This window comes from Cnephaeus nilssonii (assembly GCF_951640355.1).
Source record: "Cnephaeus nilssonii genome assembly, chromosome: 7".
NCBI classification, from domain to species: Eukaryota; Metazoa; Chordata; class Mammalia; order Chiroptera; family Vespertilionidae; genus Cnephaeus; species Cnephaeus nilssonii.
In genome coordinates, this window is record NC_137078.1 from 82,517,120 (window position 1) to 82,801,805 (window position 284,686).

Below are 284,686 nucleotides of genomic sequence, written 5' to 3' on the forward strand. Positions count from 1 at the left end.
AAATAGGCAAAGGACTTGAAGAGACATTTCTTCAAAGAAAATATACAAATGGCCAAAAAGCACATGAAAAGATGCTCAACATCATTAATCATTAGGGAAATGTAAGTAAAACACAGCGAGATAACACCGGACACCCATTAAAATAGACACTATCAAAAAGTAAATAAATAAAATTAGTGTTGCTGAGGATGTAGAGAAATTGGAATCCTGTACCATTGGTGGGAATGTAAAATGGCCTGGAAAATAGTATGAAGGGTCCTCAAAAAAATTAAAAATTAAATTACTGTACATATGATCCAACAATTCCTCTTCTGAGTATATCCCCAAAAGAATTGAAAGCAGGATCACAAAGAGATATTTGTAAAGAAACTATGTAGCTACAGTGATTATTGTTAGTTTTCACGAAGGAAGAACCATCGACAATAGAGGAATGGGCAAAAGAGCAGCCAGTACATGCAAATGTCGCTGTGTCCCTAGCAACATTATTCTCAATAGTCAGAGGTGGAAGCAGCCCAAATGTTAGCGGGTGGATGGATAAAGAACACGTGGTTGCCCTAACCGGTTTGGCTCAGTGGATAGAGCATTGGCCTGCGGACTCAAGGGTCCCAGGTTCGATTCTGGTCAAGGGCATGTACCTTGGTTGCGGGCACATACCCAGTGCGGAGTGTGCAGGAGGGAGCTGATCGATGTTTCTAACTCTCTACCCTTCTCCCTTTCTCTCTGTAAAAAATTAATAAAATATATATTTTTAAAAAGAACACATGGCATAGACATAAATGGAATATTAGTCAGCCTTAAAGAGGAAGAAAAACCTGACACAGGCTGCAACATGGATGAACTCTGAGAACATTAAGTGAAATGAACCATTCACAACAAGACAAAAATTGTATGATCCCACTTATATGGGGTACTTAGAGTAGTCAAACTCATAGAAACAAAAAGTAAAATGGTAAAAAGATCGAAAAACAAACAGCCATTTATATAATTTAATATAATTAGGTTTAATTCACCTATTACAGAAAAAATTTTCAGATTAGATCACAAAGTAATACTCAAATCAGTGCTGTGACAGGAGGTATTCCTAAAACACAGTTTCAAAACAGCTAAAAACTAAGGAGCAAGCCTATCTTCTGCATGATTCAAAACATTGCACATTCTGGAAAACTGGGCCATCAGCAGGGGAGGGGGAAAGAGGGGGAAGCTCTCACACCCACACTCTGGGGCCAGATATGGGCAATGCTGGAACTCCTACAGCCAACTGGACAGACCATTACCACATGGATGGCTTGGAGCTAAAGTAAAGAAACTTTGTAGCTACAGTTGTTATTGTTAGTTTTTACAAAGGAAGAATCATCAACAATAGAGGAATGGGCAAAGAAACAACCAGTACATGCAAACAAGAAACCAGGGATCACCATGTTGGCATCAAACAAGGCCAAATTCAGGCCCAAAGCTGTTGAACAAGACAGAGAAGGACACTATAAAACTATAATAGCTAGGAGGCAGCTGCTAACTAGTCAACCGGCTGTGGGTGATGCTAGCCAGGACGAAGACAGGAGCAACGGCCGTGCCATTTTACATTCCCACCAATGGAATGGATAGAAATGGGTAGATTCAAGATGTCTTCTAGAGATTTCTTTCACATGCCTTGGTGGTTGGACAGAGAGACAAAGGAGAGAAGAGATTCAAGGGTGACTCTAAATGCCTGAGCAACTGGACAGATGATGATACTCTTGACTGGGATGAAAAAGAAAGGGAGGAGGGCTGGGGAACCGGCTCGGGAAAAATCAATATGGACCTGCTGAGTCCCAGGGGAGACCCCATACACTTCGTTATGCAAATCTGGAGCTCAGAAGAGATTAGTGTCTGGATTAGTTCAATTGATTATATGAAGGGGGGAAGGGTTCGAGGACACATGTGGCTGAGATGGAGTGGCACAGGCACCGTATGGCCCTCTTGTAGATGGCTGAGTCACCCAGGGTGTTGACAAGCATTGGGGTGCAAAGGAAGAGAGCACCAAGGGAGGAAGTCTTCAGTGAACGCAGGAACATGTTCAGGAAGTGAGATTAGCATCAAAGGAGCTTTCAAATGGCCTCACGGTTAAGAGTGCAGGCCACCTCCCAGAGCTGGAATCTGGGCTTTGCCGCGTAACCAGCTGTGTGGCCTGAGAAGTTAGGAACCTGAGCTTCTGTGGCCCCCAGACAGGATGACCACACAGTGTCTCCTGGAGCCATGGTGAGGCTGAACTGACGGCATCTATGGTCCTTAGCAGAGTGCCTGGTCCTCAGGTGCTTAGTAAATGTGAGCCTTTATGGCCATTAGCTCTCAATTATTGGTCACATGAATAAGGGGGGGAGGAGTAATGATGTGGAGGCAGCAGCAAGGAGTGAGCAGGGAGCCCTGCCTTCCCACCAAGGGGAAGGGGCCAGGAGCTGGTGAGCACCTCTGGCTGCCAGAGGCAGGTCCTCCCGACAAAGGCAGGCTTCAAAAATCTTGGTTATCATGGAGTCTGAGCAGGAGGAGGATGAAACAGGAGAAGGATATAGAATATTGACCAGGCAGCCCAGCCCTCCATTTCTAACTTGGGAATCCTGAAAAGGCTGCCTTCTTTTTCCTTGCTGCACTTCCCCCCGCCCCACCTGCTCCACTTCCTGCTATCCCCTCTTCAGTTCTGCCTGCCCCACCCCCACCCCACTCACTAGACACCTAGGACAGCCGACCCCTATTTCTACCTCCTATCCCTCCTATCTCCCAGTCTTAGTTGCCTCCTCCCCACCTGTCCCTTTGCCTTCTCCTCCCTTTTCTGTTTCTCTGCCCTTCCATTCACTCACCATCCTTTCTGGCTGCCCCTCCCCCCCCCTTCTCTATCAATCCTTCCTTTACCCCTGACCTGGCTCCTTTCTCAAGCTTTCTGAGCCCTGTATCTGTCAGATCTCACACCTTGTCTTCAGACCTCAACCCCAAGGATGTCCAGAGCTCGCCTGGTGATTCCTACTGCCTACCTGGGGGCTGGGGGCCCCTGCCCGTCAGATTCCTGGCCCACCCCAGAACTCTGGCGGCATGAGCACTCAGGGGTCTATTGACATGGGGGTCCACAGAGAGCCAGCCCCAGGCCCCCAGGCATGTCCCTCAGGTCGGGTTTTTCTCCTGTATCACATTCTCAGTTGGACTGGTCCCGGCCAGCTCGATGGCTCTCTAGTCTAGATTGATAGGAATTCTTGTTCCTGCCTGGGTTGGCTGGTCAGCTTTGACACTCGAGACAATGAACATAATCTGTAAGTGACCTCTGGGCCCTGCTGTACATGTGGTCAAACCATGGCTAACAGAAAGCGCATGACGAGGAGGAGTCCATGGCCTCTGTCCTGTCTCCAGGGCAGGCGTGGGGATCTGGTCAGTGGTGAAGCAATGGCTACAAACAAGTTACATGGAAACGTGTAAACAAAGCCCCTGTCCTCCTTCAGGGAGACGGTGACTCATTGCCTCCCAGATGTCACCTTTGCCCCAAGATGTGCAGAACATGAGTGCATCCTAACCACTGCTGTAGTAGAACCTGCACTGGAGACTCTGGCTCCAATAGGAAGAAAGTTTCCAGTGGATTCTGATCAAAATCATGTCAAATTCTGATATCTCTCTCTCTCTCTCTCTCTCTCTCTCTCTCTCTCTCTCTCTCTCTCTCTCTCTCCATCTCCCCGCCCCTAATTCACAATCAAAATTCAAAGATAACAGAATCTCAGAGGCAAAGTGTTACCTAAACCCCATTCAACAAGGATAAAGAGTAAACATTAGAAAACTTCAGCCTTGAGCTACAAAGTCTTCTGAGTATTACCTGAAGGGAATGGGTGGAGCAAGGAGGGAAGAATGTCCCCCACCCCCACTTTCTCAAGTACAGAGTCTATGGGCTCTGTTCCTGAACTGGGAGGCAAATGAGCAGAGCCAGGAAGGATTCGGCCTTCTGGGAGCACCTTCCTCCCCTTTATCCATAGTCGGCCTTGTGTTATTTACATCCCAGGTACCTCAGATTTCCCAGCACATATGTATCAACACAGACGTATGGAGAAGTCAGCAGACCAAAGAGCCTCTGTCACAGGCAAAAATCAACGACTCCTGGGCCATGTACCTTGAGCCACATGTGAAGAATCACAGAGAACAGGGAAAGGCAGAGGGCGATTCAACACAAGGGGATTGAGGTCTGGAGCCCCTCCTCCCTGACAGCCTGGGCCTCACTGGTTTGCCCTCCTCTTTACCTCCCTGCTTTTGGTGTAACCAGGGAGATGCCAGAGAATCCCAAACATATCCCCACCTTTGTGTGTGTGTGTGTGTGTGTGTGCGCGTGTGTGTGTGTGTGTGTGTGTGTGTGTGCGCGCGCGCGCGGTTTAATCAATATAATTATCAGATCATTTTAGCCCAAAATAGGATTTTACAAGATTTAAGAGATGTACTTAATATCATAGGAAAATAAGGGATAAGGAAGTGAAAACAAAGCCACATAAACTGAGGCCAGGGATTGATGCACTAATTCCAGCCCAAGAGAGCTGATGTGTGTTTAGAATCGGACTTGAATCTCTGAGCCCTTGGTGGCCCAAACTGAATCCATTTCATTCCATAGAAGCTAGCGTCAGTCACAAATGTCCAGCTTCCCTGTGTTCTCTCCCCCCAGGACATGCCAGACGGATTTAGTGTGACCTTCAGCCGGCTGGCCTTACTTCCGCCATCGATTTCTGGGAACCTCAGGAGTGGAGTTGGGTCGGGGACTTCCTGTGTGGTCATGAACAAGCAGGTACTGTCTGTTAGAGGTGTTCTCCTGCCCTGACCCCCACCAGGTGGCATTTGCAGGGAAGGCTTCAAAGCTTCTCACCTCCATCTCCAGGGCACCCACCACCTTGCCCCTCCTCCTGCTGGTCTCCAGCTGCCTCTAACTATGCAGAAGGGACTCTGGTCTATGAATTCCCCAAAACACTGGAGCTAAGCCGTGTCTTACATGGAAGGAGGGAGAAGAGGCCTTTCCCCTCTGAGTCACATGTCACCTGGCACCGAGTAGGGCCCCCTGAGCCCCAGGGACTCTCAGGAGAGTTCTGTGACGGCTGTCAGCCCTTGCCCATGGCTCCTCTCCTCCTGGGACTCAGATGAACCCAACCAGCCTCAGAGACGGACTTGTTTCTTACTCTCCCTTCCCGGGGCCCTCACCCTCTAGGTGGGCAATTATGGGGTATTGTCCTCCAATGAAACTGTCGAAAACAAGCGTGACTTTAGGAGTATTATGCAGTGGCAGACATGATCAGAATCATCTCCACATGCCAAAGGAATCACTAACAGTGCCCTCCTAAGAAAGGCTGTGGCTGTGTGGACTCCTATTCTACTTGTACGGGTTTAGGCAGAATCTTCTGCTCTTGGCTTAACCAGGTGGCTCTTAGAAGGAAGCAGCTCAGCCCTGAGAAACGGGAGAATGGGCCACACACCGAGAAGAGGGGCCTCTGGCGCTTGCTGCCTCTTCCTGCTCGCAGCACAGGATGGGGTCCCTGGGGCGCAGGCTCCTTCTAGGGTTCCTGGCATGGACCAGGTGAAAGATGCACCAGGAGATTAGAGGCTGTTGATCCGCTGCAGCGCAGGTGGTGGAAGGAATGGCGAGGTGAGGAGAAATGCACCTTTACCCGCCCCCCCACCCGCCCCCGCATCCCCCTAATAATGGGCCCTTGGAGGGAATTCCGGACTTGCCTAAAACCAGAGCGAGGGGGAAATGGTGCTGTCTGTGTGTGCTAGTGCCAATACTGATGTTGGGGGGTGTAAAACCAGCTGGGAGCTGTCACAGGCTGAAGTGGGAGCTCCAAGGCCCAGCTTGAAACTCCCGTCTCCTGCACAGCCTTCCCTGACCTACCACTAAATGCAGCACTAACCCCCGTAATGGACTGTGGCAGGGGCTTAAAGTAAGATTGGCATCTGCTACTGCGTGTGGCGGGGCGGGTAATGTTAAGGGAGGTGGAAAGGGAGAGTGGGATCAAAACTGAGGTAAGGGGACTAATTCTGACTGTAGATACTGACTCCTCCCAGGCAGCCGCATAACCACAGCCCAATTGGAAAATGCCCTTAGAAGGTAGAAGTGTGTGTGAGGGACAGGGTCTGGGGTGTGAGTGTGTAAGGCTCACTGAGGCAGTAAGGGAAAGTTTGTGAGTCCATGTGTGTGCACATGCACATGCTGAACAGGTGGCCGGAGTTGGCAGCAGGTGGACATGGCAGCTGGAAGGGCCCAGGAGTCACCCAAATAGGGCTGGTCAGCAGGTGACTGGGCTCCTAAGAGGGGGGCTCAGGGCACGAGGCAGATCTGGGATCATCAGCGTGCACACAGCGGTAAAGACAAATGGAACGCAGTGAATGGAGCGGTGGAGAAGCGGGGGTAGGACAGAGTCTGGATGAGGAACAAAGCTTCTGCCCAGCCAAGAGCGAAGGGGCCAGGGAGCAACACCGGGATGAGTGAACATGAGGAAGCCCAGCTTTCTGTAAGGTTAGCCTGACGATTCCCAAAGGGAACAAGAAGCAGGACCGACTCCCTGAGAAAAGGGAGCTTCTTCAACCCCCTTTCCCTAGCCACAGCTGTCTCTCCAGAAGAACGTCACTTCGGCCACATGTGCTTCCCAATCGCAGCCCACCTCTCCCTCTCACCCGTGTCCTTGTAAAGACGGGAGTTCATATCTAGTGCTTTGGTAATCACTCATCCTTGCTCAAAGCACAGTGCCGTTATCAATGTCCCCAAACCTTCACCTTGAGAATTCATAGAGAAATGTTAACAGGATGTGTCGTCTACAAAGTGCTTTGAGATCCTGGCCCGAGTTACCTACCCCAACGTGAGCGGGGTTCTCTATGGTGGTAAGAACACCTCAGGCTCTGGGCAGACAGGTCTGGTTGAATCCCGCCTTGCCACTTTCAGCTGTGTGACCCAAGCAAGTTACTTCAGTCTTCCAAGCCTAGCTTTTCTTTTCTGGGAAATGGGGAGAATATTAGAACCTATTTCCTGGGGCTGTTGTGAGGATTAAATGAGATCATGTATATAAAGTGCTTAGCAGAGAGCCTGCCAAACAGCAAATGCTGGCTATTTTTGCTATTATTAGCACTGACTTAGTAATATGAGTAATATGTAACTGTTGTTCCTCCTTCTTGCTGAGCTCACGGTGGCCTGTTCTCTCACCAGAGTCTCAAAATTCTCCTCTGAGGATACGCCCCAACTAGAGACTGCCATGCAGGAGACTCTGACATGTGCTGATAGGGGATGTGTACACATGGAGAGTGTGAAGGCACAGCGAGGTCTGGAATCACTGCTCAGGACCACTGATTTGCCTCTAATCCCCTAAGCTTCCAATTTGGCTCAAACACTGACAAGCCCTTAAATGAGAGCAAATGTAAGGACAGCCTGAGGACTGAGTGGAGATGTTTTACAGTTGAAAAAAAATCACAAATCTGAATCCTTAGCATTTGTAATTCGCTTCCAAATTACCTGGATTATATCAAGATAACTTCCCTGGGTATACACAAAGCTAAAAAACTGGGAATGTTTCTTTCTGCCATACATCTTATAATCTTGGGAGATTTATCTCTTTTGTTGTTGGGGGAGTTGTCTTCTAGGACACTTTCCCTCCTGCATGGGTTCTCCGGTGGGCACTGAAGTGAGAGCTGTTGTTGAAGTCTTTGCCACACTCCAAGCACTTGTAGGGTTTTTCCCCAGTGTGGATTCTCTGGTGAATAATAAGACTGGAGCTCTGGTTAAAGCATTTCCCACACTCTCTGCACTTATAAGGCTTCTCTCCCGTGTGAATCCTCTGGTGAGTAATCAGATTAGAACGGTCACGGAAGAATTTTCCACACTCGAGGCATTTGTAGGGCTTCTCTCCTGTGTGCACTCTCTGGTGTGTGATGAGCTTGGAGCGTTCACTGAAGCACTTCCCACAGTCCATGCACTTATATGGCTTCTCCCCAGTGTGGGTTCTCTGGTGGTTAGCCAAGGTGGAGCTCTTACTGAAGCTTTTCCCACATTCAGCACATTCATATGGTTTCTCTCCTGTATGGATTCTTTGGTGACTAATGAGGGCAGAACTCTTGGAGAAGGTTCTTCCACACTCAGAACACCGATAAAATTTCTCCCCTGAGTTGGTGCTGTATGGTCCAGGAGAATCCAAGTTCCTACTGGCACTTTTAGGTTGTTCGGGAGTTGTCTCCTCTGTCAAGTTCCTCCAGTGAGCACTAAAGGATGGGCTTTGGCCAAAGTTTTCCCCAGGCTCACTACAATGGTCAGGATTTCCTCCCAAGTGGATTCTCTGATGTTTCAAAAGGTTTGAGCTCTGGTTGAAGCTTTTCCAACATGCCCCACATTTATAGGGCTTTACCCCTGTGTGAATTCTCTGGTGGGTGACAAGATTAGAGTGATCACTAAAGCTTTTCCCACATTCAAGGCATTTGTAGGGCTTCTCTCCAGTGTGAATTCTCTGGTGGGTATTGAGGTTGGACCGGTCACTAAAGCTTTTCCCACATTTGAGGCATTTGTAGGGCTTCTCACCTGTGTGTGTCCGCTGGTGAGCAATGAAGTGGGAGATCCGACTAAAGCTTTTCACATATGTGTCACACTTGTAGGGTTTCTCTGCAAGGTACAGACCTTGATGGTCAATAAGTTTTTCTAAGTCCTCTTCAGAAGAACATTCTTCCCACCGTTCCTGTGGTGGATTTCCTGCCTGCTCTTCGTCTTCGTTTTCATGTTCACTGTCTTCCCCCCAATCGTTAGGATGGCAAACAACTTCTGGAGGACATTTTGATAACACTCCAGGCAAATCCTCAAAAATATCCTGCTCTGAACTCTGGCCTTCATCCTCATGACTCATCTCAAAACCTGAAAAAATGGGCAGAAATGTGTTTTTTTCATTCATTAGTTGATGTCTATTTACATATCTGTATCCTGTGTCATGAATTTGGCTAACATGAAATTGATCAAGTTTTGGTGCATACACTCATTTGTGACCTGCAAAGCTGAGGAAAGGAGTTTGGGACCTGGTGACCCCACCCAGGGAGCCATGAGCCCTAACCAAACAGCCAGTCAGTCTCCCTGGCCAATTCCTTTATTCCTATTTGATAATGAACACCTTCTTCTAGTAAAATCAGCATGTCCTATGTCATATGAGATTGAATAAACTCTGTAATTGCTCAACCAAATCCCAGTAAAATCTAGACCTGACTGCTTATCTCATTTAGGGGATTACACTAAACTAGACATAATCTGAGCAAAGCACAAATCCTTCTACTCAATTCCATTCTGTTTTAGTCCAGACACAAGGTAAGGAGCCTGGCTCCCTCACTCTATCTGCATGCTTGCAGATTTTGTGGGCATCCAATTATTCCATGCTTACCAGTGTGTGGGGTTTTAGGACATGGGGTTGGAGGTTTGATGACATTTTCATCTGCCATCTCATCCCAGGCCTCCTGGTCGTCAGCCTCTGTACTGCTCCACCCAGACGTAGGAAGACCTGCTACCTCTCTGATGTTCCCCATGGCTCGGACTGCAGTCCGCGCCCTCACCAGGGCCTCCAGCTCCTCATAGAAGGGGCACGTCCCCGGAGGGTGGCTGCTCTTGGCTTTCCGGTAGCTTCGAAGGAGGTTTTTAAATCTGTAGCGACACTGCTCCAGTGTCCGCAGGAAGCCCTGTGCACAAAGCCGCTCTGCGACGGCCCGGTACACCTGACTGTTCTGGTGACAGGTGCGAAGCTTTTCAGAGAATGGGGACTCACTGAGAATGGTCAGGAAGGCCTTGGTCTCCTCGTAGCCCCAGTGCACACCTGCTGTCAGGAGTGAAGAGGTCAGAATTACGAGATTTAATGAGACTTGCCTAGGTCATCAGGGATCAGGGTCACCTGTCCCTCAGAAACTGTCCAGGTACCTGGACACCAACAAAGAATATACCCTTGCCTCTCAGGGCTGTGCCAGAGTTTCCCACCCCAACCCTTTCAAAGAGATTTATTAACACCTATGAGTCTTGGCTATAGGGAAGGACTTAGGTGGCCATATTATACCAGGTGACCCCATCCCCTGGCTTCAGCTGATTGGTTCAGGGAAAGGCCTGTAATTGGGATACAAGAGACTCTCCCTATATCCATTCAATACATGTCCTCTACTTACTTTCATGAATTTTCCTTTTAACAAATATGGAAACTGAGAATCCTTAAAGACATGAATGGAGATCAAATAATTTTGCATTAGAGGCCAACTGAGGATGCTCTTTCCTCTTCAGTGGAAGAAGGAAAAGGAAGTGGTCTGTTCTCAGTTCCTCTGCAGGTACATGATGCAGCCAAGGAGGAACACCACATAAAAGGAGGCTGGAGTCCTGGGCTCTAACCCTGACTCTGCCCCTGCCTCGCTTAGATCCTGAGATAAGACACTTCATCTCTTAGGCTTCAATGCTCCCACTTTTTTAAAAATATGTTTTTATTGACTTTAGAGAGAGAGGAAGGGAGAGGGATAGAGATAGAAACATTGATGAGAGAGAAACAACATTGATAGGCTGCCTCCTGCACGTCCCCTACTGGGGATTGAGACCGCAACCTGGGCATGTGTCCTGACTGGGAATTGCACCAGTGACCTCTTGGTTCATGGGTTGATGCTCAACCACTGAGCAACACCAGCTGGGCGTGCTCCCACTTTTACAGTGACTTGGCTATTTCCCAAACACTGATTACTCAACTATATACTGTCTTGATTTGGGCTCTATCTGTTAAATATTTCATTCAATATCTTTCTTTATCTAAATTTACTATCTGTGAAATCACGGTTGATGTGTTCATACACATTAAAATTAAAAGTTTACTCGTGCAACCTCTGATCATCCCCATACACACTTTAGGAAATACTGAATTAGCTCTTTAAAGTCCCTTAGGACTGTTTCTATAGCTAAAAAAACGTGTACAATGAGATTTGGTCATAGGAGAAGAGAGTAGGAGTCTGAGGATGACTGAGGGAACTTAGTGCCTTATCCAGTAACATCAATCCAGACTTCTGTGCCCTGAACTCAGGGAGCAGAGGTTTGGCTAGTAGGAGGGTTGGAATCTGGATCCAATTAAATGCCTTGTTCTTACCAATACGACTTTGGAATAGAGCCGGACCCCTTGAAATCCTGGGCCCCTGGACGGACTCGCCAGTGGCCAGGTCATCACCATTACAGTCTTCTGCCGTTTCCTCTGGCTCCCAGTTCCCATCCTCTTGTTCTTCCATCTCTGCATCACTGTCCCCCAGCCTGGGGAGTGCCACAGCCACTCCTGGGCTGTCTGAGGCTCTGATGGCCGTCCGAGCCCTCACCAGGGCCTCCAGCTCCTCATAGAAGGGACAGGTCCCCGGTGGGTGGCTGCTCTTGGCTTTCCGGTAGTTCCGTAGGAGGTTTTTGACCCTGTAGCGACACTGCTCCAGTGTCCGCAGGAAGCCTCGTGCCCTCAGCCGCTCTGCAATGGCCCGATACACCTGTCGGTTCTGGTGACAAGTCCGGAGCTTTTCAGAGAAAGGAGACTCACTCAAAATTGCCAGGAACGTCTTGGTCTCTTCATAGCCCCAATGCACGCCCGACACCTTCATGTCCTCCACGTCCCACTGGTACTGTTCTTCCCAGGCCTTAGAGTCCCTCCAGACCAGAGCTGGGGCTGGTTTTATCTGCTCATTATCCAGGCTGTAATCTGCAGTGTGCCTTTTTCCGGAATTTATGCGACTCGGACCCCAGAATTCTGGCCCTTGCTCTCGCTGGGAGATGATATTTGGTTTTGAAACTAGAACTCCTATATAAAAAGAAGAGAAATGACTTATGGAGCAGGGTGCTTGTCCAACGTATTTCCCTACGAGAGGCTAATGAGAACTTCCCAGGCTAAGCCCAACAAATGTCTGGGGCGTTAGAGAGGTAAGTAGAGGTAACAGATCACTTCACCAGAAATGGTCACTGACCTGTTTGCTTTGTTCATTTGCTCTCTTTGTTGTAATGAAACACATCATACAAAAAGTAACTGTCATTGGTCCTCAAATGGGCATGTGATTTAAACTGGCCCAATCAGAATGAACCCAATGGTCGGAGGACAGATCTCTCACTCTCTCCGTGTGTGTGTGTGTGTGTGTGTGTGTGTGTGTGTGTGTGTGTGTGTCCTCAATTGCCATTGGCCATTGGCATCTCTTGACTCGGACACACAATAGCTTCCTTATGAAGCTGAGACAGGATGGCAGAGCAGAGAAATGATGTTGCTGAGCCCTCTGTACGGCGGCTGGAGCACGCCCTCCTCTGGACTTCCAGTTACATGAGAAAATAAATGTCCTTACTTTTTTTAACACTTAGCTGAAGGACTGCTGTTCCAACCACTCCCAACCTAACAAACAGAAAGCCTTTAATTAAATAAGTATTTGAACGAAACTAGAAATAGAGTTTAAAACTAAAAGAGGCCTAAGGTTATCGAGTTCAGCATTTCCCAGTTTGTCCCTCTGAGCGCTCTTTTCACCAGACACCACGTGTGAAGGGGGTCACCCTGCCAAGCGAGCAGCCAACAAGCTTCGAGCGCCTTACCTTACTGACAGGGGTGAGGCAGACCTCTCACTGTCCCTCCTGCTCTTCCCCTCACGTGCCTAATCCCAAGCTCCAATGGGAAGCGGTTCATTACTGTGTGGCTTCCTGTGTAGATGTGGCTACAGAGAAAGGAGTCTGTGCCGATCCCATGGGCTCCCAGCCTTCTGAGCCCTGAGATTTACTTCTCATTGTGGCTTAGTGCATCAGCCTCGCGGTCTCGGTTCAGTCCGCCCCTGAGTGCTGGGTCCTGTTTGAAGCTGAAAAGCCTGGATTTCTGTGGCAGGAGGCAGGGCCCAGCCCCTGCACTGTGGTGCATTTACTGGGGAAACGAAGGAAGGAGCCCCGAGAGGGAAGGCTCCTGGAAGCCAACCTGCCAGCCTCCATCCCGGACGACTCCACTCCCCACGCTCCACCCCTGCCACCACAGTGCTGGCTACGAAAAGCTCGTCTTCTTCCTGTGTCTGAAGTCCCACTGGCTGCACAGAGGCACGAGACTTAGGGAGTCTTTGGGAACGCTCTTTGGGAACTGAGTGTATGGGGACCCAACATCTTCTTCCAAGGGCACTAGTTCCTTACCCAGGGACACGCCGTTCCCACGGTCGTCTCCTGGGGGCTCCTTGCGAAACTCCTTCTTGGCACGTCTGCCAGGGCCCTGGGCTTCCTGTGAGATGGACAAAAGAAGGACCTCAAATGTCACTGACCCTGGAAAACAGCCTAGAACCCCTACTGGGCCCCAGAAAAGATCATGGAAGCACAGCGATACTGTGTGTGAGTCTAGCATCGTAAGGAGCAGCATGACCAACGAGAAGCCCAGCGCCTGGGGGCAAGCGGCAAAAGCTCACAGCCTGGGCCTTGGGGCCTTTTGCTGAGGGGAGGCCATAGAGAAAGAACTGGAGCAAAGGGGCAAAGCCCAGGAGAAGTACTGACAGGAAAGGGAGAACAAAGAGCAGCTTACCTGGGACTCAGCTAACACCTCCCAATCTCCAACGCTCCCCATCTTTGGAAGAGTAAGGACTCGGGGAGTGAGGACAGCTGAGAAGAAGAAAAAGTCTCTAAAACCCAAGCTCTGGTCTCCACAGAACCACCGCTTGGGTCCAGCTTTCCAAAGGCCATGCTTGGGTCAAACTGAGACTATCCCCAGTCAGTGCAAATCTCCCCTTTCCTTCCCTCCCAGAGTGTCTGGCTCCTAAGCTGCCTTGAGTGAGGTGCCTTGTGGGAGATGCCAGCCCAGAACTCCTAGGGTCACCACCTCCCCCAGTCCCAGCCTGAAGCTGCTATGTGACTCAGCTCTGGAGGGGGCGAGCTATCACTGGGAACTTCAATGCTTACGTGCTTGCCTTACTTCTCAGTGAGTCCCTCAGACACTCTTCTACCCCTTGCCTTGAATTCAGTACCTCCCTCCCCCCGCCCCCCCAAGTACCCTTCCTCACCACCCCTCTCACCCCTCTTCCTTGATGTTCCTTGATTTTTGGTACTCACCACTCTCTTTCAAGGCCTGGGGCGCCATCTTGGAGTCGAGATGCTTGGGAAGGTCAGGGCACGGATTCCTCACCCACTGCCTCTGGGGCGGTCTCTCTGGCCAGTGCTGTGCCGATTGCTGCTGAAAGCTCTGAGATTCCCGCATTGCCTTCAAGGACCGGGTCTCTTCTCCACACAATTCCAGTTCCTACACACAGACGGTCAACATTCCCATTGTCAGTCCTGTAAGACCAGTTTTGGTAGGGCAGAAAATGTTCTTTAGAGGGCAATGGTGATCTAGGGATTAACAGGCCCTTTTTAAGACCCAAAGATGGTTCAAGTATGACAACAAAGTCCTCAGACTGCAAACTGTTGAGACTATGAGTTAAAGCCACAATATTTTCCTTTCAATGTAAATTTGGACAAGTTACTTACCTGGTCTCTGTTCACCCATTTGAAAAATGGTGATGGTAATAGTACCTACCTTATTGGGGTGCACAGTGGACTAGATGAGCAACATATACAGAAACCTTAGAACAGTGTCTACACACAGTGAGTGTTCAATAAATGCCAGTTACTATTTCTTTTGAGTCTCATGCCTCAGAGGTATTTTCATTCCTACGGTTTCTGATGAGGCATCTGTGAGGGCGTAGAATGATGACCCTGGGACCTAAGGATCTGGGTTTAGGTTATGGTTCACAGGGACGGAGCTTTCTGAACCACCTGACTTTTAGGGACTTAGTTGAATCTATAAATTATAGGGACAATAATGCTATTTCTTATACTTACATTACTGCTATAAGCATCCAAAGCAATCGCATATGTGAAAAGATCCTATCTATATTATAAAAGGCCTGTGGCCGTGACGCCGTAACGCTGTAACGACCACCTGGAGGTGCAATGATGGGTCTCACGGCGGGTCTGGGTCTGGGGTCCCGCTCCCGTGGTGGACGCTGGGGTCCCGCCCGCCAGTGCTGTGGGTCTGGGGTCTCGCGCGATTTTGCGCGCTGGGCCCCTAGTTAAGTATAAAACCATTCAAATCAAGAGTCCTGAGAACACGGCACTGGGAGGGTTTAGAGCAGTGGTTTAGAATGCTGGCTTTGGAGTCAGACTGTCTCAATTCACATCCTGCCTCTACCAGTGTGGCCAATTACCCATCTGTTCTCTGCCTCAGTATCCACACTGGTAAAACTAGGATAATAGTACCTATCTCGTTAAATTGTTCACACGATGAAAGGAGCTAATACATGGAAAGCACTTAGAACAATTCCTGGTACACAGTCATGCTCAATGGATGTCAGTTGCTCCATAACAATAATAACTGTTATTTTGGAAATTACTAAGCTAGTCACAGCCCGCTGCCTTGCCTGACCCACTTCAGAGAGGCTGGCTATTTGCCTCACCCGATGCCCTGCAGCCCGGGCCTCTCGGTGCCAATCCTCCACCAGGGCCACGGCCTCCTCGCCGCTCTCAGGGTGGCGCGCCTGCACCCAGGCCTGGACCTCCGCGGGTAAGATAGTCAGGAACTGCTCCAGCACCAGCAGCTCCAGAATCTGCTCTTTGAGGCGGACCTCTGGCCTCAGCCAGCGACAGCAGAGCGCCCAGAGCTGGCTGAAGACCTCGTGCGGTCCCGATGCGTCCCTGTACTGGAACTGCCTGAAGCGCTGGCGGGAGGCCTCGGGGCCAGGGACAGGGCCATGGTCCTTCTCCTGAGGTCTGGATTCTGATCTCCACGCGTCCTCCCCCAGTTTCACAATCAGGAGTTCTTCAAGCTCTGGCTGGGGAGACACCTGGGCCTGGGACTCCAGGGCTACAGCCATGCTCTGTCCTGGGCGCCTCACTTCAGCTGGGCTGTCCTCATCCAACGTCTTCCTGCATCTACGGTGTGTCCTTCAAGGGGCTCCTGGGAGAGGAAATGCTTCCCAAGGCTCTGAAGGCAGAAAGATAAAGGACAGTGAGCAAGGGGACCCAGGAGCCTCACCTTCCCCCCTTCCTCACACCCACCACTGCCACTGGCTGGGGTGGCAGTGCTAAGTGATGCCCCTGTGCCATAAGCAGGAGGTTGGACCACAATCTGGCACCAACACCAGCAGCCAGCACAACAAAGGAAGACAGCACAGTGTTAAACCCTCTGGGACACACCAAATGCCTTAGCCTGGCATCAAAGCCTCTGTGATCTGGTCCCAGCATAGCCTTCCCCCCTCTACACATGTCCAAAGTCAGACCTTCCCTCACGTTGGGATAAACATCACCCCCTCCGGAAGGCCTTTCTTCCCGGGCCTTCAAGCTTTAGTCTTCCTCTAAAGGTGCTCTCCTTGCAAAGTCCCTCTCTCACTCTGTACTCCTGGTCATCCTACTTGTTTGTATGACTCCCAAAACTGCAGCCAGGACCTGTCTCAAGACCCCCAAATCCAACCACCTATAAGACATTTCCACTTGACTGTCTCTTAGGCACCTCAAACTCAATGGGTCAAAAACTCAATTCAGCATTTTCTCCTGCAAGTCTGTCTCTCTTCTGGAGCTCTCCATCCCAAAAGGCACCAGCCCTATCTGGTTTGGCTCAGTGGCTAGAGCAGCAGCCCGCAGACTGAAGGGTCCCAGATTCAATTCTGGTCAAGGGCACATACCTCAGTTGTAGGCTCAACCCCCAATCCTGGTCGGGGCACATGCAGAAGGCAACTGACTGATGTGTCTCTCTCACATCAATATTTCTCTCTCTCTGTCTCTCCTCCTCCCTTCCCTAAAAAACAAGGGAAAATATCCTCTGCTGAGGATTAACAACAAAGAGACACCCACTTCCATCAACTTACCTATGCCAGGAACCTGATCATCACCCTTCTCCAAGATCCCCCACATCCAATTCATCACCAAACTGTGTCCACTTGGTCTTCTAACCATCTACAGCCCCAAGGCCACCACCTCAGTCCAGAGAAATCATCACATTTGTCACTTGATCAGCATTTTATCTCATGTCCCTGCCTTCACTCCTCTCACCCTTGACCCATTCTTTGCACAACCAGACTAGATCAAAATCTGACCATGTCACTTCCCTCCTAAACACCCTTCAGGGACCTCTCATTTCCCTGAGGATCAAATACAAACCTTGCCCAAACCTCATTTCTTCACCGTGCTCCCACCAGTCATGGTGCTTTCAGCTGCACAGCTTGCAGCTCCTACATCGTGCTGCCCTCTGAACCCTCCCTCATGCTGGGGTCTCCTTTGGGAACAGTCTCTTCCCTTTCTTCACCTACTTAGGGCTCAGCTTAAACTGTACTTTTCCAAGATTCAGTCCTGAGCCGCAAGCTTCCACGCCACCTTATGTTTTCTGTATCGTTACCCAGATCAGACTTTATCATTATCTACCCACTAGATCAGTGGTCGGCAAACTCATTAGTCAACAGAGCCAAATATCAACAGTACAACGATTGACATTTCTTTTGAGAGCCGAAAACCGACTTCTGCGCATGGGCCACGAAGTTTCAATTGCACTGTACGTGCGTGCCCGCACGTGGTATTTTGTGGAAGAGCCACACTCAAGGGGCCAAAGAGCCGCATGTGGCTCGCGAGCCGCAGTTTGCCGACCACTGCACTAGATCATAGGCTCCCAAAGGGACCTATCACAGTGCGCAGCACACACCGGAAGCACTCCACAAACAGTGAAATAACGGTCAACTGACAATGGGGATGTGTCATGAAACAAGGCTTACAGTTAAGCCCTTTCTGTGCAAACCAGCTAAGTAGGGACTGGCCTTCCTCATGCCAGAAGGATTCTCTCCTCTTTATTCCCATCACTGTGACACTTGCCACTTTCTAGGTTGTATCAGAGGTGGGTGCGTACATGTGTGTCCCCAGAGAGATTACAGCCACACTGGTGGCAAGGAATAGAGCTTATTTCTCTTTTGTGTCACACCCTTAACTCCCCCACACCCACAATAAGCGTGATGCACCAAACACAGGAGGCTCTCAGCAAACGCCTTTTGAGTGAACGTCTGAAGCTGCTTCTCTTACACAATGAAGACACTGATCACACTCACGCTGGGTTATCTGGGAAAATGAGCCCTTTGTGTCATTCCCAACAAATCTAGATGACATAAAAAATCCTCCTCAAAGGAGGCTATCAGTTGCTTCCACGTGGGAATGACATAGCTGAATTGAGAATGGAGGGAGGGTGGTATTTTGGTTTTAGGTCATCTGACTGGACTGTCTAGAAATAAGGCAAGGGTGATGAGAAACAAAGGTGTGTTCTAAAGACCTCCACATAGTTAGGGAGAGGCCAGGACCACAACTTCCTGCTCGTCCTTCAGCTGTCAGCTCCATGTCACCTTATCTGTTAAGACTTCCTTGACAGGCTATCATGCCCGGCCCCCATCCCTGCTCTCCAAGAATCGCCTCCCCAATCTTGTGTTCCCCAAGCATTTGGCACATACCTCTAATATATGTTATCCTACATTACTGTAGTTACTTGTTCTTCTATCTGACAGCTCCCATTCCATTGCATTACCAGGGCCAGTACTGCATCTTACTCATTCCTGTATCCACAGTGCCCAGCCCAGTGTCTGATAAATAGGAGGGCCATGGGAAGTTTTGTTGACTTTTATTAAAACAGTTAAGCTGGAACATTAAAAACCTAATGAGCTATGGAAGATCCATAATTTATATCATGCTAAAGAATTAACCTCTCATGACTTTTTTTTAAAAACCACAGCCTTAATCATGCACTAGTCCAAGCACATTTGTATCTCTTTCTCAAACGAGGACTGATTCACCAGTCAGCTACAGAATCCCACTAGGTACCCTGCACAGAGAACCAACAGGAACTACGGTAAACAATCTCTACCTTCATAAAAGTTAGTCCACTAAGAGACAATCCATGAGCAAAGTCTGTGCTCCTGCACAGAAAGAACACGGCAACGAAACAGGCAGTTAGTCGGCCCACCGGGCCCAAAGCCCAGAGTCTCAGATAACACGTGTTTTCTTCTGGGAAGACTGGAAAGTCCCAGAAGTTCTTTTTTAATACAAACCTGCAGATGTTCTGCTACTCTCCTACATACGCACAGCAGCCTGTCCAGAGGGAGGTCAACACAGTCAGCCAACAGCACAGACTTCAGAGATGACGGGAAAGACATGGACAAGGGCACTCCGCAGCCTGCGACTCCCAGGAACCCCTAGGTCCTCACTCAGTCAGCAACCTCAGAGTGCGCCCACGGTGCCAGGCCCGGGGCTGAGTGCGCGACATTCATCCTCTCACTGAATCTTCCAGGCAAGCCAGGGAAGTGCCACCAGTGCTGAGCTGCCTCCCACTGATCTGTAACTTACACATATTCAACCACATACAAACAAGGAAGAAGAAGGACAGACGTGATTTAAATAGTGCACCAGTTCCATCCACTCTGTGTCTATTCCAGGGAGAGCACGTGGTGATGACGCCCGTGACTCTGCTGGTCCCGGTTCGGTCTCAGTTCCCTGGGGCCTCTCTTTCCACTGAGGGAGAGCAGTGTCTTTCTTCAGCCGGGTCCCTAAACACAGGCCAACTCTTCCACCTCGTGTTCAGGAAAACCCAGCTGTGCAGGTCAGCTTACTGAAAGACAGCATGTTGGTTCCTACACGGCTCCTTGCCAGAGAACTGACTGTGGTTTGGGTTAAATATGATTATCACTCTCCATGCTGCCTGCAGAATATCATTATCCTGTGAGGTATGACTCCACTATAGCTTCAGTCTATATGAGGGAGGGAACTGAGTTTCTATAAAAAAGACTCACTGAAGGTTACACAACTAGCAAGTGGTAGAGTTGGACTCTAAGCCCAGGCCTTTTCCCCAGTCCTTTCTTTAACCACACCATGCAGCCTGCTCTAGGTCTGCCAGTCACCCCAAGTCCTGAGAAGATGGTATGGAGGAGAGTAGGAGGAACACTGAGGCAGGAGTGAGCAAATCGGGGTGCTAGTTTCACTCCTGCCATTTATCAGCCGTGTGACTTGGGACAGGTCCTGTGGCTTCTGCGGCCTCCCTAGATTGCAGCTTACAGCCTGACCCTACTCACAGTTACGCCAGGTTCCCCCATGAGTATGATGGGAGCAGAGCAAAAGGACAAGGAGACTAAAATCAGTGGCTACAAATTGAAGTGGCGAGAGGCTTGGCAGTGTCAATGAGTACGTGAGTGGAGTGGGGACTGTGGCCACTACAGAGACCAAAGGACCATGGCCCAGTGTCCACAGGCCTTCTAATTTTTCTAAGAGAAGTCAGAATTCCAGATTTTTAAATGTTGGCAACCTACTCAAAATGGTTTCAAACACCCTGAGGGTTAAACAGAGGGTGACCATAGGCTTCATTCAGCAGGGGCTGTCACTCTTCCACCTTTTAGCTGAGTGATCTCTAAGGTTCCTTCCAATCTCCTGGAAGACCTAGAAAGAGTACAGGGTCCCCTAAGTAATGAGGGGTTGGCTGCTGTCGAAATCAAGATCCCGCTGCAAACCCAGGGAAGCTGGGAGGCATCCTGGCTCCTGGGACAGCGAGTATGGATGTAGACATGAAGAACCCACCCCGAAAACAGTGGGATGGGAAAAGATCTGCCCCGGTCCCATGGCAAAGGCCAAGGCTGGTCTGTGACCTCCAAAGAGAAAAACACTGGGAGTTCCCGAAAGCTTTCTAGCTCATGCGGTGGATGGTCCAAGCTATTGCTTAAACAGCCTGACCTTACACATAAGGGCATAAACCAGAGAAAGCAGGCAGATAGGTTTCATTTAAAGCACCAACTTCATTCAACTGTGTCAAGGACTCTGAATCCCATGTGAATCTGTGCTGTGACCAGTTGGCTCTGGCTGCCAGGCACAGGAAGGGGAAGACGAAAACTCACACCCCTGGGAACCCACCGGAAGTAGCACCTTTCAGCCTGCTATGGCAAAGCTCACCCCGATGGCCTTTATTCACACATTCATCAAGTATTAATTAGGCGATGGGAAGCAGAGGTGACTCAGAAACCGTTCCTGTCCTGGAGATGCTTACAGTCTGTGGAAGAGAGAAAAAGAAATCACAGATAATAATGATGGTCAAATGTGGAAAATGCAGTAAAGCGTTCTGAGTGAGCTGGGGGGTTGGGGAAGGGGTACTTTAACTGCTTAAGGCAATTGAACAAAGTCACATCTGAGTTGGTTCCTGAAGAAAGAATAGTTCTCTTGGCAGAGAAAGGGGAGGGGAGGAGTGTGTTCAGAGAGAACAGCACGTATAAAGGTGGGAAACCAAACAGCCTCCCCACAAAATGGGGAAAAGCTTGGTAGCCCTGGAGTGTGGGGCACGAAAAGATTGGGCTGCAAAAGTAGTTTACGAAGGACCTTGACTATCAGGCTGCCGTGGCTGGACTTAATTCCATCAGTGGTGAGTGCCAATGGAGGCTTTTAAAGCAGAAGGCATAATCAGATGTGTGGGTTAAAACAGATCACACTAGCTACATTGTGTTTGTCCAGGCTGAGAGGTGAAAGATGGAGGCTTCAGCCAAAACCCGGCAAGGAAAGGGCAGGTTCAAGACACGTTAAGGAAACGGACTGATCTGAAGATCCCTGGTGTGGAAGAATGCAAGAGAACCCAGAAGGCACCTGGGCCAAGTGGAGGGTGGTGCCATGCACTTCCATGGGGCATAAGGAAAGAAGTGCAGGTGTGGGACAGAACACAATAGCTGGTCCCACCCACTGGGTTCCAGAAGTCACAACCATCAGAGAGAGTGTAAGGGCGTAGCGATTCAGATGTCTGCTCTAGGTGGGCAGGCAGAGGCTGGTACATTGTTTTTAAGGTTGGGCTTCAAGCTCAGGCCCTCTTATCTTCACTTCTTGCCAGGGCCCCCGACCCCTCTCTCCCTCCCTCTGTGGTCTCCTGGCCCTTCTAGACTCTCCCACCTCCAGAACCTCTCTCGGTGTCCTCACCTACAGCCCTAAGCCCGTCCTCACGCCCAGAGCCCTCTAGCTCCCTCCTCATCCCCAACCTCTCGATGACCCTTCCCCACCTCCGGACGCTTCATCCTCTGACCGCCCCTCACCCCACCACCACCCACACATAAAAGCTTCTTTCTCCTCTCACACCTTCCCCGGCCCCCTGTGACACAGCACCTCCTAAGTCTGCAGCCTCGAGCCTAAGTCTCAGATGCCCCCGCCCCGCCACCCGGACTCACCCACCGAGACACCCACTTCACAACGGGGCGGAAGTGCTCCAGGGTTCGCGCAGGGACTGCTGGGACGCGGAGTCCGACCGGCGCCACCCCGGGAATGGAGCGTCTGAGACTACAACTCCCAGAAGAAACCGCGCGGAAGCGGGTCGGCGGCCTCTTCCGTTTACTGCCCTTAAGATGACGTCAGCCAATAGATGTGTCACCTTCTCCCGGTCCCCGGCACCGGAACAAATCAGAATAGGTGCTAAGGGTGAGGGCGGGACCTGTTGCAATCCCGGCCCTTTCCACAGGCTCGGAAACGGCACCGCCCATTAGGCGGGGACTCAAATGAAGGGGCGGGGCCTGCTGACGGGGAGAAGCGAGAGCCAGAGGCCCGAGGGAGATCAAAGCAGAAACATTGAGAAATCAGGAGGGTGGCTGGAGATGGCCAGGCCCGTGGGCAGAAGAGAGTTGGACAATTGTAGGTTTAATTTACAGCTCACAGTTCAGATGCGTGACTTTGAGTCAATTGTGGACCTCGCTTTATTCAAGCCCATAAAACGAGGATAATAATAGCATCTGAGTCTACACGTTTCTGTGAGGTTTCAACGAATAACACGCTTTTAAAACGATGAACTCGGGGCCTGGATTCTAAACGTCCACAGCGACTGTTACCTATTGTTATGTAAATCAGTTAGTGTAGAGCTTGGCCGGTGTGGTGAAGATTAAATGGGATAATTCAGGTAGAGCATGGGCTCTGGAGTCGGCTACTTGTGTCTGAAGCTTCCTATTTTCAAATGCAGGATGTGGGCCTTGCCACTCACTACTTGTGAAACGTTGAGCAAATTATCTCACCTCTTTATGCTTCCGTTTCCTCTTCTGTAAAATGGGAATTAAAATAATGGCATCTACCTGATAGGGTTTGTGAGAAATAAGTGGAGAAAAATCTGTAAAGAACTTGGCACATGGCTAGCAGAAGGAGTTTACTAATTATTAGCTGTTACTATTTTTACTAATGATTATGAGAAGTTGGGGGAATTCACAGCACCTAGCATATGGCCAAGTGCTCAATACATGTTAAAATTTGGGGAATTCTGTATCTTAGCTTTAAAGACCTAGTTCAAAATCCTTCTCCTCTATGAAACGTGTTCCAACTGATTGATAGTACTCATGTGGTTTTACACAGCGAAAGGAGTAGCAACCTATCAGCACTCCTTGTTATTGAAGTCTCAACAGCCCTATGAGGTGGGTATTATTACCCCAAATTTACAAGGAGGAAATGGGGACTTGGACAGATGATGCGACCTACTCAAGATCATATAGCCAATAAATGCCAGGCATGGGATTTGAACTGGGGCATGTGACTCTAACGGTTCCTTCTCAGCCCCATGCTGCATCAGGAAAAGACGGAGGGGATGGAGTGAGTGGGGAGAGAGACAGTTCTTCAGTGTGAGGTGCTGGGAGGGCTGGAGCCATTTGAGAGAGTGTCAAGATCTGAAGTTGGAAAGGCAGCTTTGCAGGGTCAGGTAAGGACATTCATTTCAGGAACATCTATCCTGCAGAGGAGGAATGGAGGTGAGAATACACAGAGAGAAACACACCACTAGAACACTAGAGGGCACCCCTCACCCTAAATCCAGCCCAGAACTGTTCTATGGTTTCCTTTAGCCTTTGTCTGTAAAGCCTGGCATTGGACAGAAGAGGAAAATTAAAGCCAAGAGGTCAAGTTCCCTGGCCCAGTGTCACATAGAAATAAACAACAGAGCCTGAATCAGACCCCAGTTCTCTGCTTCGGCATCCGTCAAGATTGTTTTCTGGCCCTAGCCAGCTTGGCTCAGTGGATAAAGCGTCAGCCTGAGGACTGAGGGGTCCCAGGTTCGATTCTGGCCAAGGGCACATGCCTGGGTTGCAGGCTCGATCCCCAGTGGGGGGCGTGCAGGAGGCAGCCGATCAATGATTCTCTCTCATCATTGATGTTTCTATCTCTCTCTCCTTCTCCCTTCCTCTCTGAAATCAATAAAGAAATATATATATTTTTAAAAAAGAACAGTCGAGTGAATGAGGCAAAAGCCAGATATATATATATATATATATATATATATATATATATATATATATATAAAGATTGTTTTCTGTTCATAGCTGTCTGTTAAGATTCTCTTTGAGCTGGGCCAGCACTAGGCTCTGAGGATGCAGAGATGAATCACACGTGGTCCCTGCCCCCAGGATTTGATCTCCAAACTTCCCTGGTCAAGTGTTCTATTAGTAAATTAGTAACGTTTCCTACTAGTAAGACATTTTTTAGTACACACTCCCAACATGTGTGCTTGTGTGGTGTTTTTTTAAAATCCTCACCGGAGGATATTTTCCCATTGATTTTTAGAGAGAGTGGAAGAGAGAGGGAAAGACAAAGAGGAACATTGATGAGAGAGAAACACATCAACTGGTTGCCTCCTGCACAAACCCCAACCAGGGCCTGGGCCGGGGAGGAGCCTGCAACCAAAGTACGGGCCCTTGACCGGAATCGAACCCAGGACCCTTTGGTTCACAGATCGACACTCTATCCACTAAGCCAAACCGGCTAGGGCCCAACACATGTGTACTTACTTATAAATTATATGCATGTAGTACATATATAATTGCATGACAAGCTAACTTTTATTGAACATTTACAGTGCATTATTAGGTCCTGCTTCCCATGCTTTATACATACTAACTCACTTAATCCTTGGAAAGCCCTTTGAGGGAAGGTGTAATACTATCCCATACTGCAGAAGAGGGGACTGACATGCAGAGGTTAAGTAGCATAACAAAGCCATAAGACTGAAAAGTTTTAAAATTTTCTTCCTAAGCCCCCGTGGCTCATCTTGTGCACCCCCCGCCCCCCTTGGAGACCACTGCTCTGGGGACTCCCAGACCTGTAAGGGCTGGAACGGTGTGGTCAGTACTTTGAGGAAGGGGAGTGCAGGAAGTTATGGGAACCCAGAGGCTGGGAGGTCAGGAATGGCTTTTGGAGAAAGCGATGGCTGAGTTGAGTCTTACAGGATGCGCAGTAGTTCCCCAGAAGAACTAAAGTGGGAGGGAGGGATGGCACACGCAAAGGCCCAGAGGCAGGAGAGCAGGGTGTCCTGGGAGCTGAAGCACGGAGTGCCGAGGAGGTGGGTTCCCCTCCCAGTGTTGCTCTGAGGTTCAAACAAGGTGACAGATAGGACCATGCTCTCTGTCCTCATTGAGGGAATAGACAATCGGTCTGCTGCCTCCTGGGCAGCATCCCAGCTTTTTGGTCCTCGGCTGCCAATTCCCCTATAACCCAGATGGCGGGAGGGGCCGCTCTGCCCCTTCAAGATCTGCTTGAACTTGGCCTGGACCCCATTCCAGAGCTTAGGAGTACTCTGAGCCTTCCTTTCTTTCCCGTACTCTCCCCGAAATCCCCCTTTATTTCCTCCAGGCTACAGTTTTCATGACCCCGCCCCCTTCACCCTCTTTCTCATGTGAGTCTCCATCAAAAAACAAAAACTCCAATTAAGCCATTCATTTCATGTATTTAGTCAATTTACTGAGGATCCGGACATCTTGAGATCACATCACATACCTCATGGCTACCTGCATCCCCCAGGTTTCCTCATTCAGCCTCCAGAGCCTTCCCAAAGCCCTGTGTTCCCAAAGCCGTTGGTTCATCCTCCCTATACACAGCACCCACCTCCCCAAAGCTCAGTTCCGTCTCACTCACTGACACATACCCACGCTCCCCCGGCCAGGATGGCTTTCCTTCCTCTCCCCGCCCTCCGACATGCATGCACTCACTCTAGCCCAGCCTGGCTTGCTCCAGCCTGCTCCCCAACCAAGCCCAGAAGCCGTCCTTTCTTTCCTCTTCCTCAGGCCACAAGCAGTAGTCTCCTCTGCGGAGCAGCCACGCCAGCCTATGGTAGCGGGGGAGCTGGTGGCGGGAGACCCGCTCCAAGAAGACCAGCAGCAGCAATGGGGGCCGGGGGGCGGCCAGCAGGAGGGAGGTGGCCAGGCGGAGCTCCAGGCGGCAGCGTGGGGTATGCAGCGCCTGGCAACTCAGCACGCAGAGCGTGACCTGGCTGTTGGCCATGCTCTCCACCACATTGTCAGCCACGTCCTTGCCTGGCTCAAAATCGCGCTCGGGGAGGCAGAGGCGCAGCCCCCTGCGGCCCTCCAAGGCAGGCAGCAGCTCCTGCACCACCCAGGCCTGGTCTTGCCTACAGTGGGACACAAAGACGTCATAGAGGAACCTCTTGCCCTCACCCTTCCGACCCCTCAGGTCCTGAAGCCAAGCCCTGAATAAGGCCTGGAGATAGAGGAGCCAGGAGTTCCTGGCTTCCTGTAGGAGGGGCAAGGAGATCAGCAGAAGCAGCAGGGCAGAGCTGCCCAAAAAGAGGCCCAACTCCAAAGTCCTGGGGCAGTGACTCCGGAGAAAGGGGAAGAGGGGACGCTTGGGGTGGACCCCGGCTTCTGGCTGGCACAGCTGGGTGGAGGCTATATGCACATATGTTCTGGGGGACCGCTCAAGCCAGGGCTCCACCCAGGCGTTGGCACACTGGCAGGCCAAGGACGAGGTCAGCACATACACGTACCGCGGCATCTGGGGACTGTGCTGCCGGAGACTGCCGTCCAGCACAAGGCCTTCCTCCCAGTCTAGCACCAAGACCTGGAGACTCCCCAGGCCCTGGAAGGTGACCGCAGACAGCGTCTCCAGCCCGGTATCATACACGTGCAGTACCTGGAGCCCGGGCAGCTCCCCCACCAGCTCCTCCAGCTGCAGGCGGCGGGGCTGCGCGCGGGACTGCAGTCTCTGCAGCTTCAGCTCCCGTAGACTGGGCAGCCCCGTGATGCAGCAGGGCTTGGGGCCATGCCCGTCCCCCTGTACCCTAAGATACTGGAGCCTGGGGAGCTGCCAGAGGAAGAAGCTGGGGGTGTCTTGGGAACAGAGGCCGTCCAAGCTACTGCCAAACAGGGAGAGTTGGCGAAGGTCAGGGAAGATCTTGGTGACATTCTGGGTCCCCAGCTGCAGTCCCCAGCCATTTAGAGTCAAGGTCTGTAAGGCTGGAAAGACAGGAGAAGCCAGCTCCCAAAGCTCCCCGCCTGGCACTGCATGAAGCTCCAAGCTGGTCAGCCTCATGGGCAGGGACAGCGCTGCCCCAGAAGGGCCAGAGGGGAGCGGCAGTCTCAGGTCCTGCAGACTCTCTGGGCCCAGGAAGTCCCAGGCTGGGCTCGGCACAATGTGGGTCTTCAGCAGGTTGAGGGTGGTCAGTGCAGGCAGAGGAGCCAACCAGCCCTCGCCCAGGGCCTCCAGTGGATTGTTACTCAAGTCCAACATCTCCAGCCTCCTTAAGCCCTGGAATACCTGGCCCTCCAGCCAAACCAGCTGGTTCATCTGAAGTAGCAGCTCCCGCAGGTGGGACAAACAGGAGAAGGTGGCTGGGGCCAGGCTCTGCAGCTCGTTGCTGGACAGGTCCAGGGCCCGCAGTCCTGACACAGCTCCTGTCTCATTCGGGCACAGCGCAGCACTGCGTAGCTTGTTGCCACTCAGGTTCAGTCTCTGAAGCCCGGGCAGGGCAGCCAGCAAACCTGGTGGCAGGTCCATCAGGCCACTTCCCTGGAGACTCAAGCTCTTCAGGCTTTGGCAGGAAGCCAGGGCCTCCAGAGCTATGTGTTCTATCCGCGTCCATCCCAGTCCCAGATTCAGCTCTTGCAGCTCGAAGTGGGCAACTGTCCCGGAGGGCAGCTCTGCCGTGTCCGTGTATGTCACAGACAGGGCATCCAGCCTCTGCAGCCCCAGTCCCATCACTGCAGCTGCCTTCATCTTCGTGTGGTCCAGTTTCAGAGTCCCCAGCTTGAGGCCCTGGAGGGCCCCAGGACTGGCCATCTTCAGCCGATTGTTTGACGTCAAGTCCAGCATCTCCAGAGTCCAGGCGTCGCCAGAGGAGGAGCCAAGCACCAGGTCCGGGAAGATGTCGGCCAGCTGCCCCACATTCTCAAGGCAACTCAAAGTGAGGGACAGCCGCCGTAGGTTGGGAGGCAACCGGACACCCGAGCTCCCATTCAGGCAAAAGCCCGAGAAAGCCAAGTACTGGAGGGAGCTCAGGTTGCCCAAGGCATCAGGGGGTAGGAAGAGGTCTTTCAAGGGGAGCCTTATGAAAGACAGGCGCTGCAGCTGCCCCAGGCCCCGGAAGGCTCCTGGCTGGATCTGAGTGAGATGCAGGTTCAGCCCCAGGACCTTGAGGCCAGGGAAGCGGGAGAAGGCGTCCGTGGGCAGAACCGAAGGGGAACCACTGAGACAGAGCCCCTCCACACCCTGTGGCACAGCCTCCAAGGCCTTGGTCACGTTGCTCACCCTGGAGCATGCTGCAAGGAGGGGCAGGCTGGAGTCCAAGCGGCAGAGGAAGAAACGGGAGACCAGATGCAGCCTGGAGCCTTCGGTCACTAAGCAGTTGGAAATGGTCCAGCCCGAGATCAGAGGAAGGAACAGGAGCAGACCAGGCAGCAGCAAATGTCCGCCCATCTCCGCACCACGTCGGCTCTACAGACAAGCAGAATCAGAACCTTACTGTCTGTCCTTTCCCAGAGAGGAGCCCAGACCCCTTCCTCCCCATTCACACGCACATACCCAGTACTCACAGCACGGGCAGGCTACACCGCACCGGGGACCCAGGAGGGTCTGGAAGCAGGTCTGGGGGCCACAGTGCTTCCAGACTAGAACTGCTGGGAGGGTGGGCCAGACTAAGAGATGCTTAGAGCAGAGGCTCCAAAGGTCAGGGAAGGCAGAAGTGCTCTCGTGAGAGGAAGGGCCCGGTCTCACGTCTCTGTTGTGAGGAAGTGAGCATTTCTGGGCACAACATTTGGGGCCCAAAGCCCAGGATCCCACTCTGCCGTGGTCCTGAGCCATGCACTGGGCTTCCGCTTCCTCACCTGTAAGCTAAGCATACTGATTCCTGCTTCGTAGGGTTGCTGCAAATTACATATAAGTGTCAGAATGAGGGTTGTCTCCTCATCATCCCCTTTACTACTTCCTCTCCTTACTTTAGAAAGGAGGTCTTGAGTAAATCAGGATTTTTAAAAGGCAGATGTTTTACAAGCAAAATAGTACATCAACATGATGCCTTCTTGGACATCTTGTAATGCTCCACACAGAATGTTCCAAAAAAACCAAGATTTATCCAAGAGGAGTCTAGGGCCCCATCCTGCCCGTCCAGGCTGGGGCTAGGAAGAACGCTCTCCATGGCCTCGACCTTGACATGCACTACCAGGACGGAGCCAGGACCCCAGGGGAGAACAGAAAGAGAAGAAGCAAGGTGCTTTATGGCTATCTCAATGCATAAACTATTCAATATCCGATCATGATTTTAAACAATAATAAACTCAGAAGAAAAGCACCTTCGTTGAGGTTCTTTCTGTCTCCACCACCTTCTTCCCTCCCCAAACCCAGTGATCACCTTGCCTGTGAGTTCTGAACTGGTCATCAAATAATAATCTTTAATCAAACAAGATGATTTCATTGCATAATGGTATTCGGGTAACAACACTAGAATTCTCAATAAAAAGCAGGAACATTTGACCCACAGCTCCACCAACAACAAAGGCAGTGGCTTAGGTTGCCTAAGTGAACTTCCGTTGTTATCCCAGCTTTAAACACTTTTCATGTAACTTCCATTTCTTACACCTTCGTAGGTACTAGGCATCCTGAGAAGCACTTTAAACAATGTAAGCCCAGAAATGTTCTATTTCCCAGAATCCTTTTTAATAATAAAGTAACTAACATTTGAGAGCATGCTATGTGCCCGTCATATGCTCTCTTTTCACTCTAACAACCCAGTTTGTGTGTCCCCCTCCCCACACACACTCTCCCCAACTGGAGAACTGTGGCCCACGGAAGTTCGGCGGGTTCCGAGGTCGTTCGTTTCTTCCTGTGTAAAAGGTGAAAATGCCCCAGCTGTTACTTCCCCATTTGGGTTTCCAGGGGACCGTTGGGGTTTGACTGCGAGTTTCTTTCTTGTTATTGCCTGAGTGGCTGTGGTGTTTCAGGTGTAATTCGCAGGCAGCCTGAGTAAAGGATGCCCTTGTTTCGTGTCAGGGCAAACATCTCCAGGACAGAGAGAGGAGTCTAAACGAGGGCTACAGGATGTGGCCATATTTTCACGGAGGCACAGAACACATGGGGATCCAGCCAGGGCGGGGCCAGACTAAGGAAGAGCTCCCAGCTGCAGCCCTTCTGGGGAAGTGAAAGAGGTGGGCCCAACAGTGGCCCCGGCTTCTCCATTGTCTTCCCGGAGGTTCTTTCTGTGATGAGGAACAGAAGTCAACTCAGACCCCACCCCACCCCCAGGTCCGTCTGTTGGGAGGAATCTCTGGAACCCTCGGTCAGCTGGGCCTGGAGAAGGACCGAGGAGTGGAGCAGGCAGAGACCTGCCAGTCGCTCCTGTCTCCCACCTCTGCTTCAGCTTTCCCCGCCGAGCCGCCATCTCTGCTTCTACCTTCTCAGGGCCGACTATGGCCACCCCATCCCCAGGGAACACCAGGACAGCTTTGGGGGGGGGGTGCAGAAGATCCATCCCTCCCTGTTCTAGTCACGTGTACCCTCTTCCACCTACTCCCACCACCCACCACATCTGCTGGAGGTCCCTCCTTCCCTGCTGGCTTTGATGCTCTTTCTCAGCCCCCACCAGGAGCCACTGAGGGAGCTCAGAGGGCAGGAGAAGCCAGCATCTTCCTTCCTTGGGGACTTCTGAGAAATCCCTTTCCATATGGTTCCCGTCGATGTCGTGACCTTGCTGGGATGTTCTGCTTGGGGACGAATGGCTTTCTCCGCGGACCGGGGAGAGAAGCAAAATGTTCTCTTGCTCAGCGTAGCAGCGGTTAAATCCCCAAAAAGGGCTTGCAGGTTGGGCTGTCAGGAGCCATTTGGTCCTGGTTTCTCAGTGTTCCCTTTCCTTTTGGCCTGCAGATTTTATTTAGACTGTCTTTTTTTTTTTTTTTTAAACAATGTGTACAAGGCCTGTTAGATATTCTCTCTGTTCCCTCACTCATGCAGTTATTCTGAGCTGCACAGGGTACCAAGGCCAAGGAGGCAGAGTCTTTGCCCTTGGGAGGCTCGTGGTAGGTGGGGGAAACACACCCATGAAAAGAGGAGTGACCCGATGCCCCTGGTTTCTCCTGCTATCAGACCACACTCCCCTTTAATGCATATGCAGCAGTAATCTGAACCCTCACTCTCCAAGACTTCAGGAAATCCTCTTTCCAGGTTTCCTTTCCCAAGGATCTCTGAGAATTCTTACATGTTCTTCCTATTTGTGGTTGTCACTTGTCACCTCGGTCTGCCCTACTGGATCCCTGGTGTAGACCTAGGCAGGGCCTCCCCTCCCCAGACTCCTTCCCATTCAACTTCGTCTAACAAAGCCATGTTCCCAGGGAACCCCAGGCTCCCGGCTCTCCTCTGCATTCCCTCCCTAGGTGATCTCATTGGTCTCATGGCTTTTACATACCATCCGTCTGCCAATGACTTTACAAATCTATATCACCACCACTGACTTCTCCCCTAAGCTCCAGACTTATATCCAACTGCCTATTTGTTATCTTCGTGTGGAGGCCAACCGGCCATTGAAACTTAACTGAGCCTGAACCACATCCAGCACAGCCAGGGGTGAACCTGAGGAGGGGTGGTGAAGGATTAAAGAAGACAGACAAGAGAATACAGTTGGGGCTAGGTAGGATCACTGTGCCTGGATGAGGGAACAGTGGCACAGCCTGTAAGCCGAAGCTTTATTTATAGTCAGATCACACAAAGCAAAACAAAAGGGCAAGATGTTTACAATGTTCTTGCGAATTTCAAATCTGCTTTTTTCCTGTTGTTGCCATTCTCTGCTTTGTTTTGGCAGCACTTGCTGCACCTCCCACAGCCCACATCTCTTAGCTACCTAGGAACAAGGGAAGACTATAAGGTCAAGCTTAATGGTGCTAGGAGGGCTCTGCCCTCCAAACTGGGACTTGTATGTGGCTCTACCACAGGTCAGTCGGAGGCTTGGCCCAATAGCCGCTCCCTACATGAGACCAAACAAACTCCTAATTTTGTGCCCTGCTATTCCCACCCCAACCCGCTCCCCTCCAAGCTTCTCAATATCAGGGGACAGTGCAGTACATAGGATGACACTTATCCACTTAGTGCTCAATCTATAAACCTGAAAGGCACTCCTGATTCTGTTCTTTGCGTCTCTGTGTGTATGTGTGTTGGGAGGTTGTTTGTTTTGTAGATATGTGTGTGTCTGTCTTTTTATTAATCATGAGTTAACAGTACAAAACTAATGGCTTTACAGATGGATCACCACTTTAGGAACTTTCTGCCTGACACAAAAAATTCTCCTAGACCAGTGGTCGGCAAACTCATTAGTCAACATAGCCAAATATCAACAGTACGATGATTGAAATTTCTTTTGAGAGCCGAAAACCGACTTCTGCGCATGGGCCACGAAGTTTCAATCGCACTGTACGTGCGCGCCCACACGTAGTATTTTGTGGAAGAGCCACACTCAAGGGGCCAAAGAGCCACATGTGGCTCGCGAGCCGCAGTTTGCCAACCACTATCCTAGACTATTTAGAGGTTCTGCTCTCCCATCCTCTTTTCTTAGAAGATAATATGACTTTAAACCTAAAACAAAACAAAACACTTTGCAGTTTTTCCAAAATAAAATAAAAGAGAGACCATAACCTTGTTAAGAAGAAGAGGAAAAAGAAGGAAGAAAACAAAATAGAATTTAAGACTAAATCATTAAGTCAAAGTAAGCACTGAGTTGAAATAATACAAGCTCTATTACCAGAGCTACAAAGCACAAAAGCAATGGAAATTTTCATTTATTCACCCAACAAACAATAGCCTACTATGCGCAGGCATTATTCAAGCATGTCAAACGCATGGCCGGCGGGTTTGACGTGCTTGCAAGTTTTAAAGGCCTTTAAAGTGGTAGGGAATGAGCAGTAAACAAAACATAAAATCTCTGAGCTGTGGAAATTAATTTTAATGGGAGAGAAAAGACAATTGTAAGTAAATATGTAATATGTATTACGATAATTAGTTCTATGGAGAAAATAAAGTAATGAATGAGATCGAAAAGAACAAGGAGTGGGGATGGAGTTGCGATTTTAAGTAGGGTGGCCCAGGAAGACCTTTCTGAGGAGGTGACGTGTGAGCGGAAGCCTGAGAACATGAGAGAGAACCGTGCAGCTCTCTGGAGAAGAGCACTCAAGGCAGGAGAAAGAGCAAGTGCCAAGGCCCGGCGGAGAGCGTGTGCCTGGCCGGTTAGAAGAGAAGCCAGGAGGCTCCGGGGTGGCTATCCGGGAACGAGCCGTGTGACCCGGAACCTGGCTTCATCTCAACGTGGGTGCAGGGATTCCTTCTTTCCTGATTCGCCCATGCCTCTTCTGTGCCAGGAACCCTTTTCCCCAGGTTTACTGAGAAAACTGAGCCATAGGACAGGAACTGCTCGACTCCTCACCCCATCCCACACCCACAAATATGACCTCTTCACCATTCATCCTAACTGCCTTTCTCTCGCCTCAGAAGAGGTGTTTCCCTTTCTGTTCAAGGTTCATCTCAAGAGCATCTTTGCTCTTGGTCCCCACACCCATCTTCCCTGAGCGCTGTCTCTACCTAGTACTGGGTACTGATTCCTCTTTCCTCCATCCTCAAACTCTCCTCTACTAAAATAGTCCTCCCTAACCGAAACCGGTTTGGCTCAGTGGATAGAGCGTCGGCCTGCGGACTGAAAGGTCCCAGGTTTGATTCCGGTCAAGGGCATGTACCTTGGTTGCGGGCACATCCCCAGTGGGGGGTGTGCAGGAGGCAGCTGGTCAATGTTTCTCTCTCATTGACGTTTCTAACTCTCTATCCCTCTCCCTTCCTCTCTGTAAAAAAATCAATAAAATAAAAAAATATTTAAAATAAATAAATAAATAAAATAGTCCTCCTTGCCTGTAAATATCCTCAAAGTTCTACCAATTGAAACATAGCCAACTCTTTTGTTCTAGATTTGGCTGTTTCTTCCTCTTTCGTTCCCTTCTCCTCCAAGTAACTCAAAAGTGTTGTCTTACAGTCTGGCTCCATATCCTCACTTCTAATCCTCAACCCATAATTTGACTCCTGCCCTTCTGGGACCACAGGAACTCTTAAAATGCCAAATTCAACAGGCACCTTTTGTCCTCATCTTACTGGATTTCCCCACTGCATGGAACTACTTAGTCCCATGCATCCTGCATCTCTCCCCCAAGTCCTGCATCTCTTCCCCCAAGGTCAGAGTACCCGAAGCAGGGCCTTTGACTTGCCCTTCGTGAGCTCCGTTCCCTCTTTCTTCCTTTAACACCCTCCAGAGTTGTAACAGAAAACGTGGCTGCCCAGCTGGCCCCAGCCTCTTCTGCAACTGGGTTTGGCACTATGAGTTCTTGCCAATAGGAATGAGCAGAAATGATGTGGCAACTTCTTGGTCTTACCCTTGGTGCTGTGGACCTAAAAATGGGAGGCTCATTTGAAGACAGTAACATCAGCCCACCAATCCGGGCTCAGACAGCTCCTTGGAACAGAGCTGATCCTGCTAGGCATGGACTACTCACACGTGGGCTTTTCATGTGAGGAAGAAATAAACATATCTCATTTAAGCTTTTGTATTTTGTAACTTTTCGTTATGGCAGCCTAACCTGTACTCAAAGTACTATAGCATTGACTTAAGTGCAGGTAATCCATAGGCCTTTAAAACTTACCCTACTCTCAATCCTGACCCTCCTGTTACACTCTCTTAACCCCTGTACTTCTCCTTCAAAGCACGTATCATAACTTGTGATTAAACAAGTATTTGTGTAATGTAGTGGTCACTATTGATTGCCTTCCCAACAACTCTCCTCCTTTCTTTTTATTGCACAGGATCTGATTTTATTCAGCTATTCATGCATTTTATTCAGATTCATTCTGTAAAAATGATAAGCCTAGGCCGATCAGAGTCTCTCTATTATATTTTGAACTAAGGAGCAAGTAATTAGACATTTATCAAAAGGACCTAAGATGGAAAGTTCACAATGTAGAAAGAGCCAGTGAGACTACAATGGACCATGTTGGGAACAAACATGCTCAGGAAACCAAAACTAAGAATGAGAGAGACCAGGGGGAAGGCTGCAGGCAGAGAGCACCTGTGCATGGCAGCTAATGGAGACATGAGGCCATCTGGACCTAGAATTATCTCCTAGTTCTAGTCTCTGTTCTTGGCTTTCCATAGACAGCATCTCCAATTATCCCTAAAATGCATCCTCTTTCCCTGGGCTAGCAAGAGTTGTTTCCCATAATCAATCAGGCCTGGATAAAACAGTAACTTTGGGCAAACCTATCCCACAAATACTTTTTGAACACCTATGTCCTCGGCCTTGTTGTATACCCTGGGGTACTGGGGGAAAAACAAGATGGGCAGCCTGAAGCATCTCTCTGAGAAGCAGAAATCAAATATATCACTCCTCTACCTGTTTATTATTATTCAACTAGAGGCCTGGTGCACGAAATTCGTACATGGGGCACAGGGTGGAGGCGGGGCGGGGGGGTCCCTCAGCCCAGCCTGCACCCTCTCGCAATCCAGGACCACTAACCCTTCCCTGCCTGCCTGCTCACCCCTAACCACCTCTGCCTTGGCCCCCGCCACCATGGCTTCGTCCGGAAGGACGTCCGGAATGATGTCTGGAAGGTCGTTCGGCTGTCCGGTCTAAATAACATATTAGGCTTTTATTATTATAGATTGCTTCTAATTGATCTCAGAATAAAGCCCTAAATCTTTATAGTGGTTTCCAAGGCAGCCCTGCATGATCCCGCTTCTGTCTACTTTTGGAACCTCGATTCTCAGTTATGTTGCTGCTCACTTCACTTTCAACTGTATCAGATCACTTTCAGGCCTCAGTGAGCCTGTGCCCACTCTCCTCCATCTGCTTGAATGTGGTGAGCAAAGGTCAGAGACAAAGGCAGTGATCATAACACTACCACGCGGTGAGCCTTATATATACTCTCTCTATATTATTCTTAATCTGTCACAAGGTGTATTCTGTTTTCCCCATTTTATAGACGAGAAAACCAAGGCTTCAGAAGTTTATTTACTTGCTTCAGATCCCATAGTGAGGACATGGCGGAGCCAAGATTTGAATCCAAGCCTGTTTGACTCTAAAGAACAGGCTGTGTCTTTGCCATTCTTTAGAACTCATCTTTTGGCCGGCAGACTTGGGTTTGAATTCAGGGCTCCAACCCTTCCTCAGTGAGTGGCCTTGAGCGAATCACTCAATCTACTGAGCCTTGTTTTCCTAATCTGTAAAATTAGACCCTACCCCAGAAAGTCATTGTGAGGTTAAAGTGAAAGAATGTGTGTAAGTGCTCATCCCAGTGCCTGGCCCAGTGCATCCAGTAAAGGAAGATATTGTTGTTTCATTATCATCAGCATTACTTTCTTCAAATAGCAATCTCTCCTTTGCCCTGTCCAGGTCAGAGCTCTGCATCTTGTCACAGACACAACCTAAGAGCTGCTTCTCTGCAGGGTCTCCTGGGGCCAGGCCTGCATGAGTCTGTGGAAGGAAACTCGGGCCAGCAGGGGAATGGCCTGTAATTGATCCCAGTTAGGGCTGGGCAGGCCCCGGCTTCCTCGGCTGGGGCCTCAGGAAGCAGGCCGCTGGCTGATTTATGTCCCGGCTGCACCGAGGATGACCTGGTGCCCTCTCTACGTGTTCCAGCAGCAGACAAGGCCATAAAACGGAATTGGTGCTGCACGTTTGTCCCTATCAGGGCCAACATGTACACTGTTGCACCCAGCTTAGGTCAATCCCCGGCAGGATCCTTCCTGGGAAAGGTTGGTGTGTGTGACCACCCAGTGCGGTCAGGCCACTGGGGGTTCAGGGACAGTGGACGGAAGGGAAATCACAATAGCATGTGTGCTCTCGGGCTGCAGTGATCATCTGCTGTGAATGACCCCAACCCACATCCTGAACCTGTAGCTCCCCCCAGCCTCAGACCCCACTACCCAATGGGCTCCTGGATGCTTCCTCCTGCATACCCCATAGGCCCGCAGCTGAACTCATGCTGTTCTCTCTTCTCCGCCACTTCCTCCCTGGCCTGGTGCAGCATCTTTGTATACCTCCTTTGTATACCTCCTTCGTACTCCCTGTTTTGTAATTGGGACATTCCCACAGGTTTTATCATTATCTGTGGCTCGGTCTGTCTCCTCCAATAGACCATGAACTTAGAGACAAAACAGTGGGCCTGATTCATCTCCGCACCTCCGATGCCTAGAGCAGAGCTGGTGCCAAGGGCGTTCCATAAAACTTTGATGAATGAATGAGTGAATGAACGGATGAAGGAATGAATATATAAATGAACATAAATGGGTCTCTTTCAGGGAAATTTTTAAATAAAGAATGGGGCTTCTAAGAGGGACACTTCAAGTTCCACTGGGAATAGTAAAGTTAGATGTTAGCATCTTAGAGCCAGAATAGCCATATTAATTGCAGACTCTGATCTCTCAGAGTCTTAGATGACTTAGACCGAAAGAGGTTAGATAACTTTCTGAAGCTGAACAGTGATTTAGTGGCAGAGCCTCTGGACTAGCCTCCAAACCTCCTAACATTATAGTCTGGAGCCTTTTCCTCTCTCTCTGTACAGGCTGAGCTTAAGCAAGCTCCTCGCAGATTCCCGAGTTTGGCTTCTAAGAATAGACTATAGCAGGCAGAGGGTACTCTAGGCTATCTATAAAGTTTTATTAACAACAACATGATTCATAGAAAAACCGAGTCAGCGTCTCAGAAATTTCTAGTTCTAAGAGCAAGTGTAGAACATATGACTGTGTGCTCCTTATCCTCTCTAAGCTTCAGTTTCCTCATCAGCAAAATGAGAGCAATAATAGCACCTGCCCTGACAGGATGCCTGTGTTTCTCTTTAGGCTCTTGTGGTAGCTGGTATTATTATTCCAACCATTGGCTGAGCTCCTCATCTCTGCCCATTGCAATGAGACTGGCAGTGCCTCTCTGAGAAGGGAGGGGGGAGGGCACCTCACTGCCCCCTTGGTGTCAGCCTAGGTCATTGTTTTCCTTTGGCCAATGGAATCTTACCTTATAATAGAGAAACATGCAAATTGACCACACCTCCGCTATGCCCACGATTGGGCCGGCAGGAGGCTGGGGGCGGGACTCCGGGTGGCATATCCGCCATTGAGAAGTTCAAGATGGCGGTGCCAAGTGGCCAGGCCCATGCTGCCGCTCCCGGGGGTGCCTGGGGCGATCAGCACCCCGGGGGGGCGTGGCCGGGCCATGCCGCCGCTCCCGGGGGTGCCTGGGGCGATCGGCACCCCGGGGGTCGTGGCCGAGCCCATCGGCACCCCGGGGGGCGTGGCCGGGCCCATGCCGCCGCTCCGGGGGGTGCCTGGGGCGATCGGCACCCCGGGGGGGCGTGGCCGGGCCCATGCCGCCGCTCCCGGGGGGTGCCTGGGGCGATCGGCCACCTAGGGGGGCGTGTCCGGGCCCCTCCCGCCCCTCCCGGGGGTCCCAGGGTTGATCGTCCACCTGGGAGGGCACGGTACTGCCCCTCCCGGGGGTCCGGGGGTCGATGGGCCACCTGGGGGGGCATGGCCCGGCCCCTCCCGCCCCTCCCAGGGGTCCCAGGGGCCGAGGCTTTCCGGGCCTTGGGCACCAGCGGGGAGCCTGCACTGATCGCAGGAAACCACTGGGGGTCGGCTCCTGTGATTGGTAGCAGGGACGCTGGGTGCAGCGAGCCCAAGGCCAGGAAAGCCTGGGGTGGAGGCTTTCCCGGCCTTGGGCACCAGTGGGCAGCCTGCACGGATCGCAGGAAACCACTGGGGGTCGGCTCCTGCGATCCTTAGCAAGGATGTTGGGTGCCGCCGAGCCCAAGGCCACCGCCCGGGGCCAAGCCCCGGCCCTGAAAAAGGCAGAAGGCGGTGGCCACAGCCAAGGCCTGGGTCCCTGGTGCCGGCAGAAAACTGGTGCAGGCAGCCAGGTGAATGAAGGTCTATTGCACGAATCTTCGTGCAAACGGGCTACTAGTCATAATAATAAAAGGCTAATATGCAAATGGTCGTCATGCCGTGACACCGTAACAACCGATCAGCAGGGACCTGAGGCTGCATAGCGCTTGGCAGGGCTTGACAGGGGACCTGAGGCCGTGCCCCCCACCCAGCAGGGCTTGACGGGGGACCTGAGGCCGCACCTCCCGCCTGGCGGGGCTTGACGGAGTTGGGGCTGGCCGGGTCTGGGTCTCGCCCAATGGGGGTGGGGCTGGCTGGGTGCAATTTCAAGGCGCACGTGGGTGGGCAGGGACTTGACTCTAGGTCCTGTGGCACACCCCAGACTATGACAGGAGGGAGATTTTCATATACATTTTACTAATTTTCTTTCATCTCTGACACTTCTACTATAGAGAAAGGGCAAATAGCAATATTAAAATATTTCCTCTAATTAATTCCCTTTTAATGTTCACAAATTTCATGCACCAGGCCCCTAGTGTAAATATAAGTGACCTATGCCACATTCCAGCAGAAGTTTTAGGAGTCACTGCAAGGTTCAGCCATTTTTCCTCCATCTCTAGGATGACACAAGGGCTGCTCCTTCCATCTGAGATAGACAGTGAAGACAGAACAGAACTCAAATGACCTGCGGCTGTCATTTAACATGCGTGAGAAATAAACCTTTGTTGTTGGCGTGTTGGCAGCTGCTGAAATTATAGAGGTGATTTCTGCTGCATAGCCTAGCCTATGCTGACTAATAATCTTTTGCTTATACTATAGACAGACACATTTGGGACACCTTAAAGGGGAGGATGGGTTTTGTGGTTAAGGATAGCCACAAAATGCATCAAATCCCAGGTCGTCTTAGGGCTAAGCGTTAGTTAGTAGTCAGGGGAAACTTCCATAATAAAGAGGCTCCAAAATAAAAGTCTTAAAGAAGATACACTCTCATAAAACAGTGCAGAGACAAGTGGCGGATCCAGGGGGTTAGGCAGTTCAGCTCCATGAGGTTGCCCAAAGTCCAGGTTCCTTCCAACTTGTTGCTCCTGCTTTCCTCTGTGGTGTGGGGGTCCTCATCTGCACCATGTCCACATCCTAGCCTGCAGGAAGGAGGAGGGACAGCCAGTGTTCCTTTTCAGGATGTGCAGAGACCTTGCCCACACCACTCACAGTCCATTGGCCAGATCTTATTTAAATGGCCACAGCTAAAACAGGAGGCTGGGAAAGTAGGTTCTAGCCAGGTGGCCATGTGCCATGATGAAATGCAAAGGAGACTTCTGATTAGTAAAAGGGAAAAGGCATAGTTCTGCGGTGGCTCACACAGGCTCACAGTCTAGCAGGGAAGCCAGGATTGGGAAACATTGTTCTACTCGCTGCCTCCAGCTCTTCGAACCCTCAGGAGTCTGAGGCTCTGGGCTGCACCTTGAGTGTCCCGCTAACACGAGCATGTCAAACTCATGCCCACGGGCCACATGCCTCATTTATTTGGCCCGTGTTAGCCTTTGAGTTTGACATGCTTGCTAGAGTCTAACACAGTGACCACAATTTTATGATCCTGAAATGGAGCAAAATGGAAAAAGCATAGGAGTCATTGGACTTGGCATGCCATTAGCTGAGTGACAGTGAACAAATCACATATAGGAGGTATCTTCTCTTTACTGCCAGTCCAGGATCTCAGTTCTAGAGATGGCCCTGCCCCTCTTGTATCCACAGGGCCAGGAGAAGAGCCCAACACACCAGTAACTGCTCCCCACCCCTAGGCCACAGATGATTGGTCAGGGCAGGCACCTGACTCAAGCTGAGCCAATCACATCCTATCTCCACGATCCTGGACTATAAGTTGGGAGGACTATGTGTGTCTAGTATGGGTCCTGGGAAATGGAGTACCTAGTAATTATCAAATGAATGAATGAATGAATGAATGAATGAATGAATTTGCTTCTAAATCACTTATAGGGTTTGGTAAAAAGATAGATAACAACAATAAGTAACATTTATTGAGCACTTATTATTCTAAGATTTTTCATGTATTTAATCACTAATCAGATCAATGTACTGAATATTACTATTTCCTTTTATAGATAAGATACTGAAGCACAGAAAAGTGAAAGATGTTGCCCAAGTTCACTGGGTTAGTGGCAAAACTATTGCAAAACTATTGCAAATCTAAGCAGCCTGGCTTCAAGGCCCCCTCACTCGACCACTGCACCAGACAGCCTCTGTCATCAGCAGCCCACCCAGACTTAGAGAATTGGATTCTCTGGGGGTGGGACCCTGGAATCTGTATGTGAACAAGTTCCACAGGTGATTCTGATGCACAGCCGAAATTAGACCTAAAACTGAGTCTGGAAAGTAACAGTAAGCCTGGGGCCATGAGAATAGAATAAGGCTGCTTCCAGGATTTTAAAATTTATCTGATCATGTGAACAAAGGCCTACCAAATAACGCTGACTAATTGTATCCTCTTTGTGAGGAGGAAACTCAAACTCAGATCAATGACCAAGAACCCTCTGGGGACCTGCTAGCAGCGGGCCAGCTCAGGGGACCTGCCTCTGCGACATTTGCCTACGGGAGTCCTGCCACAGGCCCGCTGTTCTGGGGGGAGCCTGGACTGCCTGGGTACCTGCTTAGTTCCTGGACTTTGATCTCCCATCTGACCTCCTTCTCACCCCTGCTCTGATCTGGCAACTCCCGCTGGGTTGACCCCATCTCTGACCTCAGCCTGCCCCAGTTTCAGCCTCACTGCCCCCGGCTGATATCTCACATGATGACAGCCCCAGGCGGGACAATATTGGGATCAGCCAGTGATAATGGGAGCAAGACATCTCCTCTAATAATGTAGTGACAAATGGACGTGTCAAAAGACCTGTGACTTTCAGAGTAGAGTTCAGGTATCCGAAACCAGCTCTGCAACCATCACAGAATGTGGGATTCAGAAACAGTGAGAACTAAGTAGCCCTTGATACTAACTGGAGCAACGGCTCTTTCACTCATTGAACAAATGGTTATTGAGAGCCGATGCCATGACGGTTTCTGTGTTAGCACCGAGGGCAAAAAAGATGAACAGACGTTGTCTCTGCCCCCAAGGAGTTCCCTCATGCCCAGTGCTGCTGTGGCACCCTGGAAGAGGATGCTTCAAAGATTAGCCAGTGAATTGGACCACAGAGAAGAGAGGCTACAGGATTGCATTTTCAGAGAGGGAATGGTTCTAGCTTTGTCTGAGGTTGCAAAGTCCCTCAAATACTGGACTGGCCTATGCAAGGTTGGGGAGCTGGAAATGAGCCTCGGGACACAGACACCTTAAAACACACACACCTACATCTGTCTGTGCACCAGAGATTCAGGCCCAGGCCCTCCTGGTGGGCATCAAAAGGCCTCAGGGTTGGAATATCCATTCCCATTTTGTCTCTGCCTATATTCTCATTTGGTGTATCATTTTGGACAATTTACATTCCCTCTCTGGGCCTCAGTTTCCTCAGACCATTTTTTTTCCCTTTTGAATGCTCAGCTCCTCAAAGAGTGTTTGGTAAATGTTTGTTGAATGAGTGCATGAACCTCTGAAGTCCCTTCCAGGTCTGATATTGTAAGTCTGTGAGTCAGAGACATCTTGGGGAAAGAATGGGATTGGACAGAAAGAAAAAGTTTAGTCCCACTCCCACGGGACCCTGGGTCACACTCCATTATGCAAGTAGGATCTGCCCCTTATGGATCACCTCTCCTTTCCCTTCATCCCCTTGCTTCATTTTCCATCTCCTCTGCACTCCCTTCTACCCCAAACATGTTATTGTGGGTTGCACTGTGTCCCCCCCCCAGAAAAGATACGTTCAAGTCCTAACCTCCAGTACTTGTGGATGTGATCTTATTTGGAAATAGGGTCTTCGTAGATGTACTCAAGTTAAGAAGATTAGAGTGAGCCCCACTCTAACAGGATTACTGTCCCTATAAGAAGAGGGGAATTTGAACACATACACACAGGGAGAATGCCATGGGATGAGGGAGGCAGAGATTAGAGTGATGCTGCCACAAGCCAAGGAGTGCCAAAGATTGCTACCAACCACCAGAAGCCAGGAGAGAGGCACTGAATAAATTCCCCCTCTGAGCCCCCAAAAAGGAACCAACCTTCCTGACACCTTGATTTTGGATTTCAGGCCCCCTGAATTATGAAAGAATAAATCTGTGTTGTTTTAAGCCACCCAATTTGTGGTATTTTGTTATAGCAGCCCTAGGAAGCTAATACAATTGAACCTTGAACAACGTGGGGGTTAAGGGCACTGATCACCCTCACAGTTGAAAATCCGCAAATAACTTAAGTCAGCCCTCTGCATATGCGGATTCCCAACGGAGGATGGAAAATACAGTTGACCTTTGAACTTACACATGGAAAAAAGTGGATTGGCACTGTTCAAACTGCGTTGTTCAAGGGTCAACTGTATACCTATCCAAGGCCGTTATTAGGAAATCACCCCACTGATGCAGGTTAACAGAACCCTACAAAGCACCAGTGCCCCTGACATCTCTCCAAATGTTCCCCGAGGCCGAGTCATCGCTGCGCTCATTGTGGATCTCTGAAACGAAGAAGCCTGACTCTCCCATGGGGAAAGGAGGAAGGCCTTCCCCGTGGTCATTTAGCAGGAAGAGGATGCGAGGGGGTTGGGGAGGAGGGTGACCAGCTGCTTTAATTCCCAACTGGGGCAGCCCAAGAAAAAAAAAGGGGGGGGCTTTCATCACTATGATAGGATATCACAACCATTTACGTTCACTCATTCAGTAAGTGCATGGGCAGCATTTACTGTGCTGGGCGCTGCTGGGCGCTGGTGGAGAGCGTGGGTGTGTGGATGGGGGAGGAATGCTAAAGAAATAAAACACACATTCCCTGAGTTCTATGAGCCAAGCTGGAGTTGGAGCCCTGTGGCATGGTGGGTCAATTAGCATGGACTTGGGAATCAGACAGTCCTGGTTTAAATCCTGGCTCTGACACTGACTTCCACTGTGATCTTGGAAAAGTTACCTTATCCCTCTGGGCCTTCATCGTATTGTATTTAAATAAGATGATGTATATAGCACAGGGCCAGAGTAAGTGCTCAATAAATGTTAGTTATTTTCATTAATGTTCACCAGAAACAGCTTGTTGTAGAAGACCGAAGAAACCCAAGCGACGCTTAGAGAAATGGAGTTACACAGCTTTATTACACTGGCGGTCTCAGAGGAGTTGCCTCCAAAGTCTGAGCAAACCAATATGGTGGAAGCTCTTCTTTTATCCCCTTTGGTTTCTTTTGTCCCCCAGATATGGATGGGACTTCCGGACCTTTCGTGGGCTTTGCAAAAAGCCCCGTGTGTTGGGATGGGGGCCTTGAGACCATATCTAAGGGCCTGGCGCCAGTGCTGATAACCCCCTCCAGGGGTTGTGTATTGTTCATGGTCTATGGCCTCTGTAAAATGTGAGCATTTAGATAACAGGTCTTGCAAGACCAGATTGTGGAGAAAGGGGCAGTGACTTAATTATAGGCTATCAAGAATGTACATTAGGTTACTGGCACAGATTCAGATTGCTACCCCCCCCCCCCCCCCCACAAACATCAGGGTTACATTGGAATTAGCCTTTTAGCCTTCTCAAGCTCAGTAAAAGAGCAAGGTGATTTTGATCAAACAGGACCTCAGTCCAGTTCAGGCCCTCATCACCTCTTGCTGGACACTGATTAAATGCTTAGAACAACTCCAGGAGGAAATCAGTCTCATTGTATGAATAATGTAAGTGTCGTTCAGGGGTGTAAAATACCTTGGCCAGGCTCTCAGAACAAGGAATGTGACAGAGTCAGGATTCAAACTAGAGCTCCCAAGCATGCATTCTTCCTACTTCTGGGCTATGCTTATTTGCAAGTCAGAGTGGGCTGGGAGCAGCATATGATGAGGAGGGAGCCTAAAGTATTTCTCTTAAGGCTGTGGTTACGGCTATAGGAAGTACATTGTATTGAACTTACATATTTATTTTGTTTAATTAGCAAGTGCATATCTAGTGCTTACTATAGGGTGTTCTAAGCACTTTATGTTAGCAACTCATTTATCTTCACAGGGGCCTATAGGATGGACACTGTATTATTCCCATTTCACAGATGTGGAAATTGAGACGCAGCGAGGTTAAGCAACTTTCCCAAGGTCACACAGATAGTGGGAGCAGGATACACACTTGCTTATTTGGCTCCATAGACAATGCTCTTAGCCACTGTTCTATACAGCATTATCTTGGGGGAAGGGGAGGGCTGTTGACATGTATGCATAGGGGAAGGAAAGAGGCTTAATACCCCACATGCAAGCCACCCTTTGGTGCAATTGCTGCAATAAGACTATGCGGAATTCGACCCTATAGGGAGAATGGCAGGATAGGGGCTGTTTAGCCCTGGGAGTCTGAGTCAACAGCTTCTCATCCCTGGGCCACTTCCTGAAAACTCTTTGCGCCTCAGCTTTGGAAACGCTTTGAGCACAAAGAGCTCATTTCCTGTGGCCGGGAAGGACGGGAGGAGTTCCTGATGACAGCTCATCTCCCTCATTAAGACGCTCATAAAAGTGTTTCAAGGAGCCTGAATTATGGCTCCGCTGTTTGTCAAGATGCCCTTCTGCAAGGAGGCACTCTGGTAATTTGGTGCGAGGAGACATGCAGGGGAAACCAACTCCTTTGAGTCCAGGAATTATTTATGATCCCAAGAAGAGTGAATATTCATTTGGAGAGATAACAAGCCTTCACCAGCACAACAGGCTGTTTAATATGCCACGAGGGATGGGAGGCAGCTTCAGAATTCCAAAGCCAGCTAGGAAATCTTGAGAGATTCTGTACATGGAAGTTGTCTGTTCCTACGAAAGCTCCCCGCCAATAACAGCTAACCATTATGGAGGTTTTACCTCTGAGCCAGGGCTTGCGCTAAATTCTTGGTATATGTTCATTTCATTCTCACACCATTCCTATCCGATTTTACAAATGAGGAAACTGAGACACAGAGAAGTTAACTTGCCCAAAGTCACACATTAGTGAGTGGTCAAGTCAGGATTTTAACCCAAGTGGTTCTGCCTCCGTGTTTGTAATCTTGAACACCAAACAGAGCTTAGGTGGAAACTGGATTTTAAATCAAACCAGTACATTAAAAAGTACATATATTCAAAATTACCTTTGATAACCCCTTAAAATATCTATAAATTTTAGTACATTTGCTTTGAGGCATATGATCTTGTCCAATAATTAGAGAACCACTGAGCTAAACTAAAGAAAAGAGCAGAAGGAAAGCCCATATGTAGATGCTTATGCTTTTAAACTACTCTACCTTCAAGAGAACTATCAAATCCCTAAGAGATGAAATAAAGGGGCAGAGAATTATAAGATGTCCTCACCCACCTGCCTCTGTCACTTTAACACATATCATGTGTCATGTGATATTTTGCTGAATTAAGAGAAAACATATCTACATCTTAAGAGAGGAGGAGAGAAATTTCTGTTAAAGAAGGGGTTCTATATTCCTAGTCTAAATTAAATGAACCTGGTACAATGAGATGCCATGAGACTAGCTTTGGAGCCAGATAAACCTGGATTTGAACCCTAAATCTGCTACTTACTAGCTGTATAACTGGACAATTTGCTTAACTTCCCAAAGCCTTGGTTTCTTAATCTGTAAAATGGTCATATCAATACCACCATGTTGAGAAGATTAATTTTAAAAGTTTATAAAGTAGCAAGCTTGAATATATGTAAATTATAGTTATTAAGCACTAGCTCTTCATAGCTATTTGACCTGAAGCACGTCACATCATTTCTCTGAGCCTCATTTCTCCTCATCTGCAGTATGGGCATAACTTTTCTGCCTACTAATCTCAAAGGTCATTGTAAAGAAACACTACAGCACAGTACAAAGTTTGCATGAAGATTTTATCAGCTGCTTGGTACACATGGAATTGTGGGGAGGTGCTTGGAGACCCCTGCTGGAGAAAATAACTCAGGGGAGTCCTGAGCCAGAACTCAGAAATGGGCTCAGATTTCCACTTTGCCCTTTAGCGTGGCTGTGTGACTTTGGGTGAGTGACCTAACCTCTCTGAGCCTCCACTTTCCCTTCTATCAAGTGGGGTTAACAGTTCCGACATCATTGGGTTATCCAGAGAATCATACATATTGTGCAGAAAAGTGTTAGGCACGTGGTGAGCCCTCAATAAATGTCTGCTGAATCTGAATCTTTCTGAGCTCAGTCAAGTTCAGTCCCTCTTCTTACACGGATGGGAAAAGCCCGCGGTGTCTCCGCGTGGAGCTCAGTCAGGTAGGGGAGATGCTCCACGGGGCCTCAGTGCCTCCCCACTCCCCTGCACCCCCAACCGTTGCCATGGCCACCGGTTCAGGCTCGGAGCAGCACCTAGGCGTGTTCAGACCAAGCCCCGCCTTTCCATAGTGACCATTGGCTGGAGAAGCCACGTGACACGCACTGGTATGCTAATATATGGTAATTGCCCAGCGCCCCTCCTCCCTGGGCAGTGTCCGAGCAGCCAGCAGGGTGCGCGGCGCCGAGCCGAGGGGCGGGCTGAGGGGCGGCCCCCGGGAGAGAGCGGCCAGGTGGAGGAGGAGCGCGAACGCGGCCGCAGGTAACGGGCGGGCGGGCGCGTGCGCGCTGGGGCAGGCTCTCGGCGCACCGGCAGCGCGGCGGGGCACTCGGGCCGCCGCGCTGCCGGCTTAACCCTTTCGGCACCCAGCTGTCACGGCCGGGCCGGGCTGGATGACCCCGCCGGGCCGCGCGGGGCGGGACGTCGCCGTAGACACGGGCAAGCAGGGGGCGGGCGGCCGGACCCGGGAGCCGTGGCGTGCGGCCCGCGCGGGGGCCGTGCCGTCCTGGCCGGCGGGCCGACTGGCCGCGCTGCGCCCGGGCGGGGACCTGGTGGCGACGGGGGTTCGGGGTTGGCTCCGGGGCCGAGACCTGCGGGAGGCTGCGGGGAACCGGCTGCAGTACCGCTGCTCGCACAGTCCCTCCGGGGATACCGAGCCCCTGTCTCGCCGAGGCCCGCGCCTCAGCAGCCCGTGGCCTGCGCGGCCTGCGCCTCTCCGCTCGCCCCGCGGAGTGCGAGGAGCGCGGGGGTCGGGCCCGACCCGCAGCCGCGGCCTGACAGCCCAGCCGCTGGCACTTTTGACCCGGCGTCAAGCTGGGGCCCCGGTGGGACGAAGGCAGGATTGGTGCTGAGGGGGGAGGGGGTTGTGGTTGCTGGAAGGAGAGGACAATTAGGTCCTAGGAAAAGCAGGCCCTAGGTTTGCCAGGTTGGAGAAGGAAGGATGCCCCAGAAAGGCTCTGGCCTCTCGTGGTCTGTGCTGGGTGCTGACCTGACACTCATGGGGAAAAGTCACTGCTGGACACGTGGATCGGGTCTGTCATGTCCAGAGGAAGCATCTGTTTTGCGTGAGTTTATAACATTTTTTTTTAATAAAGGAAGGTTTACATTCACCTTCCTCCCTCACTTTCCTCTTAGGTCTGCTACGGAAGTGTGTTCTTTTAATTACCCCCCCCCCCCCCCCCGCCGCCCACCAGGGCTGCCACCGCCATCCCCAGTTCCTGGAGCTTGGTGGCAGCTTTAGGCGCACAGGGTCATTTAGCTTTCTCTACAGCAGAGACGGTGGGATAGGCCGGGTGCCACTAATGTTAAGCTTGTTCTGAGAGCTTCTCAGGAGTGTGGGGGTGAAATGTCTCTATCACAAGTGCGGATGAAAACCTGGCTAATGTGCCAGCGATATCAGTAGCGTTTTCTCTGAGTCGGAAGTCATTTCTTCTAAATCAAGGAGAAACGTGGTCACCCATGAAAGGTACCAGGTACCCATTTGATTTTTGCAAGTGAAGTGCAAATTGCACTTTCATGTCGCTCTGTTACCACACAGCAAGCACTACCTAAATGCCAGGCACTCTGTGTCTTGGGGATGCAAAGATGAGTAAGATCATCTGCCCTTGTCTTCAAAGAAATAGTGGGAGAGACAAGTAAAATTGCCAGCAAAAGTAATGACAGCATAATAGATGTGTGTGTAAAGAGCTGGGAGCAGAGAGGAAGGAGCACTTAGCTGTCAGAGAGGGTCCGGGAAGGCTTTCCAGAGAAGAGCACGATTAAGCAAGGTCTTGAAGGATGAATAGGAGTTTGCCTTTCAGAGATTTGAAAAGAGTGGTATCTCTAGGCAGTGGTATTATATTGCAGCCACGGCCCTTTTCCTTCCTTGATAAAGTAACTTTCCAACAGTGACCTAGAATTTCTAATTCCCATCACAATTTTCCGGTGGTGTTTTCCTTCTTATTGCTCTTCCCCTTCGCTCTTCCCCCTCATCGGTGTTTCTGAGCCTCGCTCCTGATCCAATTTGTCACTCCTAACTTCCCAAGTAAGGAGCCAGCGTATGGGCATGGGCAAGGAACAGTTTGCAGCAGCTCCAAGGAAGAGGGTTTGAAAACTGGACAGAATGCGTGGCAGTACAGTCATCATCTGGGAGGGCAGTCTGACTCATACAATAAGAGGAAAATAAAGGTCATGACCAGGGAGGCAGTGCTGAATGTGAAATCTGCATTTGGTCAAATTGTGAGACCTGGGGAAATGAGTGATTAGATCAGAAGCTAAAAGGATCTGAGGCCAGAGAAGGTCTGGACTGTGATGTGGGTCAGGGCAAGCAGCTGAGAACTGACACCAGGAACCAGGCAGAAATGATAGAGCCTGCTGTTACACGGTACCAGCCGTGTAGGGCAGGGCTGGGTCTGACAGCTTCAGGCAACCGTGCAGAAAAGAACAGCACCATCTCCTCTATGGAGTAGTTTCAGTACTTCCCTCTTCTGTTCTCTCTCCCTCCTTACTCTTACCCTCTTTTGATCTGTTTCCACTCAGGAGTCACTCTTATTGGGCTGTTTTACTGAGGTCTCTAGCCATCTGAGCCAAAAGAATCCTGTTCTGCTGCCTTAGTATCCACCTCTAGAACTGTAAATGGTTCATTTTACCCTATAAGCCATCCACTAGCCAGCCTGTTTGTACTTTCTGATCATTTGCAAACAACATGGATGGATCCAGAGGTAGTAAAGTGGACCTCATCCCCCAAACTCACCTGTTTGAATCAGATCAAGGCCTTTTTTAGCTTTGCTCAAACCAAAATTTATTTTTAGAATGGATTGTGGTGAATTTTTGGCAAATCCCTGTCTTGAACTTCAGATCAAGCCGTGTAAAGAAGGTGACATTGGGGCAATAACACCTAATGTGCACTGCTAAGATGGACAATTCTGCAATCAGGATTGCTATTTAAGCAGTCTTCTCAATCAACATATTTACCAAGTCCCTGCTGGTGTGAAATACTGTGCTGTATGTGTGCTTTGGAAGAGACAGGAAAATGAGAGAGCTAGCACTCATTCAGATGCCAGTTCTACCAGTTACCTGCTATGGGACTTGGGCAAGTTATTGGACTTCATTTTTTCATATGTACTAATGCTACCTACCTTTCATATAGTTGTGAAGATTGAATGAAATCACACAGGTAAAGCAGAAATTAAGTATGCTTTCAAAGTGCTAACTGTGGTATTATAGGAGTTGTAAAAAGAGAAAGGTCATTGTGGTCTCTGATTATCAAGGAAGACTTTTTCTACCAACATGGTGAATTTTGTTATATAAAGAGGATAAATGTGGAAGGGACTTCAAACAGGGAAAATAGCATTCATAAAACATAGGGCCAGAATGTGGAAGAAAGTTTTCAGAGGCCAATTGATCAGACTGACCAATCTGACAAGATCAGAAGGTTTAAGTAGAGTAGTTGTAGGATTGGAAGGGTTGGTTGAAGCCAGATTTTAATAGGCATTGGTGCCAAATTAAAGAGTTAGGACTTTATCCTGTATGATGCGAAGTCTAAGGATGATTGGTTAGGGAAATGTGAGGTCATGAAAGTAGTATTTTGAAAAGATTCTCAACAACAGTGTGGAGAATAAACTTTAGTAGGGATAGAAAGAGAACTGTACAGTCAGTTAGTAGTTATTAAAATAGTCTGGTATGAGGGATATGGAATTGAATTAGGGTGACGTCTGTGAAAATAAGGGATGGGTTCAACAAGTATTATAAAGGAAGCGTAACTAACTGGTTATGGAGGACAAGAAATAAGGAAGAATCAAATATAGCCTTGAACATAGGTGACAAGATTAATAAAAAATAGGACAGACAGGCAGGAAAGCTAATTTGGGGGAGAAGTGGAGGAGCTAGGTGCTAGATATATTGAGGTGATACAGGAAATTGTAAGTGAACACATCCCATCAGTATTTGGAAGTGGGGGCTAATGTTCAAAGGAGAGAAGTCAGGGGGTCTTATATTCAGAAGGTGATAATTGAAGCCATATGATTAGCTTAATTCAACAGTGGGAACGGCATAGAAACAGAAGTATAGGGGACCAAGGGCTGAAGTTTGGAGATTTCCCACATTTATTTAGCGAGGTAGGGAGGAGGAATGGGGTCAGCATGATAGAAAATAAGGAATCAGAGAAGCAAAAGAATAATTTATGCACCCAACAAATGCATTCTCTTCATGACCATTTGGGTACCTGATTAGACATGCTGTTAGCCATGAAGGTGTAGTATTTCTGCAGTCAAAAGAAGAAAGGGTTTCAAGTTGGAGGAATTGGTCAGCAGTATGAAACTGTACATAAAAAGTGGGAAATGTTAATTATATTTAGTAAACAGGGAGCCATTGTAACTTTTTGAAAAGAATAGTTTAAATTCAGCAGGGGATGGCAGTGGAGATATTAAACTCCAGATTAAAGAGGATTGTGGTAAGAGATGCTGATAAAAAATGAAGATAGCATGTAGATCACCCTTTGTATGTTTGGCAATAAAAGGAAGAAGAGAAATAGGAAAGTGGTTAGAGAAGGCACAAGATTTGATCTTCCCTGTCTGCTTCATTATTTTAGTTGTCCTAAAATATCATTCTCATTCTTTCATATCCTGAGTAGCAGTTCAGCAATTCAGTTCTTAAACTTACTGTTTTGATAATTACCTGTGCATCTCATTGAACAATAATAGTATAGCTTCCATTTATCGCTTACCGTGTGCTAAATACTTTCTATACATCTATTCATTATCCCATTTAATCCTCACAATACTGGATTACAATCACACAACCTCTTAGAAGCATGGAGAGACTAAGTAAATTGCCCAAAATCACATGATTAATGAGTGACAAAGATGGGATTTGGCTCCATGTTTGATTCTAAAGCTCTTCTAAAGGACCATGCTGTACTGTCCCTAGAACAGGACCAGCTTCAGGGCCATGTGACCTGTGCATATAAGGGCCCCATGCTTGATTTAATGCTCTATTGTTGCTGTCTTGATATTCTGAATAGTTTTTTAACAAGGGATCTGTATTTTCACTTTCCACTGGTCCCCACAAATATGGAACTGGTTCTGCCTAAAGGTATCAGTACTACCTTCTGAAGCTGGGAAAGCATTTTGTGCTATATCCTTTGTTTTGGTTGCATAGCTTTATGTCCTTGCTGTGTCATGGTACACAGTGACATTTTCCTGTAGTCCTCTCATGTTGGACACCTGGTATAAAGGGCAAAAGAGGGATAATTTGAAGATCAAGTAGAAAGCCAGTATGAAGAGAATAGAGAATAAAGAGGTAAGGAATTATTATTTTTTAAAATATCTTTATTGATTTCAGAGAGGAAGGGAGGAGAGAGAGATAGAAACATCAATGATGTGAGAGCATCATTGATTGGCTGCCTCCTGTATTTCCCACAGCAAGGATTGAGCCTGCAACCCTGGGCAGGTGCCCTGACCAGGAAGTGAACCGTGTCCCCTGGTTCATAAGACAGTGCTCAACCACTGGTGCCAGCTGGGCTGGGGCAAGGAATTATTTACCCAGAATGACTTCCAGAAACACGTGCATCATATCTTGAGAGTATTATTGATAGAGTTACAGTCCTGATCCGTTGTTATTCCCAATTTAAATAAGAAATGAGTTCATTTTTATTCCTTTTGTAGTCATATATTCCCATTTGCTTATGGGAAGCTACGGAGACCATTTTCAACCTACTGAAACAGAACTTGGGGTTGAACAGGTATAACACATCTTGTCTGCCCTGCTCTGATGATGCCTTTTTAGCAGGCTGATGCCATCCCTTCACCCCCATACCAGGGACCATCCCGCAGCTTTGAACCATGTGGCCATCTTTATCACATTTGCTTTGAATGCTCATGTTCCACTCTGGCCTTTGTTTCCTGCTTTATTCCTTAATCTATCCGTATGAATCATGAAAACCAGAAAAACTTAATTTTTTATGTTGTCTCATTTTTTGGCTTTATTATTACTATGTGTAACTGGCACACAAAAAAAAAGTTTTTCTGGTTTTCATGGTTATTGCTCTCTCAAAAACAACTTTTACTCATCCTCTTGCTCCTCTTACTCCTCGTCCCTCTGAGTAATCCTTTGACCAGGTACGACCAAGTCCTGACACCACTTGATACTACTCGGCCATTTGACCAAGTCCTAACATCAGCCAACCTGGATTCCTTTGTGGAGGACATCAGACAAGACTGGATTGTGTTGCTTCCTCCAATATCTGTCATTCCCATTCAGAATGCTTGTTTTCACTTTCTACTCCCAACATGGACCAAGGGAGCCAAAGAATGTGTGAGATTAAACATGTGAAGAGATCTAGAGCATAATCTGTGGCACATGTCACGAAACAAAGTTTAAATGGCCAGGTGTTCTCCATGGCCTTCTATTTGTGCTGGTAGTATAGTCTACATAGCCACTGTAGCAGTCATCTGTTGTGTAATAAATTACCCCCAAATGTGACAGCTTGAAACAACAGACTTCTTTATCTTTTAAGATTCAATTCAAGCATTACATCTCAGAAGCATTTCCCAACTTGCTTTTAATGAATTAATATATTTCCTCTCTGATCTTCCTTTGTACTTTAACATCTCATTATAGCACTTACCACATTGTTATAGTTGCTACAATGTATTTTTTATATCCATAGCTTCAATTCCTCAAACAACTCCTTGAACATAGTAGATAGGAGGCTCATCCTATATAATAAAAGCGTCGTATGCAAATTGTCCCCTCTACCGGAAGTTCGTCTGGGAGTTCGACCAGGGGGCGGGCCAGCCAGGGGAAGGGAGGGCGGCCCCTGCCGGCAGCCGCTAGGGGCCCTACCAGTACACAAATTTCATGCACTGGGCCTCTAGTTAATTTATACAGACCCAAGAAAGCAATGTAACCTGACCTTTCTCTGATAAATATGCTTAAGAATAGCTATACCTTTACATATTTTATACTCTGTACTTCAGAAAATTTATGTATACTGAAACGTATCTAGCCATGTGCCCTACTCCAGAGAGGACTTACTGAACTTGTTTCTGTCGGTAAGTCTCTGCTTCCCCATGCTCTGAAACCAATCCTGGCTCTTGTAGGAAATCATATAATGAGCCCCTAGCCCAAAGATACATGGTTCACTAACAAAGCCAGCATTGGTTCACTGTTTAAATATTTGACTATAATCTTTATGAAGGGAGGAGTTGGGTCTGTCTTATACACTGCCATATTATCCCAGCACCAAGCACCGTTAAATGCTTAATAGATATTTAGTGAATGAATTAATGACACTCCATTATTTTTTGTTCATTAATCCTCACCCAAGAATATTTTTTCCATTGATTTTTAGAGAGAGTGGAAGGGAGGAGTAGAGACAGAGAGAAACATCAGTGTGAGAGAGACACATTGATTGGTTGCCTCCTGCACACACTCCAGCTGGGGCCGAGGATCAAGCCTGTAACCAAGGTACGTGTTCTTGACCAGAATCAAACCTGCGACCCTTTAGGCTGTTGGCCAATGCTCTAACCACTGAGAAAACCAGTTAGGGCAGACACTCCATTCTGGATATTCGTGTCCCATATCTGTTATCCAGGTCCTGAGCTCTGATCACCCAGAATCTTAGGCCTGAGTTCATCATTTCATGCTGTCCAGACTTTTTGTCTTAGTCTTTGACTCTTCTCTTCTAGCTTTTTCATGGCTTATCTTTGGGAATTTCATCCCTTGCTTGCTCAGAACTAAGGTACCTCCTCCCTATTGATCTTCCTAATTAGTAAGGCCAGATGTCCTTAGGACAGTGGTCGGCAAACTCATTAGTCAACAGAGCCAAATATCAACAGTACAACGATTGAAATTTCTTTTGAGAGCCAAATTTTTTAAACTTAAACTTCTAACAGCACTTCTTCAAAATAGACTCTCCCAGGCTGTGGTATTTTGTGGAAGAGCCACACTCAAGGGGCCAAAGAGCCGCATATGGCTCGCGAGCCGCAGTTTACCGACCACTGCCTTAGGAGAATATTCTTTTACCTATAGCTAAGAATATCCAGTGTACATATTAAATGTGTCTTTAAAATATTTTAACTAAAGAGAATTAGATTCAAATTGCAAAAGAAAGGGGACAGGCCCTTTAAGAAGTGAATTTTGGCCAGAAACCAAGTTCTAAAATTTTATGAGTCTTAAACTGATTAACTTGTAAGCTTCAGCAATTCAATGCAAACTTATTTTTATACAAACCAGCAAATCAAAAGAAGGAAGAGAATAATTAAGTGAGTGTGTAAATATGGTTTCCAGGAAAACTTTCCTGACAGAAGAGAGAGCCTCACAGGAATTAGGCTCAAGAGAGCAATGTAACCTGCCCTTTCTCTGTTCTCTTTCTTTTTAAGAAAATATATTTTTTTATTGATTTCAGAGATATCATAAGAGAGCCTTCATATTTTAGTTATAAATGATGGATGATTTGAGATCTAAAATCTTGGGCCCTAGCCAGGTTGGCTCAGCCGATGGAGCATCGGTCTGCAGACCAAGGGGTCTCGGGTTTGATTCTGGTCAAGGGCACATGCCTTGGTTGCAGGCTCCTCCCAGCTGGGGCCCTGGTCGGGGCTCATGCAGGAGGGAACCAACCAATGTGTTTCTCACATCAGTGTTTCTCTCTGTCTTTCCCTCTCTCTTCCACTCTCCCTAAAAATCAGTGGGAAAATATCCACGGGTGAGGATTAACTAAAAAATAAAAATAAAAATAAAAAAAATCTTGCCTGTAAAATGCTTTGAATTGAAATGTATAACATTGCCCCACATCTGATACCCACCAGCCAGTGCCTCATTTTACTAGTATACTCCAATGTACTGGTATTTTGTATCGTGCATGGTGACTTTCACTGGAAGACAGTGAACACAGCAGGAAACATGGAGAAGAGGAAGTGGTCAGAGGCTTGAAAAGACTCTAGACATTGTCACAGAGTTCTTTGTTGAATTTCTCATAGGTGCAAAGCCCTATGTGGCATCGTGTTTAATAGCATTGACTTTTGGAGCCAGTCTGTCTGGGTTCAGGTCCTGGTCCCATGACTTACTAGTTACATAGCTTTTGGCCAAGTTCCCTAACTTCACTGTGCTTCAAAGTTCCCACTTATAAATGAAGATGATAATAGAACTCCCTCATGATGAAGACTAAATTAGTAAATACATTTCAAATGCTTAATAGTGCCCAGCACATTGTAAGCCTACACAAGTGCTTGCTGAAATTATTATTACTGGTATACATGATATACTAGTTGTCACCTTTATTAAGTTATGATATTTGCCCTCAAAATGAACTAAGCAGTATAAGAAATGACTATTCTCAATGTATTAATTCTCTGTGGCTAGCATAACAAATAACCACAAACTTCATAGCTAAAAACAACAGAAATTTATTCTCTCACAGTCCTGGAGGCCAGAAGTTCACTGTCAGTTTCACTGGGCTGGGGTCGGCAAGGCTGTATTCCCTCTAGATTCCATCCCTGGACTCTTCTGTGTCCTGGTGGCTGCCAACGTTCCTTTGCTGTGGCTGCATCACTCTGATCTCTGCTCAGCTTCCTTATCGTTTATTTTTCCCATAGTACACAAAAATAATCTTAATTCTTCTGAGATCTTAATGTTTAAAAAATGAATGTACTAGTTAATTTAAATAGGTAATACATAATTGTTCACTGCATGTTTAGAAATTATTTTGGAGTAGTAATCTTAATAAGCAGAAGTTTCCAGGTAAAGAAAGGCTTGGTTCTTCCTCTGGTTATAAACATTTTAAAAAGGAGGCATCCCGTTGTTGGTGCCTTGGTTTATCATGCTTACTATTCAGCCATAATTATGATGACCATAATATTACATTCATTCTCTTTATAGGAAGGTATTTTTATTGTTTGTTACTAAGTATTACTGGGCCTGTTTTATTATAGTGACTGCATTTTTGTCAAGAGGCATGGAAATATAGTAAGAGTGACTCATCCTTCCTATTGCCAGTTCCAGCCCTACAAATGGAAACAGCGCTGAGGGAACATCCGCTGATTTAATCTTCCATTAAGGTTCTATTTGCATAGCCCATGATCTCTCAAGGCTTAGTCTGCCCGTTGCCCCCACAGACCTTTTGTACAAATAAAATTGAATCAAGCAGATGAGTGAATCAGTGTGTCTGAATAGCGGTCCTGGAATCTCACTACCCTTCTCAAGTGCAAAGCTGCATTTCCCAGCCCTCTCTGTGCACACACAGCCTGTGGGGTCAAACCCAATTAGGTGCTCTCATCTACTCTTTTACAGAGCTGCCCTGTTCAGCTTCGAGAAGCAGCACGACCTGCCCCATTCAGCTGCCGCTCTCAGCCCATTCTTTATCTTCTCTCACGATCCCATGGAGTGAGGCTCTGGGTTTGTCCTGCACATGCTCCCCGAGCTAGTCATTCACAAAGACAGCCTGCTCTCTAAGGAAAAGCAGTGAACCAGTGAGGAAGGAGATGACGAATCGTGCCAGCCAGAAGGGAAGAGTAAGGCGTATTAAAAATGACATCAGTGCAGTAATCCCACAGGGACTTCAATTGAGCGGCTATGTTTTTCCTGGAAATTCCAGCTCATTCCAGGCATTTGTTTTTTTGTATAAAGGAGTGGGGGCAGGTTAGATTCTCTCCATGCAATAGAGACAAGTCAGGGGCAGAGGTAATTAAGCCTTATTGACCAGCACTGTACGGAACTACTAAATATACACCAGACAGACCTTCCTGGAAAAGACATGGAGTCAGTAATAATAACTTCCCCTTTGGGTATTCTCTCAGAATACTTTTATTTAGTTTGGTTGTGAGAGATAATGTAATGTCATACGGATAGTTTAAAATGGAGATTATCTAATAGAAAACAATCACATTTTAAGTGTGTAACATTCTGTTACCATTAAATTTCTGGCTTTTAGCCATAAGTTCAATTCAACAAATATATATTATGAGCCTCCTACTCAGACTGCTAATGGATGAATGTTACTGTATTCAGGCCAAAAACTGAGAAAGGCTGTGTATGGACCAAGTGTGGAGAGGAGAATGGAATTAGGAGAATATAGACTTCTCTGCTAATAGGTGATAGATGGATTGAACCTAAAATGGCTGGTCTGAGTTGGCCAATCAGACCGATCAGATATATCCACTATTTTATAATAATCTATTTTTTCTTGTTATACAAGTAATATATTATAGAAGATTTGGGGGTGAGGAAGTATTAAAACTAAGGGGGGGGACATTATCCGACCACCTCAAAGTAATGCTGCTAACATTTTGTTTTAGATTCTTCTAGTTTTTATGAGTACATATTTTTTTTAAAAAGATCTTGCCACATTCTTTTATAAACTGCTTTTATCACCATATTGTGAACATTTTTGTATCATTAACTACAGTATTCTATATGAAGATACAGTCACAAATCCCCTCTGACGGGAGTTAAGTTTTCAATTTTCCTTCTTATGATGACCATTTAGGTAGCTGAATCTTTGTGGGCACCCATGATTACTTTTAAGACAAATTCATAAATGTAATATTACTAGATCAAAAGTGTATAAAATGCTATGGCTCTTGATGCATACTTTTCTAATTTCCCCCCAATTCATACGTCTGCCAGCAGTGGGTGGATGAGGAGAGTTGGACCTCTAAGCTGGACGTTACTGAATAGTATCACACTCTGTATTGGTGCTTACCTGCTCCTATGTCCCGGCACTCTGATTACATCCTCACACTTGACGTGGAGTAGTTTTTCTTTGCTCTCAGGGTTCAGGCAGTGCATGTCACCATGAGGGACGGGATGGAACTCCTGAGAACTGGTTCTCCGCAGGTGCCAAACACGGCAAGACTGGCTTTTTTTTTTTTTTTTAATCCTCTCCTGAGGATAGCTCCTCCATTGATTTTAAGAGAGAGAGGAAGAGAGGCAAGAGCGGGGGAGAGAGAAATATTGATGCGAGAGAGACATTCATTGGTTGCCTCCCACATGCGTCCCCAATGAACCTACAACTGAGGTAGGAGATACATGCCCTTGACCAGGAATCAAACCCGCTACCCTTCCATCTGTAGGCCGACACACTAACCACTGAGCAGCTGGCCAGGGCAGGCATTTTAATCTCTTGATCTCTAATCTTCAAGAGCCTACTGTCTCTGAGGGAGAGAGCAAGAGAGCAAACACACATCTGTGTAAAGCAGACATCATGCACAAAACAAATCCACGTAATTCAAACTACTATTTTCTTTTTGGTCAATGTTTTAAAGGTTATCCCTTTGCTTATAAACAGAGTCTGGCAGAATATGGCCAAAATAGACTAGTTGATTATGTCTCTCTCCTGTTTCAAAGTCATCTGTAGGCTTCCCATCACACTTGATCTAGGAACTTTTATTTCTGGTATTAATGGGCTAATAAGAACCATTGAGGACAGCTAGAAAAGTGGAGAGAAATATTCTCTTTAATTTTCTTAAATGTGTTGAGGAGCTAACAAAACAGTAAGATAGTACTGGGCCAAAATCTAGGGTAAAGCAAGAACTCAGAGCGTAAGCTGAGCACTGAAAGCCCCTTTTTCTCTAAAGGTATTTGCTAGTCTAGAAGAAATGCCTGTGAAATTAAACTGAGTTTCTGGTGGCCTTACAGGGCAAAGGAGACAGGAATCAATCGAAGATAATCAGTCCTATAAAATAACAAGATACCCCGAATAATAACCAACAGACACAGCAGAAAACAGAGTCCCACAAAAACTTCAGATATTGCAGTTATTAGACAGACTATAAAACAGCTGTGCTGGCTACATTTAAGGAGGTTTTCTTTAATGAGCTTGAAAATATATGCAGGAACAGAAATCTATAAAAAGTGTAACATTTTAAAAAGAACCAAATAGGACTTATACAACTGAAAAATACAATAACCCAATTTAAGAACTCAGTGAACACTCTTATTAGCAGGTTATACATGGTTGAACTGAAAGATCGAGTTGAAGAAATTGTCCAGAACGAAGCCAAGGAGCTAAAATGATGGGACATCTGTAAGACAGGATAGCAGACCTGAAGGATAGAGAAGGCCTGACGTGCTTTTAATGAGAGTCCCAGCAGGTGAAGAGTAGTAGTTTGTGACGGAGGCATATTTGAAGAGATGATGGCTGAGAATTTTTCAAACATACAAAAACATCCACATACTCAACATGGTAAGTGAAAAGAAACCCACACATCATAGTGAAATGACAGATAAATATTTAATAAATAAACAGGTTACCTTCAAAGAAGCAGCACACAGGCTGGTGGCTAACTTCTCAATAACAACAATGGAAACTGAAAGATCAAGGCTTCCCCAATTTTTTTTCTGCTGATTATTTGTTTTACAAGGACCTCTTGCCAAGGGGTGAGTGGAACCCAAACCTAGTCCAGTTGCCAGACATATGACGGGCTCAGGGCTGCTTCTGTCTAGAGAAAGCAGTGCCTTTTTCTGACTCCCACAAAGATCTTTTCCGCTTGCAAAGACATGGGCCCGTGGAGCAGCATCTGCCCAGAGCAGGTGCCCTGTTTTAACTTGCTTGGAATAACCAGACAAGCTAGGAACACGTATGTAGAAAAGAGCAAGATGGCTTCAGTGTGTCTCTCCTAGTTTTGAAGTTTTCCATTCTTTCTGTTCTTCCCATCAGTGTGCCTGTCAGAGGAAAACTGAGCTTAGACGGATATCCCAGAAGGGAAATGAAAGCCATTTTGAGGCAAGCAAACACTGAGAATTTGTCATGATTATATAAAGTGTGAATAGATTTAATATTTCCATTAAAAGACAAAGATTGTCACAATGCATAATAATTCACTTGTCTGCGATTTACAGAAAACACACCTAAAATATAAGCCAATGGTTGTCAACTGGGGGTGATTTTGCCCCCAAAGGAACATTTGACTGTCTGGAGATTTTTAGATTGTCATAACTTGGGATGTGGAGTGTACTATTGACATCTGGTAGCCAGGGATGCTGCTAAACTACAATGCATCGGACTGCCCCCTACAACAGAGAAATATCTGGCCCAAAATGTCAATAGTGCCAAGGTTGAGAAACTCTGATATAAGTAAACAGAATATTTGAAATTTTAAAAAAATAGTAAAAAAAAATACCATGAAAATACACACTAAAAGAAAGCTGGTATAGCTATATGAATGATAGGCAGAACTATCTTAATTCAGAAAACATTTCTAGAGATAAAAGGTATTACTTCATGCTGGCCAGTTTTACTCAGTAGTTAGAGCATCATCCCAAGGACCAAAGGGTCTCAGGTTTGATTCCTGGTGAAGGGCATGTTACCTCAGTTGCAGGTTCGATTCCCAGTCCTGGTCAGGGCAGGTCGGGAGACATGCAGGAAGTAACCAGTTGATGTGTATTTCACCCATAGATGTTTCTCTCTCTCCCCCCTCCTCCCTCCCTTTCACTCTCGTTTTCTGGGATGCAATGACTATCTCCTTGTAGTTTGACCTCATTTTTAACCATAGCATCCTCAGCAGGCCTTTTCTGACCACCAATCTAAAGTAGCCACCAGTCATTCTCTATCACTTTCCCAATTTTCATTCCCTAATTAGCACATTTGACTATCTGACTTTTTATTGTCTTCACATGAGAATGGGAACTTTGTCTTGCTCAAGACTCTGTCCCAGGGTGCACACCATGGTGCTCAATAAATACTTGTTGATTGAAAGGTCATCTTTGGAGTGAGTCATGGGGAGGTGAGGTGATGGAAATAAGGAGAAAAATAGAAAATGAAGAAAAATAAAACTATTTAAAAATATATTTTGTGCAAAAATATATAAAAAGGGGGAAGAAAAGAAAATGTGTACAATGGGTTAAAAGGAGATGAGAGGAATATCTATATCTATATCTATATCTATATATCTATATCTATATATATGTCTATATATATCTATATATCTCTATCTCTATCTCTATATATCTATATCTATATCTGTATCTGTATCTATATCTATATCTATATCTATATCTATATCTATATCTATATCTATATCTATATCTATATATAAAAGGCTAATATGCAAAGTGTCCCCTCAGGAGTTCAACCAGGAGACCAGGAACTTGATCACTCGCTATGACGTGCACTGATCACCAGGGGGCAGCACGAAACAAAGGAAGGCCCCGGCCAGCAGCCGGAATGCCCCAATCAGCCCTGATCGCCGGTCAGGCCTAGGGACCCTACCGGTGCACGAAATTCTAGTAATTATATAATAGTGTATTGTGGTTCAGCAAAACTCTTTATTAGAGGTAAAGGAACTAACTTTATTGAGCTCCTTCTATGTAGGAAGCCCAAATTGCCAGATGATGTTGGTATTTTAAAAGGTTTCATTCCTACATAGAGCTATAACCATAATAGTTGTCCTTGTTTTTAACCCTTTCCTAAGAAGAAAAGAGAGTGAGTTCTTTCATTCTGTAAAAAAAGGGGGGGGGGCTGCTATTTGCTTGGAGTAATATTTGTCTAAGAATACTGGTAGTGCCATTCACTGGGAGAGAATATTACAAAACCCATTTTGGATGGAAAGCATGAGTTTCATTTTTAACAGATTAAGATTTAGAGGCTTTTGAAATATCCAAGTAGAAATCTTGACTAGATAATGGTATACATCAGCCTAGAGCTCAGAGGAGAGGTCTGATCAGGAGGCCTAAATATTTGGTGTACAGATGGTAATTGAAGTCATGGACATGGGTGTCAATGTCTAAGGGAGAATAGAATATAAAAAAAAACAGGTTCTGGGGATGAATCTTGAGAAACTCCAACATTTAATGGTTAGGTGGTGGGAGACAAGCCTTTGAAAGGATTGAGAAGGAATGGCCAGGAGAATATGGTTTCATGAAAGCCGAAGTAAAACACTTTCTCAAGGAGAGAGGATGGTCAGCAGTGTTGAATGCTGCTGATGAGATGTCAAGGAAAATAGGGAATTAAAATGTGTGTTAGATTTAGTGACATTACAGTCTTTGACCTCCGTGGAAGTCATTTTAGCAGTAGAGGAATAGATCTGCGCCAGTCTCCGCGTTGCATCTATAGTGCCTTTGTGTCAGCAGACATTGATACGTTTTTTCATTGGTTTTACTGTGAAATGTTTATGCAAACGAACGTATAATATGTATGAATATAATTTAAGGAATAATTATGAAGTGAACAATGTTTACTGATCACCTCCCTAGTTGCATCTACCTTCTTCATCCATCCAGAGGTATCTTCTGTTGTGAGAAGTACTCTCTTGCTTTTCTCTATAGTTTTACCGGATAGAAGTAATTCCGTAAACAATATACTGTTATTTTTACAATATACTTTTCAGTTTTGACTTTTTAAATTCTGTATGAATAGAATCATACTGTATTTGTTCTCCTGGGTCTTTCTGCTACTCAACATTCTATTTTTCAGAATTGTCTGTGGTGATACATGTGACTGTACATCATTCATTTTCACTGTTGTATAGTATTCTATTGAACTATAGTACCATTTGTTTTTACATTCTGCTTTTGATGGACACTTGGAAATTTCCAGTTTTTGGCACAATAGCAACACCACCATGATCATGTAAGTTGCCTCATGAACTTATGTAAGAGTTTTTCTAGGATGGGTGTATACACAGGAATAGAATTGCTGGGTCATAGAATAAGGATATGCTCAACTTTATTGTGAAGTGCCAAACTGTTTTCTGAAGCGGTTATATAAATTTACACTTCTACTGTCTCTTATGAGAGTTACCATTGCTCCCAATCCTCCCCAATGTTTGATATTGTCAGACTCTAAAACTGCCACCAGTCTAATGGCAAGAGGGTTCCTTGGCTGTGAACAGCACTTAGATTGTGTCCTAGGAAGGCCATGGGCCCTCACAGTCCACATCCATTTTCATTTACCTTCTGAAAGAAGATTAAGGAGAAAATTCAATTTTGCCTAATGCCTCCCCCATATGGCTAATTTATATGCTAATTAGCAAGATAACAATCGATGAAACTGGTAATCAATATGATATCCAAGGCACCAGTAATGAAATTCATTTTGAGATGCACTGCCAGTGGAAATGAAGCAATTACGCAGAATAAATGGGGCAGCTCAGGGAATAGGGGCTCCATATTGTACTTGACTGCATTATTTCCCCCTTTTACTCCTCCCCTCACTCTTTCCCCACCACCTTGAAATCAATTGTCCATTCAGATCCTTTGGGGTGCCACACACCAGCTTCTTTCTCTACATGTTTAGAGACTTGCATTATCCCTGTGGATTTGTGGTCTGCCAGGGGGGGAATGGAGTAAAGAAAATTACAGAGTCTGAGAAGACTATTGTATGATGACCATAATGCCCAGATTTTCCAGAACTGTCCTGATTTCAAATATTTTGTCCCATCAGACAATATGTCAAATGATTGGTCCTATTTAAATCCAGTGTGACGTAGGCCATAGTGTGGCCACAAGATTTAGCCGAACTCTGGGAAGTTTTATTTCAGCATGGACATTTATTCCAGGGTTTCAGGTGTGTGTTTTTTCTTTTTGTGTATGTGTGTCTGTGTTGGGGGGTAGTGATTGTACTTATCTCTGAAGATTAATAGCACAACATTATTCATATCATACTTTTAAGCTAAGATAACTGAAATTTATCTTTTATCCTGATGTCTGCTCATTGGAATCATCTGGAGAGCTTTTTCCCAAAATTTTATTATGAAAATGTTTAAACATACCAAAAAGTTAAAAAAAAATTATGCAGTGAATATTATGTGTATGTTATCTAGATTTTACAAGTAACATTTTACCATACTTGTTTTATCACATATCTGTCCAACTATCCATCTCTCTGTCCATTCACCAATCCATCTTATTTCTTTTTTATGCATTTCAAAGAAAATTGCAGGCATCAGTAAACTGGTATTTCACCCCTAAACATGTCAGCGTGCATATCACTAACTAGAGTTCAATTTGAGGTAAAATTTGCGTACAGTGAAATGCACAAATCTGAAGTACACCATTCTCTAAGTTTTGACAGATGTATACACCAATGTAATACAACCCCCTATCAACATGTAGAACATTGCCATCACCCAGATGTTCCCTCCTGCCCCGCTCCAAGTCACTCCCCGGCCCCACTCCCCACTGCCAGAGGCAGCCATCACTCTGATTTTTTCCACCATAGATTAACTTTTCCGATGCCTAGACTTTCATATAAATGGAACCATTCCGTTTGTATATGTGTAAGGTGTTTTTCATCCAGCAGAGCATTTCTGAGACTGATCCACGTTGTTGCATATATCAATCATTTGTTCCATTTTATTGCTGAGCAGTATCCAGAGAATGGATATATCACAGTTTTTTAGCTACTATGAATAAAGCTGCTAGGAACTGGTCTGTACAAGACTCTTTTTTTTACCCCCACAGAGGAAGAGAGAGAGAGAAACATCAATGATGAGAGAGAATCATTGATTGGCTGCCTCCCGCACACTCCCTACTGGGGATTGAGCCTGCAACCCGGGCATGTGCCCTTGACTGGAATTGAACCCAGGACCCTTTCAGTCCATAGGCTGACACTCTATACACTGAGCTAAACCGGCTAGGGCTGTACTAGTACAAGCCATTTTATGGACCTGTGTTTTCATTTCACTTGAAGAAATTCCTAGGAATGAAATTTCTGAGTTCTAGGGTAAGTGTATGTTTAGCTTTATAAGAAAGTTGTGCTCTTCCTCAGAAGCTTTACTTTTTTATTTTTTAAATCCTCACCGAGGATATTTTTTTTTCCATTGAATTTTAGAGTGGAAGAGAAAGGGAAAGACACAGAGAAATATCAATGTGAGAGAAATACATTGGTTACCTTCTGCACGAGCCTTGACCAGGACCCTTGACTGGAATCAAACCTGGGACCCTTCGGCCTGCAGACCCATGCTCTATCCACTGAGCCAAACTGGCTAGGCCTCAGAAGCTTTTAAAAACACTGCTCTGCCCTTGCCAGTGTGGCTCAGGTGGTTGAGCATCATCCCATGCACCAAAAGGTCGCTGGTTGGATTCCCAGTCAGGGCACATGCCCAGGTTGCAGGCTCAGTTCCAGTGCGGGGTTGGGGAAGTTGGGGGAGGGGGGGTGTGCAGAAGGCAGCCAATTAATATTTCTTTCTCATCACTGTTTCTATCTCTCCTTCACCATTCCTCTCTCTCTAAAATCAATAAAGACATATTTTTTTAAAAAGAACAATGTTGCCCTAGTCGGTTTGGCTCAGTGCATAGAGCGTCAGCCTGCGGACCGAAATGTCCCTGATTCGACTCCAGTTAAGGGCACGTGTATCTCAGTTGCAGGCTCCTCCCCAGCCCTGGCCCTGGTCAGGGCAAATGCAGGAGGCAACCAACTGATATGTTTCTTTCACATAGATATTTCTTTCTGTCTTTCCCTCTCTCTAAACATCAATAGAAAAATATCCTCGGCTGAGGACTAACAAAAAAAAGAAAAATAGCCTCGGGTGAGGATTAGAAAATAAAAAAGAAGAACAATATAGTGGTGGGGGGGGGGGGAGGATAGAAAAACACTGCCTCTCTGCTCGCCCCCAGAAATTTCTAATTAATTAATTGGTCTGGAGTGGGACTCAGGCATGAATATTTCTGATATGCTTGTCTGGTGGCTCTAATGTGTGGCCAGAGGTAAGAGTCACCACTCAAGGTTTAACGTTTAACTACAGATGAAAGATCTTTGGATACCAATAATAAATGCAAAAGATTGATTTTTTTTTGATTTTTTTTTTTTTACTGTAAAAGTGGCTTTCTGTTGCTGTCCTGTTTTTACTGCTCTAAAGACTTGGGCACAATCTAGAATGATCTGGACATCACAATACAGACTTTAGAGCGAAAAGACTTGCTTTTTAACCCCAGTTTTGCTACTTTGTAACTGTATAACCTGAGTACATCACTCACCAGTTTCTCTTCTGTAAAATGGGGTTTATAATATGCATTCCAAGGTTATGAGGAAGGAGTGCCTAACTCCATGAATTTTCTGCATTTACCATAGGACCAGGGTGGGGATGGAGGCACGCAGCCCTCCAGATGGGTAGAATTCCTTAGCTCCGCCTTCCTGAACAAAGCAGACTGACAGCTCCTTTCTTAGGTGCCACAACACGGCTCTGGATGGCTGAGCTGTGAGTGTCAGAGGCTGCAGAGCTGTCACCTTCCTGTAATGACTGGACTATAATTATCTCTTGTCTTACAAACATGTAAAAACTACAGGTTAAGAGGATAGGGGCCTATTCACTGTTCCTGTGTAGCCAAACTTTGCAAAACTGCTGGCTAGAGTCCATATTAAGAAACAGTGAGGAGCTATCCAGCAGCTGAGGCCACGGTTTTTCTTGCTTTCAATCTGGATTACGGAGCAAGGAGTCAACAACAAAACAAACTACTGAAATCTGATTCCTACCATCTGAAGCCTGGCCAGGCCCAAAGAGGAGACGGGCCTGAACCCTCTGTCTTCTGAGTCTACCTCTTACGGTATCAGCCCAGACCTGAGTGGTATCAGTCCAGGTCCCTGGGCCTTGCAGAGAGTTGTATGTGTGGCTCCTGACAGTATTCTACATCAAATGCTCAGTGCTTGTTGGGAAAACAACATCTCTTTAAGGGGTCTTCTCTCATTTTTCAACCATTTGAATGAGGATTTGCAGGAGGAATGCAGTTGTAAACAATGGGTTTCCCCATGTGAGACAGGCCAGCGTGGGCATAGATGAGGCTCTTGAATCAGGCTAGAAGTGCCAGCTTCTTTCTGAACAGAATGGCTGTGGAGGTTTCTCCTCCATGTCCTCCACAGACAACTACTGAGAATGCAGGGTTCTTTGCCTTCCCGGGAAGGTAGGGTTTCAGAGTATCAGAGGTTGCTCTGGGCTCCGGTTATCAGTGCAGAGATCCAGGGTAAAGAATGGCTGCTGATGAGCCTCTTCTCAACTTTTTGACCTCCCTAAGTGTCTTTGTGGAACTCCCATGCTTTTGTTAGGGAGGCACAGAGCAGAAGGCATGAGGAAAAGAGATCAGATGGCCTGCTATCTGAGGCACGTGCCTGGCTTCAATAGTCCCCTCTTGGGTTGGTTTTATTCTGTAATGTGTCCCTTGAGAGGACAGACTAAGCAGTCTGGGTTACCCTGCAATTTCTCCAAACTATTTGCATGAAATACTGCAGGCAAAAAGCTCAGTCTCTGATTGGCTGTTGCTAGGTAACAACATAATCATCAGGAAATTAGGCTGGCCTTTTTTTTCCCCAACCCAGAGTATGTGTGTGATTGCAGCGTTGTGCAGGAAGAGAGAGGGAGTGGAACAAAGAGAGATAAATGGGATGGTCTTGAAGGCGTGGACGCCACAGCCACAAACCTGCATCCCACGGTAGGACAATCTGCTTTGGGTTGGGCTCTTTATGCAGTCAAGCCAATATTGGTACATTTTCCTTTTTTATAAGGATGACAAAGCTAGCAGCTCCTGCAGGCAGCAGGAACAGAAGCTATGGAAGCAACTTTGACATTTGAAGTGATTTTTAGAAGCAGGAGGTAGAACTTAATATATGAGAATTACCCAAGTGCGGATAAATAAATGTGTCTGGAGAACATGTATAGGCAGAGGAATCCATTAGAGTGCCTGCAGCGTGCCTGAGAGGAACAGAATGTGAGAATGCGCATGGGAATGAGGCGTGTGACAGAGAGAAAACGAGCATGCTTTGAAATGTGGAAGGGAGCCCCAACCTGAAGTTTAGAATTGTATCTGTGAAAACTCTGCCACTGTTTGGGTGTGTGGTCCTGTTATTCAGCCAGCCGATCCTCAGCCTACCTTTCTGCCTGGTTAGACTTGGCAGAGGATGAAGAGTGAGAGAGAGAGGTGAAGTAGTTCATTTTCAAGATGGTATGCAGAGCCCTGACACGTGTACAGCTACACCTGGACACTCCCACTGGATCATTAATATCCATGCGACCAGGAGCCCTTTCCTTTCCCTTCCTGTTGGACCAGATGGCTTTCCCACCTCTAACCTCCTTTACCTTGTCCTCCTTTTGAGTTCCCTAGTAATGACCTTGCCCTTACACTAGACCCTCAGTTACCATACTGCATCTTCATTGGCTTGCTACAACCCCCGGCAAGCTAATTGCCTTTTGCCATTCATTGTCTGCCAGATTAATGACTCCTCCTGTGTCTGATTGCCTGTAGCCTCCTCTGAGGTTCCTCTGTGTCCTCTCTCTCTCCTACCCCCCTCCTCCACTCAGCCTCTCTGAGCTCCACATCTGACTTTTTAGAAGTCATTTAATTCAAAAGGTAAAATAGAAACACTGTCTTTTTCCTCCACTAATTAAAGAAGGTAGTCCCTGGCATAATGCAGGGGGACCATTTTGTAGCAGTGGCAAAAATACATACCAGAACAAGGCATAATAATTCATATATGAGAGTGACTCCAAGTGAGGAGGAATAAATGAATGTCTGGAGGTATCAGGAGCAAGACAGAATGTATGCCAGGAACCAGGACTCAGAAGGGAATCTCCTCCCAACCATACAGCCATCACAGGGACCTGCTGCCTCCGTAGGTGAGCCTAACAAGCTCTTGCCCCGGAGAGAAAAGTCATCACCAATTTACAATGGCTCAAGGTCCCTTTCTGAGCACGTACACTAAATGGAATGAAGCTGGTACTCTGCTAAGCATCGTGCCCTGTGTGCAGATATAACAGAGATTCTTCAAGACAGGGGTCTCAGAGTATGGTCCCTGGACCAGCAGTATCAGAAATCTGTGGGCAGGGCCCAGCAATCTGTTTTGCCAAAACCTCCAGGTGATTCTCATGTATGCTAATGTTTGAGAACCACTGTAGACCTGAGAATTTGTATCCTATATAATAAAAGCATAATATGCAAATCAACTGAATGGAGGATGACCGATTGCTATGACGTGCACTGACCACCAGGCGCTCAACGCAGGAGCTGCCCCCTGGTGATCAGTGAGCTCCCATAGGGGGAGCGCCACTCAATCAGAAGCTGGGCTCGCAGCTGATGAGCCCAGCAGTGTCTCGCCTCTGAGACAGCGCTAAGGAGCAGCAAGCCGGGCTCACGGCTGGCTGGCGAGCACAGCAGCGGTGGTGGGAGCCTCTCCCACCACCGCTGCAGGCTGCAGGCAGGCAGTAAGGAGTGAGGGGTCAACTGCAAGAGCCCCGGACTGCGAGAGGGATGTCTGACTGCCAGCTTAGGTCCGATCCCCAGGGGTATCGGGCCTAAACCAGCAGGCGGACATTCCCCGAGGAGTCCCGGGCTGCGAGAGGGCACAGGCCAGGCTGAGAGACATGCCCCCCCTCAGTGCACGAATCTGGTGCACCAGGCCTCTAGTCTTTAATAAGTTCCCAGGTGATACTACCCTTTGAAAACCTCTGCTCTTAAGAATAGAAAATGGGAGACAATGTATAATTGTCCTCCTTCCACCTAGAATCCTCCCTCCCCATTTCCAAAGTCCTAATCAAACTCATCTTTAAAGACCTACCTCTAATGATACTTCTAGCTGATTCAACTGAAGGTTATCTCTTTATACCTTATTACATTTTCAGGGGTCAGTGAATTAGGGCCCAAAGGCTAAGTCCAGCCCATAAGCTGTTTATGTAACGTCCTGGAATGGATGGCTTTTACATTTTTAAATGATTGGGAGGGGGAGGGTCAACTAAGAATATGCAACAGAGACCATATATGCTTTGCAAAGCCTGAATGACCTACTATTTGGCCCTTTACAGAAAAAGTTTTCTGACTCCTGTCATATTTATTTGTGTACTTTTCTTATTTCTCCTCTTCAACTGTTAACCCCTTAAGAACAGTGTTAGTATTGAATCATTTTTGTATTCCATTCAATGCCAAGCACATAATAATTGTTCAATAAATATGGAAAGGATGATGGATGGATGGACAAATGGATGGATAGATGAATGGGTGGGTGGTGAGTGGGTGGGTGGGTAGATGGTGAGCTATTTGTGAGGTTAACCAGTCTTTTGAGAGTCCAAAACACATTGCCACTTTGTAGCAGCTCCATCCAGGAAATAAGAACAGTAGTTTCTCCATGATGAGAATCAGGAAGTTCATACTAATGGAATCTGCTCTTTTTGTTAGTAACTAGAATGACGAAGACATTAGGAGCTGTGCTACAGCTTGAAAAACAAGATTAGCATTTAGAATATTTAAATGTATTTGTTTAAAAATAAGCTTAAAATCTCAGTTGGATTTCTGGCATCCAGTAAAATAGTTTTCATGGACCTACTCACAACTAGTGTTAAAGAGATCCTGGAGGCAACGCTGCATGAGTCACGCCTGCCGCGCGGCTGCTCAGCCTCTGCTCCGATGGCTCCTCTGACATGAAACTCGCTTCACAAAGCAGCCCACTCCACTTCTCAACAACTCCGCTTGTTAGTAAGTACTTCTTTTTCTTTTTTAGTTGAAATCTATCTCCTTACAATTTCCACTCCAAAGTCCCACTTCAGCCTATTCTAGCTATCAACATTAACTAAGTGTTATAAATATGAGAAAATAAGTAGGGTAAACTTATACTTGCCTGGAAAGAGTGGAAGATTTAAGGGGATCTACCCCATTTAGATAGTTTTGCCTTGCAAAGAGTAACAGAATGGGTTAGAAACGCCAGAAGTTAAACGCCAACAGGTATGCCGAGAGAGGACAAGCAAATGTAGGGTATGAAATGGAATTGAACATAGCATTCCAAACACAATGGGAAGCAAAAGGCTGGTGGCCACAGCAGATCAGAGGCCAACCACAGACATGCAGCGTGTTTCTGCCACAGAGGAATGTTAATCGCAATTAGAGGCCATTATTTGGGGCAAATGAGGGAAAGAAGGCCCCAGAGCTGGGCCTAGGGGACTCTGAATTGCTTTGTGAAACCAAAGCTCTGAAACAGCCGCCTTGACAAGTTGCTAGGGCAGAAGCAGAGCAGGAGGAAGCCTCTTAGGAATGGCGGAGTCCTCTAACGGTGGACTGGGCCAAAGCAGTGAGGCCCAACGAGATGGGAGGAGGAGGTGGGGAGAGGAAGCCGAAATCTCAAGCTGTACGCCTGTTCACCATGTAATGTAGTCCTAATACTAATCCAAAGACAGTACCTTGAGAACTGATGAATCAATCATTGCATGACAATAGCTCCAGGAAGAATGTTGGTTGATCACTTACTTTCTGGATTTCTAAAGCACTTTTACTGCACAGAGCTTGGAGGTAAATGAGGAATTTAATCTGGTAATAGTAGTCACTAACTGGCTTCTAGTCTCTTGCTTTCCCTCTCCCTTCCCAACATACATAAATACAGGAGTGCACATATCTAAACACCCTCCCTCCCCCCACACACACACACTCTATGGCTAAGTCTATTCTGGTTATCACTTATCCCAGTTGTACCTGAAGGTGGTTTGTTTTTTCTTTTCTTAGGAAGAATTTCTGAGATTTGAGAATGGTGCTTTTTAAACTCTGGTGAAAAGCTTATAATCAAGCCTGCTCAATAATGATAAAGGATTAAAAGCCCAAATTTTTTAGTCTTCCCTTCTCCACACTCAAGGCATTCCAATATTACAACTGGGACATGGGTTCTAGATTCAGACTCTTCTGGCTTATGGCACTACAGCTTATGATCTTGGATTGTTGTTGTTTTTTGATGTTGAGTAATATGAGTTCTTTATAAATTTAGGATATTAACCCCTAGTATTTTCACAGATGTACATACATGGTTGGTCCTGCCAGCAGGGTTTATAAAAGAATTTTTAACTATTGAATTGAAAAGGAAAACAAGTTGAAAGCAACTGCTTGAGAGTCCTTCGGAGAGAAGGGATGAGGACACCTGCCTTTCCTGACAGCTCGCCATGGGCTGGGCAGTCTCAGGGAGGCGCCATGGGCTGGGCAGTCTCAGGGAGGCGCCATGGGCTGGGCAGTCTCAGGGAGGCGCCATGTGCTGGGCAGTCTCAGGGAGGCGGCATATTTAAAAGGAAGAGGAGGAGCTTTGTATTCAGAGAAAGCTGTTTGGATTCGATTTCCGGTCAGGACACATGCCCAGGTTGCAGGCTTGATCTCCAGTGTGGGGCATGCAGGAGGCAGCCTATCAATGATTCTCTCTCATTGTTGATGTTTCTCTCTCTCTCTCCCTTCCTCTCTGAAATCGGTATATATATACCGATTGCTGAGTATTGTCCTCAGTGCTCTACAGACATCTCATTTAATCCACAGAACCACCGCATGAGGGAAATGTGCCCTCATTCCCAAAAGAATGTAACTTGCCCAAGGATACTAGGGTGGTGGTTAGAAATTGAACCCAGGTCTTTCTAACACAAAAGCCTGTGCTGCAGGCACACTGTCTGCCATGTGGCTGATATATAAAAACGGGTTTGCCACAGACAGGGAGCCTGTAAACTACAGCCCACAGGCCAAAAACAGCCCACCACATATTTTTGTAACTCATATTTTATTGAAACACAGCCACACTCCACTTACAACTTATCTACGGCTGTGTTTGCCCAGCAGAGTTGAGTAGTCATGGCAGAGACCATATGCTGGCAAAGCCTAAAATATTTACTATCTGGCCCCTTACAGAGAAAGATGCAGGCTGAATAGTTGCCGTGTCTCAGAGCAGGGAGACTTAACGCTGCTGAGTCTCACTCCCTAAACACTCCACATTTGCATCACATGGCTTTAACTTCCTTCCAAAAGTGCCCAAATCCCCTTTTTTCTTCTCCATATTCTTCAAACAACCAGAAGCCAGCTTATAGAAACACTTGACACAATCTGCCTTCTATAAATTATGAAGAAAACAAGGAGGTTTCAGAAAAAGTATATCCATGTAAACATGCGGGGGTCTATTTCACAATGAAACCAGACTATTTTGCTGGCTAAGACTGCATGGTCAGTTTTAACTTCTCGTCCTTTATTTCTATCTTTGTTGGCCCTCTTTTACTTACTTTGCTTTCTAGTGACACTGAAGGAGACAACAAGCAGAGGATTGGGGGTAGGGAGAACTTTTTGAGGGGGCTTGACCTGAATCCATTTGGACTGTTTCCAATGTATCAGTAGCCTCAGACAGCTGCCAAAGGCGCAATTGGATTGGTGCAAATCAGGATATTTATGTTTGTGCGGCAAATGGGGGTGTAAGGTGGTCTGCCCTCTGGTCCCAAAGTCTAGAGAGCCTGAACACTATTATTATTGACTTATACCTCAGACAGAGAAGCAACCTCAGAGGAGAGGCAGAGCCATAGCAAAGGAACCCCATCACCCTGCCTTTTCAGAGTCTCCATACACAAGCCACTGCAAGAATGATAACACCAGCAGCCTTTGTGGGCAGACTAGACCTCTCATTTCCTGCCAGTCTCCGATTGCATGAGGAAAACCCAGCCCACTTCACTCCTGGGCTTTAAGCTCCAGCTGGAGAGCTGTGCTCAGTATCCCCTCCACTTCCCTGGAACCTCTGTCACAGCTGTAATCCGCAGCTAATGGATTCCCCTGACCCCGGGACAAAGGCCCAGTGTTCCCTAGACTTGGCGGCTCCTGGGAGGGCAGGCCCATCAGCATTTCTCCAGCTGCTGGTCTCTGGCCCCGTGGGCAGCAGAGACCTGTAATAAGATCACTAGCCAAGCCAGTTACAGTCAGCACATCATTCAAAGTGGTCTCCTGTGACTGGGAGGGGGAATTGACTAAGAATCACAGCCTTCAGAGCTGGGGTTCACACAAAACCACACAGTGAGTTGGAATCCGGAGAAAAGCAGACTTCCAGTTCTGGATGTGAGCCATTAATCAGATCTGGCTGTGGTTCATAGTGGGAGTCCACAGGGATGGGTGGCCTTGGGGGAGAAATCAGGAACTAGTTAGAAGGAGGAAAAGGGAGGAATAAGAGTAGGAATTAAAAGGAAATTGAAAAGGGGTGTGTAAAATGCTTAAAGCCTAGATATTGAGTTTAAGGGTTCAGACTTTCTAATGTGGGGCCACAGGGTTGGGGTGTCATGAGAGGCCACAGATACCTCAGTAGCCCTCACTGAGGCTTCTGACCTCTGCCACTCCCCCCAGACCAGAGCTTTGAGGCTGAGGAAGGTAGGAGTAGGAAGGTCCTACAAGCTTGGCTTCAAAGAGGGGAACTGTAGTAGAAAAGGCTTGAAAGCTACTATATAGGTCCATGCCACCTAATTTTTGTTTTTTCTACCCAAGTTCCCTTCTCCTGGAAAACCAATGAGAAAGTGACATGTAGCAGCTTCAGATTCCTCCTCAGGGCAAACCTCAACCTTCTGGTTGACTAAGTCACCACCACGAGTCCAGTCAGTGTTGGGAGGGTGCCTCCCATGGTCATGCTTCTGGAGGAGACTCCAAGTAGCCCTACGTCCTGGATTGAGTCACTTTCCCAAAACCTGGACGTCAGTTTTTGCATAGGAAAGACAAGGGAGATAATGCTAACTTTTGATTTCTTGGACTGACTGGTAGATTCACATGCCTATTATCTTTTATGTATACATTATATATAAAAGATTATTTTGTCAGTATAAAATATTTAATAGACATTACTTAATAATTAGGGGATTACATTCAGTAATCTTGGTTCCTTTTCACCTCTGAAAATCTAGTATGCTCTGATATGGACTTGGCCCAATGTCATTACAGTAATGGCTCAAGGCAAGAATATAGGTGAACTTTCAAAGGGCATAGTTTGGGAAGAGTTCTGGCTTTGGAGTCAGACCTGGTTTTGAATCCTAGTTCTGGGATGACCTTAGATAAGTTACTTTGATGCTTCATTGACAAAATTGAGATAATACCTATCCTGTAAGGGAGGTCATGAGTATCCTATACAATAAAAGCATAATATGCAAATCGACCGAACGGCAGAACAACCAGTGGATGGGGGGGGAGCGGGCTGGCGAGCAAGCAGCACCAGGCCAGCCAAGGTGTGTTCCAGCGGGCAGAGAGAGGGAATGGCGATGCAGGGGTGGCAGCTGAGGGGCGATGGGGGGGAGGGCCGGCACCATCCCCTGATGGGCCCGTCCAGTCGCCTCCCACAGAGGGCCAGACTGCAGCTTAGGACAATCCCTGAGGACTTCTGGACTGTGAGAGGGCACAGGCTGGGCTGAGGGGACCCCCCCCCCCCGCCAGTGCACGAATTTCCGTTCACCGGGCCTCTAGTATATATGTATAAAGCATCTACTGTAGTGCTTGACACATAGTAGGTGCTCGATAAATGATCAGTATTATTAGTATAGGCTCCACTGATGGAAGGTACTGAAGTTAAGTCACCTTAAAATTAGGATTCGTGTCTCCTATGTTTTTCTATTCCCAGTACTTAACAAGAATGCCCTGCATATGGTAGGTGCTCCATTGTTGAGAAGTGGTTGACAAGGTATGGAAGGTGGGACAGGGCAGCAATATGCTGTGAAAGCAGAGGAAGTGTGGATTCAGGCAGTAAAAATGTCAGGTATCCTTTCAAGTGTATCCTTATCCTCTAGGCAGAGTCTGTCCTTCCCTCCTCTGTGCTTTGCATGAGTGACTGAAAGAGAGGGCAAAGCCTCAGCCAGAACAGAGAGAACAGGGGGTGGGGCTCAGGGAGGATGGAGGAAGCATATGCTAGAGTGTGAGAGTGTGGCATGCTTATGAATGAAGGAGACAGGATGTGCTTGCTGGGGCGGGGGGACTAAGGTTAGGGTCGGGGTGACCACACTGAGAGAGATCTAGAGCACTTGGAGCAAAGGAGGGGAATGCAGAGTGAGGTCAGTCAAGGGAGAGTGGGACTAGGAGAGGCTGTGGGGAGACTGGAAAGAGGTCAGAAATAGGGGGAGAGCGCTCATTAGGGTAAACCAGAGCAAGCAGTCAGGGTCAATTGAATGAGAGTGAGAGGGCAAGGGGAGCGTGAGAGGGAGAGCATGCATGTGTTCAAGAGAGTCCACGTACAATCGAGGTGAGTGTGAGCACACAGAGGATGGGGCCAGTGCAAGGAAGCCAGCAGTAAGAGAGCAATGGTCAAAAGTGGGGTGAGTGTGAGCACAGATGTGAGAGAGCATAGGAATGAGAAGGCAGCCACAAGAATGGGAAAAGCAAGGGTGGGGGCAACAATTAATGAGATGGAAAAGACAAGCGTGGTGCAGAAGCCAAGAATGAGAGAAAGAAGGGAGAAGGGGAAGGCATGCTTGGCAGCAGAAGGAAGGAGACAGGCGGACCAGACAGAAAGTTCAGGAAACACACTGTGCCTGTCCCCATGTTGCTCAGGCCAGTCTCTCCTGCGTGGGATCATTGCTGTCCCTCCTGTGCAGCTTTTCTATAGGGAATGCCGGGCTCTCTTTACCATTATGTGCTGTTTCATTCCTCAGTGAGGATCTGTCCTAGCTGCTACAAAAGAGAAGAAAACAGCGGAGGCTGGTCGTCCAGGATGTAGATCACCCTATCCGTCACCTACTGTGGCTGCTGCCGTTTCCCATGTTATTTTTAATGTTTACAAGTACTTCAGTTGAGATTTCTTAGGGTGGGATGAAAGCAAGAGCTGAACCCCAATTCTGGTCAGCATTTTGGGAAATGGAGGCCAAGCATTTAACTAAGAGAAGACCCTGGGGATTCCATGTTTGAACATAGCTCTCATTTACTTACTCGTTGCTTGGTGATACTTAAAATTTCAGTTGCACCTCATTTCTGCAACTAGTCTCTCTATTCTGCCAGATCAGGAATTGTGCCTCCTACCACTTGCTCTCCAGCCTGCCCTTCCTTCCCTAGAACATGACATCAGGGGGATTTAGCATGTTTCATTGATTCCTGCATCATCATTATCCTTAAGTATCCGTAACAAGTGAGTGGCCATAATGAGGCCCAGAACTGAGTGCATTTCCAGACAAAGGGGATTCCAGGACAGAGGCCTTGCCCTGTGGCAGGAAAAGCAGATGTGCAAGCATTAGGGAAACCACTGCTGAAGGACCCAGGTCGTGAGCACTCTTTACGGCAGGTATATTGCTTTGGAAGCCAAAGCCCTCTGAACTTCAACTTGCTGACTGCCAACTGGGAGTGGCCCAGATTTCCTTACCCCCAACATTTCTGTCTTTTGATCTTCATCCACACTTTTTAGCCCAAGTTGAAATCTGCCCAGTCTGAAGAAGGCAGCCTCGAGGAATGTTGACAACCCAAGTGAGATGGACAACATTGGAGAGATGACAACAGAACATGAATGACATTGTAGTTCTTTGCACTAAGCATTGTTCTCATTAGTGTGAAAAAATCATATTATTTTATCCATTTATTGAAATGGTATAACCAGCAAGCAGAGAATTTAATGTGTATGATGGGATGACAAGTGGTTTTTGTTTGTTTTTTACTCCTCGCCCAAGGATATATTTTTATTGATTTTAGAGAGAGAGAGAGATAAATATAGATTGAGAGAAACCGTTGCTTCCCCTACGCACCCTGATCAGGGATTGAACCCACAATCTGGGTATGTGCCCTGATGGGGAATTAAACCCCTGACCCATGACCCATGGGTCAATGCTCCAACCAACTGAGCCACACTGGTCAGGGCAATAAATGTAGTTTTTGATGTAGGAAGGAATAGGTAGGAGGGAAAGCGTATATGTAGAAATGAGGATTTTAGAAACAGCATGAAAGAAGAAAAAGAAAGGGACTTGAACTCAAATCTGAGTATGCCTTTCTCACCACCCCTTCCTTCCTCCCCAGCCCCTCTCCAATGCCTCAAGGGGATGTGTGATTTTCAGTTCTGAATCCAGATCAGAGGTGGCCTCCTTAATGACTGGGGTAGAAGGTCTCAAGGGGCGCTGCTGTTTCTACACTGGAAGAGGACTGACCTGTTAGCACCGGGACAGTTTCAGTAACCACACAACAGCCAGCACTTAGGGAGCGCTCACTATATACCTGGCGCTCTGCTAAGCACTTTGTATCATTGTTTTACTTTATCCTCCCAATAATCCATACACTCTTACATCTGATAGTTAAGAGACAGAAGGTTAGAAAAGTGATTGCCAAGCTTTCTCAGCTAGTAAGTGGCAGAGGCAGGACATAAACCCAAGTCTTTCTGACTCTAAACACTGCAATTTTAACCAAATTGCTCAACCTAATGCCCTACTCAGCTTTAGATTGGAGAGCACTCAGCAAGTACTTCATAAAGAAAACAGAGACTCCAAACACTCAAAGCTCTTCCAGCTTTCAAAACAAAACAAACACTTCAGTTTCTTTTATTGTCTCCGTATTAGCCTCTTTCTTTCATTCAGTTCTCTCTAGATTTTTATCCCCATTTCTTTCAATAACCGGCTGTATAAAGGTGGAGACATAATTAGTTCTCTGATATTCAGTATCTCCATCCCACAGATAAAGAGATGGATGGAGTGAGAGATGATCCCAGTAAGACCATTCCAGGAGATCCGCCTCCTCTGCTGGTTTTACTTCCTCGAGCAGAATGAACAGGTCATGGACTTTAGATCAGGCAGACCTGATTTCACTCTCACCTAGTGAACCTGCCTGGCCCTGTCCTTCAGATGACAGGACCTCAGTGGTCCTGCTACATCAAGTAGCTACATCAAGGTCCTGCTACACCTCATGCTGCAGACGGCGGCACTGCAGCAGCAGCACTCCCACAGGCTGATGGGAAATTCATGCATGTGTGTGCCTGCTCTAGTAAGTGTTTTAACATTTCACTTCTGCCTTTTTCCTCCCAGCATCCGCCTGCTCTTCTGCCATCTGAACCCCTGGCTGTGCCATCCCACGGGCCATGGAGAATGAGCTGCCGGTCCCCCATACATCTAGCAGTGCCAGTGTCGCCAGCAGTGCCAGCGGGGTCAGCAGCAGCAGCGGTGGAAGTGGCCGCCCCGCTGGGCCCCAGATTTCTGTGTACAGTGGCATCCCTGACCGGCAGACCGTGCAGGTGAGGTTCCAGCTGATCTTGGATTGAATTCCTTGGTCATCTCCAGGCCTGGCCAGGAGGGCCTGTCAGCATGGTCTAGTGGAATAGCCATGGTGTTGAATCTGTGCAGTCGGAGGAGCCTTTTATCGTGTCCTCGCTTCCTTGAGACTGTGGTGCAGCCAGTCCCATCAGGAACGAGAGAATGGCAGTAAGGCCAGGGAGTGGGAGATGGTGGCTCAGAAGAGGGGTGATGGAGGGAGGGAGGGAAAGGAGAGAGAGTAATGCATCACCCTGTGGCACTCGCAAGCCCTGTGGTCTGCAAGCCCCAGGGGATTTCTTCAAAGGGACTGGTAGGACTTTCCAGGCAGCTAGGGGCAAACCCTGGGAAGAAGCACAAGTCTGCCCTGAGGCCCCACCCCCACCCCCAGCAGGGAGGATACAGCCCTTGGGTAAGTTGTAGTTGGCTGGTGTGTTGCTTAAGTGGCAATAGTCCTTCCCCCTTGTGAGTTGTCTTTCTTCCCACCCCTTTCCTTCTCTCGGCCTTGTTGAGCTTTGGTTCCCTCTGTCATCTTCCCTGTGTCCCAATCATCCTAATCTGAGGCTGAAGAATGGAAGGGAAGGGGAGTGTTATTGGCATGGGACACAGTATCACTGGAGGCTTAAAGGACTTCTGTCTCCCACAGCCTCCCCACCACCCTGAGAGTGAGTCAGAGCAGTGGTGGGCTGCCTTAAAGTCAAGGGGGGCAGCCAACACAGGCAGACCATTCTGGGGGGCAGTGCACTGAAGAGATGCAAGATAGATAAGGCAGAGATGCCTCCCTGAGAGGTGATTGGTTGTGGTGCTCGCAGACCTGGTGGCCTTCTCTGAGCAGTTGGGAAGAGAGGGGGTTGGCAGGCGTTATTGCAGAAGGGGTGGGTCTGCAGTGGGTGCGTGGCACAGCTGTTGAACACTGTCTGCACCTCTCCTGCCCCTCGCAGGTGATCCAGCAGGCCCTGCACAGGCAGCCCAGCACTGCGGCTCAGTACCTGCAGCAGATGTACGCCGCACAGCAGCAGCACCTCATGCTGCAGACGGCGGCACTGCAGCAGCAGCACCTCAGCAGCGCGCAGCTCCAGAGCCTGGCGGCTGTGCAGCAGGTGAGAACTAGAGGGTGCTGCTGATGCCCCAGGGTCATGTTGCTGCAGGAGTAAGAGAGGAAGTGGGCACTGCACACGTGCTCTGTGCACGCTCTCCCTGGACCCTCACAGAACCCCTGAAGTAGGTGTGATGGTCGGCGGCGGCCTCTGACAGACGAGGAAAAAGGCTCTGGGAGGCTAAACACCTGGCCCAAGGTCACACAGCTCCTGAGTGGAGCGGCTGGAACCCTCAGCCCGCCCAGCCTAGCCCCGGCCTTCCTCATCAAGTCACTGCACCAGAGACAGGACTGAGGGTCAGAGAGGTCCACAAGCAAAGGCATTGCCCATTCAGCTTGCCTCTCTGCCATCAGTGCCTGAGAAGAACTCATCATTCATTCATTCATTCAACAAAATATTTTATGGACCTACTGTATGTTTATGTCAGGCACTGAGTATACTGTAGATTCTATCTTCTTGGAGCTCATAGTGGGCAGACAGCCAGTAAACAGAAACCCAAATAGACAAAGAAACAAAATATGTGAACATCTCAGTTGTGGTAAGCTGTGACTGAATAACAAGGAAGACCTTAGATTGGGTGGCCAGGGAAGGCCTCTCTGCTGGAGTAACATTGACGCTACCCTTGAAGGGTGACAAGAAGCTGGCCAAGGGGAGAGGGTAGGCTGGACATCCCAGACAGTGTGTACAACGCTCCGCATGGGGGCCCAGATATGATGGAGTGGGGAGGATGGAAGTCTGAGAGGGCTGGAAACCTTGCTAATAACCATAGCTGACAATGTGAGTGCTTACATGCAAATGCTTTGCCTTGCTCAATTCTTTTAACAACCGTACAAGGTAGACACTGTTATTGTCCCCACCTTATGATGCCTCGCTTAAGGTCACACAGATGAGGCAGAATGGAGGTTTGACTCCTTCCCACCCTGTTGTACTTCCTTGGAAGGTGAGAGCCCGGGGCTCTAAGAGAGATCTGGGACTCTTGTGATAAGAACTGTCCTTTCTAGGCGAGCCTGGTGGCCAACAGACAAGGGAGCACCCCCGGCAGCAGTGTGTCTGCACAGGCCCCGGCCCAGTCGTCCTCGGTGAGTAGATGGGGGGCAGTGGGCAGAGCCCCAATCCAGGACCAGCTCCATCCTCCTTGCCCAAGACCCAGTGGTGGGGAATCCTCAGCCATATGGAATCATGGCTGGGATCTATTACTCTTGCCAGAAATCATACGTGTCTCTCCCTAACCCTTACTTTAACAACTCCCTGTCATCGTTCCAATGCCAAGTTTCTCTGTTCATAGCTCAGTTCCCTCGCCATTGGACCCTCCCTGCAGCTCTGCACAAAGGCCAGAGATGGGGCAGCGCTGGGGGAAGATCCAGGGCCAAGGACCAGAGATGGTTCTAAAGAAGGCCGAATCCACCCAGGGACAGAGAGGGGGGAGAAAGAGATGGATGCAGGGGCACGGAGGTAACCAACAGGACCTTCTGTTTCCTACTGCGTGTCCCTCCCATCAGATCAATCTGGCAGCCTCCCCAGCGGCAGCCCAGCTCATCAACCGGGCTCAGAGTGTGAACTCAGCAACCGCCTCGGGCATCGCCCAGCAGGCTGTGCTCTTGGGCAACACATCTTCTCCTGCCCTGACTGCAAGCCAAGCACAGATGTATCTGAGGGCACAGATGGTGAGTACCCAGCCTGGGCCACGGCTCAGGTGGGCCAGGGGGAACAGGCAGAGAGTCTGAGAGATGAGAGAAGGGTAGGGATTAGCCCAGGTTGGGAGGAAGCCTAGGAGACAGTTGGCAGAGATAAGGGTGGAATAAAGAAGGGAGGGGAGCTGGAAAGCTGAGGGGAGCTTTGGTATGGGCTCACTGACAAGGACACGGGCGGGGGGGGGAGGGGGGTCCAGGCTGAAATAGTTACCCATGATGCCTCCTTTCCTTCCCCTCCGAGAGTGAAACAGAACTGTGCTCCTCTTTTCAGAAACCACTCCCTAACATTAATTAGGGTAGACAATGCAGGAGTCCTTGCCTCAATGGTCTGCACACTCAGGCACATCAGATAAGCAAGCATAGAAACATCCATATACTCTACAGAAATGGGGACATCGGTCTTAGCTCACTGTGACAGTCCTTGCTGGTGATCAAGGGCCAAAGGTGCATTCCGGCTCAGATAGTGAAGGTGGCAGCCAGCGTCAGGACATGCTGCTGCCTCCACTGCCCTCCCAGCTGGGCCCCATGTTAATCACGGTCACCCTATCAATTGTTAATCAGGTGGGCATGTTTGGGTCAAATGTACTCAGGATGGATATGCATACCTAAGATCTCTCCTCTACACCTGGCCCTGAGGGCTGCCGAGTCCCTCAGGAATTTAAGAGGTTCCTAAGATTTAGAAGAATTTCCTGGGAAAATAGCAGCATGCCCCCTAGGAGGCAGTAGCATCTAATGGTTCTACTCTCGGCTCCATCCAACCTCATATCTCCCATCCTGAAGATGTCTCCCTCGAGCTCCTTGACACACAGGCCTACCCTCCCTCACTCCTGTGGCCAGAATTTGACACTCGGAGCCTTTCTGGTTGCTCCTGCACTTCCTTTCCTGACTCTGAGTTCATTGTTTGAGGCGCAGCTGCATTCCCAGGGACTAGCCTCTTAGTCACACCGCATAGACTAGACTTCCACTTCTCTAGGGAAACAGCCACATTGTGGCATTGCCCACGCCGGCCTTTGTCTTCAGTTACTCATTCCCTTGCCCGACTCAACTGCCCCCACTGAGTCCTGAAGCTTGTCTGCCTCCCTCCCCAGAGCAGAACATACATGCACGGAGGGTGCCTCCTAGAGTTCTCAAGACACCAGCATGTCCACATTGACCCCAAGCTAGACTCACAGAGGTGGAAGTGTCAGGCAGAGACTACCATGTAGCCTGTGTTGTGCCCCGTGGAAGGAGATGCAGACACAGTACAGCTCTAGACGCTCTGCTTCCTCTACCACTGTTGTCTACACGAGCGCGCGCACGCGTGCACACACACACACACACACACACACACCTAAACTTGACTAAAAATTGAGCAAATCATCCCTTCTGGAGCTGAGTCCTATTCTGTCCCAACCTAGAGTCAGGAGTGGGTGAGACCTAGCCAGTGACCCTAGGGCATCTATTTCAGCCCGGGGTCCCTGCTCCCCGGGACACTGAGGAGAGAGTGACTAGGATACCCTGCGAATGTCGGTCCCCTCTAGGATGAGCTCCTCACAGAGGCTGCTGCAGTAAACCTGACTTGGGTACAGCCCCAGGGTGGCTCTCCCCCACCCCCTCTCACTGCCCAGCCTAGGTCAAGATGCTACGAGCCTCGAGATTTTCAGAGGATCCCCTTGGACTCCTTCCCTTTCTCGCCTATTTCCCCATATCTGCTCCCTGGCTAAACTGTCTGTCCTGTGGCTGAGCCCACATGGGGCAGGTAAAAGGCGCCTCGTTTCCTGTGATTCCAGGCCCAGCCAGGTAACCTGGTGCAGGTAGCTAGGAGCCTAGGCGGCACTGTTCCTTTGTCCCCTCAGCTCATCTTCACGCCCACGGCCACCGTCGCTACTGTGCAGCCTGAGCTCGGCACTGGCTCCCCTGCCCGGCCCCCCACCCCCGCCCAGGTGAGGATTCCATGCTTGTGGGAGGGCAGGGGGGTGGGTACCCTGTTGAGGGGTACTGATACTGGGTATGGGCCCAAGCCCTGGGGGAGCCTTGAATCTTTGGGAAGGCTGGAATCTCCTAGGAAAGCAGGTGGGAGACTGGATGGCCCAGTGTGCCCAGACCTGCTCCTTCATTCCCCACTGAGAAGGCCTCGGCCACTCCTGACCCTGTTCCTGCAACATAGGCCAGGCGTCAGAGCAGCGCGCTGAGGCCAGCGTGGTTGCCAGTAATGGCCCGGTGGTCTTTGCTACCTTTGTACCTTACACTCGCCCTCCCCAGTGTAACTTCTGCTGCTTTGGTTGCTTTTAAGTGGAAAATCCCACTCTGGTTACATAGACGAGCACCGCTGGGAATCAGGGGAAATGGCATGGAAGGGGGAGGGAAGATGAGTCCTGGGTCCCTAGCCTCTGCTGGGAGCACACAGGTACCGCTGTGGCTGTGAAGATCCTATGGGCAGCCCGGCAGAGGAACACCTCCCACTCCCATCACCCCATCCCCAGCTACAGAATGGGGGCCACGTGGTAGCAAGATCATCAGATTTGTCAGATGAGAGTCTGGCACATCCTCTGTATGTCCAGCAGAGGGCACCAGGGACCAGGTTGAATAAGCAGGCCCAACCGGTGCACAGCTTATTCTGGGGACCAGATAATCCTCTGCCTGGTGGCCTTGCTGGTTAATTAACTTTCCGTTTTGCCCTGGCCTTTTCCGGTGTGGCAAGCCCACGCCCTGCGGTACCTGGGAATTCTTTCTAAGTGGTCTGCATCCCATCCTGCTAGTTTGGAGGAGGCGGGAGTTAACAGAAGGGAGAGCGCCTGTCCTGCCTGCCCGGGCCTGCCCCAGCCTGAGCCGTCCTCCCTTCTCAGAATTCCATTTCTTCTGCTGGTGGATCCAATCAATAGCACTCTCTCTTGTCCCCTTTAGAACCTCTACCTGCTCCTGGTTTCCCTTTCAGCCCCAACTCATTCTCTTTGTCTCTGATTTCATACACGATCCTATTCAGCTATTCCTGGATCCGTCCCTAACTCCTTCCCTGTCTTAGTTGTTGTTGGCATTGTTCCTACCCACGTTCTCTGGACTCTTGTAGACCCCTCTTTTCCAGGTACAGAACTTGACCCTCCGAACACAGCAGACACCAGCTGCAGCAGCTTCGGGCCCTCCCCCCACTCAGCCTGTCCTGCCCAGCTTGGCCCTGAAACCCACGCCAGGTGGTAGCCAGCCTCTGCCTACCCCATCACAGGGCAGAAGCACTGCTCAGGGTTCCCCTGCAGGTACCAAGTCTGGCCTAACTGACAGTGTGATGGAGCCACTCAAGAAAGGAGATGGCAACAGCAGTGTGCCAGGGAGCTTGGAGGGCCGGGCTGGGCTCAGCCGGATGGTGCCCGCTGTGGCTGCCCATCCCCTCATTGCACCAGGTAAGGGCTCCAGGAAGAAGGATCCTATCCCATAAAACTGCGGGCCAGGGAAAACTTTCAAACTTTCCCTTTCCCCAGGGACATGCTAAGATCCCAGCCATGTGTCTCTCCCCTCTTCCAATCTTGAGATGTTCATTAGCTCCTCAATCCGTTTCATGCTTCTCATCCAGCTTTAAAAGGAAGCCACATCCGTTGGACTAAATGAGTCCTTCACAATGGGCACAGCAGTGAATCTCAGAGTATGCAATCATAGCTGTTGACCCTGAGTGGGTGGAGGTTGGCAGCAAGACTATTTTGAAATTCTCTAAGAGTCAGCAAAAAGGATGGGGCCGGCCAGAGGCATGTAAGAACACATGGGGAGATGAGGAAGTGGGAGTTCGTTTTCTCATCATTCCACAGACATTTGTTGATCCATATTTGCCAGTTGTATTGCCAGTTCTGGATATGTGGAGATAAATAAGACTGGGGCCTGCCCCTGAGGAGAGCACAGTCTGGAAGGACAGACAGGTACAGTGAGATGAGTGCTGTAACGTGTGAGCGCCGAGCACTGTCGGAACCCAGTGCACTGTCTGTCCTTGGGGAGAAGAGGCAAGAAAGGTCCCAATGAGGTCACGCGAGAATAAATGTAGCAGATTTTTAAAAAATAATCCAGCAAGTCACTTGTGAGGCGAGTTCTCTGAAGGAGGTGAATCAGTCTTCCCTGGGGCCAGACTCCTTTCCCTGCCGGCTAAAATTCTCCCAGCACCACCTCTTGTCGGCCATCCCGATGGGAAGAACCTGCCAACAGCCCTAGAAGCCTGACTTTCCCTTCCAGAGAGCAAGACCAAGCTGTTCTAACACAGAAATAAGTATGGTGGTGGGCCATGTGGCTTTGCATTAAAGAGAGACTCAGCCTGGTCACATCCCTGGACCATTACTTGCCCTCAGACCTCATCCAATCTATTTTTTTCTTGAGAACCTACTCTGTGCTTGTTACTAATGAACCAAGATGGTCAAAATATGATTCCTTACCTAAAGGAGTGTACAGTCAAAAGGACAGAGCCAGGTATACGGTATAAGCAAATCCATTCATGTCACAAATTCCATGAAAGGAATAAGTAGGGGGTAAGTGGGCACAGAGCACAGGTGGTCATCTCAGCACCAGGCAGGATGGTCGGATGAAATGGCACATGAGTCCTGAAGTATGAGCAGTTGACCCAGCAGACAAAGTAGACGGAGGTATTCGAGACAGGAAAGCATTATGACAGTGAGCTGGGAAGAATCCGATTTAAAGTCCTTTATTCGCCTTTTTGAAGTTTCAAGGACAAAGGGTTGGTCTGTACCTTCCGTGGTCACTACAGACCCTTTGGAGGCCTCACTGCCCTGTGGCTCCAGGTGTCTCTTTCTGTCTGGCATTGCTTTCCCCAGAGATTGCTCCAGTCTCTTCCTTTAGGGGGAAAGGAACTGAGGCTCAGAGGTAAAGACTGGTTCTTATAGCAGCTTGGACTAGAGCAGGGACCCCAAGTTAGCATTTCTTCTACCTGTTCATTCAGTGCACAAACCCTAGAGCAGAACTGGGAACCAGTCTGGCTGAGTCAGATCCTGGATCTAGCCGTGTTTGCCTCCCTCAGTTCTGACAGTGATTTGGGGCTTTCAAGGCCTTATTTCTGACCTGAAGCTCAAAGAGCCGGCGGTTCTGAGACTGTTCTAGGGTTTACAGAGTCTAAAGGAGGGCTCTCTTTTCTCAAGCCTGGTCAGGGTGCCTGCAGGTGAGCCACAGACTGAGGTCCAGAGCCCAGGTGTGGCTGAGACTGACGCTATGTGGCTATCTGCAGTACAGGGACCAGTGGTTCCACAGAACTTTCTATGGAGCAGCTGTGAGCTTCGGACCACCAAGACCTTTCCCCAGAGACACAAATCAGTAGGCTTTGCATTGTTTCTGCCTCCCACTATCCCCTCCTATTCTTCCTTTCTTCTCCCACCCCTTCCTCTCTGTAAACCCTGGGGTTCCACTCCCCCACCCCTCCTCCCAAATGGATGACAGTGGTGGTTCAGGATGCTGCAGATCCTCTGGGGCCCCTGGAACAAACAAACAAACAAAAGGACTGAACTAACCCTAGGACCTGATGCGGGGGCGGGGGTGGGGTGGAGGGGCAGCCCGGAGCCGCACCTGCCCTGGGCTCCGCAGTTCCCCAGGCGGAGGTAACTCCTGGCCTCCTGCCCAGTCAACCCACTGCGAGTGGAAAGATCAGAGCATGCGTGCATGCCAGTGGGGGGTGGGGGCGCGGGGAGAAGCACAGAGTGGTTTTTTGTTTGTTATTGGAGCATTTCTGAGCCGGCTGGCTGGCTGCCCCCAGGGGAAGGAACCAGTGGAGACTTGCGGTGGAGGGGCCGCGGAGGGAGTGGAGCAGAGGGGAATGTGTTCTCCCGGGGCTGTTTCCTCCCCGAGCAGGCAAAGGCGCTAGTCCCAGCTGGGACTGCTCCCACTGACAGCTGTTTGGGGGCAAAGCCCCTCCCCCATGGCAAGCTCCCCGCTGTTCCTGCTCCTGTCACCTTGGCAACCGGCTTCTTTAGGCTCTGCAAATAGAAAAGGTCCCTTAAGCCCTGAAAAGGAGTGGGGGAGGGGAGTAAGGGGCGGAGAGCTGAGCCTAAGAGGTTGGGCTTCTCAGTGACCAGGACTGAACCACCGAGGGCAGAGAGGGGCAGGCGGCAGGGTCCCAGGGCCTGGTCTCCAGGGAAGCCCAGTCCTAGGGAGCTGGGCACAGCTCCCCACAGGGGGCTGGCTTCTTGGACTCCTCGTTCTAGTGGATAAACTCGAGGCCTTGGGTGCAGTCTGGCCCTAAGGTGAGGAGAAAGTTGCTGACGGGAGGGAGATGCTGTGACAAAAGGGAACGGTCTGTTCATTGAAAACCCTGCGCCCTTTTCACACAGTCTGCTGCCGATGCCCGTTTTTGTTCTGCCTCCTCGTCCCTCCTCAGGTCTCACGGAGGAGAGAATGCTCTGTTGGGAAGGCCTGCACATAGCGGCTTTGTTTATCACAGAGCGGGTTTTGTGTCGGGGAGTGATTTCTGTCTGTTGCGGGCTGGACAGTGGGATGCTTGCTGATTCCAGGAATCTGGCTTACCATATCTCCCTCCCAAGCAGCTGCCAAACTAGGGGTAGACACACCTTTATTTAGAGAATCCAATAAAAAACAAAACGTGCAGGTGGGCCTGTTATCTGGCTAGAATCAAAATTCCTAACCATTTTGATATTGGAATCATGCAAGTAGCCATGAAGGTCATTTCAACTATCCACTGTAGGACCAAGTTTAGATTACTAAGAATCTCCTTATATTGGGGGGTATCCACAGGATATCAGTGGAATTTTATATTTTGTTCAAAAGCATCCCTCAGCATGAGAGAGAGAGAGAGAGAGAGAGAGAGAGAGAGAGCGCTGTGATGCACAGAGGACCTTGGAACTGTTGAGCACTCCTTTCCTGGCATTCCTCACCCCAGGCTCCTTTATGTATATTACTTCCATGGATGCTACCAGCTAAGAATAGTAATTGCAGTTCATGAACAATTCAATTCCAGGCACTGTAATAAGTGCCTTATCTATATATCTCATTTAATCCTAACAAGGATTGTTTCAGCTCACAAATTAAGAAGATATGGCTTAGAAAGAATAACTAACTGTCATCCCCAAATAGTTTCTTTCTCTTTAATTGTTCAGTTCAGCTCAGCAAATTTTCATTTAGCATCTATTATGTGCCAAACATAATGCTAACCATATGGGAGTCACAGAGATGAACAAGTTTGAATTCCAATAGGGGTTGTGGAAATTTGAGTTGCACCTTGACAAATGAGTAGGTCTCAAGAACTGAACAGAAGGAGGATTATCTCCGTTGGCACTGGGCAGTGCCTACACCCGGAGCGGCCATGTGTGCCTCTGACCATCTGTTCATGTAGGTGGGACCTGCTCCGCCTCCCCTTTGCCTGCCCCACTGCCATGAGCTCTGGGACACCCTGTCCCCCTGCCTCTCTTGGTTTTATTCCAACACTTAGCCCCCAGAGGAGCTTGTCTGTTCTTACGTTTCAAAAATCTACCAACTGTCCACAGATGACTTCCCAGTATGCATCCGTCCCTGCCCCCATCCTCGCTCCCCCGAGGCTGCCAGCCAGAGACAGGATCTTCCCATTGGATACCTCCCCACCTGATTTCACGTGTTTAACATTTGGAGAATTCATAAAATAACAACCGGAAGTCTTCCTCTACGGAGGGGTCCCCTCTCCCAGTTCCTGACCACTGCCATGAGGTTTTCCTGTACGCCAGGCTCACAATCTCAGGCTTATTTTGACTTAATGTTCCTTCACCAGAGGGGAGGGTGTTATAAATGGCAAAAGCACAGGCTTTGGACTTAGACCTGGTTTCAGACCCCAGCTTCATCACTAGTTTTATGACCATCATCAAGTTACTTAATGTCTGTAAACATCACTTCATTTATAAAACAAAGGTGATTATATTTACCACAGGCTGTAAAGATGAATGAGGTGGCCTGCAAAGTGGCCACCAAAGAGTAGGCTCACGGAGGCTTAACTGATTGCCAGGATGGCCTACTCACAGCTGCTAGAATCATCTTCCTCAGAGATTCTTTCTTCCTTGGCCAGAAACACTGCCGTGTGTCTTTAGTTCCTGCTTTGTCAGTTGCAAGCCCCTACTATAGGAGAGACTCAATACATAGCACTAAGGGCTTCCTGATAGACTGACTCTGCCCTGGGGTCCCTTCCAGATGCTCCCCCATTGCCCATTGCACCACTCTCATTGCCATGGCTTCCTCACACAGGTCTTCTTCCCCACTCCCACCCCTTTATGACTATTTACCTCCCACCTTCTGGCATAATACTCCCCTGTCATTGTCCATCCCTCCAAGATTGCCTCTAACTCCCTCAGCAACCTCCCTCTAAGCCTCCGAGGCGTGCGGCATCCCTGTGTGCTTCCCGACTTGCACCATTCACTCGCCCAGCAGCAATTTCTGAGCATGTGTTACCTGAAGGCACTGTGCCTCCTCTGTCAGATGCAGTCGGTTTCCCCCTAACCCACTGCACTGGGGAAGTCACTTGGAAACCACTCTCAGCTTCTGCTTGTAAAACGGGAATACCGCCCATTTGCCTGAGGCTTCTTGTAAGAATACATGAGACTCAAACGATGAAAAATGGAAAATGCTGTGAGGCGTTCAAAGCGACATACAAACAGCTACCATTTATTGAGCATCTCCTAGGTATAAACAAAGACAGTAAACTTCTTTGTGGTTTAAACATAATATTCCATTTGACTCGTAACTTCTCTATGTAGTATGTATCACCATTTACGGAACAGAAGTCAACATACACAGAGGTTAAGCAGTTTGTCTAAGACGGAACCAAGACTCAAAGCAGATCTGTCTGACTCTAAAACCCATGCCTTTAGCTACTTAGGTTGTACTACCTATCCTTCTGCCAGGGGTGGGGTAGTTTCATTTTAATGCTCCAAGCTGCCTGATGAGGAACCCCACTCACAGAGGATTTGGGTGGTTTTGCCAGCCGGCTGCAGAGCAGGCCTACAGACGTGAAAGCGTAGGTGCATCACCGCAGAGAGCCCCTGCAAGTTGGCAACCCTGTTTTTATAATCCGATTTCCTCTTACAGGGAAACTCCCTCCACTCTACATCCCCCCTCAGATTCCTCCCAGCCCTCAGCTCCGAGGAGCTGCACCACGGAACACTCACGTGGCTATTGCTTTCCGTTTGCCTAAAAGGAGCTTCCTTGTTTGTGTGCATCAGACTCCGACCTCTAGAGCTGACCTCAATCTCAGTTATACCCTGAGGCCTGAGACATCTTTGGAGCTGAGCGGCCTCCTGAGGGTGCCAGCATCATTTAGACCTAACCTAAAATTGCCTTCTCTCTGGCTTTTCTCCCAGAGACACCCTGGGTTCCATGGTACAGGATGCCCTACAGGTTCCTGAATGCACCCCCGTATTTTATACCCTCAACACTTCCCATATGCTGTTCCTTCTGTCATCTTCCTAACTCTGGGTGGTGCTAACACTTTCTTCATCTGAGAAATCTTCTCTGCTCCCCTTCCCAAGCTGAACCCCCTTCTCTGTGTCCTCAGCATTCGGTCCTTATCTCCTATCATAACACTTACCAAGTTACGCTGGGAAATCTGTTTACCAGCTGTCCTTTCACTGAACTGTTATCTACCGTATTCTAGGGTCCATGTTGTAGTCAGCACCAAACATAGTACTTGGCCTGCAGGGGGTGCTCAGTAATGTTGTGGAGTGACTAAATGGCTGAAAGTATCTCTTCATTTAGCTTTCTAAACCTTGAACAGTAGCAGGTAGTAAAAAGTTATGCCATTCCTCTCTCACAGGTACCCTCCCCTCATAATATTCCCGCAGCTCCAAACTCTAACCAGTTATTGACTGGGATGCTTACAGCACCTGTACTAGTAGACTTTGGGACAAGAGTGCGAGCATTTCGGGAAAGTGGGCTGTGTCCTGCATCCTTGAAGCCTTGAGATCAATAGAGATCCATTACTGATAAGTTGACAGTGGATGCGGTGAAGGGGCGTGTCAGTAATCCCTCACCGTCAGCCCTCCTGCCTGGAAGACCTTAATCCCCTGTTGCTAACGACCAGCCATTTGGGAACCGCAGTCAGCCTCTTCAGATTCTAAGGAGGCTGTTCAAGGTTAGAGCACAGACCGGTCCCTGGAGTTTCCTTTTAGCGGGGCCCTAATTCCTGCAGACCCCAGGCCTGCCCCTCCCCTGCTCCCCAGCAGAAAGGGCTGATGAAGCCTTCCAAAGCTGTGGCTGAGGTCCCATGGAACCATCCCTTTGATCCTTAAAAGTGATGAACTTTCTAGCGTTGGGGGGTGGGAGCCAAAATGGGTGCAGGAAAAAAATGAAATATTGGACCTTAGGAAAACATAAGAAGGGAGGTCCAGAGAGATTTCTGTGCATCGATTTCATAAAGGGATATGCCCCATTCTAACTGTGGGGAAGAGGAATGTGGCCACCTCGGTAGCATGGCTTCAACAGGAAAGCCCTCCTTCACCACCCACACTGAGCTGGGAGGGCTGGGAGAGGGAGAACTCATTGGCCTTACCATGATCAGCAGCAAACATTTGCTAAGCATCTACAAACGTGTAGAGTAATATGTTGGACAATGCAGAAGATAAAAGATACATAAAAACTTTCCAGTTGAATTAAAGCCATTTTTAATTTTTTTAAAAAAGAGAAATATAAGACATCTTTGACTGTAAAACCATGCAATCTGGTTGGATAGATAGGAAATGAACACACAAAAGAATGCAAGTATTCCTGTTTAACCTAAGACACCACTGATTGTAAGAGGCACCGTTATTTTTTTTAACTAAGAAAAGCACTGCCAATTAAACCCACATCATCAACTGTATATGCAAAAGGCATTAAAATGAGAGGTGGGGAGACGAGTTAAATTTTAAGAATCAGATACATATACAAGACAGTAAATGTTATCACAAGATGAATCAAACAAGCAAACAACAAAAGCATTCAGGAATTCTGAGGGAAAACTCTCAGTGGAGGGTTAAGGCAAAGGGAGAAACAGGAGCCGAGCCTGCGCCAGAGAAGCTTATGCCCCAGATCATTGAAGCAGGAGGAGGGAACTCCAGGAAACGGGAGGCCGAAACTGGACCCAAAAGGCGAGGGGCTGCGATGTCCTAAGGACCAGGAGCAGGGCCCTTAGGGTGAGTTGAAGGTTAGCACAGGAAGCTAGTGAGCAGAGGCTGGACGGGAGGAAGGTCTTCGTTCGTTCGTTCATTCATTCATTCATTCATTCAGTAATACTGATTGAGCATCTGCTAAATTCAAGGTGCTTTGGAGGAAACAAATCACATCAATTCTGCCTACTAAAGGAGATAGTTGTTTACAGAAGTAACTATGAGATAGGTATTATCATGACTCTCCCCCCCCCCCCCCCCCATTTTAAAGATGAGGACACAGCGGTACAGAGAGGTCTGACTTCCCAGCATCCCACTGCTGGTCAGTGGCAGAGCTAGGCTTCAAATCCAAGCATTCTAACCCTAGAGCCCACCCTGCTGAAGACGCTATCTCTAGGACAGTGCAAAGCAGAGACCTGGAACAGCTGGGAGGAAGGGGGAGTCCTGCTGGCTGCAAGGGTGACCTGGATTTGATCTGTGGCGCTCTAGACAGTGTGAGACAAGACATAAGCTCCATAGAGGGGACAGAGAGCTTGGATCAAAGAAATAAGAATTGAAAGGTTGGTTTGTGTTGTGAAAAGATCTTGAATGTCAGAGGCTTTAGATGGCTGCAGACAAAGGAGAGTCCCCGGTGGCTTTTGATCAGGGAGCAGATCTGTGCACCAGGAAGGGTAATTTGCAATCATCTGTAAGGTGGGCTACAGGAGAAGAAACTGAATCACAGAGACCCATTAGGTTACTGCAATATTTGCTATAAAAGGACGTTTACCCAGGACAGTGCGGCAGTTAATTCATGGTATTTGTTTCTTATTAACCACAGAAGGATGTATCCTCCACCCAAAATACATTGGGGTCTTTGACCTATGAACTTATCTAAGCTTCCACGAGCTTTGTTTACAGCCTTGGCATGCACTAGCATCATTTGTTCTAAAACAATTGCCTTCGGGTTTTCCACGAGCAGCAGAGGGTGGGGGAGGGAGTAGGGTAGGATTGGAGGCCCAGGGATGGAGGGCCAGGCCAGCAGTCGCCTTTCCCAATTTGGTAAACAATGTATTGTCCCTAATTCCCTCAATATCCTATTTATGCTCTGTAGATCCAGAACCTTCCTTCTCTCTAACCTTCTTTTGTTTTCACCTTACAAGTCCTGAACTTTAAACTATTTTCCTGTGGTAGCCACTCACAATTGTAAAACAGGAAGAGACTTGTGTGATCACCTAGCCCAAACCTCATGTTTCACAGATAAAACTGAAGCCCAGAGAAGGAAAGGGACCCTCTCAGGCCACACAGCCAGCGAGTAGTGGGGCGTGCCACTGATCCTCTCAGCTCCTCTGACCTGCACCATCTCTGGCTCTCGCCTCAGATAGGCAGCCCCTGGAGTGATTCTGTTCCCAAGCCTGGAATTCCTGATTTTGTAATAAGAGAAAAGGTTTTACTTGAATTTTCAGGGAGGATAAGCATCATTCTGCAGGTCTGGCTGGCTGCTGGAGCCTAACAGGACTGGCGTGGCATCTATAATATCTCAGGTGCTTATCAGCAATTGTCTTAAAAATTCCTGATTGTGAAGTTTGCCTGATTAACATTTTCTGCCTGGTTGTTAAGTTTTGAGGTATTCAGTGTGGAATTAGGAGACAAGGCTTCAGTTAGGGTCAGGGGCAACTTATAATCACCAAATGCCTGCTGGCAATTTTCATTTGGACATTCCACCATCACCTCAAACCCAATACATTTCTTTCAAAGCCTCATCACCATTGGAGTTTTCCTCTGTCATCACTGACTGACATCCAGACTGTAGCCTGTGGGCACCCATGTTCCCTCTCTTTCTGCCTACAACAGTCCGTCACCAGGGACCACTTTGTTTTTCCTTAATGCCTCTTGTTCCTGACCTGGGTTTCAGTTGAATTTCCTGAAACGCTACTGTATACAAGGCATGAGCTAGACCCGGAAGGGAATACTAAAAATCCTCACCTCAAAAGGTCAGCCTGGTTAAAATGCAGGGAGAGAAGGCCAGCAGCAAATGGCAACAAATGACAATAAGTTTACTTACTTGGCACCCATCTACGGTCAGGCACGAGGTTCTGGATAGAGAGAGATACCTGACAGTTTTGATGCCAAGGGGTTCATGATCTGGAAGGAAAGAGAGCTAAGAACAATTGTAGCTCACTGTAATACTGCTGATTCTGATAGAGGTAAATCCAAGATCCTTTGAGAATCCAAGCCAGGCCTGAAATAATGATTTTAATTATAGCTAGAAATGCTTGAACAGGACTCGGTGCCAGACACTGGGCTGTGCACATCATGTCATTTTCTCTCATTTTATTTGCACCGTGTTTTTTTTTTTCCTATTTCATCCTTACAACTTTCTGGGCGGGAACTATCTTTATTTCTAATTTTTAGACAAGGAAGCTGAGGTCTAGAGAGGCTGCGCACATAGCTCAAGGCCCCATAGCATGTAACAGGAGGTCCTGGTAGCCCGGCCCTGGTCTGCCTCCTGCCACAGTCTGAGGACCACTGTGCGCAACTGGTGCTTCGTGGAGGAGGCCAGCCTGGGCTGAGCGGAGGGTGAATGAGAACGAGCCAGACAGAGCTGGGTGGGCAGTGGGAGGCTGCCCGTATTGAAGGCGTGGAAAAAGCAAGCGAAGGGCCTGGAGAAGAGAGAGACCCTAGAATCCAGCTGGAATGTCAAGGAAGGCTTCCCAGAGGAGGTGAGTTTTGCATTGGGCTTTGAGGGAAAGCCACGGGCCCAGTGTGCAGCATAGGAGGAAAGCAGGAAAACAGAAAAGACTGGGCCATGACCAAGTCAGGCTGTAGGTGAAAGGTGAAAGCAATCCACCCTGAGTTTGAGAAGCCTCCTTTATGTGGGCATGGGCGGGGGTCCATTTGGGGGGCTTTGCAGAGGACGAGGTCAAGCCACGCCCCCTCACTGGTTTTTCCCCTTCAGCCTATGCTCAACTGCAGCCACACCAGCTCCTCTCCCAGCCGCCTTCAAAGCACCTGCAGCCCCAGTTTGTGATCCAGCAGCAGCAGCAGCCAGCGCAGCAGCAGCAGCCCCAGCAATCCCGGCCCGCACTCCAAGCCCAGTCCCACCCCCAGCTCGCCTCCATCCCTCCGAGCTTGGCCCTGCAGCCCAGTCCCGAATCCCATGCCATGCCTCTAGGCCCAGTTACATCCACCCTGCCTCTCCAGTGTCCCACTGCCAACCTATACAAGCCTGGCAGCACTCAGCATTGCCACCCTCCCACGCCAGATGCTGGGCCTCACAATGGGTATCCTGAGGGCCTGTCCCACACCCCTCAACGCAGGTTCCAGCATGCCTCTGCTGTCATCTTACAACTGCAGCCTGCGTCACCAGTGGTGAGTAAGACGATCCCAGGCTCGGGGAACAAATGGGGGCCACAGCTCAGGTAATCCCACAGCCCTGTTGGGGTGTGTTTCTAGGTGGGCTGAGTGGTGGAGTCCTCTGGATATTCCAAGAAAGAAAGGGGCCTCTCTCTAATGTGGGGCTGGCTAAATCGGAATGTCCTTGTCTTCTACCCAAGCTCCACGGAAGCAGGGAAGTGTCCAGAATGTAACGGCAGTTCATGAGAAGATCATCCCTGTCCTATGTCTTCACAGCCCCAGCAGTGCACCCCAGAGGACTGGAAGGAAGTGGTACCTGGGGAGAAGAGTGTGCCTGAGGCTCGGTCCCGCCCATCACCGCATCAGCAAGCCATTGTCACTGCCATGCCCGGTGGCCTGCCTGTACCCAAGAGCCCTAACATCCAGCAGATCCCAGCTCACGGTATGAAGTGTACTGGGGCCCTTGGGGGAGGGGAGAGAGTCGGCCTTCCTTGCTATCCCCTGGCACACTATACTTGGGCAACTAGAATGGAAGGGGAAACTATTGCAAGCCAAAAGAGGCAACGAGGAAGCTGGGTAGGTGAAAATGGAGGGAAGAGAAGATGAACCAAGGATAAAGAAAGGGGCCTAGAAGGTATAAGATAAAAGGCTAGAGAAAGGAGTTGAAAATTCTAGATGCAGACTCAGGCCTACATGTCATTGCTGTCAGATGTGTCTACACATCCATATGCTAGCTGGGGAGTTCAGCAGGTATCCAGTTGTCTCCGTTCTCTGCTTCACTTGGTAGGAGAGGAGTTCTTGAAACTGGAAATATGACAAGATGGCTGGGTAGCTCAAAGATAAGGGAAATAACTGCCTGGCCGGGGGGGGGGGGGGGGGCTGGAAAGGGATTCAGAATGAGTTCAGCTCGTGGAGAGCATCTTCGAAAGAACAGTGCTCGGCTGGGACCCCATCTGTCTGCCTGTGAGTGCCCAGCGACAGTGGGCTTTTCCATGGCCTAGGTTTCAGGAGATTCTGCTGGATCCCTCTACCCTGACGGGAGAGTCACAGCAGTAGTTCTGCCTTTGCAGCAATCCATTTGCTTTCCTTCCCTGCCTGCCAGTGTGCACAGCAATCTTGGCCCCGATTTCAGTGATATTCTGAGCCATTTGCTGCCTACAGCTCAGGGAGGCAGTTCCAGTCATTGGACTGTGTTGGGGTCGGGGTGGGGAGAGCCAACAAAAGGTTTGGAAACCGAAGAAGGAGAAATGAGAAGAATAGTACTTGAGGACAAAGTGGGGGCAGGGGGAGGCGGGTAATAAATGTCCTATAATGAATGGAAGACAGGATTAAGGAAAAGGAAAGCAAAGGAATATGGAGAAAGAACATTAGAAAAATTAAAAGACAGGAAGGAGTTCATTGTTCTCTTGGCACTTGCAAGATAAGGGTTCATCATTTTGAAAAGCAGTCATTCCATTTTGGAATTGCTCTAATGATCAGAAAGTCACTCTTTAAATTAAGCCCAAATCTTCTCCCCTGGAACTTCTACTACTGGTTGTAATTGTCTTGTGAATTATAACAGGGTCCATCTCCTGCAGTGTTTGTAGACAGTTATCATGTCTCTTTCCTCTCCCTCCCATTAAAAAAAGATATGGACACATGTAATACCTTGATCAATAAAAAAATTGGGAAAGAGAGAGAGAGAGAGAGAGAGAGAGAGAGAGAGAGAAAATCAGCTCTGGCCAGTGTTGCTCACTGGTTAAAGTGTCAGTCCGAGCACCAAAAGGTCATGGGTTCAATTCCAGGTCAAGGGCACGACCCTGGGGTCAGGGTGCATGTGGCAACCAATGCATATGTCTCTCTCACATCAATGCTTCTCTCTCCTCTGTCTCTCCCCCTCCCTCCCTCTTTTCCACTCTCTCTGAAAAGCAATGGAAAAAATATACTCTGATGAGGATTAAGAGAGAGAGATGGGGAGGAGGTGCAGGGGGAGAATATCCAGTCTAAAGGCTGAGACTTTTTTTACCTATTACACGTCAAGACCTCCTATTCCCACTGTTGTGGTTATTCTTGTCTAGGCACTTTCCACCTTTTCAATAATTCTCTTAAAGTGTGATCCACAAAATTAAACACCTTAATTCCAAATATAAAAAGCCACAAGTCACAGTAGGTTGGGACTTGGACCTCGCTGTATTAGCCCTTCAAGGGGCAGGCTGGACTGTTTTCCAGATCTGCATGGTATGGTAGGGAGGAACTGAAATTTGTTGAACACCTACTATGTGCCAAGTACTGTTCTAAGTTTTCCTTTACCCATGATAATAAGGCCGAGAAAGAAATATTATGGCCCCCAATATTTAGAGGAGAAAACAAAAAGCTTGGAGAGGCTTCAGGTCCCACAGCTCTGAAAGCACCATGACTCTGGCTCCAAACGTACCTTCCTTCATCAGGAGGTTGCACCGAGGGCCCCACATCAACTGCTCCAACCCAGGGAAATGATACTGTTGGGTCACAGAGCACTGTGTCCCCTGAATTCCAGAGGGTTGGCTCAGCTTTTGTGTCTGCTTTTGTTTTTGAGGTTTCTTTTTACATGGACTGCTCTCATTCCAGGTCTCCCCAGGCTCAAACTCAAACAATTTCTCTTTTGAGCCCATGTATAGTTAATGACATGTGTTAAATATCTTGTGAATATAGCCCAGAGTTCCAGCCCAGTAAGAAGATGGTAATAGTTAATAGCTAACATTTACTGGGCCCTCTCTGTCAGGGTTTACATGTATTTCCTCATTTAATCCTGACAGCAACTCTCTGAAGCAACTTTTATCATCCTCATTTTAAAAAAATATTTTATTGATTTTTTACAGAGAGGAAGGGAGAGGGAGAGAGAGTTAGAAACATCGATGAGAGAGAAACATCAATCAGCTGCCTCCTGCACACCCCCTACTAGGGATGTACCGGCAACCAAGGTACATGCTCTTGACCGAAATCAAACCTGGGACTCTTGAGTCTGTAGGCCGATGCTCTATCCACTGAGCCAAACCGGTTAGGGCTATCATCCTCATTTTAAAGATAAGAAAACTGAGGCACAGAAAGAATATGTGGTGGGACAGAAATGTTTCATATCTGAATGTTGTTATTCATTATATAATACCTCTGTTAACTTTGCCATATATAAATTATATAGCATGTTTTCTTTGTCTTTAACCAATTTGCTGATAGAAATGTTGAATAGGACCCAACTGAGGACACATGCCCTGTCTATAGGTTGGTGATAATCAACATTCTTTGTTCAAGTATTTGTTATCCAACAATCCCTAAATGAACTGACATTTGCCTACCTTTCTCCTCTTGTCTACAAAGACCTCAAAAATCTCTTTCTGTAATCTAATCAAGATAATCTATACTAATAAAAGGGTAATACGCTAATTAGACCAGATAAAGCGGATGTCTTCCGAACAAAGCCACAGTGGCAGGGCTGAGGCAGAGCAGTTAGGGGCGATCAGGCAGGCAGAGAAGGGTTAGGGGCAATCAGGCAGGCAGGCAGGTGAGGGGTTAGGAGCCAGCGGTCCCGGATTGCAAGAGGGATGTCCGACTGCCAGTTTAGGCTCAATCCCACAACCAGCAGTGGGACATCCCCCAAGGGGTCCTGGATTGGAGAGGGTGCAGGCTGGGCTGAGGGATTCCCCCCCATGCACAAATTTTGTGCACCAGGCCTCTAGTATACATATAACCAGGCATCCTGTCCCAGAAGGACTATCTAATGAGAGAAGTAAGCTTTGCACAGTGGAAACAATGGTCAGCCACCTAGTACTTAACTGTATAATCATCCTGTATGTATTTGAATGCCTGCTCTGTGCAAAGCACTGTGGGATGGGAGGTAATACATAGAGTAAAAAGATCTGTACCCTACCTTCAAGGAGCTAGAGTTCTGCTGGGAAAGATGCTAAGTGCATGGGGAAAAACATATACAATAAAAACTAAAATGTGATAAATACTATAGAAGTATTATAGGTAAGTGCAATAAGAGGGAAAAGCTACTACCAAGTATAAATTATCAGGATAGACTGCAGAGAAGTGGCATTGTTCTAGAGCAGAGGTTAGCAAACTATATCCCAAGGGCCAAATCCATCACATCACCAGCTTGGGTTTTTTTTTTGGGGGGGGGGGGGGTTGTGTGTGTATGTTTAATCCTTACCTGAGGATATTTTCCCATTGATTTTTAGAGAGAGTAGCAGGGGAGTTAGTGGGGAGAGAGAGAGAGAGAGAGAGAGAGAGATTAATTGGTTGCTTTTTGTACATGCCCTGACCATGGATTGAACCCATAACCTGGGTATGTTTCTGGGAATCGAACTGGCAACCTTTGGGTGCACAGGACGATGCTCAACCAACTGAGCCACTCTGATCCAGCACATCACTGTTTTTTGTACAGCCCACAAGTTATTGATGGTTTTTATATTTTAAGATGTTTAAGATACATGATACATGAAAATTATAAAAATAATCCAAATTTCAGTGTTCATAAATAAAGTTTTATTGGACCACAGCCTCCTGTATTCATGGACATATTATCTATGGTTGCTTTCCTGCTACAACAGCAGAGCTGAGTAGTTGCAACAGAAACCATATGTCCTATAAAGTCTAAAATATTTACTATCTGGTCCCTTACAGAAGTTTGTTGACCACTGTTCTTGAGTCTTGACATTGAAGGATAGGTAGGACCTGGACATGCAGAGTTGGGGAAAGGGCATTCCAGGAGGGAGTTGTGGAAGTAGAGGCAGGGAGTCAGGAAAGTGTGGGCATGTTTGGAGAATAGAGAGAAGTTGTGTATTTGATCCTATGTTACCTTCTTTTATAAAACAAAATATAAATCTAAGAAATGTAAAGGCAGAAATGTGAACATTAATGAAAACAAGGCTTTGGAAATTTGAAAAATAGTAGAGGGGAAAGGGAATAAGGAAAAGAAAGAGAGTGAAGTAAACAATCAGGAAACATAAAATAAATGTAAAACGTGGAAACAAAGACAAAGGGATGAGGGAGACCTAATGGGAAAAGAGAGAATATGAATGCAAAAAAAAAAAAAGTCAAGAAATTGGGAAAATGTTGGGAATAGTGAGAGAGCAATCATGGAGAGATTCGTGCTGTCTACTCTGCACAAAGCTGGGAGCGGGGAGTGAACTCTGACTCACTTATGGCTTTTGTATCCCCCACGGCTCCTAGCACATCTCCTGAATGAATGTACTTCGCCAGGACAATTCCGTTTAAAGCAGTGTGGTTTAGGAAGAGAAAGTAACATTTATTAGGCTCCAACGGTGTGCCAGGCCCTGCTGGCACTTTGTAGAAATGTCCTCAGTTAACCTTCACAGTAAGCCTAAAGAGTCGGCGTTATTCCCGTTTATGGAGGTGTGCCGGGTCAATTCGGTCATTACTTAACCTCTCTGATGCTGTTCCCAGTGGGGAGGATAAGGACTCCTGTGGGCTTATTGCGAACACGCCGAGTGCGCGCACGTAGAGCTTGACACACACTAAGCAGGCAATCACTTGCCGTTATCATTATTGCCTCCGTATTGGCCCAGGGGGAGCCCCCGGCCACCGCGCCACTGGGGACTTCCGACGCGGCGAGGGCAGACGTCCTAGGGGCGCCGCTCGCCCCCCCCACACCGAAACCCAGGTCCCTAACCGCGGCGGGCCGCGCCGCGTCTCCGGGAGGGCACGGGGCGGGGCCGGGCGACCGCACAAAGGAAGCGTGCGGCCCGGCTTCCGCGCCGGCGCCCCGCCTCCCGGAGGCCCCGCCCCGCGCGGCCCAGGCCCCGCCCCGCGCATCACCCCGCCCCCGGCGGAGGCGGCCGCGGGAGCCCAGCCGGGACGCGCCGCATTGTCTCCACGGCGGCTGCAGCCCTCGAGCGCCCGCCGCGCGCGCGCAATCCAGCCGTTGCCCGCGCCCCCGCCCCGGCCTCGCGCCCCCCCCCCGCCGCCCCTTTGTTGTCGCCGGCCCGGCCGGTGCGGTCGGATGCGCCGCGGCAGCCCCGGGCCCCGGCTCGGAGGCTCCCGGCGGAGAGGAGGCGGGCCCGCCCGGGCCCGGGACTCGGCGCGAGGCGGCGCCCGGCCGAGGGGCTTGCGTAGGCCCCGCCCGGCCAGGCCCAGCCGGGCCCTGGACAGGTCAGTGCCCGTGCGGGGGAGGGGTTCTTGCCAGGAGGGGTCCGCGGCCCGCGCTCCTCGCGCTGGAAACCGGGCACCGCCCTTCGGTGCCACTCCCGGCCCGGGCCTACTCGGCTGCCAGGCCGTGCCAGCCCGCGACTCCGCCCTCTCGGCGCCCGAGCGGTGTCCTGCTCCTCCGTCCCTCGTCGGGGACCCTCCCTGTCCCGCACTCCCGCCGAAGCCTGTCGAGCCAAACGCTTCCGTGTGTCCCCGTCCCTACCCCGAGTCCCCCGCACGCCCCCGCCCTCCCGGGACGGCGAGTTGCCGGGGATGGCCGTCCCTTTTAAGGGGCAAGGCTGCTGTGCTCCCTCGATGGGGGACTTCTATCCTGGAGGGCCTGAGGCTTCGCCGGAGAGTTTTGTTTTTAATCTAGTTCAGTTTTTAATTGGATGGAAAGGGACAAGCTGTTCTGTCTGTCTGCTCTTCTCTTCCATTTTCAGAAGAGCATTTTCTCTCCTCACACCAAATGATGGTATACTAACATTGTTGATCCTTTACGTCGGGGTTTGTGAAATTCACTATTTAAATTGAAGTGCACAGAGAGGGAATAATTAGCCCAAGGTCAGGTTGCAAACGAACGGTGAAGCTACAATCTGAACTTCTCTCTGTCTGTGCCCCCTGTCCCTCCCCGCCCGCCTTTGATACCTGGACAGATTTCACTGACACAACTGACATGCTTTCAGTTCTGATCAACTTTCCTTTCCTTCCTGCTCCATACTTAGAACGTCTACCTGCTTCCTGTACTGTCTTCAGACACACATTCTTTTTCCTGCTTTACCAGTGACAGCTTTCTCCTTCCATATCTCCCATCCTTGATTTTTAATCCCCTCCTATTAGCATATTGGGCCCAGAGGATCCTTGTAGTGAACTAAGCTACCGACCTAAATCCACCATATGCCCTCGATTTTTCTAGGACAGCCCAATGTAAAATATTCCATCTATTGTCTGTCAGCCCGTGTGTCTTGATTTTGATTTAGAAAATAGTCACTTTAGCTGTATCTACCCTGCTGTCCTGGCCTTTTCCAGCCATTTGGCTCTGGAGCATAACTGGGTAATCCAATTATCATTCACCTGGGATTTTTCTTCCCCTTCTGAGTCAACCCAAATGTTGGAACTGCCAGGATTTCTAGGGGTGTCTGAATACTACAGGCTAATGAGGCAAGGCAATGCCTTCTTACTCCTTTATTTCTGCCCCCTCCCCATCTTTTATACCAGTGCAGGGAAGCAGACACGTGGCAGTGTCCATTGATTAAGGCTCAGGTGTAAGTCATAAGGGATGTAGGGCTTTATGTCATTTGACTCTAGAAAGGAACTTACCGTATTGGTTGTAGGACAAGAGATTCTATCTTGAGTCTTAAACCTGCCTGCGCAAGTTTCTTAAGTAGGTTTAGTTTCATTCAGTTACATTTAACAGACCTCTGTTGGGCTTCTTTATATAAAGGAAGCACTTGCTAGGCACTGAGGAAAATATAAAAGTGATTTCTCCACACAGCCCCGACATCTGGATCTATATTTGGAAATGCCCACACTTTTGAATCAGCGGATGAACTTGTTTTCCACTGTTTCTGTACCCAAGTTCCAGTCCCTGCACGGCGGGAACCAGATTTTCTGGTTTGGCTCATTCACAAGGGCTGGCTTGTTTCACAGAGGGTCCAGCAGATGGGTAGTGGTGCTCTTTGGCACCTGCCCTTCCCAGGCACTCTTCGTCACATGATCTCTGCCTCCCAGCCCACCCAAGATCTCTTCCCATACACACTGGGAAAAAGAGAGAGATACCTTTTTTCTCCAGCCTTAGTCTTGAGAAAGTAGGCGGTTTCTTAGTCCACTTTTCTGTTGTCCTTGAGTTGGTTTCTCAGTTATCCAATTGCATTTTTTTTTAATCCTCACCTGAGGATATGTTTTCATTGATTTTGAGAGAGAGAGAGAGAGAGAGAGGAGAGAGAGAGAGAGAGAGAGAGAGAGATTTGAGAGAGGAGCATGGATCTGCTGCCTCCTGCATAGGTTCCAACTGGGGATTAAACTTGCAACCCAGCACATTCCCTGAGGGGAAATTGAACCCGCCACCTTTTGGTGTAGGGATGAAGCTCTTGCCAAGTGAGCCATCCGCCAACTGAGCCACCCGGCCAGGGTGGCCAGGGCATCCAACTGCATTTTTGTGAGCAGTCTCTCTTGGTCTCACCCCCTTCTTCCTTTATTTTTCTTGTTTTAAGCTGTTGTTTTACTGATATGTGGCACATAGATACTAAATGAACATTGGTAATTCATGATATACTCACCTACCAGCCCTTTCCACTTCTCTTTCTAATTTACCGTGTTAAGTGCACTCAATATATATTATTCCACTTTCTTTAAAGTAAGGAGAAAAGGAAACTCCAGCTCTTCTTTCTGTCCCAGTAATGATTCTCCTGGCTGTAGGTCTCTTCAGCCATCTTTTCTCTGCATCTCAGTGGTGGGTAACTTCTTAGGAAGATGTTTTTAATGCTTCTCCAGACATACCTCCTCTGTCCCTGGCTTTCTAGTCTGAGCCAGTTGACCCTGAGACTTCTCTTCCTGCCACCAAAACCCCTTCCCCCATCTATGACCCTGTGCCTGTTACTTGCTCTGGCTCAGCCCCAGAATCCACTCTTTTTCAGACCACATCCTTTTTCCTGCCTTACTCATTTCCTGTCTCAGATACTTTGGATCCCTTGGTTCTGATTTTTCAGAGGGAGAGAGAACAGACTAAGAGAAGAATAAATAGATAAGTCATCTTATAAAATTGAACTGTTCTGGCCTCTGGTCTTGTATGCTTTCACACAGCTTGCCCCCCTCCCTGGGGTTTCTTATTTAAGAAAAACAAAAACCAGTTACTATCTCAGAATCAAGAGTTCATGAATTTTTTTTTAAATCTTTTTCCCTTTGTGAATGTATGCCTGCCTTGGACTCTTCCTCTAAGTCTTTGCCCTTCTTTGGTCTGTGGACCTCATGCTAGTCATTTGGTAACCATTTGCTGAATAAAGTTCACCCACTTCTATGAAAGTCCTTCACTTACAGATAGCATGGAGCAGCAAGCCAAAATAAAGTTAAAGTAAAAACAAAAAACGGGAAAAGGATGGTGGTTCCAGTTCTGGTAATACTGTTCTGTGTTAATATGCTATTTACCAAGGGGTATTTCCCCCCTCTTCTTGAGTTAGTCCAAGTTTATATTAAAGTTCTCCCAGCTGTTCAATGCTACTTAATTTCCAGACAGATTTGGTCCCGCCCACTAAAAGATTCTCTTCCAAAAATATACATCTACCAAGATGAGAGTAGGGAAGTGAGTCTTCATAAATGATAGTTTCTCTCTTACTCCTTTTATGCCATTTTGCAACTGGAAGATGAAGTTGCTTTCCTGTGGTCAGGAGGGAGCTCACAAAAGTGGTTGTAGAGAGATGCTTTTGTGTTTTCCGCCCCCGTGGAAGTGCAGGGTGAGGACTGGATGCCTTATGCAATCAACTCTGGTGAGTCCTTTGTGCCAGTAACAGAAATGACTCCACAGTGATTTAGCAACTTGTTTGATGGTGATATCAAAGCTGAACTGCCCCTCAAGGCAGAGGTCTGAACATATGTAGATTTATGTTTTTTTATGGAATGGTTTAACTACAATGTGAGTCCCCAGTTTAAAAGACTGAATATGTTTTCTGTTAAATTAGAAAGAGTGCCTGTTTAAAATAACTTATCTATTCACAACTTAAATAGGTGCAGGTTTCATTTGAAGCATTGACTTATTTTTAAATTGCAGTTTGAATTACTAGCTACATTAGATCACTGACTTCATATGAAAAAATATTCAGACACAGGTCATCTTTAATTCAATTTCCTGACACTTTGGGAATAGATAGGAAAATAATCAACCATTTGTTTATCCAAGACAGAAGTCTTACAGATTCTGGACACTTTCCCCATCAATAATAAAAGTAAAATGTAATTGACATGGTCAAGAAATGGGCTGTTTTTATAGTTAATCAATAATTATGCAATTTAAAATTGTTAGGTTTTGAAGAGTAAAAGTATAGTAAGAAACATAGCATTAATTTAAATAATAAATTGTTGCTTTGTGATTCAGTGTAAAACCATCTTAGCCAGCATGGTAAACTTAATATTTTTTCTTCCCCTTCCAAATTATTTATAGTTAGTGGAAAAGGATGTGCTTTCTTATTCTTTGAGTCTCCAGATGATTTTTTTTTTTAGTTTAGGTAAGTCCAAAAGAAGAGCACATTCTTTCTACATCTGCTAAAGAAATGATTGCTATTAAACAGGCATCGCCAGTGCTCTAAGAGGAATCCATATGTTGAAAAGAGTGCCCGTTGCTGTTATGATTTTCTTTAAAGCAAGTATCTGTTTCTTGGATGATTTTCTTCACAGTAAAAGTTATTATACTTCCTCTTAAGAAAAGATTTGTTTTAGATGCCAGCTCTTCTCCAGTGCATTAGGAGGACCAGACCCGATGCTGAGTATTGAGACTGTTGACAAGAAAGTGAGAGTTCGTGACTGCTTTGAGTTATTTTTAAAGTTTTAGTTGCATGGCTATTATGTCTCAAATACTATATAATTATCCCTAGTTAGTGATATCTTTAGCATATTTGAAACCATCATACATGGTCTAAGTTCACACCAGCTATATTAAGACATTTTTAAACAATTAAAGCAAATGACACTTTAAATTAATAAAAAATCCATGTGAATCAAATACTTTAAAAATTAATTAAGTCCACATTTCCAGGACTCCGGTAATCAGTATTAATCTGTTCTATCAGTTGATTTGTAGCCAAGTAGGGTGAGGGAAAGCTTAGACAATGGTTACAGGAAGGAAGTGCGGGTATGTTTTTCAAGAACTGAACTTATCAGGAGGATTGCTTTGCAAGGTAAGTATTATCCAGCCCATTATATAGATAAGACAACTGAGGCTTAGTGTTCTCCCTCCCTCCTCCATCCTGCAGCCATTTATCTAAATGACCCTACAGCTGATAACCAAGTAAGGCATCATTGCCTTTTCTTGTTACCCTGAAAATAATGAGGGAATTTACTAAACATTTCTAGATATATATTTTTTGGGGGTAAACTGTTGTAAATTCATCTCCCATGATTTTACCTTTAGCTATAAGAGGCTGGTTTCCTAATCTCTCAGATCTCAATGATGTAACCCTTCTATGGCCAACTCAGGTCAGTTCCACTGTGTTGTACCTGTATTAGCTTAATCCTCATGGAAGCCACATGAGACAGAGATTATACCCCATTTTGTAGATGAGGAAACAGGCCTTGAGTGACTTGTCCAGGATTACAAAAGATGATTTAAGCCTAGAGTCTTTGTGATCCCAAAGTCTTAACTTCCATGTAGCCCAGCTTCTAAATGCAATCATAGCCAGGTGTTTTTCTTACACTCTGATATTTGCTGTAACCTTGCAAGACAGGCAGTGATCTCATTTTTATAGATGGGGAAACTGAGGCTCAGAGCAGGTACCAATGCTTGAAGCTGCACAGGTGATCCATGATGGAGCCAGACTGGGAACCCCAGTCTGACCAGATCCAGTGTTGTTTCCACTGTGCCCCTCTTCTTTCATCTCCTGCCATGGTGATGCCTATCCCATTGATTGCATTCTCCTTTGAAACCATAGCGGCTGCCAGAGCACTGGGCCATGAGAATATGTGGGGCCTCCACCTCGCCATGGGATACATAGGACCGTCCCCATTTAAGCAGAACTCTTTTTGAAAACCCTGCCTGACTGACTCCTTGAAGTCAGAGGTAGCTGTTATTCCGGGTGTGTTGACCTGTCCTGTTGGACGTCCCCCCGTGGTCCTGCAGATGCTGCTGCTGAGTGTGATCTGGCTGTAGAGCTGCAGCACCCGCCTGGCTGGGAAGCAGTTCCTGCAGCTGTTTGGAAATCCCCCACGGCTCCAGCTCCGTTGTCCTGAACCGCATGGGGGAAGGTGGCTGTTCGCTCCATTGATTCCTTCATAGCTGGGGGTGGCAGCTTGGAAAACATTCAGCTGTTTACAATTCAGCTTATGTACACTTTAGCTGGGGATTGTGGGTGAGTGAGAAGGGCTGCTCTCTTTGCCTGTGTCCTAAGAGACAGCATGAAAGTCAGCTGTATGGTAATGGCTGCCAGGGAGGAGGAGGAGCCCTCCCTAACAGATGCCTTAACCAGAGTCACTCAGCCCAGATGCTTAAGATCCGAGAAGCATGTCTGCTCTCCAATCCTCTTAACCCAGACTCAACAAGGTCATTGTGCAGCGACACTGAGGGCAGGTCTGGGGCCACCTGGCTCCGCCTCCCTTTCATTCTGCGGCCAGCTCACCCCTTTGCTCAGTAATGTTCCCCAAAGGGATCCTCCTGCCACAGCGTCACTTCCCTCTGTTACTTCCCTCTGCGGAGAGGTACTTCAGGTCGGCTGCTCTTGTTTGCAGAGCCAGGAAGGTGCCCTGAGGAGCAGAATGTGGGTGGCATGTGTGTGTGAGAGCCTGCTGTGCGTCCTCAGGGCAGGGATATCTTGGATGTCTGACAGCTTGGTCCTTAGCAGGATTGGAAAACTAACAAACATTTGGCCTTGGTTCTTTCTGCCTTCTGGTACCCAGGGGACTCTAGGGTAGGAAGGGCCCTACAATTTTCCCTCCACCAAGAGCTCCTTCTGTGTGTTTAGAAGATACTGTCTTCCAGACAAATTGCATCTATTCCTCTTTGATTCTAAAATGCACAGTTAACTATGCGCATTTTCCTCCTCTGGAAAATGAAGATATTATACGAGGCCCTTCTAACTTTAATCATCTGTGATCTCGCACCCAGGATCCAAAATGATCACTCTCCACCCCCACGCCTCCCACCGAACCTTCTGTCCCTACTCTGGGAAGAAAGCTTATCTAAGTGGTTCACAGTGAGGTGTGAATGACCGCAGGTGTATATTTGCATTTTAAAGAAGGTTGTTAACCAAATCAATCTCTTTAATTGATGGACTCTGTCAGGATCCCAGGATAGAGCCCCACTCCTCCCTCCCTCCCTCCCTCTTCTCCTCGTACTGCCCCCCACTTCATTTCCTACCCTTCCCCTAGGGCAGTGGTCGGCAAACTCATTAGTCAACAGAGCCAAATATCAACAGTACAACGATTGAAATTTCTTTTGAGAGCCAAATTTTTTAAACTTAAACTTCTTCTAACGCCACTTCTTCAAAAGAGACTCGCCCAAGCCGTGGTATTTTGTGGAAGAGCCACACTCAAGGGGCCAAAGAGCCGCATGTGGCTCGCGAGCCGCAGTTTGCCGACCACGGCCCTAGGGGGAAGGGAGAGGAACACCCACAGATTGGTGCTTATGAAATAGCTTACCTCCCTCACTTTCAGAGTGACACTAATTTTTTAGGGGCCCCAATATAACTGAAATCCTAAAGGGTGGCCCCCAGACCTCTCCACAGGACTGTGCCGTGTGCCCTGGGCTTCCTGTGCTGTGGTTCTGCCCCTGCTCAGGCCGGGCACAGCTGCGTCAGCTGCTCTCCCGCAGGGATGTGGTGTCCCGGGGGTCCCTTTGCAGGTGCTCCACTCAGGCTCTCTCCCCCGAGTGAGTCCTTCAGGAATCCTGCTGTCACCCTCCAGGCGTCGTGTCTGGCCTGCTAGGCTGGGCATAGTGAGCAGGACTTGAGCTGGGAAGGGGCCTGGAGAGCACGCTCTGTGTGGCACAGGTGGCCTTGTTTTCCCATTTGCCCAGCAGAGTTTGCTGCAGGCAAATGACCCATGTTATCACCTACTCTGCTTCCTTGAATTCTTTAACTCCATTAGCTCTGGCTTGCTCCTGCTATAGCCAAGCAAGGCTAGTTAGAAGCCTTGTCGAGTACAATTCTCTCCTCGTGTCTAGAGAAAGGAGGGAATAAGTGTTGGTCCAGCTGAGGGGGTGGAAGGAGAAGCTGTGCTTGCCCCCCATTTCCTCTGGAGTCAGGTCTTCAAGGCAAATAGAATGAGCAGCCAGGCCGTCTGAAATAGCCACAGTAAATATTAGTACTAAACGTGTTCCAGAATAACTGATGATGATGTCTTATCTGTGCATGTAAAGAACATCAGAACTGGTTCTGAAGTGGTCCAGGTTTTGCATAGCTGGGGCCAGCATGACCTCTGTCTTCAGAGGGCAGGAGAGCTCAGCCTCTCTGGACATCTACCAGTGGTCCTGCGGGCCTGGCCATTTTCATGTGACCCCTAGAGGTCACCGTGCCTTTCCAAGTGCCTGGAGCTGGCGTAAATGTTTCCCTGCCTTAACAGGAAGGAGTGGGCCAAGGAATATCTCTTACGCTTCTTTATAGCCAGTTACCCAGGAATGCCACTGTTATAGACAGGCACCAGCCTAGCTGCTCTCAAATCATTATAGCCTCGGAAGTAATTTTACAAATCTCAGCTGCTGGCAAGTTGCTTGTTTTGAGACTAGGGAGACCTGTTGAAACCATGGGTTTCATACATTCCAGTTTAACAGACATTAAGGATCTGTCATATAGTGGACACTGCACTAGCCCCTGGAGATACAGAGGTGACTAAGATACAGCCCCTGCCTAAGAAACCTGCTCTGCCTAGTGAAGGGGACCAACCCGAAGCAGATCATGTCACAGCAAGGCCATTGTGGTCCTTCCCACTTTATCCCGCCCCTTAAGGGCTCTTTCTGCCAGAGCCTGAGTGAGACCAGAATTGAGAGGCACCGGAAAGGTTGAGACATGTAATGACTGCCCCAGACATACTGTTCTGTTCATTCTGGTCTGAATACTTGGCCCTTACGGTCAGCTTCAATTAAAGGCTAGATTCTACCTTCCCCCAGCACCAGCACCACTGAGGCTTGGCTTTCCGGCCCTCCCACAGCCTCCTGGACTCATGGTGTCCGGGCCTTCCCCTTTCAGATTTCAGGGGCCTAACTCTGTACAAAGGTATTTGAGACCCCTGGGAATCCCAGGCATCCCTTACAGCCTAGGACTGATCCAGAGAATTGAGAAAGGACGGATTCCAAACGGTCGAGTATTGCTTTGTCTCGGTCTTTTATCTGGCCTCCGGGCCAGCAGGGCAGGTTTCTGCAAGTTTCCCTATTAAGCTGCTTTTCCCCAAGCAGGCCGCAGAGCAGTCTGGGAGAGTGGGGAAGCAGATTAAATTAATCGCAGTGTGCTGAGCCTGGCGGGGGTGAGATTGTGTTTTGTCATTCCAGAAATAGCCCAAACTCCTTTGTCACTAAAGCAGATGAGGAGGTATTTGCTACAAGATGAACGAGAAGCGAAGCAGTGTCTGCAAACCTGTGTCTTCATAAAACACGCTCTTCTGTCCCTTGAGTTCTGTCTCTCCTGTAGCCCGCCCCAGTTATAACGGGAGTGATAGTTCCTAATGTTATGGAGAAAGGGTTTCTCCGTCTGTTGGCTCTCTCGCCTCTGAGCTGGTGAATGTATCTTTCACCACTGTATTTGGCATGAGGAAAGAATCTGACCTCAAAAGAGTTGTATACAGTGTATATTAATAGGCACAGATCTGGGAGGCAGGAGGGAAGGGATGAGGGGAAGGGGAGGAATCCAGCAGAGAGAGAGAGATGCCATGAAAGGTGACAAGGATCAGAGGCTGTATGGTGGTGAGTAGCAGTGAAAAGAGCAGGAGGTGGGAGTGACCCCAGAATTCAGGGAACAATGGACTTATAAACTAAAATATGGAAGTCACTAATGTCCCTCCACCTGTTCTCTTAATATAACAAAAATCAACCTGATCTCTCAGACCAATACATTGATTATGTTTGCAGTGACTGGGTAGACTTAAAAAGATACAGGCCAAGAGGACCTAGGATGATGATGAACTTGAATCCTTTTTATATACAAGAAACAGTTGGAAGAGCAGAGGGAGTTTGACCTGGAGGAGAGAAATATTCTGGGGTCATGAGTGACATTCTTCATGACACCTGAGCATTTCCTAGTGTGCTAGCATTGCGCTGCTGTTCGTTCATTATCTCATTTAGTCCTCACAGCGACACAGTGAGGTAAGTATTGTTATTGTCCTTCATTTACGCCAGTGAAACCGAGGCTCAAAAAACAATGAGGACTTGACACTGACCCTTCAGTGATAGAGAGACCAGCTTCTAAGATAGGCCCCAGCCCATTACACAAACAGGATTAGCCTTGTTCTGTGTGGTCTTCAGGAACACAGCCAGGGTAAGTGGGCAGAAATTAACAGCAGGTAGATTTGGGGCTCATTATAAGGAAGAACTTTTTAATTGAACTGCCCAAGGTGGGAACAAACTACTTCAGAGAGAGTGAGCTTCTTTGTCACAAGAGAGATTTAAACAAATGCCAGGAAATCACTGGGTGGGGGTATTGCAGAGCAGGTGCAAGCACTGGTAAGAGGTTGCCCAGACTTTCTCATCTTGATTCTGTAATCCATGGTTCATGAGAGGAATCAGAGAATGTTTGCTGGGCTCTAATGAGGAAAAAATAGCCATCATCTAACAATAACATTTTAACTTACACAGTACGCATTCTAATGATCATCTAGTCATCACTTTAAATAAAATATATACTTAACTTGAATTTTGAAAACATTTTTAAAGCAGAGAAAATCTAGTTATGTCAATGCAGACTTAAATATTTAAAATTTAAGAGCAGAGAAAGGTAACTTGATTATGTGATTAACTCAGTCCACCTAGTTATTCATGGTTTGTGAAGGAAAGATTTTTTTTTTCAGTTCCCAAATGCCTTTACACGTTAGAAAGATTTCAAAAGAGGGGAAAGTTTCTATCTGTACAAAAAGAGCCAACGCTATAAATAATTTTCACAACCAAGAAGAATTTTTTTAAAAGTCCATCAGTTACATCTTGGATGACTCCTGCTCAGCAGTGAAGTTTATTAGAGTTGAATTAGGCAGGTCTGAGTCCTGGAGCATGTGTCGTAGCCACCAACTCTTCCATCAAAAAAGATTTATCCTGGCTTATCTGAGCATTAGGGCTACTAGTAAGAAATGAGCCAGTTATAAAGTTTTTCTAAAATGAGTTTATTTTTATTTCTCCATGCTGCCTAATTAGACCCTGTTCCATGGTAGGATTTTGGACCTTTAACATGAAATAAGAGCATCTTCGTGGAAAGTTTTGTGCAGACATTGCTTAGCTAGTAAATTTATTGAAATCGTTTTTAAAGTATGTAACACGCAAATACACACTGGTGTATACTCAATAGGCTGTTGCAGTAAAAAAAAAAATAGCCTTTTCTTTCCTTTTCCCCCTTCCTTAGGAAGTTCCAGGTTTAAGGCAACCTCAGGCTTACTGGGCAGCTGGTGGTGGTAGAGAATGGCTCTGAGAAGGGGGGTAGAGGTTCAGAAGTGAGGTGACGAAGTCTGGCACCTCTAAAACGACTCCTGAGAGGTGCTGCTGGAAGTGGAGCAGAGGCGGCCATGCGGTGTGGTTCTGTATGGATACCCGTCACGCTGTGGAGCACTCTGTTAGGTCTTTCAGAGGAAGGCCAGCGGGTCCAGGAGAGGAGAGCTCAGGAAAGGTTGTCCACAGAGGGACAGAGGGAAGGAGTCTGGTGGCTGAGCATCAGATCGATATGGAGCTGAGGACGGGCAAGAGGCTGGACTGAGCACAGGACCAGCAGCAGCAGCACGGAAGGCCTCCACTCGGCCTCGCAGCCTCCTGGGTGGAGAATGGAGCAGTGTATCTTCATGCAGTGACCCGAGTCCCAGACTCTGAACAGTCAGATCTAAGTTACCGTGTTTACTTGGGGTTCGGCTCCCCAAATTCCTGTTGCATTGATTTCTGGGATTTAGTACTCTGACATTTCACGGGACACTTCAAATCTAACCCTTTTCCAGGGAACCTCATAGAAGGTTCACTTTAACTCTTTCCCCAAAACCTATTATACCCCTAGCTTTCTGCCTATTTCAGCCTCTCAATCCGGTTTCAGATACCAGTTTGAATATATTTTCTCCCTTGAACTGAATGTTATTTTATTTGTCCATATCAATATTGACCAAGTTCTTAACACCTCGAAGGCAAGATTCTTGTCTGTTTCACCTAGTTGAATTGTTAACACAGTTGGAAGTCTACGAAGCACTGCCAGCTGATGAGTTGCATTGCTGCACGACTGATTGGAGTCACACCTGGTGGTGTGTCCCTTGACACCACATCCAATAGGTGGTTGAGGGAGGGCACTGCTTGGTTTGCATTGTCGCTTGGCTCCACCGAAGGTACCAGGCTCGTGTTGAGCCCCTGTGCTCCTCCTGGCCTGGACCAGGTTCTGACCTCCCTGCTTGTGTTTCCCTACTTTCCCTGTACAGAGACAGGGCAGGGCATTGTTCATGCACTGACCGACCTCAGCAGCCCCGGCATGACCTCAGGGAACGGAAATTCTGCCTCCAGCATCGCCGGCACTGCCCCCCAGAATGGTGAGAATAAACCACCACAGGCCATTGTGAAACCCCAAATCCTGACGCATGTTATCGAAGGGTTTGTGATCCAGGAGGGGGCGGAGCCTTTCCCGGTACGGACTACTTCTTTTCCCCTCTTTTTTCTTTATTTTTTTTAAGTATAATTTGGATGTGTATTAGAATATTTTATGTTTCCATGTAAAATTTCCAAAAATGTGAAATAGTTGTTCTTTCCCTGCTAATTTTCCCCAAAGGAATGTCAGAACCATTTTCTTTCTAGGATTGAGCAGCTTTCTGAGGTCCACAGGGGTCAGTGATTAGGAATAATTGGCAAGACGCCTTGTTTAGAAGTTCCTACACACAGACTCAGCTGTGTCCCGCCTCGTGCTGTGTGACCCCCTTGGTTAGAAGGGAGTTCACCGTGGCATATTTGGTGGACTTTGGGAAATGAAACCCCATTCAGTTTTGAATACCAGAACCTCTGCATGGCAAAACTGGCCAGAGAACAAAAGGAACCTGCTCAGAAGAGAATTCTTGAGGTGCAACTGAAACGAGGAGAATAGGGTTGTGGCTGGGGACAGAGCCTCTGAAGGGGAGTGAATGAAAGTGAGGGCACTTCAGAAAGGGTACAGTCAAGTGTCTCCAATCCTCCTATATAATAAAAGGTTAATATGCAAATTGACCAAACTGGGGAACAACTGGTCGCTATGTCGCACACTGACCACCAGGGGGCAGACGCTCAATGCAGGAGCTGCCCCCTGGTGGTCAGTGTGCTCCCACAGGGGGATCGCCGCTCAGCCAGAAGCTGGGCTCATGGCTGGTGAGGGCAGCCGCGGTGGTGGGAGCCTCTCCTGCCTCTGCGGCAGTGCTAAGGACGTCCACCTGTCGAGAGGGCACAGGCTGGGCTGGTGGACCCCCCCTCCGAGTGCACAAATTTCGTGCACCGGGCCTCTAGTTAAAGCATAAGACCAAAGGGAAATATAAAGGAATCAAGAAAATGGCTTATTAGAACAAAGCAGCCAAAGCTGATTCTGCTCAGCGCAGACTGGTGAGGACAGGTGGTACTGCTGTGTGGGTGGGAGGAGCCTAGAGCCAGTGCACATATAGCCCCTCCTGTGATAAAAGTATCTGACTGTTCGAGACATACGATCCTTACGGGATGCCATCTGCTCATTTTTGGATCCCTAAGTGATTTGAATAGTCAGCAAAAGACTACGCTTGATTAACTGAGAAGGGTGGCCTGCCCTTCTGAAATGCCAAAGGATACATAGGTTCTTGTCCTCTTTTCCTCTGGAGGTCGGTCAAGGCCTGTGGCAAAGAAATTCACCTGGAGCACCTTAGCTCTAAGTAGCTCTAGGCCTATGACAGTGGTCGGCAAACTCATTAGTCAACAGAGCCAAATATCAACAGTACAACGATTGAAATTTCTTTTGAGAGCCAAATTTTTTAAACTTAAACTATATAGGTAGGTACATTATTATTAACTTAATTAGGGTACTCCTAAGCTGGTCTTTGCTAAAAACTCAAGGGGCCAAAGAGCTGCATGTGGCTCGCAAGCCGCGGTTTGCCGAACACTGGACTAGGTCTTCCCCTTGGCCTCCTGGAGAAACACCAGAAACCAGCCAATCTCTCAGGGTAGATGCAGATTCAATAATACCCCAGCAATGCTCTAGCGATCTGGCCACGGGGCTGCCTGAACAAAGGCAACTAAGGGAGGACCAAAAGAATGAATTAGCCAATCTGGGATCCTTGCAACCATAGAGGGCATTTTTGCTCTTAGCCCAGAGTCCGTTTTTTTTCTACTGTCACCCATGGCTGTGTGTACGTCTGGCTTGGGTAGGGCAGTGGTAAGATAGAGAACAGTAAGAAATTTTAAAATGGTTGCTGAGTCTCCCCCCCCCTCCCCCCCACTCGCACACACAGCCTTGGTTGTGTTCCTGCCTGGTGGCATGTGAACACTGTGCTGTCAGTGTGGGCAGCCCCAGTCTCTGCCCCTTAGACACTGGGAAGGGTAGATATTTTCCTAACCTCTTAAGGCATCCATTGGTGCTGGATTGAAGCCATCCCTTCAGTCTCCAGTGGCATCCTGCCTCGTGAGCCAAACAGCGAAATAAGCCTTTTACAGGGCATACTTGGATGATGACACAGGGGCTGGCATCTATGCCTGGATGCTTTAGACATGTAATTTTGGTGAGGCTGGATGGCAAGGAAGCATTTCCCAGCTAACCCTCATGGCCTCCGTGTCACTGTGTCCTCTAGGTGGGACGCTCGTCCCTGCTGGTGGGGAATCTCAAAAAGAAGTATGCACAGGGGTTTTTGCCTGAGAAACTTCCACAGCAGGACCATACCACCACCACTGACTCCGAGATGGAGGAGCCCTATCTGCAAGGTAAGCATCTCAGACCCAGAACGCTGAGGGCGTGTGCAGCCACACAGGAAGTAGGCAAGTCTGGAAAAGCAGGCCTTCCACACTTCCTTTCTTGGTATCCATGGAGGAACTCGGGGCCAAGGAGTGTGTGAACATGTTGGCTTCCTGATCGTTTCCTCCAGTGCCTTCCCAGCTCCTAGGAAGCAGGGACAGGGGAAGTCCCTGCCCGGCCTGCCCTCCTGCCAACCCCAGGACTCTTAAGGGCTCTTCTCCTGTGTGAGTCACTGGAGAGCGGTAGGGCTTGAGGAGCAGCCGGCCGCCTGTGCCCTTCCTCCACGGCCTGGGAGCCTGCACTCAGCACGGCCCAGCTCTGAGGCTCAGGGTGGCCAGACAAGGACTGCGCTTGTCACTTGAGCCACTGATACATGGAAGGAGGGGCCTGTGTAGGTTACAGAGCTCCGGGATTCTGTTGCCCAGGTTAGCAGCCAACTAGACAGGTTAAGGTGGGTGGGGAAGGACAGTTGTTCCTTCATGAGCTTCCACCCAGCTTAGATCAGTTGTGGCTGCACCTGGAGTGCTCCCTTTGAACTCCCCTCTCCCAGGATCAAGAGGGGTGCTGCTACATCTTCACCTGTGGGCGCCTCAGGCTCATTGCACTTAGACAAGAGAATGGTCAGTGTCGCAGGGGCATCCTCAGACCCCTTTGAGTACTTCCCAGGGAGGGAAACAGCCCTTCCAAACACAGTGACAGAAGGCTCAGCATTTCCCAAGCTAGGTGGCTGTGGTGTGTCACAGCTGTGACATGAGCTGACGGAACGGAGTAGGGAGGCCCTGTGATGGGGCTGTTGACAATTGCTTGTTCTCCAAACTTACAATTTTCATACATTTCAGAATCCAAAGAGGAGGGTACTCCCCTCAAACTCAAGTGTGAGCTCTGTGGCCGGGTGGACTTTGCCTACAAGTTCAAGCGTTCCAAGCGCTTCTGTTCCATGGCCTGTGCAAAAAGGTGAGTTGCTCGGCCCCCCACACCCTGTGCTGTGCCCAGCCCCTGCCCTCCCCCAGGATTGCACCTTTGTTTCCTGCTCCTGTGTCCCACCTCCCTTCAGTAATAGTCCATCCCAAGAGGCCAGGGTGTGGCTTACCCAGCTCCCCATTTCCTGTGCCTGCCTGGAAGCAGCATCGCGTCACTAATTCTCCAGAGAACTCCCACAGCAGATGAGAGAGAGCAGCACAGAGGGAGGGAGGAAGCACAGAAAGGAAGCAGGGCTTTCGTGTGGCTGCCTCCTGGGTCCCGTTGGCCCAGCCTCTCTTCCTGCCCCTCTCCTCCGAGCACGGCACTAGTGACAGTTCCTCCTGAGCTTCCACCAGCTTAGAAAACGAATGATCCCAGTAAAAACCAGCCTTGTTGATTGAGAGCCTGCATGTGCAGGGCAGTCGGTATCCATTGTGTCATCTAACCTTCAAGACAACTCTGAGGCAGGTGTTGCTATTGTCTTCTTTACACACAGTTTGGGAACAGGCACGAAGGATAAGTAATTGAGCCTGAAGTCACAGAGCTGGGATTTAGATCCTCTGACTACAACCCTCTGTGGTCTTTGTACCAAGGTGGGAGAAGAGAGGCAGCTGACCTAGAAGCCCTAAGCCCCCCAAAGAGAACAACTCTAGGCCCCAGGCACCCATGCTCTGCAGGCCAACTAGAGTAAGGCTTCCTCAGCCCTCATCCCCTCAGGCTGTGCTGGAGGGATCAGGGCATTCAAGTGAGTGAAGCCTCACCAAGCTGCTCTCCAGCAGGACAATGGACAGGAGTTCCTTAGCATAGCTGGTATTTGCAGAGAAAGTCAGCAATGAGTTATCTCCATGATCCAATCTGTGCCAAGTGACGGATTTAGGATTGGAATGAGTGAATAGACGGACATGGGTTTGCCACATAGCTTGGCTGCTCTTCTGCCCGAGGCTGTGCACCCTATGACTGCTGACTTCCTGTGTTCCCCTCACTCGGCAGGTACAATGTGGGATGCACCAAACGAGTGGGGCTTTTCCACTCGGACCGGAGCAAGCTGCAGAAGGCAGGAGCCACGACCCACAACCGCCGTCGAGCCAGCAAAGCCAGTCTGCCAACACTTACCAAGGATACCAAGAAGCAGGTGAGGGGGCTGGCCGAGCCTGAAGCTCCATCCACAGTCCCCACCAGCTCCCCTTTTCACCACCACCGGGACAGCCCCATTCCTTTCTGCCCACATCAGCATGCTCTGTCAGCTCAAGCCTTCCTCATGTCCCTTCACATAGATCAAGCATGTCAAACTCAAAGGCTAACACGGGCCAAATAAACAAGATGTAAGTTTATGTGGGCCGCAAAACAAAAGCTTCAATTTTCATAGAAACCTAGGTTTATTTCGATAGAGACATGCTGAATACAAAGGGCTAAAATAAATGAGTAATCGTTAACATAAAATAATAGAACATTTTAATAAAATTAATACTTTTTTCTTGAACATTAACTTACCAGACACTGAGTAATTGCACAAATTAATAAGCATAAGGCAAATAAAACTATTTTTCTTACTCTCCAAAAGCAAAACTCTGTTGTGCACACCAAACAACTCAGGACAAGACTAATGACGTGGCCATTGGCTGCTAAAGTATCCTCTGCTAGTATTAGTGGAGAGAAATGGTGTGCCTGCACGTAAGGCGAGTAAGGGAAATGAATGCAACACGATTATAGTAATCAGTCATTAGCGAATGTTGTAGTTCGTTATTAATAATTATGTATAATAGGATATTGTAAAAATTATGAAATTTTTATTAAAACGTTTCTTACATACCGTTACATTGGCTGGGCCGCAAAAATACTCGTTGTGGGCCGCGAGTTTAACATGCTTGATGTAGATCCATGGGTACCTATGAGGTGACTCCGTTTTCAGTGACCTTGCCCCAACGTCGCCCCTCCCAGTTTGCCTTCATGGCCTCAAGTGTGGCACATACTCCAGTACTGACTCTAGGGTCAGAGAGGGACAGCACAGAAGGTACTTTCTGGAACTCAAAGATAGGTAGTAGAGCAAGTAGAGGAGGGAAATATAGCTGCCTTTGCCCATCACTGTACTAGAGATGGTTTATTCCCCCATCCTTTCTCTCTCCCAGCCAACAGGCGCTGTACCCCTTTCTGTTACTGCTGCATTGCAGCTAACACATAGCCAGGAAGACTCCAGCCGTTGCTCAGATAACTCAAGCTACGAAGAACCCCTGTCACCCATCTCAGCCAGCTCATCCACCTCCCGCCGGCGACAAGGCCAGCGCGACCTGGAGCTCCCTGACATGCACATGCGGGACCTGGTGGGCATGGGACACCACTTCCTGCCCAGTGAGCCCACCAAATGGAATGTAGAAGATGTCTACGAGTTCATCCGCTCTCTGCCAGGTGAGGCCCTTGGAGGTTCCACGCCTGCACGGAAGGCGAGAGATGAGAGGGAGTGAGAGGCCTCACCTCTGCCACCAGGAGAGATCAGGCAGCTCAGTTAATGACTCAGGTTCCGGAACTGGGTGCAAAGATGATGGTGATGAGGTTTCCTAGCTAGAGCTTACATTCTAGCACAGAACACAAACATTTTAAAGCTATAATTGGATATATTTACTGGATATGTTTACGTGTGTGAATATATTTATGTGTGAAACACAGAGAGGATAATGTAATGAACCCTGTGTCTCCTGTGCAGGTTGGGAGGAGTGACAGGTGGGAGTGTGGGAAATCTGTCAGGAACGTCAGGAACAGGTATAGGATAACTGCTGTAGACATGCCGTTCAAAAAATTTAAACTGAATGCCGGTGGACAGGTAGACCCTTGCCAGGTGAAGTGATGCATGAGGCAGCAGCTTGAGGCATGAAGACATGAAAGTGCAGCATTCAGCTGGGAACTCCACAGAAGCCTGTGTGGTGGAGCACAAGTGGTTCTGAGGGCTAGAATCCAGAAATGAACCCTGAAAGACAAACCGCACACCATGTGGGGTACCAAAGCTTTTCTGCTGTCTTCCTGCCAGTGTCACCCAGCCAGTGACCAGGTCAGGCACTGACGGCAACCACAGGCCTGATACTCAGAGCCTGGAGTGGGGTATAGTTGTCAAGAGCACAGACTTCTGAGTCAGACAGAACCCGGCTCTGCCAGTTAACCCATTGTGTTAGTTATCACACAGTTACTGTGGGCAGTTCTGCCGCAGGGTCCCTTTTGAGATTTTAAGATGTCGACAGGTCAAGGCTAAGGTCATCTGAAGGCTTGATTGGGGCCTCACACATGATTCTCAACTAGGGTATGGCTGTTGGCAAGAGGCCCTTTCTCCACATGGGCCTCTTCGGAGCACTCAGGCTTGAGTCTTCTCATGACATGGCAGCCAGTATTTGCCACAGGCCTTGTTCCAGGAGAGCAAGTTGGAAGCCTCTGTGCCCTTGACGATCTGGGCTCAGATAGCACACACAGTACTGTCAGTTTCACAGCATCTTCTGGTCACCCAGGTAAACCCTGTTCATTTTGTGAGGGAACTCATGAGGACATGAAAGGGAAGCAAGGATTATTGGGAGCTATTTGGAGGGTGCTTACATAGTCCCCCAGTGACTCATATCCTCCCTCATGTAGAAACACTCTCAGCCCCTACTGAGTCCTCTTGAGTCTCATTCCATTGCAGCAGCAGTTTGAAATCCATCATCTAACTCAGGACCAGGCACGGATGAGGCTACTCTTCAAATAAACAGTTCCTCTCAATTTAAAGACCTGAGAACTAAAGATAGGTTATCCATTTTCCTTCACAAATTCAAAATATGGTGGGTGGGATAGGTATAGGATAACCACTGTAGACATGTCATTCAAAAAAGGGGGAAATGGAGCCGCAGCAGTTCCTAAATCTAGCAGGGCACATGTTGGCCTTGCCTTCACTAGGACTCAGCCTGGGAGTAATTCTCTCCAACTCTTGGTTCTACTCTGAGTCATTCTTCCTCTCCTAGGAAAGCTAGCCTGAGTTTTCTCAGCCTATTTCCTGCTGCTTTTCAGGTTGTATTACCTCTGACCCCTTCAGTTTAAGTGAGCAGCACTCTGCCAATATGATTTTCTTAAAATATTTGTTGGCTCCCCATGTATCTTGTTGGGGGCTCACTTCATAAGACAAAAACCATACTCACGAAAGGCTTCAGGATGAACTTTCTCTACATTGGGCTTCTTCTGAAGCTGTGGGACAGTGAATGGGCATAGAAGCCCTGCTGTTGTGGGGAGAGGATCTGTGAGGCCCTCCCATAACATCCTTCAAGAGTTTGTTTTATTGAATTGTGCTCTAGGCAGCATCTTAGATCTTTCTGAGGTCTTAAAAGATTTAAGTCACAGCCTCAGTTTCATCTGTAGACCATCTTTTCTTGACCATGCCTTGTATTTGATCTTTGCCTAGAAACCATTTCTTAATTTTAGCATTATTTGCCATATAGAGAGGCTAGAGATTTTCAAAACCAGCAAATCCTGGCTCCTTTATAGCAGTTTTCCTTTACCTTACCTCTCTCCTCTCCTTTTGTTTTAAGCAGCAATAAGAAGCCAGGCAGCCTGGCTGGTGTGGCTCAGTGGTTTAGTGTCAACCAGTGACTTGGAGTCACAGTTCAATTCCTGGTCAGGGCACATGCCCGGGTTGCAGGATCGATCCCCACTGTGGGGCATGCAGGAGGCAACCAATCAATGATATCAATAAAAAATATATATATTATATGTACACATATAATACCTCAATAAAATATATATATATGTATATTATTTTTAAAAAAGCAGCAGCCAGGCAACACCTTCAAAATTCTGCCTAAAAACGTTAGCTGGACCCCTCAGTTCATTAGATATATTAGACTTACATGTGGCTGCATTTTCTAATTCATAACAAGGATCCGTTTCTTCCAGTTTCCACTAAGTTTGCTCACTTCCCTTTAAGCCTCCCCAGGAGTTTCTCAAAGGCCATCAGACGTCCAGTCTTGTGAAAGCGCCTTAGCCATTCACTAACACTCTCCTCTCAGTTCCCACCCACTGGCGCTCCCAAGACCACGCCCACATTTTTAGGGTTTTGTTATGGCAGCAGCCCTTTGCTAAGTACCAAAACCTGCGTTATTTTTATTGTGAAACGGGTTACCCCAAAACTTGGTGGCTTAAAAGAGTAATTATCTAAAGGTTTCTGTGGGTCAGGAACATGGAGTGGCTTAAGCTGGCAGTTCTGGACAGCGTCTCTTACAAGGTCTCGGTGAAGATGTCAGCCAGAGCTGAGGTGTCCGAGGTTTGGGGCCGGAGAATTCACTTCTCGGTGCCTCACATGGCATGGCATGGGGGGCTGGCTATGGGCAGGAGGCCTCAGTTCCTCTCCACGTGGCCTCCAGAGGACTGCTTGAGTGTCCTCACAACACGGTAACTAGCTTACTCTAAATTATCCAAAAGAGCAAGGTGGATTCTGCCGCGCCCTTTATGATCTAGCCTCAGAAATGACGTGCCATCACTCCCACCACACCTTATTGGTCTCCCAGGTCAGCCAGTCCACGGAGGGGGGGCTCTGGACAACTACATGGAGACTAAGGAGGCGTGATTTCTGGGGCCATCCTGGAATCCGGCTGCCTTAGGCAAGTCACTTAGCCTTTCAAGCCATAAAATAAGGAAGTGGTTGTGAGGACTAAATGAAACGTGTGTGCAGTGCAGGGACTGCCAGAGTGAATATTGGGGGCTCTGATTGACAGTCTTTGGTGGTGTCCCTGTCAGGCTGCCAGGAGATAGCAGAGGAATTCCGTGCCCAAGAAATCGACGGGCAGGCCCTGCTGCTGCTCAAGGAGGACCACCTGATGAGTGCTATGAACATCAAACTGGGGCCTGCCCTGAAGATCTACGCTCGCATCAGCATGCTCAAGGACTCGTAGGGCTGGCCAGGGCAGCCACGGTTCTGGCCCAGGACGCCTCCACCCAGCTGAGCAGAGCCAGACAGACATTCCTGAGGGGCCCAGACGTGGGGCCAGTCGGAGGGCAGGGGCTCTCCCTGTGGGGCATGGCTGGTAGGGAGGTGTTGGCACCTCCTAGTGGCTCTCAGGGGCCTTTCTTTCTGTGGGAGGGGCAGAGAGGTAGGTGGCGCAGAAGATGGGGCTTTATGCTTGTAAATACTGATAGCACTGGCTTCCTCCAAAGTCCCAACACTCTAGCCCCGCTCTCTTCCCCTCTCTGTCCCCCATTTTCCAGGGGGTATATGGTCAGGGCTCCCAACCTGAGTTGGGTTACTTCCAAGGGCAGCCGTCAGGCCTGGATAGAGGCCTTGAAAGCCCTTCCTGCCTTCCTCCCACTTCCTTCTCCAGGCCTGGCTAGCTCTCCTGCCGCCAGCTTCTCCCCCTTCAGCTTGTTTCTGAAGCAGCCAGGTGTTTCCCCCTTCACCCTCTGCAGGTGGAGAGAGAGAAGCTGGGCCCAGTTTGCCATGCCTGCTGGCACAGACGCCTTAAACGCTGTGTGTGTGACTGTATGACTGTGTGGGAACCTGGACTGACAGATAGGCCAAGAGCCACCCTCTGCATCTCCAGGTGTTTTGTAGCAAACAGCCACTTAGTGCTTTGTCCTGGACTCCACTCGGCCTCAGGATGGGGAATAGAAACGGAGGGCGGCCCCCGTGCAGAGAGGCAAGATCAGAAGGCGACACAGTTAGATGCTCCTCTCCAGGCTGGCCATGATGCCTCTGAAGTCCCTTCCCCACACTGTGAAGTCCCCCGACTGCCCTGCTGTCACAGCATTAAAGAAGCTGCCGGCCACAGTGCTGGTGGGCGGGCTGCGTCAGGCTGAGCCTCCTGCCCGCCGCCTGGGAGCCCAGTGGTGAGGCCCAGACAACCTCTGAGGGAGGGAAGAGCTGGGGTGACCGCTGATGTGGAGAGGCAGCCTCTGGCCTCCCACGCCCACCCTTGGCCTTGCGAACCTGCTAGCAGCACTTAGAGCTGCCTGCGGAGGAGGCGGGCGGGAAGGGTGAGGCCTGCCTCTGACCTGCCCTGTTCTCGGTAGCTCCCCGGGGGGAGAGGGGCCTCTCCCGGGAAGCGGTGGCTGCCTTCCTCAGCTTGTTCTGTTCCCCACTCACACCCCTGGCAGGGTTGGAAATGAAGGACTTTTTTAACCATTTGTTTCTGTTTTTTAAAAATAAACCTGTAAAATCCGTTTTTTATGCCTTTCTTTCCTGGAGATGCCTGTCCCTACAGGTACAGGTCCTGAGTGGCGCCCGCTCACCCCTCGGAGCGGGGTGGGTCCCTGGTTGGGACAGCATCTCCTCTGCACCTAGCTGGGCTGGGCCACTGAGGGCACCCTCAGCCCGGTCCTCACAGGGGTGGCAGGTTCTACGTCTCCTCACACGGGTGTCCCCTGACGTGGAGGGTCCAGAGCCCGTTCAGCTCTGAACCCCATACCCACCATTCCCACTGGGGAGACAAGACCCCATGGGGATATCTGGGACACCTTAGGCAGAACCCTGACTCCATCCTCTAGCTGACACCTTTAGTTGTTGCTGCTCAGTGTCCAGAAGAGCCCTTGGAATGGCTCTGGTTCACTCAGCATGTTCTGAGCATTTTTTGGATGCTGGAATAGCAAATTATTAGAAAGTCATTGTCCCTCAGGAGGTAACATCTAAGCCTCGAATGAAAGAGAAAGCTCATTCCAGACCCAGGCAGCTCACCCAAAGGCAGGAGCATGAAGGTGGGCGTGCCGACCAGCAGGATGTGAGGGGTGGTGGGACGAGCTGTGTTGACCTGGGCCTCTGAGAGCCAGGCCTTGTGCTGGCAATGAGGCCTTGGAGGCGAGCAGGACACTGCTGTGCCTGCTTGCACGGAGCTTACATCCTGCTCCTGACCCTTCTCTAGGTTTTTCCTTCAGACAGTGTTTCCACTTGTTTAAAACATAGGATTTAGGCCGAGGGCCCAACCTACTGAACCAGAGAACCCAAGGGTGGGGCCCTGGAAGATCAAGCCCACACAGAGCCAATACCCTCACCTTGACAGCACCTCTCAGGAAAGCCTGTTAAATGGAGCTGCTCCTGCCTGGCCGGGAGGGGTTAGAGCATCGTCCTGATGCCAATGCACTAATGGGTTCCATCCCCATCAGGGCACATACAAGCAGCAACCAATGAATGCAAAACTAAATGGGACAACTAATGGATGTTTCTCTCGCTCTCTAAAACCAATTTTTAAAATATATGTACTGTCCTAGCCGGTTTGGCTCAGTGGGTAGAGTGTTGGCCTGTGGACTGAAGAGTCCCAGGTTCCATTCCAGTCAAGGGCACATGTCCGGGTTGCAGGCTTGATCCCCAGTAGGTGGCGTGCAGAAGGCAGCTGATCCATGATTCTCATCATTGATGCCTCTCTCTCTCCCTCTCCCTTCCTCTCTAAAATCAATAAAAATATATTTTAAAAAAATAAAAATAAATAAAAGATATGTACTACCTGGAAGAGGAGGAAAAACAGATTACAGGCTTACCTTGCATTTTGGCGCTTCATCGCAGTTCACAAATACTGCATTTTTACTTATTTATTTTTTTACAAATTAAAGGATTCTGGCAACCTTGCCTTGAGCAAGCATTTTCCAACAGCATTCGGTCTCTGAGTCTCTTTGCTGCTGAGGAAGATGCTGTGAAGACTGTTGGAACGAAAGTACCACATGAACTGACTGACAAAGCAGCAGCAGGGGTTGAGAGGATCTGAGATTTCCAGTTTTGAAAGGAGTTCTGTGGTAAAATGCTACCAACAGCATCACACACTACAGAGAAATTGTTTGTGAAGGGAAGAGTCATCTGGGGCAAACTTCATTGTCTTTTTTTAAGATATTGCCCCAGTCACCCCAACCTTCAGCAACCGCCACCCTGATCAGTCAGCAACCATCAACATGGAGGCAAGACCCTTCACCAGCACAAAGATTACAACCTGCTGAAGGCTCAGACGATGGCTAGCATTTTTAGCAATAATGAATTTGAAAACTAAGGTATGTGCGTTATTTTAGACATGATGCTATTTTACACTTAAAAGTCTACAGTAGTCTGGCCAGTATGGCTCAGTGGGTGAGCTTCGACCCATGAAGCAGAAGGACATGGTTCGATTCCCCGTCAGGGCACATACTGGGGGGGGGGGGGGGGGGGGGATTTCAGGCTCCATCCCCAGTAGGGGGCGTGCAGGAGGCAGCCAGTCAGTGATTCCCTCTCATCATTGATGTTTCTATCTCTCCCTCTCCCTTTCTCTCTGAAATCAATAAAAAATATATTTAAAAAATAATAAAAGGCTATAGTATAAACATGGCTTTTCTGTGTCCTAGGGAACCAAAAACTTCCCCTGGCTCACTGTATTTCAATATCCGCTTTGTCATCGTGGTCTGGCACAGGATTGACAGCCAGATTGATAGCCCTGAGGGCGGAGCCAGGACTGGGAAGTGTGTGTTCCAGGAGAGAGGGAATGGCTAGCAGGACCAGGGGCCAGCACAGCCCCTGAGCTGAGGGGGACGAGGGAGAGCATAAAGGACCTTGGGGAGGGCACCTAGTGGAGAGGGCACCTGGGGACACCCCCTGCCCTGCCCCTCCCGCTGCAGGAAGTGGGCAGGTACGCTGTGGCCTGGGTGGCTCTGTGCAAGTCCACTCTGGACCTCGACATTCCCCTTCCTGGAAGATAGTGAAAGCCAGGCCACACCTGAGTTTGTTTTGGTGTGCATGGTGGAGAAGGAAACCTACATTCCCCAAAGAGGGCCTGGTGAATTGGAGGGAACTGACTTGGGTAAATATGGGCACTGTTTCTTTACTTTGGGTGAAAGGCCCCACCCTCCCGGCGTTTGAAGGGTGCATCCTTACCTATATTTTTGTTCCTGTTTACACTTTACACAAAATTTTTCAAACCTTTGATTATGGTCCACAGTTTAAAAAGTGTTTCCAACATTCATATACATACTTAAATATATAATTGAAAACAAAATTTCACAAAACAATACCTACCTTTATGTACAGTGCATTCTGGTGTTTTCCATTCTCTTCCTGTTCATACTTTTTAAGTCTTGGTCACGATCCATGAAATTGATTTCATGGCCCTCGGATGGATCACAACCTGCATTTCAAAAAACGCTGCCCAGTGCAAACTCCAGAAATTCCCTATCCACGGTCCTGGGTGACGATACCCTATTTCACTGAGGAGGCAAAGGACTCCTGGGGTAAACTGTCCAAGATCACAGTCGGGAGACAAGTGCCCTGGGGCTCTGGCTGAAGCCTTTCCCTGATCCGACCAGAAGACACTGGAAGGGGCGCAAGGAGCTTAGAGCGGAAAAGGGAGTCAGTACAAAGTAGCTCAGAGCCTCTGGCCAATCAGAGCTGGCCTTATTCCAGTCCACTCTTTTCCAAGGGAGTTCCCAGCCCCCACTCCAGCCTGGAGCCAGCCTCCTCCAGCAGGTGCCACTCCTAAGTCCCACACCAGGCGAGGCGAGGCCGTTCATCCCCGCCTGCCTCTGGGTGTGGTTCCAGATGGCCTGTGACTGCTTTGTCCCAGATGCTGGGTCATTTGCTTCCCAGCTCTGAGCTGAGCGAGTTCTTGGAAGGCTGTCCCAGCAGCTTCTCAGCATGGCTCTCCAAGAGGGACTCAGGTGAGTGGGGCACCCCCGTGTGGGGGGAGCTGGGGCAGGACAGCTGACCTGAGGAATCCAGAACAGCCTCACAGGCACCAAGACGGTCCTGGGAGAAGGTGACTCTAAGAGGGAACACGGCCCACGGGGTAGACAGACGGCAGGGGGTGATCTGGGAGATCGCGTAGCCTGTGAGGAGCTGGGTAAGTCCTCTTGCTTCCCTAACTCTGAGCCCCTTGGTGAGCCAGAGAAGGCAGGCCTGGGGGCTGCACCCCGACTGTAACTAGAGGTCTCCATGTTCCCACGGCAGTGACTGTCCAGGATTGGAAGCTTGTATCTGCTTAAGAACTGAAGACTGATCTTTAACCCCTCTTGAAAGGCAGTGCAGGGAACAGGACATGAGGTGGGCTTGAGGAACCACCTTCTGCAGGTAGAAGAGGGGTGAAGGGGGTCCTTTTGAAAATACCTGAGAGGGGAATGTGAAGGAATAGGCCAGGCAGCGGCCATACGGACTAAGGGCTCCCAGGCTGGGGCATAGAAAGGCGGCAGGAGCTGGCAGGTGCCTGCCGCAGGCCTGGGTCTCAGCACCCTCCCAGACCTGACAGGTGGAGCCCACCTGGGGCGGCTCTGCCTGGCTGCCCTGGTGGAGGCCCAGTGCCCAAGATAAGCATCGGGACAGCAGTGAGAGCAAAGGTCCCAGCCAGCCTTGTCCTGCCCTGCACCACGGCGGGTACCTCCTGCCGTGCACCTGGGCAGCCCTGCTTCCGGGAGCCGGAAAGGCCCTGGTGCAGCCAGCCCTCAGGAGCTCAGCGTGGAGCTGAGAGGGAGGAGAGAGAAAGGCTTTTTGTAGGAGAGACACTGACAGGACCCTGAGGAGCCTTGGGAGGAGCCAAGCCTATGGGCAATGGTAACAGGGACTTTTGGAAGACGAGCCTCCGGGTTGAGCCGGGGCCAGGTCAGAAAAAGCCCCGAATGCCAGGCTCTGGCTTGGGAGTCAGACAGAACTAAGTTCAAACCTCAGCTCCAACACTTACAGCTGTGTGAGCCTGAGCAAATGGTTTAACCCTTCTGAGCCACAGTCCCCTGTTTACAAGATGGAGGTAATCACAGTATGTTCCTCCAGCAATCGTGGTCAGCCTTCCAGGAGATAGGAACATAAAACTGCCAGCACAGCCTCTGCCTCAGTAAGCTCCTGGGATTACTCAAAGAGTGCAGAGCGGACTCTAAGAAAACGGTGCTTTAAGCAAAGGAGTAACCATCAGTTTAGAAAGGAGAATGGAGACAAGGAACCCACTGATTACCCCATTCATTTACTGAACAAATAACTATTAATACCGCCAACTATGAGGCAGGCTCTGGGATCCAAAGTCTAATAAGACAGGAAACTCGTGGCCTGGTGGGGCAGAAGTCTAGTTTGGCAGGTGCTAGTGTAGGGGTTTGCACAGGAGGAGCTCTTGGGAGGGCGGGTGTTGAGGGGAAGGTCAAGGAAGGCGTCCCCAGGAGGAAGCGAGGTATTGAGGAATGATTGGTGGTGGTTGATGGGAAAAGAGCAATCTGGGCAAAGATACAGAGGTGGGAGGACCCATAGTCAAAGCAAGTCTAGGAATCACATGCTGGAGACTGGGAGTTGCAGGAACCTATGTGATGAGAAACAATGAGGGTAAGAGTTCAGTGGGGTGGAGAAGAGGGAGCCGAGAGCTCTCTGGGGGAGGCAAATGCAATGGAACCTGGTGACTGAATGGCTATGAGGGGAGGGGTGGCGGGAAGGGTCCACTTGGGTAACGGGCCAGTCACGGAGAATGCAGAAGGAAGAAGAGATCAGGGAATGCAAATGCAGCTTGGGAAGCCCTGAGCTGGAGGTGTCTGTGGGACACCCAGGTAGACACCGCAGTCCAGGAGACACACGGTGCCTGCATCCAGTGTTCAGTGAGAGCTGGGCTGGACGCGGGTTTGGGAGTCACTGGCAGAGAAAAGACAAGGCGTGAAAGAGGGCGCACGCAGAATCCTAACTGGATTCCACATGACAAGAAGGGCAAGCCATGCAGAGGTGAACGAGGAGGCTGGGGGGCCAGAGCACAGCAGGGGAGCACAAGAGAGATCCCAGGAGCCAGAGGCATGGAGCTCTGCACACCAGACCCAGGGGGCGGGTTTTGTTCTAAGAGCGTAAGAAGTCATTGAGAGGGAAGAGATGTTCTAATATGTTTTTGAAAGTTCATTCTGGAGAACGGATTGTTGGGGGGCAAGAGTAGAAGCAGGGAGGCTGAAAGGGGTGCTATGAGGTTATCCATACAGTGGCCTGGAGTGCAATGAGAGGAGGTGAAGGCCCATGGATGGAGTGGAGTGTGTTTGTGGGAGAGTCCACAGGGCTTGTTGGTGACGGCATGTGGGGCGTGACAGATGGGAGGAATAAAGGGGGGCTCCTAGGTCCTCAGTTTGAGAAATGGGGTATATATCATGATGCCCATGTCCCAGGATGGAGGAGACCTGAGTGGGGAGCAGGTTTCTGAGGAAAATCGAGAGTCCCTTTCTGGTCGTATAAGTCTGAGATGCTTGTGAGATATCCAAGTGGCGAGATCAGGTGGCACCGGTGCCCCCAGGAGTCCTCTGTCACTACCAATGAAGCCCAGATCAGTCCGCCAGAGGCCCAGGCCATGAGTCGGCCCGCACCCCACTTCCAGGAGGGAGGCCCGCTGGAGGCCGTGGTCTCTTAAGAAAACCATTGGGTCACTTTTGCACATTGTTGTCTCCTTTCCATGGACCTCCCTTCCCGCCCTACTATCTTCTTTTCTTGGATACCTTCTATTGCTCGGGTGCTAGCTTAGAGGTCACCTCCTCCAGGAGGCTGCCCTGACTTCCCACCTGTCAAGGCTTAGGTGCCACTCTCCAAGCTGCCCTCGTAGCATCTTCTATTTATATTAATTACAGCCTTCACTGTGCTGTGTTCCATTCATCTGCTTGCTGCTGTCACCTGACCTTTTCCCTCTCCTCGTGGGCTCACACATTCCTGACTCCACTTCCTGAAGACAGGCCCTCTGAAACCCTGACCTAGCACAGCGCTTGATTCTGAGCGTGTGCCCATAAATATAGGTGGAATGCATGAGTGAACAGAAACCGCCAACTATGAGGCTGGCTCTTGGGTCCAAACTTACTCCAAGCTGAAGATTATCTCCTTTGAACAGAATCCCAGAAGCTGAGGTTGTTGGATTAAAGGGGATGAAGACTGAAAGCGTCAATCCCCTTAGCTAAGGAGCTTTCCACAAGAGCTTCGGTATTCTACACGCCCACCAGCAAGTGTGAGAGAGCCCATCTCACCGTGTTCTTGCAGCGTGGCTAGTTTTCTTTATTTCAATTTTTAAAAATACGTATTTTTATTTATTTCAGAGAGGAAAGGAGAGGGAGAAAGAGAAACATCAATGATGAGAGAGAATCATTGATCGGCTGCCTCCTGCATGCCCCACACTGGGGACTGAGCCCGCAACCCGGGCACGTGCCCTGACTGGGAATCGAACCATGATCTCCTGGTTCACAGGCTGATGCTCAACCACTGAGCCACGGCACCAGCTTCTTTCTTTTTTAAATGAGCTCATTTTATAGGCAAATCAGAACCACCTCGTTCTAATTTGTATGTCTTTGATTACTAGTGAGGGTGAACATTCTTCCATGTTTGACTACTAAATGCATTTCTTCTTTGAGGATTTACCTGGTCATGTGATGTGTAAACGGGTAAGGCGGGCTGGTGTTCTGTGAGGTGTTCTGGGGGCCGTGTGGGGAATGACTGGAGGCACGGAGGCTGCCGCTGGAATGGTCCTGGTGAGGGGTGAGCAGGCAGGGTCGCTGTGGGGGCTGGAGGAACAGCAGGGGCAGAGGGCGTATACTAACATTATTATTAACTCTACTCAGGAATAATAATAGTAGCTACAGCTTACTGAGCCAATAGTACAGGGGTCCTCAAACTTTTTAAACGGGGGGCCAGTTCACTGTCCCTCAGACCGTTGGAGGGCCGGACTATAGTTTAAAAAAAAACTATGAACAAATTCCTATGCACACTGCACATATCTTATTTTGAAGTAAAAAAACAAAACGGCAAAAACACCCGCATGTGGCCGCGGGCCGTGGTCTGAGGACACCTGGGCTAGTATGTGTGAGCCTTGTTCTCGTCACTAAGCATGTGACAACTCTGACCACGACAGCCTCGCAGGCAGGTATTATCCACATTTCACAGATGAGGAGACCACAGTGCAGACGTCCACAGCCTTGCCCGGGCTCAGGCAGCTAATACGCGGTGGAGCTGGGATTCGAACCCAAGGGTCTGGTCCCAGTCTATGCTGCTCACCATGGGGGTCCAGCCTCTCCAGAGACAGGGGCACACCTCAGAGATGCAGAGAGCAGGACAAGACCCCCAGAAGGAGCTTATTCAGATTCTCAGCTCTTGGCCCCCTTCCTGGAAAACAACCAGCCACGGACAAATCCGAGCCCACCTCCTCTGAGCCAGGAATGGGGCTGCTGAGTTCTGCTGGAGGAACCAGCCCGGTGACTGGAGCCACGATAGACACCTGGTCCCTGACCACAGCTGCCCTCCCTCCACGCAGCCCGGCAACTCTTCCTTCCCCACGTGTTAGCTCTCACCTCCCAGCCGCCAGTCACAACTTCCCTGCTTCCCCTCCCGACTCTCTCCCACCCAAGGTCAGTCCCAGCCCCTTCCCAGATGAAACACCCCACACCTAATGCTAGCATCCCCCCAACCTGCCCGAGGCTGTGCCCCCCAGCACTACGGGTAAAAGCGAAGCATATACACTGAGTGGCCAGATTATTATGCGTTCAGAGATCATAATAATCTGGCCACTCAGTGTACATCTAAATGCTCATTAGAAGGGACCTGGTCAGATACATTATGCTATTGCCAATCAATGGGAAAGGGTGAGGAAGTGATTTAAGCACTGAGATGGAATAACCTCAAAGACATTATGTCAGTGGAAGATGCAAGATGCAGTATTGTCTACTGTGCTACCATCTGTGGGGAGAAAGAACGAGGAGATGAAAATCATTACAGGGTAAAAAAAAAAAAAAGAAAAGAAAAAGAAAGGGGGAGGGCAGGGTGGGGTGGAGAATCTGCTACCACATTCACCACTCAGCCTGCCCGTGCAGACACTTTCTGGAAAGACACACAGGAAGCTGGCGATGTTATGGGGCGACCCGCAAGAGACGACCGCCAGAGACAGAGATAAAAATGTATGAGCCTTTATCAAGCTGGCCGGCGACTACAGCTGCAGCCCTTCACCGCGGTGAAGGCCGAACTGCAGTGCCGACCACAGGTGTTACAGCAAATTTATACTCAGAATCCACAAGAGGGAGTTAGGACAGTGACAATGACAACCCAAAGGTGACAAAAGTTATTTCAGCCGTTTCCAAGAAACTCAGGGCACAGGTGCAACGCCTGGGCACGCTTGGCCGGAGCTTGAACCGCCACCTCCCTCCAAACTCCAACCGACCCTCTACCTCCCTGTCTACCTCCCTCTGTCCCAAGGCATCCTGCCTCCAGGCAGCGGAGGAGCTGTGCAAGGTTTGCCGCCCAGAACAGGCGACACTGGCTGCCCCCACCCCCCGCCCCCGCAGAGGAGCTGGGTGTCTGGGGACAGGAAGGACCTTGCACTGTACATCCTCGTGTATCTTTGAATATGCATGTGAAGGGAATATATTCGTATCCATAATAATATTACCAACAATAAAATGAGACATTAAGTTGCACAATGATTTCTCATGCGTGTGTGTAGGTATCTGTGTGTACGTAAATGTAAACAGAAATGTAAATCGTGTGCTGCCGCCCCTCCCGTCCCCAGGGCCTGGAAGAGGATCTTCTGGTGGCTGATCCTCCTTGCAGTCAGCTTCTCAGGGCTGCTCCTGTATGGGCTCCCTGCAGTCAGGTACACCGCCTTTCCCCGGCGCTCAGGTGGGCCCCCCGGACAGGATTAAAGTGGGTCTTCCCAAGCATCCCCCTGAGGGTTGGAGGGGGTGACCAGCCCAGCCCACTCAAGTGTCCTGGGGGCTCTCCCTCCCTGTAAGGAGCAGAGCGACAGGGCTGCTGAGCCGGCTGGCCTGCCCCTCACGGCTGCCCCGCCCAACAGGCATCTGGAAACCTTCCTCCCCATGGGCACCTGCCCTTTGGCCAGAATGCCCCCGCTGAGAGACAACTTCACAGGCCTCCTGCATCTCTGGTAAGGAGATACAGTCCCTCCCACCCTGAGATCTCCCATGGTGCCCTCCAGTCTGTGCTCCAGCGTCCCTGCCCTCCTACCCCCTACCCCGGCAGAGCCAGGCTCTCCACCCAATGGCCCAGCGGGTTGCACATCTCGGGGTCTGTTTGTGTTGGTTCCGGGCCAGGGACTGGGTATGCCCCACCTGGGGGTCCCTAGGGCCCCGCATGGGGAGATGGCAGTGAGCATCACCAAGTGGGTGGACAGATGGACCCCATCTCCCATCCTTGCTCTGGCCAGGGCCCGGCCGGAAGTCCTGACCTGTACCTCCTGGGGGGCCCCCATTATTTGGGATGGCACTTTTGATCCAGATGTGGCCCAACAAGAGGCTATACAGCAGAACCTCACCATTGGGCTGACTGTCTTTGCTGTAGGCAGGTAAGACCTGGGGAGGGGAGCAGGGCTGTCAATCAGGGAGTGGGGGGGGGGTGCATGTGATACGGGTAGTGGGGCTCCCTGTTCCCTGTGCCAGAGGATCCCAAGGTGATGCAGAAGGCAAAGACGGCACCCCTATCCCATTCATCCCCTGCCTGTCCTCCTGGACACTAGCCCTGTGCAGCCCACCCAACACAGGCAGCCAGGGGCTCGACGCCATGTCCTGCAAAGAACCGGCCATGGGGCTGTCGTCCGTTTGGAGACACTGGGTTTGTGGTGAGAAAATGATGACGTCTTTCATGTGAGGATGGTGAGACGAGGGGAGAGCAGCTGGGTGAATAGAGGAAAGGGCGTGGCTGCAGTAAGTGCCCACTGAGGTCAGTGGCTCAGAGGCTGGCACGCGATGAGGGGAGGGTGGAGGCTTGCCCAGCAAGCCTGATGGAGGGAAAGGGGCAGGGGAGCTGAGGGTTTCTGCAAGGGAGTGAATCTTGAGCTGGGTAGAGAGGGAAGTGAAGAGAGGGGGGCTGGGGGCTGAGAAAGGGTTCAAACCTGAGCACTCAGTGGGGTAGGACTGCTGGGGAGGGGTATCCCAGGAAGTGGGCTGGAAGGATGGGGGGGGGATCACAGAGTAAGTAGGACAGACTGCTGATGAGCAGGCCAAGGGAGTAGACATGGGGCTAGGTGACTGAGGAGGGTAGAGGCAGAATCACTGTCGGAGAGGAGTCTGAGGTACGGAGAAGGAGCCGAGTGGGAGGTGGAGAAGAAATCCCAGGGGCACTGACATCCCCATTATGGATGGCAGCTGTCCAAGCTGGGTGCCCATTAGAGGAAGCATTTGTAATAATGCAACAGACTGCTTTGGGAAGGCGGTGAGAGTTTGGCATCCAGGAAGAGAATGTGGGGAAGGAATTCTATTATCAAGTACCCCAGAACTCTGAACCCCACAATCCAGCAGGGAGAGAAAGCCAAGACGGTGCCTGGGGGTTAGAGGGCAAACAGGACTAAGGGCTGACCCATCGGCCAGGTGGGCAGAACCTTGTGCTCCCACTTCTATTCTGGATGCTAAGTATCGAGTAGGGTGTTCTTGCACCAGCCGTAGGGGGCAGAATCTCGGGGTCCAGAAATTCCAGGGCCTTGAGGTCCTGAATTCCAAGGTTTTGTGAGTCTAACACCCTGGGAGGCTGAGGTTTCCAAGGTCTCTGATTCCAGTTCCTCACGGGCCTACCAGGAATAGAGCAAGGACAGGTAAAAGCTCTGTCCCGAATGCCAAGCTGGTTCAGATCATAGCTCTGCACTTACCACCTGTGTGTATGCGTGCACCAGGCACGAAAGCTCTTTGTGGCTCAGTTTCCTCACCTCAAAAATAGCGATAACAATAAATGGTGAGGATTAAGTGCTCCACTTGAACTCTGTCTGCCACATGACAAATGTTCAAAAATATTAGGCATTATTACTATTATTTCAGAACCCTGGGACCCCAAAATCTTTTAATGCAAAGTCTCCAATATTACAAATGTTCTAGTAAGGAATTACCACAAACTTAGGGAGTTAAGACAACAATTATTTATCACGAGGCCCAGTACACAAAATTCGTGCACTCGGGGTAGGGGAGAAGGGGTCCCTCAGCCCAGCCTGCACGCTCTCACAGTCCGGGAGCCCTTGGGGGACATCTGACTGATGGCTAAGCCGGCAGTCGGACATCCTTAGCGCTGCCATGGAGGTGGGAGAGGCTCCATGCACCCGCTTCTGGCTGAGTGGCGCTCCCCTACATTGAGCGTCTGCCCCCTGGTGGTCAGTGCACATCATAGCGACCGGTCATTCCCCTAGTCGATTTGCATATTAGCCTTCTATTATATAGGTTAGGATTATAGCTCATGATTTTGTGGGCCAGGAATTCCAACAGGAAGCATTCCACTGTTCCCCAATGTCCAGGTCTCTCCTGGGATAACCGACTGCTAAAGACTGGTGGGCACCTCTCTCCACACAGCCTCTCTGTGCGGCTGGTGTGGGCTTCCTCACATCAATGCAACACCCAAATTTGGAACTTACGAAACAAAGGCCCAGAGCTCTAGAGAGACAAAGGCTGACACGATCAGCCCTTTGAAGGCCAGCGCAGCACCACTTCCTTGGCACCGCGGTCAGGGAGGGCCCGTGTTCAAGGGAAGGAAGACGGGGCCCCTGAGGGCACGAGTGGCAAACAATTTGCAATCATCTTTAATGGCTTGCACTTGGGGATTGGAGCGTTCAGGAGCTCCAGGGACTGAGGTTGCAAGTTAACTAGGACCTGAATGCAGAGGAGCAGGAAAGCTCGAGGGGGGGGGGGGGGGGGGGGAGGGGAGAGGATAAAGGGCGAGGGGATAAGGAGGAGGGTCACGTCTGTGCAGGGCGCCTTGTCCAGGATGACAGCACCCCAGCCCACCACACCCCCCTTGCAGGTACCTGGAGAAGTACCTGGCGCGCTTTCTGGAGACAGCGGAGCAGCACTTCATGGTGGGCCAGCGCGTGGTCTACTACGTGTTCACGGAGCGCCCGGCCGCCGTGCCGCGCCTGCCGCTGGGCCCCGGCCGCCGGCTGCGCGTGGAGCGGGTGCTGCGCGAGCGGCGCTGGCAGGACGTGTCGATGGAGCGCATGCGCACGCTGCACGCGGCGCTGGGCGGCCGGCTGGGCCGCGAGGCGCACTTCGTGTTCTGCATGGACGTGGACCAGTACTTCAGCGGCGCCTTCGGGCCCGAGACGCTGGCCGACTCGGTGGCGCAGCTGCACGCCTGGCGCTACCACTGGCCGCGGAGGCTGCTGCCCTACGAGAGCGACCCGCGCTCGGCCGCCGCGCTGGCACCGGGCGAGGGCGACTTCTACTACCACGCGGCGCTGTTCGGGGGCAGCGTGGCGGCGCTGCGCCGGCTGACGGCGCACTGCGCGCGGGGCCAGCAGCAGGACCGCGCGCGCGGCCTCGAGGCGCGCTGGCACGACGAGAGCCACCTCAACAAGTACTTCTGGCTGCACAAGCCCGCCAAGGTGCTGTCGCCCGAGTTCTGCTGGTGCCCGGAAATCGGCCGGCGAGCCGAGATCCGCCGCCCGCGCCTGCTCTGGGCGCCCAAGGAGTACACGCTGGTGCGCGACTAGGAGCCAGCGCCGGGCCGCCCCCCTCCTGCGGACACCTGGGCCCCGGGAAGATGCGCGGTGAGCGGAACAGCGAGAAGAGACCCTGAAGCCACCGGGGTCCCTTCTGGACGCAGCATGGCGCTTTGGAGGACAGGGAGAGAGGGGCTGGAAGCAGCCCTACCACCTCCGGCAGGTGCCCAGCCAGGAGGTGGGAGACGCCCTGGGCCTCGAGAGTGTTTTGCGCAGACAGTGTTGTGGTTGGGCCTGCGCATGTGGCTCTTCAGCAAAAGCCATCAGGACACTGAAGAAAAGGACTTTCAGGACCCGGAAGTTACACAGCTCACCGGGAGCCACACAGCAAGGTCTCAGGTCGAGAGAGGGCAGGCCCGGGTTCCCTTTTCTTGGGATGGAGAGTGGGGTTCTAGGGTTTCGTGGACTCCCCCTGTTGGTGAATTCAACATGTAGGAGCGGGGATTTAAAGCTCCGGAAGAGGAAAAACAAGGGGCCCAAGTGATTAGTTACTGAAATCAGCCAAGATCTCTAAAACACAGAGCCTCGGTGGGCGGTGCAGCCTGGTTCTTTCCTCCTGTGGCTGGCCCTGGTTTATGGGAGACAGCTGCTCTCTTGGACGTGCCTGCCTTGGCAATCAAAGCTTCAATTGGGCACTTGCATTACAAAAAGGCAAAAATAACAACAACAACAAAAAACAGCAACGACTCTCGAAGGGAGCTTCTCACTTGCAAGCCTCCTGTCCCTCACTTTCTGCGGGGAACTGAGGCATAGAGACCTTTCACCTCTGACCTTACTGAATTTAGTCTATGCCGCCTGAAGAGATGTTTTAGCCCCCCGCCTCCCGTCAGCAACCCCCCATTTTTTTTTTTTTTCAATGAGGAGACTGGATGCCAGTGGCATCCAGCTCCTTGGCTTTGACCTTTCACTTCCCTGGCCCTCAAGCATAGTTTGTACATATTTAAGTAATATTATTGTGAATGAAAAAGGGGCTATGACATAACCTAACAAGTTCAGGGGGCCACATGGCAGGCCTGATAAGCTCAGCAACCACACAGGATGGTCTGATCCTAAATTCCTAACTGGGCAAGCCATGGTAGGAGTCACATCCCAGGACTACAGCATCCTTAGCAAAGGTCAGCCTTTATCCCAAGTGAGTCCTGTCCACTGTTCTTTTACATCTAGGGTAACATACCTTTGAATGGCAGAGTGATCGCTTTTCCAGACCCCTCGAGGACACAACACAGGCGCAAGATCACCAGAACCCCTCGTTGTTATCCTGTTTGCCCAATACCATCTCTATGTGCTGTGTTAATTACTAGTTGTCCTGTACTGCCAATGTAAAACTATGTGTTTCTCCATTTTGCTTTTTATCCGGTCCTAGAGATTTGCCCGCTCTGCTTTCTCCCACCTCCCTAATCTGTCACCAGTGATTTTGTGTATCCTCCTTACGCTTTTTCTCCTTTAATTCTAAATGCATCCAAGGAACTGCAAAACTGCCTTTTTCCAGAGCATTTTCTCAGTCTTTAAGATTTTGTTTCCAGGCAAAATTTGGCTCAAACTTTTTAAAAATTTTTTTATAGGAATTCATTTCTTTTCTAATTTTTTTTTATTATTTTTAATTTCAGAGAGGAAGGGAGAGGAAAAGAGAGGTGAAACATCAATGAGAATCATTGATCGGCTGCCACCTGCAGGCCCCACACTGGGGATCGAGCCTGCAACCTGGGCATGTGTCCTGATTGGGAATTGAACTGTGACCTCCTGGTTCATAGGCTGACGCTCAATCACTGCCACACTGTCCAGGCAATTTATTTACTTACTTGTTTATTTATTTATTTTTTAAATCCTCAGCCGAGGATATTTTTCCATTGATTTTTAGAGAGAGTGGAAGGGTTTGGGAGAGACACATCAACTGGTTGCCTCCCGAATGCACTGGGACAGGGAATTGAGCCTGCAACCGAGGTACATGCCCTTGACCGGAATCAAACCCGGGACCCTTCAGTCTATGGGCAGATGCCCTATCCACTGAGCCAAATGGGCTAGGGCAACTCTTTTTTTTTTTTTTAATGTGTTTATTGGGATGGTTTTTAAGAAGTTTATTTATTTTTAGAGAGAAAGGAAGGGGGAGAGAGAGAAGAAACATCGATGGCACAACATTGATCAGCTGCCTGCCTCCTGCTCACCCTCTACCAGGGATGGAGCCTGCAACTCGGGCCTGTGCCCTGACAAGGAATCGAACCAGCACCATCCTGGTGCACAGCAACCTCCTGGGAGAACGCCCAACCAACTGAGCCATACTGGCCAGGGCTCAGATAAACGTTTATAATGCTTTTCTGTATGTTGGGAGTTCTCTTGTTGGTATCATAATAAAATGAGTTATTCCAAAAGTCTTCATGGCATTTTTCCTGGAGCATCAGCGTTTACAAAAATGACATTTCCTTGTTCCGGGGCTCATAGGTCTGTTTGGTCAGAGTGTCTAGGAGAGATGTTTCCTCAACCAGGGCTGCTGTCCACTCTGCATCCTCAACCGGGGAAAACACAGGCTCCGAATAGGAGCATGAGGTCATCAGGTCCTCCAGGAGAGGTGGTCCCAGAGCCAAGGCAACAGGAGAGGTAACCAGGGGAAGCCCCTGGGCTTTTGTGGGACAGTTGGGAACACTGAGGCCTGAGAGGGTGGGGTTTCACTCCGGTCTCCTGGATCCTTTAGGTAGTGTTCGCGTAGACTTGCAGCTTTAACAGCCTCCCCTGCTCCCAGGTAGGATAGCAATTCCAGCTGTAAGCCAATCCTGATGGTGTTTATAATCTAGTAATTTGTATAAGCCAGTTCCAGTTATTGATGATGTGGAATAAAAGATACCTCCCCTCTCAAAAGCAGTTCACACTTCCCTGGTGCCTCGTACCTAAAGCAGGCAAGCAAAATCCAGAAGGCCTTTTGGCCACTGGATTAGAAATAAGAACAGGCCAGGTGTCCTGGAGAACACGTTAGACCAGGGGTCCTCAAACTTTTTAAACAGGAGGCCAGTTCACTGTCCTTCAGACCATTAGAGGGCCGGACTATAGTTTTAAAAAAAAACTATGAACAAATTCCTATGCACACTGCACATATCTTATTTTGAAGTAAAAAAACAAAACGGCAAAAACACCCGCATGTGGCCCGCAGGCCATAGTTTGAGGACGCCTGGGTTAGACTATGATCTGGTACATCCCTTCCTCTGGGACCATTGTAGAGAGCGCCTGGGAAGGCACATGAGCATTTCTTCAATTATTGTCAGCTGAATCCAGTGGCGTTGGCAAAGCCACGTCCTGGAAACACGCTTTGCCAAGAGGCAGGAGTGTTGTCAGCTTGACCTTCAGCCCAGGTGCCAGGGGGTGGGTTTTGTTATTTAAATCCAGCCAAGCACCAGGAATGAATACCACTCCGGCCCACCCAAGAATGCGCATAATCTCCTTTGTCTTGACCTTTAGTAAAACTTCCTGGTTTTTGCTGTATAAAATAAACACGCTGTATTGGCTCAGGGTCCCTGTCTCTCCATCAGAGGACAGCATTCCCACCCAGCCCCAGCTTCTTCCTTCCATCTCTGTGTCTGTCTCTTTCATTTTCTCAATCCCCAGCCGCCCCTACTCAGGAACTGGGCCGCTCTCTAGCCGCGCTGGACGAGGAAAAGAGAGAAATATTCACAACCATGATCCCCATCTTACCCTAGAACAGTGGTTGGCAAACTCATTAGTCAACAGAGCCAAATATCAACAGTACGACGATTGAAATTTCTTTTGAGAGCCCAATTTTTAAAACTTAAACTTCTTCTAACGCCACTTCTTCAAAATAGACTCGCCCAGGCCGTGGTATTTTGTGGAAGAGCCACACTCTAGGGGCCAAAGAGCCGCATGTGGCTCGCGAGCCGCAGTTTGCCGACCACGACCCTAGAACATTCACTAAGGGTCATACACCGGAGGACCCTGGGGCACTAGAGACCTGAGCAAGAGCAGGTAAGACCCGGATGGGAATCGGATGCTCATGCTCAAGTTCCTTACCTTTGCCCGGTCTCAGCTTTCTCACATGTAAAGTGGGGGTGCCAGTCGCCCTCTGCAGGGGTTGTGACGCTCCAGAAAGCATAACTTGCCGTCTCCCTCTCTTTGCCTGCCCCTTCTCCAACAGGTTCATAGTGCAAATAACTCACCAAACAGTCATTTCCTCTTTAAAAGGGACAGCGATGGCACACTCAAGGGTTTCTAGGTGCTGGGCTCGGGCAGCCGCATGCTGTGGGGGAAGCCAGCGGTGTGCTGGGGAACCAGCTCTCGGAGGAAGAAGAAAAGCCAGTCTGCAGGGATCTGCACCACCAAGGATACCCCGCCCGCCACGGCTGATTTCCAGACTCCCACTGACCGCAGAGTGGAAAAGAGGTGTGCGCAACCCCCTCCCATGAGCCAGGACAGCAGGTCCTCGAATGATGTTTCGTTCAACATCATCCCTTACAGCGTTGATGAGACACAGTAGGAACTTAACTCTTGCTGATATCATCAGTCTGTGGGAAAATTGGTCTCGATATACGTCCTTTCACTTAAAGTCAAAGAACCTATCATGACATTACGGGAGGACTTAGCTGTGCACACCGCGGGCACCACTGGTCTAGGAATCAAGTCACTGAGGCAGGTGGCCACCCCTGGCCAATCAGCTGTGGATGGGATGGGGCCGTGTCACCAAATATGACCAGAGCCCACCCTTTCACCGCGTAGCGGGCTGTGGGAGGTCAATTTCAGAGAAGAAGAGGAGTCCTGTGAGATGACTTAAAACATGTTTTGGCTCCTCGTCCATTTCCCCTTGTGATGTCACACAGGCTGGCTTCCTCCTGGGGAGGTGCTGCAGGTGCAGATTCGCCCTCTGCTGGGGCTCAGAGCATGGGCTCTTGGCCTGCGCCCACCAACTATGGACATTCCGGTCATGTGACTGGTTCAAGGACCACGCCTCGCCCAGTTCAAACCAGGAAGACCCCATCAGACTTCTGCTGGGACTTCTGGGAGAGACAGAGGCTTGACTGCGGGAAGCCTGAGGGCGGTGAGGCTGGAGTCCAAGGGTGAAGCTGACTGGGCACAAGGCCAAGTGGAAAGACACTTCACTGAGCCCTGAAGCTGCCCTGCCCCTGCCGCTGTCCGTGTGTTATGTAAGCCCATAAATCCTCGTTTGCGCTGGGCGTTCCACACCCTGCAGCCATGTGTCACACTCACAAGGGCTGTGAAGGCTCAGAGGCGTGAGCTCCATGGTGACTCATGTCCAAGTCACTTCTGTCTCTCCCATAATTCCTAGCACAGGGCCTACCTTGATAAACTTTGTGGAGGGATTAATTCCTGCATTTCCCTCCTGGGCAATCAGAACACTGACCTCCATGGTCAAACTTAAGCGAAGGGGACTTCTCAATCCCCTCAATCACTGGAATAGCTCCCGCAAATCTGGGCACTCCTGATGGTCCCCGAGAGGGGTGGGGTCACCAGACACAGCTGCCCCTCTGGGAGAAGCTGCAGTGACCCTCACTGGTGGACTCCCGTACGTCTAAAAAGGCGTCAGAACTAGACAAACCTGGGCTGAATTTACGTCCCTCTATCGCAGCATGACCCTCGGCAAAATACCTCTCTTGGCTTGCTGCCCACTCCATAGGGGGTTGTGAGGTGATCAACACCATCTCCCTCCAAGTCTGGGGGGGCGGGGGAGGGGAGAGGAGCAGTGGAAAGGTGCCCCCCAGCCCCGCCCTCGCACAGAGCACGCCACACACCACCGCCACCCGGGTGCAGGTATGTTTATTCTTCACAACAGAGAAATACAGAGAGCAGAGGGTTCAGAATTCCTTCGTGTCTTGCCCCCTGCAGTGTTTCCCCCCACATTGGATCTGTTTCACTCCCCACCCCTTTTCTTAAATGTGATGCAAACCTCTTCCTGAAGCGTTGAGGGCGCCGGCCCTCACCTCCCTGCCACCAAGATGCAGACGGAGAGGCCAACAGACGGTTTTCTCTTTTTTAATAAGGTAACTAGTTCTAAATAAGGTGGCCTGGAGGTCCCATAGAAAAAGCAGAGGGTGTTAACAGTATGTATAACAGCGTATTTACAGGGTAGTAACATGCGGACAAAAGCTACAATACTGAGTATCAGACGACGCAAGTCAAACAAAGGGGTGGGGGCGGGGCAGAGAGCCCTGTGGGAAAAGAAACCCCAGGAGACGTTAAACTGGTAAATCAATGGTGAGTTAAGGCTTAAAAAGTGTATAAAAATAACACAGTTAATATTCAAAATGGAACTCCAGATACAGAATATATAGATGAGTTTCTGTCTAGTTTTTTTTTTTCCCGGGGGATGGAGTGGGGCTTCTCCGGTCTCTGTACATGGTTCCTATATACACGGACACGCATGGCTTTCAGATCGGGGTGTCTGTGGGGGCTGAGGGCAGGGGCAGCTCCTGGGACCCTCCTTTCGGAGGATCCCTTCCCTACCGAGGGGCTGAGGGCCTGGGCTGGGGATTCCCCCTCCAAGGCAGGGAAGACAAGTAACCCCTCCCTGGGTAATGTCCCATCTGGAGGAAATGATGGAGGGGGTCCTAGCCCCAGACCCACTCCCTCCCCACCCCCTGCCCACAGTGTGGGATGGTGGGAGAGGTAGCCTATAGGTTTCCTGGCCAGCACCGAGGTAGACTGGGGTGGTCTTAAGGGCATTGGGGGTCCAGGTCTTACCCAGCCCACCCCACCCCATTTCCCTGGGCTGGCGCCCAGCCCAGCCCAACACGGCACCCATTGGTCCTTCGGATCCCCCGGCCCCTCCCGGTTTGCCTCCTGAAGTCTGGGCAGCTCTGGTAGCTGCCGCTTCCCTCTGGTCAGTGATGCTCAGGGTGCAGCTCGAGGTCCGGGCACCCAGGGTGAGTGGCTCACTCCAGCCGCCTCCTGCCCCTCCCACCAGCCCCCCCCCCCCCCCTTGCAGTCCGGAAACCCAGGCCTGAGCCTTCCCTCAGGACCTAAGGCCATGGCAAGAGGAGGTCCCACGCTGCCCTCTGGTTCTCTGTGTCCATCTGTCCAACTCTTAATTTCTCGTTCTTAGCAGCACCAACTTCTTGGCCAATAAATATCTTTTTTTTTGTTATTTCCAAAACAAACTTAAAAAAAACAAACAGTGAAGCAAGTGAAGGGTGGAGGGGAAAAGAAAACCCAACAGAGAGAGGTTCAAAGTGCTCTGAGATCGTCTTTGGATGCCACCAAACAGTCCAGTATCTTGCAGTTGGCCTGGCCACCCCCGGAGCGGGACCGGGCAGGGCTTCTGTGCCCAGGCTTTCTGGAAGGTCAGGAAGGTCATTGAGAGCTCGGCGGTTCCTGGAGGGCCCTGGAGGGAGTCGGGCCTGGTGCTGCCTAGGTCTGTGTCTGCCAGTGGGCAGGGCGGCGCCTGGGGTCGGCTCAGATGAGGGAAATTCGCACCGGGATGCCGGGGGACTCCGTCCTCTGGGGCGAGTGATGGCTCACCAGGTGCTCCACCACCGTGTGTTTGGACATGTGCTTCATCAGGTAGGTCTCCTGCAGGCAGGGATGAGATTCAGAGCATAAAACCAACAGCAGGCAGGAGAGGCAGAAGAGGCTGCAGTTCCCACAAGTGGCCACTGGAGGGCTCCTTGGCAATGGGCCAGCTAGCGAGCAGCCACAGCTCTGGGGAGCAGATTAGCATCCCGCATAGGTTCTAGGGATGCTGCCTCCACAGGCCTGGGGGCTGGCTCACTGACCAGAGTCTGACCCACCTCGTGTTGGCTGGAGAGCTCGTCCCTCTGCAGTGCCCACCTGGCACTGCCTGGGGCCAGGCCAGCTGCCATTTACCAGTGAGCTGCAGCCAAGTATGCCGGCTGGTGCTCGCAGGGAAGGTGGCGCGGCAGCCCTGGGTTTTGACCTGGTTCGGATAATCACCTCACCTCTCCAAGCCTGTTTCCTCCTCTGCAAGCAGGGATGGCGCAGGAACAATCTCAAAGGGCTGCCAGGGTGATGTGGATAAAGCTCTGAGCATGCAGTAAGTGGTGAGGGAACCATTCCTTCCCTGGTCTTTGCATTTCGTTCCAGGTGGTGGTGGGAGCCCCGGCCTCTGTACCCCCACACTGGATCCTCCCTTGAGGAGAAGCGGGGCCTGATTTGATTGGTGAGTTTGGAAGTATAAACTGGGCATGCTCAGCTCATTCCTGGAGTGCCCCCCACAGGCTCTGCTAAATCTGACTTGAGGCCCAAGAATGGGTGGGCAAGGTGACCAAAGGCCAGCCTGCAGGCCCGCCAGCCCTCACACTAGGCTGCAGGGTGGCACTCTGGTTCCCGCCTGCCACTCCTTGGCCTCATGCCTCAATCTGCTCAGAATCCGGCAGAGGAAACCCTTAAATGCGGTGGCCACATGCTATCACACAGCATCAGAGGGGCACAATCAGCAAAATCCAAACTAGGAAATGATTCTTCAGTGCATAAATTGCAAAGAAAAAAAAGGCAGGAGTCGGGGGAGCCAATAGATGAAAAGATATACTGACCCAGTGCAATGTAGAAATGTTATTTGGATACTGATTAATAAAATTCTAAGTAAATAAAATCATGGAATTCATGGGACAAACGGAAATGTGAATGCTTACTGGGTATTTGATATGAAGGCCTTACAGGGAGTTATTTTATGGTATTAAGAAGTACTGTATGTATGTTTAAAGAGTCCTTATGTTTAGAGTCACTAAGTGAACCTTTAGATGGAACAGGATTAACTGAGGGTTCTGGGGCTGATGGGAACGTGAGGATTCACTATTCTATAATGTTTCTTTTATGTATTAAAGTAGTTTAAAAATCAATCTACTAATTTTTCTTGTTCAGTCAGGCCCAGTTCAGGGTGGGGGCTCTGGCCAGGTGAGAGCTGACCCCCTCCTCCCCCCCCCCCCCCCGAGTTCAGACAGATCCCCTGTAAGAGCCACAGCTGTGGACGCTGACGGCACCTCCTCTAAGAGGGGGTGTAGAGGAGGGTCAAGAACTTGGGGCTGGGACTGACTGAAGGTCCGAGGACTGGGGCTCCTAGGTCTCTGGGGCTCCCCACATATGCCCTTTGGGCCCTGGGCCCTGCAGGTTCTGTCCTCCCAGTCTCTCCTCTGCCCTCTGACTCCAGAGAAAGAAAACGCCAGGTACTCAGCACTCAGCAAGCTACAGCCCGCTGGCACCTGCCACGTACTGCTGACCACCCTGCCTGCAATCCTTGCGCCCGCTCCAGCCAGAATGACCTCCTAGCCGGCCCCCTCCCGATGGCTTCCCATTCCCCCTGGACACACAGCCCCCTGTGACCTCATTTTCTTTCAGTTCCTGGAACACACCTCGCTTGTTCTGCCTCAGGGGGGCTTGCATCTTCTGTTCCCTGCAGGGAATGTTCTTCCCCGCCTCCTGCTCACCTGGCTCATTCTCCTCCAAGGCTTCAGCTAAATGTTACTTCCTCAGGCAGCCTACCCAGACCTGTCTCTCCTTCCCCACTCCATTTTGTCCTTCCTGCTGCTGTCTTTCAAAACATACTTTCCTTCCTAGCAATGGTTCTCAATCAGAAGCGACTTTGCCCCCCACGGCCGGGACATTTGTCAAAGTCTGGAGGCATCTTGGGTTGTCACAACCAGGGAGGGGGTTGCTAGTGGGCAGAGGCCAAGAATGTTGCTAAGCATCCCGCAGTGCACAGGACAGCCCCGCCCCAGCACAAAGGCACCTCCCGAACGCCAACATGGGCCGAGGCTGAGAAACCCTGCGTGGAGCGAGCACCACCACTTGTCATTATGTATTTATTTGTGTGGTCACGTATGTAACGTGTCTCCAGCAGGAGACTCGAACCTCCCTGGCAGCCCCGATGACGTCTGTCTGGTTCATCCTGGGTCCCAAGCGCTGGCACAGGCGCTCAGGAAACACCGAGAGTAAGTGTGTTAGCTGAGGTGGCTGAGGGCCAACGGCCAGCCAGCCGCCCTGTGAGTTAGGAACTATCCCTCCTCCGTTGACAGCTGAGGAAACTGAGGCTCAGAGCTGTCTATCGGGTACACACGGGGGTCTGTTACCCAGAATATTTGATTAGCCAGAAGCACACATACAAGTGACTCACCTGGACTCCCTCTTCTGAGTTCTGAAAGGCCCTTGTTTAGGGAAATTCAAACCCAGGGACAGAGGGCTGGATGCAATGACCCTTCTGGCAGTTCAGACCTTCCCTGACACCTGAGGTGGCTCTAGGCAAAGTCACTCTGCCACCTTGTGGCCATGATGGGGGTTGCAGCTTCCCCAGAAGAAGAAGGCCTTTCTCCCTCCCTGACTCCCGAAAGCAGGGTGCCAAACCCCACCCCACCCCCAATCACGGCCTAGAGTATTCTGGGGCCTGGAGGGAACCATGCCTCTGAGCCCTAAAGGCCACAGGGAGCTGGGAGGTTGGCCTGGGAGACAGAAGCCCTGGGTCCACCGCTCACTGTGATCTCAAGGAGGCACTAGGAGCCCCTCTCTGGGCCTCCGTTCTCTTGTCTAGAAAATGGCAACTGTCAGTACAGCTCTGAGAGGAGGAAGCGGAGGCCAGGGAGAGGACGAGGCCCGGGACCCGGCACTCACAGAGGTGTAGGCCCGCCCGCACATGCTGCAGCAGTAGGCCTTGGCGTGCTTGATGGCGTGCGCGGACAGGTGGATCTGCAGGGAGGCGGAGTCCGAGTAGGCCCGGTAGCAGTTGGGACACTTGTAGGGCTTGTCCTTGTTGTGCTGGCGCTGGTGAGACTGCGGGGAGCACAGGAGGGAGTCAGGGGCCAGCAGGCCTCGCCCAGCCCCACCCCTGCTTATGCTCCCTTTTCAGGTAACTGTGCACCTGCTGGGCAGGAGGCAGGTGGCCACTCACCTGGAGATTGGAGAGCTGAGTGAAAGCCTTTTCGCAGCCAGGATGCGGGCACTTGTAGGGTCTGTCGCCTGTGTGGATTCTGCAATGGGCAGCCAATGAGGTGGAGTCCCGGCAGGCACCCCCAGGCCACTCCAGCCCCCAAGCCTTCCCTGGCCTGCGCAGACCTCTGGCTCCCAAGCCTCCCAGGCTCCACTACACAAACTGTCCCCAGAGTGAGCCCCCGGCAAGAGCTGGGGTCTTCAAAGGCCACCCCCTCTCCTTCCTCTGACCACCCACCGCCAGTCAATGACTAACGCCTCCCTGCTCCCCAAGTCCCTGCTGAACCCAACCCTCCAGGGGCACCCCCTCGGAGACCTGGCCTTGACCTCCAGCTAATCCTGGAGGGCTTGCTTTGACTGCATTGGCCTCCTCCCCCCGTCTTCTAAAAAGCCCACCTGCAGGCCACCCACTGAGAAGAGCAGACTCACAGCTTCTTTCCCTCAGACAAGGAGACACCTCCCTCTGACTGGCCCCAACATCTATTCCCGACCCCTCCCCATGTCAGGCACGTGTCCATGATGGCTACACGGTCACTCCAACTACCGAGAGAATGCAGGACAGGGTGGCCCTAAAGCTCAGCCCCCCTGTATCCTTCCTGTGAGTCCCTTCGGTCCCCTCATTCCTGGGTTCTCATCCTGGGTGACCTTGGGCAAGTCACTGAGCCTCGGTTTTCTCATCTGCGAAATGGGTATAAAATACAGTCCCTCCCTCACTAGGCCTTATGAAGATAGATAATACATGAAAAGGGCTGAGCCTCAAGTACTGGCACAAAGTGAACACTAGTATTATTATTCACTCATTTAACAGTTACTACATCAGGTACCTGTGTGAACAAAACAGACAAAAACCACCGCCTTGTGCAAACACAAGTCCCACGTGGGAGGTAATGCGTGCTGTGAGAACAAGGGGAGGGGATCACGAGTGCAGGGAGGGGTGCAGGTTTAATCGGGGGCCAGGGTAGGCCTCATTGAGAAGGTGACTGGGAGGCTGAGGGCCCTATTTTCAGTTGAAGTCTGTGGGCAGCACGTGCCCTCCCTACAGCCAGGTGGGGATGCAGGGGGACTGAGGGGAGGTGTGTGGAGGGGGCCCTCCCCGCTCTCTCCACTCAAGCCTTCTCCTATCACCTGGCCTTGCCTGTCATCACCTGTCCCAGCAAATCCTCTGAGCCAAGCAGGTGGGGAGTGAAACGCTGGCTGGGTCTGGCCCCGTTTGCCTCATTTACAGAAGAGCATTAGTGCAGGGAGGACCCGGCTCCGGCCTCCTGGGGGCTCCTTCCCTAAGCCCGGGCCCCCTCGCTGACTGGGTTTGCTCTGCCCGTCAACACTCATCAAGCAAACTGAGGCCCTCGGCCAGGCCCCGTGCTGGCGGGCTGAATCAGGGGCACTCCCTGCCATCAACAAGCCCACGACACGGAGACCGCCCGCTGTCAACACCGATGAGTCCCAATTCCTTCGTCGCTCAGGGCCCTCTGCCGTGGGGTCCAGCTCAGCTCCCTGCTCCATGCGCCGTTCTGGTCAGAGAACTGTCTCACGGATGATTCTGCCGGCCAGCCCTGTGCCCGCTGTACCCTCAGCCCGGGAGGCTGCCCTCTGATGGGGATCCGAAGGCCAGGAACAGTGCGATCTCAGGGGCGAGGCCAAGTGGAGCTGGGCTGGCTGGTCCTGAGGACCCTCCCTCTGCCTGCACATTTCTGGGTCACATGTTTGGGGACATCATCCCAGGCTCCTGCACCCTGTCTCTACAATGGAAGGAACTTAAAACCCTTTGCACTCGCTTGCTTTTTTCTCGATTCCTTTATTCTAATGCTAACCATGTCGAGTCACACTCGACATCCGAGTACAAAAGGTTAAGAGTCATCTGGCCGACTGCCTGATGCCTGAATCCGCTCCATTCCCTCCCACCTTCGCTCCCTCCAGGGCTGCGGGGTTCATTCGGCAAGAGATCCAGTGGGGGAGTTCCTTTGGGCCGGAGCCTGCCTCCGACCCCTGATCTGTCCCTGTGATGGCACCAGCCCCTCCCTCCTCGGGGAGCCACTGTTGGATGAGAGAAGGACCAGACTGCTCATTCTCACTGACACTGGCCCGAAAGCTCTTCAGTCCCCGAGTTTCAAGTCAGGGCCAAACCTTCAACTGCAACGCCAGACCCCTCTCTTTGTGGGCACCTTCCCGCTAGGGGAGCACCCGGCACTGGCTCCCCGACCTGTGGAGACGGGGAGCTCGCCACCCACCCCAGGCGTGCGTATCACAGGGAAGCTGAGCTGAAACGGGTGCCCCTCACCTGCCCTTCCCCCCAGCCCCAGCCCCGGGCCCCACAACTCGCTCTGCTCTCCTGCCTGGTAGCTCCACCCCCACGCGAGCTCCTTCTGCAGCCTGGCACCCGGGCCCCTTCCTTCCTCCACGGCACGGCTGCTCCTCGGGGCTCTGGGCGCAAATCTCACTTCTGCCTCCTCCTAGGAGCGTGACCTCGGACAAGAGACTCTGCTTCCCTGCGCCCATTTCCTCATCTCTACAACAGGACAACAGTAAGCACCGTAAAGACGGGAGGGGTTAGTGACTTACATAAAGGTGTTCATAAATTATGTGTGTGGTGTTAGTCTGTAATACAGTCATTTCTACTTAAGAGAAACCGTTTATGAAAAACAACACATGGGGAATTTATTCCAAGTTTAAATAAAATTATTAAGGATTCATTAGTTACCATTTATCTCCCAGGTAAGAACGCCTCCTCATAAGGATGGCTTCGGTCATGTTGTGCTTTGTAACTAAACAACGGCGGCCTTCATCCATTCCTTGAAAGTTAGCTAACCTTCCCTCTCCGTGGCATTTCTCAGATTTGTTATGTCTTAGGAGGAAACCCCAGTTCGCACTGGATGAGGCCCTGATGGACACCTCGCGTGTAAACGGCGACGAAGCCGGGCCCACGGAGCCTTCTGCCCAGGAACACAGGTGGGCACACGCAGTTTACGGGGCCTGTGCATTCCCTGTGGCTTGTTGTGTTGCAGTCTTACGTCACATTTTTTTAAAATGTCTGCTTCTGAAAACACTCAGATTCTTATAATTGTCAGTGCTTGCTTCTGTGTGCATTTTCGTATGGAAAATAACACAGTGATTCATACATGCTAAGACGAGAGCCAACTCTGTGTTTCGTGTACTCACAACTGTAAACCTACCTCTGCCCACCCTGTGGCGGTGCTGATTTCATTATCGTTACTCTCGGCAGGATTGACAATGACTGATACCCGTCCCTGTCCCAGTCATCATTACACGCGCACAACATGTCACACGGCCAGGAGGAGAAGAGGCAAAACGCTCTGCCGTCTGAATCAACCACCGAACAAACCTAGAGTCCCTCTGTCTAGCAGGTGCCCCCCCCCCCCAAATGAACCTTGGGGCCCGCTCTGTCCCTGACCCCATAACGGAGCATTGTCCTCCCTGACTTTCGCACCGTGGTGTCTGCAGACGTGTAGATATGCCGACGGCATGAGACCACCGCTGTTTTCCTACCACGAGCGGACTCGCTACGAAATTCTGTTTGTTTTCTCTTAAAATGCATGTGCTCTTGACTGCTCCCTGAGCTGAGCCTCCGACGCCTGGACTTGGGCAGCTCTTTGCCGTCACCTGCTTTCCGTCCTGTGCTTGTCTGACGGCGGAGGTCCCGCCGAGATGCTCCGGTGTCAGCAGCCACCACATGCTACCAGGCACGTCTTTCTCAACAGCCAGGGCGAGTCCTGCTCAGCCCGTTTCTAACTGACCAGGGCTGGCTCCCTTTTGGACATGAACATCTTTTTCTTACTCCCTTCATTATAGGCAATAACACTGGGAAGATGGGTTTGATTATATGCCCTGATGGTTGAGTCCAAACCCCCTGCCCCAGATTCGAGGCCTCCGTTCCTAAAGCCTCCCCCTCGGTCACCTGGAACCTGGTTGCTTCCTTACATTTGGCTTTTTGTGTGTGTTTAAAGGGTTCTGGGACTTGTGGGCATGGGGGACCCCACCGCTTTGTCACTGGGCTGACACACTGGTTTAATATGTGCTGCCGCCTAATGACTAATTATCTGTCCCTAAATGTGGTACAAACGTTGCTTGTTTGGCTTTTCACCATTAAGAACTGAAATCACTAAAAAAAATAAAATTGTGCCCTCAGGAATAGAGAGCAATTCCCCCTCCCCGCGCCCCGGTCAAGGAACATTCTGATGAAACAGTCTCCTTTAGGCCTGTGAATTTCTTGTTGCTTGTTTTGTTGCAGGCTTAAGTAATATTTTTGAACAAATGTCTACTTCAGAAAAAACTCGGGTTCTTAATCATCATCACTGCTTGCTACTGTGTGTATTTTCTACTAGACCGATGCCCAAACCATGCCCACTCTGCCACCTCTGTGCTGTAGCCTTTCTCAAATCCAGAAAAATAAAATGACCGAGGTGTCCTTCACCCCCAAAGGCTCTGGCAGTTTCCAGAAGGCTGCTGGGCGACACCAAAGGTTTCCTCCTTTGTTTTATAAAAAGAGGGATGATCCGAAAATTGGGTATTTTTTAAAATAAATAAATAAATATATATATATATATATATATATATATATATAGTTTGTTTGTTTAGTCCTCACCTGAGGATATTTTTCCATTGATTTTTAGAGAGAGTGGAAGAGAGGGAAAGACAGAGAGAAATATCTGTCTGAGCCAAACCAGCTAGGGTAAATATATATATATATATATATATATATATACACACATATATATATATATATATATATATATATATATATTAATTCTATATATTTTTAATCAGCAGAACACTAGAGCGAGAGCTAGCCTGTGGAGTTCCTAGCACGAGAAAATTGGCAAAGCAAATGAAGAGAAGCTCAAGCTCCCTGAGTTAACTTTATGAATATCTGTAATTATATGTAATGTATATAAATATAATAGTAATGTCATATACTAGTGTAATATAATCATAGATAACATGTAATCATACAGAATGTAATTATATGTGCCCTATAATTACATATAATATAAATATACTGAGGCCCGGTGCATGGATTCGTGCACTGGTGGGGTGCCTCGGCCTGGCCTGCGCCCTCTCGCAATCCGGGACCCCTCGGATGATGTCGGTCTGCTGGTTTCGTCCCGATCCCCCCAGGCCAGGCCAAGGGACCCTACCGGTGCACAAATCCATGCACCGGGCCTTTAGTATGCATATAAGATCTTTGGTTAATCTCTTCCTTCCCTTCCCCCTCTTCCCTTCCCTCTGAGATTCATCAGTCTGTTCCATGTTTCCATGCCTGTGCATTGAGCATCTGCCCCTTGGTGGTCAGTGCGCATCACAGCTACCGGTTGAGCGGTTGGTTAGGCTTTTATATATATAGATTCACCATATAATTATATATAATATATTTATATATTTATGTTTTTTAAGATGGAGGGAAAAAACCAACAACTTCTCACGTACAGAGACTTGCACAATAAGTATCCACAGAGAGATGTCTTGAGAAGATTTTTTTTTTTAGCTTTAACTATACTTATCGATTAGTGCCAATCATAACATGTGCTTTATGAGATAAATCAGAAGGCCCTGAAGATGGGTCCATGCCCTTACTGCCTGTGTTTTTAATCTGAAAAATGGACCGTGATTACGCCTTAACAGAGGGCTCCATTCTCCCCCGTTCTGACGTTGCTCACTATTATACCCAACAGACCGGAGTGACTTAGTCTTGTCCACCGGTCAGATTACCCCTCACACTTGCCTGAAGGCCTCTGCTTCAAACTGCAGGTCAGAAACTGAGTCTGGAAGAAGCATCAAGAGACGATGGCCTCAGCAGAGGACCCTCAGCCACACGGACTCTTTATACTTCAGGAATGGACAGTGGCACCGGCTTCCAAGCTGGCGCCATCCCCGTGCCCGGACACTGCCCGGGGCCAAGGCAGGGTCCACGAGTCTTTAGTCCAGAAGCAAACGACTTTGCAAAGTGAACTAACTACCCAAGATCAGCAGAACAGGAGCACAGCCCAGCATTGGATGGAAGTGACTTAATTCTAGTCAATGTTATTTCCTAACAGGCATGTGAGAAAACCCTCTTTTGCTTTGATTTCTCTCTAACCCTCAATTTAGGAGGCCATATCTGTACAAATGAGAATAAAATATTCCTTAAAAGGTGCCTTGTTCCAACGAACCCTTCAGAATTCTGGAGGGGAAACACTATAAAAATTTAACATAGATATAAACCAATGATTGATGAGGGAAATTTAAAAATAATAGTTCTACTGAAAACCGTACAGGTAACTGGCCTTGTCTACCACACTCCGAACAAGTACTAGGCAGCATTCCACGTGCTGTTACCGAGACCTTCTCTTCCTGAGATCATTACCGGCTCGGTAAGCAGGTTCAATAAGAATCTGTGCTCCTTCCTAATACGACTTAATTGGGTAAATCAAATTTGTCACCATGACCATGCCAGAAATGTCACATGTAAGGACAACTGCCATTTAATTGGGCATGACAAGGGTGATAGTAAGAAGCGAGGACTGGCCTTCACAGGTGGCCCCCCCAGCAAACCGGACTGGCTCTGCTCCGCGGCAGGTCCTAGGGAGCTGCGTCTTTAAGGCTGTAGAAAACGTCATTCCTGCTGGCCCAGAAAATTACAATCTTGGGGATTCTCCAAAAAGATGCTACCTGCTGTCCCAGGTTATAGAGGGAAACCTGACGGGGTGAAGTGGCTGGTTCTAGGTTCCCGGTCTTAGATAATAAGAAAACTTTACAAGCGTGTGCACGCGCGCGCGCACACACACACACACACACACACTCACTCACTCACACACAGATTAAAATTATGACCCAGGGGCTTCACAGAGTCTCCTGACAGAAGTTAACTCTCAAATCTAGCGTCACATGCTCTAATTTTAACAACCATGCAACCAGCGGGGCTTGGTTACATATAGTTCTCTGTACATAAAACTGGCCAAACCTTTAAAAAAAAAAAAAATCCAAGCAGTGACAAAAATCAGAAAATTGCTGAAGCAAACTTAGGGGCCAAAGCTACAGCAGGGGAGGCAAGAGAAAGAGGAACGAGGACTGACTCTTGTCCGGTGGCCGTTCTGCTATTGTTTCTTACTATCCTACCTACACACCACGCCCCCAAGTCCGAGCAACAGACAGAGAAAGCCTGCTGCACCCTGACAGGCACCCTGAGAACGGAGAGAAACGAATAAATGACAACAAACCAAGTAAGACATAAGGTCCCTCTGTCTAGCATTCATCCCCAAAACAGAGAAAACCTTGAGCGCTTCCTATGAGATACTAACTCCGCGGCAAAAAAACCATTTTATCCCCGACGGCGCCAGGCTGATGCTGGCAAACACAGCAGTTACAGACCTCCCCACCCTGGAGAAAAGGGCTGTGTTTCTCCCCTGGAAGAGATGCACTGCCATCTTGAAAACCCTGAGTGTGTTTCTTTAAAGGTCCATGGTCTTTTTACTTGGTGAGCCAGTCTCTTTGATGTCTGTCCTCCCCTGCAAAAACATGTCTTTCCTTAAAGCACGTTTCTCTTAGAATCTCCCCTTCACACCCTGGACTAGAATGTGAGCCCAGGAGGGCAGGGATTTTTGTCTGTTTTGTTCACTGTCGTACTCCCAGCACCTAGAATCACACCTGGCTTATAGGAGAGGTTCTGTCATTACTTGTTAAAGGGCCCTATAAAAGCTCGTTCTAGTTATTTCACAAATATTAAACAAATGCTTAGATGCTTGTGGCACACGCTGGGGGTGTGGAAATGGAGGAGACCAAGCCCTGGCCTGCAAAAACTCCCAAAATATTGGGGATGATGGGCAAATAGCCTGGTAAGTACAAGACAGCCTCCCACTGCTGTGACGGGGAGGCACAGGGCCTGTGGAACCAGCTCAGGGGGGCCCAGGAGGACTTCCTGGAGGAAGCTGGACTGTGAGATGGATAGGAGAGGGCCAGAGAAACAGGGTCAAGGAGGGGAGGGTGTTTCAGGTAAAGGACACAGCGTGTGCAAAGCCCTGCAGATGAGAAAGGATGGGAAGGATGGTGTAGGAGTGTGAGCTGATGCCAGCGAGGTCCACGTAGGCCATATCATCAAAAGGCCTCCCTCGAATACCAAGCAAAGGAATTTGGTCTTGACCCTGAAGGCAATGGGCACCTAGAGAAGGTCCTTGCACCAGGTCCATGCATGGGCACGGGTGCCGAGCTGAAACGGCTGCAGGCGGGCAGCCAGCAGGCCACTCACCTGGTGTGCTGCTGGAGGTGGGAGAGCTGTCGGAAGGACTTATCACAGTAGGAGCAGTGGTAGGGCTTGACGCCCAGGTGGATGCGCAGGTGCTGGGCCAGGTAGGAGGCGTTGGCAAAGGACTTGGAGCAGTGCGGGCACTTGTGGGGCTTGGCCTCTGTGTGCGACTTGGAGTGGATCTGCATCTCGGACTTGGTGAAGAAGGTCAGCGGGCATACCTTACACCTGTGGGGCAAGAGGCCGGTTCACACGCGGGAAGACGCCTGCACCCCCTGCCTGGACAGCTCGGGGGGACCTGCATCAGAGACCATGCACCTGGGGCAGAGCCTTCCTGTGAGGAGTCTCTGGGGCACAGGCCCCCCTGGGAGAGGTGGGAGGCAGGCGCGGGCCTGGACAACCTCCAATCTGGGGGAGAAAGCTCTCCCACTGGGGGCCCTTCCCAGCAGCCTGGGCAGCAGGCTCACACCCCACGGGGAGGAGGGGCCTGTGATCCGGGGACGGTTTGCCCAGAGCCACACCCCGGTGCTGGGGGAGGCGCTCAACCGGCTGCACCTTAGAATCACGCGGGAGCTTCCAGGAAAGACTGACCCCTGGTCCTCCACGTGTCCCCCTAACCAATTAAATTAGAATTTTTGGAAGCGAGGCCTGGTTTGGCATTTTTGGAACTCCCCCCAGGACCTGGTGATTCTAACGTTCGGGGTCGAAGGGAGTTGGAAACAGACTCCCATGACCCTGGCGGTGTGCCCCACACTCACTGCCCCTGAAAGGATGTGGGTGCAGTGGACTTAGCCCCACCCTCAGCCCCTGGGGTCCCTCTCTCCAGCCCCCACTGCTGTGCTTCTGGGGACAGCCCTCTGCCAGAGCCTCTGCTCCAAGCCCACCTGGAACCCCCCCCCGGCCGAGACCCCCACCTGTATGTCTTGCCCTCCTTGGCAGTCTCGCCTGAGGCCAGGATGGGGTAGGGGACTACCAGGACAGGCGGGCCCCCCGGGTTCTCCGCCTTGATCTTTTTGCGGCCTCGCTCGGACTTGGGGGGGCCCAGCAGGCCGTGGCCCTGGATTGTCTTGATGGAGTCCAGGAGGGGGGGGCTGGTGATCCCTGAGATGAGGGTGGGGGACGAGGCGATGAGGCGGCTCTGGCTGGTGGTGGTGGGTGTGGACGGGGTGCTGGTGCCCGTGCCCGCGCTGGACTCTGACGTGCTCACAGCCGGGGTCCGGGAGGAGAGCCCTAGACCTGCGAAAACACGGGGTGGGGCAGGGGTGAGGGGCAGCTGCAGAGGCCAGCTCGGCCCTGGCCACCCAGCTGTGTGACTTTGGCAGGTTACTCGCCTTTTTGAGCCTCCCCTTCCCTTTGTACATTATTATCCAGGGGTGACTAAATGAGCTGTGTACGTGTAAGATGCCTTAGATACTTAAGAACTAAAATGAGTTAGATAAAAGGCAGTTTGGAAATCAATTAAACCACAGCAAAAAAAAAAACACACACACAAAAAAAACAGAGGCACAAAGATGTTCATGACTGTGTTAGTTATAATAGTAAAAATTAGAGCACCTGAAATATGTAACATTAGGGAAGGAAGGATTCAATGAATTTTGATCAATCTCCTCTACTGAACATTACTGCCCATTAAAAAGGTTATATTTGTTTTAAAAAATGTTTAATCTATTGATTGATTTGAGAGAGAGAGAGAGAAAGAGAGAGATCAATTTGTTGTTCCATTTATTCATTCATTCATTGGTTGATTCTTGTATGTGCCCTGACTGGGGATCAAACCCACAACGTTCTAACCAACTGAGCTACCCAGCCAGGGCATGCATGCATAAATAAATAAATAAATAAATGTTAAAGGCATTTGTATGCATAGGAAAAGAGGAGATATACCAAAATGTGATGTGGATGGTAGAATTAAAAGTAATTTTAAAAATATTTTTTTGGGTTTAACTATACTTTCTGACTCTTTGACAATAAACTTTCTTTTTTTTTACTTCTATAATAAAAGTTACTCTTTTTAAAATGAGGGGACCAGAGCCCTGGCCGGTTTGGCTCAATGGATGGCTCGCTAGCCTGTGGACTGAAGGGTCCTTGGTTCGATTCAGGTCCAGGGCACATGCCCGGGTTGCAGGTTCGATCCCCCGTAGGGGGTGTGCAGGAGGCAGCCAATCAATGATTCTCTCTCACCATTGATGTTTCTCTCTCTCTCTCCCTTCCTCTCTGAAATCAATAAAAATATATTTTAAAAAATAAAAATAAAGTAAAATGAGAGGACCAGAAACATTTACAATAACAGACTAAGTAGACAAAACGATGAAAATGGCATCATGTGGTGAAACTACGCTTTTTTTACCTATCTGTGCACTGAAAGAGATACTAGCCAGCACCAGCACAAGCATGCTTTAGTCACACACGCAGCTGGAGTGTGCACGTATCAACTTTAATGAAGGACTGCATGGCAACAGCCCTTAACATGTTAAATGTACGTAACTTTTGACCAAGCAATTCTACTTCTAGAAATCGCCCTAAGGAAGCATTTGCACATGAACACAAAGGCTGTATACACGGACCTTCCGTACAAAACTGTGGTTGGACAAACTGGACACGAGCTGTTTGTCCTCAGTAGGGACTGTGTAGAGATGAGTCCATCCTCATTATGGAGGACTGGGTACCCATGACAATAAGACAGACGTCACCCAGTGACGTAGAGACAAGGCCGAAATGTGCAGACAGTATGAACCCCTCTATTTTAAACACACACACCCAAACTACATATGTATTATACAGAGACAGCATATGTGTGTGAGTGCACAGGAATGCATGTGAGAAGCGACACACCAAACTAAACTGTGTGTAAATTGTGGTGCTCTCCAGGGAGAAAGAATGTATTGGTAAAAGGAGAGTTTCATACTTTGTCTATTTACTTATATATTACTTGAATTTTTTACTTGGTGAATTCCTCCACTTTTTACATCTGTGATTAAAGGATAAAATAAAATAAAATAAAATTATAGAGAAAACAATGAAATGCTAACAATAATGGAACTAGGACCTTTTCTCCTTTTAGTTTATCTTCAATTTCTAAACTTTCTATAATGACTATGTATTATCTTTATAATAAAAAATGCACTAAATACTAGGGTGTCCCCCAAAAATGTATACACACTTTGAATAATTATTAATTCCAGTGGGTTAAATCTGGAAAGAAAGAAATATCCGTTGAGCTATCAGCTGTTAAAGTATGATACAGTTTTTAGGGACACCCTGTATGTTTATGATAGAATGGCAAGGAGGAAAGCAAGTTAAAATCATGGGTACAGCCCTACCACAAGCTCAGCAAAACACACATGCACACTGAAAAGCAAACAAAAAGATGAAAAAGGAAGGAAAAAGACCAAAAGGCTCTCTAAGCTGCTGGGTTAGGAGCTAGGGGGTTAGGAGTGATTTTTTCTTAGTTTCTCTGTTTTCCAAATTTCCCTTAATATGCTTATATTACTTTTTTAATATTACTTTCATAATGAAAAAAATAAATTTAATAAAATCATAATAACGGGAGAGTGTGCAGAGTGTGGCTGGGGCCTGGGGGAGGCTCAGGGGGCCCAATAATTCTTGGGCGTCTCTGAAGGGAGGAGGGAGAAGGGGGGAGAGGCAGGGGTGCCTGGCTGGTGGCAGGGGTGAGCCAGGGGAAGAACAAAGGCCCAGCCACAGTGGCCGCCAGAGAAGACCCGTCTGCCAGGCACCCCAGCCCTGTGACCCTGCACCAGGATGTCCCCCTGGCACCCTACCCACGACGGAGCTCCTGACCTCCCACCCCCTCCTCCTGTGGTTCCGTCTCATGGGCAGTGCCTGGGAGTCTCCCTCACCTCTTCCCACTCCTCACCCCTGCATCCAATCTAGCAACCAGCCCTGTCTATTCCCCTCACCATAACTCAGATGGGTCCTCTCCTCTCAGTCCCCACCGCCTTGCCAGGGCCCCACCATCCTCTCCTGCATCTCTCTCCATCCTTGTCTCCCACCAAGCCAGTTTCCGCTGCAGCCAGACCCAGCTTTCTAACCCAAATCTGAGCACTTTCCTCTCCTACTTAAAAACCTCCCATGGCTCCCCGCTGCCTGAGGCTCCCCACTGCACAGCATGGCCCACAGGCCCCTCACAATCTGCTGCCCCATCCTCTCTAGCCTCAGCAGAACCAGGACAAGCACAGGGATTAGCACGTGGGCTCTGGAACCTCACTGCTTGCCTCTGCCTCCTCCTCCTGACTGTGAAACTGGGCCTCCGTTTCCTCATCTGTCGAATGGAGACATTAAAGTGAATGCACAAAACTGCTGTTTTTTGTAAGTCAAAAACAGTCCAGTGTTCAACCTAATACTAACAGTACCCACCTCACAGGCCTGCTGGGAGTGATAAAATGAGTACTAGTGAACATACAGCGGTGCTCAACCGGAATTGGCTGCCATAGTATGATCATCATCACCATCATCTTCTGGCGCTCCCCACCGACTGTCCTACTCCTGCTGTCTACACAAGCTCGCTGTGCACATGCTGTTCCCTCTGGCTGCCCCATTCCCTAGTTAACTGCCAACCTTTCCCTGCCTATCCGCTCCTCCCAGGAAATCTCCACCCCCCACCACCCCTCCAACCCGCCCCAGGTCTGGTCGGGGTTCCTCTCTGGATTCCTAAATTCATGAAACTGACTTCGCTTCCCTCATGAGCCCCTGGTGGGCTCTCGTCCTGTCCATTTAGTGGGGCAGGTCCTCCCAGTAAAGGTCAGAGGAAATCTGGTAGCTGTACCCATTCGGCCCTCACCCAGCCTGGCCACCCTCGCCACGCCCCTAGCCCCGCCCCCAGGCAGGCCCCGGCCACGCCCCTAGCCCTGGCCACGCCCCCACCCAGACAGGTCCCCGCCCCCGCAGTACCTGTGACCGTGCTGGTGGCGGGCCGCGCGTGCAGCGCCACGTCGGGCTGCGGCACGGACTGCGGGTGCAGCCCGGGCACCTGCTGCAGCTTGGGCAGCGACATGACCGCCTGGCTGCTCTCGGCGGGCGCCGGCGGCACGAGCAGCGGCTGCTGCGACGAGGCCGACGTGGGCGGCAGGTGAGGCGGCCGGATCTTCTCCGCCATCAGCTGCTCCTTGATCTTGTTGATCAGGACCAGGTTGTCCAGCTGCGGGATAGCAGAGACACTTACGGGGCGTGGCCGGCGACCGGCCCCTTCCCTGGGCCGTCAGTCCGCCTGCAAGCCCCTCGCCCCTCGCCCCTCGCCCCACCGCCAAAGCAGTAAGAGGGGAGATGGCCGCAGCGGGGACGCTCCTCTTACCTGGCTGGGCATGGTGGGAGGAGGGGGCCAGAAGTAGGGGTTGTTAAATCGAGGCTCGGCCATCCTGCGGGGAGAGAGCGACTGTTACGGGGAAGAGGGCCCTCCCCACCAGCTTGGGGCGAACTCAAGTCGGAGCCAGTGCGTGGGACCCTCACCCCGCAGCAGAGCAGGCCTCCTACCAGGGCCAGGGAACGGCATCTCAGGCTGAAGAGTCGAATGCAGCGTCTCCCTCAGTGGGCACAAAGGTCACATCCAGACCAGAGTGCTCCCAGCCCCTCCCTGAAACGGGCAGACCAATCCCCATCCCAGAAGGAATGGGGTAGAGCCAACCCCATGGACCCATGGATTCTGCACTAAAGCCCTCCCCCCAACCCCCTTCAAAGGCAAACAGGAGTCCTGGGCAACTGTGTCCATGGCCACAGAGCAGAGGCACGGGCCATCTCTCATCCCTGCTCCTATGACCCATGGCCCCTCTAAAGCAGAACCCCCATCACAACACAGGGGCAACCTGAGCCATCAGATAAGTCTTTCTGAGAGGCAGTTTGGCAGGACGACTTACAAGGACCCAAATGGTTACTGGACTTTCTGGAAAGTTACCTTTAAGAAACAAGCATGGCCGTGGGCAACCCTTAACCTATAAGAATGTGTCAGGTCACTGTGCACAGGAGGGGGCTGAGGAGGCCTGAAGTGACTGTCTGTCTGGTGGCCCTCGCCCCCCAGGTCCTCGGCAGGCCTGTGCGGTTAGAAGGCCTTTTCAACCAAGGAAGTATGCGGGATGGGCCTTCAAAGCTAACTTAGTCTTCCTGTGGCCCCAGAGTGAAGAGTGACGTATGGGGACCATGCTGGGCAGAGGGATTCCATTGTCTTGCTTCCTATCCAATTTCTCTTATTTAACAGAAACTACTAACTCAATACCTAACTGATATCACTGCTTAAATGAACTTGTTTATTTTGACAGGCAAGGCCAAAAGGAAGTGTCTTCAACCTCTTTTCCTGGTCCTACAAGCCTGAGAAGCCCGAACTGAAATTGCAGACAAGGGGTTTCAGGAGAAAACCCTCAAAAAGGTTAAATCTAGTCTCAGCCCTTTAAGAAAGATGTTTTCTGTGAGTTATCTCTTGTGATCTTTACATAAGAAGGCACAGAAGGTATTATAACCCCAAATTATAGGTGAAGAAACTGAGGCCTGGAGAGAAGGGAAGAGAGCTGCTCAAGACCACAGGGCTAGGGTGTCAGAGCCAAGACTAGACATCAGATTTGCACAAGTTGGTTCCTCTTGTCATTTGCTTTGTAAACCTCAGTCTCAGTTGAGCAAATAGCCACATGCCAGTAACTCACGACCTATATGCAAAAATCCTGGCACCTCACTTCCAGCCTGTGTGTGTGTGTGTTGGGGGTTGGGGGGTTGGGTGTGAGCCTGGCCAGCCTGGGCATCAGAATCTTCCTCTGGGTGGCCAGGGCAGCCCCTGCCTCTAATCGCTCTCCTGCTCCCACCACCCGCAGACGCCAAGCTGCCCTTCCCTCTACCCATCCCTCGCAGCCCCATACAAGCAGCACTTCCTGCCTGGAGTTCTCCCAGAATGCTCCAGGTGCCTGGGGGTTCTTTCTCAGAAAGACCTCAAAACAGTAACAACAGTGAGGAGGCTGCCGTTACCTTGGGCCGGGCACACTGACACTGAAAAGCAGGTGCTCTCATCCCCCACGTTTTACAACTGAGGAAACTGAAGTTCAAAAAGGTGGGATGACTTGGTCAAGGTCACACAGCAAGTAAGTAGAGAGCTCAGATTCCCCCTCTAAACTGCCTGACTCTGAGGTCCAGCTCATCAGTCCCTTAGCTGTTCCGGCCCAGAGGTTATTAATAAAGTGAGTTGCATGACAGAATGAATAAATGAAGGCATAATCATCGGAATTATCTTAAAGGCAACCCCACACAACTACCTAGCGCTGCTGACAGCTTGCAAAGCTCTTCTGTACCCACTGGCATTCTCATGAGAGCCCCGGGGAGCAGGGAGGAGAGTTCACCCCCATCTCATAGAGGAAGAAACCAGGGCACCTGGAGGGAAGCTCTTGGCTCCCGGCCACATGGATGGGGAAACAGGAAGGAGCGCCGGGCTGCAATGGGGGGGCATCCGCTCTCTGAGCACCAGTTTCCCTCGTCTGTAAAATGGGGTGAAACACTCCTGGCCTAGGACTCTGTCCACTGCACCCAGCTGTCCCTCAGACAGTTCTGGGGGAGGCTGTCCTCTCCTCCTCCTCCTCCTCTTCAATCCAATGCCAAGTTCAGGCTTTCCAAAGCCCGGCCCTGGTCAGAAAGGCATGTGGAAGAGGGTGGCTTGCTTAGGGCCCCATAGCTGCAACAGAGCACCTTCTCTGCCATTTACCAGGCGCCCAGCCAGACAGGGACCACCCCTCCCCTCGGATGGGGAAGCAGGCCCAGCGAGGGGAAGGCTCTGCCCTGGGTCTTTGATCTGAGCTGCACAGCCTCTGCCTAAAGTCTGCATCCTTCTCTGCTGATCTGAAATAACTTAATGACTCAGTGGATGACCTTGGTCCTGGTGTATACCTACTGTGTCAGATGCAGGGAAGGCTGGCTGAGGTGGGGCGGGGGGGGGGGGAGAAACACGTGCTGAGTTCCTACAGAATGTCAGACACATCGCTAGGTGTGCACCAAGAGCATCTCATGTGAGTCCCCCAGCAGGCGTGGGAGGTGGGTGTCCATCTGTGCAACCCCGGGACCTGCATGACAAGGGGGGCGGGGGAGAGGGCTGGCAAGGGGCAGGGGGAAAGGTGGCCAGGGCTGGGCTAAGCCCCTCAGACCTTGTTTTGAGGGAGGGTTTTAAGCAGGAGAGAGACTGGACAGATGTGTGTTTAGGACAGGTGGACGAGGAGAGGGCATTCCTAGCAGAGGCACCAGCTTGAGCAGAGGCAAGCCAGGTTTGGGACAGTGAGCAGCTCCCCACGGGCATCAAAGAGAGAGCTGGCGAGTGGGGGGGGGGGGGGGGTGAGAGACACAGGCCCGTTGGCAGGGCCTTGAATGCCATGCTAAGGTGTTGGGATGGATGCTGGGGGTGAGAAGGCCTCAGGCAGTGTTCTGGACCAGGGGGGCAATGAGCCTGAGGGGTCAGAGGGAGAAGCCTGAGGGCAGCACCGGGGGCAGAGGGATGGCGGCAGAGCAGACGGGTGGGGCTGAATGTCCACAGCAGACAGGAGGAGGAGACACGCTGGTGGTGGGGAAGGACACGTGGACTGGGCTTCAAGCCCCGGACAGAAGCCGAGACTCAGTGCTGAGTCCTAAGACACACAGCACTGATCCTTGCAGTGGGGCTCTCATTTGGGGGGTTTTGCTCTAAAAAGGGGGAAGAGTTGGATGGGTGGACGAATGAAACACCTTCCAGAGCTGCCTCTGAAAACAGCATCCTGATGGCAGCTGCCCCTCCACCCACCCACCCACCCACCCGTCCATCCATTCATCCTGCAGACACCTTACGGGCCAAACGGGGGGGGGGGGGGGGGGGGGCAGTGCTGGGGAACCTGAGGCAAACAGGAGAGCGCTGCCCTCCGGGAGCCCCAAGCTGAGTGCAGGAAGCAGACAAGTGACCCAAGTTTCTGAGAAAAAGAGCTTTTGCCTAAGAAACCTACTACAGCCAAAACCGGTTTGGCTCAGTGGATAGAGCGTCAGCCTGTGGACTGAAAGGTCCCAGGTTCGATTCCGGTCAAGGGCATGTACCTTGGTTGCGGGCACATACCCATAGGGAGTGTGCAGGAGGCAGCTGATCGATGCTTCTCTCTCATCGATGTTTCTAGCTTTCTATCCCTCTCCCTTCCTCTCTGTAAAAAATCAATAAAATATATTTTTAAAAAAAAGAAAAAGAAAAAAAAGAAACCTATTACATGCCACCAACGCACGTAGTCCAAGCTGACCGGCCATCTTCCAGTCCTACATGGCGTCCCTGCCAGCTGGGTCCTTTGGGAAGATCTGTGTGCGTGACCCCTGGCTCCCTCCTCAGTCTCTTTCACAGCAGCCCCCTCCCCCCGCCCCCGGGCTGCTTAGGGTATCGCAGGTGCTTCTTCTTTCCCACTGACCTCGGTCCCTGGGTGGCCCACCTACTCTAGGACTTTAAATGCCAACCAACCCCCACGCCTCCACCTACAGCCCAGGCCTCTTCCTAGAGCTCCAGACCCAACTTTCCAGCTGCCTCCCTGACACGTCCCTCTGGCTGTCTCCCAGCCTCTCACTCGGCCGGCCTAAGCTGGGCTTGGTCTTTCTTTCCCTAGATGGACACCTCCTCTAGCCATTCCCAACTCCAAGAGGGCCTCCCCAGCTGCCCATGTGCTCTTGCCAGATACATACATTGATCTACAACGCATCCCCTCTCTTCCCAGTTCAGATCCATCGCCAGCCACGTCCTCAGAATTCTCACTTCCTTCCACAAGTCCTAGCTACAGTCACCTCACCTGGCCATGGAGCAGCCTGCTTTGCCTGGAGCCCAATGCACCCAGGTTCAAAACTTGGCTCCAACTCACCAACTGTGTGATCTTGGGCAAGTCATTTGCTTCTGCCCCCGTGTAAGGGAAGAGCAGCCCAGAGCCAGGGGCCTGGCCCAGGATGGAAAGGACGGACCACGGAGGACTTCCCAGGGGCAGGGATGCCGGCTTTGGGTCTTAAAGGAGGAGTGGGCGTTGGCCAGGCAGAGGAGTGGGGAGCATTCCTGGCAGAAGGAGCAGCCTGAGCGAAGGCCCGGAGGTGAGCAGCAACGCGGCATGTGAGGGGGCTAAAGCATTCCGGTGTGGACTGGGAGCCAGGACACGAGGCTGGAGCCATCAGCCAGGGCCTGACCCAGAAGGTCGATTCCCGAATCCTAGGCCTGGAGTCTGGACTTGAAGCAGTGGGTGATGGGACGGAATCTGTGGTTAGAAAGACCCCTCTGACGGCTGAGTGCAGACAGGGCTGGAGAGGCCAGAAGTGGAGGCAGTGAGAGAACACCCATTAGGAGGCCCTTGGGAATGGAGGTGATAGGCAGGGGTCAAACCCGGGCCGGGCAGGAGAGTGAGCAAGGAGGCCTGGCTATGTCATTGAGCTGCAGGCCAAGGAAGTATGTATAGGCTGCCACCCGTGTGGCCTGGCAGGTTCTCTGGATAGCAACATGGACACACATGGCCACAGGAACATGCAGACAGACAGCACCGAAGTCAGACACACATGACAGACACAGACCTGTAGCCCCAAACATGGACAGAGGGGGACACAGCAACTCCCATGAGCAGGAACCCACAGCCCCCAGGACACAGAGTCACGGGAGGGTGCTGTTAACATGGGTGCATGCATACGACCCTGGGTGCAGATCCAGAGGGAGGCAGTGAGGGGTGCTCAGGGAAGCTGGGATGAACACAATGGCGTAATCCCCCAAAGAACAAACCCCTCGTTGACAGATTTCAACCTGGAATCACAGGCTGCTTACCTAGAGTGTCCTTTCCCACTTGGTGAACTTCTACTCATCCTTCAAGACCCAGCTCAAGTGTTCCCTCTTCTACGGAGCTTTCCCTGAACCCCCAGTCAGTCACTTCCTCTGTGTTCCCAACAGCACCTTGTATATGAGAATAACAATAACAATAATAAAATGGCAGCTACCATTCATTTCCACACCTATTATGTGCCAGGCACTGTGCTGACTATGTCATAGGCATCAGGTCACTGAATCTTCCCAATGACCGGGTGATGGAGTGAGGATGCCTCCCAGCACCACAGGGACATCATACCCTAGAGTGGTTATCTGCCTCCCTGGGCGACTTCCCCACCAGGTTATGAGCCTTCAAGCCAGGTAGGGCTGGTGCTGATTCACCTCTGCCATCCCAGCATCTAGCCCATGGTGGTCTCAGAAACTCTACGTAGAATGAAAAAGTATAATATTATCGACTACCGTTTCTTGAGCACTTACAATAGGCCAGGAACTGTGTCAGGGCCTTTTACAACCATTATTTTACTGTTGAAATAGACCCATTATAAGGAAACTGCGGTCCAGAGAGGTTAAGTAACTTGTCTGAGGTCACAGAGCCCAGCCTGGATTTAAAACCAGGTCCGTCTATCACCCTGTCCTAGGAAGGTGGCCTCTGAGGCCTGCCTAGCAGCCTGCACCAGGGGGAACTTAGGGTCGGGCGCTGCGGAAGGGGTACACCAGGGGCCAGGCCCTGCTACCCAGGCAGGCTGAGGCCTAGACAGACAGACACAAATAGGACAGGTAGCCCAGGGTAGAATGCAGCTAGCCTTGCCCACTGCAGGGCAGGGGGATGCGGTTAAGCAACTTCATGTCCCACCCCCAGCCCCAGCCCAGCCCAGCCCAGCCCACAGACATTAAGAAATGAGAATTGACCAGACCCCGCGCGGCCACAAAGCAAATGGGAGGGGACAGCCCGGACACTATGATTACAAAGAGGCAAAAATAAAAACCTGCGGCAGAAAAGGCAAGCAGCAGGGAGCCGCACCCAGAGGGAGGCTGGGAGGCTGGGGAGGCGGCTGGAGCCCATGTGACTTTTTGTCATTGTTTCTCTGATTTCCAGATTCTCTGTAATATTGTTCGGTTGCTTTTATATTGAAAACAATAAATTTATTCTTTTCAAAATGAAAGAGAAAAAAAATGAAAGAGAAAAAAGAAAGAAAGAAAGAAAAGAAGAAAAGGAAGGTTGGTAGAGGGTTGGGGGAGGGGGGAGCCGATGGAGGGTCTGGAGCATGGAGGAGCAGGGAGAGGTCAAGGTCAGCCAATGGTGGACACTCAATTGACAGTTACAAGCCAGGCCCTGCACAGCCCCACCCTCCAGGTACATAGGACCTGGGAAGGGGTAGCAAAGGTCAGGAAGGGCTACCTGACAGAGGCAGTCGTCAATCTGCACTTGGAAGCTGGTGAGGATTCCACCAGGTGGGGAAAGAAGAGTGTGCCCACCCCTCTCCTGCCTTGGTCCAGGCCCCCTTCAGCTATTGCGAGAGTTTCCTCAAGGTTTCCCCACCTCTGCCCGCATCCCCCATTCCATTCTCTGTAGTCACGCTGGTATTTCTAAAATATAAATCAGATCCCCTCAGAACCGTCCATGGCTCCCTACTTCCCTGCAGACAGGGTCTGGATTCCTTAGTCCTTACATATTCAGCCCCTGCTGACCTCTTTGGCCTGCCCGGCTATTCCGCCTTACACTCTGCCCCTGCTGGCCAAGACTGAGCGTTCCCCCAGTGTCCCACTTCTCTTCTCACTTCCTTAACCTTCCATCAGGCTGCCTCCTTCCCCTGGAGCCCTCTGCCCTCCCCATCTCACTGGTTAACTACAACTTATTCCTCGGGCCCCAGATTACAGGCTATTTCCTCTTGAAAGCCTTCTGGGACCCTCCACCGCCCAGACTGTGTTGGGTACCTCTCCTCTCTGCTCCCTTTCTGCCCTGCATTTCCATCATCAGACACTCATCCCTCCGTTTTCTGCCTGTTTTCCCATCCATCTCTGCGGCTGGGCAGGTTCTCTGTTAGAACAGAGTCACAGCTGAGCCATTTATTTGTCCAGCCCCACACTGTGCCTGATAAATGTTTGAATGAATGAATGAATGAATGGTCTAGGTGGAGGAACTGAAAGTGTCATGGTCTGGGTAGAGGAAAGTCCCTTCTCCCTCCCTGGGTCCCTTCCACTCACCCTGGCACTACGTTGTCCCCTGTGTTATACTGTTTCCGATTTCCTGTATCTCAGCCCCATCTTCCTACTTGATCTGAGAAGGGGTTGCATGCTATAAAGACTAGAAGACCAAAAAGGGTGTTAACAGCTAATAACCACACACAAAATGGTTCTGCTTCCCTAGCAGTGAAAATTAAATGAGCTTCACCTGTTAAAATAGCAAAAAAATATAAGAAAATGATAATACCCAATGCTGGCGAGCCTATGTGGTTTCTTAGAATAGCAAAAACCTGGAACATCCGAAATTTTAAACAAGAAGGGGATGGCTCTGTAGATCATGTTAAACAATGACAGAGTCTACAGTCATTAATAATAGACAGTGTTTACTGGCATTGTAATGACTTATTTAACACTCATATCAGCCTTAAAAGGAACTGAGGCACAGAGAGATCAGGTAACTTGCCCAAAGTCAAACAGTCCGTGTCTCATAGGAACCTAGAAAGCTGGGCTCCAGAGCCCCGTTTCCCCCGTTAGAAAGAAGGATTAAAACCACCTTACAGTCATTCAGAAAATACCTGTGATACAACATATATATCAGGTTCGGAGAGAAAACAGGTTCAGTAAGCTTTGGCCAAGCAGCCCCATGAGGATTCTGGCCCTCCTCTCTGGGCGCTTTAGAGAGGAGGACCAGGCCAAACAAAGGAAAGCCCGCCCCGGCCACTCGCTCACCTACTGAAATCCCCCCTATGTTCCCATCACTTTGGGGCACAGCACCCTTTGCCAAGGAGGCCCTGCTGGCCATATACATCCCAACAGGTACCTCCCCCTCTCCAGCCTCACTACCTGCAGGTCCCTCCAAAACTAGCTGCTCTCTCGCGCCACCGGGCCTTTGCACAGGCTGTGCCCGTCCATCTGGGGGTCATCACCAGCCGAAACCCTGCCAGGTTCCCGTCGACCACTAAGTCAGCTTGGTGTCACTGCCCAGGGAAACCTTCCTGATCCCCGCCCCTCCAAGGCTCCATCTGCAGCTTTCCCCGGAATTCCCACAGCTGCCTGGGCTTCCCCCACCAAAGCCCTGATCCCATTGTCCTGGAATTGCCTGGTGACTTGTTGGCCCAGTGCCCACGTAGCTGGGAGCTCCCCCAGGGGAGCTTGGGTCTGGCTCTTGGTTACAACCCCATACCCTGACTCGGCCCCACAGCTTACCAGGCTCTTCCTTAAAAGTCACTTTCTGACCTTCTCCCCAACAGGAACTGGGCCACCCTGTTACACACACCCACTGCCCCCTGCATTCTCCCCACCCCACCTTGGTACATCTCTAAATACTCCCTCCACACCTGACCCACAAAGATGGAGCCACCGCTGTAGGCCCAGAGTCAAGTGCTGGCCACATAGTAGGTGCTCAAGTGCCCAGTTCACATTAGGTGCCTAATAACTGCTCACTGAGAGAATCAGTGAGAGGAAGGGGTCTGTCCAGCCTGGAAGACTGAGAAGTTTGCCAGGAGAGTGAGGGTGGAGAGAGCCTCTGAGCAGAGGGGCAGCTTATGAAGATGCAGAGGTTCTCAAACACGCTACTGCTGGGGGTATGGCCGGGCCAGGGGGCGGGGTATTCCTGGGAGGAGGAGCCCATCTGAAGGAAGATTTCATAAAGATGGGACTTACTGATGGGGGGAAGGGAGATGTCAAGAAATGCCAGGGAAGGTAAGCCAGGCGTGCAAAGGCCCACACATTCGGTCTGCTGTGGGTACAGGCAGACATGCACAGGGGAAGGAGGGGAAGGTGGCCAGGGCAGTTCACAGAGGACCAGAGTTCCAGGCTAAGTGCGTGGGTAAAAGGCTGGGCGTGGGGCATAGGAGGTCCCTGAGCAGGAGACGGCCATGGTCAAGGTTTTCAATGGAGAGGTCACTATGGGGCCAGAAGGATGGCCTGAGATGGACGAGCAGGAAGTGGTCTAAGCTGAGTGTTCCCATTTTCCCAGCGCCTTGAGACCCCCGTGTGCTCAGAGGTTTCCTCCCCATGACCCCTCTGCCCTCCATGTACCCCACTCCATGCAGCCCTGAGCCCTGAGCCCCACTCCACCCAGGTCAGCTTCAGAAGCTTGCTCCTGGGAACTTCCTGTGAGGAACAGGCTCCCCAGAGTCCTGGATCCAATCAGGCTGGGTTTCCGCAGCCCTGCGGGGGTGGGGTTGGGGGGTGGTGGCGAGGGGAAGGCTGTTTCCATTGTGGTGGCGGGGCTGACCGGAGCAGGAGGGGCTGCTGTCTATGCCCTGGGCGGTGGGAGCGGGGATGCTAACCCCTCCCTGAGCCCTCCCATCCCCCTGCCAACCACCCAGAGCCCCCCAGGGCGGTGGCCCTCACCCTCGCGGGGAGCCTCAGTGCCCTCACTTAGGAAATGGGCCATGACTGCTCCTCTCAGGGCTGAGAGAACGTGCTGCAGCTGTGCACACAGGCCCTGCTCCACTCCCATTCCCCTGGGCACCCCATCGCCCATCCCCACAGGGGACTCCTCTGGCCACCACAGAATGGCAATAACAGAACAACAATAACAATAGTTACTAAGCATGCCTTCCATGTCAGGTGCTTTACAAGCATTTCTCACTCAGCCCCCTAAGGACCCTGTGACAGGTGCTTAGAGCATAAATGAACAGCTTGGTGACCTGTTTGTTACAAAGCCCACATCCAGAGAACCCAAGAAGCCCCCACCCGTCCCCTCCCAATTGCAGTCCCCTTGCTTGCATCCCCCAAGTTCCCACCTCCTGGCTTCCGTGGTGGTCATCCTTTCCTGTTTGCGGCAGGAATAAGGCCCAGAGGAGTATGTAACCTGCCCGAGGCCACGCAGCTGTGGGGGGAGGGAGCAGGGAGCAGGGAGCTGGAACCCTCCGCCATCGGCTGGCTGTGCGACCTTCAGCAAGTCCACTTCCTTTCGGGGCCTTCATTCTTTCATCTATAAAACGATTCCACTAAGTCACAGCCTGAGTTCCTGGACCCGCTGAGGGCCAGTGTGGCAACTGACAGGTCAACAGTACAGATTCTGGAACAAGACGGTGTTGGGGGAAGCCCCAAGAGACTGTTACCAAACTAGGGATGATAACGGCGTCCCCACGGTGCTGTTGTGAAGATTAAGGGAGTTAATACGTATAAAGTCTTTAGAAGAGTGCCTGGCATACAGTAAGGACTCCGTCCTGGCTACTGCTGTGTTGTTACTAGGTTCTCTAAGGCACAGAGAGCCTTTCCCAACCCCAAGACCCACGTGGAAATCTGACCAAGCTGTGGCGGTAGCTGGGCTGAGGGGGGTGGGGGGGGAATCGGGGGAGGGAGCAGCCCTGGAGCCTCTCAGGACCCACAGGGGCTGCTCTGCTGATGTGGGAGCCAAGTCTGAGATTAACTCAAAGCAGGACAGCCAGTTGCTGAACCCCAGCTGTGACCTGGCCCCCAGGAACTTTCTAGACAATTCCTAGGGGTTGTAGGCAGGGAACCCCCGGCAGATGGTCAGAACCTGTTCTCATGCTGTATCTCCAGACCCCAGAGTGGGCCCTCAATGCAGGGCAAGGCAGCCCAGGGAGGGGTGGGCTGGTCAGAGACAGGGTGGGGGTGCCTGGGTGGACACGTGTGGAGGAGTAGAGGCCAGGGAAGACCTACCCCAGGCCCTGCCAGCCCAGGTCTCACACCCTCGCCAGCGACTGTCTAGAGCTCCCACCTTCTCCATGTTCCTTGCTCTCCCACCTCAGGACCTTTGCTCAGGCGGCTCCCTTGGCTTCTGTGGAAAACTCCTGGCCACGGTTCAGGTATCACTTCCTCCCAGAAGCACCTCTCACCTGCCTGTACCATGACCGTCACTCATTATAGGAAACTGACAAGCATGAGGCCACAGGGCGGCCCTCGTCAGAAAACAGCAGTTCCCGCCCAGCACCTGCCACAATCTATAGTCACATCATCATTGTGTGCTCTTTGGGTCATCTGTCTCTCCCACCAGGACAGGAACGATGTCAGTTTTCCTCACCTCTGTCCCCCGCAGCTAGCCCCTGGCCTGGTTTATAGGAAACGCTCAAGAAATACTGCTGAATGGAGGTGGAAGATGGAAACGAGCTGCTGCTCCACCGCTGCAAGCAGATCCAGGCAGGGTGTGGGCACACGCGTGAATGCATGGGATCGTGCGCACAGCCCAGAATGGGAGGTGTGGGCACACGCGTGAATGCATGGGGATCGTGCGCACAGCCCAGAATGGGAGGTGTGGGCACACGCGTGAATGCATGGGATCGTGCGCACAGCCCAGAATGGGAGGTGTGGGCACACGCGTGAATGCATGGGATCGTGCGCACAGCCCAGAATGGGAGGTGTGGGCACACGCGTGAATGCATGGGGGTCGTGCGCACAGCCCAGAATGGGAGGTGTGGGCACACGCGTGAATGCATGGGATCGTGCGCACAGCCCAGAATGGGAGGTGTGGGCACACGCGTGAATGCATGGGATCGTGCGCACAGCCCAGAATGGGAGGTGTGGGCACACGCGTGAATGCATGGGATCGTGCGCACAGCCCAGAATGGGAGGTGTGGGCACACGCGTGAATGCATGGGGATCGTGCGCACAGCCCAGAATGGGAGGTGTGGGCACACGCGTGAATGCATGGGATCGTGCGCACAGCCCAGAATGGGAGGTGTGGGCACACGCGTGAATGCATGGGATCGTGCGCACAGCCCAGAATGGGAGGTGTGGGCACACGCGTGAATGCATGGGATCGTGCGCACAGCCCAGAATGGGAGGTGTGGGCACACGCGTGAATGCATGGGATCGTGCGCACAGCCCAGAATGGGAGGTGTGGGCACACGCGTGAATGCATGGGATCGTGCGCACAGCCCAGAATGGGAAGTGTGGGCACACGCGTGAATGCATGGGGTTCGTGCGCACAGGCCAGAATGGGAGATCGGGTACACGTGTGAATGCATGGGGATCGTGTGCACAGCCCAGAATGGGAGATCGGGTACACGTGTGAATGCATGGGGTTCGTGCGCACAGCCCAGAATGGGAGATCGGGTAAACGTGTGAATGCATGGGGTTTGTGCGCACAGCCCAGGATGGGAGATCGGGTACACGCGTGAATGCATGGGGATCGTGTGCACAGCCCAGAATGGGAGATCGGGTACACGTGTGAATGCATGGGGATCGTGTGCACAGCCCAGAATGGGAGGCTACATCCTCATGGTGTAAATGAGTGGGTATGCAAGATATACCTACATGTAAAAACACACATGTATATGAGTATGCCTGAGTGCAGGCGATAAACTTGGCATGTATCATGCATGTGAAGTACATGAGAAGGAATAGCCATGCAGCTGTTTGTCACTTCCTGGGAGGGTGCACTCAGGTATCTGCACGTGTATGTAATCCTGCAGGTGGTAGGAGTGTATGCATGTGATGTGTGTATCATGTGGTAGATGCACACTCCAGCAGACATGCCTCCTGAACTTCTGGCTCCTGCGGGCCCAGTTCGGGGCAGATCTGGTGGTGTTTCTGAAACAGCACGGGAGCACCCAAATTGGCAAAGGAGGGTAGGGCCAAAGGTGGTAGTGGATGGCTGATAATGTGAATATGTAAGAATGTGTGTTTTTCAGTGGATCTGGGGGGATGTACCCACCCCAGTCAGGTTTCTCCCACTGAACCCCAGAATCTGAAATGGCTAAACTGTCCCCTCAAGGACTGTCCCTGTTGGCTTTAGCTCAGAGAAGGACCTACATGGAAAGGAAATCCTGTGGCCACACCAATGAGGCAGGGGCAAGCAAGACACGTTGGGCTCCAGAACCAAATACCTGGGCCCTCCCCCACAGCTTACCCACTAAAGCACCACTCGGCCACCTCCCCAAATCCTACGCAGCCTCCGAAGCCACCCCCACAGCCCCTCACCCTTCCACCACACCCACTTCCTCAATCCCACCCCAGTGCCAGGCGCTGGGCCCCCGCACAGCCTGTGCATCAGGGATGTGACCCCTGTGGAGGTGAGGAGGCCGGTGCCACCCAGGGGGCTTCTCCAAAGAGGACTGCGCCTGCCTTCGAACCCCAGGCACACAGTGTGGCCGCCTGTTGGCCCCTGGGGAGCAGAAAGCCCACCAGGCAAAGCATCTGAGATGTGCGTGTCCTTGGACAAGGCCTACTCCTCTCCCTTCCCGCTGCAGTCTCCCCAACAGGCAAAATGAGGTTCGGCTGGATAATCGAGGAGGTCTACCTCTCTCCAAGGAGTATGCGGCTGTAGGTCTCAGATGGTCCTCCAATGGGGGACAAACATCACCCATGCAGACTTTCTTAGGGCTCTATGGAGAGGTAACCATCTTCTTTTCCTCAGGGCACTGAGTGCCCAGTGCCCTGGGACAAGTGCCTAGCACGGTGCTACAGAGATACAGGGAAGCATTCTTTGTACACACGGTTCATTCATTCATTCATTCATTCAACACCAAAGCCGCCTGCCTGCAGGGAGCTCACAGCCCAGTGGGGAGAAAGAGGCGTCTAAACTCACAAACCACAAGGACAAAAGCACTGGGAAACCATAGCACTCAGATCCCTTCACACTTTGTAAAGACATCTTTCCAGCAATGACAACGGTCTGACGGGGAGAATGGGGGTGCCTGGTGAGGAAGGGGCCCCCTCACTCTAGCAGAGGTCAGGGCCCTTTTGCCAAGGATGTGGGAAGGGGATTCCAACTCCATGCGGGGGTCTGGGAAGTTGGGCTTGTCCTCAACAGGTGTGGGATTCACAAGAGGAGCCCCAAAGTGCTGGGTTCGACTCCCACAACGCCCTTGACAAGCTCTGTGGACCCTGGCGAGTTACCTAATCTCCCTGTGCCTCGATTTCCTCATCTGTAAAATGAGGGTAATAACAATGAGGATTAAACCCATTAACATTTGTAAAGCCTTTTATAACATGGCCCGACGCACAGTGAGAGTGAGGCAGTGAGCGTCCCCTTTGTAAGATTCCAAATCCCAGAGCAGATCAGGCGAACACTCCAAGTGTCAAAGTTTCTGAGGCAGAAAGCTTCTCAATACTAAGATTCTGAGATTGGCAGAGACTGGGATTCTTAGATCCCGCGATTTCATCATCTCATTATTTCCCAACAACAGCCCGGAGCTCCCCGGGGGAGGCGAGGACAGAGCTCGGTGTCACTTCAGTGTCACTTCATCTCCCAGGCGCTGCCAGGGCCGCCGCCACACCTGGGCTCCCAGCATTTCCTCGCCTCCAACACGGCCCTGGTCACACCTGCTGGAGCCACCTGCCCTCTCGCCTGCACCGTCTACGCATGATCCAGTGGTGCAGACAGACAAGACGCGCAAATAAACAAACACGTGAGAAAGTTTCGGATATTGGTAAGAGCCACAAGGAAACATAAAAAGGGGCTGACGTGACGGAGCGTGAGAGTGGGAAGCTATTACAGAGCAGGTGGTCAGGGAAGCCCCTCTGAGGAGGTGACATTTGAGTTGAAACCTGTGAAACAAGAAGGTGGCAGCCATGTAAACATTTAGGGGTGGGGGATGTGCAAAGGCTTTGTAAATCTGGGGTACAGACAGAAGCCAGTGCAGCTGGAGATGGTGAGACCAGAGGGAGGGGCGGGAAGGGTGGGGGTGCAGGGGAGCTGAGGGTGAGGGGTGGGCAGGCCCAGACCTGAGGGGCCTTTTGGGCCAGGCCGGCAGTCCTTTGCAGGACTTTGGATTTTTGTTCTTCTAAATGCCTAGGAAACATCAGGAACGCCTCAGCAGTGGAACGACAAGGCAGAGCGGGTTTTTTGGGGTCCCCAGATCATTTGGCTCGTTCTGAAGACACCACGATAGTTTTAAAAGTCCAGGTTGAGCCCAGGCTGGTAATGAGCAACCCTCATCACTCAGTCGGTGTATACTGAGCCCCTACCACATGCCGGGCCAGGGCTGGGAGACAGTTCAGACCCTCTGGTTATCACTCCCAACAACCCATGAGGGTTGCACAGAGATGCCCCACTTTAAAGACCCAGAAACTGAGGCTCAGAGAGAGGAAGGAAATGCCCAACGTCGCACACACCATGCACCACACTGTGCAAGCTGTAAAACTCAATACACAAATGGGGCTTGGTCCCAGGACCCAGACCCACCACGGCGATGGTCTGTGGGACTCCTTTGGTCTTGGCAAGCCTCCTCTTCTCCTAGAGACCTTCCCTGGGGCCTCACGTAGACACCAGGCATGTGCCCTGGCTAGTGCTATCCACACCCGCAGTCTCCCAGCCCTTTCCCTGTTGGCTTTTGAGGACTGTCCAGCCGGCGCAAGGCGTGCCGGGGATTGGATGGTTGGATGGACAGAGATGAATGGACTAATGAAATGACTAATCCAATAAACTGATAAATAAATGAAAGAATAGAGGATCTGGCAGACCAATAAACAAATAAGCCAATGGATGGGAGATGAATGAAGGAACAACTCTTACTTTACAGAGAAGCCGGGCAGAGAAGTGCCTACCCAGGGCAGGGCTGGAGCCAGGTTAGCTTCAGACCCAATTCATACCTCCCCCCCCACACACACCCCCTTCCTCTCCACCCGGGGCCATTGGCCTCCGTTCCCCAAGAACTCAGGAACCTATTCCTCAGCCCCCGGGACAGACCATGTCTCTAAGTGTTGGCCACTACGGTGCGCACCAGCACAACCAGTGATCACAGCTCTCCCGAGGCCAGAGGAGCCTGCGGTGGGGAGAGTGGCTCCCTCCCCCTCTGAGTGTCTCATGAGGAAGGGACATGAGACACCAGGGCTCTGGTCCTAGCTGGGCCCTGAATCGCTGGGTGACTTCAACCCAGTGGCCTCCCGTCTCTGAGCCCAGATGACTTCTCTGGGCCTTTTCAGCTCCGACTGTTGTAGGGGGTGGGCCTCTAGATTTGTAGTCGCTTGGGTGGCCTGCCGCCTAAATTTTAAGATGGGGTTAAGTGTCCTTGACAATTTCACCCCAACTGAGTTCCCGCGAGCGCCGATGTGATAAGGACCATGCACGACACTGTGCAGACTGTCAAGTTCCACTCACTCATGACGGGTTACTACGGGGAAGGGCTATTACGGGAAGGGAGATGTGCGGTCGCATTCTGGTTCAGTTCTTTCCAAAAGGATCCTGTCCGGGGTCAGGGCCAGAGAACACTGCAGAGAGCCAGCCCAGAAGCGGGAGCCTGAACATCTGGGTCCCTGACTTGGTATCCCAACTGGCACTGTGACTTTGGGCAAGTCACTCCCCCTTCTCTGGACTTCCGTGTCTTCATCTGAAAAATGCCTGGCTTGGTACCTGTGGCCCAGGCATGCAAGTTCTACAGCCCTAAGCTCTGAAACCCCACCGCGAGCCCCTGACTCTGCCCCCGGGGAGCTCCCAGTGCCCTGTGGAGCCAGGACAGGACAGGAGGAAGACTAGAGGTGTCTCTGCTCCCGGAGACGCCAGGGCAGGGGCCAGAAGGGCTCGGGGTCCTCCCAGGACACGACACATACTTTCCCAACAGAGGGAAGACCAGGCCCCACGAGCCCGGTGCCTTGGACAGCGCCAGCCACCCCAGGCCTGGCCTTCTGACCCCTCTGCAGCGCGCAGAGCCAGCAGGCCCTGATCGGTCTAGAGAGAGACTTCAGGAACTACACTGCCCCCAACACAGGAGCCTCCGGGGTGCCGGCAGGGGTGGCAGAAGAGGGTAGGAGCCACCACAGGCGAGAGGCTCAGACGACCCCCACTAGCAAACCAGCAGAGGCCCCCCAACACCGGACAACCTCTCAGACAGGACCCACTGGCGCTTCCGGCTTGTGCCCAGCCACGAGCCCACCCCTGGGGGCGTCACCACCAGATGCCACCTCCTGCAGCGGGAGGCCTAGCAGGGTGGGGAAGGGGCTCTCCCACTGCCAACCAAGCACACTTGCCAGAGGGCACCCAGGGCGGGATTCCGGACTACAGGGAGGCCCGGGCCACCCAGGGAGCCAGGCCCACTCCCCACACTCACGGCTGGAGGGCAGGGTGCGGGAGAGCAGGTTCCTTTCCTCCTGCCTGGGGTCTGACTCCGAAACCCTGGGCCCACTCCGAGCCCCTACTGCCGGCCCTCTCCCTCAAACCTGAGAACATAGTTCCTTACAATACATTTCATACCGCCTCTTCCAAAAGACGTTCCCTGGTCCCCCCAAGTCCCCATCCCCAACCCCCCACATGCCCTCCGCAGCTCTGAGGAAACCGGCAGTTAACTTTTCCCCAAAATTCCTGCAAAGGCGACTGTCTGGGGGAGAGAAATGGACCCCGAGATCCTTTCGCGGCATTTCACCGCCTTCAAAAAAAAAAAAAAAAGAGAGAGAGTGAGATAGAGAAAGAGAGAGAGGGAGGGAGAGCTTTAAAAAAAAAAAGAAAGAAAAGAAAACTTTCGGAGTTAACTTTAAATTCCCAGCCCTACCCCCCAAATCGCCCAGCGGCTTCCTTTTTTTTTTTCTTTAAAGTGCAATTGCATTGTGTCTCACCTCCCCGAAAGGCTCGCGGCTCTCGCCAAAGAAAAGGGAAAAAAAGCCAACCCTTCGGGTGCCCCCTCTGCTTCCAGCCGCCTCTCCCACATTCTCAGACAGTTTTATTAAAATTTTCAGACAAAAGAAAAACAAAAATGGCAGCCTGGCTTATTTTTAAAACAGGACAGGGACGCCATATTCTGCAGATCTGCAAAAAAAGGGAGAAATCCGGCACTGGCCGCTCCACCCGGCCGGCTGCAAAGTGCGCGAACCGCGCCGTTTGCTACCCGTTTATTTGCATTAAGTCCCATGAATCATTGTTTACCGGAGAATTGCAGCAGGTTTGAATAGCCCGGCTTAAGAAAACACACACACACACACACACACACACGCACACACACACTCGCACACACTCGGAGCAGACCAGACACGCCGCGGAGACACTTCCTACCCGCGCGCCGCCGCCGCTCCGGGCCCCGCCGCAGGCGCAGGCGGCCCCGGGCCCTCGGAGCGCCCGGCCCGCGCTGACAGCGCCCGCGCCCCGGCCCGCACCCCGCCCGCAACTCCGCGCAACTTTCCCGCGGGCGGGCGCTCGGGCGGGCACCCGCCGCCACCGAGCCCGCTCCCCCCGCGCCCCGGGCCCGCACGGACCTGGCTGTGCTGCGGCGGCTCCGGCACGCGGCCGCAGCCCCGCGCCCGGCGGCCCGAGCAGGGCCGGGCTGGGGCTCCGGCTCCCGGCTCCGGTCGGTGCGGAGCCGCGCGCAAACCTTCCGGGTCGCCTGCTGTTCACTTCTGGGTTCTGCAAGCCGAGGCGGCGGCGGCGGCGGCGGCGGGAGGCTGGGTCTGCAGCGCCGCGCGGCCCCCCGTGTTCTCGGCGAGCCCCCGCGCCAGGCGCCCGGCTCCGGGGGGGCCGCGTCGGGCCCCCGCCTCTCCGGCTGCGCAGCCCGTCCGGCCCCGGGGGCTCCCGCGAGTGGGCAGCGCCGGGCGCGGGCGACGGCGCGCGAAGGGAGGGGGCCGGGCAGGGGGCGGGGGCGGGCCGCGCGCTGGGGGCCCCGCTCGGGCCCGGGGGCCTCGTCTGGCTCTCGCCGCCGCCGCCTCGCAAAGTTGCGCGGCTCCCACCGTCCGCGCCGCGCCGGAGGCAGAGCCACAAAGGAACTCCTCGCCCCCCTCCGCCCGCCCGAGCCGCGCGGGGAGGGCACCGGCGCCCGGCCCTAGGCCAGCCCCTTCCCCAGCGCGGGGGCTCCCGGGACCCCGGCAGCCGCGGCCATTGTCCCGCCCTGGCTGGGCCGCCGCCGGGCCGCCCCCTCCCCGGCGATGGGGACCGGGGCCTGGCGAGCCATGGCCCTGATCAAGGCGACCCCGCGCGGCCGCAGGCTGCCCCTGGGGGTCTCCTTCGCAGACGCAGGCGGAAGGGGACCCTCAGAATGGGCCCCCCACACCTGAAAACCAACGATCGTGCTCAAAATCCAGGCTGAGGTTATTTTTTAGACGAGAACATGGGGATGGGGGTCAGTAGTTTGGACAGGGCAGGCCACCCCCTCCCTCGCTAGGCTCCGGCCCTCCCTGGCTCTAGGCCCGGGCCCCCAAAGGGTGGGGCCGCCCGAGGCTGTCAGCGGCTCTCCTCGCAGAAGCTATCAGAGGTGGCACCGGCGGTCCCCAGCTCCAGACCTCAGAGCCATCTGCCTGTGACTCCTCCTCCCGCCTCACCCTCCCCAGCCAATCAGTCACCAAGTCCTCCGGATTCGGCCTCCCGGGCTGTGTCAGCTTCCAAACTTCACTTCTACCTGAGGTGGCCAGTCCCTGGGTCCTGCACCCAGCTCAGACTTCCGTGTCACTGACTGCCACCCAGCCTCTAGGCCGAGAAGAATCAGGGCTGGCCCTGCCCTCAGGGAGCACCCAGTCCCCGGGGAGAGGCTACACACACAACCATCACCTGCCACCGCTTGCCATCCTGCAGGAGGCATTTCCCAGGGTGTAAGGAGTGTTGATACCGGCTCTCAGATGCTCTACCTGTTGGCTGGAAACAGCTCCCAACAAGTTGGACCAAGTGCCTGCCCTCAGGGCACTTCCGGTCCAGCACAGATAAGGCTGTGAGCAGCTGGACGGCAGGACACACGTAGACCTTTGTTTTCAAGCCCAAGTCCCAAGCACAGTGCCTGGCGCAGAGCAGAGCACAATACGTGTGTGTGGCGTGAATTAGTTGGAATTACAAAGCATGAGGAGAACACAGATGAGGCCACTGGTTTTCTCGGGGAGGTAGAAAAGGTCTTCAGAAATTAGGTGTGGTGCGAGCGGGGGCGGGGAAGAACGGAGGGCCTTCCAGGTCCCAGAAAAATGGGGTGATAAGTATCAACCCACGTTGGGAAGTTCAGTGAGATAATACATTTTAAAATGGAAAGAAGAGACAAATCTCTCATGCAGAAGGATTCCCAATAATTTATGTAGACCGTCCAGGAGCTGGAGCATAACTCGCCACTCCTTACGGGTGAGCTGTGCACTGCAACTTCCCAAGTGCACAGTATGAAAAGGGAAGGGAGCCCTAGCCGTTCTGGCTCAGTGGATAGTGTCAGCCCTCCAACTGAAGGGTCCCGGGTTCAATTCCGGTCAAGGGCACTACCTCAGGTGCAGGCTCAATCCCAGGCTCTGGTTGGGCCCGTGGGGAGGCAACCAATCAATGAGTCTCTCCGCCTCCCTTCCACTCTCTGAAAAAAAAAAATCAATGGAAAAATATCCTCCGGTGAGGAGTAACAAAAAAGGAGGGGGAAGTAAATTCACAGTGGAAAAGCTAAACAGCTACTACCTCAGCCAGGTGATCAAGGCCAAGGTCAGCGGTCGCAAGTCATGCTGACAGTGTGTGTGCTTGATACGCAATGAAAAGGACGCTTCACCTCTGTGGACTCCTCCCAATAACCTATAACCCCAGTCTTGTCATGAGAAAAACACCAAACTCAAATCACGGGTTTCCCAAAAATATCTAACTAGGACTCCTTAAAACTGCCAAGACCATCAAAGACAAGGAAAAGCTCAGAAACTGTCGCTGCCCAGAGGAGACTAAAGAGGCATAACAATTGCAATATGGTATCCTAGATAGGATCCTGGGACAGAAGAAAGACATCAGGTAAAAACCAAGAAAATCTTAATAAACTGTGGAATTCAGTGAATGATGTATTAACAAAAGCACCCATCAATAAATAATTATAACAAATATACTAACAAAAGATAGTACTAGTAGGAAAAACTGAGAGGGGGGCGGTATGTGGGAACTCTCTGTAATATTTTCTCAATATTTTTGTAAATCTAAGTCTGTTCTAAAAAATAGAGTCCAATAAGAAAAAATAAATAAATCCCCAAAAATGTACTAGCCCATGTCATTACTGATGTCATTGTTAGTCAATGAAATAATGCTTGACATGGCACCTCCCATATTGTAAAAGGCCCAACAAATATTATTATGTTATTATTATCATCCTCATTGTAATTCTAGGCACTGAGAATAGCATATGCAAAGGCACCAGAGTTGAGGGTTGAAAGGGAGATGGGAGACAGAATCCTGAATGCTTTGACTGCTGGGATGAGGTCTTGATAGGGCAATTATGGGGGGCAAGTAACATGATCTGGCCCATCTGCCTCACCAGAGCCTCCTGTCTGAGCATGTGGAAAGCTATGCTCTCACCAAAGTGAGCTGCCACCTCAGGCCAACCATCTCCTTTCTAGGGTCTGTGAGCATGCTGTTCCCTCTGCCTGGGACCCTCCCTTGTCCTCTCATCACACCTTCCTGGTCCCTTCAAGCCGTCCTTCAGATCTTAACTTAGACGCTCTCTAAAATGTCTTCCCAGACCAGCCAAGATGCTTTTCATATGGCCAGTGCGGGCTGAGGCGCAAGAAGCCAGAGACGGAAGCACTGAGCTCATCTCTTTTTTTTTTTTTTTTTTTACAGAGAGGGATAGAGAGTTAGAAACATCGATGAGAGAGAAACATCGATCAGCTGCCTCTTGCACACCCCCTACTGGGGATGTGCCCGCAACCAAGGTACATGCCCTTGACCGGAATCGAACCTGGGACCTTTCAGTCCGCAGGCTGATGCTCTATCCACTGAGCCAAACCGGTTTCGGCTGAGCTCATCTCTTTGCCGTTGGCACCCAGTCTCCTCTCCCCCATATCCAGTCATACTAGATGCTGCCCCACACCGTGTACCTCTGGTTCTGCAAGCCTCTGTTCATGCTGTTCCCTCTGCTGGGGATCCTTAGTCCTTTTCTCCCAATCTCATCTCTGGCAAACACCTATTTATCATGGCTCAGCTTAAACATCACCTCCTCTGTGCAGCCATTCTAGATCCTCACATGGGAAGAGGCACTGTCCTCCGATTCCCAAGAGCACCTGTTCCTCTGGCCTCACTGCTGGCAAAAGCCTTATCATGGTGCATTGGAGTAAGTGTTTGTTGAATGGATGAATAAGTGATGGGATAGACAGCAAACCCACTCTCATTCTCTCCAAATATTCAAATCTTCCTTATTCTCTTCCAGGAAGTCCTCCATGACTGCTCCAACCCACTGACTCCCTCCTTCTTCTTTAACTTTTACAATTTAGCCCCTGATTATATTCTTATGGTTGTGTATATAAGTATTACTACAGTAAATTATTTGAGAAAGGAACTACTAGTATGTTATATATATATTCTATTTTGGGTGGGGTTTTTCACTCATTCAACAAATATTCACAAAGCACCTACTTCTATGTTGCAGATGGGATCTCAGGCTCTGGAGAGGCAGTGAACAAGACACAGGCCCTGCTCTGATAGAGCACTAGTTAGCATAAATAGTCAGGATAGACCAGACCATGCTGCAGTAACAAAGAACTCTGAGACCTCCGTGACATAACACTTGTGCTGCATGCCCATCCTAGGTCCTCAGCTCTAGTCACCCACAGACCTAAGCCGAGAAGTCCTTATCATCTTGAAGCTGCACCCACTGGAACATGTGACTTTCTTAGTTACCAGGGCAGGAGAAGAACGCTGGAGAATTGTACATAGGTTTGACACTGCTTCAGCTGGAAAGGGATGCACATCACTTCTCCTCACTACCCATTGGCCAGTATTAGTCACGTGGTCCTGCCCAACTGCAAGGGAAGCTGGGAAGTACAGTGTTCCCTGGAGGGCAAGAGAAGTGGACCTTGGTGAACTCTCCCAGTCTGTTCCAGGAGACAGAATTTAACAGATAATCAAGGAGCAGTGTAATTAGTCTCCATAGCTACAAAGGACAGGTTTGAGGTGTCAGGGGTGTGGGTAAGTGAAGATTAAGGAGAACTCCCCAGAAGAAGGGATGTTCAAGCTGAGATCAGGGAAGAGATGAGAAAAGAAGCTTGCTGGCAGAAAGAACAGTGTTTGACGCTTCTGAGGCAAGAAGGCACTGGCCATATTAAAGGGCCAGAAAGGATAAGGGAGCTAGAGTGGAATGAGGGGGGACTGCAAAATGACACTGAGGACTGGACGTCCTAGGTGGGCCCTGGCAAGGAATTAGGATTTTAGCTTAAGAGCAATAGGAAGTGTGGGGAGGTGGGCATTAAGTAGAGAAATGATGTGGTCAGAATTCTTTTCCAAAGGTTCATGTGGCTGCTGGGGAAAGAATGGATTGGAATGGGGCTAAGCAGGAAGGCCAATAGGAGGCGTTCAAAGTCTTCCAGGTGAACAACGGTGATGGCTTGGACCAGGGTGGCACTAGAGGTGGAAAAACGTGGGCAAGTGTGGGATTTGTCCACATTTGTGGATTCCGTGTCACCAGGACTTAGTGACTGATAGATGTGGGGTGGGAGAAAGCAGGTGTCCAGGTGACTCCCAGGTTCTGCAGCCCCCATCGTGGCAAATGCAAGGTTGACTTCATAGCATTGCATCTAAAGCCTGTTCACAGTAGGGCCTTAAGCCCAAAGATTTCCATCTTCCTCTCCTTGCCTTCTACTCAACCTTGCCGCCTCCTTATCCCTCAAACTGGGCGTACCTCCCATCAGAACTAAAACAATCTTGAGCTTCAACATATGCGCTTTCTAATTAGACCCCCACAGGAGCCCTGGGAGGGAGGCTGGTACGGATGTTAGCCCTATTTCACAGGTGGGAGAACTGAGGCCCAACAAAGGCAAATGGTTGGTTAAATCTTGGGGCTGCAGGATTTGTAAAAACAGAGATAATATTAACCCTTTGCACTCGCTTGCTTTTTTCGCGATTCCTTTATTCTACTCGGGATTTAATTTTTTAAATACCCCAGATTTTACAAAGCGCGGCAGTAGAATAAAAAACTGGAGTTTCTTTTCATACAAGCTTATTTATTTGGATTTTTTTATATTACAAATTATTGATACATTCAAAGAGTAATTTTAATCTCGACATCCGAGTGCAAAAGGTTAATCATCTTCCTGCCCTTTGCATTGCTATGATCCAACCCCCACTATTTCTTAAACCTTCAGTAAAAGGAGCTGCACGCTGAATGTGAGGTTGGCACAGGGTTGCCTGGACTGGCACTGAGCAAAGAGGGGAGGTGGGCAGAGGAAAGAGAGTAAACTGACACTAGGAGTAGACAGTTGGAGCTGGAAGTGATCAGGACTTTGTAAGACATTGGATTTGAAGAAATCTTGAAGACATCATTGGATTTCTACAAAACATGAGGTAGTAAATGCCAGTCAATTTTTATTTAAATCTCAAAGGATTGGGAATCTGGGCTTTAAATAGGAAGAATGCTGTGACTGATTAGCAATGTCTGACAGCAGGTTACATAGGCCAGCCTTATTCAGGGGCTCCCGGGTCTGCAATTGAGCTCAGTGTTTGCTTAGCCAGAGGATCAAGACTAAGTCTTGGTCATCTTCTGTGTCTCCGCCATTAGTAGTGAGCTGGGGGTTGTGGGATGCAAGGAGGTGGCGGAGGGAAGGGCAGGGGAGCAGAGCAGAGCCAGCAGCAAGTCGGGCAGGGCAGACATGTGGATATTTAAATAAAACCCTTTGAGATTTAAATAAAAAATGACTGGAATTTCCTACCTCACATTTTGCAGAAATCCAATGATGTCTCCAAGATTTCTTCAAATCCAGTGACTTAGAAAGTCCTGATCACTTCCAGCGCCAACGTGTGGGTCCAGGTTCTGACTCTATTAAACAACCTCAGTGAGCTGGGGTCAGCCACGTTGCAGCTCTGGGCCTCAATTTCTTCAACTGTGAAATGGGCCAGTAGGATCTGGTGGCAAGTTGTACGTGAAGCGTGTGAGTGTTTTGAGTTCAGTCACACAGGGTTCAAATACGGGCTCCCACTAGCTTTAAAACCTGAGGACATCTCAGTCTTCTCATTTATAAAATGAGGCGAACGCTGTCATTCTTATTTCACAAAGCAGTACGTCAGGATTAGAAATTGTATGCACCACCATTTACCAAGCATTTACTACTGAGTGAGGCACCTTGCTGGGCTTTTACAGGCATGATCTCACCTGGAGAAGGTGGGGTGGCCAGCACAGTGCCAGGACCTGGCCGGTGCTCAGGGCATCCCTTCCTCTTTTCCTGTAGGGCCTACGGAGTTCATGGGCACGGGAGGGCTTTATCCTCCACAAATCACCTCCAGTAACTATGTACAGCCCTTCCTCCAAGCTGGTCTACAGGATGGTCCACCCTGGGCTGCCACAGCAGACCTGGATCCAGCTCTCTTTTACGACCGGCCCGGGGCTGCCAGAGGAAAAGGGCACAAGTGCTATAATGAAAGGGCAGACAATTACCTTCCTCATAATTACCATTTGCAGTAATTAAATAATAATAGCCTTTTGTAGGCCCTGAGAATTCAAAGCAGCCCACGTAGATAACATCTGGCTCCCTTCTCTTCTGCCAGGAATTATGTGCCCTCGAGGACAGAATGGGGAAATTGAGGCAAGGAACGCAATAAGGCCAGCCACCCCAGGTCACACACAAATCAGGGGGCCAGAGTCATGGAGAGATCCTTAGAGATGTGACTCAGAGTGGCAGACAGCCGGCGGCCTATCTCCACTGCTCACATGCTGTGTGGCTGTAGGTGGCTCAGCTCCCTCTCTGGGCTTCAGTTTTCCCACAGGTAACATGAGATGGAGCCAACACTTGACCGGACACGAGTCTATTGTTCTAGGCTTTATTCTGCTGATACATAATATTTAGCAATTATTTTTGCACATTTCGGATTGCAAGAGACGGAACTCCGTATCAGGCTAGCAAATAAGCAGAAAGTGTGTGCGTTGGGGGGTGGGGGGGGGCGGTAATTGGCTCACAGAAGCCAAGAAAAGGTTGAACGGCCAAGTTGTGTGAGAAGCAGAGGTCTCGCTCAGGAAGAATCAAACCAGGGACTAGGACACCTCAGGCCTCCCTCCTCTCTGACTCTCTTTCTCCACCTCCCTCCAGAGTGCAAGAAACATGGGCACCAACAGCTGCCCCTAACCAGCGGTACAGAGCTTCAGCCACCTAAGGGAGTCTGCTCTGATTGGCCCTGCTTGAGTCAGGTGGCCATTCTGGAACCAATCCACTGCAGCCAAGGGGCAGGGTCTATATATCGCGTGGGAATGTTCGGGATGGAGTAAGAGAAGGGGCCAGGGCAGGAAGAAATAGAGGGCACTAGGCAGGCAAAATAATAGTCATTCACTAAAACAGAATTCCTGCACATGGCCTGTCGGAGAGTGAGAGCGGCGCCGTCAAACCGAGCAATGGTATAAGTCACCAGGAACGCAGAAATACCAGAGGCTCGCCTGGCGGGGGCAAGGGGAGAGCTGTACGGGACTGACTTCACCAACGTGGGGAGAAGCAGTTCCAGGCTTCCGGATGGCCTGGGGGAAACACCCTGTGAGTGGACATGGACTGATGCCGCCTGCCAGGCCCCTTCCTTCCTCTGGTGGTAGCAGCCCCAGAAGGAATTGCTGCGCCTCTTATCCCAACCAAGTGGTCCTAGTGGGGACTGGAGGGGCACATGACCAAGCCAGGACCATCAGAATCCTTCTCCTGGCCTTTCCTTGGGCACCTAAAGCCGTGGTCCCAGAAGAAGCCATCCCAGAGAATAAAGCCTGAGCTGAGAGGGGCAGATGCAGAGAACAAGGCCCTGGCACAGCATCCCTATGCCTCGACCCCTCCTCCTCCCCCCACCCCCCCACCCCCGCCCCTCCAGAGTTCAGCCTCACTGCGAGCCTTTTCCTTGGTGGCTGAAATGAGCCGTCACTTTCCCCTAGGGCAGGTGTTTCCTCGAGCTGTTGTAACAAGTTACCACAAACTCGGTGGCTTAAAACGATAGGAATATATTCTGTCAGCTTTGGAGGCCAGAAGTCTCAAATCAAGATGTGAGCGTGGCCCACACTCCCTTCTAAATTCTAGGGGAGGGTCCCTCCTGGCCCCTGGCAGCTTCTGGTGGCTCCAGGCATTCCTTGACTTGTGGTGGCATCACTCTAATCTCTGCCTTCATCTTCACATCGTCTTCTTCTCTTTTGTCTTTTTTTTTTAAAATTAATCTTCACCCAAGGATATTTTTCCATTGATTTTAGAGAGAGTGGAAGGAAGGAAGGAAGGAAGGAAGGAAGGAAGGAAGGAAGGAAGGAAGGAAGGAAGGAAGGAAGGAAGAGAAAGAGAGAGAGAGAGAGAGAGAGAGAGAGAGAGAGAGAGAGAGAGAAACATCGATGTGAGAGAGGGGATTGAACCTGCAACCGAGGTACATGCCTTTGACCAGATGTAACCTGGGACCTTTCAGTCCTCGGGCCAACGCTCTATCCACTGAGCCAAACCAGCTCCTTCTATCTGTTATAGGGGCCCTTGTCACTGGGTTTAAGACCTACTCAGGTACTCCAGAATAATCTTATCTCAAGATCTTTAACTTTATTACATCTGCAAAGACTTTTTTCCAAGTAAGGTCATATTTACAGGTCTGAGGTTAGGACATGGACATATCTTTTGGGGGAGCTACCATTTAACCCACTACAGCAGGCTTATGTCCTTGTAACGGAAAGAACCCTCACTCATGCATGCCCTGGGGCTAGCGTGAAGCAGTTCTCCCCTCATTGTTCTGGTACTGGACTCTAAACATAAAAAATAAAAAAACAATTCCAACTCCTTTCAAGGAATGCGATCCCTCTCTGAGCCTCTTTTTGTGTTCTGCCTATCAACATGGGTTAATACCACCTGTCCACAGGGGTGTTGAGTGAATTATACGAAGTGTCACGGGTTAGATTTCACAGTTCACGCTCCATGTGAGCTTGTCTCCTGAGCCCCAGGGGTGGTGGACGGAGTGCTCGGATCTCTGCAAAGGAGCATCCTGTTTGTAAATGAGCCACGTGACACCTGGTTCACTCATCAGGTTCTCAAACGTCTGATCCCCTGGACCTGACAAAATCCAATTTCTGCTCCTGCAGAGCTAAGGTCTAGAGCCAAGTCCATCAGACTTGGGAGAAGGCGGGGCTCTGTAAGCTGATAAAATTAGGGTCATAGTCAGGGAGGAAAAGCCCAGAGAAACCACCACACTGATAGCTGTTCCCTAGGGGGTGCCTCCGCCACACTCCGAGTCCGGCCCACACTCGGGCCCTTGACGCCTCCTTTCATCCCCACCACCATCCGGCGAGGCAGCTCAGGTGACTCCCATTTAACAAACAAAGTTGCCGCAGCTTAGAGAGACGGAGTCAGTGGCCCAAGGCCACACAGCAATGAGCTGTGGGCCTGATCCAACTCCACCATTGTGCTGTCTCCTCCACCATGGTGCCTCCACAAGGCTCACTGCCCCTCGAGTGCCTGCTCCCCACACCCAGTGGCACCGGGGCGCTTGGAAGCACGGTGAGATAGCATTCTGCAATATTAAATGAGGCCCCCCCCCCCACACACACACACAGCATACCCTTGTCACACACAACATACCTCTGAAGACTCAGTCCTTCCTCCATCAGACGTTGAGTCACAGGTGTGTGCCTGGTGGCTAAAATAGTGCCTGGCACACAGTTGGCACTCAGGAAATACTTGAGGAATGAATGGATTCAGTGAGCGAGGGCATTCCTGTGGCTAGTGCCTCGCAGAATGGATGGGAGAACGGATGACATCATAACACAGGTAACAAAGAATTCACGTTCTTTCGGTACTCAGCCCGGTGCAGGTGGGGAGGAAATACCCGCCGCAGGTGTGTCTAGACAGACACCCGAGCCAGCCGCAGGACTCCCGCTGCACACCGGGGAGTGGAGCTTGGCTGGGGAGGGCTGGGAGGATTAGGGGCCCTGGGAGGGCCCGGGCGGCAGGCCTTACTGAGGCTCAGCGCACACAGGGGGCTGCAGAGTAGCTGTGGAGCCACGCTGGCCAGCTCAGATCCTGGTTCTGTGAGACCTTGGGAGTCTCCTCACCTCTCTGTGCCCGTTTCCTCATTAACCCGAAGATGACTTAATAACATTTCCCTCTTCAGAAGGGCTAGTGTGAGGAGGAGCTGCTTGCCCGACACCTTGGCCACTTCAGTGGTTGTTGTTATCAATGCGGGAGCTGGGCGCACCCACTACAAAACCAGTTGTAGACACTTGTAGGGAGGGCTGGCTTCCTCGATGACCCTCCTCCCGGCACAGCAGGGGGCCCACCAGAAGCTGGGAGACCCCCAAGGGAGGTCGCCCATGTGCTCCAGTGTTAGAGTTCATGACCCTGGGTCCCATCTAATCTGCAAAGCCTGCGAAATGAGATGATGTTTGTAAAAGCACCTTGCAAAACAGAAAGTGCTCTAGGAATTTCATGGATTATTCATAGGAGCGGCATGCCTGCTTCCCCCACCTCATCCTTCAACTGACAATTTTTTCACCAATCTCCAAATCCATGGGCACTTTTTAATCTTTCTTTCCCTTATTTTTTAAAAATTGCGTTTACTTTTTCCATTATAAAAGCAATGCCTGCTCATGATAGAAACATTTGAAAATACATGAAAGTCCAAGAAAACAGGGGGAAATCTCCTTTGGGCCCATGACCCAGTGGTAACTAATAACTTGATGTATTCCCTTCCAAATTTTTTTTTTTGGGAGGGGGCAGGCATTTTTACCAAATGTGTTCTTCTAGTAATATGCAAATTTGTATATAATTATTTTGAATAAATCTTTTTTCTTATTATAATAAATGAATAAAATTAGTACATAAAGAAAAAAAGAAGAAGAAGAAAGAAATACTAACCAGAATCCTCCAGTTGAGATGCAGTGAAACCCCAGGTACCTCCCCTCACCTCCTGCCCAGTCATTTTCTAAAAACTTCCACGTTTCATAATGATTTTTTAAAAATCCTCATCCAAGGATATGGTTTTTATTGATTTTCAGAAAGCGAGAGAGAAACATTGATGTGACAGAGAAAAACATCCATCAGTTGCCTCCTGTATGTACCCCGACCAGGGATCAAACCTGCAACCCAGGAATGTACCCTGACCAGGAATCAAACCCACACCCTTCTTGGTGCATGGGACAATGCTGCAACCAACGCAGCCACCTGGCCAGGGCAGGGTATTGATTTTGTTAGAGGACTGATGGGGAAGAGGGGAAACAACACTCTGGCTCTCCAAAAGCAGCCCCCAGGCCTTAGGAACACAGCTGCTGTTTTTTCCTCGTTGCAACATACCTTGTTTCTGATCCAGGGACAGAGAGGGAAGGAGAATGAGATACGGACATTGTGTACTTTCTGATCGAGCATCACCAGTGGTTTGCTAATTGCACTTCTCACTCCACCTCCAGGACTTTCTCATCAGTGGTAAATCTTGATTCTGACCATGGGACGATTTTCAACCGTGGTTTCCGATGTCTTAATGAATTTTTTGTCTTTTTCTGAGTCTTCAAATGACCTTTCATGCCATTTGTCCCCCGCGACACTTCCTCCTGCTTGAAATCCTCACGTCCCTTGACTTCTGTGGCACCTCTTGCCACTGAACTCTCCCTCTGCCTGATCCTCCCTTTTCTGTATTTTGCCACTTTCCCTTCCTCAGACCTCTTAAATCTTGGTCTCCCTGAGGTTCATCCTTCTCTCTTCTCTGCAGTTGCTTCCATCCCTCCCATGACTTGCACAAGGTTCATTTCCCACCCTGATCTGTCCCTCCAGCCCCAGGCTTATATCCTCCCTGATTATCCTTCAGGAATCTGAGATTCCACCTGTCCACGGCCTCCATGCTTTCTTTCCCCAAAATTCTTCCTGTTGGATCAATATATTCTCATATTCATGTTCTCTCTCGCCCTTTCCCTCTCCTCCTCCCTCTCTCTCTCTCCATTCACCCACAATAGGTAGCTCAATGTCATCCTCTCTCCTTTACCCCAACTACCAGTGGGCCCAGCTTAACCTTTTTGGAGTTTTGTGGTTTGGTTTTTGTTTGTTTGTTTGTTTCATTTTGTTTATTTGTAAATGTTCATTTTGAAATAATTTAAAATTTACATAAAAGTTGCAACCATAGCACGGAGAAACTCAAATGTCCTTTACCCAGGTCGCCCATTGTTGACATTTTGCCTCATTCACTCTGTTTTTCTCTCTTTACGTATATCTTCACACACACAGGTAAATATCCACTAAATAGTTCAGAGTATATTTTCTAAGAACAAAAGTAGGCTCTTAAAGAACAATAAAACAACCATCAAAAATAGGAACTTGACATTGATACGACTCTGTTATCTAATACACAGTCCATGCCCAAGTTTTGACAATTATCCCAATAATAATGTCCTTTCTAACAATTCTCTTCCAGTCCAGGATCCAATCCAGGACGGCACATTGCAGTTAGCTGCCATAGCTCTTTATTCGCCTTTAATTTGAACTGATTCCTGATCCTTTCAATCTGTTGATGCTGACTTTTTTTTATACCCACCAGAGGAGATGTTTATTGATTTTAGAGAGGAAGGAAGAGAAAGAGGGAGGGAGGGAGGGAAGGAGGGAGAGAGAAAGAGAGAGAGAAACCTCTATGTGAGAAAGAAACATCTATAGATTGCCTCTCCTACGCACTCCAACCAGGGATCAAACCCTCAGCCTTTTGGTGTACCGGATGACACTCCAATCGAGCCACCCAGCCAGGGCTTAACCTTGACATTTTTGAAGATTCATGAACAAGTTATTTTGTAAAATGTCTTTCAATTTCTGTTTGTCTGATGTTTTGGAATCAAATTATATATTTTTGGTAGAAACACTATTGAAGGTTGTATCCTTCTCAATGTGTTACCTAGGGCACTCAACACCTAGAACAGATTTTTTTTTTAATTAACACTTCCTTCTTCTATATGGCACAATTCTTTTCAAAAATAATCATGAAATTATATGAGTAATAATAATGATCCAGAAGAGAAACACAGAGATGCCAGTAAAGTTATGAAAAAATCAAATATTAGAAAATATGATAGGACACAAAAGGAAAAAAAAAGATGGATTAAAGATGTTTCAATACATTAGTGTAGTTTTAGAAGAAGGGAGGAATAACATATGCCTACATATTGGTCTGTCACAGAAATGCATAATAATCGTACACTTTCTCATTTTTGTGCCTTTACGGCTATAAATTTCTCATGCTTTCATCAGAATTTATTTTATTCACATGTTCAGTAGAAAGTGTACCCAGATTTGTAAATCTGTCTTCACTCATAGTTGGTCAAATAATACTTTTTATTCATTTTCATTTAGAAAAGTTTCTTCCATGTGAATCAACATATAGACACATAGTTAGAAAAAAGTCATGAACATAGGGGTCAGTTTAGGAGGGACCCACCCAAATCCCTGTTCACAGTAAGTCTGAGAAAGCACAGTGCTGTGCCTGGCTTTGTGTCTTCGGGATGGATACCGATCCAAACATCTTCGCAATTTAAAAAATCTCCACTAAATTATATTCACCAGAAAAGTCATCAAATACTTCTAATATACGTGGTCAGGAAAAACAACTTCCAAGGTTTTCCTTCTTTTGCAAAAAAACAGACAAAATGGCTGCAAAATGGCTGGTCTATCACCAAGTTGCTGGTACATGGTGATAACAAAAAGCAAATCCATGTTAGTCAGTTAGACAGCATTTGATCCCATGTCTTTCAAGAGGATCTCGTTCCGGGTGAAAATGGTTGTGGCCTCTAAGCGTTTCCCTTTTATTTCTTCTTGCCAAGGGAGACCAGCAGTTTCTCCGGCTCTCTTCTTCTAAACATGCTTCCTTTTCTATATAAATCCCCACCTCCTTACCTGTGCCGTCGCACAGTTAATGGCTTTCTCCACAATTTCTGTTCACCAACCTGCAAGAAGCAACTGGAAAGCTTGATGTTGTACCATACCGTGATCCAGGCTGATTCCAGCTGGTTCACATATTTTTGTGTCTAATTGACCTCACCTCAAACTGCACACTTGATAAAAGATAACGCAGGGGGGAATTCTCACATGCAGCAGAGAGCAAAATCTGCACGGATTCCCCTTTGGACCACGCAGCTCTTCAAAGCTGGGGTTCACTTTTCAAACGGTGTCTGACTTCACGCACAGCTTCAGGCGGGGCAGCGGTTTCGTCTGGGGAAGTCTTTTCACTGCACTTCATTCTGCAGCATTTTCCATCAATGAAGCGACCCTGAAAAGAATGACTACCTTTTTTCAAAAGTTCCAAAAAATGTCACACACGAGGGAGGAACTCCAGGGGGTCACATAGAATGTCAGAATTAAACTAACTAGAGTTCAATTTTCTTCGCCGGCGCTCTGCTATTATTGCTTATTTTGAGGCCACTATTTAAACACAGACTGTACCCAGGTTAGCTTGAACGGTTAAGGACCGAAATTAACTTACTCTGGCCAAACAAACAAACATTTTTCAGAGTCCACGTATGCGAGGGCCAACTAGATAAGCGGGAATTTTCCAAATAAATATTCACTTGGAACCTATCATTTATTAAAAGGTAAGTGTAATTAAAATATTCTCATTTGAAGCACATAGGTGTGTGGTGTATAGGTGTATGTGTACACATATAATTAAACATATACTAAATATATAATTAAGGATAAAATTAAAACTCAAACATAATGGCAGCAATTGCTTAGATATTTTCAGGGAGCGCTGGTCTATCACCAAATTGCTGGCACATGCCGACAACAAAAAGCAAATCGATGTTAGTCAGTTTTACTATTTTTAAATTCTTTAGAAATACAATTCATCCCCTTACTATTCTACCATCCTTTGATGATTTTCTAACTCCCAAATTTTCTCAAATTTAGTATTTGGCATTCTACAGTTAGGAAAAAGCATTATCTTCTCCCATATTTATCTATAGCAATAGGGACTTGTAGATTGTTATTTTATTCAATGGGATTATAATCCAATACTATCTTTTATCATTTTGATTTTCAAATTGTTCCTGATCTGGCCAGGGGGAGCCTCTTCAGGTTAGGATCTGTGCACTTTTGAAATGTCCCCATAAGTTTTTTGAGCAGTTTCTTACATTCTGATGTGTACCAATATGTATCATGCATGCCAACCAATGTGTGTCTGTACACTGACTGGTATGTGTCCATGTGCCAATATGTATAGTATGTGAGTATCAGGGAAATGACCTAGGAGACCCCGGAGGGAATGCTGCTGGTCTCCCTTGGGGCCCAAAACACTGGAGCAGGAGAGAGCAGATCTGGGACAACTTTCCATATTGTCTGCCGCTCCCCACCAGAGTGAGTTTGCTGCCGCTCTCCTGTGCAATGACACAATTGCCTGGTTTCTAATACTCTGTTGTTGATCGTATTTGATAACAGTGCAGCGTATACCAATTGGAGGATGCGGTGGGTGTTACCTGCCTCACAGTGGTTCTCCCAGCACGAATTCACCACGTCATGGGGGTACTCCCCACGTCCCCCAGGCAACACGCACCATTTGGAAAACCATTCCTCCTGAATTCCTCTACTCAGACATTATAATAAAATATCATCGACAACAGAGATTTACTTCCTCACAATTCTAGAGGCTAGAAGTCCAAAGCCAAAGTGCCAGAGGGTTGCTTTTTGGTGAGACCTCTCTCCTCAGCTTGCAGGCAGCACCTTCTCTCTGTTCCTTTACATGGCCTTTTCTCTGTGCATGAGCATGGAGAGAGGGAGGGAGGGGAGAGGGAGGGAAGGAGGGAGGGAGGGAGAGAGTGAGTTCCGGTGTCTCTTCCCCTTCTGGTAAGGACACCAGTCCTACGGGATTAGGACCCCACCCTTATGGCTTTATTTAACCTTAATTACCTCCTTAAAGGCCCTATCTCCAAATGCAGTCACATTAGAGGTTAGAGTTGCAACATACACGTTTTAGGGGGACACAGTATAGTCCATAACACTTCCCTTTGCTCTAGCTAGGAATGTCTTCTGGTGATCCTGCCTTCTTGGCTGTGGCACAAGCACCTGACTGAATCTTGGCCAATCATTGCACCTCACTCTCCTCAACTATGGTGATTGGCCGAGCCAAGATCACATGACTCAAATTGTCTTTCCAAGGGAATTAATTTTTCATCTTAGAGCAGAAGTTCCAAATATTTTTTTAAAAAAATAAAAGGCTAGCCCTAACTGGTTTGGCTCAGTGGATAGAGTGTTGGCCTGCGGACTCAAGGGTCCCAGGTCTATTCCGGTTAAGGGCATGTACCTTGGTTGCGGGCACATCTCTGGTAGGGGGTGTGCAGGAGGCAGCTGATTGATGTTTCTCTCTCATCGGTGTTTCTAACTCTCTCTCCCTCTCCCTTCCTCTCTGTAAAAAATCAATAAAATATATTTTAAAAATAAAAATCAAAATAATAAAAGGCTAGGTAGTAAATATTTTAGCCTTAGGAGGAAACAGGTATATGGTCCCTTTCCCAAATACCAAGTCTGTGCTAACCTCTGCCCTTGTAGATGAAAGCAGCCAAAGACAATACATAAAGGAATAGGCCTGGCTGGATTTGGCCTGTGGTAGGCTGGACTTTGCAGACCCTGATCTACAGCATAGAATAACGGATAAAATGTGGGCTTATTATGTGGCTTCCCCCGTTCAAATGCTGGCTTCATCAGTTTCCTTTTCTATAAAATATGAACAAAAGGTAATTTTGTATTAATCGGCTGGGCAGTGGTAGCTGCTATAATAACCCCAATATCTCAGTGGCTTAGCACAACAAGAAGTTATTCCTTATGCCACCACACTCCACTGCTGATTGGCAGAGGTGGGTGGCATAGCTGGCATCAGCTCTGCTCTGTGAAATCATTCAGAGAGCCACGCTCATTCTACCATGAGGTTTCACCATCTTTAACTCATGGCTTCAAGGTTGCCCTGTCCTCCGCCCACTGGCAGATCAAAGAAAGAGTAGAGCACGGAGGAGTATTCACTCTTAACTGTCTTGGACCATACATAGGTCACTTCCAGTCACATCCCATTGGCAAGAACTGGTCACGTGGCCCCACCCAGACAAAGGGGTCTGGGAAATGTAGTTTGCCTGTGGGTCCAGGAAGAGGAAAAGGGTCTGATGAGCATCCAGCCAATCTCTGTTGTGGACTCCAGGTTATCATGAGACCTGTGTCAGAGAAAACTGTGAGGACTTACAATAGTGCTGATCCTCATAAGCATCCATAAGTGTTAGCTTTGATTATTACTGAAGCTAGAGGGGAGAAAAGAGAGTAACTCGGAGAGCGCTCTTTTCCTTTTGGGTAGTAAAGCCATGCTGACATCACCTTACCTATAGGATGGAGCTTATAATAATACCTCCTTCACTGGGCTATTGGGAAGGGTCAATGAATTAGGGCAGTGACTGCAGTAAAAAAAAAAAAAAAAGACATTTTATATCATGATCTACTAGTACACACATCATCTAAAACAAAAGTCCATCCATAAAACAAAATTTGTTATTATTGTACTCTGTGATATACTCTGATGTATAGAGCTGTGGCTTCTACTGAGTGGCAAAGGCTAGCGTCAGGAAAAGATGCTGGCCCACAGAAGGAGGAGCCCGGGTGGAAAATGGAGGCCGGCAAGAGAATCCTGATTGTGCCAAAGTGCCTGCTGCAGTCAAACCTGCCCTCTAATCTTGGTGGGTCTGCAATTAACAACAACAGCAACAATAGCAGCTAACAATGACTGAGGTCTTATTATGTGCCAGATACTTTGCTAAGCTCTTAACAGCCATTAACAATTTTTAAACTCAAACCACAATCCATGGCAGGGGAGTGGGTCATGAAATCATTTTAAGAAGTTGGTACCAATATTTTTTTAATGAACAAAATAGACTAGACTAAACTAGAACTAGGTTAAATTACAACCAAAACATCAGAGTATATCACACGTAAACATAGCGAATTTGGTTTTGTGGATGGACTTTTCTTTCCGATGATGTGTGTACTGGTCGTGACATAAAATGTCTTGTTTACTGTAGTCACTGCCCTGATTCGTGGACCCTTCCCAATAGCCCTGGGAAGAGGGATTATGTTAAGCTCCATCCTATAGGTGAGGAAACTGAGGCACCAGGAGGTGACCCCACTTGCTGCAGGCTGCACAGTTAGGAAGTGGTACAGTCAGCATTGGCACCTTCATGGTTTGGCTGCTGAGTCCCACTCTGAAATCTACCCTAAGATCCTTCTAATAAAGCAATCACTTCCTTTTTGGCTTAAGCTTCTCCTGGTCAGATTTCTGTATTGTGCAAACCCAAGAGTCCTAGGAGGCAGGGGCAGAGAGCATAGACAGGGCACGGGATGTGAAGAAAGGAAGGAGGCTGGGCTGGGCCTGGAGCTGCCCAGAGACCTTCAACAGGGCATCTCACCTTTTTGAGTCTGTTTCCCCCTGGGAAACGAACATGGCAATAATGTCTCCCTCAGAGGCTTTGCCAGGAAGAAGCAGCTGACCTAGGAGAGTACCAGGCCTGGGTCCGCCTGTGAGCCCCTGGATGGGGGAGGGGAGAGCTGGGACAGCACCTTAAAGGCATAGAGATGGCATGGAGCAGAGCAAGGGAAGACCGACCAGACAGAACCAGAGGATGGGAGGTCAGGCAAAGCAGGTGTCACCAGCCTCAAAGGCTACGTGAGTGCAGACAGGGTCAGTTAACCACGCAGAATGCTGGGAGGTCCTTGGAAGGGCCAAGTGGGAAGTTCCCCAGTGTCCTGAGGCACAGACAGTCATTTCCTGTGAATTCAGCTTGAAGAAATACACAGCATGGTATTGTTCATCCCCGCTGGCCTCCATGCCAGGTGGCTCACCGAGGAAAATGGAGTCAAGTATCTCAAACCTACAGCTCAGGACTGGGGGAGAGTGAGGACTGGGGGAGAGTGAGGACTGGGAGAGAGTGAGGACTGGGGGAGAGTGAGGACTGGGGGGGGGAGAGTGAGGACTGGGGGAGAGTGAGGACTGGGGGAGAGTGAGGAAGCCAGGGTCCGACCTTGGCTGAGGCCTCCCCGGTTCCCAGAGCTGCACAGCAGGCTCCATGCAGAGCAGGAAGCCCAGAGCTGCTCCAGAGGGCAGGCAGCTGCGAGGCCTCCTCTGGGAAGCTACCCTTTGATCTCCATGGCAGCCCGGGGTCCCACTTCCTGCATCCCAGAATGCCTGCTCCAGAAGGACCTCAGAGGTCGCAGAGCCCAACCCCATTGGACAGAGGGGGCCAATGGGGCCCTGAGAGGCACAGCGCCTGGTCAAGGTCAGACAGGGAGCGGGTGGGGGGGGGGGTTGGGGGGGGCACGTAAGGGCCAGTGTCCGGGCAGCAATGCTCGCCCAGGGCCCCCTCCACTCCTCAATGCTCCTCCTGTGTCCCCTCCCTCAGTGGGAAGCCAGCAGGGAGGGTGGCTCTTGGGCTCTTTCCATTCTCTCTGCTGTGGGGGATCCATTTCCTGCCCCAGCCCAGTAAGTTCAAAGGCCCTGGAATGGCGGGGAGGGGAACCCGGACAGCACAGGGTAGGGAGTGGGTCTTTAAATCACAAAGGCGACTTTATCCTTGGAGATTTTACGTGGACAGAAGCCAATTTTCTAACATCCTTTCTTCTGATGTGGCCCTTGGCAAAAATTATGACATGGGGTGGGGATAAGGAAACGTAAGGTATCTGAGCCCCCACTATATGCTGGGCTCTGTGCCAGGCACATCTTTTATAGACATAACAATCTTTCCTGGTAGGGACTGGTTTCCTCAGTTTACAGATGAGGAAAGGGAGGCACAGGAGGGGACGTCACTTGCTCAAGGTCACATAGCTAGGATTTGAGCCCAAGTGTGTCTGACTCAAGAGTGTTTAACCTTGCCCTGTCAACATGGCTCAATGATTGAACATCAACCTATGAACCAGAAGGTCACGGTTCGATTCCCGATCAGGGTACATGCCCCAGTTGTGGGCTCAGAGCCCAGTGTGGGGCACGCAGGAGGTAGCCGATTGATGATTCTCTCTCATCATTGATGTTTCTCTCTCTCCCTCTTCCTTCCTCTCTGATATATGTTTTAAAAGAGTGTTTAACCTCAGGCCACATCGGTGCCCAAAGGGTTGTGGGTAACCTGAGTTCCACCACTGACTCAGGGTTCTCCAGAGAAATAGAACTAACAGACAGCAGAGAGACAGAGAGAGAGAGAGAGAGAGAGAGAGAGAGAGAGAGAGAGAGAGAGAGAGAGAGAGTTGGTTCATTATGGCATCATCCAATCTGCGGGGGATCGGAATAGATAATAGAGCCCAGCATATAGTAGGGGCTCAGATACCTTAAGTTTCCTTATCCCCACCCCATGTCATAATTTTTGCCAAGGGCCACATCAGAAGAAAAGATGTTAGAAAATTGGCTTCTGTCCACGTAAAATCTCCAAGGATAAAGTCGCCTTTGTGATTTAAAGACCCACTCCCTACCCTGTGCTGTCCGGGTTCCCCTCCCCGCCATTCCAGGGCCTTTGAACTTACTTACTCAGTCCAACAAGTAAAATACTGGTCTCTTCCTGGAACACCCTCACAGACACACCCAGAAGTGATGCTTAACCAGTTATCTGGGCATCTCATGGCCCAGTCAAGTTAACACAAAATTAACCATCACAACTGGTCCATTAATTCATCCAACAAATACAGGCTGAATGTCTGGTAGGTGCCAAGTGCTTTGAGTACAGAGATAATAAAAATAGGCAAGATTGAGTACTTGCCATGTGCCAAGCACTGTTCTAAGTACTTTATGTGAATGAATTTATTTAAGCCCCACAACAATCGGGCAAGGTAGAACCTATTAAATATCCCCTTCTTATGGGGAGTGAGATCAAGGCACCGAGAGAGGAGAGGACGCACCATAGTCCCAAAGCTAGGAAGAGCAGAAGCCAGCCATCAAACTCTGGTGCCAGAGTCCATGCTCTGGATCACTGCACCACACGGCCCCGTTAAACCTCCAGAACTCACAGGCAGGACTCCATAATAACGTGTGAGAGGGGGTGGGTGAGGGAGGTACAGGGCGTTGCTGGTGTGCAGAGAAAGGGCAGGCCAAAGCCAGCTTGGGTGGCCAGGAAAAGCTTCAGAGAGGATGTGACAGCAAAACCAATGCCTACAGAGTAAAGCGTCAGGCAAAAAGGAAATGGACTGCCCTGGGTTGGCCTCAAGGAGCAACCTGTGCAAAGGGTGTACCGGGGGAGCCGAAGGAAGTTTCCGTCTGGCTAGAGCTTGGAGTGCGGTGGGGAGTGCTGAGCAGGGAGACTTGGAGGTAGAAGGAACCCAGGGTCCTGACGGGCACTGAATGACACGGTTCGAAGTCTGGGTTTTATCCTGTGAGCATCAGGGAGCCCAGATGTGGGGTCCTGGACAAGTCACTTTACCTGATTGCACTTCAGTTTCCTTATCAGTAAATTGGGAGTAAAAGAACCTACTTTACACACCCGGCTGTTATTCAGTGGAAGAAATGAGACAATGCATTTGTAGTAGAAACCTCAAAAAAACAAAACAAAACAAAACAAAACAAAACCCCATGAGGAACCAAAATGCAGAGGCAGCTGAACAGCTAGACAAATGCTACAGGAGCCAGAGGCTCCCTGGGTGCCAAGCAGGAGGCTTTGAGCAGCAAGGTACCGAAACTCCAACTAAATATGGCTTAAGCCATAAGGAGTTCATTTTCTTACAAACAAGGGAGAGACGTTCTAGAATTCGGAAATTCAGTGGCTCAGTGTTGTGCTCAAAGAGGTGGCAGCCTCCTTCCCATGTTGGCAATGGCTTGCCTCACGGTCACAAGGTGGATGCAGCAGGGCCTGCCATCATCGCATGACCATGTTCCATGAAGAGGCATTTCCTCTTACTCATCTTTAAAGAAAGAAAACCTTCACTAGAAGCCTCTTCGCCAGACTTCCTCTCAGGTCTCATTGGCTGGAATTACATCATAAGCCTTTCACTAACCAAGACTGGCAAAGGGGATATAATGACCATGGCTCCGCTTAGGCCAATCACAATTCACGTCCCAGGGCTGAGGATGGACTTGTCTCCTGATTGCTGGCCTCAAGGGGGCAGGATCCAAACAAAACAGGTCTTTTCTAAGAAGGAAGAAGCGGGGATGGATTTGGCGAGGCCATTAGCATTATCTGTGACTCCAAGGACCTGAATTCAAGCTCCGGACAGTAAAGGTAACTCTGACCCCCACCTGCTGGTGGGCTCAAGGGCTGAAATCATGCTATGACCCTGGAGGTCAGGTCAGGCTGAGCCCAAAGCATGGAGCTTAAAAATCACCTCGCAGGGGCTGAGGGAGCTGGAGTGTGTCCCCTGTGCCCCCTGGGTCTAGCTCAGTGTCTCTGACAGAATCCATCATTTGCTCATTCAATCCACAAATGTTAATTGGGCACTTGTGGTGGGGACAAACAACGAGCAAAACTCAACATGGACCCTGCCCTCACAGAGCTTACCTCCTAGCTGCAGAGAAAACCAACAACCACACGGGTATGTGTGAAATGACAGCCATCGTCAGTTGTGGACTGATGAGCACGTGATGCTGGAAGAGGACATAGCAGGGGGACTTGACCCAGGTGGGGAGGTCAAGGACTTTGGGTTTGGCATTTGTCGTTTTGATTCCAGACTCAGTCACTTACCGCCTGTGTGACTTTTCCAAGGTGATTTGCTTGACATTTCTCTACGCCTTGGTCTTGGTTGGGAAACAGCAAACATAAGGGTAGCTGTCTCTGGGATTGGTAAGAAAACTCAATGAGATAATGCAGCCCATTCAAGCATCATGCTAGAACTAGGAAACCGCACACTATCAACAGTCCTGTAGTACAGCACAGTGGGTAAGGCTTCCGGCCCAAGCCAGACTGTACGGGTTTGAAGCCTAGTCAGCTCTGCCTCCTTCTAGCTCTGCTTCCTTCTAATGTAACAATGAGCAATTGCCTCATCCCTCTGTGCCTCAGTTTCCACATCTGTACAATGGAGCCAGTAACAAATAGAGTTGTAAAGACTAAATAGGTTGTGTATCCTATCTAATAAAAACTTATGTGGTCGTGATGCCCTCACGCCATAACGAGCAATCACCAGGAGGCTGCGTGCACAGCAGGCGTGCGTGGGTGGGCGTGTGTGATGCAGAGGCGGGACCCCCAGCAATCCATCGAGGAGCCCCGGATGGGTGGGCGGGGCCTACCGCTTTGGGGCAATCAATCGCAGGGCTTCCACACTGTGAGAGGGCACAGACCAGGCTGGGGGACCCCCCCCCCCCTCCTAGTGCATGAATTTTGTGCACCTGGACTCTAGTTAGTATATAAAGCTCTTTGCGCAGGGTCTGACACACAGAAAGCTCAATAAAGGTTAACAAAGGTTATTGTTATGTGTTGCTGTTTTGAAATTCATCATAAAACAAATGTGAAAACAGCTGGATTCGAGGATTTCAGTCAAGCAACTGCAAAGTCGTTTTTCTTGCTGACACCTTAATAATAAAGGTGTTTGGCAGAGCAATATGCGTACAGCTACGAATGTGAAACATCCCTGAGCATTCCTGGGTTTTGATTGCACGCAGATTCTCCTCTGGAGGACTGACTGGCCTGCCTTTTTCTGTCACCTCCAGCGCCATCAGTAACACACCTTGAGAAGCAACCATTGTTAGGATAAACAAAGCAAGACAGCCAGCAGCCTCACCGCAGCCCAGCCTCCGCTTCCTTCCTTCCGGGCGGCTTCCAGCTTGCAGCGGTGTCTAACCAATCGCAAGCCGCAGGATGCAAATTGTGTTCCCTAATTGATCCATCAAGCTATGCACAGTTCAGGTTATGAGCACTGGCGCAGTGGGAGGGACGCCTGCGCGTGCAAACACTCAGCCCTGGGCCCAGCGGATGTGGAGTGTTTGGGGAGCACAACTATTGTCTTTCATATTATGATTCCTCCAGATGGTGGGAGCATGGGGGCCCTGCCAGCCAGCGAGAACCCTCGCCAGCTTCGCTTCCCCTACCCTTTGTGAAACCACTGAAGCCTCGGCGGGTTATCGTGTTAAATTACAGCCACACCTACTTCACCGGGTGGTGGGGAGGGTGCCGGGAGGGAGTCAGTGCGGTGAGGCTTCGGGAATGGTGCCTGGCACTGGCCAAGTGCTCAGGAACAACAAGGGCAGTAATGATATCGAACACACTGAGCACTTACCACGGGCACTCTCCAGATTTAATCCTTACCACCTATGAAGGAGGTAGGTATCCGTAGCATTCCCATATTACAGGTGAGGAAACAAAGGCATAGAGAGGTTCAATGACATGCTTTACGTTACCCGGTAAATTCTAACATTAGATGCTGTGATGACAGGTTTTTTCCCAAAGGAGAGCGTTAATCTGGAGAGTCAGTAGAAGCACACCCGTAGGTAATGAACAGAATAGCTTGTGCACAGGGGGAGAGCTGGCAGGAAAAAGACTTCAAAATGTAAATAGTGCTTATCTCTATCTCCACGGTAGGAATGTGGGTGGGGTTATACCCTTTCCCCTCTCATTAATCTGTTTTCTCAGTTTTTCATTAGCAGCATGTATTATTTTTATATTGGGGGAAATCATCAAAATGGATGTTTTAAATGGGGCTGGGGGCGGGCCAGTAGGGGGCATGCAAGAGGCAGCCAAACAATGATTCTCTCTCATCATTGATGTTTCTATCTCTCTCTCTCCCTCTCCCTTCCTCTCTGAAATCAATAAAAACAAAAACAAACATTTTAAGGAAAAACTGAGAAATGCCGTGTAAGAGAGGCTATGGATTGTCCACCCAACAGCACTCCTTTTGGTAACAGAACCTTGATTTTGGTTAGGTGTCAAGCAGCCATCTGCTTCATGGGTCTGAATCCATCTTTGGTTGAAAAACACCAAAGATCACAAAACACCAAACAGCACACGAATCCTGATCGGTCTAAGCCAATCACAAGAATCCATTGTCCTTTCCTGTGAAGGGTTTTGGAATGGCCCAGTGATATAATCCTGACCACCGAGACAGGAAGGGGGCCTGCTGTGTGTACTGCAGAAAATGAGTTTCTTAGCGCTTAAAAAGAGGTGCAAAGAAGAAACGGTCCTTCGTTAGCAAGATATTTTCATGTCTTCTTGGGAGACTGCACAGCAATCCGCCTGCTAAGTATGATGAAATGTGAAAATGGAAAGCAAACTGATGTCAGCATTGGGCTAACACTGGAGAAACCTGGCCTCCGGGTTATTCTCTAGTCGCTTTAGTTGGGTTTTCCGTCAATTACAACCGAAAACATCCATACTTAAACACGTATTGGTTTCTCTATTTCTCCGTCCAATTCCAAAGAGGATTAGGCGTATCCTGCAATAAGTTACACAGGGAAAACTCAGAACAAGGGTAAACAAGTATGACGTCATGGCAAACTAAATACCCTTAATGACCTTCCTGATGAAAAACAGCCGAAGTTATTTTAAATACATATTTTAAATGAATTGGTTGCATTTATCAGCTTATATTTACATCAAAGGCAACAACCAAAAAAAAAAAAAAAAGAAAGAAAGAAAGCATATAATATGTCAGGAGGTAATAATGTATAGAGAGAAATAATTTGGGGAAGAGGGATCAGGAGTAAGTAGGCTACAGTTTCAAATAAGGTGATCAAGGTAAACTTTATTGAAATGGTGACATTTGAGAAAAGACTTGAAAGTGATGAGGGCAATAGCCACATGAATATCTAAGAGAAGAATGAATCAAGTAAAGGAAATAGTGCAGAGAGCCTATGGTGTGAACATGTCTGGAATGTACAGGGAATAACAAAAAAGACAATATGACTAAATGAGTGAATGGGAGAGTAGGAGGAGAAGAGGTCATAGTATTGATAGATATAAAATTCTAGATTTGCAGTATTTTCTTTCAGCCATTTGAGATTATCATTCATTCCCTTGTCTTCTGGCTTCCATGGTATCTGTGCAGAAGTCCACTGCCAGACCTATTACATAGTCTTTGAAGAAAATATGTCTTTTTTCCTCTCGCTGCTTTTCATGTTTTCTCTTTGCCTCTGATTTTCAGAAGTTTTTGCTATTATATGTCTGAATTTGCTTTTCTTTCTATTCATTCTCTCTAGGGTTCATAGTGCTTCATGTATCCTATGACTTAAAGTCTTTGGTTTTAGAAATTCTCAACCATCAACTCTTCAAATATTGTTTCTGCCCTATTTTCTGTTTCTTTTCATTCTGAGACTCAGTTACACATTATTTAGACATGTTCACCGTGTTTCACGTCTCATATATTCTTTTCTGTATTTTTTTTTATCCTTTAGTCTTTCTTACCTTGGTCTGGATTTTTAAAAAATATATTTTTATTGATTTCAGAGAGGAGGGGAGAAGGAGAGAGAGAGAATCATCAATGATGAGAGAGAATCATTGATCAGCTGCCTTCCACACGCCCCACACTTGGGATCAAGCCTGCAACCTGGGCATGTGCCCTGACCGGGAATTGAACCGTGACCTCCTGGTTCATAGGTCGACGCTCAACCACTGAGCCACAATGACTGGGCTGGATGTGTTCTTTTAGCCTATTTCCAGTCTGCTAATTTTCTGTTCAATTGCATCTAATCGGCATAAACCCATCCACTGAGTTCTTAATTTCAATTTTTATGTTTCAATTATAGAATTTACTTTTAATAATTTTCATAGTTCCCAATTCTCTGTTGAAATTTTCCATTGTTTCATTTAATTTGTTGACCATATTAATTACTGTATTGAAAAGTCTGATAATGCCAATTGCTGGGTCTCTGGTGGGTCTCTTTCTATGACATACTTTTTCTTTTTCTTTTTTAAATTCATGTCTCTTTGTATGTTTGGTAACTATATTAAATTTTAGCATTGTATATAAAAAATGTGGAGATAATTTGAAGTTCTTGCTCATGTTCTCCAATGATTTCCTTTTTAAAAAAAGATATACTTTTATTGATTTCAGAGAGGAAGGCAGAGGGAGAGAGAGATAGAAACATCAATGGTGGGGGTCAAGCCCGAAACTGGGCATGTGCGTACACTTGACCAGAATCAAACCTGGGACCCTTCAGTCCACAGGCTGGCATTCTTATCCACTGAGCCAAGCCTGCTAGGGCTTTACTTTTACTTTTAACAGGTAGTAGAGGCAGACCATTTTGATGCAATCAGGGACTGAGCTGATCCAAAGCTGGTCTTTCTTTAGTGATTATGATGGCTAGTCTATTTCTGATTCACTCAAAATCACAAAATGTGAAACTCGCTATAAAGGAAGTCAACAGAGTAATAGAACAGATAGTAACGAGAAGTGGATGCTACTTTAGCTAGAGTGCTCAAGGAAGACCTCTGAATGATGAGGAGCAAACAAACATGTGAAGATGTAGATTCTTCCCATCAGAATAAGCAGCCAATGCGAGTGTCCTGAGGTAGAAATGGGCTTGGCAGCTCTGCAGAATAAAAAGAAGTCAAAGATTAGAAGCCCTGGCAGAGAGTGTAGATTTCCTTCCGAGTGCAATGGGAATTATTGGAGAATTTTATGCAAGGGAGTGACATGATCTTTGGTGTTTTTCAAAGATTGCTCTGATTGCTAGGTGAAGAAATGTTTATTGTGGGGGGACAAGAATTGAAGCAAAGAGACTAGATGAGCGACGTGATGGCCTGGACGAGGATTGCAGTGCAAATGAAGCAAGATGGATTTGAGATATATTTTGGAAGTGGATTGACAGAGCTTATTTCTGGGTTGGGGAGAGAGGGTTTGAGCAATTGGGTGGATGCCCTTCTCTCCAAGGAAATGATTTACAGCAAGAGAAAAGGCCGCCATCCCACAGCCCGTGCTCCCCTTGCGGCACCTGCTGCCCTGTCCCTCATGATGTGTGAGTATCTATCTGTTCGTCTTCCTAGGAGCAGACTGGACAGGCCTATTCCCTCTGAACCCCTCGCTTCGTGGAATGAAAAGTGAATCGGCTTTGGAGTCAGAAACCTGGATTCCACCTGCGTCTGACATTTAGTAGCTGTGAGGCCTCGGACTAGTCACTCAACCTATAGAGACTTCGTTCTCCTCATCTATAAAATAGTGATGAGAAATACATAATTGGGTGGGTTGTGAGGATGAAATAGGATCTGGAAGAGAAATGCCTGGCGCAGTTCAGGTGCTCTATGCTTTGATAAGGGAGGCCATCCCAGAGGCTGAGTTTGATCGTGGAGAAATGGGTGGGGAGGCGAGAGGCTGGATCGGAGCCTGGCAGCAGGGAGGGAAGCGGCTTGGGGCGGGGGGTGGGGGGTGGGGGGGTGGCGGGGGGAGCAGGGTTGTCTGCCGCTCCTTGGATCACTGTGTAGCTTCCTTGGCCAGCCCCACCCCAAGTCTGGCCTCAGCCCAAGCCTGCCCAGTGGGGCCCTCTCCAGGGTCCGCACCCACAGCCGGGACAGGCCCTGGCCTGTACCCCACTCCTCTGCCTGTGGATGGGGATTGCTAAAACCACATACATTCCTGAGGGATTGATAAGATTCCAGAAGCCACGCCCACCACCCATGGGCCTACCCTGGGCTGGATAGGAGGGGCGCACCAGGCCCTGCCCCTCTACACAGTAGGGGCCGACTGCCAGCACCCCCACCCCATATACAAACACCCCAGCCCTTCTTACAGAACCACAAAACGGCACAGCTTTAAGGAACCCCAAAGAGTCCAGGCACCCTCCTTCAATGACCTGGGCCCTGAATCTGTTGGGGACCCCAGCATGTTCCCCAGTAGCAAGAACCAGCTTTATTCCTTTCCTCCCCATGAAGCCCACACATTATTATTATTATTATTATTATTATTATTATTAATTATTATTATTTTAATGCTTAGAATCCTTTGGTGTTAGGGAAACTGTGGCTAGGGTACCTAAGGGTGCGTGGACATACCTGTCATCCTCTGGCATCTTCACCTTGATTATAGCTCCAAGGACTCTGGGACCCCCAGTGGGATCCCACTGATCTTGGTGGGTGCAGGACACACTCCAACCATGGCTGTGGGGGTAGGTGGGATAAAGAGGGGAGTTCTTAGGCTCTGGAGCCAAACAGAAGGCTTTGTCCTGACTCCCCGACTTCTCAGTGTGACCTGGGGCAAGTGGCTTAACCTCTCTGAGCTCCTGTGACCACATCTGTAAAGCAGAGGTGGATGACAAGATAAGTGAGGGTTAAATAAAGTAGTGCTTGTAGAGAGTGTAGCAGGAGGCTGGCATATAGTAAGCAATCAATAATCAGACCTGTTCTTGCCCTCATCATTAATACAAACAAAGGAATAGTCCTGTCTTAGCCCTGGGACCAGGCAGGAGCTTGAAGGAAACTCAGAGACACCCCCCCACCCACCCCCATTGTGGAATCCCAGGACCTGACCGCCTTTTATCTGCCTGCCTCTCGCCGCCCCCTCCCCCCCACCCCCCACCCCCCACCCCCCACCCCCCACCCCCCAGGCCCACATCCTGGAGCCTGGACCCAGCCCTCTCCCGCTCCCGCTCCAGCTCACAGCCCTCTCAGGCTGCTGACTCTGATGATTCATCTGGCCCCCAGGCCATAGTCCTGCCTATCAGAAACCCATTTTTCCGGTTTTCCCTCCTGAGCCTGGGGCCCCTTGGGGCCTGCCTTGCTCCTGGCATAAGGGAGCTGTACGGGGCCCTGCGGTGGAAAAATATGGTCTCCTTGCCCCCTACCCCAGACCTGGGACCAAAGAGTTGCTGGGGGAGGAAGTGCGAGATCTGAGAAGCAAGGAGAAATCGAGGAAGCAAGGGGACGCCTCCTCTCCTGGCCTGAGTTAGGTCTAGAGCAGGGCCAATGCCTGAATGGGGATGGACCCAGGTGTTGCAGGGCTGGGGGTGGGAGGAGGGGAGAGGTCAGGCTGGAACCATGATTTCCCACTGCTGGGAGGGTCCATCAGCCCCTGTGGCACCTCAAACTCAGCACAATGCAAGCAGAACGTGTCTCCTCCGTGACCAAACTGCACCTCCCAGAACCAGGGAGCCCCCACCCCGCTGACCAGTGCCTCCCTTCAGCGGCCAGGCGCTGGCCTTTTCTGCATGTCTCCCGGTGGTCCCTCCTGCCATAGTCTTTCCCCGCCCCCAGCCCTGGTGTGGGTCCTCATCAGCTCCCTCCCTCCTCTCTCCCTCCTCTCCTGCAATCTCCCTCTGGCCCAAAGGGGATCTTCCTTACACCCAGAACCGGCCCAGCTTGGGCAGCTGGGGCGGAGCAAAGCCAGCAGTGACAGCAGAGCCAACGCTTCTCTCCGGAAGGGGTGGGGTGGGCAGTAGGTGGGCAGACCCTAGTCCAGGGCTCACAATCACTGGTTACCTACCCATGCCAGGCTAGGACCTTCCTCGGTTCACTTTTCCTTCACCACACCCTGGGATGGGGGGGTTCACTGGACCCATTTCATAGATGAGGAAACCAAGAGGTAGGCTGGCCGTGAAGAGTGCACCCAGCCTACAGCTGGGAGGTAGCAGAGTTGGATTTTGAATTCCAGTAAGACTTCAGAGCCTGGTTCTCCTCACTGTTTACAGGCATTTCTGAGCCTATGGGGAAATAACCTGTGTTGGGAAGCTCCTAAGAGTAGTGAACCAAGTGGTTTCCTAGGAAGCTCTCTGGAAGGGTCTTTGTGAGGTGTGTGTGTGTGTGTGTGTGTGTGTGTGTGTGTGTGTGTGTGTGTCCAGCTACTGGCAGGCCTGTGTGTCTCACCTAAAAGTGAGTCTTGCCCACTGCTGCCCTCCACTGACCAGAGGCAGAACTGCTGCATTCTCTTGGGAATCTGACTTCCAGGGGACCGCATTGCTCAACTCCAGAGACCCAGAGAAACCGGGTGGTCTGAGGTTACATCCCTAATATACAAAGAGCTCTTAGAAAGCAATAAGAAACCAACAAACACATCCAACATAAAAATAGACAAAGGATATAAACAGGCCATATCACAAAAGAGAACATCGCAATAGCCAAGAAGCAGACGAATGACCAAAGAAATGAAAATAAAAACAATGAGATGACATGTTCACCTATTAGATTAGAAATTGATCATGTGCTGAAACCGGTTTGGCTCAGTGGATAGAGCGTTGGCCTGTGGACTCAAGGGTCCCAGGTTCGATTCCGGTCAAGGGCATGTACCTTGGTTGCGGGTGCATCCCCAGTGGGGGGTGTGCAAGAGGCAGCTGATCGATGTTTCTAACTCTCTATCCCTCTCTCTCTTCCTCTCTGTAAAAAATCAATAAAATATTTTGAAAAAAAAAAAAAAAGAAATTGATCATGTTTTCTGTTAGAAAGGGTGCTGAGAACGGGCACTCAGATTGTTGGTAGAAGTGAGATGTGGTACTAATCTTTGGCCGGATAGTTGGGCAGCGTCTATAAAACATTTTAATGCTCACATTTTTGACCCAACAATTCCACCTCTGGAAATTTATCCTAAAAATGTGAAAGGATATGTGTTTAAAGATGTCCATTGCAGCACTGTTTATAGTTCATTTATTTATACAGGAAAATAGGGAGCCACTGAAAATAAAGGGATGGCTAGGGTTTACTCGTGTTTATGCTTATCATATTTCTACATCTGTGTAAATAGTATGTTTGTGAGTATGTAATACAAATTTTTTAATAACAAGGTAAGCATTTTTACATAGATATCCGTGACATATTATTGAGTAAAATACTTAGATTGCAACACAATTAAAATACTATCATTTTATTTACACAACATTGTGTGTGAGAGTTTTACGTATGTAGGGTGTGTGTGTGTGTGTGTGTGTGTGTGTAAGAGCATAGTGAGTTGTAGGGAAAACTACTGACAAAAATCTTAACAGGGACTGCCTTTGTATAATAGAATTGTACTTTTTCTTTTACACATCTCTTATGGTTTATATTTTAGGAATGAGCTTATATTATGTTTATAATGAAAGCAATAAAGCTATGTTCATTAGAAAGCAAGCAATCAGAAGGTCTTGTTTCCCCGAGTGGTGGGGCTCAGTGGTGGGAATGAGGGGGATGAGGAGGTCATGGCAGCCGGCTGGGACTTTAGGGGGAATCAGAGAGCTGGGGTTGGATCTGCTAGCCCATTGCGAAGTTGTCAGGAGCAAGTCCTGGGCTGTCAGAGATGGGTTGGCCTGCTTGTCTAATGCCCTCACTTTGAAGCAAGAGTGATGGATGAGATGGTGGCTCAGAGAGGGCAAGGAACTTGGCTGAGGTTACCCCATGAGCCAACACTGAATCCGGCACTGGAACCCAGGCCTTCAGACCCAAGGCCAGGGCTCTTTCCTCTTTGCTCTCTTTTCATAATGAGATGGATCTGAAGGTCAGAAGGGTGCTTTTAACCTTCACCCCCCCCCCCCCCACACACACACACACACTGGGGACCAAGCCCACAACCCAGGGCATGTGCCCTGACCGAAAATTGAACCTTGACCTCCTGGTTCATAGGTTGACACTCAACCACTGAGCCAGCCACACCAGGCGGGCAGAAGGTTGCTTTTAAACAGCACATTTCCACAGATGTGGTGCTGCCACCGATTTGCTGTGAAAACAATTCTGTCCAACTCAGTCTCCGCATCTCTGAGCCAGGAAGTCACAGCGCCCCGAGAACATCTTTACTGACTGGCCTGTCACTGACGCTGACCAGGAAGCTGACGTGTAAAAAAATGGGTGGTGGCCTCCTCTCAGTTCCCATGGCCTCCTCACCACTCTCCCGGCCACCAGGACCGCCTCAGTGATCCATTCTGTACACCACCCTCCCCCGGTGCTTTTAAACATCACTCTGGCTGTCATCTCTGCTTGGAAAAGCTTTCTGTGGTTCCCCATTGCCCACATTCAAGGCCTTCAGTGATTAGCTCCAACTTTCATTTTGCAGCCTTCCACCCCCTCCCTCCAGCTGCCTCCACTGGGGTCACATCCTAGGTGCTGACCTAGCATGCCTTTTGACCTACCTGGGCGTTTGCTCATGCAACCCCCTCTATCCTATATAATAAAAGGCTAATATGCAAATTGTCCCCTCGACCGGACCAGGAGTTCGACCAGGGGCCGGGGCCAGCTGGCCAACCTCCGGCGTCCCCTCCCCCTGGCTGGTCCAGCCCATTGAGATGGCCTCAATCAGGGTGGGCAAGGCTGGACCCCACTCGTGCATGAATTTGTGCACCGGGCCTCTAGTATATTATAAGATTCCTGCCTTTTCTAGGTGGACACTCAGTCTTTAAGTCCATCATAAATAAATGCCTCCTCTTGCAGGAAGCCTTCCTTGACTCCCACATGACTTTTTAAGGGGTTGTCTTAAACTATCCTCCCTACCTGCTTTCTCTGACTGCAATTGCTACATGTTTTTTCTTTGCTTCATTTTTCATATTTCACATCTTTCTTTGAATAAATTTTTTAGAAATCCTTCTCCTTCAGCTAGCAAGGAAGTTAAGTAAAAATAACTTACACACTTAAAATCTAGAATTGAGTAAAACCCTCACCTTCTTTCTGCCAATCAATACAAAATCAGATGTTTTGAATCCATCTTGTAATTATTATCATTATCACTGTGAGTTACCACTACTTATTCATATTCATCAACGCATTTGCCAGTTTCTTTGTTCACCATTACCTCTTTCTTCTCACTCTTTCCTTCTGGGATCTTTTTCTAACAGCTCTACTGAGATGTAATTGGCATACAAAGAAACTGCACATGTTGAAAATGAACAATTTTGGTAAGCTTTGACATAAGAATACACCTGTGAAATCATCACCACAATCAAGATAATTGCCCCCAAGAGTTTTCCTTCGTCTCTGTAATTTCTCCCTTCCTCGCTCCACTCCCTGTCCCACCCCCTCCCTAGGCAACCACTGATCTGCTGTCACTATAAATTCGTTTTCATTTTCTAGAATTTTATATGAATGAAATCATTTTTTCATCTGTCTTCATTTATTCACTAAGCAAAATTTTGAGATTCAGCCATGTTGTTGCATATATAAATAGTTTATTCATTCTTTTATTGCCGAGTAGTAATCCATTGTATGGATATTCCACATCATATTTATCCATTTACCTGTTGATTTGATATGTGTGGGCTATCTATACTAATAAAAGGGTAATATGCTAATTAGACCGAATAGACCAGAATCTTCCGGATGTCATTCCAGATGTCCTTCCTGACAAAGCTGGGGCCCAGGCAGCACTACCCGGGTTCTGGGTGCCTGTGGCTGGCCTAGGTCCCAGGTGTCTGCAGCTGGCTGGAGGAGGGAAGCCTGGGTCCTGGGTGCAGGGGCCAAGGCAGAGGCAGTTAGGGGCAATCAGGCAGGCAGGCAGAGGGGTTAGGGGCAATCAGGTAGGCAGGAAAGTGGTTAGGGGTGATCAGGCAGGCAGGCAAGTGGTTAGGGGTGATCAGACAGGCAGGCAGGTGAGCGGTTAAGAGCCAGCGGTCCCGGATTGCAAGAGGGATGTCCGACTGCTGATTTAGGCCCGATCGGGCAGTCAGGCATCCCCTGAGAGGTCCTGGATTGCAAGAGGGTGCAGGCCGGGCTGAGGGCCTCCCTACCACTCCCCTCCTTACACGAATTTTGTGCACTGGGCCTCTAGTTGTAAATAAAGCAGCAATGAACATTTGTGTAAGAATCTTTGTATGACACATGCTTTCATTCCTATTGGGTACCTAGGAGTGGAATGGCTGGGTTACAGGGTAAGGTTTAACTTTTTAAGAAACTGCTGAACTGTTTTTTAAGATGGTTGTACATTGACATTTCCACCAGCAATGTAAGACGCCTTAGCTGCTCCACATCCTCACGAGCACCTGGGATGGTCTTAGACACCGCCACAGGTGCATAGCCGTAGCTTATTGCAGTTTCAGTTTGCATTTTAATGATGCCCAATGGTGTCGAACATCTTTTCCTATGCTTATGTGCCATCCTGTGTATTCTTCAGTGGGGTGGCTGTGCAGATCTTTTGCCCATTTTGGGGTTTTCAGAGTTTTTTAGATTCTGATATAAATCTTTTATCAGGTATGTAATCTGCAAGTATTTTCTCCCAGTCTGCGGCTTGTCTTTTCATTTTCGTAACAGTGTCTTTCAAAGAATAGATTTTCCTTAATTTTGATCAAATTCAGTTTATCCATTTTTTTGTGTTATATTCAATTTTTTAATCTCACTGTTGCATCCAAGAAATCTTTACCTAGTCCAGTCCCACAAAGAATTTCCTCTATGTTGTCTTCTAGATGTTTATAGTTCTAGGTTGTACACTGAAGCCTATGATTCATTTTGAGTCTTATTTTTGCCTGCAGATATCTAATTGTTCCTCGAAAAGACTATGCTGTCTCAACTGAATTGCCTTCATGTTTTCGTCAAAAATCAGTTGACTATGTAAGTGTGGGTGTCTGTTCTACTTCATTGACCTATTTGTCTATATTGAAGTCAATACCACAGTCTTTTTAAAAATTATATGTTTTAAATTATAGTTGACATACGATGTTACATTAGTTTCAGGCATACAACATAGTGATTAGACATTTATACCTTACAAAGCAATCTCCTCGATTAGTCCAGTACCCATCTGGCATCATACATAGCTATTACAATATTATTGACTATATTCCCTGTGCTGTACTTTACATCCCTGTGACTATTTTTATAACTGGCAATTTGTCCTTCTTAATCCCTTTCTCCTTTTTCACTCCTCCCCCTAACCCCCTTCCATCTGGCGACCATCGATTTGTTTTCTGTTTCTATGAGGTTGTTCCTGTTGGGTTTTGTTTGTTCACATATTTTGTTTTTTATATTCCACATATAAGTGAAATCATTTGAATACCACACTGTCTTGATTACTGTGGCTTTATATGTCTTGACGTCAAGTAGTATAAGTTCTTCAACTTTCCTATTCTTTTTCAAAGTCATTTTTGCTATTTTAGATTCTATACATTTTTATATACATTTCAGAATTAGCTTGTCAGTGTCCACACACACACGCCTGATAGGGTTTTCATTAGGATTCTGTTGAATCTATAAGTGAATTTTGGGAGAACTGATATCTTTTTAAAAAAAAATTTTTTTTATTGATTTCAGAGAGGAAGGGAGAGGAAGAGAGAAATAGAAACATCAATGATGAGAGAGAATCATTGATTGGCTGCCTCCTGCATGCCCCCTACTGGGAATCGAGCTCACAACCATGCCCTTGACCAGAATTGAACCTGGGACACTTTGGTCCGCAGGCCGACGCTCTATCCACTGAGCAAAACCAACTAGGGCAAGAACTGATATCTTTAAAAAATAATAATAATAAATTTTTATTGTTCAGATTATTATAATTGTTCCTCTTTTTTCCCCCCAAAGCTCCCCTCCACCCGGTTCCCACCCCATTCTCTGCTCTTACCCCCCCCCCGCCCCCCGCCTGTCCTCACCATAGGTATACGATTTTTGTCCAGTCTCTTCCCACACCCCACACACCTCCTTCTCCCCAAGAATTGTCAGTCCACCCCCTTTCTATACCCCTGATTCTATTATATTCACCAGTTTATTCTGTTCATCAGATTTTTTATTCACTTGATTTTTAGATTCACTTGTTGATAGATATGTATTTGTTGTTCATAAATTTTAACTTTACCTTTTTATTCTTCTTCCTCTTCTTAAAGAGTACCTTTCAGCATTTCATATAATCCTGGTTTGGTGGTGATGAACTCCTTTAGCTTTTTCTTATCTGTGAAGCTCTTTATCTGACCTTCAATTCTGAATGATAGCTTTGCTGGGTAGAGTAATCTTGGTTGTAGGTTCTTGCTATTCATCACTTTGAATATTTCTTGCCACTCTCTTCTGGCCTGCATAGTTTCTGTTGAGAAATCAGCTGACAATCATATGGGTGCTCGCTTGTAGGTAACTAACTGTTTTTCTCTTGTTGCTTTTAATATTCTCTCTTTGTCTTTTGCTCTTGGCATTTTATTTATGATGTGTCTTGGTGTGGTCCTCCTTGGATTCCTTTTGTTTGGGGTTCTGTGCACTTCCTGGACTTGTAAGTCTATTTCTTTCACCAGGTGGGGGAAGTTTTCTGTCATTATTTCTTCAAATAGGTTTTCAGTATCTTGCTCTCTCTTCTACTGGCAACCCCATAATTTGGATGTTGGTACACTTGAAGTTGTCCCAGAGGCTCCTTACACTATCTTCATATTTTTGGATTCTTTTTTCTTTTTGCTTTTCCAGTTGGGTGTTTTTTGCTGCTTTGTATTTCAAATCTTTGACTTGATTCTTGTGATTCTCTAGTCTGCTGTTTGATCTCTGTATATTATTCTTTATTTCAGTCAGTTTATGCTTAATTTCTAGTTGGTCCTTTTTCATATCATCGAGGGTCTCACTAAATTTATCAGCAGTTTCTAGAAGATTCTTAAATAACCTTATAACCATGGTTTTGAACTCTATATCCAGTCGTTTGCTTTCCTCCATTTCTTTCATTTGTGACCTATTTCTTTGTCTCCACATTTTGGCTGCTTCCCTGTGCTGAAGAGTGGTTTTGTGTGCTAGGTGTCCTATAGGGCCCAGAGGCTCAGCCTCCCCAATTACCTGAGGTGGACACTCTTGGTGCACCCCTTTGTGGGCTGTGTGCACAGTCTTGTTATAGTTAAGCCTTGATTGTTGTTGGTATCACTGGGAGGAATTGACCTTCAGGCCAATTGGCTGTGAGGATCAGTTGTGTCTACGATGGGAGAACTGTGCTGGAGACACCCTAATAGGGCAAGACTTGCTTCAGTGGAGCTTTGGTGCTCACTGAGTCTGCCCCCTGAGTGTGTCCCTTATGGATCTGAGGAGTTGTAATCTGGATGGTCCTACTCTGACCCCTGGGTACACTGGTCTTGGATCTCCAATGAGATGCTAATTTAGCCTCTTCCTGAGGCCACCCAGCAGGAGCTACGGAGAGATCTGCAGATTTCTCTTCTTTGTGTGGGGTTTGGAGGTGCCCAGATGAGGCCCAGCTGCAAAGCAATGCAAGCTGCTGTCAAGCCTTGGGCCTTCTTTTGGAAGTTCTGGGGCTCTCTGACCCAGCTGCAGTTTGTTAGGTAATTTTAGATTGCAAAGGGCCAAGCCATTCATATGCAAAAGCCTCTGCGGACAGCTTGGGTGGGGTTGTAAATTGGGTGGGGCGGGGTCTCAGGGAATCAACAGGGCGGAGCAAACAGCAATGGCTGACCAGCAGCCCTGCCCTAAGAGGCCCCTGGGGTCTCAGTGTCCCGCGGTAATCGCTGCAAACACATCTGAGAGAAGGCTGCCCTCGTGTTCCAGCCCGATGCCAGACAGTCCAGTTTCTCCCCGTATGAGTCTGGGTCCCCAGAGTCTCACCAGGAACTGGAGTTCAGAGCAGTTGGGAACTTGTGTCTCCCTCCTGCTTGAAAAAGACAACCGCATACTCAGTCACCAGCCCCTTTTCTAGCGCGCGCACACCTCCGTACCTCCGCACTTTACTTCCACAGCTCCTCTGAGTCTCAGTGTGCTTTTCTCTTTCCTTCTAGTTGTAGAATTCCCACTCAGCCAGACTTCCTGTGGTTCTGGATGATGTCCGTTTTGTCTTTTAGTTATAGTTTTGAAGTGGTTGTGTGAGGCAGCAAGTTCAGGTGTTTACTTATGCCGCCATCTTGGTTTCTCCAAGAACTGATATCTCAATAATAGTGCGTCTTCTAATCTAAGAACGTGCATGGTATATCTTCTCATTTATTCAGGTCTTCTTTAATTTCTCTCAGCATTTCTTTGTCGCATTCTGTGTATAGGTCTTATGCAGCTTTTGTCAGATTCATCCCTGAGTACTTCCTGTATTTTATGCTATTGTAAATCATGTTTTTAATTTTAATTTATGATTATTTGTTGCTAGTATGTAAAAATACACTTGATTTTTAAAATATTAATCTTGTATCCTGAAACCATATTAAACTCACTTACTAGTTCCAATAGCACTGGCAATGATGAATAAGAAGGATGCGTGCTGAAATCCTTGCTTTGATTCTGATCTTACAGGAAAGCATTCAGTCTTTCACCATGAAGTATCACGTAAAGTGTAGGTTTTTGACAAATACCCTTTATTTAGTTGCAGAAGTGCCCTACTACTCCTAGTGTGTTGAGAGTTTTAATCAAGAATGGATGTTGGCTTTTGTGAAAAAAATTTTTCTGTTCTATTAAGATATGTGACTTTTCTTCCTCAGTCTGTTAATACGATGAATTATACTGATTACATTCCCGGGATGTATTATCCTTTGGACCATAATGTTGAATTAACTTTGATGGCCTCATAGGATGAATCAGGAAGAATTACTTCCTCTTCAGTTTTATGAAAGATTTTATGTAGAATTGGTATTATTTTTTCCTTACATGTTTGGAAGAATTGCTCAGGGAAGCCGTTTTGGAACTAGAGTTTTCTTTGTGGAAAGGTTAAATTCAATTTATTTAATATCTGTAGGACTATTCAAGTTATCTATTTTTCCTTGGGTGAACTTTGGTAGTTAGTATTTTTCAAGAAATGTGTACATTTCATCTAAGCTATTAAACCTATGAGCATAAAGTTGCTCCTATTATTCCATTATTATTCTTTTGACATATTTAGAATCTATAACATATTTAGAATTAGTGATTTCACCTCTGCCATTCCTGGTATTGGTAATTTGTGACTTCTCTCTTTTTTTCTTCATCAGACTGGATAGAAGTCTGTTGATTTTATTGATCTTCTTAATGAGCTAGCTTTTGATTTCATTAATTTTTCTATATTGTTTTTCATTTCACTGAAATTTGCTCTCATCTTTATTATTTCATTTCTTCTGCATACTTTAGGTTTCATTTTCTCTTTTTCTAGGTTTTAAGGAGAAGACTGAGGCCCTTGATTGATGCCTTTCTTCTTTGCTAATACAGGCATTTAGTGCTATAGCTTTCCTTCTACATACTACTTTAGCAGCATCCTACAAATTCTATCATGTTGTGTTATCATTTTCATGACATTTAAAATAGTTTTCAACTTGCCTTTTGACTTTTTCTTTAGCCCATAGGTTATTTAGAAATGTGTTATTTCATTTCTAAATATTTGAAGATTGTCCAAAACTCTGTCTTTCTATTATTGACTTTTAATTTGTTCTATTGTTGTAAGAAATATGCTTTATATGAATCAGGTCCATTTAAATTTAATGATACTTGTTTCATAACCCAGACTATGATCTAACTTGGTAAATATTCTATATAAGCTAAAAGGAATGTACACTCTGCTGGCATTGGATGAAGTATTTCTATAAATATCTATTATGTCAAGTTGGTTGATAATATTATCCAAATCTTTTATATCTGTCAACTTTTGATAAAAGTGTGCTGGAATCTTGTACTGTAATTATGGATTTGTCTATTTCTCCTGGATTTGCCTATTTCTCCTTGCAGTTCTCTCAGTTTTTGCTTCGTGTACGTATTAGTTTGCTAGGGCTTCCATAGCAAAGTACCACCGACTGGATAGCTTAAGTAACAGCAATATTTTTCCATGTAGCTCTGGAGGCTAGAAGTTTAAGATCAGGGTGTCAGCAGGGCTGGCTTCTACTGAGGCCTCTCTCCTCGGCTTGTAGCTGTCAATCTTCTCCCTGTCTTCACACGGTCTTTCTCCTGTGTGTATCTATGTCCAAATTTCTTCTTATAAGAACACCAGTCACACTGGATGGGGGCCCTCCCTAATGACCTCGTTTTAACCTAATTATATCTTCAAAGATCCTATCTCCAAATACAGTCATATTCTAAGGCAGTGGTCAGCAAACTCATTAGTCAATAGAGCCAAATATCAACAGTACAACGATTGAAATTTCTTTTGAGAGCCGAAAACCGACTTCTGCACATGGGCCACAAAGTTTCAATTGCATTGTATGTGCGTGCCCACACGTGGTATTTTGTGGAAGAGCCACACTCAAGGGGCCAAAGAGCCGCATGTGGCTCGCGAGCCGCAGTTTGCCGACCACTGTTCTAAGGGACTGGAAGATTAGGACTTAACATATAAATTTTGGGGTAACACAACTTATCCCATAAAAAGTATGTAAATTTTACCTTGTTGGGTGCCGGGTAACTTTTGTATACCTATAAATATTCTTTACCTTTGTTCTGGATATGGTTAAATTACTTGAAAATAATTTTAAACTTTTTTGGCAGGATCAGAATAGCATTTAGTCTAAAGATAATGTTCCCGCCCTAACCAGTTTGGCTCAGTGGATAGAGCATTGGCCTGCGGACTGAAGGGTCCCAGGTTCGATTCCAGTCAAGGGCATGTACCTTGTTGCGGGCACATCCCCAGTGGGAGGTGTGCAGGAGGCAGCTGATCGATGTTTCTGACTCTCTATCCCTCTCTCTTCCTCTCTGTAAAAAATCAATAAAATATTTAAAAATAAATAAATAAAGATAATGTTCCCCATGACAGAGGCAAAACCCTTTTGAGTACTCAGTGCCCCAAGAATTATGGTATTTTCTACTCTCGCTGGAGGGAATGACACTATTCTTGGCTGTATGTGAACTCAGAATTTGTCCCTTTAATGCTTTTGGGAGGTTCTTTGGCCAGCCTTGGGTCCATTTCCTCACTGCATGCATTGATCCGTACTCAGTGCTGTGCAGGCCTGTCCTGCCAGCTCTGGCTTCTTGGGTCTTCTTGGACTCAGCTTTGTCTCCTTAACTCAGGAAGACCTCTAGTATCTGCCTGGGCTCCCCTTGCTTTCCCTGTGACCCGGAAGCTTTCTCTAGGTGGTCAGCTGGGGCTCACCCAGTTCATTTCCCATCACTCACAGATCATTGCCCTTTGTTGCCTGATGTCCAATGCCTTGGGAACCACTGTTTCATATGTTTTATCCCATTTTCAGTTGTTCCTGGTGGGAAGGTTAATCTGATTCTTGTTGTTTCATCTTGTTTGGGAGAGAAGGTCTTTTCTTCTGAGTTTTTAATTTTATTTTTTCTTGCTGAAGTTTATCCTTCATAAATTTTTTGAGCAAAAATCTGACATAAGATTGCCTTATCTCTCAGTCGGCATGTATCTGAAAATTTGTTTATTTTACATTTACCCTTAAATGCTGCTTAGCTCAATGTAGGATTCTAATTGTTTTTTCCCCATCACGCTGAAGCTATTATTCCATTGGCATCTGTTGTTGCTGCTGAGAAATTGGCTTCAAGCAAAATGTCAGTCACTTGTGGATAATCTGTTTCCTCTCTGGTAGCTTTTCAATTTATTTATTTATCTTTATTGTTTTTTAATTTCTCTACAACATGTCTAGGAATGGAAATTTTTTATCCTACTCAGAATTCAGTGTGTTTTTTCATTTTAGAGGCTCATTTTTCTTTATGTATAGAAAATTCTCCACCATTATTTCTTCAAATGCTACTTCTCTATTTTCTCCTTTTTGAATTACTATTAGATTAATGTTGGAACTTCTCATTTCCTCCTCCATAATTTTTAATTTACCTTTCATATTTTCCATTCCTCTATAATATTTCCTAATATTTACTGAGCTCTTACTTAATGCTATAAGAATTATAATTCACTGATAAGAACTACTAACTCATTTGATCCTAATAGCAATCTTATATCTGAGAAAACTGAGGCACAAAAAGTTTAAAAACATGCCTGAGGCCTTATAACTAGTAAGAAGCAGAGTTGAAATTTAATCCCAGATGTGTGTTTGCAGAACCCATGCATTCTACTAATAGTCTGTACTGTCCATCATAATTTCATCTGTTTCTGCTCCTTTATGTATTGCATTCTGGGTGGTTTCTTTAGATAAATTTTAATTTACTAATTCTCTCTCCTGTCTGTATCTAGTCTACTTTTCAAAACATCTATTGAGTTTTTTAATAGTTTATTTCTATTCTTTCTATTTGGTTCTTTATTCATAAGTGCTTCTCCTTGCCGTATGCCTTCTATTCTTAATTTTATCTCCTTTAAAATGGTTACATTAAAATCTTGGATATTGCCTGGCCAGAGTGGCCAGTGCCCGGCCAGTGCTTGAGCGTTGACCCATGCCCAGGTTGTGGGTTTGAGACAGCCGGTTGATGTTTCTCTCTCATCAATGTTTCTCTCCCTCTCCCTTCCTCTCTTTAAAATCAATAAAAACATTTTAAAAATCTTTGATATTGTTCTGTTATCCTAATTTTTGGCATATGCACCACTCAGATCTCCCTTTAATAAAAGAAAAAGTTGCAATTCAGCCACAGGAAGTGCAGTTAGCTGACAACCACCAGCTGATAGTGCCTCCGGGATCTGCTTTAGCTTTTGAGTTGAGGCCATGCTCTTTCTTGTCAGTCCCTAAGAAATGACGGATTAGGAATGGGTACTAGAGTCTTGCAATTTCTGTTCAACATGGGACTCCTCTAACAGCAATATTTGCTGTAATTCCCCTCTAGGTTAGCCAGGCCTTTGTCTGATCTGTATCATATCCGAGGCTCTCCCGGTCCCACCTTGCTTCCTTTGCTTTTAACTTGCCTAGGCATTACCCTCAATAACCCCCTGCACTCCTACTCCATCCCCACACTCACTTTCTGGAAGACCCAACTAACAGCATTTGAAGCAGCCAAGTTGTTTCTGACTTCATCTCCTAGAAGTCTTTCTCTTCCCACACTTGGTAATGTGTTTAGTAGTGGGAGTTGTTTTCTATAGAAGCCCCATGTGCCCTGGATTGTGGAGGAGTGCCATGGGCAATTTCACAAAAGGCTCTATTACTCTAACCAGCGCCAAGACAAATTTCATTTCAATTTCTTGGGTAAGATTTCCCCCCATCACCACCATTAATGCAAACAATTCTCACACCCACACTAATTCAAGCTGTTCACAACCACCCCCAGGTGACTCTTTTCTACCTACACTTTTTGAGCTCAGTTACATGTTAAAAATACATTTGTTGTATTTTACCCATCATTTCTATTTGTTTAGCGTAGGACATGAAAGGAACTACTACAATTACAGGTAGCAATTACTGTCCTCACTGTAGTACCCCATTTTTACTGAAAGTAAACCCAAGAATCTACACTGAGTGTGTGTGTGTGTGTGTGTGTGTGTGTGTGTATTCCCCCAAAAATGTATGCACACACTTTGAATAATTATAAAGGCAGTTTATTGAAATACATTTCATTTTCAAATTTGAGCTATTTAGGCGTGTATACATTTTGGGGGGCACCCTGCATATTCTGTTAATTGCATCTTCATAATTTTATTTCCTTGGTGGTTCTATTATTTTAAACTTTTCATTTATAAATAATTACAGATTCTCAGGAAGTCGCTGTTTCCCCTATCAGAAATCTGCCTTTTAAGCAAGTAATGAAGTGACTCAGATATAGATGCAGCTCGTTGCAGATCCTGTCAGTTCCCACCCATATTCCTGAGACCTTTCCTGCCAACTGCTCCCATCCCCCCCTCACCAATGACTCCCAGTTGTGATATAAACACTCCTCGCGCTTCTGAGACATGTGTTGTTACCCCTCTTAGAGTTTCCCTGCTTGCTGGATTAAGCTTTGCTGGCGTAATAGTGCACTCTTCTCGGCTGCCTTTCTTTCCTTTATCGTTTCCCACTTCTCTACCAATATAACTGACATTTACCAAATAAGTTAATTTAACTCGCGTCCTTGCCTCAGAGTCTGCTTCTAGTCACCTAAACTAAGGCAGCTTGTACCAGAAGTGGTGTTAGGAAGCAGATCCTTAGGATAGAATTCTAGGATTGGATCACTTGCTAGTCAATGGCAACATTGCTAGTCTTTGATATTTTGTAGAAGCCCCATTATAAAGACTCTCACTTGTGGTGAATTAGAGGCTAGGATATAAATGTAAGGGGATATCATGGTTTATGCAGTCTCTCTAACAATTGAAAATGGTAATAATAATAATAATAATAATAATAATAATAAAATAATAATAAAGAAAGGAAAGGATAATTAAAAAAACTTGTGGTGCCCAAGTTGTGGGCTTGAGCCTCATTAGGGGGTGATCGATGTTTCTCTTTCACATCGATATTTCTCTCCCTCCCTCTCCCTTCCTCTCTCTCTAAAATCAATAAAAACATAAAAAAAGAACTTGTGGAGTTGGTTGGTTGTTGTTCAGTATAATTGATGTGATGAAAGAAGACAATGACAGGTTCAAACTAGCTACCTACTAATCTAGGGCATGGCATGAAAGCAGAAAACCTCTATGACAGCATTTGAAAATCTCCTGATCTCCCGCAGCTGGGGCGGGGCGGGAGGGGGCAGGGGGGGCGGGGTGAGAGATTGGGCTGAAAACCACATCCAGGACCCACTGATGAGAGTGGCGGGAGGGCCCACTCCCCTTTGCTAGAGCGCATTGGGCTCCCCTCCTTGCCCAGAGACCATGCAGAGGCCTCGCCTAAGAGATTCCTTGCAAGAGGATACTTGCCCTAAGACCTGCTCCTACTTCCTCTCATAACTTCTCGGCCAATCATTAGGTCAAGTCTCAGCAGGGCACCACTGAGGAAATACTATCTCTGCTTAGAGAAACAGGAGCTTGACAGAAAGAACTGTGGGATCTGGCTAATAGCTACCAACAGAAAGCTGGAGAACCTGTCTGTGCATAGATACTGGGGGTGTTGAGTCAGGATGGGAAATGGAACATAGGCCGGATTAGAGAGGAGTTTGTTGGCATGGAGGCACTCTCCTGATATGGACCTCTGGGTTCTACATCCTGGCAAGAGTACTTGGAGCTCGGATGGCTCCTTGAAACTTGAAGAAAGAATAATGACCAGGATTCAGTCAGGGAACAGAAACCATGGCACTATTTTAAATAGAATCTAATTAATGTATTGTTAAGTAGGTATAACATTATTAACTAAGTAATTGGAAAAAAAAAAAGAGCACAGGGTTATCACAAAGGTAGCAATTACGGGGGCAGATGCTATATCCAGGGCTGGTGAAATAAGCTAAGAGGATGGGATGACCAAAATTGAAAAGCTTAGAGGAGGGCCCAGCCAACATGGCTTAGCGGTTGAGCAGCAACCTATGAACCAGGAGATCACAGTTTGATTCCCAGTCAGGGCACATGAGAGGGTTTTGAACTTGATCCCTAGTGTGGGGCGTGCAGGAGGCAGCAGATCAATGATTCTCTCATCATTGATGTCTCTATCTCTCACTCCTTCTCCCTTCCTCTCTGAAATAAATAAAAATAATCCTATATAATAAAAGGGTAATATGCAAATAGACCAAACAGTCTCTATGACGTGCACTGACCACCAGGGGACAGACGCTCAGCGCAGGAGCTGCTCCCTGGTGGTCAGTGCGCTCCCACAGCGGGAGCACTGCTCAGCCACACACCTGCTGACAGCTGGTGAACGCAGCGGTGGTGGTGGGAGCCTCTCCTGCCTCCACAGCAGCACTAAGAATGTCCAACTAAGCCGTCAGTCGGACATCCCCCACGGGCTCCTGGACTGCGAAAGGGTGCATGCCCGGCTGAGGACACCCCCCACACACACACAAGTGCACGAATGTCGTGCACAGGGCCTCTAGTTTTTAAATAAAGAAAAGAAACACTTAGAGGAGGGATTCCAGAAAAATGAAACTCAGACCTCTGAGGAGGGGCGCCAGAGTGCTGGAAACAGGTGACAGGAAGTGTTGGAAAAACTGCCAACCAGATCCAGCTGCTGCTAAGGGTGAAGAAGCTTTGCTAGGGTGATGCTGGCAAGAATAGGAAGCTGACAGGAAGTCCATAGGGAGAAGCAAGTCCCTCCTAACTGCTTCAGCCTATGGGTTTCCCCTTGCACTTCTTTCTCACTGGCAGGGCAAAACAGGGAGCAACTGGCAATGATAGAATGTTATTTTTTGAGTCCTGGCTCTAGCATTCAACAGCAGGGTATAGAAGGGTGGCTTGGGCATTAAGAGGCAGTGATTTAACAATGAATAGAAAGAACAGCTACAATGAACAATGTAGCAATGCATGAACTGCCAGCACTTCAGGAAGCAAGCAAAAGGTTCAGAGAGGTGGGCCCACTAGCAGAAATGTATTCCCTCAAACCAGAGGGCCCTCCAGCTGAGTGTGTTCCCAGGATGCCCCCTTCACTGGAGCAATGAGAAATGAGCTTGTGTAGGGGACACTGGCATCATGGAGCAGCTCAGTGGCTGTCCTTTCCTTTTTCTTTTTTCTATAGAAAGATTTTAAAAAAACTTAAGGGGCAATTTTTTTAAACCTTTTTAAAAAGAATTTGAAGATCTAATTGGCTTAAGTAAGCTAGTCATTGAATCAGGCAGCATTCCATCCAGCCACTAGTAGGGAGCTCCCCCTTTTAAAACCATTTTTGGTAATTGATCTGACTGCAAATTTTAGCCAAGCTATTCTTCAAACCTTCATCTTTTTGTGGAGATTTAACAGATAGCCTAGGGTTTCCTTCTCCATTGTTCCAGGCCCTTCCCAACTCCTACCCTTCACCTCTCTTTCTTAGCCCCAAGACAAATGCAAGCACTCACCACTCTTGGCAACAAGGACCAGAAGTGAATATAAATAACAAGAATGCAATAAATGAAATTTCACTCTAAATTCCTACTATGATATCAGGATTCTCCTTGCCTGGAGAATCCTGATATCTAAGGCTTACAGTTGAAATTACATTTCATAGAGAACCCTACAGGTTATTCTTTATTATCAAAGTGAAGCATAAATATGGGGAAAGTTTTTGAGTGAGTTATTAGATACTTGCCTCACTTTTATTTATTTACGTTGGAGGGGTCCCAGTTTTACTGAGATATAGTTGACATACAGCACTGTATAAGTTTCAGGTGCACAGCGTAGTAACTTGACTTACATGTCTCGTGGAATGATTGCCACATGCGTTTAGTGGCTGTCCTTTCTAAGCTCAGTGGCTACGAGGGGAGGCTGCTGTGGGACTGGACTCCTTGGTGCTGTTAATGGTGACGGCAGAGGCCAGGTGGCAGCACTTCACCACCAGAGGAAGGTGGAGAGAAAGCCAACCAAAGGGCTCTTGCCAGAGGGACCTGAGAGATAGATAATAGATCTTGGCGTTCCTAAGGGAAAAATCAATGGGCAACCAACAAGGGAATTATTGACCAACATCATCAAAACAGATCGAGAGCATGTGATCCGAAGGCTGATGTGAGCCACCACAATGGGAAATCACTATCCCTCACCTATTTCCCATGCCTAAGTTAGTCCTCAGACCAAGAGCCCATTGTTTGAAGGAAAGGCTGGGATTCTTTGGGAAAGGACTGCAATGCCACCGTAAGTACATATAGAACCTACTCCCCTGTTCTTTCCCCAAAGAAACTGTACACGGGGGAGAGAAGGATAGCCAGATGTTTCTATAGTTTTTGGATACAGGTCTTGGCTGAGATTAATACTAAGGCATCCAAAAAGCCACTATGATCCCTCCTGTGAAAGCAGGGACATATTGAGGCAAGATGACAAAAGCCCACCTCACAGTGGATCCATTGGCTCTTCAGACCTCCTGTGATCATTTCCCATCCCTAAATACTTAATTGGGGTGAATAAAGTTAGCAGCTGATAGAAACCTCACATTGGTTTCTTAATCTATACGGAAGGATCCACAATGGTAGGAAGGCCCACGGAAGCATCTGAAATTGCACACACACCCCAAGATAGTACATTAGAAGTAATACTGCACTCTGTGGTGAATGGCAGAGAGCATCACCTTAACCTTTTGCACTCGGATGTCGAGTGTGACTCGACACGGTTAGCATCGGTAGCAGCTCTTTTTATACTCTTTGAATGTATCAATAATTTGAAATATAAAAAAATCCAAATAAATAAGTTTGTATGAAAAGAAACTCCAGTTTTTACTCTACTGCCGCGCTTTGTAAAATCTGGGGTATTTAAAAAATTAAATCCCGAGTAGAATAAAGGAATCGAGAAAAAAGCAAGCGAGTGCAAAGGGATAAAGACTTAAAGAATGGCCCTGACTTGTTTGGCTCAGTGGATAGAGCTTTGGCCTGCGGACTGAAGGGTCCCAGGTTCGATTCTGGCCGGCGGCACACGCCCGGGCTGTGGGCTCGATCCCTGGTGTGGGGCGTGGGGGAGGCAACTGATTAATGATTCTCCCTCATCATTGATGTTTCTCTCTCTCCCTCTCTCTTCCTCTCTGAAATCAATAAAAATGTATATATTTTTTTAAAAAGACTTAAAGAATGCAGGAGTGGTAGTCCCCATGGTATTCTCATTTACTTCATCAGACTGGCCACTGCAAAAATTAAAATTTTTTGAAAGATCATTGTAGGTGTTGATGTACTACCATAAACTTAACCAAGTAGTAGCCTCAGTTGCAGTTTCTGTGCCATGCTATCTTTACTAAAACAGACTAAAAAAACCTCTGGAACTTGGTATGTAGCAATTGTTCTGGCAAATGCATTTTCACCACAAACCCCTCCCCCCTCCTCCCCAGTCATTTTCAGGAAGATCAGAAGCAATATGCATTCCTCCGGAATAGTGTTCGGCAAACTCATTAGTCAACAGAGCCAAATATCAACAGTACGATTGAAATTTCTTTTGAGAGCCAAATTTTTTAAATTAAAACTTCTTCTAATGCCACTTCTTCAAAATAGATTCACCCAGGCCATGGTATTTTGTGGAAGAGCCACACTCAAGGGGCCAAAGAGCCACATGTGGCTCGCGAGCCGCAGTTTGCTGACCTCGGCCCTGGAACAAACAGCAGTATTTGTTCATGGTCTTGCCCCAGGGCTATGATAACTTCCTACTCTGTCACTATACAGTACCTGCCATTCCTCAAAACCTCATGCTGGTTTTGAAGAATACTCTCTTGATGACATCATATTAACCAGACCGAGAAAGAGGAAGTGGCCAGTATTCTGGATGCCCTCTCAGACACATGCACAAGAGGGAAGCTCCTCTCATGCAAGCTGATCTAGGTATTACTACTACTAAGTGATCAGTAAATGCAAGGAATTGTACCTTGTGTCTCTTGCCACCAAGAAAGAGCCACTCAATAGACCTCTTGATTTTGGAGACAGCATATATCTCACGTGCGGATACTGCTCCAATCCAGTTGTCAGATGCATGGTGATGGAAGTATTTGTAGTAGGTAAGGACACACAGGGAACCTTGGGCAAGCCCCCGTAGGAGGGTTTCAGCGCAGATCTCTAGGATTCTGTAGCCAGGGTATGCTTTCTCCAGCAGGAAAGCATTCAATATTTGAAAATCAACATCTCATGAGCTACTGGGTTCTAACAGAGACTGAGCAATTGACCATAGGAAATCAACTGACCCTGTGACCAGAGCTTCCCATTGTAAAGTGTGTACTGTCAGATCCACCAAGTCATAAAGTCAGACAGGTGCAACAGCAAGCCATCGTAGGATGGAAATAAGACATTCAAGACCAGGCCTGAGCAGAACCAGAGGTCACAGATAAATTACACAAGCAGGCCAGGACCCAGGTTATCGCCCCTCTTTTCCCTGGAGCCTCTTCCTCAGCTCCCACCTATGAACTCATCGGAGATTCCTTATGACCAACTGCCAAAGAGGTAAAAGCTTGGACCTGGTTTATGGACAGGTCAGCACAATACGAGTGTCTGGCATGGTAATGGGAAGGAGGCAGTCTCCCAGGAGGCAGAACGTCAAGCAGTTCAGTAAGTCCTCAACTGGGTTCAAAGGGAGAAGTAGCCTAAGGAAGGCTCCTGGGCAGTGCTGAATATTTGGCTGGTTAATCAGAAACCTGCAAAGGACAAGACTGAAAACCAGAGTTAAGGAAGTCTGGAGAAGACGCTTGTGGATTGACCTCGGAGAGAAGATATAAAATGTATGGATCTCTGTCTCATTCCAATGTCTACCAGAGAGTTCCCATTGCAGAGGAGGTACTGAACAACCAGGTAGATAGGACGATTCATTCATTTGAAATAAGTCATTCTCTCACCTCAGGCACCTCAGAACATGCACAATGGGCCAGTGAATGGAGTAGCCTTGTAGCAAGGATGGAAGCCATGCATGACCCAACAGCAGGACTCCCTCTCACCCAAGCTGATCTAGGAATTACTACTACTAAGTGTCCAGTCTACCAGAGCAGAGATGATGCTGAGCTCTTGATATGGTACCATCCCTCACGGAGAGCACCCAGCCACATGGGACAGGTTGATTACAATGAACCCAACCATCCTAGAGGGGCCATGATTCCTCCATGACTTCATGGGATTGACACCGGATTGCCTTCTTGGTCTATGGTGTCTCTGCTAGCATTGCTATCTGAGGGCTCCCAGAGTAGCTAATTTCTCTTCATGGGAATTCTCCCATAACATGACCATGGAAGAAGTGGGCACATAACCTGTTATCCATGGGTTCTACTATATGCCATATCAACCAAAAGCTGCCCTCCTGAGAAAATGTAATAATCACTTGGAGGTATAACTAAGTTTGAAGAAAAGGTTGGGGTGCTGTCCTGAAGATAGATTTATATTCCTTAAGCAAATAGTCATTATCTATGTACAGTATCATGCTCAGTAAAACACACATGGTAATGGGAACTTCCGTGGTTCCTCTGACTTTTATTCTCCATGACTAGCTTGGTGAATTTATGCTCTTTATCCCCAAAGCCTTAGGCTCTGCTGGACTAGAAATTCTCGTTTCCAGAGGGTGTGGGGAAAATACTTCTCCTAGAAGACACAGTAATAGTTTTACTAAAATTATACCTGCCCCCTGACAATTTTGAATTCTTCATTCCAGGAGACTGGGAGGCAAGAAAAGGAGCCATTGAAATGACAGGGATAATGGAAATGCTGGCCCAGGTGATTGGCATTTAGAATGAGTGGTGGAGAAGAAAAAGGATGAGCATTGGTTTGTCTCAGGTCCAAGTCCAGCAATGGGGTCTGTAGCTTGTTCCACTGCCCCTCCTATTGTCTCCTTCCTCTGCTTTTTAACATAAACTGTGACTGGCCACCACCTAGAGGAAGCAGTGGCAGGACACGAAACTACTGTGGTGTGCAAGCTGCTCTGAGCGGCTGTAAGGGGTGGACTGTCACAGATCCTGCCGTGGTCCTGCCCTTGCCCCTCAGACCTGTCGGTGTGCTCCCCACACTCCCAGCGGCCAGCACCTGCATCGTGGCTGAGGGAGCCTTTCCCCAGAACCGCAGAAGCAGGGCTGCATTGCAGGGCTGGGGAGCAGCCTCAGCACTCACAGACGGTGTACGAATGCTCAGCTCCCTTGCCCTTCGGGCGGCATCGTTCTTTGGCATGTGTCTCACCCTCTTCCCTAGGGTCCCTGCAGGAGAAATCAGCAGGTGCCCCCTGGCTCCATTGTGCAGCCTGTGGGGCTGCCTTCCCTGCCCTGGGGCCACTTTCCACCTCCCTAGGCGTGTTCCTTACACTTCCCAAGTAAGCTGTTTTCACTCCAGCCCTTTCTCAAGGTCAGCCCTTGGGAGAACCTGTGCTAAGACACATGTGGTTCAAGGACCATGCTTTGAGAAGCAATGGTTTACAGAGTGCATTCATTTCTATTTTTAGAAAATCTTCCTCTCCCCCTCTCCCTTTCCCCTTCTCCTTCCTCCTCCTTTGTGTGTGTGTCTGTGTATGTGTGTGCGCGCGTGTGCATGCGAGCATGTATAATATGTAACAAAGGTCTATAAGGACATAAACCTAGTATTAACAATACTCTCTAGGTGGTGGAATCATGAATATTTCACATTTCCTTTGAACGTTTCTCTGTCTTTTGTTTTTCTGCAGCAGCAACTGTGTATTAGCAGCTATCTTTAATTGGCAATTAGGAGATTATTAGTGAGTGCAGTGGGGTGGTGGGGAGCAGAGCCAGACTGTGTGGCTGATGAAAGGCAGGAGAGGGTGTGCGGACGAACCTTTCAAGAGGCCAGCCTAGAGAAAGGCAAGAAGTAAGCTGGTAGCCAGGGGGTGGGGGAACTGCTGTTTTCAGAGAAACTTGAGCATGTTTATAGGCTGAGGGAAAGCAACCGATGCTGAGGAGGGAGACCAAAATACCGAATAGAGGAGAGAGGAGGGTAATTGAAGGAGATGGGTCCCAGAGGAGGCCTGAGGGGCTTAGACTAGGGCCCAGGGGGAGGAATGAGTTTTGAACAGAAAGCACACTCCATCTTCAGACGAGAGGAAAGGGGTGAGGATGAATAAAGCTATAAACGCCTTGACTTCATCCTGTGTTTATTTTACACTGCCTCATTTCACAGCGGACTTGAGGCGTTTCTGTGGATAAGTTGATAGGTTGAAGGGGACTGGAATCTGAGAATCTCCCCGCCCCCCTCTGCTTTCTCCATGAGTGGGAGGCAAGGTCCCCCACGGAGAAAAGGAGAAGGGTGTGTCTGTGTTGCTTGCAGAGACAGGCAAAGGTCTGCAAAGGTGGGGAAGGGACTGAGAGAGGGGGCCCAGCTGGACTGTTTATAAAGACCATGGGATGGAGCTGAGGGCCCAGATGTGGCCCTGCGTGCAACTGTGGGATCTTCTCCAGCAGCTTGGGGTGGAGAAGCCTTGCTCTGAGCAGCAGTTTCCTCATCTGCAAACAAGGAGGGCTATCGTGAGGATTAAACAAAATAATGGACATGAAGCACCTAGCACGGTGCCTGGCACACAGGAGAGGCTTGGTATTCATTTTCTTTCCCCTCCCGCTTTGAGCAGGCCCGAGCCAATGTTACCTGGATGGAAAGGGTGTTGGTACCTTGTATTGGTGGATGCTGTTAGATACAACAATTTTAAATGCAGTCGACCCTCATTATTCACAGTTCTGTTCTATAAAGTTGCCCCAAGGACTGAAAGAGCAACTACTGAATCATCGCCCCATAAGGAAATACAGGGTCAGGTTCCTGTGAGCCTCAGGCCATGTTTTCACCAACCAATCAATACACAACTGTGTTTCATGTGTGTTTCTGTTTAAAAACGCCTTATTTAATACTGTTGATTCATTAGCATTGAATTCATGGCCAACAGCACTATAATTCATGCCCGAATGAAGCTTATTCAACACACACATTTTTCTCCCTAAGGCACAGCATAGCCTTCTTGCGCTTAGGAGCACCGTCTAGACAGTGCTTCTGCACTACAGTTGGGGGCCATTTTAAATAGCAAAATCACCAACCAGAAAAGCACAGAAATGAGAAAAGCATGACAGCAACTAGACCACAAAACGGATACTAGTTAACAGCCTGAGAGCTGAGACAAGAGGGCAGAGGCCGCCTTGTTGGACCTCAGCTGGGAACATGCATGTTGGGCAACTAAAATGTTCACCCCTCGGTGCAGGCCTATGTCCACAGATGACTGCGAAAGCACCTCATGTATTGATTTTGGGGGCTGCAGGTACATTTTAGGAGTAGGCGACTTTGCAAATATGAAATCCATGAATAAGAAGACTCCACTGTGTCTTTTCTATTCTGATTATAAAATTACATAATAAACAGATAGACAATGTATGAAGTCCCCCCATAATCCTAGCTTATAGATAAACACATTTAAAATTGCTAGAGTTCTACAGATTTTTGCTACACATATAATGCACATGTGTACGACTGTGTGTTCATACCTGTGTCTGTGTGTGTTGGGGCCTTCCTTTCTTTTTCCACTCAACAATATCTCTTGGATTGTTTTGTTTTGTTTTAATTCCTGATGTTATTATTTTTTTTAGAGTGTGAATGGAAGCATATACTGCCGTCAGGATCTCTAAGCTTAGACCCCTCAACAGACATTCAGAAAGAGCAATGGCTTGACAAACTTAAGTATAACCAACAGTTTGCATATAGTACTATGCATCTTAACTGTGTTAAAAACAAAATTAACTGAGTAAATTTGAACATCTCATTGGCTTCAGTAAACAATTCATGAGTAGGGCAGCATCCCATCCAGCAACTAGAAGGGTGCTCCAAGGCGTTGTACAAAACGGGAGGATTGCATAGAAAGAAGTGAGGGGAAAGGGGATTTCTTTCAATTAGTGAAAGGAAAAGGATTATTTGGGGGCTTGGACATCTTTTCTCTGGAGGAAAAGAAAGGAAAGGGTTTTTATGATGTCAATTGCCTCTTCTTTCTAAGGGGGATGGAGAGGACTATGTGACAGATTACCTTACTGGTGCTTGATCAGAAAATTCCAGACTGATTAAATAAGATTATAAAATAAGGTGACCAGACGTCCCGCTTTTGGCGGGACAGTCCCGATTTTTTAACAATTTGTCCCGCGTCCCACAGCGTTTTAAAAAAGTCCCGATTTTTGGAAAGAATGCACGACAAGCTAGGGAATGGCGAGAGAACGGGAAGGGAATATACGGTTTTCGGCAGCCATGTGGCTATTTAGCCAGGATATGAGTTTTAATAGGGTGAGACTAAGAAGCTCACTCTTTTTTTTTTTTTAAAATATATTTTATTGATTTTTTACAGAGAGGAAGGGAGAGGGATAGAGAGCTAGAAACATCGATGAGAGAGAATCATCGACCAGCTGCCTCCTGCACACCCCCTACCAGGGATGTGCCCGCAACCAAGGTACATGCCCTTGACCGGAATCGAACCTGGGACCTTTCAGTCCGCAGACCGACGCTCTATCCATTGAGCCAAACCGGTTTCAGCAGGATATGAGTTTTATATTATTTTTGTTAATTTTATAATGTTAAACTTTAATAATAATAAATAATTGTTGAGAACTGATTATCGAGAACTGCTTATCAAAGTTCACATTGTTGATCAGTTGTTAGAATTCGACCACCATTGTTTGGACTTAATGAACAATGGCATTTTTTGGGATTGGCAGCGACGAAAACATTTTGTAACTGTCTCTCAGACGATACACATCGTACTGCGTGCTAGTAAGCTAGTTAAACAAGTGATGTCATTACAAATCAGCTATTCAGATAATTTAGGTAAGTAATTTATTTCATAAATACATAAATTTTCTTGAATTTAGCAGACAGTACTCATATTATTTATATTTTATAGTGGCGGCAAAAAGTCTAGCGCCGGCCTTGAAAGTGAAACTTACGACTTACGTTACGGCAAATTCAGAGGAAAAATAATACAAGTTAGTATTGTTATTATTTAGAAAGAAATATAGGATTAAAATAATTTTTAAAATATAGTTACTTTATAACAATCAAATTAATTTAATTTATAAACTAACAATAAAATATGTTCATGTAATTATGTACCTACTTACTGTGTTTTTAAGCAATATGTATATAATAATTTGTAATATAATTTTAAATTATTTTTTTAGATTTTTAACATAATGAGTAAGAAAAGAGGATGCAAATTCAATGATGATCTAAGAAGTGAATTTCCTTTTATTAAAAAAAAACAAAAGCGATTACAATATAGACCAAATTTTTAATCAAGAACCCCCTCCCTCCCCCACCCCCCCCCCCCCCCCCCCCGGCCCGAAACCGGTTTGGCTCAGTGGATAGAGCGTCGGCCTGCGGACTCAAGGGTCCCAAGTTCAATTCCAGTCAGGGGCATGTACATTGGTTGCGGGCACATCCCCAGTAGGGGGTGTGCAAGAGGCAGCTGATCGATGTTTCTCTCTCATCGATGTTTCTAACTCTCTATCCCTCTCTCTTCCTCTCTGTAAAAAAATCAATAAAATATATATTAAAAAAAAAAAAAGAACCCCCCCCCCCCACCCCGGTCAGTGGTGTCCTGCTTTACCAATGTTAAAATCTGGTCACCTTATTATAAAAGTCAATGAATCACTGCTTGCATAAGCAACCAAGTTGTTTCTGGCAATGACAGAGATCAGGTATTAGATTTGGTACCACTGGCTTTTAGCACAAATGACACCATTTTGGGCCTGTCGGTTTTTTCTTTAGCAGCTGAGATGATGTAAGGTCAGAAGAACAGCTCCAAGGGTGAAAAGGCTAAAAGCTGGAAAGTATTGTGAAAGGTCAAAGAGGATGTAAGTTTCAGCCAGAGGAAACCACTTTCCATACACTTTGGAAGAAATTGGCGCTGAATATTAAGAGGAACTTGGCTACTGAAAGTAGCTATTTAGACAATAGCATTAAATAGTACCAGAGTCTCTTCTCAAAACAGATATAGAATAGCACTGGGAGTGTTAAGCTGCCGCAACAAAAACTCCAAATACAACGGCTTATAGAAAATGGAAATTTATTTCTCACACTCTAGCTAGTCCCCATTGGTAGGTGGCTCCACTCCATATAGTCATTCAGGAACCCAGGTTCCTTCTGTCAGACCCTTTGAAGTAATCCTGAAGTTGAGTCCCTGGCACATCTGTGTTCCAACTCAATGGAACATGGAGGAGCAAAAACCTAGTGCCTTAAGGGCTATTTCACTTACATCTTACTGGAAAGGACTTCGTCAGGAAGCCAACTCAGAGCAGCTGGAAAGTGTGGGGTCTCTAGCAGACCAGATATTTTTCCAGCTACTTTGTTGCTATAGAAGAGAAGTATGGATTACATGTTGAATAAAGGAAGCCTTTTTTATTTTACTTCAAATAATTCAATAATTCAGACCATGCCCTCCTTACAAAAAAAAAACAAACATTTTTTTTAATGGGAGTGCATATCAGCATATCATTTGTGATTCTTTTGGTTGTCAAGTGGCAGCACAGGCTATTAAACTTGCTTAAGCAATAGGATGGACCATCTCACAGTCCAGGCTCTGTCTCGGCCAGCCAGCTCCTCTTCCCTAGCACCCTCTTGGATTCAGCCAGGTGTTGGCTGCATCCTCAGACTGGGACCAAGATGGCTGCGGCAATCCAACATCACAGCCAACTACGTCCACACCCAGAGAAGAGGGTAGACTGATTTTTAAAGTGAAGAGATCCTTTCTAGAAGCTCCCTCCCTACCATAGGCTTCCCCTCTGGTTTTTCAGGCCAGACCTGCCTCACGTGTCCAAGCCCAAGACATCACTGGCAAGAGGCATGTAACCACCACAATGGACGTGGACCAAATGGGGCTCACTTCTTTGGTCACACGAGGAAGGGAACCACCTGAATAAAATCAGGGCTCTGATTGCAAGGAAAAGTGAAGGAATCACTGCTGCATGGGCAACCGACTTGTTTCCTGGCAACGACAGAGACATGGGACTGGGTGACGGTGTAATGGAGGACACATAAACAGCAGAGGAGTAAACTTCAAGCTGTTTCTTAAATTATCTATACTAATAAAAAGGTAATATGCTAATTAGACTGGGAGACCTTCCAGGAAACCTTCCGGACGTTCTTCTGGACAAAGCCATGGTGGTGGGGCCCAGGTAGAGGCGGTTAGAAGCCAAGAAGGGAGGGCAGTTGTGGGTGATCAGGCTGGTGGGGTGGGGGCCATTGGGGGTGATCAGGCTGGAGGGGGGGCAGTTGGGGGTGAGAAGACCAGCAGGGGGGCCAGTTGGGGACAAGCAGGCTGTCAGTGGGGGTCAGTTGGAGGTGATCAGGACAGCGGGGGGGGGGGCAGTTTGGAGTGAGCAGGCCAGCAGGGGGGCAGTTGGGGGTGAGCAGGCCGGTAGGGGGGGCTGTTGGGGGCGAGCACACTGGCACGGGGGGGGGGGCAGTTGGGAGTGATCAGGCTGGCGGCGGGGGGCAGTTGGGGGCGAGCAGGCTGGCAGGCAGAGTGGTTAGGGGCAATCCGGCAGGTAGGCAGGTAAGCGGTTAGGCACCAGCAGTCCCAGATTGCAAGAGGGATGTCTGACTGCCAGTTTAGGCCCTATCCCTGTAAACCGGCAGTAGGACATCCTTCGAGGGGTCCCAGATTGGAGAGGGTGCAGGCTGGGCTGAGGGACCCCTCCCCCCTTGCACGAATTTCGTGCACCGGGCCACTATTACCTCAATAAAGTGTAATCCCAGTGAAGACATTGCTGGAGGAGTCAGAGCTGGGGAGCTACCCTCAGTGCCTCCTTCTTTCTCACCCCATATCCAATTATTACAAATGTCAGTGTCTATGCTTTCAGTACCCTAGCTTCTCTCCTTACCCACTGCATGGCCCCGGTGCAGGTCTCAGTCCTGCAGGCATTATGACAACCGTGACCTAACTGGTACCCAGGCTCTCTTCCTGAAATCCACATCTTTGCCACCGTTATTCAGCCACACACCTTTACAGTGTACGGAGCACTGCCTATTTGCAGACACATCAGAAAGGGTCTCTGTCTTCACTTTGCTGATCGTATAATGAGCATCTCCTGGACTTCCTGAAACCCATGTCAGACCCAGTCATTTTCCTGCTCAAAAACCACACGCCTTCAGGAAATCCTTTACCATGACCCTCAACATCCTTCACCTCACCCAAGCCCCTCCCCCCAACAGTACAGAACTACTTGCACTTCCCCCCAATGTGCCCTCCCCCTTCACACCGCTATGCTTCTGCACATGCTGTCCCTCCTGCTCGAATCCCCTCTCCATCTGGCGTACAAACAAGGTCTCCTATTACTCTTTCTGCTGCTCCACCCCCACCCCCACCCCCACACCCTTACACAAATATGGCACGCGGAAAATGTTTGCTGAATGGAGGCAGCTCCTTGGGTCAGATGTTAGCCAGGGCCAGAGCTTTCCCAGCTTCTTCCCAAAGCATTCCTTAAGAAAGGGAAAAGGGTATCACATGAGCTCACTCATCTAGGGGAAATGATGAACAACATAGACTGAAGAACAAGAACAGCATTGATCAGACTGTCAGACCTCAGAGGGAAGGTAGGGGAGGGTGGGGACAAGGGAGATAGATCAACCAAAGGACTTGTGTGCTTGCATCTGAGCCTAACCAGTGATCACGGACAACAGGGGGATAGCGGCATGCGTGTGTGTGTGTGGGGGGGGGGGTGGTGGGAATGGGGGGGTGTTGATGACAAATATGTGATACCTTAATCAATAAAGTAATTTTAAAAAAAATAAAGGGAAAATGAAACGGGTCCCCAGGACTTAGGGATGTGAGGGTCTTGAACTGCTCTAGGCAAGCAGGGTATTCCTTGAGTTGGATCTTTACATGTTATACAAAGTTGTATTCTATGCAGATAACATACATATTATTTTCCCCAAGTCTTGAAGTTGATGACAAAAAGATGTTCCTCTTTTATTCGTTAGGCTCTCAAATTAGCTGTCCCCGCACCGCAGGGACCCTAAGCAAGACCTGGGTGTTGTTCCAAGTGCAAACCCTGAAGAACAGCTGGGTTCAGGAGTGGGAGAATGGTGGGGGCTGGGCGGGGGTCCACGGGCTGCAGGCTGGGCCCCGCCCCTTCTCTCCCCCGCCCGCCGCGAGGGCGGAGTCACTTGGGTCCCGCCCGCGGGGGCGGGGAGGGAGTCGAGGCTGCTGGCCGCTCCGGCTCGGCTGGTTCCGGGTTGAGAAGCTGAGCTGGGACCAGAGCAGTGGCCGCGGAGCCGGCGGGGGTAAGAATCCGCGCTGGGTCGGGTCTTGGGGCCGGGACCGGGCTGATGAACGTGCTCGCACCCCTCCCTTCCTCTGCCAGGCACAGCCGCGGTGCGGCTCCCGTTTGGCTTCTCCCTCCCCCAGAATTCCCTATCCCCAGCTTCTCCCCCTCCCCCATCGCACCCATCCCGGGATTTCAGCGCCCCCCCCCCCCCCAGGCCTCCGCCCCCCTCCCGGATCCCCTTCTCCCAGCACCCATTCCTTCAGACTGCCCCTCCCCCTAGAACCTTCCTGCCAGGAGTCCCTTCCCTGACACCCACAGCACCATCGCTCCAGCTCACCCACTGCCTCGAGACCACCTTCCTAAACTGCATCTCGGGTAGTCTCTACTCCGCACCCCTTCCTCGTACTACCTGTCTCCTGGGCCGTGGCGCCCGCTCCTTCCCCTCCCGGCCCGCTCCCCGCACCTGCCCTTCGGCGCTGCCCCCGACAACGCCGCGCTCTCTCAGCAGCCCCCCTGCATCTCAGCCCCCGTCTCCGCCGCCCCTGGCGCCATGGCGTGCAGCCTCAAGGACGAGCTGCTCTGCTCCATCTGCCTGAGCATCTACCAGGACCCGGTGAGCCTGGGCTGCGAGCACTACTTCTGCCGCCGCTGCATCGCCGAGCACTGGGTGAGGCAGGAGGCGCAGGGCGCCCGCGACTGCCCCGAGTGCCGGCGAACGTTCGCCGAGCCCGCGTTCGCGCCCAGCCTCAAGCTGGCCAACATCGTGGAGCGCTACCGAGCCTTCCCGCTGGACGCCATCCTCAACGCGCGCCGCGCCGCGCGCCCCTGCCAGGCGCACGACAAGGTCAAGCTCTTCTGCCTCACGGACCGCACACTGCTGTGCTTCTTCTGCGACGAGCCCGCGCTGCACGAGCAGCACCAGGTCACCGGCATCGATGATGCCTTCGAGGAGTTGCAGGTGAGCCGCCCGGCGGGCCTCGGGCGGGGACTCTGCAGGCCCGGAGGCCGGGTCAGGGCTGGCCCGTGGGCGGGGCCAAGTCATAATTGCCACGGGGCGGGGCCGCCGGCGGGGTCAGGGCCCTATCAGAACTAGCATGGGGCGGGGCCAGGGCGGGGCTGCGGTGAGGGGCGGGGTCTGAGATAGACTGAAGTTGGGGTAAGTCCCTGGTTGCGGAGAGGGCACCAATGGAGTCAGGGAGGGACAAATGGGAATGGACTGAATCAGAGCTGGCCAAGGGTAGGGCCACTGTCAGTTGTCATGGGGCTGGAGCTGGAGACGGGCCCACATAAGAATGGTTTAGAACAGAGTTGGGGACAGACACAGATTGGAATAGGGATACAGTCGGGCTAGACAGGGGGTGGAACCGTCTCCAAGGATGAGTCAAGACTACATGGAGTAGCTGAGCAGCAGGTGTGGAGGCCCATCATGTGTGTACCAGGACCACGGGGCAGTACCCGAATTGGGCAGGTAGGGATTAAATCCGAGAGAGGGTTTAGGTTAGGGTCAGCAAACTGCTGAGAGAGTGGGTTTGGGTGCCAAGGGCTAGGCTGAGGTGTGTAAGGGGTTAAGGCTGGGATCCAGTGGAGATACTGTAAGGACCATTTGGGATTTAAACCAGAGTAGAGCCCTGGTTGAGCGTGGGGACAGGACTTGAAGGCCAAGATTCGGAGAATGAGGCCCTGAGGTGAGGTGATTTGAGAAGGCAGGGTGTGGACCTGTAGGAGTCTCCAGGGGCTTTTGATGGCCTCCTTGGCGCTGTCACTCACATCAGGACCTTTGCAGACTAAATGAAAGAGCACGTGCATGGCAACCTGAGCATAGTCTGCCTAAGACTGTAAATGGTCTCCCTTAAACCTGCCCATCTTCACTAGCCAATCCTACTCAGTTCTCAAAGCCCTGCTCACACATTCTCTCTGTGTAAGCCTTCCCCAAGTTCCACTGGCCAAAAAAAAAAGAAGGAAAAAATAACATTAGAGCTGCATGTCCCCTGATGTTCTCTGTTAATAAGTATGGTGTTTTAAAAAGTGTTCCAGATTATCTATATTTGGGAAATATAGTATATTCTCTATACTGCCCTTAGAGGATTCTCAGTGTACATTTGCATATTAAAGGATTGGGCAGTAGCAAAGAAACTCGCTTTACTGTATTTAATAAAATAGTTCCAAGCTTATTGAAGCCTGGAATCTCTTTCTCAAGCTAAACCATTTAAATCCAGCAGCCTCACACCTCTGGCCTTGGCATACCGTCTGGCACATAGTTCCCCAAGGGCAGAGACAGTCTCTTATTCATCATATCTATGGGCCCAAAGCCTGGCACAGAGCCTGGCCGACAGTGCATATCAGTAAAGGTTGAATGAATGAATGACCAACCTTGACCAGAACTGGCCCAGACTATGGAGCCTTTGGAAGCAGAAGAGTTTCAACTCAAACATTTTATGAAAATGCAGTGGGCTAACTTGCGGGAGTGAGCTCTCTGGCCTGCAAGATGCTTATGCAGGAGATAAAGAACGACTTTGTCCCATATTTTAGGGGGTTCCCCCCAATCCGTGTACCTGAGTCCCTACAAGTCAGCCTGTACCCAGCAGGTGCTCATGGAGATGAGCGTTGGTCCCAGGAGAAATGGCCTATGTTCCCCATTCCCCATTCCCCGCCCCTTTCATCCCAAAACCATGACTGACTTCCTTCCAGTCTGGCTCTTTGAGTATGGAGAGCAAGGGTTTGGGGCTCTGGGAGCTTGCACAGGCTAGTATTGGCCCTTGACCTCCAGAGTTCCTTGTCCCAAGCACTGGTGGCCCCATCTCCTCGTCTGTGAGGTCACATAAACTGGGAAGAGGAAAGAATCTTTGACAGGACCAGGTGCAGGTTGTAGGAGTTTGAAGGGACATCTGTCCAGCCTCTTGATTACGTAAATGTGGAGACTGAGGTCTAGACAGGGGGTGTGACTTACCCAAAAGCACACTGCCAGACAGTGAGCGATCCATCCCGGCTAGAAAGCACAGCCTGGCCCGGGCCAGATCCCTCCCCTGCCCCTCATCCCTCTTCCTGTCTGACTGTCTAGCTGGAGAGGCCTCTGCCCACTGAACCTTGGTTCCTTTTTCGGTAAACCAGAAAATCAGAATTACTGTGTTTGGGGTTTTTGTAGTCCATTTTGTGACCTGGGGAATATAGGAGAAATTGCATATGTATTTTCTCCAAATGTTACTGAAACACTTTTCATTCTTGGGTAACAAGACAAACAGGACTGCCACTCACTTACCTTCTGGGGTACCGCCCTGGGTCAGCACTTGCGTCCCAAACCTTCCTTCACCGCTATCTGTGTAACTCAGCTAAGTCGCTGCATGTAGCCTTGCTGCTCCCATCTGTTAACTGGGGTCAGGGTGATTCTTTCCTACCAGGATTTTAATGAAGCTGACCTGTGATGACCCTGCTAGCGACGCCTGGCCTGTGGTGGGGCTTGGTCAGCACGCACTCCCATTCTTTCTCCTTCCACCTGTGAGAACTCATATGTCCACCTGGGGAAATGCCCAGCCCTGCCTCTCTTGCCCCAGGAGGCCTGGCTTTGGTGCCCACTTGGGCTTGGCAAGAAGGTGGCAGAGAAACGTGCCTCCCCATTAGAGAGATAAGCTCCTGGGTAAGGTTCAAGCCACTCCAACCCCTACCTGCATCTCTCTCCTTATGAGCTCCTTATGCCCTGGGTCTGAGGCTGAGCTGCCCCCCACACCCCTCCTTTCCCAGCTGCAGGCTTCTGCAGCCTGGGATTGGGCCCCTCTCCTAAAGATAACAGATGTAGCGCTGGCAGGGCCTTGGAGATTGGCTGGTGCAACCTTCACTTGACAGATGGGGAATGGCAGGAGGGGAAGGCGCCTTGCCCAAGGCCTCAAGGCCAGAGGAGGCGGGGCGTAGGCTCAGCTGGAGACCCCCACACGCCGCCTAGCATGTGATCTGAAGCTTTTAGATGTATTAGACATCCTGGAGGTAGCAGAACAGAAAGGTTAAGAGGTCTGGTTTTGTATTCAGGCAGCTCCAACCCAGTGCTGCCATTTTCTGCTGGTGTGACCTTAAGAAAGTTATGTATCATCTCTGAGCCTCACATTCCTCATTGACAGCGTGGAGTAATGGGGTTGGATTAAATTTGATGACATTTGCAAGAACTTAATACTGCACTTGGCACATTGTAAGCACTTAATAAATAATAGCAGCTCTAGGATATTACATCATACTCTGCACTATGGATATTTAGGGCCAGGTACGTCTTTGTTGTCCAAGGCAGCCCTATGCATTATATGTGTAGCAGGCAGGATCCCTGGCCTCTCTCTGCACACTAAATGCTAGTAGCGCCTTCCCCCGGAGTTATGACAACCAAAAATGTCTCCATACTTTATCCCATGTCCCCTGAGGTCAAAATCAGCCCCGGTTGAGAACCCAGGCCTGAAGAAGTCCTACTCAGCTTTCCAGGCTCAGCTCAAATATCACCTGCCCCGTGAAGCTTTCCCTGAACTGCCAAGCAGGTCCCACTGCTGGGGTCAGATCCTGGCATCATCACTGAGAAGCTGCATGTCCTTGGTCAGGTCACTTGGCCTGCTCATCTATAACATGGGTGAAAGGTGCTGTGTCCAAGGTGCCTGATACTGTGCCTGGCACAGAGTAGCACACAACTGTTTTGGGTTTTTTCTGATGATAGAATTAGCATAATAAACAGAGCTCTATAATGTAAAAGTTAAAGTCTCCCTGTGGTCCCATCCCATAGAGAAACCTGTTAAGAATTGCTTTCTAGTTCTATTGCTTTCTAGTGCTAGGTGGGGTGTGGGGGTCTCCGGTTGAGCCTATACCCAGCCCCCTTTTGTTGTGTAAATAGCACGTGAGTGTGTACATCCCCCCCCCCCCTTTTTCCCACTTCTGAGCACTAGATCATGGTGCAAAGGGGAGGGAGGAGCCCCATCTCAGTAGGGTTTGGGAATTCTCCGCTAATATTTCTTGAGCTCTAGCCTAATGCCTGGGGCTGTACTAAGTGCTTTTCTGGTATTGCCTCGGTTAATCTTCATAACACCCTGTCCAGTGGGTTCTGTAATTTGTTCCTTTTACAGATAAGGAAACAGAGACTCAGGAATGCAGTGACTTGTTCAGTCGGCCAGCTAGTAAATAGCAGAGGCAGGATTTGAAGCCAGTCTGACTGGGCCGCTCAGAGCCTGCGAGCTACTTCTGAGAGCCGGGTAGTTGTCTCTCCACCTCCCCACCCCGATCCTGTCTGTCTTTGTCTTACAAGTACTCAGCCCAGGGTCAGGCTAAGGACACAGGCCACCTGTACCAGCTGATGCACCGAGGGCAGGTGGCTGGATGGCATCTGGGTCAGGCATAGTATGCGGCTCTCTGGCCATCTCAGCTTCCTAACCTAAGAAGGGATCTGATTCCGTCTCAAACACCCCCTCCAGGCCTCATGTGACCATTGGAGCCTTTCCCAAGGCCTCCTTCCTACCAAGGGAGACAGCGGTGGATCAGCCTTGGATGGGAGCCTTGAATAACTGGGTGTGGTGATTCAGAGATGCCCAGGCAGCCGCACAGGGGAAGAGCAGGGTTGGGGGGCTGGGTTCCAATCCTGCTTCCTCCACCTGAATGGAAGGTACTGCTTCTCTGCACCCTTTCCCAGTCTGGGAAATGGAAGTAGGAACAAGGCTGTCCACTTACTGTGTAAAGAGGGAGAGAGAGTTGCTTCCCATCCAAAGAAATGACAGATAGGAAGGACAGGGAGGCAGCCAGGTTGTCTGTGTCCCAGGACAGGGCAGGATTTCTGTGCAAACAGCAGCCTCCATGGGGGCGAGGCTGGCAGTGAGTCAAACCCGGAGGTAGCTGTTGGCCTCTCCACTTCCCTCCTCACAGGTGTCTTTGGGCAGCCAGGAATGCCCGGCTCATCCGGGACACCTTGGCTAAGCACAGGCTACAGTACAGAAACTTAGAGTTGAAGTTTATTTTACATAGAGAAAAGGATCTGGTGGGGAGTGACGACAACAGAAATAATAACAACTCTAAACAACAACAACAACAACAACAACAACAACCACTGGCTGAAGAAGTTTCTTAGGCACTTGCTGTGTGCCAGGTGCTGCTACGGGCATTGAATCCTCCCAACGGCCCTTTATTCTTTCCCTGCTCCCCGAGTGGGACTCCGCACCACTGCACCGATGGAGACACTGAGGCTGAGAGGTCCATAACTTGCCCAAGATCACACTGCAAGTGGGAGGCAGAGAGGGATTCAGACTGGGGTCTGTCCAGCTCAGAACTCAGCCTCCCCACCAAGCGTCTAACTGCCTTGGGGAGCACCTGAATGGGGAGGGAGCTCAGAGGCCATCCAGTTCCACCCTCTCCCCCCTTTCCAGATGGAGAAATGGACTTGCCCAAGGTTAGGCCAGAACTCAGCTCTATGCACTCTCATCCAGGGGAGTTTTCACAGCAGCCTTTATCTCCGGGACCTTGAGATCTGCTTGGACACTGGTGGTGGGGGTGGAGGACCTGGAGGTGGGTTCCCATTGGGTTCAGAGACTCATTAAGTAAATTTCTCAGTTGACACTCCAGCCCAAGGCCTGTGTGGGGCCCAGGAGAGAATGAATGAGCCCTGGCCCTGCCGTGGTTCTCTGTCCCTCTCTCTCAGTCTTCACAGCAACCCTATGAATTGAGTCCCATCACTCCATTTTTCAAATGAGGAAACTGAGGCTCAGAAACTGTGCTTTAGTACAACCGCTAAGTGTCACTGAAGCTGGAACTCAGACTCGGGTCACCTGAGTCTGACCAGGGACAGGCATGGAAGTGAGCACATGCCCAGGTGGTTGGTTGTGGCTGGAGGGGAAGGTATATGGGGAAAGCAGGAAAGGGAAGCTTGACCAGGTCAAAAGGACCTTGAATACACCACCCCCCAGCCCAAGGGGCTTGGACTTGATCCTGGAGATGCCGGGGAGCCAGGAATGGGTTTGGGCAGGCGAGTGTGGCCTGGTCTGATCTTCTCAGGGTGGACTGATGGGAGAGCCTGGAGGCTGGGGGAGCAGACAGGAGGTGTAGCCAGAGACAGCGAAGCTCAGAATGGACCGAGTGGTGGGGCTCAAAGACAGAGAAGAAATGCAGGAGTTCCGTCCTGCCGGGAGGAGCAGGAGCATCAGGAGTTCTGGGCATCAGGGAGGGGTTGGGAGGAAAGGAGAAAGGAGAAGCAGGTTCAGTTTGCCTTATTAAGATTTCCGGCATCCTTGGGGCAGAGAAGGGAAGAGAGAGCGGTACCAGTGCACAGAGGAGGGGCGAGGCCTTGGGCACCCACGATGTGCCAGCACCACACTGGGCCCTTTCCTAGGAGCCCACTCATCTAACCCTCATCACAACCCTGTGCGTGGCTCTCATCCCCACTGGGCAGATACGGCCCTGAGAGGTGGGCCCTGAGAAAGCAAAGTGCAGTCGGGACTGGAACCCGGGCTTTTCGGACGCCAGAGCTCACGTTGTCTCCCCTGGGCTGCACTGATCAGTGAGGGGCTGAGAGGGTCCCTGAAGTCACGGAGAGATGGCTTCCTGAGGCAGCTTTCTCTCCTGGGCTGGGAGAGGGGTGGCCGCTCAAGAGGGAGGTCTGGCCTTGAGGACATGTGTCCCCACAGCTGCTGTCCCATCCTGGCCTCTCCAAACCTACCGGAGCCCCAGAGCCTCTCGCCTGAGTATTTACGTAGTTGTGTGCGCTCCATGCACCAGCCCTGCCTCTGCCCCCTCGCCTCCGCAGGAGGAAGAGGTGCAGAGCTGTGGCTCTGCCCGCTGCAGGTGCACCCTCCGGTCCCCTCCTCCTGCCCTGCCCAGCTCCCACAGGCCCCTGCAGAGTCCACCTCCCCCTCAAGCCTTCCCCACCCGCACCCTCACGGAGCTAGCCCCAGGGCCTTTCCATCTTGTGACTCCACCCCCTGCCACATACTTGGCTCCAGCCATCCCCTGCGCCCCCCCACTTCCTGCACAGCCAGGTGTGCCCCTGCCTGACTAGTTCTCTCCGTGGGAATGTTTGGGCCCCACCCTGGAGACTTGAAGGAACCCTGCCCATCTGTCCATCAGAAATAAACTCTCTCCTGGAAGCTCCGCAGGTCTGAGTCCCTATTTCACCTGTGATTGTAATTGTTATGACGATAATGACAGCAACTAAGAGTGACAGCACATCCTAGGCATCGTGTCAGGTCGTGACTGAGGTCATCTAATCCTGATCACCACGGAGCCTGTGCTGTTCTCTGCACTTTACAGATTGGGAAACAGGTAGAGGGACAGTGTCACAAACACAGTCGGTGGCAGCCAGCTGGATCGGTTCCTAGGCCATCCCTCCATGTTTATTCTTTCTCCCTTGTTAATTTCTGCCTCTCCAACTAACTTCAGGCTCCTCGCCGAAACCGGTTTGGCTCAGTGGATAGAGCGTCGGCCTGCGGACTCAAGGGTCCCAGGTTCGATTCAGGTCAAGGGCATGTACTTTGGTTGTGGGCACATCCCCAGTAGGGGGTGTGCAAGAGGCAGCTGATCGATGTTTCTCTCTCATCGATGTTTCTAACTCTCTATCCCTCTCTCTTCCTCTCTGTAAAAAATCAATAAAATATATTTAAAAAATAACTTCAGGCTCCTCAAGGGCAAGGACTGTGTCTATACCCTCGAGTGGCTGGCCCAAAGCCTGACCACGGGTGACCAGACATGATGGCTACGTTGAACTGGGTGGGAGACAGAGCAGCCGAGGGTGTCCAGCATGGATTTGGAGTTACTCAGAGCCCCTCCTGAGCTGTGTGACTTTAGGCCAGCTGCCTGACCTCTCTGAGCTTCCATTGCCCCCTCTATGAGATGGAGGTGACAAGGCGCACTAACCTCGTGAGAATCAGGTGACATGACGCCTGTGAAATTCAAACCCAAATCACGCCACCTCCAGCCCCTCTGGTCCTGAGCCCTGGCATTGCCAGTGCCCTGCCTCCCGGTTAGCCCTATCACTTAGTTTATCAGTAGCTTCGTGTTTCCTGTCTGACCTCTGCTGGGAATCCGGTTGGTTCTCCTATGTCAATCCGTGTGGCTGTGGGCCACTCAGTCCCTTTTCTTGGACCTTAATTTCCTGTTCAAGAAGTCCAGGGGGTTGGACCAGATGGTGCCTGGGACCCCTTCCTGATCTGGCTTCCTGAGGAGGCAGGGAGGGACCTGAACACAGCAAGGGGTGAGGACATGGAGAAGTGGCTCAGAAGCCTCCCATGGGACATGGTGACCACTCCATCCCCTGAGCACTCTGTATGCCAAGCTCTGCCCTATCTGTGTCCTCACAGCAGTACAAATTCTGTACATTTCCCTTATTTGATCCTCTGATATTTTAATTAGAAATTGAATTAATGAAACAGTTAGATAAACATATTACTTCATATTTTAAAAAAACAACAAAAACACATGCCTGCCTTGTGATTTCCTATGAGGCTACTAAACACTTCTTACTATGATCTCCTTTTACCCAACCCTAGAAGGTATTATTATCCCCATTTCATAGATGAGGAACTGGGGCACAGAGAAGTTAGGGTACATGCCCAAGGTCACACAGTTAGCCTGTGGCAGAGCCAGCCTCTGATCCAGGCCTGGAAGGAGGCATGTGGGAAGCCGGGCGGGGGGGGGGGGGGGGGGGGGCAGTCGCTAGAGCTCTCCCCTCCCACCCTTTCAGAAGTCTGACTTGCCCAGCTCTTCCCAGGGCAGATTCATACCCAAGTCACTGGCCCTGTCCTAGGTACTGAGAATGTGAAAATCTATCAGACACAGTCCCTCCCTTGAGAGCCCACAATCTTGTAGGGGAGATTGATGGGTAACTTTTTTTTTTTTTAATCCTCACCTGAGGCTATTTTTCCATTGATTTTTAGAAAGAGTGGAAGGGAGGAAGGAAGGGGGAGGGAGGAGAGAGAGAGAGAGAGAGAAACATTCATGTCTGTGTTCCTACCTTCCTCCCAACTCATCCGCACCCCTCCCGAGGCATCATGGATTGAAACTCGCCCCTCATCGCACTCCCTGTCGCTGACACAGCATCATGTGGGGCCCACGAAGGCCTCAGCACGTGTTCATGGAGTGGACGAATGAGTGTTCCATTGCTCCCGGGGTCCAAGGGGAAGGGGCAGGCCGGCTGTCCCTGCTCCAGCCCTGAAAGCAGGAAGAAAGCTGTCCGAGGCCCTCGGGTCCCCTGAGCTACGTGCAGATCATAACCTCCAGGGCAGCTTCCTCAGAAACTCTAAAGAGCTGCCTGGGTGGCTGGGACATTTGCGGACCCACGAGGACCACCAAGGGGGAGGCTTGTAGCTCTTGGCCCACCTCCTCAGACATCTGTGTGTCTGCCAGACCATGTCCCGAGTTGGACAGACCCAAGGCAGTTAGGGTGAGCCTGAAGAGCAGATGGGCAGGGTTCCTTCAAGTCTCCAGGGTGGGGCCCAAACATTTCCACAGAGAGAACTAGTCCATCTGCTCCAACGACTCTCTCGCACAGGAATCCTTTAGGAATGACTTCCAGCTGTTATCAATACAGACCTGACTAAAGGAGCTGAAATTAGATGAGGGTGTATTTCTCCTCCACGTACAAAACACGTCTATGGGAAAGGACCCCAGGCCACTGTGTGCTGGAGTCAGCTTGCACCGGCTCCTGAGAGCTGACTGTGCAAAGCTCTCCGCAGCCCCGTGTCCTGTGACCTCACATTGATAGCTTGAAACCGGCTGTGGTGGGAGTGTTCACATCACAGAAACTGGCAAGCACGGTAAATTGGGGCTTTTTCTTTCCAGAGGGAGCTGAAGGAGCAGCTTCAGGCCCTTCAGGACAGCGAGCGGGAGCACACGGAGGCGCTGCAGCTGCTCAAGCGACAGCTGGCGGAGAACAAGGTGAGCCGGGCCTGGCCTGGGAGGTGACTGGCCGGGCGGGGCGGGGCCAGCGGGGCGGGGCCAGCGGGGAAGATGAGGGGCGGGACTCGGCCCTGCTGTGGGGGCGGGGCTTCGAGGGGCCGAACTCCACATGGAGGGGCGGGACTGTGGAGGTGGAGCCGAGGTTGAGGCTTCAGCAAAGGTAAATGAGGTGGAACTTAGTGCAGGGTAACTGAGAGCAAGGATTTGGGTTAGTGCTTGGATTAAGGGTGGATCCCTTTCTCCCTTCCTGGTTTGGGTGGAAGTTGAGGTGGGACCAGAGGCCCCGGGAACCGCCCCCCTCCGCGGCTCCCTGCAGGGGTCTTTTTCCTCCTACATGACTAACCACGCCTGTTGACTGAGGAGCCAGCCCTGAGCATCCTCCCTTGAAGCTCTCCTGATGATTTGTGGGCCAGGCCTGATATCATCTCCTCTGTCAAACTCAGGCCTGGGATCATGGACTCTGAAAAATAGGGTCAAACCCTCCTGTCTCTGGCCACAGTGATTTAAAAAAGAAAAGCCTTTTTTCTTGGCCTTGAGAGGAGGGCTGTGAATCCTGAGGCACCACGAGCTGCTCACAGTTTGACTTCACTGCCGGCAGCAGCTGGAGCAGAGCCTTAGGCATGCTCTGGGCCTCAGGAGGTCACACTGGGGCCGGGAGAGGCCGTTGGAGATCCAGATCTGTGCCCCATGTTGGCAACCTGCTGTGGGGTTTCAGACATTTCTTTAGAGAACATTCCAGAGGGCCTCTGGGCAGGACCCTCTGCTAGCAACAGATGAGAAACAGTCACAGAACTCTGGCCTGTTTGCTTCTCACAGCCTCAGTTTCCCCATCTGCCTGGTGAGTATACACTTCTCAGGAAAAGAGAAGCAAAGGGAAGCCTCTGCCTGGGTGAGGGGGGAATGTGGTCTGTTGCTTCTCCCCAGCATTCTCTTCTTTTCTCCCCCCTCCCCCCATTGTTTTTCTCCACTGACCTCTTCCTCCCCTGATTTCCTGTCCATCTGTCTACCTCTGGGAGGTCCTGGGGGGCCACCTACCCTCCAGTTCCCCCAGCCCTGCTTCCTGTCTGGACTGGGGTGTTTATACAAGAAATGCCTATGGATGCTTTGGAGGTCATATTTCACCTGGTGCCTGACTCCGCTTTCCTGCGGCGCCTGCTCCTCCAACCGCCCAGCCTGAGGGTCTGTCTGACCTCTCTCCACAGGCCCAATGTTTTCCTTGGTCGGCCCTGACTGGGTGATGCATTCTTGGCAGGGTGTTTTTCTGAAACGACCCCAGCTCCTCCAAGCCCCAGTGTGTTCCCAGGGATGTGGTGGGCTGGGGTGGGGGCTGCTTTCCCAGCCACTGTACCAAAGGGATTGGGGGTGAGGCAGGGGTGGCTGTGCCATAGAAAGGACTATAGTAACCAGGACACACCAGTTAAGCTAACCCTTTCTCCACTAGAAATTGTTTCCTATTCATTGTCTCACTGAGCCTCACAGAATGTCACCTCCATGACAGCAGGACTCTCAGACCTAGCACAGTGCCTCCCACACAGTTAATAATTGCAGAACAAATAAGTGTGTGTGTGTGTGGTGGAAATACCTTTTGAGGTATCTCCATTTTATCAGCAAGGAAACTGAGACACAGAGTGGTTGACAGACTGACCTGAGGCCCCAGAGCGAGTACGTAGCCAATCAGGAGCTCGCTGTCCAATTACGTCAGAGCCTAGTGCATATTCCAGCCTCATGCTGGGGTGTCCTCAGCAAGATCCCTCCTGGCTTTGTGGTCAGCGAGCCAGCTAGGTCAGAAAACATCTTTGGGTCTCCTGGGGTGGCTGTCACTCTGATGTTCCACTTCTGAGCTGCCCTCTCCTTGCCTCTCCCACCTTGCCTACCCATCCTCTTCTGTCCTGGGGACACTGGGCTCCCACTCTAGAAATAAGATGGGGTCTGCACCCACCTTTGCAGAGACATCTTGGGCAAGACCCTTCCCTCCTTCATCTCTCAGGCAGGTCCTGACTGCACCAGCCTTGTGCCAGGCCCTGGGATGGACACCGGGGGTTGGAGGGGGAGGAGGAAAGAGGTGACGAAGACATCATTCCCATGGGGTGAGGGATGGATCTAATAGCTGGGAGCCACATACAGTTTGGGACAGTGTATTAAAAGGTATTTACAACATGCTCCGGGAACATTGCACTCACTGCCTGAAAAGTTAAGGCAGGTGCCACGGAGGAGACAGCCGGGCCTTGTAGGATCAGTAGGAGTTTGCCAGGTGAATAAGCTCTCTGTTGGGGTATCCTTTCCAGGCAGGTGGGACTGCAGTGCAAAGGCACGAGAAGGTCAGCGGGGATGAGCCGAGGACTCTGAATGCCAGGCGAAGGAATTCAGCATTTCACTAGTCCTCCGGGAACCTAGACAGGTTCTTCAATGCAGGATGGGCTGTGGCCCAGCTTACACATTAGAAGGATCACTCCTGCAGCGGGTTTGTTGGCCAAGACACAAAGCTGACTTTGGACCGAAAGAGTTGGAGGGCCTGTGGGATCCTGGGGTGTGTGTGGAGGAGGCAGGTGGGGAAATGAACATGGGGCTCAGGAGTCATGCAAGGCCACCGATAAGGACGTGGGAGCCCTCCTCAAAGCATCGAGAGCCGGAGAGGGTGGAGGGCACGGAGGATGAGAATGGGGGGAGCTGGCCTGGACGCGCCCTACGGAACATGGGTGGCAGAGAGGGAGCAGCCACATAGGTGGGAGGCAAACCAGAACTTTCAATTAGTAGAGGGTGGCCAGCGGGCCAGATGCTGCTGCAGCATGGCTGAGGAGGAACTGGAAGGGGTGGCCCTGCAATTTGGGGACCTCTGGGGGGCAGCGGCAGATGGTGCGGGAAGGGCAGGCCCCATTTCTCCATCGGGACCTGCCGTGACCTGCCGCTGCCGAAGCCTCTGCCCTCCCTGGGTGGGGGCTCAGGCACTGGGCTGTTTGTCCCCAGCCTCCCCTCCACCCCTTTGTCTGCCTGGCGCTCTGGGTGGGCATGCGCAAGGAGGCTGGCCCACTGCCAGCAGCTCTTTCTGCCGCCAAGACAGGGAGGAAACTGGCCCTAATTGAGCCTTTGTGGAGCCTCCCACAGAGCCCTGGGCACTGTACACAGCAGGGTCCCTGACTCTGTGAACTCCCAGCCAGAATCCCACAAAGTATAATCGCAGAGGCAGGCCCCACACACTGCTGCAGCCTGGCCACGCTCTGTGCCCTGTGTGTGTCATCCTGACTGGCGCTGTTCCCTCTTCCTGCTCTCCTCACCCGCAGTTGACAGCCGCTCATTCTCCAGGCTGCAGCTCAGAAGCCGTCTCTCAGTGGAGAACTTCTAGGATGTGTCTGTCAGAACTGATGCCTTTTTAATGACCAGGCTCCTTCTCTGCACCTTGAACAATGTCATGCGTTTTGCGAACATCCCTTCATTCAATCTTCACCATAACCCTGCAATGTAGTTTACCCTTTGCACAGATAAGAAAACTAAGGTTCGTAGATAATCAGGCAACTGAGGTTGCCATACTCAAGACCCAGAGCTGGGATCCTCACCCACACTGTGGGCACAAAAGCCTGTGCCCTACACCTCTCAGCCCCCTCCTGGGTCTGGCATGCCTGTGGGGGCAGAGAGAACCACTCAAGTCCATGCTTGCCTCCTCTGATAATGGCCTTAACCTCCTGCTCTTGTTCCTTGGCCTCAGGGGTGGCAGGACAGGCTGAGTGACCACCAAGGTTTGCCCAGCACATTGAAGTTTATAAAGCTTCTGATATGTCATCTCTTTGTCATTTTGCTTGTGCCCATGAGTGATTTTTCTCAAAAATAAAGACTTCACAGATTGAAATCAACATCTTTTCCTTACCCCGCCCACCCCCAGCTTTCTTCCAGCTTCTCATCCCTCTGACCCTAAGCCCCAAATCTGGGTGTCATCCTCAACTTTCTCGCCTACATCTAGCCAGTCAGCCTTCCACACCCTAAATGTCTTTCAAGCCATGTCCCTTTGCTGATCCTCTAGTTCGTGCCTCATTGTCTTACCTGGGCTGTCTCATTAGTTTCCTAACAGGGCATACAGAATCATGTGCTGTGCCTGGCCATGCCAGTCATTTCATACCACCGTGCTTTTGCATGTGCCATTCTCGCCCCAAGTCTGCCCTTTCCCTTCCTTCCTCTCTACATGCCAAGACTCTCCGTTTCCACCTCTCATCCAGGCATCACCCCATCTGCTATCCCTAACATAACCGCTGATGACTGTCCCCCCAGTCTTCCACCAAAAGCCTGCGGACCACTATTGGCGAGGCCTTCGAGCGGCTGCACCGGCTGCTGCGGGAGCGGCAGAAGGCCATGCTGGAGGAGCTGGAGGCTGATACCGCGCGCACACTGACTGACATTGAGCAGAAAGTCCAGCGCTACAGCCAGCAGCTGCACAAGGTGCAGGAGGGGGCCCAGATCCTGCAGGAGCGGCTGGCCGAAACCGACCGACACACCTTCCTGGCCGGGGTGGCCTCACTGTCCGAGAGGCAAGTGCCTGCCTGTCAGGGACCTTCCTGAGATGGGTATACCCTACTTAGCCCATGTGAGGTGGTAGGGATGGAGACAGATGGGGTGGTTAGCAGAGAATTCATTCATTTACATCTTGATCAAATGTATAGGACAGTGATGGCGAACCTATGACACGCGTGTCAGCACTGACACACGTAGCCATTTCTGATGACACGCGGCCGCATGCCGAGGATGAAACATTTGCTGCTCCTGAGGATGAAACATTTGCGACTAGAGTCTTAGAGTTAGCTTTTTCTTCAAAGTGACACACTACCCGAGTTATGCTCAGTTTTTTGGCGAAGTTTGACACACCAAGCTCAAAAGGTTGCCCATCACTGGTATAGGACATCTGTTGTATGCCAGAGTCTGTGCTAAAGGCTTTATGTATTTATGTTTACACAATATAGTATATTACTTGTGTTATAATATGTTTGTTACTTACAGATTTATGTGATTTATAATAACATGCATATTATCCTATCTAATAAAGAGGGAATATGCAAATTGACCATCACACTATCACAAAGACGGCGGCACCCATAGCCACAAGATGGTGGCACCCAGTCCCCTCAGCCTGCCACTGGAGTCCCACAGTCCTTTCAGCCCAGCTTGCGGGGGGGGGCGGTAGGTGCACGGTGTGGCCGGACCCGCCCTCAGCCCCCTCAGCCGCCCAGGGCTGGCCCAAGGCGCAGGCAAGCCTCGGATGGCAGCTGCCCAGCCACCCAGGGCTGCCCGAGGCTCAGGTAACCAGGGCCGGCCGAAGCTTGTGCTGCCGGCAGTGGCAGCAGCAGAGGTGTGATAGGGGTGTCTCCTTCCCCTGATCGCCAGGTTGCCTCCCGCCCCTGAGGGCTCCCAGACTGAGAGCGGGCAGGGCAGGCTGAGGGACCCCCACTCCAGTGCATGAATTTTCATGCACCAGGCCTCTAGTCTTACCTAATAATAGACAAATGTAAATTGACCGTACCTCCACTGCGCCACCAGCCAATCAGGAGTGATATGCCAATTAACCCAACAAAGATGGCAGTTATTTTGCATACACAGGCGCTGAGTGACGGGGGTGGAATGCTTGAGTCATCGCCATAGCGATGACGCAGGCATTCTGCCCCACCCCCGGTCTCTCAGGGCCTCTGGGCAGCGTGGGAAGGCGGAGCCAGAGCGGAAAGAGGCAGCTCCCAGAGCGGAAAGAGGCGGTTCCCGGAGCCTGAGCAGAAAGGGGCTGGGCCAGAGTGGAAAGGCGGTGCCAGCAGCCAGGGAAAGGAAAGCCCATTCTAGCACGAATCTTCATGCATTGGGCTTCTAGTATATAATAAATAGCCTCCTTGAAAGTGGTTACCACTATCATCCCCATTTCACACATGTAGAAACTGAGGCGCAGAGAAACTGGATCAATTGGTTAAGGCTCCTCATTAGTATGTGGGAAAGCTGGGATTCAACCCCCAGTCTCTCTGGTCCCTAGCCACCTTTAATAATAATAACACTTAGTTATTGGTCTGTTGATGATCAATACTGATAGTTAACATCATGTATTTGGTGTTGACCATGAGCCAAGCACTGTGCAAAGCATTTTATGTATGTTATGCCATGTAATCCTTACAACCAAGAAGGCAGATGCCATATAGTACCCTTTTTAAAGAGGAGGAAACTGAGGCTGATAGCTAGAGAGGTAAGAAGTGGTACAAGCAGGCACTTGAATCTGGGTCTGGCTACTTCACACACATGACCTCACCCCATGTCGGCTACCCTGAAGGTGGCCAGTGTTGGGACAGCAATCCAGCCCCCAATGCAACCTGCTCTCCTGCTCTCCTTCCAGGCTCAAAGGGAAAATCCATGAGAGTAATCTGACATATGAAGACTTTCCAACCTCCAAGTACACAGGCCCCCTGCAGTACACCATCTGGAAGTCCCTGTTCCAGGATATCCACCCAGGTAAGGCCCTGCCTGCCTCTCAACAAGAGAGTCCAGGAAGAGGCAAGGATTCTCATGGACTGAGGTCTCTTGAGCCCATCCCAGCTCAGCCCCCTTTTCTAAACACAGGAAGGGGGCAGGGCCAAGGGATGAAAAGAGTGCCTTGCTGAACACGTACTATGTTCCAGAGCCTATTCTGGGCACCTACACAATCACTTGGCTCAAAGAATCCTCATACAACCCCAGGAGGTAGGTTTTATTAGTATACCCATTCTCCAGATGAAGAGACTGAGGCCCTGGGTAGGTCACTCATTCATTCTGTAAGTACAGTATATATAAAGCACCTACCTCACACCAGGCACTGTTCTAGGTGCTAGAGATATCGCAGTGAGCAAAACAGGCAAAAATCCCTGCTCTCATGGATCTCACATCCTAGGGTGTGAGAGAGGAAGAAACAAAGGTAAATAGGAAAAATACATAGTTTATTAAATAATGATAAGGATAGGAAAGGGACTCGGGGGTGCTGAGGTAAAATAGAGATTTTAGATAGGGGATCCAGTTAGGGGACCACACTGAGAAGGAGGCATGGGAGTAAAGACCTGAAGGAAGGAGAGTGAGCCATGGCGTCATCCAAGGAAAGAGTTCCTGGCTCAGGAATAGCAGGAGCAAAGGCCCTGAGGCCGGAGCATGTTCAAAGAACAGTAACGAGGCCGGTGTGGCTGGAAGGGCATGAGTGAGAAGGGAAGTTGAGGTGAGGAGGTCAGGGATGGAGCAGTGGCCAGACCCTGAGGGCCCGTAGGCCAATGTGAGAATTTGGAGCAGGGGGGTGACAGTGGAGGTGGTGAGGGGTGATGGGATTTAGGATATACTTTGAAGGGATTGCCAATAGGATTTGCTCATGTGAGAGAAAGAAGACAAGGAAGCCTGCAATGATTTTGGCAGAGGTGATTGGAAGAATGGGCTTGTGAGCACGAGTTTTGCAAAGCCAATTAGTGTCTCAGTACTGACGTGGAGAAGGCAGTTGGGATGACGAGTCTGCAGTACAGGAGAAAGGTCAGGGCGGCCTCCCCGGCATGTGGGCAGTACTGAATGGGCCCGGATGAGCTCACCTAGGAAGTGAGGGTAGATGGAAGAGAGAGAGGACCACTCTAACATTTGGAGCTTTGGGGCAGGCAGGGACAGGAGGGGGGCCCAGCCACGGAGACGGAGAAGGAGCTGCCAGAGAAGTAGGAGGGAACCCTGGCATGTCCTGGAGGCCAAGTGGAGAAAGTGGTTCCAGGAGGAGAGTGGCCGGTGGTGGCAAAGGCTGCTACGCCAAGTGTGAGAGACCCCAAACTGTTCTCCCGTCTACAACATGGAGCTCTTGGCTGACTTAAACAAGAGCTGTTTTGCTGGCGCAGTAAGGTCAAAAGCCTGATTGGAAATCATCCAAGAGAGAATGGGAGGAGAGGAAGTGGAGACAGCGTGGAGACAGTGCTTTCGAGGAGTTTTATTTGCGGGGAGGAGAGAGTGTGGCAGCAGCTGTTGGTTTAAGACAGGAGAAGCAACAGCATATGTGTGGGCTGATGGGAAAGGCCCAGGAGAAGAAGGCGGAATTGAAGATGAAGGAGCAAGAGTTGCTGGAGTGACAGCTGAGGAGTGGGATCTGCTGGGAGCCGAGAGAAGGTAGAATAATGGGCACCGAGCAGAGGGGCAGTGGGGCTGTGGGGAGTCTCTGCTGATGGCTTCGCCTTTCCCAGCGAGGTAGGAAGCAAGGTCATCCTCGGGGCTGAGGAGGGGCAAGAGGAGGTAATGGGAGTTTGCTGAGAGAGGAGGGTCTGAACAGTTCTCTAGTAGGGTTGTGGACCCTGGGGCTGGGAGATCGACGCCTTCCCGAAATCACACAGCCGACAAGGGCAGCAGATTCCAGCCTTTTGGCAGCAGGGAGCCTTGTGTGTTCCTGAGTCGGGTATGAGGTCCTGTAGAGCAGGCGTCCTCAAACTACGGCCCGTGGGCCACATGCGGGTGTTTTTGCCGTTTTGTTTTTTTACTTCAAAATAAGATGTGTGCAGTGTGCATAGGAATTGGTTCATAGTTTTTTTAAAACTATAGTCCGGCCCTCCAATGGTCTGAGGGACAGTGAACTGGCCCCCTGTTTAAAAAGTTTGAGGACCCCTGCTGTAGAGGCAAGACAAGAATATAGAGGGGAATTCTCCTCAAGAAGCAGGCACTCTTATTCTCCTCACTTTTTCAGATGAGGTAACTGAGGCATAGAGCCACTAGGAACTTTTCCATGGTCACAGCCTATAAATGGATAGCCAGGATTTAAATCCAGTATCTGTCAGACCCCAGAGCCTGTGTCCTTACCCACTAAGCTAACCAGCTATTCTCTGGCCTCAGACCCAACCCAGGAAGGCTGCTGGGGAGACTGAGGCTCAGAGAGGCTCACTGATTTCCCAAGGTCACACAGCAGTCAGAGGTCTTTCCACCTGTCTGGATCCATTCTTTCGGTCTATTCACATTGAAAGTCCCTTGAGGCACTTTCATGGGGCAGGGGAGATAAATGGGCAAGTAGACTCGGACAGTCCATCAAGACAAGGACTATGTATGACCAGGGACTCACACGGGGCTGTGGGAGCCCTGAGGGGGCACCGGGAGGCTCTGGATAGAGCAGGGGCGGAGCCAGGACCTGTTGAACATCACTGAACAGATAATGTTTGAACTGAGGGCTAAAAGGGAAGGGTGGGGCCTGGAGGTGCCTCCAGACAGGGATGTTGAACTGAATGGGCAAAGGTGGTGGGTGGTCCAAGGATGCTCACAATTGGGCCTTCTGGGTAGGGGCGGAGAGGTGCTGAGGCCAATCCCTGAGCGTGTGACTGCCAGGCAGAGCGGCAGGGCTGCCCTGTAGCTGACTGAAGGTGACTCATCTGATGCATGATTGTGGATTTCACAGAAGTGAAGGGCCACCTCCTAGTGCTCTGTGCCCTCATTCACAACGGGGCAGTCGTTGGGGGCAGGGCCCGTTTCCCAGCAGCCTGGCTGGGCCTCTGGGTTACCCTCCTGGGCAGGGGTCTCTATGTGCTGCTACCTCGGAGGGGCCTCCGCAGGGGGACCCCGCAGGGTCAGGGCCTCTCGTGGATGAAGCAGCATAACGCAAGGAGGCAGGAAGCACGTGCCAGGGTCTTGTTCCCGCCCCAGCCACGGACCAGGGAAGCCCCTCGGCAGACGGCCTCGGAGCTCTCTTTGTCTCAGCCGCCACCTGCTGCATCCCTGTCACAGCTCAGAGGCAATCTGGGCATCTCAGCCTGACCATCAAGGCCCCATGGACTATATTCTCCCTCCTCCATCCTTGCACACACACACTGCTCCCTAGCCTGCAGCCCTCTATGTGAGCCTCCGTCTTTGATGGCTAACTCCTGCCTCCTTCACCTCTTAGTTTATCGATGCCTCCTCTGGGAAGCCCTCCTGCATTTCGCCAGGTAGCCGTGGGTTTCCTGATCTCACTGTTCTGTCAATGTCTGTGTGGCTGTCTCTCACTAGACCAGTGGTTCTCAACCTTTCTAATGCCGCGACCCTTTAACACAGTTCCTCATGCTGTGGTGACCCCCAACCATAAAATTATTTTCGTTGCTACTTCATAACTGTAATTTTGCTACTGTTAATGAATCGTAATGTAAATATCTGTGTTTTCCGATGGTCTTAGGCGACCCTGCTAGCGGTTCTCTGTGGGAGGGATTCTCTTAGATAGGTTGAGAACCTCTAGCAGGGTCGCCTGAGATCATCGGAAAACACAGATATTTACATTACGATTCATTAACGGTAGCAAAATTACGGTTATGAAGTACCAACGAAAATAATTTTATGGTTGGGGGTCACCACAACATGAGGAACTGTATTAAAGGGTCGCGGCATTAGAAAGGTTGAGAACCACTGCCCTAGACTGTGAGCTGCAGCGGGCCCAGAGCTGGGTCTAATGCACCACTGCAGATCCCCAGCAGCCAGCACAGTAAACGTCTATTGATGAATGAGTAAAGAAATGAGTCCCAGTCCCAGTCTCAGTTCTGCAATCAGAATGGTATCTGGCATAAAGTAGGTACTCAGACATTTGTTGACTGAAGGAACTTGCCACACGTTCTTGGACAAGCTCCTTCCTCCTTTGAGCCTGTTTCTTCCTCTGTCAAGCAGGGATGCTCGTGTTCCCGTCTGCACTCCCTCACCAGGGAGCCGTGGCTGTGGGAACTCGCTGCTTGCCCCAGGGCAGGGTTTCTCAACCCCAGCACTATTGACCCTGGGGCTGGATAATTCCTTGTTGTAGGGGGCTGCCCTGGGTGCGGTAGGATGTTTAGCAGCATCCCTGGTGTCTACACAATTAGATGCCGCCCCGCCCCCCCCCCCGCCCCCTGTTGTGGTAACCAGAAATGTCTCAGTCTGTCCGAGGTCCCCTGCGAGGCAGAGCGCCCCAGTTGAGAACCACTGCCCCAGAGAAAGCTGCCCGTAGGAAGAGGGGCTGAGGGAGCCGAGTAACATGTGCCCCGGCCATCCTGCCGAGGACAGAGGCCCCCGGGGAGTTCAGAGAACAGTGACCTGGTTAGCCAGGCCCCTTCCTTTGTCTGTAGGGCCTGTGAAGTCACTCTGGCTCCTCTGCCAGCACCAAGGCCCTTTATGTCCAGGTGGGAGGGGCAGGCACCCCCAGGGACCTAGCCCATGGATTCCAGCAGCTTCCTGTACGCCCCCCTTGCAGCTCTATAGCTCCCTATTGGCTCATCTGAGAACTTCATCTAGCACCTGTCACTCCTCCGCATCCCCTCGCCCCTGCTCTGCAACTTCCACTCTCTACTAACACCCCCTCCCCCACCCCACCCCTCAGCTGACATTGGAAACCCTCCTACAACTGCCCGGCCTGATTGTCCCAGCTCCCAGGCATCAACTTCTTCCCTGGCCAGGCCAGGTGGCCATTGTCCCAAGGACTCCAGACACTGCTCCCTTATTTCCCTACCACCTCCCTCTCCTGGCCTGTTCCCTCCTCCCCTGCTTATCTGAATCCAGTCATTTTGGGTTCCAGCATGTTCCCTGCCTACCTAGCTGTGTGACCAAGGGCAAATCGCTGCCCTCTCTGAGCCTGTTTCTTCATCTGTAGATCGGGAAAGTGTAACTTATCTTCCCTGGGTAGGTGTGAGAATTAAATAAAATCCTTTCTTGGTGATAACTAGCCAGAACTTGGTACTTGGTACCTGCTTGTCACTATTATCCTGAATATCAGATGGTTCCTCAGTCTTACCCAGCAGGCTTTCTGGGGCCACATACAGGAAAGAAGATGTTTGAAAAGACCTTAACTCATGTTCCAATGCTACTGCCACCCCAAGTAGCAACTTGAGCAAGCCACTGAACTTGGCGACGTCTCCAGGGCCTCACTTTCCGCTTCTGGAAAATGGGTACAGTCATTTGTGTTCCTGGGGCTGCTCTGGTATTCCCATCAGCTAGTAGGTGTGAAGATGCTTGACAGAGGCCAGCACTGTGCAGCGGAGGGCCTGAGTGGGTGGGAGGCCTAGGGGGCCAGCTTTTTAAAAAAGGCCTGGCCAGAGGCAAGAGCTTATGGTATCTCCTGTCCTGTTAGGCCCGTGCAGGCTCAAAGCCACTGTCCTGGAGAACAAAGAGGCACACGCCACTCATTGCCAAGCAGTGGTGCTGGACTGCGGGTTTCTCTGCTGCTTGGACAGCTGTAGCGAGTGGTTAATGATGGCCCAGAGACATTTCCTGGGGCCTCCACAGTCCATGCTCCTTCCCGAATGCATTTTAGCCTCAAGGTCTCAGAGAGGCTTAAATGAGCCAGGAATCTACCTGGAGACAGACAGGCTGCCTGCTTTTTGTTTTTCTGAGATGGTGTTTTGGGACCTAGGAAGGCACTCTGACCTCTAAGATAGTAAACCCCTGGGGAATGGACTTGTTTCCCTGGCTCGGTCACCTCTCCTGAGGATAAAGGACGGGCGGAGGGACTGCCTGTCTTCCAAAAGGGAGAAGAGGTGCTGGGTGTCTCTCTGAGCTGAAGGCTGTTAACTCCTGCTAGCCCTGGCCTCAGGGGGGCAAGAGGGAGGCCCCGAAGACCGGACCCTCTGTTTATGATGAGGTGGGAGGCCCTAGAGGTGGCCCTCAGCCCACCCTTTGGGGTGTAAAAGCCTCCTGAGGTTCAGGCCACGCCTTCTGCCTCATAAGAACACCAGGGCCATTCCAGCCCTGCCCCTGAGATGTGGGGCCCTGGCCCCTGTTATCAGGCTCCGCCCCCTAGTTCTGCCTTCCCTGCCAATGAGTGGTGTGCCCTGCCCTCATCCAGGGCCCGGGCTTCTGTGCCCAGGACCTCCTTCCCTTCGCTTCTGTCGGCCCAATCTCAGAACCTCGGACAGCCCACTGGGCTGCCTCCTAGAGCAGCCTCCCCGTTCTCAGTGGCACTGGAATTGACCTGCGATGCTACCTAGGCTTAAGAGTCGGGAGCTGAGCCTTCCTGCCAGTCTAGTCTCCCTCCTGGTCCTTCTATCCTGAGCCACAATTTCTGCCTGCTGCTGGTCTCCTCAAATCATCCAGGGCACCTCAGATATAAGGCCCAGCTTGCAGCAAGCACTCGGAACTGCTGCTGCCCACACCTTGGCGTGGTGCCCGCTCTGACCCAGCAGTTGACACCTGCGAACGACCCACCTCCACAGCCAGGAGGAGTGGCCCATCTGTGCCTGATGACATTCTTCTTTCCCTAGCTCCCCCCCTCCCCACCCCACGCACACTTCCTCCACCCTCTCCACCTCTCACCTCCTGACCCCTCTGTGGGAATCCCTCATTCCCGTGGCAGGAACCTGGTGGTTCTGACAGGCGGCACCGTGACCGGTCAGAAGGCAGGGTAACACATTCATACGCTGATTCCGTGTCTTCCTCCTCACGGCCCTCCCTCTTCAGTGTCCCTGGATAGAGAGTTGTATTTCCATTGGCCCCTCTGTTCGCAGGGCAGCCCTCTGAATTCTAAGACCAGGAAAGAAAAGTGTAAAATGTAAAACTAAATTCACTCCTGACAGAGCTCCTGGAAGGAGCTTGGTATGTCAGAGGTCAGCTTTGTTGGCGGAAATATGGACAAGCAGAGTCCAGGGCGGTCTGCTGTGCTCTGTTGGAGACGGTCGTCCTCACGGAGGCGTTTTATGTCTGTGCGTGGACAGAGCCAACAGAGGTGCTTGAAGTAGGGCAGTGCTCCCGCCAAGTGTAACCACGTCCCTGCTTCACTGAGAAGGAATGTTCCAGAAAGCCGGATGATGACAGGATTCCTTCTTCCCACCTCCCCTCCCCTCAGCCTTGCTCAGGCCTGGAAGTGGTCGTCCACGCTAAGGAGGGTCGCTTCCAGGTTCCCCTTCTCCCCGCGGGGCATCAGCTCCCTCAGGGAGGCGGGAGTAAACAGACAGGAGTTCATGAGACTCAGAGCCAGCTCTGCTCAGCCAGTGGCCAGCCCGGAGCCCGGTGACCCAGCCAGCGCTGCTGCCCAAAGATAACACAAGCTGGCTCAGCTTCACGGCGTGAGCCTTTCCAGAAATCTTCCCCGTGCGCTGGGCACACAGGGAGAGGCTAGCGGGATCGCACACAGTCCTTGCCCTGGAAGATGTGGGTATAAAATATATTGGGAGAGGGCCCAAAGTCAGAGAATCTCCGAGGAAAGAGTGAGCACACCTGCTGGGAGTCGGGGAAGGTTTCCAGGGGATCAGCCATGGAATTGAGCTGTGTGTGTGTGTGTGGGGGGGGGGGGGGCAGGGGGGTGATTACAAGCAGAGAGGAGGAGGGAGAGGACACAGTCTGAGTGAAGGCCTTGGGCCTGAGTGGGAAGCGGAGCGGCAGCTGAGAGGTAGACTGGAAGAGAGGGCTGGGGCTGGGTTGTACATGGCCTAGATCCGTGGTCGGCAAACTGTGGCTTGCGAGCCACATGCGGCTCTTTGGCCCCTTGAGTGTGGCTCTTCCATAAAATACCATGTGCGGGCACGCACGTACAGTGCGATTGAAGCTTCATGGCCCATGCGCAGAAGTCGGTTTTCGGCTCTCAAAAGAAATTTCAATCGTACTGTTGATATTTGGCTCTATTGACTAATGAGTTTGCCGACCACTGGCCTAGATTAGTCCTGGCTTTGCTGAATCACCTGACACTAGTCATGTCTCTTCTCTGGGTTTCAGTTTCCACATCTGTCAAATGGGAGGGTGGGCCTGGAATCAGTGGTTTTCAGATTTATCAGACCCATTATCTACTTCTCATAACAAATAATTTGTAATGTCTCAAAGATAGAATGACCTTTTAATAATTTTAAGTACATATAATATATAAGATATATATACATGTGCATGCATATATACACACTGACTATAATATGTAATATGAAGGAAAAGCAGAAGAAAATTATCTGTAATAAAACGTTGTGTATGTCACTATGTAAATGTTCACTCACAGCCACACTAGAAAACATAATGAAATAATCAAGTAAAACACTATTCTGTCTCAAATGCAGCCGGAACAGGTAGGTTATATCCGTCAGTGGCCTTGTTCTTAAAGATATAGTTTCCAAAAAGGTGAACAATTCTCAGTGAAGATTTTTTAAAGTATATATTGTTATAGATTTCAGAGAGGAAGGGAGAGGGAGAGATAGAAACATCAATGATGAGAGAGAATCATTGATCAGCTGCCTCCTGCATGCCCTACACTGGGGATCGAGCCCACAACCTGGGCATGTGCTCTGACTGGGAATCAAACCATGATCTGGTTCATAGATTGACGCTCAACCACTGAGCCACCCTGGCTGGGCCTCAGTGAAGTTTTAAACAAAACACACTTAGTCTTTCCTCAGTTTGCATGGTAGTTGTATTCCAAAATATTCAATATATATTACAAACTGTATAAAAAGTATTGCCTGGTGGAACATTTGAAAATTATGGGTGGGGTGGCCTGGGGCTGCCCTGCGCATTCCATTCAGGGCATTTAACATCTTTGAGACAATCCAAACATCTCCCACAAATTTCCAAATCACCCCCTAGGGGACTATCCAGCCCTTGGATAATCTTTTAAACTCCCTTCCAGCTTGATTCTGGACCTCATTCTGGTTTATTCTCTTAATTCTGGACCTCATTCTGGTTTATTCAACAAACTTTTGTGGAGTGCCCACTGTATGGCCCCAGGCATCTGTCCTGAACAAGCAGCATTGCGCGTGCTCCCCTGAGCCACGTTGACACCTGGGAGGACCTCAGCCTTTACCCTCCCATTGCACAGAAAAGGAAGCGGAGGTCCCGGGAGGCTTGTATTCCGCCTCACACAGCCTCCTGGGGACCAATCAGAATCTGACCCTCAGAATGGGTCCACAGTCTCCTCTCCACTCACGTCTCCCTCCTCCATCCCCTGCAGTGCCAGCCGCGCTGACCCTGGACCCGGACACGGCCCACCAGCGCCTGATTCTGTCCGACGACTGCACCATCGTGGCCTATGGCAACCTGCACCCACAACCACTGCAGGACTCGCCCAAGCGCTTTGACGTGGAGGTGTCGGTGCTGGGCGCCGAGGCCTTCAGCGGCGGCGTCCACTACTGGGAGGTGGTGGTGGCCGAGAAGACCCAGTGGGTGATCGGGCTGGCCCACGAGGCCGCGAGCCGCAAGGGCAGCATCCAGATCCAGCCCAGCCGCGGCTTCTACTGCATCGTCATGCACGACGGCAACCAGTACAGCGCCTGCACCGAGCCCTGGACGCGGCTCAACGTCCGCGACAAGCTGGACAAGGTGGGCGTCTTCCTGAACTACGACCAAGGCCTGCTCATCTTCTACAACGCGGACGACATGTCCTGGCTCTACACCTTCCGCGAGAAGTTCCCGGGCAAGCTCTGCTCCTACTTCAGCCCCGGGCAGAGCCATGCCAACGGCAAGAACGTGCAGCCCCTGCGGATCAACACCGTCCGCATCTGATGCCGCGGAAGGACACGAAGGCGCCGGGGCCCTGGCCACCAGCAGGAGCCCTGCCCAGGAGACAGGAGGCCTGGACTCCGCCGCTGGCCAGCCTGAGATCTCAGGCGGCTTGTCTACCCTTCAGCCTGCCTTTCCTTGTCTGCAAGATGGAGGCTGTGCTCCATGACTCCTAAACCCTCTTCCAGCATCGATGTTCTTCAGCTCTGACCTGGATGGGGACGCATCTTTGGCCCCGGAGTGTGACATGGCTTCCCCTCAGGGCAGCCCCTGCCCAACCCTCATCCCCATCCTCTCAGGGGCAGGGCTCTGTCTCCCTGTCCCTCCCTCCTGCCCACATGCCCTAACCTCAGGGCATGTCAGAGTGGTTGCCAGCGGTTGGCAGCTCGGAAGACACTCAGAACCCTCTTGGGCTCCCAGGCCTAAGACTGTCCCTGACCAAGCTAGTGATGGGCCATTTTACCCATGACCCCAGCCCACAGTGGACACAGGCAGTAGCTGGACCTAGCGTGGCCTCAAAACCACTCTCTCCTTCCTCCTCCGGACCAAGAGCGTTATGGTTCTTGCTTTTCCAACTTCTCTGCAGGTAAAGACGGTGGTGGCCTGTGGACGGCAGCCAATGATGAGGCTTGGAGAAGGGTCCAGCCCGACCTCTGTGACAGGCTAGGGTGTGGAGCAGGCTGCAGGGAGCAGCTGTTTTCATCAGGACCCGACTACTAGAATGGGCTGCTGGCTGGGACCTCTCGTCAGACTTGGCGTCTATCTCCGTTAAGATCCTGATGTAGAAACAAGAGCTGCTGTAGCTCGTTTAACTAGACAGGATTTATTACCAGGCCCCTGACGGCTTTACAAAATCATTGGAGGGGCTGAAGGAGCAGGCACTTTGCTGAATTTCCAAGAACAGCTCCCAGCTGCCAGATTCATCGCGTCTCTCCGGACCAGGAACGCCGCTCCCGAGTGCAGGAAACCACTGTTGACTGCAGAACTGTGCTCCCTCTGCTACGCTTCCCAGCAAATGGATGTCCTGAGGCCTGCCTTCTCCCACTCAATTCCCTTCCCAAATCCAAGTCTCCATGAGGGATTCTGTTTGGGGAATTAGAAATCAGGTCCAAAACCTTGGCTGCAAGGGAGTCTGGGGACTGTAGTTTTCTTTCTAGCCTCGGCCATACAAAAAGGCCCATTAGAAGGACGTTAAAATGGATGTTGAAGAAGCCCTGCATGGTTTTTGCCACGAGTGTGCGTCCAGACCTTGGCTTTGAAACGCACGTTTCCTGCTCCGTGCTGAGTCCCTGCCCAGGGGCAGGAGCCCAGCGGATGGGCCTGCAGGACCAGGCTGAAATGTGTCTCCAGCCTTGACTTTTCTGTCTAGGCCTGGGGCCTACATTCTGAACTTGGAGTCGCTGACCACACCCATCCCAAAGGGGCCAGACTAGCTGAACTTGGGGGGCTCTCACCTCACAACTGCTGCCCACTGGGGCCTCCCATGGGCAGGAGGAGTCCTCAGTCTCACCCAACCCCTTCATCTACCCGAATTTGGGCCACCCCCAGCAGTGTTTTTATTTTAAATGTTGCCCATTTTGTGAGTTATGGTGAATTTGTACTAAATTAAAGTTACAGGATACCAGTGGTCAATTTCATTCATGTTGACAGACAAAAAGGCCTACCTCTTGTGTCTCAGGCAGTCTACATACGTTAGAATACACAAAGCACTCTACTGGGTAGCTAGTATTGTGCCCATTTTACAGAAGTGGAAAAATGAGGTTAAGATAGAGGGCATCGCTTACCGTTCCTTGTCCCCCATGGGTACGTGATGGAGCATGGGTTAGAACCAAGTTCTGAACCACTACTCACATCACACTCATTAGCCAGGGAAGAGTGGCAGTCTGCCTGGGAAGAGGGTGGCGGTAGCCTTGGTTGCAGAGCGGAGCTCATGAGGCAGTGGCAAGAACCTGGTCTCTGGAATCCCACAGACCTGGGCTTGAATACAGGCTCCCTCACAGTGTGGCTTTAAAGCGATGAGGTAATGTCTCTGGGTCTCAGTTTCCTCACATGGAAAAAGGGGGGTAATAACCCAGTCTCACATGATGTATCAGTAAGCCGCAAAACGGAATGCACTTAGGGAGGCCCTGCCTCACTCCAGCTGCCTCCCAGAGCCAGTGCCTGGAACCATGTGAGCTGCCTGAACCTCTGGATTGGCTCTGACCCTAAGGAGTCTATTTCCTGCTTGTGCCTTATGTGGAGCGTGGGACCACCTAGGCCAGGAAGGCCCCCAGGCCTGCTGTGTAGAAGCAGATGCATTCTGCCTCTGTCTATGGGGAAGCAGCCTGGCCAGGAGTCAGGCAGAGCCCTGCATGTGGACACAGGCTGTGCACACTCCGTGGTGTGGTGCGGTGCAGCAGCCTGGTACTTTTTAGGACAACCCCGTGAAGTTGGTATCATTATCTCAGTGTCTGAGTGGAGAAACATTACTTCCCAGGGGACCCACAGCCGGTATTCAGCAGAGCTGGAAACCAGACCCAGGCCCATCCAAAGCTAAAGCCAAACTCTTCCTGGACCTCCCCGGACATCTCCACTATGAGGACTGCATCAGGGACAGGAAGCAGCCCCCAGAACTGTGATCGCCCCAGATTCGAAGTGGGAGCTGCGCCCAGGCTCCACACCATTGTGGAATTAATTGTGCAGTTGCCAGTTAAGCCTCAATTGGGAGCCAAGCCTCATGTGTCTCCCGGTCAGGGATGGACTTGTGAAGGCACTATGTGAAGCTTAGTGGGTCCCCTCTCTCCTGGGCCCCAGTTTCCCCATCTCTTTGGGGGAGGGGCTAGGGATCTAGGTAATTGATAGCCAAGGTCCTGGCTCTGATGGTTCAGGATTCTGTAAGGCTAATGTTAGTCTTAGGGTTTGGCCTGCTCAGCACCTAACAAGGCCATTAAGTCTGGATCCTTCTCTCTGGGGTGGCAGCAGGACCAGAAAACAACAGAGGTAAGGTCTCTTGGCAGCACAGAGGTTGGCCCAGGGGCTTGGGACCAGCCTTCCCTCCTGCCAGAGAGGCCATCCCGGGAGGCTGACTGCTCACACCTGGGCAGCATTCCCTCCTGTCTGGGTCCGAGCTCTGGTCACGGTCCCTAGGAGGTCAGTTGAAAGGACATGTCACAGGCTTAAATGCAGGGGACTAGAGGGGGAGGTGGGGGGACGTCGAGGGGCTGGGGTGCTGGCCAAGGTGCTGAATCATCATTGCGCACCCAGGCATGGTTATTTCTCCTTACCCTGAGAAACCCATGATTCTCCCCAGTTTCCTGGAAATCCTGAACCACAGAATGGAAGAGGGAGTTATGCAAAGCAGAGTAGAAACAGTGAAATGTGCTCATTTTTGTTTTTCCTTTTACCTAAATGAAATTTTATGGGGTTTTTACTCTGGATACAGAAAAGTCTTACCAAAATTTCAAGTTTTCTTGTATTTCTTACTATTGCAAAATGCTCCCCACTCACCCTAGGAATTAGATGAAGGCCCAGGGGCTTTCTATTCTGATGTCTGACAAAGAAAAGCCTTTCAAGAGCTGAAACTAGGGGCACGAAGCCCGGGTCCTGATGAGCTTCCCAACACTGTGGGCCTGGATGTGCTCAAGTCTGAATGCTGAAGGAGCCTGATGGACCTTCCAGTCCAATTCTGAGGCCCACGGAGGGCTGGTTTCTAGCTCAAGGTCATACAGCACAAGGCAGAGCCAAGGCCAAAACCCAGGCTTCCTGGTTTCCAGTCAGCACACGAGGTGGGGGAGAGAATGGTCAGCTGAGAGGGCCCCTCCCAGGCAAGAAAAAGGAGCACAGAGGGTCAGCTGGAAGTGGGCAGGGCAGGGCTGAGGAAGGAGGTGCTCAGAGGAGAAGGACCCCATGTCTAGGAAGGTCAGCAGGGAGTGTGTGTGTGTGTGTGGGGGGTGTACCCTCAGAATCGGGGACTGCAGCTCCAGGGTCACAGAGTCAGGAAATTCTCTCCAGGGTAGAGACAGCCCAGCTGAGCATGCCGGTCAGCATCACAGACTCCAGGATGGCTGCTGAGAGACCACTGATCTCAACTCTGTCATTTTACAGATAAGAAAACCAAGACCCAGATGGGAAGGCACCAGCCTGCGGGGCAAAGCCAGGCCCAACCAGGTCTCCCGACTCCCAGCCATCCACTCTTCCCACGCAACCTCAACCTTTAATCTCCCCCGTGTGGATTCTGGTGCCTCCTCCCTCCCCCCTGAAAACCTGGAGCCTGAGCAGAAGGAGAAGGGGAGTGGCCAGGGGCCCCACAGCCCCAGGCACCAAGAGTTGGGTGTCCTCCTTCATCTCCTGCCCAAGGAGAAGGGAGAATTGGCCTGGACCCCAACAGCCCCTCCTCCGGACAGAGCCAGTTGGTGCCTGCCCACATCCAGTACCTCCCTTACTGGCAACAGAGTCCAGAGCCAGCACCAGCCACACCAAGGACAAAGCCACCAGGGCAGCTGCCGGAGCCGCAGGGAGTCGCAGGTGAGTGAGGGCAGAGGGAACCATGGCCAAGGGGGTCCCAATTCTGCAGCACTAGAGTCAGCCCTGGGCCATGGTGGCTTGCCGGGGTTGGAATCTTTTTTCCCAGAGAAGGGGCTTTGCCCCCCCCCCAACTCCCCGGGCTTCCGAGCCCCCTGCCAGCCTCACGTTGAAGCCTCTCCCTGACCAAACTGCCAGATTACAAGCAGGAACGGGATGTGGGGCCCAGCAGCTGTGTCTGCGCTGGGAGGAGGTGCGGATGAGAGCCGCAGGAGGTCCCGGGAAAAGCAGAGGCTGGCTGAAAGTGTGCGTCTCAGTCTCACAGGCGTGGGGCTGTGTCCAGGCCTGGGCGATCCTTGCTCAGCCTGGGTGGGCCCCAGCTCCGTCCTGACTCTCCAGTAACCCTGGATGGCTCCCTTATGGGTGTCCACTCCTCAATGGTTCAGCAAGAGGCATGGGTGACGCTGGGCTATGGGGCAACCACCATTTCTAAGGTTCTAGTTTGAGGCAGCCTCATGGAGTTTACCCAACAGTGCCCCCCTTCACCCTCCCTCTTCCTCTGTCACACTCCTGAAATGCCCTCCTCCATTCCCTCCAGGTCTCCCTCAGAACTTTCCCTCCTGTGTTCCTCAGGGTAACTGGCTTATGGTTTGAGATCCCGCCCCCCTCTCCGGCCTATGAACACTTAAAACAGGAACCACTCCCAAAGAGTGGCTAGTGGTGGGATTTCAGGCGCCACACCAAACAGCTGGGGAAAGGTTACAGGGGGGACAGGAAGGGAGAGGGGACTTCTGACTCCACACAGCAGCCCTACCGCAGCTGTTACTGTGGGCACATGCCCAACTAGAAATGACGGTGGCCCTGGGTACCATGCCTATCCAAATCCTACTCTTGGCCCAGCCTTCAGCCCTCACTCCCCATCACCAACACCCAACACAGGCTTATGGCAACACAACACAGCCTTTCTGTTTCCAAGGGCTTCCTGTGGAGGCAGAAAAGACGGCATATCTCCCTGGATGGAGGGGGTCGATCCTGGAGAGGGGTGCTGCACAGCCTGAACCTCAGCACTTCCAGCCTAAAAAGCACATCTATTATCCCCAGCAGCCCCAACCATGCCCGGCCCAACGGCCCCCAGGACCCCGCTACCCCCATACACTACTCCCCCGCGAATGAGACAGCAGTGCTCAGCCCCTGACCTCAAGGAGAGTGGGGCAGCTGTGTGAGGCCATGTCCTGGGCAGAGGGGCCTGGTGGGCCCCTGTGGGAGGAGAGAGGATGCCTGAGACGCTGCTTCCCCAGAAGCCTTGGGGCAGGGAAGCCCTAGAGATGAGAGAGAAGGTTCGAGTAGGTGCTAGATGACCAGGTGATGGGCCGGAGGCTGCAGGAAGGAAGAGGGCACGGCGATGCCAGGCGCAAACCAAAGTGGAGGAAGAGCACGGGAAGCTGCCTGGGGGCCGCCCCTTGCAGAGGGGAGTCCCACAAACGCTGCTATGGGGGGGGGGGGGGGCTGGGGTGCTGTGTAACCAGTGTTTGACTTTCTTTTCAAGTGGGGGTGATGGGGAGAGAACCTGGAGTGAGGCACGTTCTCTTCCCCAGCCCTTGTCTGTCTGTGGTGGTTTCTGTTTCCAGGGAGGTGTGGTGAGATCATAAATTATCCCCCCCTTCTAGGACTCCTGCTATAAATGGAGGACCAGTCTGGTTTCTGGTTTGGTTGGGGTCCCATGAGGATGTGGGGCCCTTCAATAAAGGATAGCAAAACAACAAAAATAACTGCAAATCATCCTATATAATGAAAACCTAATATGCTAAGTGCCCGGTCATCTGGTGACTGGTCGGCTGTTCAACCAATCAAAGTGTAATATGCTAATGGTATGCTAAGGCACTATGACGTGCACTGACCACCAGGGGGCAGACAGTAGGTTAGCTTGCTGCTGTGGTCCACAATCAGGACTGAGCAAAACGGACCAGACACGCCCTGGAGCCCTCCCATGGTCCCTCCCTGGCCCAATCGTGCACCGGTGGGGTCCCTCGGCCTGGCCTGTGCCCTCTCACAATCCAGGATCCCTTGGGGGATGTAAGAGAGCCGGTTTCAGCCCCATTTCGCAGGCCACTCCCCTCGGGAGGGCGTCAGATGCAGGGCTCACAGCTGGCGAGCAGCAGTGTGAGCCTCTCCCACTCAGGACTGGTTGGGCGTGAGATGAGCAGGAGCAGCAGGTAGGAGCTGCAGGCAGCGTTGGACTGTGGGGTTTCAGCCTGATCCCCGCAGGCCACCCAGAGGGGCCCCACCCATGCACGAATTCGTGCACCGGGCCTCTAGTGTTACAATATTCAGATCCCAAATGAAGAGTGTTAAGCATATTTTGGTCCTTAATACCCCTGCTTTTGTAATACTGCCACCCCCACCCCCTCCTAGAATGCCCTTGCTCTCCTTTTTCTTCTGTCGAAATCATACTCATACTTCACATCCCACTCAAGGTGAAGCTGTCTCAGGGGTTCTGGTCCAGCAGAATTCAGCCACTAGACCTCGAGCCTCTTGAGGCAGGGATCATGCCCCCGGCTCTGCCCGCTGGGTGCAGAAAGGGCCTCAGAAAATGGTTACTGACTGGTGTCAAAGCTGGCATCATGAAACCAAGTTGGGGTCGGGGGGTCTTAGGGACCAGAGACAGCTCTTCCCTAAAGATGCTGGGATGGATGCTGAGCCCCAGGGTGAGCCCACCGACCACCCCAGCCAGATTCTGCGCAGGGAGAACCAGGGAGTCAGCAAAGATTAGGAAAGTTGTTTGAAGGGTTGCCTTTTTAAAATTATAACGTATGCTCATTATTTTTTTAAATTTCAAATAAATGTAAGACTGTCAAGCTGAGCGTCCCTCATCCGGGTCCCAGAAGTCCTTCTGGGCATGTCTGCTCTGCACAAACATAAACAGAACTTCCTGTTTATGATCTATTTAAATGCACAAGCCTTCTACCAACAATTCCATTGGTAGGAATGTAGGCTTGTTCATTCAGCCCTGGCCAGGTGACTCAGTTGGTTGGAGCATCATCCCATGCTCCAAAAGGTTGTGGGTTCAATCTCTGGTCAGGAGGCAGATGATGGATGTTTCTCTCTCTCTCTCTGCCTCTCCCTTTCTCTCTAAAAATCATTACAAACATAGCCTTGGGTGAGGTTTTGTTTTGTTTTTTAAAAGGCTTGTTAATTTAAAATGTTTTGATTTCCTAAGTAAATGTATTTCCTTATAACATGTTCATTGTAGAAATTTTGGAAAATATAGTCAAGACACACAAAATATAAATGACCCATTAGCCACTGTTCAGAGAACCACTGCTGGCGATTTGGTGGTAAGATTTACAGCCTTTTTTTCCATATGAGTCTGTTTATTTACAAAAACCAGGACACTGCTATTGTTCCATGCCAGCTTTTGTTCTCCTGGTTGTCTTGATACTAACACCTTGTGAGCATTTTCCCACTTTGTTGAATGTCCTCTGGTCAGTTTAGTATGATAAGGTTCTTCGGCCTCAGGGCCCCCTAGCAGCCTGCCTGTCCTCACCCCCATTCTGAATGGAGAGCCTTTGGCAGCAGTTGGCTGAACCGGTTGCTCCAGGCTGTGACCTCGCTCTGCCCTCCCTTTCAGAAAGACAACACCCAGGGAAGGCCTTGAGCACCTGCTGCCTTGACCCCTCTTGAGCTGAGGCCCCAACACCCCACTGATGGGCATGCAGCCCCCCTGCAACTTCTCCACTGCTGCCCACCGGTGCAGTAAGTAGACCCGACCCTTTCTTCTGCCACATTCCAGAACCCTGGGCTTCTCTGGCCAACCGCAGACCCAGAATGGGAGAGGTGTGGGGAGCTTAGGTGGTCTCGTCTGTGAGGCAGGAGAGGGCTATGCCTCTGGTTGGGGGTGGAGAGTGCCACCTGCCCCTGTACTTCAGCCAGCTCTTCAGCCAGCTTGCCCGCATCCTGATGGCCCCGAGGAAGGAACTGGGCAGGTAGGAATCAGGAGTGACAGGGAGGCGCTGAGCCACTTGAAAGTTTTCTGGCTCCAAAAGCAAATACCCAACTTCCCAGTCTAAGCCATCTCTGCCCCAGGAGTTTACTAGTCAAATAGTGTGGATTTAAGTGCAATCGTGGGCAAGACCCATCTCCACTCGGGGGTGCTGGGGGTCTTAATACCACGTGGTTCCTAAGGCACCTTCCCAGCTCTGGAATTCCATAGCCCAATTTGAACCCATGTTTTCAAATGCTGTCTTTTCTCTCGAAGTCCCTGCACACCTTATGATTTGTTGAAGTAAACGGCACCAGGCCTTGTTTGGGGCATTATTAGCATAATTATAATTATTAGCTGTCATCTCATTTAATCCTCACAAGTCTGAGAGGAGGTACCACTTTCATCCCCATTTTCCAGATGAAACTAAGTCTGGAGAGTTAAGACAATTTTCCAATTAAGTGGTCGAGCTCACATTTGAACCCAGGGCTGTGATTCCCAAACCCATGCTCCTTATCCACCCATCCCCATACCACTCTGTGATGTGTGCAGGGATCATTATTCCTTTGCTACAGTTGAAGAAACTGAGGTCAGAGAAGGGAGGCGAATTCCTCAAGGTCACATAGCAAGTTCATGGCAGAGCAGCACTGGCTAGTTTTCAAAGACAGAAGCTGGTGAATCAGAAACAGCCCCTGAGCTGCATTCAAGAGCCCAGAGCTGAAAGGGGTAGGGCTGTCAAGTGGGGAAGGCTGTGTTTGTTCAGCCCAGCCTGGGTCCACCCTGTCCCAGCTCAGCCCAGAGAAGTGTTGACTTTGGGCAAGTCCCATAGGAAGGAAAGGTGACATTACCTGTGGGGAGGAGGGCTCTTCTAAGCCTGCCCCACTGTGCTCTCCACTCCCTTACTCTCTCATTTAATCACTTACCCAACAAATCACTTACTCACATAAGCAACGACAGATGCACCCCAGGTCTCTATCAAGGAGCTGACAGTAACCAGGCAGTCATGGCACATGTGCTGCGGGCTAGGCTAGGACAAGAGGGGAGTCGCACAAACGCCGAGAAGAGGGGCCAGCTGGAGGAGGTACTGCTGAATCTGAGACCTGCAGGGTGAGTAAGAGTTGGGCAAAGTGTTTCTGGAGGAGGGAACAGCATGTGCAAGGGATAGGAGGCTGGAGATGAGGTCATGTGGCTGAGGGTTGAATGTGAGGCAGAGGGGCAGAGTGCTGAAGCTGGAGAGAAAAACAGGGGCCATCTGAGAGCAACAGGGAGCCATGACAAAGGTGTTAAGCGGGGAATGGGCTATGGTCATATTTGTATTGGGCAGGGCAAAGCTGGAGGCAGGGAGTCCAGAGAGAAGGCCGAGAGGCTGATGAGTCTGATGCATGGGGTGGTATGAAGGATGGAGAAAGGGACAAGAGGGCAGAAGTGAGGAGCCAGTGAATTCTCCTAGGAGCACGGGGGCTGTTTCAGAGCTGGAGTACTCAGCCTCCCTCCCCTTCTTCGGAGAGCACAGGCACAGCAAGCTGGCGATTCTGCCGAGCAAGACCCAGAGCCCCCCATTGTTCCCAGCAGCAGCAGGACCCTCAGAATTTGATTCTTGCTGTCTCCCACCATATCCCTGGGTAAACGTCTGGTGGCCGGAAGCCCAGCCCATACTGGACAATAAGGGTTAGGAGTTCTTCCTTTACATGTGTCCCCTTGTGTCCTCACTGGTCCGAGCTCTGTTCTCTGCCCCCTCCCCAGACAAGACTGGCCTCCTTTCCATTGGGCAGTCCTTACAGGCCCCTCTGTTTATTCCTTTATCAAGGACGCCTTCCCATTCTTCAGCTGAATAACCCGAGGCAGTAGTATTGGATTTCTCTGCTACCTAAGCACCTTAGCTGATATGGGGAAAAGAGAGTTAGCCTGGGTTTGAATCTTGGCCTTGCCACTTATCAGCCAAATGATCTTAGGCAAGACACTTCACCTCATTAGCCTGTTTTCTCATCTGAAAAATAGGAATAATAATTTCTCTTGCAGAGTTGCTGTGGGGATCAAACGTGTCAAATTAATTGTAATACCTCATGACAGCTAGAACTTGCTGAGGGACTATCATGTGCCAGGTGTTGTCTGACTGGGCTGGGCCACATGCCAGACCCGTAGTGAGTGTTCAGGACATGCTTTTTGGGAAGCATGTGGATAGCATGAGGCCTGGCAGCATGCAGACCTGGGTTCAAGTCCTGTCCATGCCCCTTACTTTTTAACCTCAGCCAAACCAGCCTCTGAACTTCAGCTTCTCCATCTGATAAATGGTAACAGCAGAGGCAGCTTGCCAGGTTGGATAAGACAAGGCCTGTAAAACACCTGGTGTTACTAATGTCACTTATCTCCTATGTATTAAGCACCCTCTAAGTGCCAACCGCTGGGGTGGGGATAGAGGGGTTAGGGGACTATTGGCCACTTGCCCAGGTCGCTCAATCTTTGCCTCCAAGCATATTCTTGCCCTGCATCATGCCCCCTCCAGAACTGTGTGTGTGTGTGAGTCATGGCTGCTGAGGACAGGGGCACAGCCTGCCCCAGGGACGCAGTCCTCTACCCCTACCCTGACGTCCCTGTCCCTTTGCCAGATGTCAGACGTGGGTGGCTTGCAGACCCCAGCGATCATCATCCCAGCCCTGCTCTCCTCGTCCACTCTGCTGGTCGTCAGCTGCATCTTATGGAAGACATGCCACCAGTGGTCTGGGGTCAGCAGCCCCAGGTGACCATCCCAATGAGGGGCCCAGGTAAGCCACTTAAGGACAGAAAGTTCCATTTCTGTTTTAGTGTCCTACTGTGTTAAGTGGGGGCGGAAGTAGCTGGTGGGCAAGGAGCCGACTTCCGGTGTTACTTTGGGCCTTTCTAGCCGGGCAGAGGCCAGGCCACCCCTTCCCACGCCACTCGCGTCGTGGGCTGACCCTTTCCCCGTGCGAGTCCCGCCCTCGGCGAAGGTTCGGTTTCCCACTGGTGGAGGCTGGGAGCTGCGGCTCTGTCTTTTCACCAAGGGATTCCGCTTTTCCGCTGTTTGGTGAAGGCCTAGCCTCCTCCGGGCCGGCAGAGGGCGCGAGAGCTTGTGACTCGAAACCTAGGAGCCACTGGACACGGAAGTGACGTCACGTTACCGGAAATCCGCCGCCGTGAGGTCTGAGGGAGTCTCCGGCAGCTGGAAGTCCCGTGATCGAGGTTCTGGGAAGCAGTAGCTCAGAGTATCGTTTCTACCCCTGACGTCCTCGAACGCTGAAAAGAGAAAACTGAGCTCTTGGAGGAAGGGACTTGCTCATATTCCCTCAGCAAGACCAGCGCGCTTGCACATGACTCCTGGGAGCAGAGGGACGACCCTGTGGGGGGTGGGGGTTGCTGCGCCTGAGGAGCCCCCGAGGCAAGTCTCAAGAAATATTGCTAGTCCACAGATGGGGAAAACGAAATTCGAGAGAGGCAGGGACTTGCAGGGTAGGTCGCGTTGCCAGATTTAGCAAATGGAATGCAGGACGTCCCGTTAAAGTTGAATTTCAGGTAAACAACAGTGGTTTAGTATAAGAGTATCCCAAATGTTGCGTGGGAATACGTTTACTAAAAAATTACTCGTCGTTTGTATAAATTCAGATTTAACTATGCATCCTGTAATTTACTGGTATTTCTAGGCCAAGGTCAACCCAGCTGAGTGAAGAGCAGCAAGAGCTGGTGAAACTTCCTCAGTGCCTCCCCACCTAAGGCTCACCAGTATGTGGACCTGCGCTCTTCCGAGGTGTATGGCTGAGGTGGCCTGCAGGGACCACAGCCCCTCCCAGTCCGTGGTCTGCCCTCCAAAGGATCTAGGCTGCGTTCAGGAGCTGAGGAGAAGGGGCCAGATACTCATCCCTTGGGATTCAGGATATCCCTCCCCCATCTCCCCTCCCCCCCACCCCCCCACCCCCCACCCCGCAACATACACACACCTTCCAAGGCTAGTTTATTCAAGACACCTAGGCTCCAGATGGCCCTGGCAAGTAGGAGAAACTCCTGTGTTGTTTTTTTTAATGAATAGATAGATGTGCAGGAAGACAAGTAGAGAGAAAAATTATAATACATTGTGATAAACAGTTCTTTAATTTGGGTGAGTGCAGAATGCTATGAAAGTTCAGAGAAGCAATAAATACTTAACCAAGAAAAAGGGAGAGATAGCCCAGCTGAGACCTGAAAGAGTCACTCAGCACTTGTTTATTGAACAGCTGTATGTAGGGCAGTGTTCTAGGCACTGGGGACACAGAACAAAACAAATTTCTGCCCTTAAGAGCTTAATCCTAAATAAGATGTATGTTAGATGGTAATATATGGGGGAAGAATTAAGGCTACTAGGGGATTAAGGAATGCTGGGATGTCAGTGTGACAGTCACAGTTTTAAAGAGGATGGTCGGGAAAAGCCTCACAGGGGACAATGAGCAAAGACTTGAAGGGGTGAGGGGGAGAGGTCGTGAGGGTGCTTGGGGTTATAAGGAAATGTGCCTGGCATGTTAGAGGAACAAAGTGATGTGCTGCCTCCAATATGATAGCTTTCTAAGGGGTTTTTAGTGATGCTTTTGACAATGTGTTTCTTACCTTAAATATTGTTTTTAGAATCTAATTCCTGTTGAATGTAGCTCCATGTAACTAGGTGGGGAACCACTTTGAATAGGTTGTTCAGAAAACACCTCCCTAAGATGGTGACATTTAAGCTGTGGCCTTTCTGATGATCTAAATATGTTAACTTATTTAATCCTTAGAACAATAATAGGTAGGTACTATGAGCCAGCCCTAGAGAAGCTGGAAGAAGAGCTATCTAGGCAGAGGGAAACAGCTAGGGCAAAGGTCTGGAGGCAGGAAAGAGCTGGCCAATGGGCTGGAGCATGGTGAGAAAAAGTAGCATGAGATAAGACTGGAGCGGTGGGCAAAGGTCTCGGGTAATTTAGCTTTTATTGGCATCACAATAGGAGTCAACTGAAGGGTTTTCAGCAGAAGACTCACCTGACAAGATAGAATTCATGTTTTATGAAAAGATCCCTCTGACTGGAGACCGTATTGGATAATTTCGCTGGTTGAATTTATTCAGCTCCTCATCCCAGAGGTGCCAGGAAAGAGGATTTAAAATGGAGCCAAGGGTTGAGTGGAAAGTGCCATC

General features: G+C 49.7%; 6 protein-coding genes across 22 annotated transcripts; 3 read left to right on the forward strand and 3 right to left on the reverse strand.

Moving 5' to 3' along the window:
• Positions 1-7,416: 7,416 nt before the first annotated feature.
• On the reverse strand, positions 7,417-22,208 carry ZSCAN20 (zinc finger and SCAN domain containing 20). 6 transcript variants are annotated; one of them, XM_079776358.1, is made up of 10 exons: positions 22,171-22,208; positions 20,921-21,017; positions 16,825-19,325; positions 15,418-15,944; positions 14,036-14,222; positions 13,512-13,588; positions 13,133-13,217; positions 11,100-11,786; positions 9,381-9,809; positions 7,417-8,866 (listed from the first exon to the last, which is right to left on the reverse strand). In XM_079776358.1, the coding sequence occupies exons 4-10, from the start codon at positions 15,832-15,834 to the stop codon at positions 7,608-7,610; spliced, it is 3,141 nt and encodes a 1,046-aa protein (XP_079632484.1). In that variant the 5' UTR covers positions 15,835-15,944; positions 16,825-19,325; positions 20,921-21,017; positions 22,171-22,208; the 3' UTR covers positions 7,417-7,607. The 6 variants fall into 6 exon arrangements, with proteins under 6 accessions (XP_079632484.1, XP_079632485.1, XP_079632486.1 ...); XM_079776359.1 differs by lacking the exon at positions 16,825-19,325; XM_079776360.1 differs by lacking the exon at positions 16,825-19,325 and having other exon boundaries at positions 20,894-21,017.
• Positions 22,209-25,951: 3,743 nt separating this feature from the next.
• On the reverse strand, positions 25,952-115,791 carry LOC307102653 (toll-like receptor 12; the record flags this gene model as incomplete). Its single annotated transcript, XM_079776362.1, has 2 exons — positions 105,512-115,791; positions 25,952-28,690 (listed from the first exon to the last, which is right to left on the reverse strand). Exon 2 carries the CDS (start codon positions 28,670-28,672, stop codon positions 25,952-25,954), a length of 2,721 nt encoding a protein of 906 aa, XP_079632488.1. The 5' UTR covers positions 28,673-28,690; positions 105,512-115,791.
• On the forward strand, positions 47,687-126,640 carry PHC2 (polyhomeotic homolog 2). 6 transcript variants are annotated; one of them, XM_079776363.1, is made up of 15 exons: positions 47,687-47,792; positions 80,150-80,355; positions 81,313-81,471; positions 82,470-82,547; positions 82,968-83,132; positions 84,929-85,081; positions 86,221-86,533; positions 97,170-97,582; positions 97,844-98,009; positions 116,012-116,214; positions 118,361-118,490; positions 119,361-119,475; positions 120,472-120,613; positions 121,608-121,884; positions 125,221-126,640. In XM_079776363.1, the coding sequence occupies exons 2-15, from the start codon at positions 80,203-80,205 to the stop codon at positions 125,373-125,375; spliced, it is 2,622 nt and encodes an 873-aa protein (XP_079632489.1). In that variant the 5' UTR covers positions 47,687-47,792; positions 80,150-80,202; the 3' UTR covers positions 125,376-126,640. The 6 variants fall into 6 exon arrangements, with proteins under 6 accessions (XP_079632489.1, XP_079632492.1, XP_079632493.1 ...); XM_079776366.1 differs by having other exon boundaries at positions 84,995-85,081; XM_079776365.1 differs by lacking the exon at positions 47,687-47,792 and adding an exon at positions 48,288-48,595.
• A 133-nt stretch (positions 126,641-126,773) lies between these two features.
• On the forward strand, positions 126,774-142,061 carry A3GALT2 (alpha 1,3-galactosyltransferase 2). Of its 2 annotated transcripts, XM_079776370.1 has the most exons (5): positions 126,774-130,080; positions 135,897-135,980; positions 136,182-136,271; positions 136,551-136,688; positions 139,121-142,061. In XM_079776370.1, the coding sequence occupies exons 1-5, from the start codon at positions 130,058-130,060 to the stop codon at positions 139,806-139,808; spliced, it is 1,023 nt and encodes a 340-aa protein (XP_079632496.1). In that variant the 5' UTR covers positions 126,774-130,057; the 3' UTR covers positions 139,809-142,061. The 2 variants fall into 2 exon arrangements, with proteins under 2 accessions (XP_079632496.1, XP_079632495.1); XM_079776369.1 differs by lacking the exon at positions 126,774-130,080 and having other exon boundaries at positions 135,252-135,980.
• A 3,725-nt stretch (positions 142,062-145,786) lies between these two features.
• On the reverse strand, positions 145,787-183,331 carry ZNF362 (zinc finger protein 362). Of its 5 annotated transcripts, XM_079777125.1 has the most exons (9): positions 182,984-183,331; positions 169,700-169,825; positions 164,243-164,306; positions 163,843-164,089; positions 159,849-160,170; positions 158,938-159,162; positions 150,664-150,742; positions 150,387-150,545; positions 145,787-147,338 (listed from the first exon to the last, which is right to left on the reverse strand). In XM_079777125.1, the coding sequence occupies exons 2-9, from the start codon at positions 169,735-169,737 to the stop codon at positions 147,222-147,224; spliced, it is 1,251 nt and encodes a 416-aa protein (XP_079633251.1). In that variant the 5' UTR covers positions 169,738-169,825; positions 182,984-183,331; the 3' UTR covers positions 145,787-147,221. The 5 variants fall into 5 exon arrangements, with proteins under 5 accessions (XP_079633251.1, XP_079633253.1, XP_079633254.1 ...); XM_079777127.1 differs by lacking the exon at positions 169,700-169,825 and having other exon boundaries at positions 182,984-183,329; XM_079777128.1 differs by lacking the exons at positions 169,700-169,825; positions 182,984-183,331 and adding an exon at positions 182,784-182,917.
• A 60,392-nt stretch (positions 183,332-243,723) lies between these two features.
• TRIM62 (tripartite motif containing 62) lies at positions 243,724-272,685 on the forward strand. 2 transcript variants are annotated; one of them, XM_079776681.1, is made up of 6 exons: positions 243,724-243,810; positions 244,300-244,752; positions 254,568-254,663; positions 258,942-259,198; positions 261,031-261,146; positions 270,511-272,685. In XM_079776681.1, the coding sequence occupies exons 2-6, from the start codon at positions 244,345-244,347 to the stop codon at positions 271,059-271,061; spliced, it is 1,428 nt and encodes a 475-aa protein (XP_079632807.1). In that variant the 5' UTR covers positions 243,724-243,810; positions 244,300-244,344; the 3' UTR covers positions 271,062-272,685. The 2 variants fall into 2 exon arrangements, with proteins under 2 accessions (XP_079632807.1, XP_079632808.1); XM_079776682.1 differs by having other exon boundaries at positions 243,734-243,810; positions 244,303-244,752.
• The last annotated feature ends 12,001 nt before the right edge of the window (positions 272,686-284,686 follow it).

Excerpts from the sequence above, each read along its gene's own strand:
- ZSCAN20 (XM_079776359.1), bottom strand. The coding sequence starts at position 15,834 with ATGGCTGTAGCCCTGGAGTCCCAGGCCCAGGTGTCTCCCCAGCCAGAG. Across the intron at positions 13,589-14,035 it reads CCAGGCCTTGAAAGAGAGTG|CTGTCCTCACTCCCCGAGTC; the intron begins GTGAGTACCAAA and ends TCTTCTTCTCAG. Across the intron at positions 11,787-13,132 it reads TGGGAACGGCGTGTCCCTGG|GAGTTCTAGTTTCAAAACCA; the intron begins GTAAGGAACTAG and ends CTTTTTATATAG.
- PHC2 (XM_079776363.1), top strand. The coding sequence starts at position 80,203 with ATGGAGAATGAGCTGCCGGTCCCCCATACATCTAGCAGTGCCAGTGTC. Across the intron at positions 119,476-120,471 it reads TCCATGGCCTGTGCAAAAAG|GTACAATGTGGGATGCACCA; the intron begins GTGAGTTGCTCG and ends CTCACTCGGCAG. Across the intron at positions 121,885-125,220 it reads GTTCATCCGCTCTCTGCCAG|GCTGCCAGGAGATAGCAGAG; the intron begins GTGAGGCCCTTG and ends TGTCCCTGTCAG.
- A3GALT2 (XM_079776369.1), top strand. The coding sequence starts at position 135,817 with ATGCGTGTGTGTAGGTATCTGTGTGTACGTAAATGTAAACAGAAATGT. Across the intron at positions 135,981-136,181 it reads TATGGGCTCCCTGCAGTCAG|GCATCTGGAAACCTTCCTCC; the intron begins GTACACCGCCTT and ends CCCGCCCAACAG. Across the intron at positions 136,272-136,550 it reads ACAGGCCTCCTGCATCTCTG|GGCCCGGCCGGAAGTCCTGA; the intron begins GTAAGGAGATAC and ends TGCTCTGGCCAG.
- ZNF362 (XM_079777125.1), bottom strand. The coding sequence starts at position 169,737 with ATGAGTAGAAGTTCACCAAGTGGGAAAGGACACTCTAG. Across the intron at positions 164,090-164,242 it reads CTCCCACCATGCCCAGCCAG|CTGGACAACCTGGTCCTGAT; the intron begins GTAAGAGGAGCG and ends GCTATCCCGCAG. Across the intron at positions 147,339-150,386 it reads GCGGGCGGGCCTACACCTCT|GAGACCTACCTGATGAAGCA; the intron begins GTGAGTGCCGGG and ends CCCTGCCTGCAG.
- TRIM62 (XM_079776681.1), top strand. The coding sequence starts at position 244,345 with ATGGCGTGCAGCCTCAAGGACGAGCTGCTCTGCTCCATCTGCCTGAGC. Across the intron at positions 244,753-254,567 it reads ATGCCTTCGAGGAGTTGCAG|AGGGAGCTGAAGGAGCAGCT; the intron begins GTGAGCCGCCCG and ends TTTTCTTTCCAG. Across the intron at positions 261,147-270,510 it reads GTTCCAGGATATCCACCCAG|TGCCAGCCGCGCTGACCCTG; the intron begins GTAAGGCCCTGC and ends CATCCCCTGCAG.